This window comes from Vicugna pacos, chromosome 27 (genome assembly GCF_048564905.1).
Source record: "Vicugna pacos chromosome 27, VicPac4, whole genome shotgun sequence".
Classification (NCBI taxonomy): domain Eukaryota; kingdom Metazoa; phylum Chordata; class Mammalia; order Artiodactyla; family Camelidae; genus Vicugna; species Vicugna pacos.
Window position 1 is genome coordinate 5652772 of NC_133013.1, and position 243793 is coordinate 5896564.

Here is a 243793-nt window from a genome sequence, read left to right on the forward strand (position 1 = left end):
ATAAATCCCCTCCCATTTTGGAATTTACCAGTTAAGTAATTAATATAGACCTTGAACCTTGACCATCTCTCCAGGCTGCTAGGCCTTTGCCCACAGCCTTAAGCTCACAGAAGTCTGTTCTAGCTCCTGGATGATCACTTCCCAGTGGCCTCCCCACCTACAACTGAAGCTGTCCAGGGGCCAGCTCCACTGGCTCCCAGCACCCACCCCATGGGCAGCATCTCTCCCCAACAGAAGGGTCTCCCACAGCCACCCCGAGGGTCCAGGAGAGGAGGAGGGGCCACAAAGCAGAGACCTGTTTACCGTTTCAGCCCTGCTGCTCCCATCGGGTCTCCTCAGCCCCTTGGCTTCCTTCCCTGTCTTACTCACAAAAGTCGGCCCTGCCCACAAGGTACTGTCAATTTCACCTTGCTCCCCCTCACTCCTTTTTCACCCATACCCAACAATGCACTCTGTTTTTGCAAATTTCAGGCTCTCAAATGGATGCTGGAAACAGTAGACTGAAGAAGGCTGCATCTATTGGGGACCGTGGTCCCATCTGTTGACGGTAAAAGCTTGGACTGCAGCAGCGAGACCTTAGACCTTACGTTAGGGAGCATCCTGCAGTTTACAGGGGACTTCCTCTTGCCCAGACTGGGTGCCACGGGGGCTTTTCCAGCTACGGAAAATTAATGTGCCCAGAGTCTCACAGGTCTCCTGGCGTGGAGCAGGCCGGCTCTGGGAAAGAGCAGGGCCACCTGTCTCTTGTCCTGAAACACAGGGGCAGGTGGGTGGCCAGATGGGCCAGAGGGATGACAAAGCACCCCCCCTTGGCGGGGGAGGGGGGTGCTGCTCTCCTGATACAGGTGATGATCTCCAGCTTCCATTTAGGGGCTCAGGTCCAGCCTGGCCGCACACACACGCTTGCCTTTAATCCTGATTTAGGATGCTTCCAATTGCAGGATGCTTAAGCCTGGGGAATGGGGTAGGAGTAATAACATTTGGGCTTAGGGTGAAGTTAATTCTTTCCACTCTTTGGGGTCTGCAGATCTCGGCGATTTCAGATGGCACATGTAACCACATGAGCTCCCCCAGTCTCTGTTTTTTCAGTGGGTTCCCAGCCTGCTCCAATCCTCTCACCAAACTCTTGCAGCCTTGACTTTCTTTCCGGTGCTGCTATGAAGAGACTTTTCTTCATTGGCCCCAAACCAATGAAGCCTTTCTGAGTCCTGACAAATCAAGGTGCACTCTTTTAAGAAAGAAGGGGAAGGAAGGAGAGAAATGGAGAAGCAAAAAGAAAAAAAGCAGAGAGAGAGAAAGACAGAGAGAGGAAGAGATTTATTTATTTATTTAAACAAAAATTTTAATTGAAATATATTTGATTTACAATGTTGTGTTAGTTTCAGGTGTACAGCATAGTGATTCAGTTAAACACACATATATTCTTTTCCAGATTCTTTTTCATTATAGGTTATTAGAAGCTATTGAATATAGTTCCCTGTGCTATACAGTAGGTCCTTGCTGTTTATCTATTTTATATATAGTAGTTTGTATCTGCTAATCCCAAACTCCTACCCTTTCCCCTTTGGTAACCGTAAGTTTGTTTTCTATTTCTGCTTTGTAAATAAGTTGATTTGTATCATTTTTTTTAGATTCCACATATAAATGACATTTTATGATATTTGTTCTTCTCTGTCTGACTTACTTCACTTAGTATGATCATCTCTAGGTCCATCCATGTTGCTGCAAATGGCATTACTTCACTCTTTTTTATGGCTGAGTAGTATTTCATTGTGTATGTATACCACAACTCCTTTATTCAGTCATCTGTCAAGAGAATAAGAGATTTAGGCAAACAGTCAGTGCAAAAATGATGTCCTTAGTGAAAACCAGGGCTGCTACTGACCCAACACCCAGACATGATGAACATATAGCTGATCGCCATGCCCACTGCAGACAGATATTACTGATCCATTGCAGAGTTATTTATCTGCCATCTCTGGCTTGTTTCAGGTGTCTTCCAACCCAGAGACCGAGCAACCAGGACCATATATATTTGACAGGAATGTCCATCAGAGCAGTCATTTCATTCTGCCTGGGTGATATTTACATTTACTGCCTGGCTGGTAGAAGGTAATCTCCTTGCAGGTGGTTGGGGATCTTGTCTTTAGGAATGAAACAGAGCTATAGTTTCTGAAAAATGGATGGCATCACTCATTAGGGCTCATTCCCTTTACATCAACCCATCCTGCCCCCACCCCAAGTTCAGGGGCTCAACCCACAGATTCTGGGAGCTGAGAGATGGACAGCACCCCCTGCCCCAGAATATCCCAATTTCCTCTGTCAGTGACTCTGGGGAAAGGAGGCCAGGGAGAAATCTTCCCTGTGAGATGTGGTGAGAGCTCCCCAGTGTCACCAGGGAGATGGGTTTGGAAGGAGGGAGGGAAACTGATGTGTCCACAGATCTGGCTATTGGATTGGTGCCTTCTGTACCAGGTGCAGGTTTGAGTCTCTCTAGACCAGAGTTAGAGGGACAGAACTTTACTGTGGATTGCTAAGAGTGTAAAGGCTGTAGGGTTGTATCTGGTGTTTGTATTGAATCTTTAATAATCAGAACTTTCGATTAACCAGAACACATGATTGGGATGGAAAGCGAGGGTTATTTCTGCAATTATGCCTCTAACTGCACCTGAAGACTTGAAAATCGCCCATCCCTTTAACCACCAGACAAGGCCCCTGACATTGGGTGGCTTCCACTCAAATTCTTTTTCCTTCAAACCTGTTTTTTTTCTCCCACACAATCTCATCTTGGGGTCAGGAGAAACAAAGCCACGTGACTGACAGATTCTGATGGACAGCCCCCGCACCGTGCAGACCTGTCGACCCGTCAGTCAGTGCTCCCCTGGGCAGCTGCCCCTTCGTCCACATGGGAGTGCCAGGTTCAGAGGTCATGGTCTGGCCAATGAGCCCAGGAGGAGGCAAAGAGGTGGGGTGGGGAAAGAAGAGGCAGCCGGGCAAGTGTCAAGGCTCCCCCATCACTCTTCTCACCTGATTCCTTCAACCAGAAGAAACATGATGTATGCAGCAAGCACCCCTGCCTTTTCTTTTACAGCAAGAGAAGCGACCATTTGAGCAAAAGAGGCCAGCTCTTTCTCTGCTGAGTAGAAGCAGCTAGGCATCATGGAGGAGATTTGTTTGTTCTTCAGACACTCTGCTCAGTAGCAGCCCTGGAAGGAGGTTGAACTGGAAGGCTGTCCTGCCAGAGTGGTTTCCATCACAGAGCTCAGAGGCATCAGGAAAGTTGTGTGGACAATTGGGTGGAAGTCAAGAAGGACACTGGAAAAAACTAACTTGAAATCCTGACCCCTTCAGTCAAAATAGAAAAACCAAGACATAAAAAAGAAAAAAGTAATGTATAATTCTCTATGTATGCAATTATTTTTCGTGACATAAATAATACCCTAATATGCTCTATGTGTATAAAATCAAGCAACACAAAAAAGCAAAAATTCGCCTTAACAGAAAGAGACTCATGAACATAGAAAACGAACTTATGGTTACCAGTGGAGAGAGGAGGGAGGAGGGATAAATTAGGACTTTGGGGTACATATATATATAGTAGATAACCAACAAGGACCTACTGTATAGCTATATTCAATACCTTGTAATAACCTATAATAAAAAAGAACCTGAAAAAGAAAAATATATATATGTATGTATAACTGAATCACTATGCTGTACACCAGAAACAACACAACATTGTAAATCAACTAGACTTCAATTAAAAAAAATCCACCTTAACACCGCCCCCCCACCCCCACCCCACCGCAACCCTCTGCCCCCACCCTGGACCCTCTTCACTAACCCAGTCCTCTAGTCGCTTTAGGAGGGCCTCCAGACAGTGTGTAAACCCAAGGGAGGATGTGGTTTGTCTGTGAGGGTTTGTGAGCTTCTTAAATAGATATTATCATAACACTTGTTCTCTATGCAACTTGCATATTCACTTAAAAGTGTATCTGGGAAGTCTTTCCCTGCCTGGACATAGATGCACCTCACTGTGCAGTAGCTGCCTAGTATTTCAGAACATAGATGCACCAACATCTACTTACCAACCCTCTACTGATAGATACCTAAGTAGTCTGCAGGGTTTTTGCTCTATAAGCAATACTTCAATGAGAATCTTATTCACAGTTTTGTGTCTGCATGTGCAAATGTCTCTTGGAGGTAGATGGCCAAGAAGTGGATGTTGAATATTCACAGAGGCATTGTTATACCTATGGCAAATTTCTTTCCCTATTTAGGTTTTTTTCCTTCAGCAATTTTTGAAAAAGAAAATAAAAACACCTGAAATCTCAACACTCTGAGATAATAAACTTTGCCATTTTTCACACATACTCAAGTGCACACACACACATTTACATTAATGGGGCCTCATCAGCCTGCCTTATAAAAAACTGAAGTACTCTTTTTAAAAAAAAAAATAGAGGTGCTGAGGACCTCGTGCATGCTAAGCATGAGCTCTACCACTAAGCTATACCCATGAGCACTCTTTTAATGAAGCCCTTCTCCTTTTGAATTGCTCTCTCAACTCCCCACCTCCCTCAGGCACTAATCTTTTTAATCTAATATGAACTCCTGGTTAAACATAGTGGATTGAGAATATGCATTAACCTCTGCTCCTCCCCCAAAACCCTGCTAAAATGACAGTAAGTGGATGACAAAGGCATTATCCCTAAAAGGCAAAAAGATCAGCAGAATACTAGATAGCACTCAAGAAATGCCCAGAACAATTGGGAAGCTGGGGAGCATCTGGATTGACCACTACCCTTGATCTAGGAGAGTAGGGAAAGCTGACCCATAGCTGCCTTCAGCAGGAAGCTAACAGCACCCAGCTGATTTGCAACTGATGACCCCAGATATTTCAATAGGTGGGGGGCATCTGAAACCCCTTGGGAAAATATGAAAACAGAAGTAGCTGCAAGTCAGTCTAACAAGCAACTTAATCTCCAGTTTGTCTCTTTCACCTCTCAAGTGACTTTCCTCCCCTCTCCTGGTAGAAGATGAAGTGTGTTGTCTGGGGAGGTGGAATCATAAGGTCTACGGATGTAGGAATACCAGGCACAGCCCAGGGAATGAGTTCCCTTCTGAATACCGGGCAAACAAATGTGAATGCTTGGACCCACTCCTCCCACAGCTCAGGGAACCTTAGTAGACAAGCTTATCCTCCCAGATAAGAGGCTGGAGGGTTTCTGTCTGCAAGAATTACTTTATAGAAAAGATACACAGATGCTGGTGTTACCAAGACTGTTGCCTCAGAATCATATGTCTGCCCCACCCTCAAATGGAAACCAATTACTCTTATCTAAGTTTCAGAAGGAAGCTGCAAAGAGGAAAAAAAAAACCAAGAAGTGGTTAGAACCAACTAGGCCCAAGATGGCGGAAGATTTGACTTCCAGTGGACCTTGAGCCTCATTATACACTCATTGTAATGCATTAGCTTCTAAATGAAACACCCACCAAAGCCATGACAGTTGAAAGTTGTCATGACAAGAACCTTGAGAGTATTATAATAGGTCTGGCTTAGAGTTTAGAGATAAGCTAATAAAAACAGAAAGCTAATCAAATGAAGAAAAGTTCAGGAAGAATCAACTTCAGGAAAAACAAAACACTGAAAGGAAATTACAATAACACTATATGAATTAGAAATGAATGATTACATAGTCAAAGTAATGAAAACACTAAATATTGATTTACTTCTGAATTATATCACCCTATGAGGAAGATAGCTGGAGGGGGGAAGTTGGGGGTTGTGGTGAAGGTTGTTGTACAATATCTATATCTCTTTCTTATTTAAAAAGTTAGTAAATAATGTCTAAAATTTAATATGCTAATATCTCTGTATCTATCTACCTACATTTTATTTTATTAAAAATTGCAGGATATTATGTAAACTTTCTACATCTTTCCACAACTTGTTTTCTGTAACAACATATTATGGAAATTCTTCCAGGTCAACTGGTATTGAACCAACTTTTTATTTTAGTGGTTGTATATCTTAACATGACTTATTTAACTGTTTCTCCTTTGAATGACACTGATTTTGCTTCCAGGTTTTCTTTTTTCTGCTACTACAAACAGTGTTGCAGTTAATGTTTTTGAATATATATATATAATATATATTATATATATTATATATGTATATATTGGTTTTGAATATTAGATGGAGCTTTATTTTCTGGGGGACAGATCCAGGAGAGGCATTGCTAGTCTAAAAGTATGTGTACTTTATTTTAATAATATAGCTAGATTGACTTCCAAGAAGAATTGCAACAATGAATGAGAATACATATATCAAAGTCTCCTTTCAAGACTTTCAGTAAAATTCTGTCATTTTCCTCACAGAAAATGTGCTTAGGCTTATTACCAGGTATTTTATTATTTTTTAGCAATTAGATGGGAATTATTTTCTAAATGAATATGCTTGAGAATAGGAAACCTATTATTTTTTCTATGCTGAATTAGTATCTTGCAATCTTACTGAACCTTCATTATTCTAATAGCTTATTTGCTGGTTTTCCTGGCTTTTTCTGGGCAGACAGGTTTTCCTATTCTTTTCCAATATTTATATAATTTCTCTCTTTTTCACATCTTACTGTCTTTCCTCATTGGTTACCACCTCCAGAAAAATGTTGAATAACAGGGATATCAGGCATCTTGGCGCTATCTTTGACATTAATGAGAATATTTCTAACATTATACCAATTAGCATTGCAACTCCATATGCTCCCAGTAGAGGTCTGTCATCAAGTTATGGACGTTTCCTCTTGTTCTTAGTTTGCTCAGAGTTTTGGGGTTTTTTTCTTTTTGTTTTAATAAGGAATGATTACTAACTGATGTCAAGTATGTTTTTGGCCGTATTGAGATGGGTCATATTGTTTTGGCAACTATGGAGATGATTGGATGGCATTTCGTTGTTAATCTGTTGATATGCTTAAGTACACAAAAAGACTTTCTATTGTTGAGCCATCCTTGCCTTCCTGAGAATAAGGGGTACCCTTGCTGGTTAGGTGGTGCTGTTCTTTTGGAATGAACTCCACTAGATTTAATTTGTTACCATATTCTTTATGAGTTTTCCGTCTATTTCACCAGTGAACTGGCCTAAGGTGCTCTCTCTTGGTCTGGCTTTGGTGTTAGGTTTCTGCTCGCTCCATAAAACAAGTTGGGAAAGTTTCCATACTTTTTCTAGTCTCTGAAACTTGAAGAAATGATAAAACTAGAACACAATGAGCCAGACAGATCTGGGGCAGGCTCCAAGGAGTCCCATGAGGGAGACACACATCAACCAAGGACGTCACGTACTCGTGCAGTGGCCGACGTGTGAGAGCCACCAAGGACAAGAGGATGCTCGCTCTGATATCCAGGGGGCATGGTGGGCGGAGAGTAGACCAAAGCCAGTGAGACTGGACACCATCTCAGCAGAGGCAGCTCCTTAGAGGCAGGCAAGGATTTGGGTCAGTCCTAAGCCCTGAGGGATTTTAAGCAGAAGCATTACATGACCAGATCTGCATTTTTAAAAGATTGCCTTTTTTAGTTTAGGTGTAGATACAAGTAGGGGACAGAAGTGATCTGAGAAACCCAGTAGGGGCTATTAGCACAGTGGTTCTCGTGAGTCTTCATGGCAGTCTGCACCACGTGCCGAGGTGGAGAGGAATGGACAGACGGACACGCCAGCTGCCCAGGAAACGCAATAGGGGGCCCAGGGCACAAAGCATCCCAGGCCTCTGGCTTTGTATTGGGCTGATGTGGTGTGATCCTTGAGACATAAACCCTGGAGGAGATCCAGGTATGAGAAATAGACCCAAGAGCCGCGGGGGACATGCTGAGCTGGGGCGCACATTTGGGAGCCGTGCAGATCGTGAGTCAGCCAGGAGCTGGGTACAAGGTGTAGGGCCTGGAAGGGTGGTCAGAACTCCAGGGTGCATTTGGAAAGTATCAGATGGCAATGGAGCTGAGGGCCTGGATGAGCTCACCTCGGATGGGGGTAAGGTGAGAGGAGGGCTCAGCACAGAGCGGGGAGGAATGTAACAAATTTGGGTGCAAGAGGCCGGACCATCCCAGGGCTTGAAGACTTGCCAAGAGATGAGGCAGAACTCTCAGCCAGTATGGTGATTAAGCATCGAATGCTTCTGCAAGGCCACGGAAAATGAGGACTGGAAATACTATCAGGTTTAGCACACGGAGCTCCTGTGTTGTCTCCTCAAATCCACTTCCCCACAGCCTTTCTGCATCACTTGAGGCAACTCCACTCTTCCAGCAGCTGTGGCCCGAAGCCCGTGTCCCCTGACTTTCCTCCCCTGTCACCCCTACATCCAGTCCATCACACATTCTCTCGGCTCTGCCTTCACAGGGTCAGGCCACCACCCATCGCTCTGTTACCACCACCCTGCTCTTGGTGGCCCCCATCTTGATGGCTGGGCTCCCAGCTTCTGCCCTGGTCCCTCCAGCTAATCCGTCTGGGACCGCAGTGATTTGTTTAAAATGCAAATCAGATTACGTGGCTGAACAAAACCTAGACCCTTAGAATGGCTTCCAGGGCCTGCACCGTCCCCACCGCATGTCTGACTCCCCTTCCAGGCACCTGTGCCCTCTGGCTCTTTCTCGAAGGTGCCAGACACACCCCCACATCAAGGCTTGCACCCCAACTGCTGCCTTTACTTGGAGCCTCCTCCCAAATTCCTGCAGCTTAGTCAGTCACCTCCCCTGGGCCTTTGTGTCTTCTCAGAAACCTCTCCTATTCAGAGTTGCTACCCCCACCCCAGCCGTTCTCCTTGCCTTATTAGCCTCCCTGGCACTTAAGGTGACTGTTCCCACAATAAGACCAGCTCCAGGGGAGCGGGGATTCTCCCCCGCCCGCTCACTACTGTGTCCCTGGCATCGGGTGTGCCCCGTACTGAGCTCACAGCAGAGGCTCAAAAACACTGGCTGAATGACTCAAGGGTGATAAGAGGTGTGAAGTGGGAGCAGAGGGCTGGCCCTGCCTGGCAGGTCTAACTTCCAGGCGAGGGGTAGAAGATGTGTTGGCGAGAAGCCAGAGGTGGGACTCCCCAAGCTCCTAAGCCAGGCTCCAAGAGGAAGAGGTAGTGTCTCCAAGGTCAAGCAGCCTCCTGAGAACCAGAAGCCAGACGTCGAATCAGAGTCCCGCCCAGACGGCTGCGGGCTCCAGTGGCTTCTCTTTTATTGCATTGATTCAGAGCCCACCTGTCCCTAAAACGTTGCCCAATGACCTTGGGGATACATCACCACTGTCCACTCTGAGACTCAGTCTTTGGGTGTGAGAGGCCAGACCACCCATACCTGCAGGTGTGGTGACACCCATTCCCATGCAGGAGGGAGGAGGAGGGATAAGGATGATGATACACTTCGGGCCAGCTCAGCATAGACCCGTGAGCACAGCCGCGCTGAGCAGCCCTCAGGGAACACCTGCCATGTGCCCACCCAGAGCCCCGCGCCTAGACCTACAACCCCGCCTCCCTTAAGAAATTGAACCCTTTTGTAGGGGGCAAGGCAGACACCCCTGAAACAGGAATGAGAGGGCTGCACTCACCAGGCACGCAGAGTGCCAGCCCAGGACAGACAGTCAACACAGGGTGTACACAGAAGACCTCGCTGTTTCATCGCCAGGTTAACAGGGGAGAAAGTGCACACCCATGGTTCTGGGAGAAAAGAGCCGTGACCCAGGGGGCGGGCCTGGGTGCTGCTCTTTCTTCCAGACTCCGGAGTCCGGGCGCTGCCCCGCCAGGGCTCAGCCTGCAGCTGCGGGCTGTGTGCCCTGATTTGCGCTTTTCTGCTCCGCACACCCAAATCCCTCCCGTGTCACCACCCTTTGCAGCCACCACTTTCTCAAAGTGGATTTACTTTCAATCGCCATTTGCTAAATCTGCCCCCTCTAAACCTTTGGGGCAGGGAGGGATTAAGCCTGATTACAGATGTTATAGAAGGGACCGGGGTGGGAGTCCGGCAGGAGGGCGACTGGAACCAGCACCCGCTCCTCCTCGGGGACCCAGCCGCCCCGCCTGGCCCCAGGCTCCGTATTCCCTCGCCGGCCCTGCGGGACCACGGTGAGGGCCGTGCCTCTGCCTACCCAGGGACACGGGAAGCAGCCTCATGGGCTCCTTGAGGAAGATGAGCTCCTTCAAGAGGGGCTCACTCAAGAGCTCCACGTCAGGGTCACAGAAGGTGAGTGAGCGAGGCCGGGTGGCCTGCGGGCAGGTGGACCCAAGGACAGGGGATGCGGGTCTCCAGCTGTGCCCGTAGCAGATGGGGATGGGTGTCTACGTTCAGAGCTTCCACATCAGGACCCCTTATCGGGAGGTGGCCTCCCACTTCCTGCCATCTGTACCATCACCTCCTGGCCGCCCTCACCTTCGTGTCCGTCCTGCACGGCACATGCAGGAGGCATCTGGAGGTGTGAGCCACACTGACTGCCTTGTGCACCGCCCAGATGCCCCGGGAGTGTGGAGTTTCACACTTGCTTCCCCCACCAGGATGCTGCTCCCTTTGCTCTCAGTGTCTTGCTATTATGTTCACCTTTGTTCCGCATCACACGTTTGTGGGAGAACCGTGTGGACTCTGGAGAACCTCACTGAGGATGAGGGACAGCTCAGAGCACCTGGAGAGCACCAGCTGGCTCCCAGGACTCTGAGCAGACTGAGGCAAAGGGGCTGTGATGCCTCCGCCCCAGGCCCTAGACTGGGCCTTGCAAAAAAGTGCGTTAATTCGAACCCTACATGTGCTTTCTCTGGGTGACAGGACCAAAGATTGCCTTAAATGACCCTCTGAGTGCTGGGGGCCTGGACAGGCCACCACCTCACCCTTCTGCCCTGACTACCACTCAGAGCATTGGTGAGATCCAGCCCGGCTCACACCAGAGGCCTCTGGACACCTCCTAGCCCCCTAGGCTTGGTGGGGATCTCTGCTTCTCCCAGGTGCTGCCCACAGAGGGCATAGGCAGGAGCCCACCCCCTTGAGGGCCAGAGAGGATACAGTTTTCCCACGAGCATGCACTGAGCATCCCCGAGCAGACGGCGCACTGGGAACTGAGAACCAGAGCCAGAAGCCGCGTGAAGCAGGTGAACGCCCCGGGGAAAGGTCACTCACCTGGCTTAGGAGCAGAGGGTCACTGCAGCTCACCCGGCTTCAGGTTCCATCTGTAAACTGGGTGGGGCAGGTGTGCGCTATGTGGGCTGCATGTCTCCAACCTACTAAGGGCCTCAAATGGCAAACAGAAAAAGGTAAAGGCTTTCTTTTTTAATAAAGAGTGAAAATGCACCTCTTTCAGAAGTAGGGAAGACTCGTCCTTTGGAGGCTCCGTTGGGCATCTATCTGCCTTTGTGCATGTGTGAATCAGCCTTCTTTACAGAGGCAGCACACACCCATGTCTTGTATAAATTGCAAAACCACCAGCGCATTTGGCAAGAACAAGAGACTCACATGCAGCCCAGGGCCACATTGCTCCACGTGACCCGCCACCTCGCCCGACAAAGCCATCCACTCGGTTCTTGCTGATTGACACTGAAAAGGAACAGGCCTGATCGCTCTTGAACTGATGCCTCCCGCTGACCTGTCCCTGGCATCCTGCCTGTTGTTGGTGATGGGACGGGAGTCGGGGAGGTCCCAAATTGTAATAGGTGGGGTCTGGGAGCAGGGAGTGCAACAGGGTGGGAGGAGGGGAGAAGCACTCAAATTTTGCTCCAGGTTGAAAAATAGCTCCTCTTTTATACACACTCATGACCTTTGCAGTAGGACTATGAGCTGTCAATCACAAGTCTAAGAGCGAAGATGCTTCCCCTCCCCTGACATCCAAGGCAACGGTGCCAAGACCCTATAAAAGCTGCACACGGTTAAAAGTCTTAATGGCATAGTTTGCCCTCCGGCCTATTTATAACAGCCCTCAAGCTAAGAGGTAAATTTGCTGGTGGAAGAATGAATGACAATACTTATGGCTTTTAACAAAGCCCTTCTTTAAGAATGTGCTAGGAAACACTCACGAAAATTGGACAGGCAGACTGGACTGTTTTCATTTTGTTTTCTTGCATACTTGGCCCTCTTTTGACATCACTAGCTTGGTGCCAGTTCCCTATTTCCTAACCCACAGCCACACTCCTCTGCCTAGTGTTCACTGAAACATAAACGCTGCCCCTGTGAGAAAAAAACCAACACCAGGTACATCATGTACAAGCCGCCTGAGGGTCATCTCATCTGGATCTCTTGCTGTAAAAGGCAGACTTGGCTCTGGTTCTTGGCTGATAAGCTTGTCCTGCCTCTGCGTCCCTTCCTTTGGTCTTGGACAAACAGGGACGGCCAGCATGGAGTCCTAGGGCAACGCATAAAACCCGGGGGACTTTAGGGCATCCCTCTCCCAGAAAAAGCCTCAAGTATTCATGTGGGAGGTGGAAAATGTACCTGTGATTCCTTATCTGTGCTCTCACCCCGTCTACATTTTATTTAGCAACAAGATGCAGGTAAAGTTGAGAGTCCATGACTAAGGTCCTAAACACAAGTATATAATAGTACAGCCCAGCAATTACGCCCTAGCATCTGCCTTGCCATGTGCTCAAGGAGACGCTCACACAGCACTGCGCGTTGCAGAAAACCAGAAAGCACCAAGCAGGCCGTCTCTGAGGGTAAGGATAAGGTTCTGTTTATTCAAACAATGGAATATGGGTGCCACTTAAGACGAATACCCCGGCCACATGTATCAACATGGATACGTTGATGGAAAAAAGCAAACTCTGAATGTGCACTATTTAGAGAAATTCTAAAACACGGGAAAATCCACAAAAATACTTCTGTTTCTTTAGGATGGAGGTGGTTAGCTGTATCCGTAATCTCTCTTCCCCTCTCTCTCTCCTTCCTTCCCTCCCTGCTTTGAGTGTGTGTGTGTGTGTGTTGTTAATGAAGGTGCTGGGGATTGAACCCAGGACCTCGTGCATGCTAAGCATGCGCTCTACCACTGAGCTACACCCTCCACCCTCCTCCCTGCTTTTAAAGAGAGGAAAAAACATGACCCACATATGGAAAGTCCTAACATCTGCCGCAGCAGGACTGGGGGTCTTCACTTATCCATTGTGTTAATCTTGTCTCTGATTTTGAAATCAAAGGGTTGTTTTCATGATTTTTAAAAAATGTTTCAATACTTTTAAAGGAGGCCATGGGGAGAGCGAGGGTTAACCCAGGTGTCCTGACCTGGGCCCGCCCCAGCCACCCTCGGGAGGAGGAATCCTGAGTAAGGACAGAGCACACGATAAAGTCAGGCTGAGAAGGAACCCCCTTAACCTCACCCCTGATTGTCCGAGCTTCCTTCTCCCGCTCAATGTGCTCTCTTTGTCTCTGAGCTGAAGGCAGCAGACACGTCCATCAGATTCACTTTCTGCAGCCCCGCTGCCCCTCCCCTCAGAGCAGTTGCGGCGTCAGGCGTGCACCCATCTCAGGGACCAGGCTCTCCTCCCAATAACCTTTGGCACTAGGACCCGACCCAGTGCTCCACGAGGTCGGAACACCCCTACGTCTCAGAGGGCGTTGCTGGAAAGTAGGGTGTCCATGTGCACCCACACAGCCTGCATCTGGAATCCACTTGAGTGCAGAATATTCCACATGTGATTCCAAAACAATCCCCATCCTGAAGCAGGAGGCGCCCCGGGCTGCCTCCTGGGCTCCCTGCTCTTTGGTAAAGACCTTGAACATGACCGACCCCATCCCACCCTCCCCTGTCTTTCCATGGCTTCACCGTCACATGTGGAATAAAATCTGAAACCCACGGTGGTGAATGGCTGGTTACTGTCTCGGTAAATTTTCAATCCCTTGTCGATCAGTAGGTTCATAGACTGCAATAAAAATGAATTACTAAAAAAAATGAAAATTTAAAAAGATCCAAAATTCAAGCCTTAAGGTTTTTGTTTAATTATTAAATTTAACCGACATCCACTGATTCCTTCAAATTACTGTCTTCACTTTCTGCACTAGCAATCTGCTGCCCTGTGCTCACTGAACCTCTGAGTGCTGGGGTCCAGAAGACAGCACATCCCTGCCCCAACTCCGGGGAACAGGGACTGCGGTCCCCTTTTGGGCGGAGGAAGATTCTCAGAGTGGGGGCTTAGCCAGGGAGCCTCAGTCTGGGGCCCGTCATTCCCAAGGCGCTGCCGTGGGCTCTTCCAAAAGAGCACCTTCCAGGACGGTTGCAGCACCCTCCTGCCTGTGTCCCTGGAGTGCACCTGTGGCTGGCAGTGCCTGAGCCAGGAGCCTCTGAGCAGGGCAGGTAGGCTCCCATCTGTGGGAACGCAGGGCTCCAGGGGCACCTGGACGCAGGAACGGGCCCCAGACCCCGTGCCCACACCTGAGCAGAGTCCCCTAGGCAGCCACCCACGGAAGAAGGGGCCCGGGGTCCAAGGGAAGTGGTCAAGAGCCCTTGAGCTGAAATAGGGATGAACCGCAGGGGGCCTCTGCCTGCCGGCCTTTACCCACGTGACGACAGATATTTCAGGGGACAAGTGTCAGCCCTTCTCTGGGGCTTGTGGGATCAGCCTCCCTGCCAGCAGGTCCCAGCTTCTTGTGCTCTCAGATTCCTTGCTGTTCTGTATCCTCTACTTTTAGCCCCATGGCAGAAAGGTCAGAGAGGCCAGAGGCTGGGAGGGAGGGCAGAGAATGGGCTTGGGGTCACTCGCACAAAGGACACTGCCCGCTGCAGTACCAGAGAAGGGGGCATGAGGTCAGAGGTGGTGGGCTGGGCTGCAGGGTCTTGTGTGAGGAAGTTGGAGCTGGGCGCAGGGCGGGAAGGGTGATGAGCAAGTTTGAAGTTGCCCAATAGGACTCAGAGCTGCATGGCTGATGCTTCGTCCAGACTGGGCTGAGAGGCTCCACTGGGCTGGCCAGAGCCCCCTGTGACTACTGAACGGTCCGTCTAGCCCGCAGATCACCCTTAAGGCAAATGCTCAGAGGGGAGCTGCAAGACACCCCATCCCCCAGGATTAGGGGGATGTCAGAGGGAGAGACCCTTGGAAGACGGCCCTGTGAATTCTGGGGAGGACTCTGGCCAGGAGGGTTGGGAGGCATTTGGTTGATTTGTTCAGCAGGCCTGAGACTGAGGGAGAGGGATCACGGGCTTGAGTAAAATTCTGTGATGTGTTGGGAGTGGCTGTAAGCAACTGAGATCTCTCTTGCTTTAGGACCCCCAAGGGGACCCTCTAAAGCCTAACACTCAAGTACACCCTGGAAACACCAGCCCCAGGGCATGCTGAACCCCAAGCTAGAGGACCACAGGGTCCTCTGTTAGAGATCCACAGTGGACATCAGCATGTGAAAGGTTCTGATAAGTCCTGCAAGAAAGAAATTTCCTTTGAACTCAGAATGTCCTATAGGACCTCTTTTCATGTAAAATGGGTCACCATTTCTGGAACCCAGGCCTGAAACACCACGCTAGGCTACCAGAAAGGCAGGAGTGAGCTCCTGAGAATAGAACAGAGAACCCCCCTCACTCCTGACTTCCTGCATGAACTTCATCCACACCAGCCCTGAGGATGTGGCATCATGGAATGCTAAAATGCTTGGAAAAGAAAGAACGAAAAGAAAAAGATTTGATTGAAAGTCGTGATCAAGTTGTTGAAGTTCACCAATAGAGTATTTTCACGTTTTAGTTGACAAACTTGGTGTCAGAAGGGAGGAAGGATTCTAAAGTTGCGTTCCAAGGGCTCCAGACAGCTCCCAGTTCACTCTTGAAGTCTCCAAATACAGCATTTGTTTCTTCTGCAACACAGAACAAGTTACTGCTGAAATCCTTGCAAAAGCTTGGTCTCTAAAAAACAGCCAGAAGGCTATTTTCTTGGGGATTGATGTGATGGGACTTGGGGATGTAGCCAGATGTGGCCTCTCAGGGACCAGAGTAACTCTTATGGCTGCAGGGACTTCTGGAAGCCACCTGCTCTCACCCACCCCCACCCCAGAGCCAGCAGGGGCCTCTGAGCTCGCTCTGTCCTTTCTCGTGTTTCCCAGTGCCGCCCAGAGATCCTTGGTAACCACAGCTGCAGCCCAAGCAGCCAGCAACCTTGAACTTCTGTGTCCTCCGAGGTGGACGAGAGCCTTGAGGGGAGAGTTTTTCCTCCAGTTCCTCTCTGGCTCCATGCTTCCCTCTCCTTCATTCCAGAAGGTGCTTCCTGCCTGGTCTCCCCAGCTCTCACCCAGGTCCTGGCCCCTGACCCCTACCCCATCCTGGGCAGAACCGTGATGACCACTGTCAGGCAAATCCAGTGTTTTCCCAGCAAACACTTTCCCGAAGTGTGCATTTCCCTGTAAAGGGTCCCCTCACATCTCAGCCCTCAGGGGTTGCCTTCCCTCTCAGGGTACGTGTGTGCGGGGTGTAGGGGCTTGTTCTATTTCTAGGTGTGGTGGGCAGGGTATCTGCAGGCTGCCCAGGACCACAGGAGACCCCTGGGGCCTCATAGCACCCCCAACATTCCCACCCCAGGCTTATTAGCAGTTTCATCCTTTCATCTGCATTTCAAAGGGTCCAGAGGCCAGGGGCCCACTGTTCCTACAACTACTGTTCTGATCCAGTTCATAAAATGGGAAAGATGTCTTGCGGCTTTGTCCCTTTGTTAGAGTGCTGGGCTTAGCCTGGCTTGCCCCGACCCTTCCCTCCAAAGACATGTTGTGCAGCTCACAGGGAAGGCTGAGGATGCAGCAGACAGCCCTCATGATCACCGACCCTCCTCTTGCTCCCTGGCCAGTGTTGCATGTCCTTCATTGGTCCCCATGCATCCGAAACCAAGCCATCAACCAGGCCACTATCCCTAGAAGGCAGTTCAGCCACCACCCACCTCCCTGGGGCCTCAGCCCCTGTCCCCCAGCCCCTTTCAAGGCAGGTACCTCCCCAGGAGTTTTTCAGGTGCCAAGAAAAATCATAATTTTTTCCACATTAGTTCATCTGTGTCCTCAGAGACGTTTCTTCTCATGAATGCAGGTAAATGTCTGGAGAAGGCGCCAAGGGACCCTAAGGGTAACACACGGTCTAACAGTGAACCTCACTGGCATCCTTGATTCTCAGCACTGGGCCAGCACCAGCATCCAATCTGAGAGCAGCCCAGAGTGCTAGAAAAGAACTGGGATGGAGTTCATCCAAATCCCAGTTTCGTTGTGTGGCCTCAGGGAAACCATTCAACTGCTCTGGGCTTCAGTTTCCTCCTCAGTAAAATGAGTTGGCCTTTTCACTAGAAAATTCCTTACTTTCTACGTATTTTTTCTTTTAATATCTTTTTTTAATTCTTATTTTTTTATTGAAGTGTAGTCAATTTACAGATGTACAGACTTTCTACCTATTTTATGCCATTAAAAAACCAACTTATAACAAGGTCACAGGTTTAATTTTCCAACACCAGCTGAAGGGCAATCAAAAATCTCATTGTGATCCACTAGTAAGTTGTTGGGGGAAAGGTGACGTGGTTGTTTGTTATTTTTCTCTGCAAACCCACCGTGGTGTTTTAAGAAAGACAGGTGCACACCCTCGTTCACCCAGCCGGCACATCTCAGCCTGCTGCGTGCCACAGAGGGCTCTGGGAGCTGGGAAGCTAGTGATGACAGATCAGAAAACAACACTGCCATCAGGGGAGACAGCCAGCACCTTCAACCAGAGGAGGCGCACTGTTAGGGAGAGTAACAGAGCAGCAGGAGAGGCGGAACATCAGGACAGGGGCTGCAATTCTATGTCAGTCCCAGGAAAGGAGGCATTGCACAAAGGCCCAAGGGAGGTAAGGGAGGGAACCACCCAGATGCCAGCAGGAAGAGCATTCAGCCAGAGGGAACAGCCAGTGCAAAGGCCCTGGGGCAGGAGGGTATCTGGTGAGTTGGAGGAGAGTGGAGATGGACGAAAGCTGAATGTGGGGAGGGGAGGATAGAAATGGGTGAGGAGGAGCAGGGGACCCAGAGAAACCATTGCAGGCCCTCTGCTCTGTAGGCCACTGAGCGGAACTTGACTGCAGTTGGCTTTGACCTATCACGAATTTATCAATTCAATAGTAAAAAAAAAAAAAAAAAAAACAAAGAGAGAGAGATTGTCTAGGAAGACTGAGATTTGGGATTCTGGGGGAAGGCTGAGGTAATTGTTGCTGGATTAGACTGAATTTAGCTTTCCACAGGCTAAGAAGAAATGCTTGTTTGAAAAATACAGTGCTTCAAATGCCTTCTGATTTTAAATGGTTCTGGACCTGTATTTCACAGTGGAAGATGGTGTTCATATGTTAAGCATGACAGGGGCTGGTGAGGGAGGTAGGGACACACATGGAAACAGAGCCAGTGTTGCTGGGGCTCCCTGCTCCCCTGGGGACCCAGAGTCAGTGTCAGCACTCCCGCCCCCTGCCTATTCCCGCTCATCCCACCTCCAGGGGAAACAATGCAAACCCCCAGCCCCCTCCCGCCCTCCGAGACAACCAGGAGATGGCTGATGCCCCACCAGGCACACTCAGACCGCAAAGTATACTCTCGTGGAGGGGTTTGCAAGTGGACTTGTCTTTCCTCAAATAGAGTTCCATAATTCTCATCCCTCTTGCCTTTACTGCTCCGTTTATTTACTCTTTCAGGGAGCGTCTCTACAAACCAGCAGATTTCGAGCTAACTCTATCTTGCATTTCTGGGTGTTTCATCCATATGTGTGTACATATAATGGGGTCTTTCTTTTTCCACCCCCTCCCACCCACCCATGGAGCTATGTGGTGTGTAACATGCATCACTAACATTGTATCCAGGTGAACAGGCACTAAGTCTGTACAGAGAATGTACATATATCTCGAGTTTGGGGCAGTGTTTGAACATGCATCTTTTGTTTGGAGACATAGATGATTTAAGATTCGTGAAACCAGCCCAACTGAGGAAAGTGAGGTCCAGAAAGGGGCTTGGCTGGCTTTACCCCTGCCCACCCCAACTCCCTCAGCACTCTGGCCACACAGCCCCTGCTGCTCCCGTCCACTGGTCCTGCCAACAGAGAGCTTTGCACCAGCTGCTCCCTCTCCAGGGCTGCCCTTCCCAGATGTCACTTGGCTCACTCATCCACTTCCTCCAGCCACCCCTTCTGAAACATTCTTCCACTTTATGAATCTGCTTTTTTTTTCCTAAATTGAAGTAGAGTTGATTTACAATGCTGTGTAAGTTTCTGGTGTGTTTATTCATTCTCAGTCCGACTAGAGTAACAGCTCCAGAAAGCAGGGTTCTGCCCACCTCGGTGTCCCAGCTCCACAGAACTGCAGCCCCAGTGCATGAGTTTCTGCGGTCCTGGAGGGCCCTGTGGCGGGAGGCGAAGCCCCCCCGTGGGGTGGGGTCAGCCTTTGCATTGCCCTCCTGGTTGTTTGTTTCCTTCATTTCCTTTCTGCAGCCAGATTCCCACCATCTGCCTCTCCAGTCCCTCTGCGGTTAGAGAGACTACCTGGTAACAAACATGAGCGAAATGCTTCTTCACTTGAATCTCCTGGCCGGCTGTGACAAACCGCAGGTGTTTGAAGTAAAGATGCCCAAGGGCTCCCTGGGAAGGGGATTCTGCACCAGCCACGCCTCCTTCCCTAGGGTCTCCGATTCCCCTTGGGCCCGTGAAGAACATATGCTTTTTGCTATTGATAGTCGTGATTAAGAGGTGGGAGGGGGCTCATTTTGCTGGGTGGCAGGTGGTCATTCTAATACAGTGTTAGGGCTGGTTGGGTAGTAACTTAAAGAGATTGGCTGTGCCTGGCCATTCACCAGCTGGGATCTGGGCAGGTCCAGGAGGCACGGAAGCGTTGGGTCAGGGAGCTGAGCAGGCCGTATCGTGGGGGGTCGCCTTAGGCTGGGGCCGGGGAGCCCCCTGCAGAGGCTGCTCTGAGCCACGGGCCCCCTGCACCCTCTGCCCAGCCCGGCTCGCGCTCCTTCTGTGGGTGTGCTGAGCACACCTCTGCGCCCCTGGACCCCGCGGGTACAGCTGTTGGCCTCTGCAGAGCCCGGCGCACTTTCCCTGGGCCCCTGGAATTATTGCACGCAGGGCTGTGGGAAGGGGCGCGGGACCTCCTGGGGAGATAGAGGCCCCTCTGCTGGGAGGTCAGAGGGGCAGGAGCCGCTTCTGGGGCCACTGAGACCGGAGGAGGCCCGGCGCCTGCGCAGGAGGCCCGGCAGCCGTGGGGGTCGCGGAGACGCCTGCAGCCCCCAGGGGCTGCCTGATCCTCAGCAATCTCGGGACCAGGGGCGAGAGCACAGTTCAAGGGTAATCCGCGTAATGGCCCAGGGAGTGGCGCGGCAGCTGGCAGAGCTAATGCTCTGTAATATCTGCTTTCATGTGATTAACGGCTGTGGATAAATCCTTGAACCCGGGAAAGCGGGCCCGACTGCTAAGCCCGGCCAAGAGCATCACTCTGGGTAATGTTGGGAGCGGGGAGTATTTCAGCGATTTACAACTTAACACGGCTGTTTGAGGACAGCCGCCAAGCCATCGTTTGAGAAATATCAAAAGCAAAATAATAAAGGAGGTCGACACTAAACTCCCGGAGAGGGCAGAAAGGACAGGAGGGAGAGAGACTGAGCCTGCTGCTGGGCGGGGAAAACAGCTGGGGGCCCGCGTGTCCTCTTACTCCTCCTCCTCATATGCATTCTCTCCTCCCCCAGACTCATGTCTCCTGACCCTTGACCTTGACCTCTCCAGGCTGCATCAGTGGTAACAGAATGAGTATTCTGCCACAACATGCTCTGCGTATCTTTCTCTGCATATGGTCCCGTTTGCTTCTTACCAGGACCCTGTAAACAGCAGGATCAGTACAGACAGGTCAGATGCCAGGCAGGGCATTAACCCCAGATGTGCCCGCCTTTAACCCTTCAGTTGCTGGGTCTTAGAGAGGGACCCAGGTTCCCAGGGGAGGCACTGGGGCACCTGGGTGGCTCTGGGCAGTGGCTATTTCTTGACCTATATGGAGGCATCCTTATATTTTCCACCTAGAAGTGACTTCCTGCTGAAGACCAGCCCTGCCTGTGACATGGAGGAGGCAGTTGCTTGGTTCCCAAATCCCAGGTGAGAAAACGAAGGTTCATAGAACCCAAAAACGTCCCCACCAGAGCCAGGCACTGGCTGAATTTGGCAGGTTCTCTCCCCTCCTCCAAGCTGGCATGCTGGAACCTAGTCATTGTCCCAAGGTGGCTCTCACTGGTTCTCCAGTGTTCTGTAACCTCTGGGCCAGGAAAGCCGCCATGCGCAGGTGTCAGGTGCCCCTGCCCACCCATCCTCAGGGGAGGAGCCAGCTGTCTCTCTCCCAAGAACAGTGGGCTGCATGGAGACACCTGTCTCTGCCCAGGGCCACCCTCCCTCCCTCCTCATCCTTCCTAGCCCTCGGCCGGGGGAGGGGGGCACGCACAGAGGTATTCCTACTGCACCTGTTCACTCCCCACAGGCAGCCGATTTCTGTGCCAACATCTCAGCTGTTCCCAAAGCAACCACAGACAGCTGACACAAACATCTGGGCTCTCCTCAGCATGTGCTGAAGTGGTACGTCTGGGTTGTCCTTTACACACCTGTCTTACCCGATATATCCCTCCATTCCTATTTATAAGACCCTGCTAATCAGTGGTATCAGGCTGAGCCACTTAAACCTGCCATTTCAAGGGGTGGTACAGCTCAGTGGTAGAGTGCCTGCTTAGCATGCAGGAGGTCCTGGGTTCAATGCCCAGTACCACCATTTAAAAAATTTAGAAATACATACATACATACATACATACATACATACATACATACATACTATACATACACACACACATACGTACATACATACACATACACACACACACACACATACATAATATTTGTATAGGTCAAAAGCTGTCAACTCGCAGTAATTTCATGTTGTTTCAGGAAGCTGGCCGACTAGAGCCTGCTAGAGCTTACAGCTCTAACTCTAGAGATCGGGCTAGATCTGGAGGCAGCCAGGTGGGGGCAGCAGAGAGCCAAGCTGGCAGAACCCAGGTTTCCAGTCAGGGCTGTGGCCAGAGCCAGGTCCAGGGACCTGCCCAATGACTCGCAGTGGAGAGGGCCACACTGCCCAGGACCCCTTGGCTGGATGGAGTGGAAGGGTATGCACAAGGTGGCAGGGCTTCTGTGGCATTGCACCAACAGCTTTTGGGATAGAATCTCCTGCCCAGTCCAGGCTGGCTCACCTACAAGTCTCCCCAAGCCACAGTCCACAGTGGAGAGACGCCGCGGTCAAGGGCAGTGCCACATGGGGTGGGGGAGACTGACCCACACACAGTTCTCGATGACTGAGACCCTGAGCCTAGTGTGGGCTTGTGTGACTCGGGCAGGATTGCTGCTGGCACCCGAGAAGGCCCCATACAAGCAACACAAGCTCCTTTGGTTTGAAGCCAGAGGAGCTGTCGTCAGGACCAGCTACAAGATTTGCTGGGTCCAGTGCAAAAACAAAATGCTGGCTCTTTGTTCAAAAATTATTAGAATTTCACACCAGCAACAGCAGCAAGTAAGACCAAGTGTGGAGCCCTTCTGAAGGCAGGGCCGCATGTGAATAATGAGTTGGGGTCCATGAAGCCGGCTCTAGCTTTGTCTTGAGCCCGGATCCTGTCCCGAGTGGAGTTTGGGGAGGGGATACTGCTTTCTGCACATTCATCTGTGCCCGTCAAAGATGCCCCTGGCTCCAAGGCTCTGGAAGCAGGGAAGCCCTGGCCTGGGTGAGCCATCATTGTCCACACAGCCCTCCCCCACCCCCAATTCCCCAGTTGTGAGCAGGTAGGGAACCACGGCACCTGAAATAAGAACAGGACCAAACTCCCGAGGCTCAGAGGTGGTGTGGTGTACTGGTGCACAGGCACCTGAATGATCCAGCCTGGTGACGGTAGCTAGCATCCTTTCTGGAGTAGGGATCAGAAAAGAGAATTGGGAACAAAGACAAAACAGTGCAGTTCCACAAGAGAGAGGAGAAGGGTGGAGGAGGGGAGGACCAGACTTGTGGCATCCAGCTGGGATTAACCCAAGCCAGGGAGTCAGGGATTCTGGTAGCTGTTTCCAGCCCATGGTTGAACATTGCTTCATGTTGCTGTGCATTGTTAAGTACTGTAAATATCACTCCTGGGTGGCAGCAGGCTTGGTCCTGCCAATGGGAGATGGTCGCCATTCCTTATGGACCTCGTGAGGAAGAGCAAAGCCCTCCATCCTGTCTGCCCTGGTTGACAGAGTCGGGAGTGGGGGCACAGGTCGGGGTCCACAGTCCAAGGCCTGGCTGCTAAGATCCTATTTCAGTCTTGGCTCTGCCCTGGACCAACTTCTGTGATTGCCATAAGGATCATACGACTAATGCATTTGTAAAGTGCTTTGAAAATCAAGTCGTTTCTCCTCTGCTTAATGCCTGTCATGTTCTATGTATATTTGGGTTATAAGTCCTTTTCAGATACGTCTTTTGCAAATATTTTCTCCCTGTCTCTGATTTATTTTTTTCATTTTCTTAGTAGTGTCCTTCACAGAGTAGAAATTTTCATTTTAATAAAGTCTAACTTATCCATTGTTTCTTTCATAGATCATTCTTTGGTCATCACCAAAACCAAGGTAACCTGGATTTTCTTCTATGTTATCTTCTACAAGTTTTATAATTTTGTGTTTTACATTTAGGTATTTAACCTACTTTGAGTTAATTTTAGTGACAGGTGTAAGGACAGTGTCTAGATATTTATTTGGAATTCAGAGCTCTATTTGTTCCAGCACTGTTAGTTAAAAAGACTGTCTTATCTCAGTTGGATTGACTTTGCTCCTTTGTCAAAGATCGGCAGACTGTATTTGTATGGATCCATCTGGGGGCACTCTATTCCATTCCATTGATCTATTTGTCTATTTTTTTCCCACAAATATCACACTATCTTAATGATTGGAGCTTTATAGTAAGTCTTGAAGTCAGTCCTCTGACTTTTTCTTCTACAGTTTTGGGTTGGCTATTTTGATCTCTTGCCTTTCCATATAAACTTTAGAATCAATTTGTCAACATTCCAAAAACTCTCTTACTTTGGGGAATTGTAATTGGGATTGTACTAAATCTATTTGGATCATGTTGAGATGAACTGGCATCTTAACAAGATTGAGTTTTCCTATCCATGAACATTGACTATCTCTCCATTTACTTAGATTTTTGATTTCTTTCATTGGAATTTTGTAGTTTTCCTGAAATCAATCAGTCTTGTACATATTTTGTTAGATTTACTACTAAGTACTTCATTTTTGGTTGCTATCATAAATGGTATTGTGTTTTTAATTTCAAATTCCAACTGTTCATTGCTGAATTTAGGAAAGCAATGGACTGTTACCTGTTAACTTTGTATTCTTCATCCTTACTGTTATTGCTTATTAATTTCAGGGGTTTTTGTGTGTGTGTGTCAATTTCTTGAGATTTTCTACATAGCCCATCATGTTGTATGTGAACAAAGACAGTTTTGTTTCTTCCCTTCCAATCTGTACACCTTTTATTTCCTTTTATTATCTATTACAATAACTATAAGTTCCAGTATGATGTTGAGAAGGAATTGTTATGAGAGGGGGCCTCCTGGTCTTGTTCCTGATTTTTGCAGGAAAGCTTCTCATTTCTCACTATTAGGTATGATGCTAGCTGTAAAGTTTCTTTAAGTTATCTTTATCAAGTTGAGAAAGCTTTCCTCTATTTCTAGTTTGTTAAGAGTTTTTATGATTTATAGATGCTGGATTTTGTCAGATGTATTTTCTGCATCTATTGATACAATCATGTGGTTTTTCCTCTTTAACTTGTTGATGTGGTAGATTACATTAATTAATTTTTGCATGTTGAACATGAATGAAGATATCCTTGAACACCTGGAATAAATCCCACTTAATCATGATATATAACTTTTTTATTTACATTTTTGGATTCGATTTGCTGGTATTTTGTTGAGGGATTTTTGCATCTGTTTTCATGAGAGAAATATCTCTTATTTTCTTGGAGTGTCTTTGTCTAATTTAGGGACTAGGGTAATTTTGGAGCATAAGTTAGAAAGTGTTCCTTTGCTTCTATTTTCTGGAAGAGACTGTAGAGAATGGATATAGTTTCTTCCTTAAATGCAGCATATAATTCACCAGTGATTCATCTAGTTTCCCTTTCTGTATTGGTAGTTTATTAACTATTCACTCAGTTTTTTAAATTAGATGTGAACCTATTCAGATGATCTGTTTCTCCTATGTGAATTTTGGTAGATTGCATCGTTCAAGGAATTGGTTCATTTCATCTAAGTTACCAAATTTGTGTACATAAAGTTGTTCACAGTATTCCTTTATTATCCTTTAAATGTCCATGAGGTCACTAGTGATGGCTTCTGTTTGATAACTCATGTTAATAGCCATGTCTTCTCTCTTTTTTTCTTGGTTAGCTTGGCTAGAGGTTTATCAATTTTTTTAATCTTTTCAAAAAACCAGCTTTTGGTTTCATTTATTGTCTCTATTGGTTTTCTGTTTTTCACTTCATTGATTTATGCTCAAATTTTTATTATTTCTTTTCTTGGGCTTATATTCTATTTAATTTGTTTTTCTTTCTCTAGGTTCCTAAAGTAGAAGCCTAGAATATTAACTTTAGATAATCCTTCTTTTTAATAAATGCATCAAAGGTATAAATTTCCACATAAGGACTGCTTTTGCTGCATCCCACAAATTTTGATTAAATGTGTAACATTTTTGTTTAGCTCAGAATATTTTTCAAATTTCTTTCCAGATTTCTTCTTTGACCTATATGTTATTTAGAAGTATGTTTTTTAATCTCCAAGATTTGGGGACTTTCAGCTGTGTTTCTATTATTGGTTTCTAGTTTAATTCCACTGTGGTCTGAGAACATATTTTGTCTGATTTCTATTCCTTTAAATTTGTTGAAGTGTGTTTTATGCCCCCAAATGTGGTCCATCTTGGTGAGTGTTGTATATAATTTTGAGAAGAATCTATAATCTGTTGTTGTTGGATGAAGTATTCTATAAGTGATAATTAGGTCCAGTTCACTGTTGGTGAATACAGCTCAACTATACCCTTACTGATCTTCTGCCTGCTGGATCTGTGAATTATTTATAGAGGTCTTTTGAAGTGGACTAGGCTATTTCTCCTTGCAGCTGTATCCATTTTGCCTCACGTATTTGGACTCGCTGTGCGTAAGTGAATACACATTAAGAATTGTTATGTCTTCCTGGGGAATGTCATGCCCTTTTTATCCCTGATAAGTTGCTTTTCCTGAAGTCTGCTTTGTCTGGAATTGGTATCACCATTCCAACTTTCTTTTCATTAGTGTTAGTTAGCGTGGTAAAGTCTTTCCTCATAGTTTCGCTTTTTTAATTTTTATATTTAAATGGGCTTCTTGTAGACGTAATATAGTTTTGTCTTCTTCCTATTACACATCCTGGTATCTCTATTTTTAACTGTGTATTTAGACCATCCACATTTAAGGTGATTATTGACATAGATTAATATCTACCATGTTAGTAACTATTTTCTATTTGTTGCATTTGTCCTTTGTTTTGTTTTTTTAAATTTTCCCTCTTTTTTTCCTTCTCTGGTTTTAATTGATCTTCTTAGATGATTTGATTTTCTCTCTTCCATTAGCTTATCAACTATACTTCTCTTTTAAAAAATTTAAGCAGTTGCCCTAAACTTTGCAGTATATGTTTACAACTAACCGAAGTCCACTTTAATAACACTGAGCCACTTCATAGATAGTACAAGCCTCTTATAACAGAGTATTCCTACTCTCTCATCCCTTATACCATTCTGTCATTCATGTCACTTACTTACAAGCTATAATCACCCAATACATTATTACTATTATTTGTAAATAGTTATCTATTAGGTTAATTGATAATAAAAATAAAAATAAAAGTTTTTTTAGACCTCCTCTAGCAGTCTTCCTTTCTCTATGTAGATTTGAGTTCCCGACCCATACCTTTTTCTTCCCTTGAAGAATTTCTTTTAGCATTTTTTGCAAAGCAGATCTACTGGTGACAAAGTCTCTCATTTCTTGTTTGTTTGAGAAAGTATTTATTTCTCTACTTCTATAGATCAGCTTCTCTGGATACAGAATTCTAGGTTATTGGTTTATTTCTTCATTTCACTTCCCTCTCTTCTTGCTTGCATGGTTTCTGATGTGATTCTGATGTCAGTTTTACCCTTGTTCCTCCATAGACAAGGCATTTTTTTATCTTTTGCTTCTTTCAAGATTTTCTCTTTGTCTTTGGTTTTCTGCTCTTTGAATATCACGTGTGTAGGTGTTGATTTTTTGGTATTTATCATACTTGGTGTTCTCCAGACTTCCTGGATCTGTGGTTTAAAGTCTATCATTCATTTTGGAAAATGCTCAGCCATTGTTACCTCAATTATTTCTTCTGCCCCTTTCTTTCATTCTTCTCATTCTGCTATTCCCATTACATATATGTGACACCTTTTGTAATTGTTCTATAGTTCTTAGATATCCTAGTCCCTTCTTTCATTCTGTTTCTCTTTGCATTTCAGTTTTGGAAGCTTCTATTGATATCTTCAGCCTGCCTGATTCTTTTCTCAGCCACATCCAGTCAACTGCTGAGCCCATCAAAGGCATTGTTCATTGCTGTCACAGTGCCTCTGATCTGATCTGATTTCCTTTTGAATCCTTTTTAGAGTTTCCATCTCTCTGCTCACCTGACCCCTCTATTTTTGCACGTTGTCCTTTTTTCCCCCATCAGAGCCCTTGGTATATAAACATAATCATTTTAAATTCCTAGTCTGATGGCTCCAAAACCTCTGCCGTATCTGAGTCTGGTTCCTTTGTTTGTTTTGTCTCCTCAGACTGTTTTTCCTTATCTTTGAACATGCTGTGTAAGGCTTTGTTGAGGCCAGACATGTTATATTGGATAATAAGAACTGAGGTATATAGGCGTTTAGTTTGAGGGTTTATATTTGTCTGGCTGGGAGTTACACTGTGTTTACCGTAGTTGTAGGTGTTCTGAGGCTTTACTTCTTGGTCTCTCTGTTGTCTCTGAGCTCCCTTGAAACTCCTCAGAGGCTGAGCCTTGAGTTCATTCAGCTGTAACCCTGTTATTATATAAGAGCTTGTTGTGGTGGAGGTAAGGTGTGGGCGTACAGCAGCATTCTATCATCCTATGATCAGGTCTCAGTCTTTCGTGAGCCTGTGCTCCTGGGCTCTGACCTTCATAAGTGCTTCTCAGCTTTTTCCTCCCACGTACATGAGTCAGGAAGACTGGAGGGGGCTGGAGTTGGGTATTTCCTTTTCCCCACATTGATTAGGTTCTGATAAAGTAGTTTCCCTTGAGGGAAGATGGAGAACAGAAGGCCCTGGGCATATTTCAAAACGGATGTGTTTCCTCTCCCTCTGCCAGAAGCATGAGGGGGCTTTTCTCTGATCTACACCATCACAATGTGGTGGGACTCCTGGAGGTAATACTCAAAAAACTGTGGGGGCCTCCCTAAGACTGAGCCCCCTGGAGTTTTTAACTCCCAAGCAAGTCCACAGTCAGCTTCTAGCAACTTGTCAATTATAGTAAAACTTTTCCTACCCATTCCTGGGTACTGGAGGGGGCAAGCTGGGAGGGGTGGTGTCTGAAGTTGCATGTGTCAAATAAACTTGAACCGGGTTATTTCTAAGAGTCTGTGCACTCTGCATCAGTGATCCTACCTACATGGATTTCATATTGGATGCGCAGATGGACAAGTCATCCCCCACTCCCACCCCCACCCCCAGCCACTCAAACTCAGCCTCAGAGCTTTTGTCCTCAGAGACGAGCTACTTAGCTAAATTCACTCTGGCCACTTTCTCGGCTCTTGAAGGCTGTGGTTCTCTGTATTTTCCTGTCTCTCCAGTTTTCTGGGCATCAGCTCCTATGACCTCAATTCTCTTAGGGATTTAAGGAGATTTGTTCTAAGAAAGGAGTGATGACTTTCAGCATCTTTACATGTCCAAGCAGAAACCAGAAGTAATTGTCAAGTATTCAAATTCTGTATCTCTTTTAAATCCCACAAGATATACTTGCTCTTAATTTTGTATAGTTGATATCCATGTATATGTACACGCATTTACTATTTTCATTGCTCTTTATTCCTTTCTGCTCCATACTTCTATTTATGATATTTTGAAGAAAGCCCTTTGTAATTTGTTTAATATGTGCCTGTTATTCATAAGCCCTCTGTTATTCTTTGCCTGAAAAAATGAATCTATTTTCCTTTTGTTGTTGAAGTATACTTTTGCTGGGCATAAAATTCTAGGTTGGCAATGCTTTCCTCCCAGCACTCTGAATACATCATTTCATTATCTTCTGACTTTCATTATTCCTGTGGAGAAATCAGCTGCTTTTTCAGTAACTGTCCACTCTGCTGAAGCTAATCTGATTTTTTTTCCCTACAAACTCTTAAGACTTTGTCTTTAGTTTTCAGCAGTTTCACTATTGTATGTCTCAATATGTATTCCTCTGTATTTATTCTGCTCAGAGTTGATTGGGATTCCTGAGTTGTGGGTTAATATCTTTCACCAGTTTGGAAAATTCTCAGCCATCATCTTTTCAGATGTTGTTTTCTACTCCATTTCCCTCTGCTCCTTCTGGGGTCCCCTATAAACACCATGAAACCATTTGATTGAGTTATTTGTCTTTGTTCCTCTCTTCTGTGTTTTCCTTACTTTTCTCTCTCCTACTCCATTTGAATAATTTCTTCTAATTTGGCTAAATTTCTCCTAATGGCTTCCAATTCACTGCTTCTCTCTTTAATTGGTCTACTATGTTGTCAATCCAATCCATTGGACTCAACTTCAGTTACTAAATTTTTCAGTTCTAAAATTTCTAGTTGGCTATTTTTTCTCAACTGTTAAGCTACTTTAATAAAAAGTAGTTTTACACTTCCTGCACAAATTTTAAACTTTGTCTTCTCTTTCCTTGGTCAGGTGACTATCGTTGCATCAAAGTCTGTGTCTGGTAATTCCAATACATGGAACCCCTGGGGGTCTTTTTCTATTGTCTATTGTCTCTGCTAGTTCTTTTTCATGTTGTCTTGTATCCCAAAGTGTCTGGTCGTAAGTTGTGTGTCACAAGTTATATTTGAAAAATTGTAAAAATAATTTGAGGCTTAAGATGTGCTGTCTTCTTTCAGAGAGGCTTTTCTTTTCTTTCCTTTTCTTTTTGTTTCCTGCACCTTGAGGCATTAGCAGTCTAAGATCATCTTAATTCAGCTGTAAGAATTGATATTTTTACCCACATAACCGTAGGCTGAGCTGCAGTTCCTATATGAGCTGCTTTACTCACTCTTATTTGCAGAGAATAGCTTCTCAAATTCCCAGCCCACAGCATAGGGAATTTACCATGGCCTCTGCCATGGTCTGAAAGTCTGAGGATTCTGCTTAGCGTTAAGGAGGAAAATCCACAGCACCAGAAAGGATCCATTTATCTCTCTTTCTCCAAAATTTTAATACTCAACAGAGAAATTCAGGCTAAATGCCAACCAAGAAAGCTTTCAAGGGACACAGCAAGGGCAAATACCAGAGTGATGCTGGTGTGCGCAGCAGAGAGGCAGCGTGGCAGACTGGCTTAGAGCACAGCTCTGGAGCCCGCCTGCTCCAACTTTTATTCTGTAGCTGTCATTTACTATCACACTTTAAACAAGTCACTTAGTGTCACCATGCTTTATCATGTCTGATGTGTAAGATGGAGATAGTGGTGGTACCTCCCTCAAAGTGTTGTTGTGAGTACTAAGAGTTAATTTCCACTTCACAATCATTAGGACGGCTATTATTAAAAAACTAACCCCCCCCCAAAATAACCCCAAGGAAACAACAAATTATTTTTTGGTGTGGATGTGAAGAAATTAGAGCTCTTGTGCATTGCTGGTGGGAAAATAAAACAGTGGAGCATCTGTGGAAAACTGTATGGCAGTTCCTCAAAAAAGTAAACAGAGAATCATCAACTGATCCATCAATTCCACTTGTGGGTATACGCACGAAAGAATAGAAAGCAGGGACTCAAACAGATGTTTGTACACCAGTGTTCACAGCAGCATTAGTCACAGTAAAACGAAAGGTGGAAACAACCCACGTGTCCATCAGTGAATGAATGGATACATGAAATGTGGTCTATGTAAACAATGGAATATTATTCAGCCTTAATAAGGAAGGAAATTCTGGCACATGCTACAGGGATGAATCTTGGGGATATTATGCTAAGTGAAATAAGCCAGACACAAACAGGAAAATATTGCATGGTTCCACCTAGATGAGGTACCCAGAGCAATCCAAGTCATAGAAACAGGAGGTGGAACAGAAAGTGACAGGGGAGGGGAGAATGAGGGCAGAGGTTCAGACTGAGATGATGAAGATGTTCTGGAGATGGATGGTGGTAATGGGTACACAGCGTCCACATACTTAATGCCGTGGAACTGTACACCTTAAAATGACTAAAATGATCAATTTTATGTTGTATATAGTTTACTACAATAAAAACTTTTCAAGTTAATTCATTTAGAGTGTTTATAGGTGTGTCAAAAAATGTTGGCTACTTTTAGCTGTTCTGAGATGGGGGCAAAGAGAAAGAGGTGACGACAGTTCACCATAAAGGAGTCTCAAGGTGATATGAACACGTCACAGAGAAGTCACCTGCTTCTCCTCATCCTTCCTCTCCTCTGTTTCCAAGTTCAAGTCCAGCCCACCCCCCACAGTTTCCTAAACCACCAGCTCAGGTAACTTCCCACTTCCCTGTGGGTGACCTGGCACCAGGGCACTGGTTTCCAGAGTGGCAAAGCAGACCCCTCAGAAACATTCCCGTTTCTGAACCTGTACTCCTATTTGCCTATGCATACGTAAAAATCTTTTCTTTTACATTTATTGGGGAAGTAATTAGGTTTGTTTATTTATTTGGGGAGGGGGTGCTGGGGATTGACCCCAGGACCTCCTGCATGCTAAGCGTGCACTTTACCACTTGAGCTATACCCTCCCCCATAAAAATCTTCTGATGCTAATAAAATAAACAGAAGCAGGTGCTATCAATTTTGGAGATGTGGAAACTATAGAGAATTCTCAGGTGTGGAACAGAGACTCCACCATAAACCTGCTTCTGCTCTTAAAATGTTTCAACCATAGGGATATGGAAACCATTGCAAAATTAAGTGAATTACAAATACAAATGATTTTCTTATGTGTTCTTTAAAAATAATGAAATGCATTAATTCGATGCCATTGGATCTGCAGATTGGGGCTGATGTCCTCACTCAGCCTGCATGCCATAGGGCACCCCGCAAGATGAAGCAAGTATAGGCAAGGGAGTGAGGGCAGCTCCCAGGAGGGGCAGAGATGGGGACCGGGAGGCAGGTGAGGGTGGCCCCCAATGGAGCAGAGGCAATGGCATGAGTCAGGGGCCTTAGAAGAGCTTTGGCAGCAGGGAAGCTAGGTGTGGACAGAAACCCCACAGGCCCAGGCAGAGCAGAGCCTCATGCAGGGCATCCCAAGAGGGGCAGCAGCAAATGCAGAGAGCCAGCGAGATAGGAAGCCCAGAGCACAGCCGCAGTGCAGAGCGGGCGTCCCCAGCGGGGGTCGCTCGGGGCATTTAACACTCAGGAGGACACCTGTCAGGCCCCTGAGGCCTCCTGTGCTATGACGATGTCCTGGCCAGGGGTCATGTCTGGTGGGCAGCACAGGCCTGTGCATAATCCTTCTCATCTGAGGCACAGGTACTAGGATGGGAGGTGTTATGGGAGCCAAGGAAGGCGCAGTCCCCGGGCTGGACCATCCAGGAAGGAGTGAGTCCTGCTAGAGACGCTGTCCCAGCGTGGAGCATGGGTTGGGCATGGAAAGTGGGACCCAAGCTTAAGGAAGTGCTGGATAAAGGGTCTGGGGCCAGGAAAGCAGAGAAGGGAAGAAGGGTGGGGCTGAGGACCTCTGCAGGGAAAGGGCAGAGACGGCTGGGGTGACTAGGGTGGGAGGAGGACCACAGAGGGTGGGTTTGTACAGACCAGCAGCCCTTCAGAGAGCCCCAGAGTGGCCACGGGGCAGTCACCAGAGCATCCGTTGACCCTAGCTCTCTCCGAGGTCCTGTCTGGCAGCGGGCTCAGGCAGCAGAAACTCTTCCTGGAATCAGAGGGCAGGGGTCCCCTCCTCTTCCTGCTGAGTTAGCTGGGGCACTGCTGTCAGGTGTGCTTCCCCAACTGGGCATGGGTAACAGTGCGTCCCAGCAGGAGGGATCCAGACAGAACTCACGTTGGGAGATGACCCCATCTCACCAAAGGCAATAGAGATTTCAATAGGGACCAACAGGAACCCATCTCCAGACCTTCGAATGGACCTCAGGGAGGTAGTCTGCTTCAATGCAGAACAGCCATCAACCCCTCAGACGGTTAAATTCCTGGTCACCCAAGGGTGGAGCTTCTCAAATCCTTTGTGACACTTAGGATTAGAGAGATATTCAGAGGTGCTTCAGAAGAAAAGGGGACTGCAGGCTCAAATGAATTTGGGAAAATGAGTCACCGTAAAAGTAAAGAGGTTTCTTCATTGTAAGATTTCTCAGAGCCTTTCATAGCCTAACATGGGGATCTCTAAGAGGAAAATATACTATGCAGAGTTGCCCAAATTAGTTCACGTGGGGTCATTCTTTTGAGAATGTACCAGCTCTGAGGAGCCCAGTTTAGAAGTTTAGAGAATGTTGTTTCTGGACAGAGTTGATTCTATAAGGGATAGCATCTCTGAGTTAGGAACCCCTCAGTGCAGACAACATTCCTCTTCATCCCAGTGACTTAAAAAAAAAGTTTAATTGGTACCTTGTGAGGAAGGAACTGGGCATGATGGGAAGGAGAAACCTCAGCTAAACAGTTTCCCAGCACTGGGGGAGATTTGGGACTAATTGCTAACAATCTCTTTAACCAGTGTGTTTGTTGTTGGCCTGCCTTCTGAATCAACTGGGAAAGAAATGATGAGCTTAGAAGTTGAATGATGCATCCCTGAGAAAGAAGGAATTCTTGCCTTTTATTCCCGATGACTTGGAAGGACCTTGAGGGCATTATGTTAAGTGAAATAAGACCAAGAAAGTCGAATACTGCATAATATCACTTACATGTAGAATCTTAAAAAGTTAAACTTTTTTAGACCCTCTGAGAAACAGAGTGGAGTGGAGGTTAGCAGGGGCTGGGTGGTTGGGGAAAATGAGGAGATGCTGATCAAAGGGTACCAGCTTTCAGGTTAAGATGAACAAGTTTGAGTATCTAATATACGGCATGGTGATTACAGTAATCACACTGCATCATGTGCCTGCTGGCCGGAGACTAGATCTTAAATGTTCTTCCCACAACAAAAGAAATGGTAACTATGTGACATGACGATGACAGAGCCGGTAGCTAATACTATGACGGTAATCCTTTTGCAATTTATAAATGTATCAAATCAACATTGGCCACTTTAAACTTACACAATGTTATGTGTCAATTAAAAAAATGTAATATGAGATCTCCAACCAGAAAAAGGACATTAGGTAAAAACAGAGGAAATTTGAATTAAGCATAATCTTTAGTTAATGATACTATGTCAACATTGACTCATTATTATAAAATTATATCATAGTATATGTGCTACCATTGTAATGTATACCACATATAAACCTTTATATCATAGTATAAATGTACCATAATATGTTAATAATAGGGAGTGAGCAGGGTAAATGGAAACTATACTACTGTCTTCTCAACTTTTCTGTAACTCTAAAACTGCTTCAAAAAAAATTAAGTCTATTCGGCTGGTTAGGTCGAAGTGGCCCGTGCACTCACTCCAAACACAAACCTCAAAGCCCTAAAGGAGCCCTCCCCCTGAAAAGATGATTTTTTTTTATTTGTTTATTTCCTTCTTTCACGTTTCTTCCTTGGGGTTAGATGATAAAGTCCTCTCTGTTCAGAAAGAAAAGATGCAGGATGAATGGGAGGGGATGGTGCTTTATGAATTTTATGTTCCCTAGATGTATTTAGTACAGTGACTGGTACACAGAGGCACCAAAGAAATGTTTGCTGATACTTCGTCTTGTTTAAGTTAAATCCAGCTTTGCTCATTTCAGTGTGAAAGAACAGTCTTGCAGAATATCGTGCGTGCAGGGGCTTACAGCACATGTACGTATCATAAAAGCCCAAAGCCAAAACCAAAACAAACAAACAAGTGTCTATTTTTTAAACAATTTTTAAAGCAGAATGCCCGAATCTCTCCTGCGGTTTCCACACTTTGCAGAACTGGCCCTTGCCCTCTGAAAGCCCTGGGCTGCCACTCTGGTTGCCTTCCTCCATGGCAGCCCTGCCTTGGCCCATTTTTCAGAGGCTTTTTGAGAAAAGGATTTTTCTCAAAAGATTAAAAATTCAAAGCCTTTCTGCTAACGTGAACAAAAGATTTGAGCCACAAGACTCCTTGATTCCTAGAACTTTGTGTTTAAAGCTTTCCTGGGATTTATAGGTGTGCCTTCATTTTTGTTTAGGTGCTTTTTTTTTTCTTTTTGCTTTATTGGTTTTGGCAACCAAATTGGGTAAAACCTAAGTTTTAGTAGCTGTGAAGCATCAGTCAGAAGAGATGAGGCTGGTCGGAGATGGTCTTGAAGACCATTATGAGCTCTCCCTTTCCAATGAGATTGAGGCATGGGAAAGAAATAACTTAGGTGCTAGATGACAAGGGGCAGCCCTGTGTGTAGAGCACGTCCACGTTCTGAGGCATCTTTGAAGGTCCTTCTGTGAGAAGGCATGGCTGGCTTCCTGGGGTCCCTGCTCCTCCATTACCTCCCAGTAATTCTGTGCTGATGCAGTTGGCTGCTATAAATAAAGTCAGACTGAGGCAAAAGATCTTGAATGTTTCCTGTCCAAACATCCCCTCAGAAACACAGACATCGTAAAGGAAGAAAATGTCACATTGACTTTCGTATAATTGGACCCACATTTTGGGAGATTCTCCATTACTCCGGAGTAAGGACTGAAGAAGCATTAGCCACGGGGTTTAGAATCTGGAAGTCCCTGACTCGGCACCCCCAGAGGACAGAATATCATGTTCACACTTGCAGGGATTCCAGCCTGGTGATGCCAGGGCTTCTCAGATGTGGTTGGTGGATGTGGAGATGAGCAAGATGTCAGGAATCTGGGGGGAAGGAAACCCGGCTCAGATAACATTCCCTCCTTGACGCTTTCAGAAGCTCCAGCTGTGACCAGCCACACCAGGCACACACCAGCCCCTGACACTCACACCACTGTGAGACCTCTGTGAAGCCTTGACGTAGTTGGTGATTTCCACTGCCAAGTCATGGGCTTTATTTTCACTGTAGACATTATTCTGGAAACTGAACGAGAGTAGACATCTGGCAGGTTTTCCACCCCCGTGCTGGTTATCACAATGCATGTCGTCTGCCAGCATTGCAACAGAACCCACTGAGAAGCCAAAAATAAATAAATGAAAGAGGAGAGAAAAGGGGAAAACAAAGCAAAGAGAGCTCCCATGATCACACAGGAAGCCACTGTCCAGTTGGTATCTTCCTGTCCGTTCCTCTGTGGGAGGCTCTCTAAGGCTGTGTCCTTGATGCAGAGTGACCAGCAATGGAAGTGTGTTAAGAACTCCAGCTCATAGTTTGGTGCAGGCACTATGGAAAACAGTATGGAGATTACTTAAACAACTAAAAATAGGCTTACCCTGTGATACAGCAGTCTCACTCCTGGGCATATATCCTGAGGGAACTCTAATTTGAAATTTGAAAAGATATATACACCCCAATGTTCACAGCAGCCCTATTTGCAATAGCCAGGACATGGAAGCAACCTAAATGTCAATCGACAGATAAATGGATAATGAAGCTGTGGTATATTTATACAATGGAATACTACTCAGCCATAAAGAATAAAATAAAGCCATTTGCAGCAACATGGATGGACCTGGAGATCATCATTCTAAGTGAAGTAAGCCAGAAAAATAAAGAAAAATGCCCATGTGTTATTGCTTATATGTGGAATCTTAAAAAAATGACATAAATGAACTTATTCACAAAACAGAAACAGACCCACAGGCATAGAGAACAAAGTTATGGTTACCAAGGGGCAAAGGGGGCGGGAAGGGATAAATTAGGAGTTCGAAATTTGCACCTCCTGGGGAGTGACGGAAATGTTAGGCAGCTTGATTGTGGTGGTGGTGTCATAGGTGTGCACATCTCTCAAAACCCATCACACTGTACAGCTGAAATATGTGTGGTTTACTGTACATAAATTATACCACAATAAAGTTCCCTAAAAATTTTTAAGTAAGTAGAAGCAGGTAAAAAAATTAATAATACATTTTATTCAACCCAATACCTCCAAAATATCATTAAATCAGGCAATCAGTAGAAAATAGTATGACCAGTCTTGGCCATCTCATGTGTTTTACACTCAGAGCACATCTCAGTTCAGACTGGCCACATTTTAAGTGCTCCGTCAGCAGCCAGACGGGGCTGGGCCACTGTGTTGCACGTGGCAGCTCCAGGTGCTGGCCTCACGGTGCTGGCCCCAGGCAAGAGGAGTGTTAGCTTGCTGAGGTCTGGGAGTCCCATTCTCTCCGTGTTATCTGACCCCGAGAAGGGGCCTGTGTGACTAGGGACTGTTGTGTCCACTGGCAGGAGAGGCACTTAGTGGCTGGCTGGGATGGGACTGGCCATTGGCACTGACCCCTGAGCTCCGCCCTTTGCAGTCACGAGGGGGCCGGCCACGGAGTGTGCCACAGAAAGGATGGGAGGCACCTGCCCAGTGGGGCCTTCCTGGCTGCTCCCAGTCCGATTCCTGATGCCCCAGGAACGCCCTGCGTCCGTAATTCTGCCTTGATCCATAAGACCTGCAGTCACTTGCAGCATCCCCTCTGCCCCTAGAGGGACTCCTACTAAAAGCCGTTGAGTCTGTCAGTCCTGTAGAGCCATCACCCATTGACAAGACAAACAACCCTGCCTTTGGGCCGGAGCGGCAGCGGGGCAGACACCCCTGGCTGGGCCCCAGGCTGTGTGGTTGGCAAAGCACAGAGGGAGTCACATTTCGCCCCACTCCATACCCCCTACTGTGCACCCACTGTGCTGGGACAAGGTTGCCGACCTTTGGTGGGCACAGACCTGAGATAAGTTGATGAAAGGAAAGGATGGGCCCCCTCCTCAGAAAGTGGCCAGGCCCACCTGCACAATCTTGTGCCCACCACTGGATTTCTGAGGCTCTCTGGACATCCCCCATGGTTCTGGCATCCCCCAGGTGTGGATCTGACATCTTGCAGCTCGGGGGTGAGGGCTGGTCCCAGGCTTAAGCTGCCCCCCTCCCAGAGCTCTATGGGGTGAACCTGACGGTTAAGTCCCTTTCCCTCCCTGCCACTCCCCCCAACCCCGTCACAGATTCTCCAGGCAAGTCAGCCACTTGACTCAGATAAGTCTCAGTGTTCTCATCTGTAAAATGGAAATGGCCCCAACAGCCCTGGCATCCAGCCTGTCTGCCGCTGTGTCTACTCCCTGTGATGAGAGACACAACCCAGGCCAAGGGGACTGGCATGTGTGTGGGGAGCCTGACCCTCCTGTGGAGACGGCTGTGCAGGGGAGACTCTCAGGGTTTGAGTTACTTCTTTCTTGCTAGGCTGAGAAAGCTCACTGAACACTGCACTTAACTATGCAAACCCCAAAAGCTCTCATCAGGGCGCTTTCAGGGGTGACAGTGGACACAGGTCACTCTGGCTACCTGTGGAGTCAGACAGTCACATGGGACTCACGTCACCCTCGCACTGGAGTTCACCTCGACCTCTGGCCCAACCTCAGATGAGCTGAAAAGGATTAGAGCTGATTAGTGCCATGTGCTGTCTTCTCCCCCTCCCCAGGGCCCCAGCACTGCCCGCATGATCAGGAGCTCCTGAAAGAACCGTTTTGTCCAATTGTCTCAATTATGCAAAACATGCTGACATTTCTAGCAAGGGAAGGATGGGCCGGGGGGAGTTCACTTCAAAGGGAAAGTTTAACTCCCCTCAACCTCTCACATATCCCAAGGCTACTTTGGTGGGACCTCACATGGAGCTGCGGGGGAGTCTGGCCAGGGGATCCTTTGCAGGCTTGGGAGCGAGGTCACGAGGCCATAGCCTCCTCGGGATCATGAGGGCTCAGCACAGGCGCTCACATGCTCCTCATGTGGATGGCTCCTTTTAAAGGGTGGGCCCTCCTCAGCCAGCTTCCTGCTGCCTGGCCAGAGGAGGAGGCTGGAGGAGGCCAGGCTGCTTCCTCTCCTCCCCGCAGCAGGTAAGCACAGGACTGGGGAAGCTCGGGTGCAGGGCTCTGCTTCCTGGGGCCTCCAGTTCCTCTCCTGCTGAGGCTGGATGGACGAGGTCACATGGGAATGGCCACTGAATCTGTGTTCCCCAAGAGAACGAGCCCTGTGTAGCCGGCCATCCCCAGGCTCCAACATCTAAGCGCAGGTGTCAGGGATCCAGGGCTTGGCATCCTTCTCCATCACCTGCAGAGCGTGCCTCTTCCGGAGAGCCTCAGGCAATGCTGGAGTTCCTGGCGGGGGTCGGAGGGGGCAGGGTTACACCTGTAAGGCTTTATCAGAGGATATTTCCACGATTAGTCCAAACCTCAGGGAAAAGATCGGTTGACCGTGGAGGGAGATGGAGATTTCTTCTCACTGCCAGTGGGAGCCATGAACTGGGTTCTGGAAGGCAGTTGCAGTGGTGTGTGCCCAGGCAACACAGCCACCCTGGGGGCTCCATCCTAAGGAAGTAATCCGGGAAGGTCAGCCAAAATTTACAGAGCATTGTTTACTAGAGTGAGACACAGGGAAAAATCCAAATGCCCCAAATAGAGGATTGGGGGCATAAATCATGGTCTCTCCACAGGATGAAATATGTTGTAGTCACTTTTTAAATGACAGGAAAAGAATGAGTAACAACAATGTGCAGAATGATTCTGTTTTCCGTTACATACAAACACATCTAATTTATTCACAGGAAAAAGCATAGAAATACACCGAAATGCTGGCCATTATTTTTTTTAATAATTTTGTGGTTTTGGGGGGGGGGATAATTAAGTTTTTTTTTTAATTTTAATGGAGGTACTGGGGATCGAACCCAGGACCTTGTGCATGCTAATCATGTGCTCTATCACTGAGCTGTACCCTCCCCACCTTGGCCCTTATTTTAGATAAAGGCCAAATATGTATGATGTTTATTTATTCCTTTGTACATTTCTTCTTTTTCTTTTACTTTAACAATACTCTATAACAAATACATTTCCCTTTTGTTACCAGAAATTGTATCTTTTTTTTTTAAACTTTAGCAAATATGAGCAGAAATAGTGGGAAGGTGGGAAAAGATGGAACTAGTCACAGGAATTATTCCCAGTTGACCAGGGATGGGAGATGAGAATAAAGGAGGGGAGAGAGACGGGGAGAAAAAAGACCAGGCAGATGTGCTTTGTCTGAATGAAATATTTAAGGAGGAACTAAGACGGGAGATCGGCTTCTTTGGGAGTGGACCTGAATAATATTGGTTTGACTTTTGGGAAGGGTTGTTTTTGGGAATGTTCACCAAATACCATTTTGCAAACTACCTAACAGCAGTTTTGATTTGTAGCATTTGCAGTGATATTTGTAGCATCAAGTGGTCACCCTCTGCGATGGATTTTAGGCCCCAGACAATGTAATTGGAAACGTCAGCTCATGTGGAACGTGTTTGCTGCCATTGTTTATGCTTTATTGGTGATTTTCCAGGAGAAGCCTGGGATTTTGTTTGGTTTGGCTCTTTGCAACCTCATTTATTTGCTTTGCAAAGTTGATAAGTACAAGAAACAGAGTGACACTCGGCATTTTAAGTGGCTAGTTGTCTTCATTCCGAACTAAGTGAAAACAAAACAGACTTTCAGTTCATTTACAATCCTCTTCCTTGGAGTGTTAGGTATTTTCAGAAAAATTCTCTTTTGCTTTGTTTGAAAATGTTTTCAAGATGTCCTATAACTGTGCGTGTGTGCACGCATGTCTGCATGTAAGTTCTGGACTTGAGAAAATAGAAGCCTTCATCCAGGGGACTAATGGGACCCAGTCCCTGACTGCCTTTCATGACCTAGAAGTTAATGGGGTGTAACATCTTAACACCTCCATTAAAAAGACAGTAGCCAGGTTCACGTTAATCTGCAAAGGAGCCTGACCTGCTGTACCCTGCTTTTTCTAGCTTTAATATTAGACTTGGTCATCGGTAAATGAATTACAGCCTCCATTGGAGCAACCAGGGCTCAGGAAATGGTTGGTCCATTGCCCCAGACACACATCGCACACAGGAGCAAGTGTCCCGGGCTCCCCTAGAAAGCACTTTCTAGAATTGTCTCTCTGTTTTCCAGCAAATGTGTCTTCAATTGCTATCCAGTTTCTAGAGGGAGAATGCATTTACAGTGCTAGAGACACTTTAAGGAAACAAGTTAATGCCAGCCCACGGAAGCCCCCTCCACAACTGCCGGGACCCTCTTGCTGTTGGGTGACCCCTTTCCCCACTGCTTCTGGATCTCACCCGCCCTGGTCTCCGTGAACGTGGAGAGGACAGCGTGTCCCACATCCGTTTCCCAAGGGTTGATGATGCCTGAAACGCCCCAAGGTAAATGTAGTGCTGAATTGGCAGGTGGCCTCTCTGCATGGCCTCTGTGGAGACAGGGCATCCGAGCGGACAAATTCATCAGGCATGGTGAGGTGGAAAGCATGCTAACCAGAGATCATGGCAACAGTGTCCTTTTCTGTTTGTTAATCATTGTAAAGGTAATACGTGAATATGTCAAGTTGCACGGCCCTGCAGAAAAGCCAAGGGAAGGTCCCGCTCCTGCCCCCGCTGCTGACCGTGCGGGGTGGTTTGACATCTGTTGTTCTGAACTAGAACTGCCCAGTCCCCATGGCACAGTCATAATTTTTTTTTAACAAAGTGTAATGTTTTATTATACTTTTATTATATATTATAATATTTTATTATACTAGAATTTGTAGAGTAGCTGTGTCCAAAAAAAGAAAAGCCATGTTAAAATAAGCGGAGTTAATATAAAAACTTCTTTATTATCCTTATTCCTTATCAATATATCCCAAATATTATCATTTTCAATATGTAGTCAATATAAAAAACACATTAGTGAGGTGCTTTGTCTTTTTGTTTTAAATACAAAGTCTTCAAAACCCTGTCAAACACCTTTTGTTTTTGAGCTCTAGTGTTAGGGGCAGCAAATGATAATTTGCTGTCTTATACTTAAATTCACAGCATAGCTCAGCTCAGACCGGTCGAACTTCAGGTGCCCGGCAGCCACACACAGCCAGCAGCCACCACGTTGGACAGTGTAGGTCTAGACTTTTACGTTATCAAGGTTGGTTCTTGATAGCTGGACCATACCAGAAAGATCATATTTCAACTTATTTTCAATTAATAATAGAGATGGTTACACTTTAGAACTTAGAGTTCTTTTTTTTTTTAATTGAAGTACAGTCAATTACAATGTGTCAATCTCTGGTGTACAACACAATGTCCTAGTCATGCACATACATGTATATATTTGTTTTCATATTTCTTAGAGTTCTATTTTAGTCTTTTTTAATTTGTTTTTGGGTGGAGGTAATTAGGTTTGTTTGTTTGTTTGTTTGTTTATGGAAGTACTAGGGATTGAACCCAGGACCTTGTGCATGCTGGGCACACACTCTATCGCTGAGCTATACCCTCCCCCCACCGTTTTAGTCTTTTTAATAGGTGTGTAGTCCATGATTTGGTACATCATAATTGATTTAACCAGTCCCCAGTGTAGATGAATGAAAAACTGGAGGTTTCCATTTTTTCACTCAGTTCAAAATATACTCCGACAAACATCCATATATCTTAGGTATTTCCAGACAACTGGTGCCTGAAAGTGGATGTGCTGGGCTAAGGCATGTGCACTGTGCTCTGACAGATCCTGCCCAGCTCCCCTCCAAAGACATGCTGTCAGGTGTCTGGAGAGGGAAGCCAGTTCTCAGCCGACCACCAACCAGCCTTGGGGTCTGGACCTCAGTTCCCTTAAAACCAAAGGATCGACGTAAACCCTCCTTGGTTCCTGAATGCCCAGTTCCACGGTTCAAATGGTGGCGGTACCAACCCATCCCTTTGGTGCACAGAGTGGTGTGTCGGGGAGAGCTGCCTCCTCCACCTTCAGCAGAGGCGCTTAGAGGGCAGGTGAACAAAACAAGCCCCACACCCACCTGGTCTGAGGTCAGCAGACAGCACTTAGCAAAGACCCTAACTCTGTTACTTGTACAATTACGATTACACTCTTTTTCATTCGTATGGAATCATCTACTAAATGTGGTCACAGCCAAGGGGCAGTGGGGCAAGGGTCAGCCCCGGCAGGGTTGAGCTGCATTGAATGCTCCACCTCCCTCCCAGTGGCAGGCCACCCAGGACCCTTGCCCACCCCAAGGACCCCAGCTGACACTACAGTCCCTGTGAGAACAGGAACGCTGGCTACACAGGGGCCGATACCTCCCAGGTATTCACACTTGACACTGGTGCTGTGGGCATCCTCATGGATCCTGGGAGTACTGGGAGAGGAAGCCCAGAGGACAGGGACCTGGAGGGGTGATGAGGTGGTGAAGGATGGAGAGCACCACTGAAAAGGGGGAGGCGTCCCCCCACTGGAGCCAGGTGGGCACAGGGAGGTTGGCCTGGTCCTGCCATCCTCTCTCCCAGCCACTGGAAACCAGATGGGGCTCTCAGACAACTTCAGGGAAACCCTGTAAACAGCACCTTCCCAACTCACTCACCCTTCTAAGCAAGTTGGCTGAGTGATGTTGGCCACACCAAAAAGGGGAGCTGGGGAGGGGCCCCCAGGATCCTGTTGTAATCCCCAGGTCCCCAGACAATCCAGGGGAAGCTGGTGAACAGGAGGAAGGGAAGATTGAACCCAGCATCCATCATCTGCCCTGTGATTCTGTTTCTCTCTCCTCCTTTTGTTTATTCTTTTAAAATATTTTATGGTGAAATACCGCATTTATAAGAACTGTGTAACATGTCTGCATACAGCTTAAAGATGAATAACAAAGCACATCCTTGTGTATTACGGCCCGGACCCCCTCCAACTCTACTCCTCTCTCCTACAAACACTCTGACTTTTGTGATGCTCATGCCTTTACTTTATCTCTGATCCTATTTTGTTTTGAAGTCAACGTGTTTTTAATTTTGAAAAGCAATTTATTGAGATGAAATTCATAGAACATCAAATTAACCACTTTAAAGTGAACCACTCAGCGGTGTTTAGTACATTCACAATATTGTGCAGCCACCCCCACCCCATCTAGCCATCCAGAACATTTCCAGCACTACAAAGTACAACCCTGTACCCATTAAACAATTTCTTCCCATTCCTCGTTTCCCCCACCCCCTTGGAAACCACCAGTTTGTGTACTGTCTCTATGGATTTATCTATTCTGGGTATTTAAGTGGAATCATACAGAGTGAGACTTACTGTGTCTGGCTGTTCTCACTTGGCATAATGTTTCCAAGGTTCATCCACATTATAGCATGTATCTGTACTTTGTTCCTTTTCATGGCTGAGTAATATTCCATCATGAGTATATGCCACAATTTGTTATTCCATTAATTCATTGATGGGTGTTTGAGCCATTTCCACCTTTTGGTTATTGTGAAGAGTGCTATTCTGAACACAAGTGTACATGTATCTGAGTACCTGTGTCCAATTCTTTGGGGTCTCTACCTAGGAATGAAACCTCTAGGTCATATGGTGATTCTATATTTAACTTTTTAAGGAACTGCCAAACTCTTTTCCAAAGCGGCTACATCATTTTACATTTTGGTAGCTGGTGTGAGGTTCCAATTTCTTCACATCCTAGACAATACTAATTACAGTTGACTCCTGAAAAATGTAGGGGTTATGGGTACTGATGCTCCCAGCGTGGTCTAAAATCCTTATATCTCTGCCTCAAAAATAAAGACATTGATAAACAACCCACCCAAGGGCAGGAAGATAAAGCAGTTCGGCTAGAATAAGGATGCAAACCCTACTTCTTTTGACTCCACATATTGTGATCTATAATCGAACACAAAATTTCCCCCACACACGGTTAATTTAAAAATCTGTAAAATGAAAGTACAGGTATGTATTTATTGAAAAAAATCCTTATATAAGTGGACCCATGCAGATCAACCCAGCATTGTTCAAGGGGCAGCTGTACTGTTTCTGTCTTGGGGGGCTTTTTTATTACGGCCACCCTAGCAGGGGTGAAATGGTACCTTACGGTTTTGATTTGCTCTTCCCTGACGATTAGTGATGTTGAGCATCTTTTCTGTGCTTGGCCATTTGTACATCTTCCTTGGATGTACAAGTTCTTCACCCATTTTTTAATTGGATTGTTTCTCTTTTTGTTGTTGAGTTGTGAGACTTCTTTGTATCTTCTGGATCCTAGACACTTGTCAAACATATGATTTGCAAATATTTTCTTCCATTCTGTAGGTCGTCTTTTCACTTTCTTGTTAGTGTTCTTTAAAGCACAAACGTTTTAAATTTTGATGAAGTCCAGTTTATCTACTTCTTCCTTTATTGCATGATACCAAAAGCATGAGCCTATGAATCTATTGCCAAAACCAAGATCCCTACACAGTACACTGTTTAGCTTCACCTGATTTTGAACTTTATATAAGTAGAATGTGTGTGTCTTTGGTGACTTGTTTCTTCTGCTTTGTGTTGCTTGGGGAGTTGTATGGTAGTTGTAATTGGTCTGTTTTCATTGCCATATAATATTCCCTTGTACGAATATATGGCAATGTATCTGTGGATCCCACTGTAGCTGGTCATCTGGGCTGCTGTCCCTTGGGGCTCTCAATTAGGGTGCTACTGTGAACATGTGTAGGGTGTCCTTGCGCACACGAGTGTGAGCATATTTGGGATAAACCTCCGTGCAGTACTGCTGGACCATGGACTGTGGACCTGCTCCACTTTCCCAGATGCTGCTGAGCTGTTTTCTATCTTCCTTAAAGGGAGGATCTCAAAACATCTGCCTGTTTTGGAGGAAGTATTTTGAATCTGCTGGAGGAGATAGATGTATAATGAGGGACAGAGCTATGCATGCACAATCACCTGGCTGTGAGGCTGGCCAGAGCTGGTGTCTCCAACCCTGACACTCTGTCCGCGCTCTCAGTGCCCCCTCACCTCCCAGTCTCCCTAATGAAGCCCTCCCCCAACTCATGGCCTTAGTTTCCTCATCTATAAAACCAGTGAGAGAGGGAGCACGTGGTCTCTGGGAGCAGTCACCGTGACCACCACTGCGGAGGAAGGGGATCTGGCCTTCTGCCCTGTCCTGCTGTTTCCTCTTTCAAGAGCACCTCTCCCCATTACTCCTGCACCCAACCAAATTCTCCTCCTGCCTCCAGGGTGAGCCAAACGCCCCTCTCTGCCTGCCCCAGCCCTCAAGGCCCTCCCCAGTTTTCTAGAAAGAAGCGCTGGCTTATCCCCCCCTTCACCCCGTCCCAGCACAAGGCCAGCACCTTTACGGTGTGCATGCGCCCACCTGGGGCTGCCGAGGGCTGGGTGCACGCAGCACACCTGGAGCCACAGAGCCCAGCTCATCGGGGGCTCCGTAAGCTGCTCGTGCGAAATGCCTGAATGCTGGCCTTCTTCCCGGGTGACTCACAGCTGGCCCGGGCTGCATATGCCCCGGGGACTTTGCTGACAGGACCCTTGGGAGTTTTCATTGTCGGGTGGTGTGCGGGAACCCTCTGTGTGAACACACGAGCATCCCAGACCCCGGCCGTGAGTCACCACAGACCACGCTGGTCAGGACAGCCCTGGGGGACACCGCAAACATGGGAACCTAATTTGCGACTCCGTGGCCATGCCCTCCTCTCGTCCATACCCAGCCCCCTCAACTAGCGTGTCACCACCAGTCCAACCCCCGCCCGTCCGCCAGAAGCATCCCCTTCAGGACTGCCTCCCTCAGTCCTTCCTCCTGTCTGCCCCATCCTGGCTCTCAGTCCCTGGTCCCTCAGGGCTGACTCTTGCAAACCTGCTAGTCTGCTACACTAGAGGTGCGTGCACGCCGGTCCCCAGAGCCCCGGGAAATGGACTGTGCGTGGATGATGCTGTCCTTACAGCAAGCTGCTGAGAGGACAGAGCGGAGAACACTGGGGAAAGAAAGGCTGGGAGAAACACAAACCAAATTTACGTCCAGCATCATTAGGGCAGATGACTGAGCTGTGGCTTCTGGCAGGAAGGTTCTGTCTCATCTCAGGGTCGCCGATCCCGGGACAGCTAGCCAGGCCCAGGCTTGACTCTCAGACCTGCATCCTGGCCTCCTGCTGCCTCTGCTAGGGACCAGCAAGTTAGAAACAACAGGTGCTGGGCATCCACAGGGACGCTGAGATCTTACCCGTGTTACCTTCATTCAGTTAATGCTTATTTAAGAGACTGGATAGTGGCACTGTTCAATTTTAAATATGAGCTCCCTTGACATATTAAAATTGATTTTTCTTTCCATTTTAAATTCTGCAGATATTACTTATCTGGGAAACAAGAAAAATGATCTGCTACTTTCATTATTCCATGTATTGTGAGGTATGGCTAGTCATTTTTGTAGGTCATGTCAAATATTTGTTCCAAAGCATCATTACTTTGCATCTCAAAACACAGTAACTGCAAGAAGTAGACCTACCATTTACTGAATGACTGATACTTTTCAGGTTTTACACTTAGGACTTTTTTTGTGCTTGGCATTTTATAACCATTGTATCATTAATAGCCACAATCATCCCATCAAGTAGCTATGATTAACCACAATGATGCAAAAGCAACGTGGCTCAGAGAAGTTAAATGACTCTCCTGAGTCATAAATTAGAAGTGACAAAAGCTGCTTACAAAACCAAGCCTGCTTGCATCCTAACACCAAATGTTTACCCTTAGCTGTCCCTAAGACACTTTTGAAAATATTGAAAATTAAACTATTGGGGTTAAAAAAAAAACTGGAGACCTGAATACCAACCTCTGCTGGAGTTTTTTCCCACAGAATCGTAATCACCCTTCACAAGCACCCCTGCTTCACAAACCAGGTAACCGAGGTTCAGGAAAGTTGAAAAACGTGGCCAAGTTCATAAAGATAAGACACAGCGACTCTGGGAGCTGACTCAGGAATGTCCAACTCTAACATTCTTTTTTTTTTTCCACCCTGTCATTTATTGTATTCTCACTTTAAGGGCTGCCTTCCATCATCCCATAGAAATGCCCATCCCACCCCACCATCCCCGCTCCGTGTTCCAGGCCAGCCAGGATTCAGTCCTCACCCTGCATAGCTGGCCACCCAGAGCAGGTGCACCTCTCATCAGAGGGGCGGACAAGGGCGCAATTGGGCATTTGGGGGCCCCAAAACCTCTAAGCTTTGGGGTTACCTCTTTAAGGAAAAGAAGAGGAAATTCAAGTGTCAAATCAAGTTTCAGTTTTTGGAGAAGCAAGCTTCTGGGCCAGGTGCTACCTAGGAGCAGGAAAGGGGACCATCAGGAGGGCTGGCTCCACTCAGCACTTGGTCACCCATTCTGGGAGACAGGTGGACCCTGACCTGAGTATCCACGATCTAGACACGGGTCTCTGGCTCTGGAAGGAAACGAGGCTTGTAAGGGTGAGGCAAGTTCCAGCATCCAGAAACAGGTGGCTTCCCCCATGTACAGAGCCAGGCATGTCCCAGAGCACAACTTCATTCAAAAATGTGACCCCCCCCAAAGCGGGGGGTGCCCCTAAGTTCCGTCCTGTAATGGGGAAGGGAGGGCGTTCACATCTGTCACGTGCAGCTTGTGTTGAAAAGTACCTGCTTGGCTGACCTTCGTGTGACCCTGTAAATGGGGAGCAGAGACATCCGACACCTGGGCAGGTGTGTGACCTGCAGGTGGTCTCCGTTCAGGTGCCAGAGCTGGGGCTAGAAGCTGACCTTGGCCTCATTCTCTCCTCTCCCTCCCTCCCCCCTGCCAACCCATCATCTTAGCGAAGTTCACCCCTTTCTTCAGGCTCAGTGGGGAGCCTTCAGTGTTCCCCTTGCATCAGACCCCATGACCAGCGTAGCTGTGTTGAGGGTGGGGGGGAGGGGATATCCCTACACACGGTCCATTTCATCTCTAATCACTGTGCGAGATTAAGGGATGTGTGAGTTGGTCCTGCAAGGCCTTCATTCTAGGATATCAAAATATCAGTCTGAGTCTAGGGTCTTTCTCTGCCTCTGCGGGACCAGGTCTTTCCTGTCAATGGTAAAAAAAAACGAGGAACAAATTTCAAAGACTCAGTAGCCTGAGGCCAGCGAAGAGACCGTCTGTGTGGCTGGCGCAGCTCTATAATTATCTGAATGGCCTTCCTTTTGTTTTGCTTTGTTTTGTTTTGTTTTTTTTCTCCCAATTGCCCAGCCCCACTTGCTCGGGGCTAGCTAATAACCACCATGCGTTCCAACCAAAGGGCAGCAACCCTGGAGAGGTCAGCTTGGGCAGCCTGAGTGAGAAGTGTATCTGGAGTATGACCAGCACTGCTTTTAATTAAGACATTATCTTACGTGATTTGAGTGCATCAAGCACATCATTCAGGGCGGGGGTATAGCTCAGGGGTAGAGTGCTTGCTTAGCATGCATGAGGTCCTGGGTTCAATCCCCAATACCTCCATTAAATTAAAAAAAGAGAGAGACAGAGTGATCATTCAAAAAACAAATAGGCATGTGCTTACAATTAACAACAAAACCCAGACGGTTTTGATGAAATCCATACACTGAGGTCTGGTAAGACTTTTGTCTTCGTCCGTTCAGGCTGTATGACAAAACCCCACAGACAGGGTGGCTCGTCACATCAGAAATCTATTCCTCACAGTTCTGGCAGCTGCAAGTTTAAGGTCAAGGTGCCCGCAGATTTGGTGTCTCTGGAGGGCCAGCTTCCTGGTTCGTAGACAGCCTTCTTCTCCCCAGGTCTTCATCTGGCAGACGGGGCAGGGGAGCTGAGCTCTCTGGTGTCTTTTTTTTAGGGGCATAATCCCATTCATGAAGCCCCACCCTTATGATTCAGTTTCATCCCAAATGCCCCATCTCCTAATTAATACCCTCACTTGGGGTTAGGATTTCAACATGTGAATTTGGCAGGGGATTGGGGGAGACACAAGCATTCAGTGGACTGTAACTTTCTTTCTACAAGTGTAGAAAAAGAATATGACTTTTTGTAGCTGTGAATTAAACTACTACTTATCATTCAAGATGTGTCCTATGACTTCGATATTTGCAATGGCAGCTTAAAACATGCATCAATCTGAAATAATGAAGTGACAACGAGGGGTGTTATTGGACAATTCAAATGCTGGTGACGTGGCAAAAACACAAGGGATTCAACCACGAGGTTGGCCCCACAGTCGGGAAACCCTGGGCTCAGAGACTCCACATGGTGGCCAGGTACTCTGGCCACCTTCTCATTTTCTTTGTAAAGTCAGTTCTATTTTTCTTTAGCAAATGAAAAACGCAGTAGGGACAATGAAGAAAAAAAAGTAAAAAATTCTGTATCTTCTATCGCAAACACAAAGTTATGCCAATGAATTTCCTTCCTTTCTCCCTAGCCGTATTCAGGATTCCCCTTTAAAAACAGAAATATCTTCATAGCAGCACTCCTGGCAATAGCCAAAGAGTGGCAACAACCCAGAGTTCCGTCAATCAATAAATTTGTGAAATGGAATATTACTGGGGCATGAACAGGAAGCAGTGAAACAGACGATAGCAAGGATAAACCTTGAAAACACTGTGTGGAGTAAAAGAAGCCAGACATCAAAGACCACATATTATACAATTCCATTTATGTAAAATGTGCAAAATAGGCAAATCCTTAGTGACAAAAAGCTGATTCGTTGTTGTTGAGGACTGAGTGGGGCCAGGGAGGGGAATGGGTTCAGGACTTTTCTCAGGGTGATGAAAATGCTCTGGGATTAGATCATGATGGTGGTCACACAACTTTGGGGACATAGTAAAACCCACTAACTGATACTTTAAAAGGTGAATTTTAGGGTATGTGGATTACATTTTAATTTAAAAAAAAAAGTAAAAAGAAGACGAAGGTCATTGCCTTTGGTCTAAAGATTCAGTTCTACTCCCGGGACTCCAGCCTGGAGGACCGTCTAATGGTGTCGCAGGGAGGGCACCTAGGGGAAAGGAAAGTGGCCCGGGGAGGGTGTGGGACGTGACCACCCCCGAAGTTCCCTGCAGGCCAGCCCTGTTGACTCCTGGGGACAGAGAGGATAAAGCATAAGAAGTTAGATTTCAAAGCGCTTCCAGGTGCTGCTACATCATTCAAGTCTGTTATCATCCTCATTTGAGAGCTGTAAGAACTGAGGCCCTCTAGGTGGGAGGCAGCTGCCAAGGTGGGCCTTTAGCTGGGACTCCTACCGGTTCCCTTTGCTGTTTGGGGCATGGGGAGGCGGGATCTGTCTGACCCAAGAGTCTCATCCAAATTCCCCAGAAATGGCCTGTGGGACCCGCGGCCAGGGACTCCTACAATGGAGGGTGGAGCAGGAAGGGAGGGTTGCGGGGTTTTCATCCTTCGTGCTCATGAAGATGGGTGGTTTATGCCAATGCGGTGATTCTCTGGGATGGGGAGTTTCCGGGCACCCAGATGCTGCCCCAGGCGGAGCCCGCAGCTGCCCCCAGCAGCCAGGCCCAGGCCAGCCCAGCCACCTGCAGCCGTGCGGGACCTCAGCCAGAGTCCCCACGCCCCGAGGGCATTCCAGAGAAGCCAGAAATCAGGCTTTCCACACAGTAAACTCCCCACCAGCTCATCACGGCAGCCAATCCTTAATTTATACCAGGGTCAAACCAAGTCCACATGGAAGATGAGGCGTCTGCTCTAAATAGACATTTGAGACCGGCGGGTTCTTTCAGCTAATTTGGTCCACCCGCCAGTCATTTCACTGTGGCCTTTGCTGTTAATTTTGGCCCAAGAAACAGGGCCAACTGAGTAAACAGAGACTCGCCTGGCAGTAAACCAGCTCTTCTGTTCTGAAGCCACTTCCTGAGGCCACGGCCCAGTCTGTCCAGGCAAAAGCCACACCCTGTCATCCCATCCCAGCCCCGGCCTTCCCCAGGGTGTCTCCTGGCAGCCTGCCCCTCCCTCCTGCATCCCTCCTCAGAGGGTCCTCTCCATCCGTGTGTCCCTGTTCCAGAGTGTTCTGGGGGCCCTCCAGCTCAACCGCTTCCTGGCCCCACTTCCCAGGGAACTTCTTCCAGGAGGTGACACGGGCTGTCTGCACTTCTTCAAGCCCTTCACTTTAAACCTATAGGAAGGTCCAGAGGATAATATGATACTGAGCATCGTGGTGCCACTGCTCAGATTGATACAAATGTTACCTGGCTCATGTTTGTAACAGATACTTCGTTCTTTTTTTCCTTTCTTTAAAAAAAAATGGGGGATATAGCTCAGTGGTAGACTGAGTGCTTAGCATGCACAAGATACTTGGTTCAATCCCCTGCACCTCCATTTAAACAAGTAAATAAATAAATAATAATAAACCTAATTACCTCCTCCCCCTCCAAAAAATTAAAAACAAACAATCAAAAAACAGCTGAGCTGGCAGGCCCAGTTCCCAAGCCTGTCAGCCCACTCCAGCTCCGACCTCCCTCTCACAAACTGGCTGGCCCATCAGGGACACACAGTCCTTGGCAGAGGGGCCACCAAGGCCCCCACGACACTGTGTCTGCCCTCTGCCTCACTGGCCTTTCTTCTCCAGTCCCCTCCTTTGCTCCCCAGGGCTCAGTGCCCGGCCACCCTTCTCTCTTCTTTCTGCGGTCTCTCCATCAGCGCCTTGGTGAGTCCCGTTACCCAGACAGCACCTGTGTGCTGAGTCCCACTGGTGTAGCCAGCTGCTAGGCAGCACTTCCACTCTCCATGCAGGTCCAGTGCACACCCAGAGCCTCAGGCATCCACTGCAGAGCGCTGGACTTTCCTTCCCAAACCTGGGCCCAGGTTGCCCCACCTCCATAAATTGCACCACTAGCCACCCAGCTCCACCAGCCAGAAACCCAGAGTGGTTACTGGGTTCCCCACCTCCCTTTGTCCTCATCAGCCTCAGGTCCATTCCCAGCCCTGCCACCACCACCTTCACCAAATATCTCCCATCTGCCCACCCCGCTCCATCTCCCCCGCTCCCAGGCTAGTCCAGGCTTTCAACCTTGCTTGCCTGGACCACACTCCAGTCTTCTTCCTGGTGCCCTGCCTCCCCTTTGCCCATCTACAATCCATTTTCAGAAGTTCATGTTATTCCCCTGCTAACTGTTACTGTGGCTCAAAGTCCCTGCAGAATGAGCCCCACCCACCTCTCCATCACAAGTTATTCCACATTCTCAACCCCTGCTCCTTAGCCCCTGCCCCAGCTCTTCCTGCCACGGGGCCTTTGCACACACTATTCCCTCATCCTAGAATTCACCTCTGCTCTTTCCGTTCTCAGTTGAAATGTGTAGCATGTTTGATGTTGACTTCTCAATCTAACAAGGCCCTATCATACCTTCTTCTTTTGTCCTTTCCTATTCTTTTTTCAATTTTTTTAAAATTGAAGTATAGTTGATTTACAAGGTCGTGTTGGTTTCAGGTGTACCACAGAGTGATTCAGTTACACATGTATATTCTTTCTCATATCCTTGTTCATTGTAGCTTATTACAAGCTAGTGGATGCAAACTGCTGTGTATAAAATAGAGAAACAACAGGTCCTACTTTCCCTTCAGGGTCTCACCCCAGTCTGCAATGCTCTGGTTTACTTGCTGCCTTGTGAGCCTGTTACGAGTTGTTCCCTGGCTGCAGTGGGAGCCCCACAAGGGCAGGACCAAGACTCCCCTGCTCACCTCCACCCCAGCCCACAGCCCTGCACCAGCCCCACGCTGGCCACCTGAGGGGCTCTCACGAAACCTCTGGAGCATGCAGGTGTGGCTGCCTCGTCTGTGCCCACATTTCCCTTCCTGAGAGAAGCCCCCACTAATACACTCATCTCAGGCTGGGTCCTCTCCTGCCCTTCTACCCTCCCAGTCCCCTCCTACTCAGATGAGGGGTGCCACAAGGAACCTGCTCCCCACTCCATTCCACCACCTTTCTGCTCCTTGGCACCCCCCCCCACTCTCCAAACCCGTCCTCACTCCCACTGCTTTCCACACGCTGTTCCGCCCACCCCACCAACCCCGGTCCCAAGTGTCTTCCACTCACCTCTTCCAATCTTGCCCATCCTTTGAGATGTAACTCCAGTCCCTCCCTCCCTGCCCTTACCGTCTCTGAACTCCTAGCCCTGGTGGTGTTTGAACCACCCACTGAAGCCTTGATGACACACTGCCTCTATTTCCAACATGCACCTTCCTCTTCTGTGATAGGCGGACATTCATTCCCCCTTACCTGCAGTCTTGCTTTCTGCAGTTTCCATCACCCACAGTCCACCATGGTCCAAAAGTATGAAATGGAAAATTCCAGACATAAGCAATTCATAATTAAACTGCTGCTCTGGTCTGAGTAGCGAATGAAATCTCACAACATCCTGATCCATCCCATGCAGGATCTCTAGCCATCGACACTGTCATGGCTGGATGATTGAGGATCACCCCAATGTGTGGTCAAAGGGTCCAGACGTCACAAAAAATGTGTCACTCACCCCACTTCACATCATCACATAGGCATTTTATCATCTCACATCATCACAAGAAGGGTAAGTACAGTCTACTAAGATATTTTGAGAGAGAGAAAGACCACATTCACATAGCTTTTGTTATATCATTTAATTGTTCTATTTTATTATTAGTTATGATTAACCTCTAACTGTGCCTTATTTATAAATTAAACTTCACCATAGGTATGTACGTACAGGAGAAAACATAGTATACATAGGGTTCAGTATTACCCAGGTTTCAGGCATCCACTGGGGGTCTTGGAATGTGCCCTCTATGGATGAGGGAGAAGGGTTCTGTAATGACCAGGGTTTCCATTTAAGCGTAGTAGTTCCCAAGTACTATACATGTGTTATCCCAGCATAAGCCCAGAACTATGCAAGGCAGTTCCCTTTCAGAGACAGGAAAGTCAGAGCTCAGGGAGCTGGGCAGCGGGGTGGTGGCACCGCCCCACATCCTCACTCAGCCTCCTTCTGCTCTCCAGGGTGGGATCCGAATCCGCAGTGCATGCAGGTGTTCCCGTTACCTTGCTCCAAGGGATTTAAAATAACCGTTTCCAGTGGACAGGAATATATCAGATGAATGGGCAAGACCTAACCTGAAGCGGGTGGAGGGACCTGGCGGGTTTGTGAATGAACCACAAGAGGCTCCTTTCTCCCTGTATTTCACAAGGACACGCCCTCTGTTAATAGCTGGGTGTTACTCAGCACTGGGAGCCTGTCCCAGGGGAAGAAGGGATGTTTACTGAGGGACCCTCCACCCATCACCTCTCACCTGCTTCCCCGCCCCTGAGGCTGAGCTCACCCATGGTGAAGATCTCCCCGGGCGACCTCGGAGAGCTTCCTTCTGCTCTGCATGTGTGCTGCTGGCCTGTGGGGGCCGGGGCAGGCCACCCTGGCAGGGGTCCACCTGGGCTATTTATTCATTCACTGAGTCATCACAGAACAGGGACACCTCCTCTCTGCCAGGCACTCCTGGCAGGGCTGTGGCTTCTGTGGCTTTTGTGGGAGATGAGGGAGCAGAAAAGAGCAGGGAGGTCCACAGGATGGGAGGTGTAGGAAGATGGGAAACAGGGGACGAGGGGTGGGGAGTCAGAGGGTCTCCTCGAGGAGGGGACATTTGAGCAGAGACTGGGACCCTGTGAGACCAGGCCTGCAGGCGAAGAATGGCTCTTGCACCTCTTGTTCATCCTCAGAAGATTCTAGAACATTCTGGAGACTGAGCAGTAACTTGGAGTTTTGAACTGAGGATATTTTTCTTAACTAAACTTAAAATCAACAGTTAATACTAAAATAAGGCCCTTTTTCCCCAGAGAAAGATCTTTTTCATTAGAAAAAAAAGACCTTTGGTGAAGCAGAGAGAAGTGGGTTGAGCCTTGAGGGGCTGCACTCAGCTAGGGCCACAAGCCAGGGCTGGTGCTGGGCACTCTGAAAAGCCCCCTCCCAAGTCGGGGTGGGGAGAGGGGCAGGATGCAAGGCGATGCTCCTGGGGGGCCACAGATGCCTTCCATCTGCACAAAGAAAGACTGGGGGCCCTCAGGAACCACGGCACTGAAATGCTGCCTGTGACTTTTCAAATTAGAGTTTTCTCTGGATATACACCCAGGAATGAGATGGCTGGATCATAGGGTTACTCTATTTTTAAAGAGACTCACAGACATAGAAAACAAATTTATGGTTACCCAAGGGGAAAGCAGGAGGGCATAAATTAGGAGTTTGGGATTAGCAGATACAAACTACTGTATATAAAGGAGATAAACAACAATATCCTACTGTATAGCACATTCAATATCTTATAATAACCTATAATGAAAAAGAATATATGTGTATAACTGAATCACTATACTGTACACCAGAAGCTAACACAACATTATAAATCAATTATGGTTCAACTTTAAAAAAAGCACTTAAGGTCAGGCACTGACACCACAGTCATCCTCTCCCCTTGAGTGTGGGCTGGACGGAGTGATCGCTTCTAATGAACAGAATACAGCAAATGTGATGAGGTATCACTTCAGGTGATAGGCTATAAAGAGACGGTGGCTTCTGTCTTTTGTGTCACTTGGGCTCCTCACTCTGACGACGGCCAACTGCCAGGCTGTGAACCATCCTAGGAGAGACTCACGTGGGAGGAACTAAGGGAAGAGTTGGGCCAACAGGCACCACATGAGGGAGCTTGGGGATGATTTCTCCCCACACACCTTCCTCCGGATGAGACCACAGCCCCTCACTTGAGTCCATTGTTTGATTGAATTCTTTTGTGAGACCAAGAGTCAGAAGCACCTAGCTAAGCCACATCCAATTCCACAGAAAATGTGATATAATAAATGTCTGTTGTTTTAAACCACTAGGTTTTGTGGCAAATTTTTATGTTAAGCATAGATGACTAATACAATATGTTATATGTACTTGGTATGTGTGTGTGTCCCCACACACACCTATATCCATTCTTGTATCTATCTATCTATCTATACTTATTAAAAACCATGAGTTCATGTTCGTAATTTTCATTTCCATCACAGAGAATTTCACTGACCACTGTTCTAAAACTCACATAATAATTCCCTACTGATAGACAGCAGGTGACAGCCAGCCTTTTGGAATCATAAACAGTGATGCAATAAATAACCTTGGGCATGAGTCCATTTGTTTAGGCACATCTGTAGAATGCAATCCTAAAAATGGATCATCAAAAGGTATAAGCTTTGTAACTTTGACAAATTATTGCCAAATCCCCCTTGAGAGAGGGTGGACCGAATTCCAGCCCCAGCAGCAGTGTTATATGAGTACCCGTTCCCTAGAAACCTTTGTTATTTTTAATTATAAAAATAACACTCAGTGAATCTGAGCACCAGTTAGAAAAATTACTTGTAAAATTACTATGATGTGTGGGGACCTGGGAGTCTGGAGAAGATGGGATTCTTAAGGGCAAAACTAAAGACCTAATCAGAGACTTGCAGACTTTGTCATCTTCTCACATTCACACCAGGCTTCTCTGGGCACTGGCTTGCTTCCTCTTTGCAGACTTCGACTTACATGCAAAGCCTAGATTTTGTAGCCCTGTAGAAACCACAAATACATACTTTTGAGCCATTTCTTTTACAAGGAACCAGATCCAAGATCCTTGAAGACTTGTGTTCATCATTACTGGGGGCATCTATTCAGATGTTTTGGACAGACTTCCTGTTAATATTAATTTTGTAAAAAGCAAAAGAATGAACTCTGAGGATAGCTTGGGAATATGTTGGTCTAATTTCCACTTTTTTCTCTTCCAGGGGCAGAAAGCTTGGATAGAAAAAACCTTCTGCAAACGAGAATGTATCTTTGTAATTCCCAGCACTAAAGACCCTAACAGGTAAGTTGGAAGCAATAATTAAGATACTATTCAAACTAGCACTAGTCCATCAGTTTCCAGCAACTATTTTTCTGGTGTTTGTGGGAAGAGGAGGAGGGGGAGGAGTCAATGATGATCAGAAACTATTCCCCACCTGAGTCATTAATCAGGGAGTCACTGGGGCTTTAAGCTCCTCTATGAAGATGCAGACAGCCTTGGGAGAGAGGTGCTGTCTGGCACCCACTCTGATGTGAGCTCTCACAAGCAGATGGACTCATGGTTTCCTCTTAGTCTTAGTGACATCAAGGAGCTGCGGGGCATTAGACAGATTTCCAGGGCATCTTCTGACCTCTTTGCTAAAACACATTGGGACGAAAAGAGCAAACTGAATCTAAGGAAGTGAGAAGGGAGGAAATAATACAGAATAGAATGGGATTTAGTGAGATGGAAAATCTTACAACAGTAGAGAAAAGTCAATGAAATCCAAAGCTTCTTAGAAAAGATCAACAGAATTGACAAACCTTTAGCTAGACTGATGAGGAAAGAAAGAGAGAAGACTGAAAACACTAGACTCAGAAATGAAGAGATATTACTACCAATCTTACAGAAATAGAAAGGAGTATAAAGAAATACTATGATTGGTACACCAATGGCAATAAGACAGATAGCTTCGATGACATGGACAAATTCCTAGAAAGACACAAACTACCAAACCGATTCAAGAAGAAACACACAGTGAGGAGGGTATAGCTCAAGTGGTAGAGCTCTTGCTTAGCATGCATGAGGTCCTGGGTTCAATCCCCAGTACCTCGCCCAAATATAAATAAATAAATAAATCTAATTCCCCCCGCTTCATACAACAAACAAAGAGGAAACACACAATTCTGAGTAGGCCTATAAGAAGTAAAGGTTAGTAATCAAAAATTACCTACAGGGAAAAACTTAGGTCCAGAGGGCTTCATTGCTGAATTTTACCCAATATTTAAAGAATTAATATCAATTCTTCACAAGTCCTATCAAAAAATAGAAGATGAGAGAACACTTCCCAACTCATTTTATGAGGCCAGTACTACCTTGATATTAAAACCAGACAAAGACAGCACAAGAAAGGGAAACTAGAGATTAATATCTTCTAAATATGGATAAAGAAATCCTGAACAAATACTATCAAACTAAATTCAGCAACATATAAAAAGAATTACACACCATAGTCAACTGGGATTTATCCCAGAATGCAAGGTTGTTTCCACATCAGAAAATCAGTTAATGCAATGCATCACATTAATACATAAAAAACAAAGATCACACGATTATCTCAACTGACACACACAAAAAAAGCATATGAAAAAATCCAATGCCCTTTTATGATTTAAAAAAAAACAGAAAACTAGGACTATAAGAGAACTTCTTCAACCTGATAAAGGGCTTCTATTAAAAAACCAAACCTATCATACTTAATGGTGAAAGATTGGATACTTGCCCCTAACATCAGAGAGAAGACAAGGATGTCCACTCTTACCATTTCTGTTAAAATTTGACTAGAGTTTCTAACCAAGGCAATTAGGCAAGAGAAAGAAATAAAAGGCATCCATATTAGAAAGGAAGAAGTAAAACCATCTTTATTGGCAGATGACACAATCTTGTATATAGAAAATCCTAAGGAATCCCTAAAAAACTATCATAACTAATAAACGAGTTCAGCAGGTTTGCAGCATACAAAATCAACATAGAAAAACCATGTGCATTTCTACCTACTTGCAATGAGCAATATGAAAATGAAACTAACAAGACAAGTCCATACACAATGGCATCAAAAAGAATAAAATGCCTAGGGATAAACTTAGCAAAAGAATTACAAAGCTTGTATCTGAAAAGTATAAAACATTGTTGAAAGAAATTAATGAAGATCTAATCAATTGGAAAAGCATTCTACACTCATAGATTAAAAGGCTTAATTTAGTTAAGATGGAAATACTCCCAAAATGATCTACAGATTCAATGCAATCTCTATCAGAATTCCAGCTGAATGCTTTATAGAAATTGACCAGTTGATTTTTTTCAAGTTAATGGAAACAAGTCTTTTTAAGTATCTTTTTGTATCAGAAAAATTAAACTCCTATAATCCTCTTTAGAGCAAATACATGGTATCAGTGCTTTGGCCATCTTAAATTAAAGGCCCTTCATCATATGGTTTTGAACTTTACTCAGATTGAATTTATAATCCTTACCACTTCCCTACCCATATATGAAAAAAGTGTAGTAAAATTTGCAAGTATTAAACTATATTGATAGTTGATATGGAATTTCCAGAACAGCCAAAATAATCTTACAGAAAAAGAAGAAAGTAGGAGGACTCACGTTAACCTGATTTCAAAACTTACTACAAACATACGCTAATCAAAGTCTTGTGGTACTGGCATAAAAATAGACATACAAACCAATGGAACAGAATTCAAAGTCTGGAAATAAGCCCACACACCTATAACCAATTGATTTTTCCAGCAAGTTTGCCAAAACTAATGAGGAAAGAATGGTCTCTTCATCAAATGTTGCTGGAACAACTGGAAATCAACATGCAAAGGAATGGATTTAAGTCCTGGCCTCACACCATATGTAAAAATTAGCTCCAAAGGCATCAAATGTAAGATGTAAGAGCTAACACTATAAAACTCTTAGACAACGACAGAGGAGTAAGTCTTCACTTACTGGATTTGGCAAAAGATTCTTTGAAATGACACCAGACACATGAGCAGCAAAACAAATTACTTTCCACATTACTTGTGTAGAGAAATGTTTTACTAAGCAACAGAATTCAAGAATATTGAAAAATCCTTGCAGGTCAACTCTACATCGGAGGGAGTGATTGTACTTTGTTATAGAATGTTCAGGAATTAGTGCCCATAGTCATTTTGTCAAGACATTGAAAAGAGTTAAAATGTGTTCAGTAAGGAAAGGCGACCATCCAATGTGTTTAGTCTGATGTGTTTAAAATATTCAGATATGCATTGATTATCCAAAAAAGGATACTATAAGGGGCATTTCTGTCCCCAGAAAAGGTGGATAGGTAAGGTGCTATATGCTTCTGTTCAGGATAACCTGTCTTAAGGAGAAAAAGGTTCTAGAAAAAGAGAGCTTTGCCTTTGTTTTCAGATGTTGCTGTGGCCAGCTGACCAACCAGCATATTCCCCCTCTGCCAAGTGTAACATCCAGCAAAAATGGAGAGGAAAACAAACAGGTGGAGACGCAACCTGAAAAATGGTCTGTCGGCAAACACACCCAGAGCTACCCAACGGATTCCTACGGGATTCTGGAATTCCAGGGGGGCGGATGCTCCAATAAAGCCATGGTAAGAGAGGCCTTGGGAAGGGATGCCCCAGAGTCCGCAGCCTCCATCAGAGGCCCAGCCTCTCAGACTCCCAGACTGCAGACACCTGTGTCGATTTTCAGGGAAGTGACTCAATCCTCCTAGATACTTCATTGCAAAGGCAAGAAATCTATCTGCACTTTCGACTTTTTAGTTGTGAGGTTTGGAAACTGGGCACTAGGATAAAGAACATGTAACGTCTTTTAAATCCATATCAAGATGGTGAATCCACAGGGGGGAGGGTATACCTGAATGGTAAAGCTCATGTTTAGCCTGCATGAGATCCTGGGTTCAATCCCAAGTACCTCCATTTAAGAAAAATTAAATAAATAAACCTAATAATCTCCGCAACAAAAAAATGAAAAAAAAATTGGGAAAAAAAAAGAAAAAGATTGTGAATCCACAGGTCACAGTCCAGCCCAACTCTGCAACCATACTTATCACTCTGACTCCAATGATGAGAGATGAATTAGGTTATTGGATTTTTAGGGTTGTTTGGGGTTTTGTTTTTCATAACTGTGGACATTTAACCCACTTTAAATGGGTGAGGAGTGTCTGGAAATAGTTCCCTCTGAAGTCCATCCACCGCCTCCCTGGGCCTGTGTTCAGCTGGCCCAAGAAGACCAAGGTCTTTCACATTTGCGTGTAAACAGGGAGTGTCCTAGGCATTTCTGACGAGCCCTGCCAGAGGGGGAGGCATCAGCACTGTGAGCCCTTTCAGCTAATTCTGAATAGGACTCCCACGTCCCCGGTCAGACCATTTTTGCTGTTTCATTTTATTTCACCAGCCTGTCATCATTGTTCAGAGGAAATGTGATTGCGTTCCAAGTACCACACCATAGAGGCACCCTGCATCCCAGCCTGGACACAAAAAAGTAGTTTACAGGTCCAAGGCATCCAACCATTAACCTCTTCTTCGCCTTGAGGGGAAGCTCAAGCCCAGATGTTGGCCCGGGATCCCCATTCCTAGCACCCACTCAGCTCGACCAGTGGACCCCTCCCTCAGCAATGTTCTGTCCAACCTCTGGAGCCACATTCTAGCTGATGCCTTCAAGATTAGGGCCGCCAAGTAAAATACAGGACATCCAGTTATATTTGAACTTCAGGAAACCCAATGGATAACTTTTTAGCATAAGTCTGTCCCAAATACTGCATGAGGCATACTTACACTGCAACATTTTTCATTGTGCACATAATATTCCAGTTTCGCTGGGCATTCTGTCTTTTTATTTGTTAAAGCTGGCCACCCTGCACAGTTCCTTTCCATCGCTTGGCCACAGACTTGCACAAAGGGTCCCAAGCCCCCTGGGAGAGAAAGCCAGCAGCTGCTGCTCAGAGATGAGCAGTAGCCCTGTTCTCTCCGACATGAGAACAAGCTGGTCAAAACCAAGAATGGGTCTGGGGAGGGTAGAGCTCAGTGATAGAACATGTGCTTAGCACGCACAAGGTCCTGGGTTCAATCCCCAGTATCTTTATTTATTAAAAAAAATATTTTTAAATGAGACATTATTTAAAAAACAAAAAAAACCCAAGAACATACGCTGAGACCCACACACTCTTTTGCAGTACATCCGGGTGTCCCATGACACCAAGCCGGATTCACTGCTTCATCTCATGGTGAGAGACTGGCAGCTGGAACTCCCCAAGCTCTTAATATCTGTGCACGGAGGCCTCCAGAACTTTGAGATGCAGCCCAAGCTGAAGCAGGTCTTTGGGAAAGGTCTGATCAAGGCTGCCATGACCACCGGGGCCTGGATCTTCACTGGGGGTGTCAGCACCGGTAAGAGCAGGTCCTCTCCCCTTGCTGTCAGCAGACAGACCCAGAGCTCACTGTGGCTTCCAAAAAGCTTTTGGGTAATTAAGATAAAAAAAAGAAAAAGAAAACCATATTGTGGGGGTGGGGGAGGCAGTGGTTTAGCTCAGTGGTAGATCACATGCATGGCATGCACAAGGTCCTGGGTTCAATCCCCAGCACCTCCATGAAAAAAAAAATACAGTATCCTGGTAATATTAATAGGAGAAATGAAACCTTTATTCAGTGGCTCATTTTTCATTTTGGTATGATGGTGAGAATCGTCAGCATTTCTGGCCCTCCTACGTGTCGTTCCTGGAACTGAGCCCTGTGCAAGCCTCGTTTTCACTGAGGCTCCCGAGTCCTTTCCCCATCCTATAGGGGAAGGAACTGAGGCACAGAGAGGTTGAGGAACATGCCAGGCAGTCTGACTCTCAACTTTAGTTGAAGGCAGCCAAGACACCCCTGTAACTTCCATCCTTAGGTCTTGGAAACATGTAAAGGAAATCCTGGCACAGTTGCTTGGGTTTCTGGTTTTCTAGGAGCTAATGCAGGATGACTAGCCAGGACGAGCTGAGACTTTCAGTATAGTTTCTTTTAATGATGAAGACTGTGATGTCCCAACCCTGTTCTGTAGGGAATGGAATGGCTGGTGAAGGGGTCCCTAAAGTTCATGAATAGTGTTTTGATGGGAGGTAAGGGGCCTACAGGTATGACTCATGGCTGCTCCCAGGTGTCATCAGCCATGTGGGGGATGCCTTGAAAGACCACTCGTCCAAGTCCAGAGGCCGGGTCTGTGCCATCGGAATTGCTCCCTGGGGCATCGTGGAGAATAAGGAAGACCTGGTTGGAAAGGATGTAAGTGTTTTCTACCCAGACATTGGCTGTTTGTAGAAATCCATCTTTATTTGGATGTAATTGTAGATTTCACCATTTGGCTATTACAAATAAAGCTGCCATATAGAAGACTTAAACAGACATTTCTTCAGTGAAGACTTCCAGATGGCCAACAGGCACATGAGAAGATGCTCAAAATCACTAATTATCAGATAAATGCAAATTAAAACTACACTGAGGTATCACCTTACACTGATCAGAATGGCCATCATTAAAAAGCCCACAAACAATAAATGCTGGAGAGGGTGTGGAGAAAAGGGAAGCCTCCTACGCTGTTGGTGGGAATGTAAATTGGTGTAGCCACTACGGAAAACGGTATGGAGATTCCTTTAAAAACTAAAGATAAACTTACCGTATGATCCATCAATCCCTCTCCTGGGCATATATCTGGAGAAAATGCTAATTCAAAAAGATACATGCACTCCAATGTTCACAGAGGCACTATTTACAATAGCCAAGACATGGAAGCAACCTAAATGTCCACTGACAGATGACTAGATGAAGAAGCTGTGGTATAAAATATACAATGGAGTAGTACTCAGTCATACACAAGAATAAAATAATGCCATTTGCAGCAACATGGATGAACCTAGAGATTGTCATACTAAGTGAAGTGAGTAGGAAGACAAATATCATATGGTATCAATTATTTTTGGAATCTAAAAAAATGATACAAATGAACTTATGTACGAAACAGAAACAGACTCACAGACATAAAACAAATTTATGGTTACCAAATGGGGAAAAGGGGTAAATTAGGAGTTTGGGATTAGCAGATACAAACTATTATATATAAAATAGGTAAACAACAAAGTTCTACTGTTTAGCACAGGGAACCATATTGAATAGCTTGTAATAACTAGAATATGAAAAAGAATATATGTGTGTATAACTGAATCACTATGCTGTACTGTATGCCTGAAACTAACACATTATAAATCAACTATACTTCAATTAAAACAAAAACAAAAACACATAAAGATGCTATGAGCATTTCTGTACAGGATTTTGTGTTAACGTAAGTTTTTTATTTCTCTGTGACAAATGTCTAGGATTGCACTTGCTGGGTCATAATTATCTCAAATATTTGGTTGTCTTTATCAAAAGTCTTTTTTTTCTAATTTAATATAAACATTTGCAGAAAACAAAGGACCCTTCAATGGAGAGGCTAGGAAAGTGAGAGTAGGTTTAAGTGCGCAATTTGATGAAGCAGTCGCTGCACATCTGTGTGTTCCTGCTTCCTCTGTTAGTTCTCTGTCAGTTCTGCAGCTCTGATTTGTGTTGTGCCTCCTGTCAGGTAACACGTGTGTACCAGACCATGTCCAACCCTCTGAGCAAGCTCTCTGTGCTCAACAACTCCCACACGCACTTCATCCTGGCCGACAACGGCACGGTGGGCAAGTACGGTGCCGAGGTGAAGCTGCGGAGGCAGCTGGAAAAGCACATCTCCCTGCAGAAGATCAACACCAGTAAGTTCTGGCGAGGGCCACGGGCACTGGGCTGCTGTGAAAGCCAGACTGAAAAGGAAACTATCGGACGGTATTTAGAGCCTTAACCCCAACTCTTGTTTGATTGTCTGGAGAGGACTCAGTGAGACCTTAGCTACCTACCAAATCGTGCTTATTGAGCTACGCTGTGATGCTTTGCCCCAAGTTCACAAGAAGAGTGGACCCGAGAAACAGCCCTGCAGCTGTGTTCTTGGTGATGGGACCACGCCATCCAGTGGTTCTCATTCCTTGTAATTACTGTCATACTTCTTAAATGTCTGAACAGGAAACACATTCCTCACTTAAAGACTTAGTATGATTCCTTCTATCAACGAAGTACTCTGTGATCATTCAATATCTCTGTAACTCTGGGTCTCACACAGACCAGGGGGGGAAGTCTCTGGAAAGGCTGGCAGGAGCCGTCTGCTCTCAACAGGACAACCCTCCCCCTGTGCTGGTCCACGGGGCACGGCCCTGCAGGGAAGCTGCCACTGTCCAGAGGATGCTGAGGTCAAGCTAAAGAAAAAAGAATAAACCTCAGCCAGATGAAACGATCATAACAACTGGTTAAAATTAAAATAAAACTGATATCATTTCTTGGCACATGTTCATATTCCAGCAATTCTTATTGCCAAGCAATTGTCGAATGATCCTAAGAATTATTTTGTTGTAACCATTACTGGTAAGATTGGGAAAGACAATCCAGTCCTGCGAAATGCTCATCATAAATCATAATTAAAGGGACTGTAAGGCTGCATAAGTGGTAAGAATGAGGTGGCCTGTATGAGGAGTTGTGGGTTTCCGGGGATCAGCTCCCCGGCTGATGGCTGTCACATTTCAACTGTCCTGGCCGTGTGCATGTTCACACCACCCAGCCTCCCCTGGCCGTGTGACTTGTGGGCTTCCCTTTGTCATCCTTTGCCCAGGGCTCTGAGTGGGGCAGGGACAGCAAAGGGGTGCTCAGTCGTCACCTCCCACAGCACGGAGCTTCAGGGGTCCAGCCTCAACCACGAAGAACCAGCTCTCCGCTGTCCCTAGAAAAGGTGATTTGGCCACTGTAGTCCTGAAGATCTAGAATGCCAGGCCTTGCTGGGGTTGGACATCTGAAGGGCGGGGTCCATGTCGTCTTGGCCAGGGCTTGCCTGGCACAGAGCAGACCCTCAACACATAACTGCTGCAATGAATCCACCAGAGATTACTCCGGGAGGAGGTGGTAAAGTTTTTCAAAACGTTTAAGAGCTCCTGACTGTTGAAATGCATTGTGGAAGCAAACCAGAAACTCTGAATTCCCCCACTTGAAATTCTTAGAACTTCTTCCAACAGGGCTGGCAGATTTTATCTGAAGGCCTTCAGAACCGTGAGACCAGGGACATGTCTCCTATTTGCCATCTGTTAACATTGATTGAGTAACTTCCAACACAACAAATGGACACCTGGTGAAACATGCTCAGAATATAGTCTGTTGTGTCCAGTTTGGCATGAAATTGGGAAGTAGGCAAATTGGTCTCTGCCGTTCCTCCCCTCCCACTATCTTCCCTCTCCAGAATCTCAGCTTTTTGTGATGCTCCTTCTTCCCAGAGTCCACCCTTCTGGTTCTTCCGCCAAAAGTTAGCTTGTCCTGGAGGGCGGCAATATCTCAGTGGTTGAGAGTGCGTGCCTAGCATACATGAGTTCCTGGGTTCAATCCCCGGTACCTCCACCAAAGGTAATAAATAAATAGAAAAACCTAATTATTTCCCCCCAAAAAGATTAAAAATTTAAAAAAAATTTTTTTAAGTTAGCCTGTCCTACCGTATTCCCAAAGAGTTCTATTACCCTTTAGAGACAGTGGGAGGACTCTGGGGACATATTATTGACTGACAGGCTAATGATGGTCCATGGACCTGCCTTTTGAGATGACTCACTGCCTGTTCCAGGCACTGCAGGTAGAATCAGCAACTACTACAATATTCCACATTTATCCACCACTTGAGGTTTACAAAATACCTTGACAGCCAATCATTTTCTTATCTTACCCTTTATACCTGTTGCTCCTTTAGGAGGTAAAAGAGGCACGCTAATGATTCACCTTTTACGGATGGCCCTCTGTAGTTCAGGGCAGCCTGTTGATTGGCCCCACGTCTTCAGGCTAATACGTGAGAGGCCAGATACCTCTCACCGTGTCATTCTTTAAGGGACAGACACCCAGGGTGGAAATCTCACCTTGGGCAGGGAAATAGGCAGGCTTGTTGGTTTTTTGTTTGTTTTGAGGCAGGGGGGTAATTAACTAGATTTATATATCTGTAGAGGAGGTACTGGGAATGGAACCCAGGACCTCATGCATGCTAAGCACGCACTCTACCACACGAGCTATGCTCTGCAACTTGAGCTCTACCCTCCCCACCAGTAGGCGGCTATTCTTTTAGCAAGAAGAATCTTCGGTGTTGCTCACATCTCACCTTGAAGTAGCCCGTCAACCAGGTGAGTTACATGTGGAGTTTAATCACACATGATTTGGAAAGTTCGTGATTTTTAGGCTCTGGTTTTTCCAGTAAAGTCATAATGTGGGATTTGAATAAAAGAATGAAAGCAGCCATCACATCCTGAGTTCCCCCAGGTCTCCGGTGAACACTAGGTCCACATAAGCATTCACCCAGGCACAAGGGTTTTCCTCTTCACCATGTTTCAGAGGGAGCGAGCGGGAGGGGTTGTGACCGTGGTCTGAGTGTGCATGTGTGTGTGTTGCAGGACTGGGGCAGGGTGTGCCCGTCGTGGCCCTCGTGGTGGAAGGGGGTCCTAACGTGGTTTCCATCGCCTTGGAATATCTCCGAGAAGACCCTCCAGTCCCCGTGGTGGTCTGCGACGGCAGCGGCCGGGCTTCGGACATCCTGTCTTTCGCACACAAGTGCTCTGAAGAAGGCGGGTAGGATTTCTGACATGTTTCAAAGGGCGGGTCTTCAACTTCCCAGAGGAAATCATGATCCCTTTAGCCATCCCAAAAACACAAAATGGAAAAGATTTACTAGCTCTCCTCTCCCACTTCCCAAGATCAGCATGTGAGGAGGCTTTCAGGACCATGATGTTTCTTACGAACTCCTTCTCGGTGGGGGAGATACGCTGTCTTCCAACTCCATTTTCCCTTATAAAGTTTTCAACAAGCCTGGAATTTAGGACTAGTGTGAACGTAATTTTTGACCATAGTCCCTTTTTGTCTTCCAATCCAGGATATCCTCCAATGGTAAAGTCCCGAATCAAAGATACCAGATGGACCTAAAGAAGTCTGATTTATTCATGCACAGATTTCACTTGTGTGGTTTTCTTCTCTTTCGCTTTTCCCCTGAACAGGATAATCAATGACTCCCTTAGGGACCAGCTTCTCGTTACCATTCAGAAAACATTTAATTACAACAAGGCACAGTCACATCAGCTGTTGGCAATTATAATGGAGTGCATGAAAAAGAAAGAACTCGTAAGTGTCTTGAGTTGATTTCCAAACCAGCATCGCGTAGAGAATTCGGTTTCCTTTCTAATTCTGCCCATATGTGTGCAGGATCGAGTAGTTTAAATTTTAGTTCACCCTTTTCCAAGAGGCGCTTTCCAGATCCTGACCCGACTGGCATTTCGGTCCGTGTGAGGGAGGCAGGATAAGAACAGGTAGATTCTCTTCAGAGGAGGGACCGGGGTGCTTTCAGATCCTGTAAATGTCAGGTGACGTCAGGCTACCTCCCACCAATTCTGAGGCTCATGATATCAATCAGATTTAAAGCATTGAGCAGGGACATATACCATGATTTTCGGTGTGCACACACAATTCTACACTTCACTTTCCGAATACACTAATACGTCCCACTCTTTACCCCCTTGATTATGCTTATAAGGACTAGGCACTCTGGTGGCACACAGAAGAGAGCCTCTTCAAAATTCTAAATCCAGGGAGAGGGAAAGAGCTCAGTGACAGGGCGTGCTTAGCATGCATGAGGTCCTGGGTTCAATCCCCAGTACCTCCACTAGAAAAAAAAAATCTAATTAAAGAAAAAAATGTTCTCTGTAGCAACAAATACCATTAGCAAAGTGAAATAGACAAACTATAGACTGGGGAAAAAATTCTGAATCTACAAGTTTCCTACAAACACATCAAATCTGAGTAAAGATGATTTTGTCACCTCGGAGAGGCATTTCGATATTGGAATCTACATCCACTGAATGGGCTCCCTTGGCTCCGGAGAGGGTAAATAATAAAATAAGACCCAGGCAAGGATTCCAAATCCAGGATGAGCGATGCTTTCACTGATGGAAATCCAAAGCTCCTGATGTAAAATTGTTTTGCTCTCCCGGTCATCTCGTTAAACTCAGCCTCCATGTTTCTACTTTTAACAACTTTCCGACTCTCCCTCCCATTTTCCACTTGGCTTTACTTGGTCTTTTGACGATTAACTTGTTTTCAGGTCACTGTATTTCGAATGGGTTCTGAGGGGCAGCAAGACATCGAGATGGCGATTTTAACCGCCCTGCTGAAAGGTGAGCTCTCAGGAAAGGGTGACTCCTGTCCTTCCAGTGCTGGCCTCCCCGGGGCTCCTTGCATGGCTGGGAAGCCCCTCTCCCTCTCCTCCCCGCCGGGAACCGCATCTATTGGTGGTGGAACCCAGCAGCCAGGCTGCCTGGATCTCAGTACACAGCTCCAGTAAAAAGGTGAGGCTCAAATGGGTTTCTTGGGAGGGGTCTTTTCCATGGGGACACATGGACCATGATGGGCTGAAGTCAAGGACCAGTTTCCGTTGGCAACTAGTTCATTACAGGTTTGAACTCACAGAGGGTAAATGTGAAACGGTTTTTCATTTGCGATCCCGGTATTCTGCCGTGCCCTATCTGATTTCCCTAGCTTGCTCCTAATGACAGTCCCTGCCAGGGACAACCTGGCCACTCACAGGGTCCCTCTAGAACACACCCTTCCCCCTACCTCTCTTCTACATTGAGAAGGGGAGGGGCAGGGGCAGGAGGAAGGGGGAGGAGTCAGCATCTGGGCGCCTGCCTAGGGGCGCATCTTCCAGTGATCAGGGCTGGCGCTCTTGGGCGGTGCTCCCCCTCGGCCTGGCCAATGTCTGGACAGTCCCAGGGCTCCTGCCCTCTTGCAGATGAGGGCCCCAGAGTCCCTGGCTTCCTCCCTGTTCCTCCCAGGGAGACCATGCTGAGATGGCATGGAAAGAAGTTGCCTTCTCCCTCCCCCTAGGCAGCCCTTGAGAATACAAAGTCCTCAGCTTTGGGAGCCTGAGTGATCACTCAGGGGGAGGAGAAAAAGCAGCCTGCTTAATCCTTAAGGCTGATGTTGCGCCCCAGGGCGGCCCAGGCCTGGAGTGAGAGATGCCCCGTTTCTGACCTTCCAGGAACGAACGCATCAGCTCCGGACCAGCTGAGCCTGGCGCTGGCTTGGAACCGCGTTGACATAGCTCGGAGCCAGATCTTTGTCTTTGGGCCCCGCTGGCCGGTGAGACTCTGTGTTTTTCAGTTCCTACCATTCCCCGTGACTGTGTACAGGTGATGTATTCGTACGTCCTCCCTGGTGTCAGGATCTCAGGACGTTATCTGGAGCTTCTGATGCCCCAGCTGTAATCCTTAACATTATCAGACATTGCTATTCAACTTCAAAGAACCAGCAAGAAGTAAGAGCTGCGAGCACTAACTTCAGATTCAAACCAGTCTTCTTTTTTTTTTTAATTTTTACTTTTTATTGAAATGTAGTTGATTTACAATGTTAGTTTCAGGTGTACAGCAAAGTAATTCAGTTATACACATACATACATATATATTTTCTTTTCAGATTCTTTTCCATTATAGGTTATTACAAGATATTACGTATAATTACCTGTGCTATATAGTAGATCCTTGTTGTTTATCTGTTTTATATATAGTAACGTGTGTATATGTTAATCTCAAACTCCTAATTTATCCTTGCCCCTCCTTTCCCCTTTGGTAACAATAGTTGTTTTCTATGTCCATGATCTAACCAGTGCTCCTGAAGTAAGAGCCACTGAATATTTCATCATTGATGGTGAACATAGGGGTTTTCCCCACCCTTTTAAAGAAAAAGAAGAAAGAAAATAGCTCATTAAAATGAAATATAATCATTGCATTGAAAGTATTAATGTTTCAAACTCTGTTTCATGAAACCCCAGTGGCCTACGGAACTGTGTGTGTGTGTTTGTGTGTGTGTGTGTGACCTTTGTATGTGGTCTTTGGGGTGTGGTGTGTATGTGTGTGGTTTGATGTATTGTGTGTGTCTCTGTGTGTAGCATGTGTACAGGGTGTGTGATGTGTGTGTGGATGGATGTGTGCCATGTGACGTACATAGGCTATGGTTTAGCATATGTGTGGTGCGTGGGATCTGTGTGTGTGGCGTACATATAAGGAAATTCACGTGTGCGTGTGTCTATGTGTGCGTGCACGTGTGTGTGTGGCTGTACGTGAGTGTGGTGTAAGGGTGTGTGTGCATAATGAGCACATGTGATCAGCTGCCCTTAGCCTCCCACTCCTTCAGTCAAAGCAGCTTCTTTGATGGGTTTTGTAGATTGGGACTCAGGGTAAATTTTTGTTTGCAAAAAGGGCTCTGTTCCTTCAAAAGGGGATTGGAATATCTAGAGTTCATGTTGGGCCTGAAAAACCATATTTCTCAAAACATGCCTGGCATATCACCACAAAATGCATTTTTTTTCACAATTATCTTAAATGTGGTTTGAAAAGCAGATCACAAAGCAGAGCATCCTGTAAAAGTGGAGCCCTTGTGCCCCATCTCCCAAAGGCACGTAACTGTCTCCGTGATCTGGTTTCCTGGCCGGTGCCTCTGTACGTTGACGGGTAGACGTGATTAATCACGGGCAGACGTGTCCTTCAGTTCTCTACTCAGAAACAGAAAGAAGTAGCTCATTTGTACTGTCTGCCCTGCCTGCCCCTCCCAGGTTTGATAACTCTATGTTTAATTCTTTTATTGTCTTGATAGCTTTAAACCATCTGCATGTTTCATCAACTTTAGTCTCCCATGTTGTAAAATGAAGATGTTAGTAGCTCTATCCTTGACCTTCCTTTCCTGATACCGTCCACATCCCTGCTTCAATCAGCCTCACCTTCTCATGGAGACAGTTAACATTTACATGTTGTTCTGAAATCCTCATTCAGGTTTGTTTACAGCTCACTCTTTCATAGGAGTCCTTTTTATATTTATATTTATTTTTATTTTTTAACCACGTGATGGATATTTGCTTCCAGTTCTTGCCTGAGAACAATGAATAGTGTTGCTAGGAACATTAATGTGCAAGTTTTGTGTGGACATATGTTTCCATTTCTCTTCAGCAGTTACATCTTTTCTTTAACACTCGTCAATCCTGAGGGGAACAGGAGTTGGACAGGAAAGGGAATAAAGTTTCGGATAGAGAGATTAATCATACACTCAGCAAGGGAACTCGTTTTTACGGGGACTTTGTTTCAGCAGCAGCAAATGGTACAACTAAGCTCTGACTTTCTTGAACCAAAACCCAACTTTTAAAAAACACTCTGTTTTTACTGACTCATCCACTTCACAAATGTTGGCCAACCACTCCCTGTGTGCCAAGCCCTATGCTAGGCTCTGGGGACACCTGGGTGACTAAAACAGAATGACTACAGCCTTTACACGTTTCTCTGTGTGGTGTCTGGTAGACATAGGGGAGGAGGGAGGCAGGTAGGAAGCAGGTAATCAACCAAATAAATACTGGATTGTAAATTGGAGTAAGTGCTAAGAAGGAAGATGCACATTTCCTTGAGAGAGAAGTGGGGGAACTAATCCTTATGGAGACACCAGGGAAGACCTTTCTGGTAAAGTGGAGCTAGCTAATTTGGGAATGGTTTAGCTGGGTATTTCATGCTCAGGGGCTCTAATGAGGCTGCAGCCCAGTCTCCCTATAGGCTAGGGCTGCATTCATTCGATAGCTTGACTGGGGCTGGAAGATCCACTTCACAATGGCTCACTATATAGATGGTGAGTTGAGTCTGGCTGTTGACTAAGGGTATCAGTTCCTCTCCTTGTGGGTTATTGACAGGGCTGCTTGAAGGCTTCACAATATGTGGTTAGCATTTTTTGCTTTTTCCTTCTGACCTTTTCCTTTGTTTTGGTTTGGTTTTTTCCAACTACTGTATCACCTTGTTTTTGCTTTGTTCCCAATTTTTTTATTGTGGTAAAAGATATTTAAGTGAAATTCACCATCTTAACCATTTTTAAGACTGCAGTTCAGTGCTATTAAGTACATTTACATTGTTGTGCAACCATCACCACCATCCATCCACAGGACACTTTCTGTTTTACAAAACTGAAACTCTGCACCCATTAAACACTAACCTTGCATTTCCCTCCACCAGCCCTTGGCATCTCCTTTCTGCTTGATGTCTCTATGAATTTAACTACTCTTATGCTCTTCATGCAAGTAGAATTCTGCAATATTTATCCTTTTGTGATTGGCTGGTTTCACTGAACATAATGTCCTCCAGGTTCATCCATTCTGTGGCATGTGTTAGAGTTTCCTTCCTTTTTAAGGCTTAATAATATTCCATTGTATGTATAGATCACATTTTGCTTATCCATTCAATTACTGATGGACACTTGGTTGCTGCTACCTTTTGGCTATTTTAAATAATGCTGCTCTGAATATGGGGGTACAAATGTCTCTTCAAGACCCTGTTTTCAATTCTTTGGGGCATCTACCCAGATGTGGAATTGCAGGATCATAGGGTAATTCTATTTTTAATTTTTTGAGGAGCTGCTAAACTTTTCCATAGTAGCTGCACCATTTTACATTCCCTCCAATAGTGCACAGGGATTCCAATTTCTCCACATTCTAGTCAAGTCTCATTGTTTTTAATAGGGTCATCCTAACAGGTGTGAGGTTGTATCTTATGGTGGTTTTGAGATAGATCGATAGATAGATAGATTGGTCAATCACAGTGGAATAATACTCAGCCATAAAAAAGAATGAAATAATGCCATTTGCAGCAACATGGATAGATCTAGAGATTATCATACTAAGTGAGGTCACACAGAGAAAGACAAATATTATGATATCATCTATATGTGGAATCTAAAAAAAATGACACAAATGAAGTTATTTACAAAACAGAAACAGACTCATAGGAAACAAACTGGTTACCAAAGGGGGAAGGTGGGAGAGAGAGAAATTAGGAGTTTGGGATTTATACTAACTACTATATATAAAATATATAAAATAAGTAAACAACAAAGTCCTATTGTATAGCACAGGGAATTCTAGTCAATACCTTGTAATACTCTATAATGAAAAAGAATATGGAAAAGAATATATATATGGCAACTGAATCACTATACTGTGCAGAAACTAACACAACATTGTAAACCAACTATACTTTATTGAAAAAAAGTCAACCACTTTTAGTACATAAATGCACTTTATCAGGCATATAAGTAACAGTGGTCATGAGATCAGGGCTTTCTTCATCAGATAGCTGTGTGTGTGTGTACCCACAAGGAGGCGTGCCTGTGCACAAGTCTGTGAGTGGGTGCGCATGTTTGCAGGAATGCACGTGAGCCCCTGTACCTGTGTGCGCACGCGCGCAGAGAGGAGGGGAGGTCGGTGCGCTTGTCCTGGGACCCCTGGGCAGCTTTAATATCTTTTCCGACTCTGCTTGCTGTGGACCGCAGCCCCTGGGAAGCCTGGCGCCCCCGACGGACACCAAGGCCACGGAGAAGGAGAAGAAGCCGCCCACAGCGACCACCAAGGGGGGCAGAGGAAAAGGAAAAGGCAAGAAGAAAGGGAAGGTGAAAGAGGAGGTGGAGGAAGAAACAGACCCCCGGAAGCTCGAGCTGCTGAACTGGGTGCGTGGGCGTCTCCGCTCGCGTTCCCCGGGCTCGCGGGGGCCTCGAAGCCAGTCACCCTCCTCTGCGGGGAGGGATAGACCTTGTTGCCTTTGCTACAGCCCTACCAGGGGCCCTGAGCCCAGGAGGCAGTGGTGAAGCATCCAATACTGATCAGTATTTCAAGGGGCTGTTAGGGTGTCCCAGTCGCCGAGCATCCCTGCTGTGGGAGAGAACAAAATCACTTGGGAAGGAGGCCTGGGCACCTTGCCCAGCAGTGCCTCTCACTGACTGGCAGACACGCAGGTGTTTGATGCGGGGAAACAAACCGACAGTTACCGAATGCATGCAACTCAGGAACTAAAGTCGGAGCCCATGGTTGGGATGTAGGGGTAACTACAGTCGACTGGGCCGGGAAGCCAAGCCACACATCACCTGGTGGTTCCAAGCTTGCGGCTGTCAGGACACAGCGGAACAGGAAGCTGGGCCTTTCTGGTGCCCTGTGACTGGCATCATCGTAGTCACTCACCCTGGTGGCACATGGCCTGTGGGGGATGGGGCACAGAGGGAGGGGAGGGGGTCATTCTCAGTCAGGGAAACAAACTCCCTGCGGAAGGCTTCACAATATTCTGAGTTGTATCATTGTTAGAGGACAGAGACATGCAGGTTCTATTATTGTTAAAGGAAACAGAAGTAAATGATAAATCATAGTATAAATCATAGTATATACAATGTTACACTCCACCAGCTCAGAAAGCAATGTTTATGGAGATTGGAGTTTGCAGATTTAAGTACTGAATGCAATTTTGTTTTTGTTTTTTAAATTAAAAAATTTTAGGGGAGGTAATTAGGTTTATTTATCTACATATTTAATGGAAGTACTGGGGATTGAACCCAGGACCTCATTATTTATCTATGTATTTAATGGAAGTACTGGGGATTGAACCCAGGACCTCAGCTATACCCTCCCCCATTGCAATTTTATTTTAAAAAGAATGCGACAACTTACATGGTGTTTCTTTCTCATGTTTATATTACAAGAAAAGCTAATCAACTCTTTTATTTACTTTTTTTTTTTAACCCTGGAAACTGGAGAGCAATGCCAGTTTGGCTGTAATTTTGAATCCTTTCCAATTGGTTTTTAATATGTCAAACTTTGATGCATTAATAAGACACGTGGGGGCAAACCAAGGAGGAAGGAGGGGGCGATGGGGAGTGTTTACTCGGGACAAAGAGCAAAGAGAGCCTTGTGCAGATGTTCTAGGCTGTGAGGCATGGGTTGTGGGGGACACCCTCACAGCTTGCTCTTGGGTTCGCACAGGTGAACGCTCTGGAGCAGGCCATGCTGGACGCACTGGTCCTCGATCGCGTGGACTTTGTGAAGCTCCTGATTGAAAATGGGGTCAACATGCAGCATTTTCTCACCATCCCGAGACTGGAAGAGCTGTACAACACGGTGAGAGTTCCAGGAGGACGGACAGCGAGGGAAGCTAGCCCTCCAGATGTACTTACGATGGATGCACAAACGCGCTCTGTGAGCACCTCCATCAGAACACGGCTTCAGCTGGAGACCCATCATTGAACAGCAACTGTTCTCACCTGACATCGACCAGCAGCAGCTCCCATCCTTACCAACCTCCGCCAGGCTGGCCAGCCGCTTCTATCTGTAGTATTAATTCAGAGGTGGTCCGTGAGGACTAGTTTATATGTGACATAATCCAGCTCCCGAAATTATTAGCTGAGTGAAAAGTTACCCGGGTGAGCCCTCATGAGTTCCTGCGGACTCCCACTTTTGATGAGGCTGTGATGAAAAATGTAAAACTAAGTTTTCACAGCAAAGAGCTCCAGATACTAGAAGGAAAGTGCATAAAATCCTTGTGGCTTGTCTTATTACAATGTGAATTTGCTTTTCCTTCCCTGTTCTGAAAAGTTAAGTAGCCCAAATGGTCCTTGGCAGTGGCTTGCTAAAACTCAGGGAACTCTTAACACATTATTGTACATCGGAAGATGCTCTTTAAAATCATTCGATAAAAGACATTTAACATATTTCTGAACATGCAAGATACTTCTTAGCCACAACCAGTCCTGTCCCGTAAAAGAAATGGGCTGCGAGTGGGTTACCTCCCAAATCTCACAATTCATTAATTCTAGAAAGTAGAATAGGGTTTTGCTCCAAGACTTAAAGAGGAAAACATATTTATAATGGCTGAATGTTTCTCTTTCAGAGACTGGGTCCACCAAACACACTTCATTTGCTGGTGAGGGATGTAAAAAAGGTCAGTCTGCTCTGGTTTTTTTATTTGTTGTTTTTTTTTAATTCTGCTGTTTTATCATCATTTACCTGTTGACATCTTTCAATAGGACATTTTTAAAAGTAATTTTTAAATTTCCAAATGTATTGTCATCTTATTGGAGGCATAAGAAACAATGAATTCCTCTCTCCAGAAAAAGAGTTTACTTTAAAAAAAAATGTTTAATCTTCTTTAAGTGTAATGTTCATCCCACACACGATGGGTGGGCACTGAGTGCCTGATTACGTGTTGGCACCGTTACCAAGGCAGGGGCCCTGGCCCGGGGCGGGCTCCTTCCTGCTCCCCTGCTTCTCCCTAGTCTGCATCTCCTTTAAGATCTGCCCCTCACTCCTTTCCTGAGCCTCTTTCCAGAAGTCCTAGCAGGACTGGCGTCACGTCAGTGTGCGTGTTCTGTGGACTGGGGCAGTTGTGTTGCTCTTGGCCCTTTCGGTGTCCTCGTTAGTAAGTGAGAGAAGCTTTCTCCCCTTCCCAGAGCTGCCAACGACGGCCAGTCCATGTTCCTGTAAGGCCCGGCAAGCTCGCTGTTCTGCTGTTTCTTGAGTCACGTCGCCACAGGCTGGAGAATCAAACCAGGTTAACACAGAGTGACTCATGCCGCCAGAACGCAGCCCCGGGCGGGCAGAGTGCAGGACATGTGTTCCTGTTCTGAGCAAGAGGAAAGAACTCCAGGGAGAGAGTGGGGCCTTCAGTCAGAGTCCCAGATTGTCTGTCACACTTCATACAAATATCTAATTCAAATACTGTGAGATTTTGGCTTTTACAACCAACACTCTCTGGATCAGAGCAGAATCTGTGGCACAGGGAACCAGTAGGGACCAGTGCCCTTGGTTCCCACTTTCCCAGATTTCTTAGATTGGAAAGTGCTCATGTTGAAAAGCCACAGCTGTTCAAGTTCAGATTTCACCCGGATGGCTTCAGTAATCTTCTCTGTACTACTCAGGCATAAGAAAAGAATGAAATAAGGCCATTTGCAGCAACATGGATGGACCTAGAGATGATCATACTAAGTGAAGTAAATCAGAGAAAAACAGATATCACATGATATCACTTATATGGAGAATCTAAAAAAATAAAATGACATGAATGAACTTATTTACAAAACAGAAACAGACTCACAGACGTAGAGAACCTTATGGTTACCAAAGGGGAAAGGGCGGGACATAAATTAGGCATTTTGGATTAGGAGATACAAACTACTATATGTAGAATAGATAAAAAAAAAATAAGGCCCTACTGTATAGCACAGGGAACTATATTCAATATCTTTTGTAACTATAATGAAAAAGAATGCGAAGGAATATATGTATGTATGTGTATGAATAACATTCTTTCCTACCCTTCCCAGCCACAGGGTGCCCCCACTTAAGCTCCTCCCACATCTTATGAAGTTCAAGCTCCTGCTAAGAAACTTGCACCCACTGGGCCCATCACGTCCCCACCAAGTGGGATACACACCAGACACTCACGTGTTTTGCCCCATGCCCTGTTCACGTGTGCAGTGCTGTCCCCTACCGCCCCTGCTCCACCTGCTCCTACCTGCCTCATTGTCACCTTCTCTGGGAAGCCCTTTCTCACCCTCCACCTGCCCACCCAGGCAGAGTGGGGCCTGAACACGCTCCTGCATCAGGGCTGTTGGTGACTTTGCCCTCGTGCCCTGAAACAGCGAGCTCTCCAAGGCAGCACTGTATCCCCTTATCCCCTCATGTGGAATCCCTGACTTGGTCAAGGCTCACGATGGGGGCTGAACAAATTTGCAACACTGGAGTGAAGGATTTAGTCCTTCTGTAAAGGGAGGACGTTTGGAAGGTGTCATCTCCATGGGACGGACCCCAGGTTTCCACCATCATTTTAGCCGTATGAAATTAACCAAGCAATAAACAGCACACAGCAGAAAATCCTTAGAGTGGGCTGGCCAGCTCTGACGGACTCACAGGTGCATGGATGCCTCTCTTAGCATTTCTCCTCCCCACCCACACGCTGCCTTACCTCAGTTTACCTACTTCTGTTCTGTGACAGAATGCTGCCCCCCCCCGACTTCTGGTCACATCAGGTCGTTTGTAGTGTTTGTGCTCTTCCTGAAATCAGACAGGTCCCCCAGAAAGTCCCAGAGCCCCACGGGGAGCTTTCGTTAGAAACATCCCAGCCCCGGGGCTGTTCTGTCCTTCCATGGTTCTCCTGCCTGTGCCACTGGCTACTTCCTCTGGCAGAGAATCTGGTCACCAGGCCCCCAAAGCTGGCTTCACCCCTGCAAGCAGCTATCAAAACACCTTCTCAACAAAACGAATCTACTCTTACAAAGAAATCTCACACCAGCTGCCCCATCTTTCCACTACACGTACATACGCACATCTCAAGCCATTGCAGCCACGAGCAAGCCCGTTCTCTACCCTACAGCCTCATGAGTTTCTAAATCTATTCACTGGGAGGGTTTAACCCGTTGTCTGCCTCCATCACACGGTGATAGACTGAGTACTGTTTAATGCCCTGTTGGTTACATGAACTCCCACGTCGTGGGCAGGAAGGACCACTATGCCTGAGCTGTGCAATGAGGTCCACGCTGCACATCCACCCTTTCAAGGGCCTGAGACACAGCTGCTTTTCTTATAGGGCAACCTCCCTCCCGATTACCACATCAGCCTCATAGACATCGGGCTCGTGCTGGAGTACCTCATGGGAGGGGCCTACCGCTGCAACTACACGCGGAAAAGCTTCCGGACCCTCTACAACAACTTGTTTGGACCCAAGAGGGTAGAACTAAGCGAACGGGTGGTGTTCTGTGGTTCCCGGAGTCCCGAGTGGTTCCTTGCTCCCCTTCTCACTAGCTCATCACCCTGTCCCCCAGGCACACATGCCCGCAGTGACTCTCAGATGTGAGGCCTCACAGTCCCTATGGATGCTAAGTCTTCACCGTATGCCTGCATCCCCTAACACGTCGGGCTGCGCAGTCCACTTGTGTCTGCCCCCATCTCCTGTCCACATGGGCGCCCACGTCTCTGCCTTCTCCCATCCAGCCTCCCACTGGAACCACCCTAATCCTCAGAAGCCAGGAACCTGACAGTGCAGCCCCTGCTCAAAAACTCCCGGCGCTCCCCACCACCTGAAGACTCACCATTAAGTCCATTATCACAGCATCCAATGCTCTCCCACGGCCGTCCCCACCCTGTCATGGAAGACCAAGTACCCCCGCCCAAATCAGCCATGTCTTCCCCAGATCAAAACCCCACATGGATCACAAGCCCAACTCCAATCCACAATCCTCCATGAAGCCCTGCCCTCACCCCTACACAGAACCCCATCCTTCTGCATCTGTATTTCCATTTGTGAACTTCTCTGGTTCTACCTGAAATGGGGGTCACGTGTCTGCAAATTTGTGTCCTCACCTGACCTGGGCGGACGGAAACAGAAGTCCCCAGTGACAGCATTTCCTTTCCTTGGATATTGTCCTTAATTGTTAACAATGCAAAGTACTTTTTAATCTGTTATTATTGCTGTTAACAATATTACACATGCACAACTCACAGTACTATAATGTTAGTTATCTGATTCAATTGATTTTTTTCCTCCTCTTTCTTCATGCAGCCTAAAGCTCTAAAACTTCTGGGAATGGAAGTAAGTAGGATGTGTTTCTAATGGTTTTATGACATCATGGTCCAATAGATGCAGCCTTCTGTGGTGGGTGATTGTTTAACATAAAATTGAATGAGTTTCTTTTCCCTGAATAAATCCACCGCACGACACATCAAAATTCACTTGGATGATTTAGTCAAATTACATGAAAAGATCATAGACATTTCTTTAAAAAATAAAAGCCACCCAATTCGTTTTTATTAAACTGAAGAACAAGATGAGCACCCCCAGTATCGCTGGCATCAGAATTTTCCCCAGTGGTTTTTAAAAGTGTTCTGGAAATTGTACCACATGAAAAAAGAAAGAAAGAAAGAAAGAATACCTCAAAAGGGGAGAAAATTATTACTGGCAAAAAATACTTTGTATCTAGAAAACCCAGGAAAATCAACAAATTTTCCTCATCATTGGACAAAAGTATCCAGAAGTAACCTTAACAAGGAAGCTTAAGAACAAAGCACTAGACATGAAAGTATATAAACGGTGGAAGAAATACCGTAACACAGAACATTAAGACTGACTGTTGTAAAGACTCTTCTCAAATAAATTCATGAGTCAAATAACATCCCAATTTCCATATGGACTCAGGGTAGAAGGTTTTGATTCTGGGTTCAGGGTTGACACTGACCTTCAGCATGGCAGCGTCGCTTTGCTGGAGTTATGTTCCTAGAAGGGTTATGATGTGCAGTTTCCATAATTCCATGCTCTCTCAGATTGGTCATATCATGTCAGGTCTATCCATTGGGTGAAGGTGTGGTAGAAGTCTCCTGTGAAATAGCCTAGTCCCAGTCCTGTTTTTAGGAGCATATTTTTCACTACGTTTATAATACCTTTTTTTTTAATAGCAGTACTAGGGATTGAACCCAGGACCTCATGCATGATGAGTGTGCGCTCTACCACTGGGCTATACCCTCCCCTGTTTCTCTTTCTCTTGTTGATTTGTGGCACTTCTTGAACTGGAGGGAAGTTAGTCCCTTGTTGTTACATTCTCTCTAACAATCTTAGAATTATTTTAAGAGAATTTACGTACAATTAATATTTTAATAATGTAGTATACTATTGAAGGGTAGGCTTTAAAGGGTTTCTGTTTTACAATATTTCATTAGCCCTTAGTGGAATTTTCTTTGATTTGATATATTCTTGAAAATAGAGCTATATTTATTTTTTAATATGTATAATATCAGTTTTTACCCAATGAAGACCAACCTTCCCTAAATTACCGAAACTGTAGTTTTACTGGGACAAATTAGAAAATTGGGGAAAAAAAACATTTAAATCCAAGGCAAGAGACAATAGTTTCCAAAAAAAGTCATAACAGGTCATGATGAGGTTATAAAACTTGGGTCAGTTCATGAACAACATGTGATAGGAATTGGAGAGCCAGGCCCCACCACCCCGGCCCCGATCACTCCAGCCGTGTGAATGTGGGCAAATTATTCAGACTTTGGGCCACAACTTCCTCCTATGGGGGACTGGAAGAAATTCACAAAGTCTCAGAGTCACGGTAAGAATAAACGTGGATAATTGATGAGAACGCTGTTTGCAAAAGAGCACATGTCCGTTTCTGTTATTCCACTGGGGACTGAAGTCTTAGCCTGGAATAGTCTCAGCCCCATATATTTCCCTGTCAATCCCGAGTTCCACCCCACATCTCTCCCAGTCGTGACACTGCTTCCTTTCGGACTCTGCTCCATTTTCAGAACGGTCCCCTGTCACCCCTCTAGGAAACAGGAAATGTTGATCTTCCATTTAGAGTACAGCCATGAAAAGACAAAGCTCACTCAACATGGGAACGTTTGCTTCCTTAAACCATTGTGGGGAAATGTAAGACACTTTTCTCCACTCTCTATCACGTTTTTCCTATTAATCTCCAGTTCAGCAGTGTCCGGTAAATGAGTGTTGATATTGGAATATTTCCCTGAGGAAATAAGCTATGGGCTTTATCTCTCCCACAGTGCAATTCATATGTAAGTGTTTTCTTTGTCTGAGTTTTATAGCATCCCTTCCATTTCTAGAGGCTTGTGGGGAAAAAAAAAAGACCCTTCCAACTCAGGGGTCTAAACTCTTCCAACAGTAGCACGCCTTTTCAGTTCATTTGGTTTTCAATGGTTGACTTGTCATAATAAACATGAGCATCTTTTCAAAAGAATTAGTAGACCAAGTGGAAACCATAGATGTGTTTAATTAAGTCCCTCTGTCCCCTCGGACAGAGAAGTTGCCCTCTCCCCCAGTGGTCCTGAAAGCCTTCGTTTATGGGAGAACCATGGAAAATGTGCTCCTCTCCCCTCAGGACGATGAGCCTCCGGCCAAAGGGAAGAAGAAGAAGAAGAAGAAAAAGGAGGAGGAGATCGACATCGACGTGGACGACCCTGCCGTGAGCAGATTCCAGTACCCCTTCCACGAGCTGATGGTCTGGGCCGTGCTGATGAAACGCCAGAAGATGGCGGTGTTCCTCTGGCAGCGAGGGGAGGAGAGCATGGCCAAGGCGCTGGTGGCCTGCAAGCTCTACAAGTCCATGGCCCACGAGTCCTCGGAGAGCGAGCTGGTGGATGACATCTCCCAGGACCTGGACAACAACTCAAAGTTAGTGTCTGCCAGGAATCGAAGAACCGGGGAGACTCTTGTCCTGAGTGCTGGCCCTTGGCAGGGAAGGCGGGCAAACGCACTTATCACTTAAGCACAGTTAACATTTACAGCTTGTTCGTAAATTGCTTTCTCCACCACGTTGGGGGACACGGCGGGCTGGTGTCGTGGATGGTAAAAGAATTGACCAGAAACAGAGAAGTTTTAAGAGACAAAGGAAGAGTTGAATAGATACGCGCCTGCAGGCAAAGTGGGCCACACAGACGAGAGGTGCCAGTGTGTGCGCTGGGGTGAACATGCAGGGTCTTTTATCGGGGTGGGGGGTGTTCGTGTACTGGTACCTGACTGGTTACAGTTGAGGTTAAGACTTGTCAGGGGCTATTCTAAATAACAGGATTTATGACTCCAGTAAGGGCAGGGTGTGTAGTGAGGCCTGTCTGCCTGCGGTATTGTGAGATTAGCCATTTCCTAGGGCAGTTGGTCCTACTAGGGCAAGCACACGTCAGGGAAAAATGCCCTTTTATTTCTTGTGAACGAACAGGGCAGGCACACGGAGGGTCCAGGAGTGGGGTTTGGGGTTTTATGGACTTCAAAGAGCATGAGCCAGCTCCACACACCAGGTCACTATTTTTCCTTCTGTCTCTCTGAGGGGTTTCCGGACCGGTTTTTGTTGACCACCTTCTTATGCAAACCATGGAAACACAACCTTAACACAAAGACAATGAGACAGACTTTCCTAAGGAAGCATGCACTCAGAGGAGTACAGCCTTAGTGAACCTGTGCCCTTGAACTTGACCTTCACAAGTACCTCTGGTTTTCTCTGCCATAGGAGGGACAGGATGACTGCAGGGGGCTGGAGCTGGGTACTTCCCTTCCCCCAGTTTAGTTAGGGTCTGATAAAACACCCATAGGTTAGGCTCTGGTTAACCAGTTTCCCCTGAGGGCAGGCCTTGTTAAGAAGAATGGAAGGCTCTGGGCATGTTTCATGATGGCCCCCACCCCTCCCCCAGCTGGCCATTTGAGGGGATTCTTCTCCCATCTTCTCTGTGGGAACTTGGTGGGGCTCCCGGAGGTAAAACTCACAAGAGTGTGGACACACTTCTCTAAGGCTGGGTCCCCCTGGAGTTACGAACTCGCAAACTTATCCTTGCTGGGCCGCCAGCCGTTCGCCAATTACGGTTGAGGTCCGCCTACCTGGCCCTGGTCCCTGGGGTTTCTGCTGGTGGTTCCGCTCTGGGGAGCTGTGATTCTCAGTGTCCACGTGTCTCGCTCTCTCCAGCTTGGGGGACAGCAGTTTGTCCTGTGGCCTTAATCCTCTGATGACTCTCGGAAACTTCTGTTGCACTTTTTACTTGTTGTTGGGGACAGAGTGGCAACTTCCAAGTCCCTTAAGTGTGGGACCAGAAACCAGAAGTCCTGGTGCAACTTTATAGACACATGAACTTGAATCCTATACAGACACCTCTGCCAACGTGTGACATCTTCATTTTGTGAAGCACCCTGCTTTTATCTGAACTTCTTTCTTTCTTTCTGTTTTTAAATGAAGGTACTGGGGACTGAATCCAGGGCCTTGTGCATGCTAAGCATGCGCTCTACCACCGAGCTTAACCCCCGCCGCCTCCCACCAACTGGATTTCTAAAATCATTAGCTGATTTTTAAACGTCAGGTATTCAAGCCTCTCTATAAATAGGGAGATGCCCCCCTGCCTCCATGGATGGGCCCTTTCTGGCGACCCCTGCAGCCTGTGGGACCTGAGACCTGAAAGTACTTCAGAAAGCATGCGTCTCCAGGGAACAGAGAAGGCCATTCCCCTACACGTACTTCCTCCCTTTCTGTCATAACTGGCATAAAACTGTCTATAAAATGGAGAAACAAAAATACGTGGCTGTATCTTAAACACACTCCACAAAAAATGTTGAAGGACCAAGGAATGCTCAGGCCTGTCCTTAAATACTTGAATCAGGGTCGTGTGCACAGGGAAGACGTCTGTGTTCACAATTCAGCTATGTCACCTCCTCCGCACGACCCTTGGCTCCCACCCCCCACCCCACTTCCAGCAATTGGACCCTCCCAGCTCTGGGTTGCCAGGACAACCAGACCTTGTCTCCATCACAGCACGGAGCGTGCCTTATTGAAGCATTGCACACCTACTGAGAAAGGCACGTGTGCATCACTTGCGGCTTGGGGTGGGTGGGTGTAGCTCAGTGGTAGAGCATGTGCTTAGCATGCACAACGTCCTGGGTTTAACCCTCTGCACCCCTGTTAGAAAAATTGGGGCTTGGTGATGGTTCACAAACAGAACATACCAGTATGACCAGCATTCTCAAGAAACAGGACCCTACCTGTGTCAGCAGCCCTCCTGGGGCCACTTTCCACGTCCGCCTCTCCCCTCCCCAGCACAACCACTGTTTCAACTTGTCACCCCACAGGTGCTGTTTTTAAACTTCCCTGTGCCATCTTTTCCATCTGCGCTTAAGGGAAGAGACTTTGTCTTTGCTCTGTCCCAGGGCCTGAGGGGCAGACTTGGGGTCCACCTAAAGCTCCAGCTGCAGCAAGAGCAGTCAGACCCTCGCCCCCTGGCTGTCCACCTCCAGAGACATACCCAGGAGCTTCCCACTGGCCCAGGACTGGGAGTCCGAATGCCTGTGACGATCCTGTGGGCATGGCGCTGCCACGAAGAGCGTGTGGCCCCTGCAGCCTCGCCCCACCTCCCTCTCTTTCCCTGCAGGGACTTCGGCCAGCTGGCCGTGGAGCTCCTTGACCAGTCCTATAAGCACGATGAGCAGATCGCCATGAAACTGCTGACCTACGAGCTCAAGAACTGGAGCAACTCGACCTGCCTCAAACTGGCCGTGGCCGCCAAGCACCGGGACTTCATCGCTCACACTTGCAGTCAGATGCTGCTGACCGACATGTGGATGGGAAGGCTGCGGATGAGGAAGAACCCCGGCCTGAAGGTACGCGGGGTACCTCTGTCCAACCAGTCAGGACGGTCTGGGGACGAGTGACATCCGGGGGCACTGACGCTGTCCGGCTGAGCTAAGCCGTTCCTGGGGCTGAATTTCATTCACTGCTCCGAACAACCCAGGAAGGGAGACGCCGTGACAGTCCTTGTCTCAAATCTGGAGAGCCTGCAGCTCCAAGATGAAATGACTTGCCTGGGATCTGAGCTATAGGGTGTGGGCCCAGCACCGGAACCCTGGTGGTCTAAGCCAACCTACAGTGTGACTTGCTTGCAGGCATGGGGTCCAGCCTGACTAGTCATGCAGCCCTGGACCACCCGCCCTGCCACTAAAGCAGACACCTGGCTCTGTTTCTATAGATTCCCTTACAACTTTGAAAGTGTGTCATATCATTTCAGTTGGCAATGTTTTCATTCTGTGGGGTTTGTGAGAGAATACGAAGCTGTGAAAGGGTTTGAAAAGGATTTAGTGGGTAGAAAATTGTCCTGTGAGCAAATCCTAGCGCTGCTGTTTACTACTGTTAACTACTAGGTTATCTTAAGAAGAGATTTGCATCTTCAGATAAGCCACTCCGTGATGGTGACAGGGTACTGATCTTGTGGGATTGCTGTCAGGATAAAGAAAAGACAGTCTGTGTTGCACTGGCAGCCTGGTTCTGACAGACGGAAGGCACTCCGTTTCTTTCTTTTTTTTTTTTTTTTTGTAGTTCTATTTTTTTCTGTTTCAAAATTGACGTATATGTACTGTTCCTTGTTTCTAAGAACAGTTGAGAGTTTCAGCTTTTTAAACTTACATAGTTATCAAAGGAATAAAGCCAACCACAAGATAAGAACATCAGAATGAAGTAATCCAATCATAAGGGACAGTCAAATGAAGGTACTCCGTTTCTTGAAAGTATGAATGTGTCCCCTGACTGTCCAGTCCTACACAGTGCACTAAGCTGATGTTATACATAAGTTCAAATGTGAATAAATAAATAGCTCTCCCATCCCCCCAAGAACTATGCATCTTAAAGTAAAGAACATGTCCTGCAAGAAACCACACAAAAGTTAAGTTTCAGTTATGATTTCAGTTAAAATTCAGAGTGACTTTTGAGCAACTGGTAGAATGTCAAAAAGACTCTTTGACCTTTGATACCATGAACATCTTTCTTCAGTGACACCAGAATTCTACATTAGAATTGCAGTCATGGCACGCCATGTGGCCGTACCATGGACAGTGCTTTGTATAGTAATAAAAATGTAAATACTTTTTATTGTTTCCATTTATTTATTTACTTACTTATTTTTAAATTCTTGTTTCTCCCCCTTAATGAAAGCACTGGAGTTTGAACCCAGAACCTCACGCACGCTAAGCACGAACTCTACCGCTGAGCTATACCCCGACTCTCAGTTTTCAGCTTTTAGAATAATCGCATAGATATAGCATTGAAGACTGAAATGCAATTCCTAGACACACTACAAAAGGCGGTGTTTGCATCACAAACTAATTACCTACGTGTATTTGAATCTGTTTCCAGACCATCCGGTCTGCTCCATTGTCTGGTCTATTCATGTACCTGAACCACATGGTTTTAATTACTGATGTTTTTACAGTACAATTTTTAGCATATGGTAGATTAGCCTTTTTGTGTTATTCTGAGTAATGGATGACTGAGGGGAAATTGTGAAAAGTGACCACTGAGCATTGGGAACAGAGTTCAGTCTCAGAGACACACAGCACAGCACAGGTAAAAATGACGAGGGTTTCTGTCCATGGGCTGCACCCTCCTTCTGCTGCCTCGGCTGAGCCCTTCAGTCCTACTCTCATGAGTCATGTTTGTCTCACGACTCTTGGTCCATATGCTCACAGCATTTAGATCTAAGTTATTTCTCTATAAAACATGTTTGGTCTACTTCGCTAGAGGTATCATTCTATTTTATTTATCTATTTACTTACTTAGGTTTACTTACTATATTTTACTTTAAAATTTTACCTGCTTTGAAATTCTTTGAAAGATCTTCCTTGTTGGTTGGTTTTGGGGGGGGGAGAAGGTAATTAAGTTTATTTATTTATTTAATGGAGGTACTGAGGATTGAACCCAGGACCTCATGCAAAGCACATGCTCTACCCCTGAGCTATACCCTCCCCCATTCGATGTAAGATCTTTGCTTTTTAAGTCAAGATTCCACACAATAATGCTTGCTGTTCATCTAGAAAAAGTCAGCAATGTTCTTCAGCTTCTCACTGTCTGTTATTTTCCCAAGACATAAACCCGATCAGCCCTGGAACATCAGAGCAGAGACAGACCCGTTCTGGGGCTGAGATCACCGAGTCATACTGAAGTTCCTAATTTTGAAATTTTGCCTATACTGGGAAAACTGGGGGGAGCTGTTGTAGCTTAAAAATCCACTTTTCTCATCACACGTAGGTTATAATGGGGATTCTTCTCCCACCCACCATCTTGTTTTTGGAATTTCGCACTTACGATGACTTCTCATATCAAACATCCAAAGAAAACGAAGACGGCAAAGAGAAAGAAGAAGAGAATATGGTCAGTGATGCCCTTGATCGTAAAAGTACCCACTGACTCTCGTTTTCAGAATGGTGGAGATTTCTCCTACCGTGAATTTAGGAGCCCCAGTAATCGGGGACATTTTTATAATCCTTTATTTTGCAAGGCGCCTGCCTGTTCAATACGATGCTGGGGTCCAGGCGTTTCCCACATGCTGAGCGCTGTGCTGTTTCTAGGACGCGAGTGCAGACGCAGGCTCGAGAAAGGGGGATGAGGAGAATGAACAAAAGAAGCAAAGAAGTGTCCCCATTGGGACCAAGATCTGTGAATTCTACAACGCTCCCATTGTGAAGTTCTGGTTTTACACGGTAAGGCCGCCCCTTCACATTTGCCACTGAGCATCTTTTGATCCTTAGATATGATAGAATCAAAAAAAAAAAGTCCGGGGATTAGGGGGTGATGGGTACAGCTCAATGGTAGAGCTCATGCTTAGCATGCACAAGGTCCTGGGTTCAGTCCCCAATACCTCCATTTAAAAAAAAAAAAAGAAGAAACAAATAAAGAAACCTAATTACCCCTCCCCCCCAAAAGCCTTTTTTTTAATTCTAAAAATTAAAGAATAAATGAGTGCTGCCTCTGGATGCAGGAGAGGGGGTCGGTCGCAGGCTTTATAGTTTCCCAGGGGTTCCCGTGGCAGCCCAGCTTGGAGAACTCTCGCTCTGATCCCTCCGCAGAGACTAGATAGTGGGTACATGGGATGTTACCTGTATCCTGGTAAAAAACTTAAACAATCAGGGGCAGGCAGCTTAAAAAAAAAAAAAAAAGACTGCAAATCACAAATACAGAGTTGTTAGCAACGCCCTCCTGACCATTCGCCATTCCCCAAGACTCCAGGAGGGGCCAGCGGAGAGCCGTGAAGCTGAATGTTCTTCATCTTCAGAGTGAATCAAGCTCAGTGGTCTTCAGACCACCTCCCTCCAGCTCATGCCTCACTCCCAGACACATGCAAACCCTACATCTACAGAGATAGGGACCCTGTTGTGGACACAGCACGTCACAGACATGCCAGTCCTAACTGAGGGGGCTTTGGCACAACCATGAGTGCCTGGACAGCCACCTTGTCATCATCCTCCTCCCTTCCCACCTCCCACATCCATCAGTAGCAGAAAGATTCAAGGAGGAAACTGGCAAGCCAGGGAGGAGTGAGTAACATTTTCCAGTTTCCAGGAATGTAGAAGACACACCGGCAAATGACTCAAAAGTTTCCCCATGTATCATCATTTCATGCAACTTCATAATTCTCCCATGAGGCCAATAGTCGCAGCAAATATATCTTCATTTAGAGAATGAACTGTCCACGCCCACTACCTTGTGCTAAATTCCAAAACGCCCCCGGACAGGCCTCAAAGTTCTCCGCATGCCGATGCCGCAGTGATGGGCGTGGGAGAGTCAGTGCCCCGGAAATGCAAAATGGGTTTTGAAGATGTGTCCACCTGGAAACAGGGTTTCAGAGCTTCCCTCACCCCCGCCCCCAGCACGTGCACTCTCCCCAGATGCCACTCACCGTCTCTGCCTTTCAGATCTCGTACCTGGGCTACCTGCTGCTGTTCAACTACGTCATCCTGGTGCGGATGGAGCGCTGGCCCTGCCTGCAGGAGTGGGTGGTCATCTCCTACATCGTGAGCCTGGCCTTAGAGAAAATACGGGAGGTGATGCTCTGCCGGCCGGCCCCAGCCTCGCCACTCCAATGTCGCTTCAACTCAGTGTAGCTTCTTATTGCCAGAAAGTGTCCTGCAGATCCTAAGTGCTGTGGAACCCGACTTTCGTGGTGTCCCAATCCCTAGTTGATTCCATTGCTTCAGACCTATATGCCTTCTGCTTCCAACTGAATTTGAACTTGAAAGTCAAAGCACAAGGCAAAAAAGAAGTGATGCTTGGTAATAAAAACAAGTCTGAGTGCCGATAAAAGCGGCAGTTGGTGCCGCCAGGGACCTGAGATAAACTAATTACTTCAACTGGCTACAAATTTTAGCTCAGTTTTCTGGGAGTTGAAAGTAGAAAGAGAGATGGAAGGGGTGACGTTTTTCTTGTAACTCAAGACTTAGAACTACATTGTGCTAGCCGGGCCTCCCCACACCCGAGGTGGGGATTCTCGTGCAGGTGGTGGGCAGGCCAGGAGAGAGGATGGGGCTGGGCAGATGAGGGCTGGGCACACCCACGGGGTGAGAGCCTCCCGCGCCTCTGGGCAGACCACCAGATCACCTGCTGCAACCAGAGAGAACGAGGTTTTCAACTCAGTGTGGAAGAAAGGACAGACAGCTGGCATCACAGGGGACTTAAAACCACATCTAACTCCAAGGAGACAACCTCTGCGGGTGGCAGAGGACATACAGCCCAGGTCCTCTTTTTTCTAATAGCATCCTCGAGTCCTAACTCATGATATCAGCTTATAAAGGGAAAGCTTATAGCCAAGAAAAAAAATGAACTTGAACTGAGAGAGAGCACACAGCCGGATTTCATGTTCCTTCTCCAACTGACATAGAACCAATATTACTATTATTTTTTGCATTCTTGTTTATTGCAGTCTGGTCAGTTTACCATGTTGTGTCAGTTTCTGGTGTAGAGCATCATGTTTCAGTCACACATATACATACCTATATTCGTTTTCATATTTTTTTCATTATAGAACCAATATTGTTATTTTGCAATCATCATTGACCCTTTCCCTGAAATGAAAAATAATGACTCTCCTTCCCAGTAGAGCTAATTTGATGCCATCAGTCTCAGGGGAGCCTGAGAAACCGGGAGTGCCGAGTGCAAATTTTTCAGCCCATCTCCTCCTCCTACTCCTCTTTCTTTTTGAGCTGGGCTTCATTCACACACTGCCAATGTTACAACTGGGATTTCCCACGTGGCCTGACGTGCCATCTCTGGTGCCGCTGTGTTCTTGTTGAGCCTCAACCCTGTGCTAAGACACTGTTCTTCACCCCAAAGAGCTCACCCCCCCCACCCCTGTTATAGGGAAGAGGGCAGGTGGCTGTCAGCCAGGGTGCACGGGATATTGAACTAGTGAATCCCTTCCTTCTGTGTTGGCCAATAAATAGCCACCACCCCATCTCACCCCCAGGGTCCCCAGGACCTACTCAGTTTCCATAAGTCAAGGGGTACCACCTTTAAAGGCCCCCACCCTGCTACACACCATAGCTGCGTCCGTGGGGCTTGTTCTGTGCATGCCGGTGCACGCTGCTTGTTAAATATTTGCAGTTTTACTCTGAGGACATGTCCTTTTAGTCAGTGGGGAATTTTAAAAGGGTAATATCTCAAGGAGGAGAAACTCCAGTCCCACCTTCCCCTGACTCCTATCAGAGTTCCAAAGGAATGTTGGTAAATAAACATTTCCTATCCAGACTCTGCCAGCTCCTCCGGGTGGACCGGCCCTCTGGGGGACCACATGGGTTTATCTCTCCCCTAGAGGTTTCCTCCTGGGCTGACTCTGGAACATGGGCTCACAGGCATGTGTCCAGAAAAGAAGTCAAAAGGCAGCTGCTGTCATAATACCCAGAGGGACACAATTTAGAAGGCATTTCCTGAGAGTTTGTGAAACACTGAATCCAGGAATATAGAGGATTCTGTGGCATTTCCCTTTCTAGATATCCTTCTGCCTGAGAAGATTAGTGCTTGGAAGCCTTGAGTAGGAAAGGGGACCAGATGCCCCGGAATGCTGCTCCAATTCTGTCTTCCCAAGATCCTAAGAAAACAAGGCTTCAAACACCACACTCCCCTGTTTATGGTTCTCGGGTATTTCTTTTCAGATCCTCATGTCAGAACCAGGGAAACTCAGCCAGAAAATTAAAGTGTGGCTTCAGGAGTACTGGAACATCACAGACCTCGTGGCCATTTCCATGTTCATGATTGGAGCCATCCTTCGCCTACAGAAGCAACCTTATATGGGCTACGGCCGCGTGATCTACTGCGTGGATATCATCTTCTGGTACATCCGTGTCCTGGACATCTTTGGTGTCAACAAGTACCTGGGGCCCTACGTGATGATGATCGGAAAGATGGTTAGTGCTGATTCCCCGCAACTAACTAGAGACTAACTAGAGACCCCGTGGCTGTGGTTAGGACCTGACACCAGGTGTCGGGCATGGCCATGGTAGATTTCATTTGACCTTTCCTTTGTAGCTGGTTTCTTGCAGGACGTGGTCTTTGCTTTAAAATACATAGTTCTTGGGGCGACGGGAGAGCACAGTGGTAGAGCATGTGCTTAGCACGCCCACGGTCCTGGATTCAATCCTCAGTCCTTCTGTTAAAAAAATAAATAAATAAGTAAACATAATTACCAAAAATAAAAATAAAAAGCATAGTTCTCCTACATACTGATGGCTTAATTAAAAGTCCAACTGACAGACATGAGTCGAGGGCCTACTGTATATATTGACAGATTTTGGATAACCACCTAACATGTAGTAGAAGCCAGAGACAAAGGGGGACCAGGGTCACTCCCCCAACCCAGACTCCAGACAGTCTTCAGCTTGTGTGCTGTGGCCTGGAGTGGACACAGGCAATTCATGTGATTAGGTCAAGGTAAGACAAATCCACAGCAATACTGACCCCAAAACAGGTCAGGAAATATGAAACTAAAAACGAACCAGCAGTTCATTCTTACATCACCAAAAATATAACCTCAGTGTTGAGACTAGTCCCAGAAGAAAGGAAGTTTTCTACACTTAGGAATAACTCTTCACAGGGCAGGTGGTTTCAAGCCAAGAGATACATGGTTTCACGGACCCCAGCGAGGGCCCTTATCTTCAGAAATGGTCAAAATTGGGAATTATACAAGGACAATATCCACAGTATCCAGAGTATTGCTCGTTGTAACAATCCACTGTGTGAATGCATCTTCTGGTGCATCCGCGTCCTAGAGGTCTTTGGTGTCGACAGGTACCTGGGGCCCTACGTGATGATATCAGAAAGACACCCTGTGAGTAACTAGGCACCATGGCGGGACCTGAGGCCAGGTGCTAACCATTTGTATAATAAATGACTAAACATCAGTGTGTACCCTCCACTCATTATCTTGTTGCCTCCTTAGATGTCTCCCCCTCTTACTCCAAAATCTGGGAGCCCATGGTGGGAAGGAGAGAGCCAGAAGAAGCTCCCTTCATCTTAATTAAGCACTCCTGAAGTCTTTGAGGAACACAATGTAATGAACCAGGTGAACTCGGCCGTGAGTCAAGGCAGTAAGAGACGCGTTTCCTCTCTCCCCAGATGATTGACATGCTGTATTTTGTGGTCATCATGCTGGTGGTGTTGATGAGCTTCGGAGTAGCCCGTCAAGCCATTTTGCATCCAGACGAGGAGCCTTCTTGGAAACTGGCCCGAAACATCTTCTACATGCCCTACTGGATGATCTACGGAGAGGTGTTTGCAGACCAGATAGACCGTAAGAATAGAATTCATAGTAAGATTCTCTTCCCTGCTTCCCAAGGCAGATGATCGGTTCCAACTTCCTGCAAGAGCATGTGTTAATTGGGGAATGACATCTTTTTGAGTCTGCCACAGGCATCAAAGGATTTCATGAAGAAATAAGTGCAGATTAGGAAATGTTGATTTTTGAGACACCAGTCATTTCTCCCACTCTGAAAACCACTCGCAAAAATTCTGAGTCTCACATCCCTTAGGCACCTCCCTTCACATGAATGGAGTCCCAGTTCCAACATCCTAATTTTTCTTCAACCTGAATCTCTTTCTGCCCCGAGATAGAGCTGGTAGAGTTATTTTGGTCGAATGAGACAGGAAGCAGGAGGGTGACCAGTGCCTTGTGTCAGCCCCCTCTTCAAGCTTCAGAGCATGTTTTCCACGTGGCTGTCAATTTCCTCTTCACTCCTGGCATGCTATTTTTGTATTAGCAACAATCATCTGGATATTAGCGGAGGAAATGAGCTGCAATCCTGCATGGATTTCTCGGGAATGTAGGTCCCAGCTCTAACCCAGGCTGAGCTGGTAAGGTGACACTCTGACGTGTCCCTTGTGTTGTAACGAAGCAAAGTTCAAATGCTTCCCGGACAGTTTCACCGGGACAGGTACTGCTCCGCCCATGAACCAGGCTCTTAAGTCCTGTTTTCATGTGAGCACCAATATTTTAATTTGCCCCTTAGGGGGATGCTACAGCTTAGTGGTAAAGTGCCTGTTTAGCATGCACAAGGTCCTGGGTTCAATCCCCAGTCCCTCCATTAATAAATAAATGAACTTAATTACCCTCCCCCCAAAATTTTTTGCCCCTTGTGCTCTGTCACACAGCATCAGATACAATAGCATGGCTGCTACTTCCAGTGTGATGCTTCCTGAGAATGAAAGGTTCTGCATATCCCGGCCCTTGTACAAAATGCAAGGTTGTCCAGTGTATCTGTGCCACTAGGCTAGCCCGACAACCAACTCAACACAGCGCCTTCTACCTGCTAGCGCTCATAACGTGATTCAGAACATTCTTATCACAAGTATCTCAGCGTCAATTACCAGATATGTTGGTGGCGTGGTGAACCAGAACATGAAAATCTAATTTGGTTTCAAAAGACTATTAGCTTAGGTAAACATTCATAAATGCTAAAAGTCCCTGGATCCAGACATAAGGTATAATATTTTTACTGTTTTTTTTTTATTAAATTGTTTTCAGTAACACCATGAAATGTAGGTTTTTGACTCTTGATCTGATTTCATAATAATTTCGTATTTATTTGTGCTCATGAGGTGTTTGTGTTGGGAGCCAGGGGACACTTGGTTGGTTAACTGACACATTAAAATGATCATCTGCCAGGAGCCTCATGTCTTTTTAACTAGTGAGCTTTTGCTATTGCTCATAATAAATGGAAAAATAAATATTCACGGAATATATGTACATATATATTTCCTAGAATTAATAATGTGTACAATTCTTCTAAGTAGATCACCACTTCCCAGCGTGAATCTGTAATTCCTGAGATTGGAACACTTGGCGTTTCTTGACAGTAAAACAGTTCTCGTGTTGTTATTCATGTGTTTCACTTTTCTCTCAACCATCTTCTTTTCTTTTCTCCCTTCCTGTCAAAACTAAAAAAATAAAATGCTGCTTTTCAATACAGTCTACGCCATGGAAATTAATCGTAAGTGTACGCATAACTGATGACTCTAGTCCATGAAATGTGTGTGTTAATTAGTGTCTTCCTCAGCTAACTACTGATAGTCTTATACTGGTTTCAAATACTTCTCTTGTTTTTGAGTGTCAGTACTTTTTTAAACTATAAGGAAATGATAAATAAGTAGACTATAAATTTGTGGAGTTTACTTCACTAATCAGTGTTGGGATCACCCTACCTTTTTCTTCAGAAAATAGGTCCCAGATGATCAAAGTGGCATTTCAAAGGAGCAGAGAGAGAGAAAAGATTCTTTTTCAAATCTAGCACTAGAATAGTTGATGAATGGATTTGAGGCTAGAGAGGACCCTTACGTCCTACCTCATAGTAAAATTATTTTCAAAGTTAATGTACAAATGATCAAGAAGACAACATACACTGAAGCTAAAAAATTAGAAGACACAGTAACGTTCTAATGGAAAACAGTAAAGAAACGGCAAAGATAGATGTCTGCTTAAAAGTTAAGAATTTCTGGGAGCAGGGGTGGGGGATATAGCTCGGTGGTAGAATATGTGCTCAGCATGCAGGAGGTCCTAGGTTCAATCCCTGGTACCGTCACCAAAAGTAATAAATAGATAAACCTAATCACTTCCCCAATATTAAAATGTTTTAAATAAAAATATTAAAATTTAAAATAAATTTTTAAAATATGATAAACCAATGACAGGTCAAAATAAATAGAAAATAAATTTTTAAATTTTTAAAAAGAACTTCTGTATACAAAAAACACAACAAAGAAATGAAGAAATGTTTACAAATATGACACGTTAAGAATGACTCTCTCTAAGGGTGCAGGAAGGGATAAACTGAGAATTCAAAAATTGCATCTCTTGGGGAGTGATGGAAATGTGAGCTATCTCGATTGTGGTGGTGGTTTCATGAGTGTATACGTCTATCAAAATTCATCAAATTATACATCTGAAATATTTGTAGTTTACCGTAGAGGAACCATACCCCAATAAAGATGTTTTTTAAAAAAGAAGAATAAAAAAAAAAAAAAGAAAGACTCTCTGCAGAAATGAGTTTCTGATTGCCTTGGTATAAGTTGATATTTTTCAAGTGGGAAATTATGGCTTACACAATCAGAAAAGGAAATCACATTAAAAAAGAAGTAGGTCCTTTAAGAGCATATGTCAGTTACTTAGTCTTTCTGTTCTACGTAAAAGTCAAGCACAAAGAGCCACACTTCTGTTGCAGCTCCTTGCGGCGACAACCAGTATGATGAGGACGGCAAACGCCTGCCGCCCTGCATCCCGGGCGCCTGGCTCACGCCGGCCATCATGGCGTGCTACCTGCTGGTGGCCAACATCCTGCTCGTGAACCTGCTCATCGCCGTCTTCAAGTACGTGTCCCAGCCGCTGGCCGGGTGCTTGTTGTTTATCGCTTTACAGCTGTTCAGTTGAATCTCAGAAATCTCCCCCACACGCTGCCGTGGATTTCCATGGAATTCCACTAGGGCTTTCAGATGCGTAGAACTTTCCGCAGTCTTCTTAGTTCAACTGTTCAACAGCCTTCGTGTCTCCGTAAATCAAGAGTGCACTTGAGGGGCGGGTATAGCTCAGCAGTAGAGTGTGTGCTTAGCATGCACGAGGTCCTGGGTTCAACCTCCAGCATCTCCATTAAACAAACAAACAAACCTAATTACCCTCTCCCCCCAAAATTAAGAGTCAACCTTAAATTTCAATTCAGTCTTGGTTAGTATTTTAACACTTCAGCGTGTGTTTTAACCTAATGAAAATCTTTTCTTAGATGAAAGTCTCCTGAGATAGAGATTTATCAAGTTGTGCCTTTAATTCACTACCAGAGCCACAGGGAGCAAAGCTAATTTCATAGGCTGTGACAATTATTGTGATAGTATATAAGATGTTTCTTATCATTTACAGAATGGAAGATAAAACAGCCTAGGAAAGAAATGGCTTAAAATTCAAAATAAAGTTTCTTGTAAAACTTGCCCCTTTTGGCACGATAGGTTCAGTATGTGACCATGATTCATAAATGTTGGGAAAAAATTATTTTAGCTTCTAAGATGACAAATATGAAGGAAAAAAATCCTTTATAGAAATACAGCATCTTCATTGCTGACCAGAGCATTGGTGAGAATCTGGTTACACTCCTGACTTGACAGATTAGAAAATGAAGGTCAATAGAGGTTAACTGGCTTTTCTAAGGTTCCCGTGTCCGTAGACAACATGCTTAATCAGGATTCCAACAATCTTAAGCTTACTACCTCCCAACAGAAACTAAAGGAAAGCAAAGATTGTACCTCTCAACATCTAAAATTATGGGGGACGGGTAAAGCTCAGTGGTAGAGCATGTGCTTAGCGTGCATGAGGTCCTGGGTTCAACCAAAACAAATAAACCTAATTACCCACCCCAAAACAAGCAAACAAAATTATGCTCCTTCGATCAAAATGTTCAATGATTAACCAACTCAGTTACCAAAAAAAGGGCAGTCGACTAATTGTTTGACTGAATGTCAAGCTTAAATATTTCAGATGTTTAGTTGAATGGTTCATACCTTTAAATATAAGAAATAAAATTTCCTGAGCAGTCAGGAGACTGGGGTGTGGTTTTTCAACAATGCACTAGGTAGTATTTCAGGTTTTCTAAAAATTAGATTGAGTTGCTTCTTTTTCTTAAACCTGACCTTTTATGGAAGCATAACATGTAAGCATAAGTGTACTTAGTTTCCTACCTTTAAAATTTTTTTTAATTTTAACTTTTTTTTAATTGACATATGGGCAGTTTACAATGTTGCATCAATTTCCGGTGTACAGCATAATGTTTTAGTCATACATACATATACAGATATTCCTTTTTATATTCTTTTTCATTATAGGTTACTACAATATATTGAATATAGTTCCCTGTGCTGTACAGTATAAGCTTGTTGTTTATCTATTCTATATATAGTAGTTAGGTTTTTTTTTACTTTGAAGGAGGGATTGGGGATTGAACCCAGGACCTCATGCATGCTAGGCATGCACTCTACCACTAAGCTATACCCTTCCCTCCTAGGTAGTATTTCAGTACACTTAATTCTTATTCATTTATACGAGTAAAATGACCTTGAATGCAGATAATCCATGTTAATAGGACAATGAAAAGACAGGAGGTTAGTAGGAGTCAGTATTAATGAGCACTAACAGGCCATTTCATTGTATATTTTCAATTCAGTTTCAGTAACTCTGATTGCTCTGTGAAATCACAATAAAAAGTAACACAACTAACTGAAAACGTATTCTTTTTAAAGCAATACCTTCTTTGAAGTAAAGTCGATATCCAACCAAGTGTGGAAATTCCAACGGTATCAGCTGATTATGACGTTTCATGACCGGCCAGTCCTGCCTCCACCAATGATCATTTTAAGCCACATCTATATCATCATTATGCGTCTCAGCCGTCGCTGCAGGAAGAAAAGAGAAGGGGACCAGGACGAAAAGGATCGGGGACTGAGTATGTGCAGGGCTCTCCAGTGTCTATCTGGGGCTAGTTTGAAAGAGGGTTCCAATTGGATACCTGCATGGAACTCGCCTTAAACACACACTCTAGTCCAGCTGTGGTTCTCTGCAGAATACTCCTCATTTTTAAATAAATGATGGCATTTTCTTTAGTTCTTCTTTTTTTCCAGGTTTTGGGGGGGTGATTAAGTTTATTTATTCATTTATTTTAATGGAGGGACTGGGGATTGAACCCAGAACCTCCTGCGCACTAAGAACACGCTCTACCACTGAGCTATATCCTCCCCCTCCCCAAGACAGTTCTTAAAAATAACTTTTCTGTGTAAATCCGACGTTCCTTTCAAAATGTTTTAATTTGCTGCAAATAAAGAGAATGGAAAAACACTCATATACACTTGAGTCTGTCCATAAAGTATCTGCAAAAGGCTTTCTGGAAAATAGTACTCGTTTTCACTTTCCGAGTTAGCTGTGATTTTGTTTTTCGTGTTAAAAAGTGAGCTGTTTAGCTCCAGCGGAGAGATGATTGCTGCATGTTACAGTGCGTCTTTGTGTGGCAAACAGTCGCGGGAGTCACAGTGCTGCCTGCAAGTAACGGGAAGGGAGCTTGATTAAGGGCTGGCAGTGAAACTGGCAAGGATGCAACTAAATCGATTCTGGCGGAAGTGGCTGGTTTCTCACTTGGTGACCCCCTTCTGCCTTTACACAGAGCTATTTCTCAGCGACGAGGAGCTGAAGAGGCTGCACGAGTTCGAGGAGCAGTGTGTCCAGGAGCACTTCCAGGAGAAGGAGGACGAGCAGCAGTCGTCCAGTGAGGAGCGCATCCGTGTCACCTGTGAGAGGTGCGCGCGCGCCGCCGCATGGCGCAGGGGCTGCGTGTTCCTCCGCCCTTTTCTAGGGGGATGTCAAGTTCGTTTATTTTTTCTATTTTTTATTAATACTTTTTGAGATACAGTGGATTTGCAGTGCTGTGTTTGTTTCTGTTGTACGGCATAGTGATTCAGTTATACATATATACTCTTTTCCGGATTCTTTTCCATTATAGGTTATTTCAGGATATTGAGTATAGTTCACTGTGCTATATAGTATAAACTTGTTGTTTGTCTATTTTATATATAGTAGTTAGTATCTGCTAATCCCAAACTCCTAATTTAGCTCTCTACACCCCCTTTCCCCTCCCCCATAACCATAAATTTGTTTTCTATGTCTGTGAGTCTGTCCTTGTTTTGTAAATAAGTTCATTTGTGTCTTTTTTTTTTTAGATTCCACATATAAGTGATATTATATGTTATTTGTCTTTCTCTTTCTGGCTTACTTCAGTTAGTATGACAATCTTCAGGTCCATCCATGTTGCTACAAATGGCATTATTTCATTCTTTTTATGGCTGAGTAGTATTCCATTGTGTGTATATGTATGTGTGTGTGTGTGTGTGTACCACATCTTCTTTATCCAGTTATCTGTTGATGGACATTTAGTCTGGGTTATTATAAATAGTGCCACTGTGAACCTTGGGGCACATGTATCTTTTCAAATTTGAGTTTCCTCTGGATATATGTGCAGGAGTGGGACTGCTGGATAATGTGATAACTCTTTTTAAACATTGACTCTCAGTTCTTGTGTTGATTCAACTTTGGTTTTTTATGCATTTTTCTCAAAAAAAAGTGTGAAAGTACCTAGATGATGGTTATATATTGTATATAGAGGTGAAAAATGACATTTATTGCAAGGATTCCAGGCCAAAACCCAAACAAAGGAAACAAACAAAAAATCCCTGACAGTTCTTGCCCAGCCCCCAAAGTGGGAGCTTTTAGCCCAATACAGTCCATGGAGAGAACAGCTGGCTGGAGTGCCGTGTGACTTCCAGGGGTGTTTCTCCACGCCCTTAACACACAGTGTTCCCTGGGCCAAGGGTGGTCTCCCACAGGGACTGAGCTCATCATCCTGCCCTGTGCTCCTGTTGCTCCTTCCACCGCCTGCCCAGCCTAGAGGAGCAGAGGTAAAATGACTGCCTCTGTGCTCCTTCGAGAGCAGGAACTACAGGAGGGGCGAAGGCGTCTGTCCCCATCAGAGTGGAAGCCTCTAAACCAGGGCGGGGTCTGTATTTCAGACCCTTTTCCATCCTGAGTACCCAGCAAGACCAGCATCATCTATAGGGTAGCGCTTAACACATGCAAAATGAGTGACTGCTTGTGTGGGCGAGTCCACGTGTGAGCAGATGCAGGCAGGTCCAGGAGGGACAGAAAGGGTGCCATTAGCCACACTTGATAGCATTGTTCTTCCTGCCTTGGCGACTGCAGAGCATCCAGCAAAGGTAGACTGGGGACAGCCAACCTCCACAACAGACAGTTTTTTGAGTCACATAATCTTTGAGAGCCTGGATCACTTAAAAAAAAAAGCAATTTTAGCTATGTTAAAGAGCATGATGATTGATAAAACGTCGTTCAGAAGAGTTCAACCAACAATGCTTGTAGAAGGGTGAGCATGCAGAGGGAGACGCACCTAGGGGATTCTGGTGCATCATTCTGTCCAAAGTCCTCAAGGTTAAAATGTTCTGATCTCCTGCAGAGCATGTCTGATACATACGTGTATATTGAGAAGCAAACACATGATAGGACTTTAGAAGAATACTCTAGTACCTAATTCCCAGTGAGGGTCCCCTGCAGTGACAACAGAAGTCACGACACACCTTGAAGTCTCCCTGCTGTGTTCACAGGGAGATGATGGGCCCCGCAGCTGCAGGTCTCTGCCCTCCCTCTCCTCCTAGACCCAGTCACCTAATAATCCTACCGGCCAAATTTAAGGGTTGTCTGCACCAGCTTTGGGCCTTAATAAGGTCCATTTTCAATAAAACTTCGAAGCACTTCTTCGCTATTTTCCTAGTAATTACTAACCTTCCCAGAAATAAACAGGACTTCTTGAGAAGGATAAAGTGCCCCCATCTTGATAACCAAAAATTTCCATTTGGTGGTTAGACGTTAATGAGAATTTAATCCCAGCCAGTAATTTTACAAGGGCGATTGTGTTGTAATTTACAAGGGAGATCTGGTGGTTTCGCTCTGCCTCCCCCAACCCCCTGCCCTCCCTTCCCCGAGCATTGTTTGGAGTTTTACCATGCTTGGACCAGGGCTCCAAGAATGTGGTTATCAGGCCGCTACCAAATTGCATTTTCCTCCAGGGGCTCTGAGCACACGTAAGAGGAATGAAAGTGTGCAGGGCAGTAAAAACAGGCTACTTCCCGTTTCCCTTGGCTGAGATCTCCAGCAGGGAAAGGGGAGGGATGGGGGCACATTCCTGCCCCTCCGGTTCCCTTTGTTGACGCTTTCTTGGCTGAATCACAGGTGAATGCCAGAGAGAGGAAGAGGAGGAGGTCTGGGAGAAGGTAGCTTTCTTCACTCTTAACCAGGGCAGCTGGGGAGCAAGAGAAGGGGAGAATGGAAAAAATTAGTTCTTTCTAATGAACTGTGGGCAGTGATTACATTTAAAATTGAATTTTAGGGTCCTTAGAGGTCTCTGCCACTTCTTTAATCTTTTTTTTTAAATGTTTAGTGTAGTTGATTTACAATGTTAGTTTCAGGTGTACAGCAAAGTGATTCAGTTATACATATACTTACATAGATTTTCTTTTCAGATTATTTTCCATTATAGGTTATTACAAGAAATTAAATATAGCTCCCTGTGCTATACAGTAGGACCTTGTTGTTTATCTACTTTATATATAGTGGTGTGTATCTATGAATCCCCAACCCCTGGTTTACCCGTCCCCGCCCTTTCCCCTTTGGTAATCATAGTTTGTTTTCTATGTCCGTGAGTCTGTTTTTTGGTTTGTAAATAGAATTTGTATCATTTTCTTTAGATTCCACGTACAAGTGATACCGTATGATATTTGTCTTTGACTGGCTTCTCTTAATATGATTATCTCTAGGTCCATCCATGTTGCTGCAAATGACATTATTTCATTCCTATTTATGGCTGAGTAATGTTGTGTATGTATATATATACCACATCTTTATCCAGTCATCTGTAGATGGACATTTGGGTTGTTCCCAGGCCTTGGCTATTATAAATAGTGCTGCTGTGAACACTGAGGGGCATGTGTCTTTTTGAATCAGAGTTTTCTCTGAGTTTATGCCCAGGAGTGGAATCTTTGATCTTCTTCGTATATTTGATTGCTTTTCTTGTCTGCATCACCATTTGTCCCTTGATGATTTTTCTGTTCTTCTCTCAGTTGGACCTGTGCCACTGAGACGGCAGGATCAGGTTAGGGGTGAGCATCTACAAAAGACACTGTTGGTGTCCGTCCCTTCCTGGCCTCGCTGTTGTCTGGGCACCTTGCAAAACTGGAGCCAGTGATTCACACACGTGTTCACACGGGAAGTTTACACGCTTGTTGTGCTCCTCCGTGCAGGGTGCTTTGAGCGCTTATGTCCAGGAACCAAATCCGTGGCCTTCCCCTACTGCTTTGAAAGGTATATCTAAAATTCCAACAAACTGACCATTTATTTGTATCATATAATTTCAACATTTTGTCAGATCTGACACTTCATCTGAAGAGGCAGGGAAGGAGCTGGGATGTATATTGAGTTTTTGCAACAAAGACCAGGTAGTCGTGATGCAGGGAAAATGTGGAGTGAGAGGATGGCCATGTCCCAGGTCCCAGGCGAGCCCCTAGGATGTACCCTACCAAGTGAGGGTCCTTGGCTTTGTGCAGGAAAGAATTCAAGAGCGAGCCATAGTAGAGTGAAAGCAGATTTACTCAGGGAGATGCACACTCCATAGGCAGAGCTGGGCCGTCTTACCCAGAAGGGAGGGCAGTGGCCTCAGAGCATGGGGTCGGCCAGGGGAAATGGGATCGGGGCCACGAGGGGTGGGGGTGTTAGTTTTTATGGGCTGGGTAACTTTGTATGCTAACAAGTTGGAGGATTACTCCAACTACTTTGGGATAGGGCCTGAGATTCCCAGGAACTGGGCCATCACTCTTTTGACCTTTTGCGGTCAGCCTAGAATCTGCCCTGGCACCTGTGGGAGTGTCATTTAGCAGCTGTTGTATTTCAATGTGTGTATATTGAAGCTCAAGTTCTACTGGGAGCTGAATCTTCCACCATCTTGGTGTAAAGGCTGTGTCATTCTTTGAATGGTTGTGCCCTGCCCCCTTCCTTCCTGTCTCAGTTGGAACATTAAAAGATGACTGTTAATTAAAGAAAGCTAGGTATCTCAAGTTAAGGAATTTAGTGATTTTCTATGTATGAGAAAATGCAAAAGTCTGGGCTCATTGAAAGCAGTCCTTTGATGTGCACCTTAGCTCTCTAGGGCCAATGTCCTGTTCTTTCTCCATCCTGAGTTCCCTCTGGCTCACAGTCGGGGCAGAATAGTGGCTGATGACTTGATGGCACAGCATCCTTCGTTTACTGATATGGCTGGCAGTAATTCTCATTCACAAGGGTATGTAACCCAGAGCCCCGCCCACTGTGCCCACTCAGTGGTCTGAGGCCCTGCACTCAGGCTTTTCCTCCCAAACCTGGACATCCACTCCCCCCACTCCCTCCAATCTGGGCTCCATGAGAAGTGCCACGACTGTCTCCTTCAGCAAGACAGACACTGGCAATTATTCTGGCACCTCCCTTTTCTGCACTCAGGATCACCACATTCTGATCACTTGCCCTCCTGAATACATCATGGTCTGCTCACTTCTTTTCTTCTCTACACTAACACACGAGTTGAAGCCGGCATCATTTTTCACTTGGGATCCTGCAGTTGTGCCCTCAGAATTCGGTCCTCCAAATTCAGTCCTGCTCTTTCAATCCATTTTGCACCAGAGAGACATAACCAGCTTCAGCATCCCTCACCACTAGCTCGCCCTGAAAGCCACTCAGTGGCCTTGCTGTCTGTCCAGCCTCCCCCTGGACCATCCTCCCCACACGCTAAGTCCTCCAGTCTTGCTGGCCTTCTTCTGTCCCCTCAGAGCCACTGCAGTCTTCCTGCCACAGGGCCTTTGCGTATCCTCTTCCCTCTGCCTGCTCATCCTTTGGGTCCCTGCCCAAATGCCAGTTCCTTATGGAAAACCTCCCTGACCGCTTTACACCTTAGACTAGGTCAGAGCCCTCAGACTCAGCTCCACGATGGCAGGGACCATGTTTAGGTTTCATTCACCCCATGTTCCCAGAGCCTGCACCTCACCCCAGAGCGGGAACTCAATCTTTCTGAATGAATGGATGACTCAAACGTTGATCTCCTAATTTGAAGGCAAATTTCTGTCCTCCCATCAAGGAGTTCCCTCCTGGAGTATCAGATAGGAAACCAACCACGTCCCCTCTGGATTTGAAACTTTGATTTCACTGTTGGGAACAAGGAACAATCTCAATATGCAAATGATTCTGGTCCCTGTAACTGTCAGGAAGAATCCTCAATATCAGCAACACCAAACCGGCCTTGGTGCTGTCTCTTCGAAGGGATAACGTCACGTCACCAAGAGGGCTGGTGGGAGGAAAACATTTTATCAATCACTTCCACCAGCACAACAGGTAGGACTCATCAACCTAAATACTCTATTGTTGTCATACCAGGTTAATAACTGGAGACAAGTCTCCTTATCAGTTGGTGCTTGAAGCCCTTCTCTGTGTGTCTCATAGATCCACCATTGAAGACATCATTCTTCCTGTCATTTGACATCCCTTAACTTAATACAAGTTGAGCTGGAAAGAATCTTTTCTGACAAAACTTTGTCAGAGATTCAACTTCCTCTTTTTGAACAATGAGAAAGATGGAATCCAGCGTGTTTTCCTTTTTTCCATGGCTTTAGGGAAGCTTAGCACCAAACTTAATATTTAATTCTAGGAAGTGTATTATTGTAGGTTTTAGGATTATGTGGTTGACATGGCCTCCTGATTTCCTCTACTTTTTCATGTCTTCTGTTCCATTTACATAAATTTACTTTACATGTCTGTTATTTCAAAGTATGTAGGATATAACTCATAAATTACACATTTTTAAATGCAGATGAGCCTGTACTTAAGGCTGTAGGTCTTAGACTGGCCAGACCTACAATAGCAGGTTCTGATTCTCCCAAAACTTTCTGGGTTAAGTGGTTTCTTGTCATGTTTGCGGATCTGGATTAGGGTCTTGGGTTTCCTGTAGGCTTGTTGGGAAATCAGTAACCAATCTTGAGATCTTATTTGGCATCCTCTTCCCAAGTGACCAGGAAGAGAAGATGCTGGTAAAAAAGACCCTAACAGGAAAGACAAGGAGAGAAACAAGATAGTAACTAGAAGAAGACCTGAAGGAAAGATCAGGCTTGGAAAGGAGGTGGTGACCCCTGTTATGTAGAGAAGCCATTGAAAGACAAAAGTGCAGGAAAAGAGAATGTCTTCATGTTATAGACAAGGGTCAAGGGTGATCAGATGATGGGGAAGAGGTAGGATTAAGTGTTGGAGGGTATTTTTTTTTTACTTTATTTTAAAATTAAGGGGGGTAGTAATTAGGTTTTTGTTTATTTATATGGAGGTAATGGACCTCTGAACGCAGGACCTCATGCACGCTAAGCATTTGTTCTACCACTGAGCTGTATCCTTCCTCCCAAGTGTTGATGTTTTAGTGTGTCTGGTAAATGGCAATCTTGTTCCTGACTTTGAGAGCCAATTCATAGATAAAAATATCAGCTTTATTTATAATGAATGTTGTGCTAGAGTATGTGATTCAGTCCTTGCTGAACACACCCCAGAATTAGATGTACCCACTCAGTCACGGGCACACTAGCCACCTGCAAGCCTCCCTCTTCTAGGCAGAGTCAGTCTTCCCTGCAAAGCTTACCATAAGACCTAGACAAAGGGAGAGCCCACATTCCATGCAGGCAGCTGGCCCCCAAGGAGGGAGGATCATACGTGTGGCTGACCCCAAAACTCCAACCAGAAAATCAGTTCTTCTTAAGAATAAAGAAAAGGCTAGAGAGAGGCCAAGAGTTTTACACTAACGGAAAATTCGGACCTATAAGAAGAAACCACAAGAAGGAGGAAGAAGAACCCCCCAGCAACATTACTGACTTGAAGCCAGTAGGGAGGACTGGAGTTCACCTTTAGGAGAAATATGGTAGGAAAGGAGGAGCCAAGAGATCGCCTGGCGGGAATAATGGCGACCCACTGAAATCCACAACTTTCACCAGCGTTGCACTACAGCCCAAGGGCAAGGATGCAGAAAGTGAGTGACGCGTGAGGCATGGAAAGGGAAGCTGAAGGGAACCTGTGCTCCAGGAACCAGTCGGTGCAGGTGTCACAATGATGTCAGGGTTCGCAAAGGGCAGCAGAAACCTTATGTAGCCTCCAGCGACCAGTTATCCCTGCCCAGCCCTGGAGTCCTCATCCGACAGATAAAGGGTCAGGGATGGTTACTATTATGCTGAAAGTAAGGGAGACGCAACCTAGGATGTCAGTAAGAGCATCACTGAGTGGCTGACTGGAGTCAGAGCAGAAAGTAGAAAGAAAAGGCTAATGACTTAGATGACTTGAATTCTAGAAACCAAGGAGGTGTGAGGCACGACCATGTTTGTATGTATTCCTGATGCAGCCTAGAGGGCGAATCATTGAGAACTTAATATTCTTTTAGTAACAACTCAGTATTTTGCTTCCTAAAAAGAAGGAAGACAGGAGATTAAAGACCTGAGTCTTGTTCTTTGTTTAGACTTTCACATATAAAATCTCTGTGAGGAAGCATAATCAGATTCTTCCCTGGGGAGGGTCTCCCTACAATTCCTAAACTTAAAAGGCAGCCCCACATGAGGAAGTCAAGGGGAATGAAAACAGCTGAATGTGAAATTTGGACTGGATGAGACAAGTCTATGATCACTAGACCTGGAATAAAATTACAAGGTAGGAATAGTCTTAGAACTCAATATAGAATGCCATGGGATCTTGAACATGGGTTTCTTCAAGTATGAACGGGACCTAGTTGTCCTACTAACATTATGTTTTTATGTTAACGTTCAACTCTCTCATTAAGGAAATGTTCCCATATAATTTACGAGCTGCCTTGCAGGTGAAGGGTGATCATTGCACAAGAAAAGATAATTGTAGATAAAACAAGTTTTAATAACTGGCTTCCTACTGGGCTCCTAATGTCTAGATTCTGTCCTTAGGAAAGACACATAAGAACATGAATCTGGATCTTACATTTAATAGATCAAAGTCTATGAAAGCCCAATAGAGTTACGCCCCAGATAAGTATTCTCTTGGAAGTTAGTACCAAAGTTCTACAAGCTTATATATTGTTGTGCCTGGCATTTGAATGAAATGGAAAACATTTACAATGCCTTAACAAAAATGCACTTTGGTTAAACTCCTTTAAGTTTTCGTGGTGTAACATTCAAAAATCCCTAGGTAATAGACCCACTGAGATACAGATGCAAGTACAGGAAGGTTTGTAGCAGTCCTGCCTGCATGTCATTCTGCACTTGGAAAGCACCTACTTCATGGTGTACCTTCCTTTACACAATTTCACCTTTCCCAACAGTATCCTGCTACATGTGTTGTTGTTATTATTGTCATGATTATCATCCTTGCTTCACGAATCACTTCCTGGTAAGAGAGGCACCACAAACAGGAGCTAGTGGAGTCGCGTCATCCCTCATGAGAGAACAGGCACATCTCAGAAAGACTCCTGCCATTAGCAAAACGTTCATCAGAAACAGCCTTTGTTTTCTTCTTGAAAACAAACTAAACAGACAAAAAGACTCATGATATGTAATGTCAGGTGTTAACCCGGAACCTTTAACTTTTACTTTCTGAATTTAAAATACAAGTAGAAATATATATATACACACACACATATATATATATATATATATATATGTGTGTGTATATATAATATATATAAAGGATACTAGACAATAACTAAAATCTACCTGAAGAAATAAAGAACACCAGTAAAAGCAACTACATAGGTAAATATAAAAGACATAAATGTATGTTTTGGTTTTAACTACTTTTTAATATCTATATAATTTTAAAAACAACTGCATAGAGCAATAATTACAAGTCTATGTTGAAGGGCACACAATGTATAATGATGTAATTAGTAGGCAAGGAAAGCATGGAGCTTTATAGGAGCAATTGTTTTGTATACTATTGAAAAAGTTGACATTAATCTGAACTACATTGTTATTAAGATACTCATTTTAATGCCCAGGACATCCACTAAGAAAATAATTCAAAAACATACAATAAAAGAAACAGGAGAATTAAAAATGCCTAGGAAAGACTAGAAAATGTCTACTTAACACAGAAAAAGGTAGTAATGGAAGAACTGAAGAACAAAAAAAGACATAAGACATGTAGAAAACAAACAGCAATGCGGCAGAGGAAAGTTCTTCCTTCTCAGTAATCATACAAAATGTAAATGGATTAAACAGTCCAGTTAAAAGACCCAGACTGGCAGAAGAGATTTTTTTTTTAATATGATCTATATGCTGTCTACAGAGACATACTTCATAGTCACAGATACAAATAGTTTGAAAGTAAAAAGATGAAAACAGTTATTCCATGCAAACAATAAGCACAAAAGAGCTGCAGTGGCTATACTGACATCAGACAAAATGTATTTTTAAGACAAAAATTGTTTCTCAAAATGAAAAAGGACATTACATAAAGATGATGTAACAATTATAAACATATATGCATAGCCTCATAATCTATGACTACATATATGAAGCAAAAACTGACAGAACTGAAGGGAGGAACACACAGTTCTAAGGTAACAGTTGGAGAATCCAGTATCTCACTTTTACTAATTAAAGAACAACTAGACAGAAGATCATCAAGGAAATAAGTCTCAATAAATTTTTAAAAGATTGAAATAATACAGAGTATGTTCTCCAATCACAATGAAATACAATGATAAATTAATAATAAAAGAAAATTTACAAATATGTTAAAACTGAACAACACATTCTTAAATAACCAATGGATCAAAGAAGAAACTGTTCACAAGAGAAATTAGAAAATATTTCAAAGCTGCACAACAGTATGAATGTACTTAATGCCACTAAACTGGACACTTAAAAATGGTTAAGATGGCAAATTTCATATTACGTTTTTTTGACCACAATTAAACTTTTTTGAAAAAAGGAAAGATAGAAAATACTTCAAAATGAACAAAAAATGAGAACACAACATGACCAAAACTTACGGGATGTAGCAAAAGCAGTGTCAGAAGAACATTTATAACTGTAAACACCTATATTAAAGAAAGAAGAAAGATCTCAAAGGCATTGAGCAGTGAAGTAATGAATAGACCACCATCGAGCTCCCACACTGATCACTGAACTGCTCACAAACAGGCAGATCCCAAAAGCACTGAAAAGGCTTTGAGACTAAACTGAAACTGAAATCACCACCCACAGAAACCATATTAGAATGTGTAGCTTGGACCTAGCCGGGTCAATCATTTGCTAAAACAAAAATATCAACATTATCCACAGGATTTAAACCAGACTTCTAATCAAGTGATATAATACTCAAAAGGTCCAAGATACAATCTGAAATAATTTGGAATATGAAGAACCCAGAAAATGTCAACTCACCTGGGGGAAAAAAGACAACAAATAAATATCAATGCCAAGATAACACAGATTTTGGAATTATCCGAGAAAGACTTTAAAGCAGCTGTTATTAAAACACTTGAAACTAACAGAAAAAAATAGAAAGTCTTAGTTAAAAAAAAAAAAGGAAACTATAAAGAAGACCCAATGGAAATTTTAAAAACTGAAATATACACTAAGTGAATCTCACTGGATAGGCTCAATAGCATAATAGAAATGACAGAGGAAAGAACCAGTAAACTTGAAGGTATATCAGGACAAATAATCCAGTGTGAACAACAGAGAGTAAACAGACTAAAAAAAAATAGCCTCGGGGGCCTGGGGGACAATAACAAAAAGTATGACATTTGTGTCTTCAGAGTCCCAGAGAGGAGAAAACGTGTGGTGAAGAAAAGAATATTTTAAGAAGTAGTATCTGAAAACTTCTCAAGTCGGGCGAAAGACATAAACCTACAGGTTAAAGAAATTTATCAAAGGCTAAGCAGGATTAACTCAAAGGAATCCACACTTAGACATATGTTAGAAATTGCTGAAAACAAAAGACAAAAAAAAAGTTGATAGAAGCCAGAGGAAAATGATGTATTATTTACAAAGAAACAGCAATTTGAATAATGGCAAATTTCTCATTAGAAACCATGGAGACCAGGAGAAAGTAACACCGTGTTTTTAAGGCTGAAAGAAAAGAACTGTCCATCAAAATTCTATAATCAACAAAGCATCCTTCAGGAATGAATATGAAATGAAGATATTTACAGACAGAGGAAACCTAAGATGACTGGATAAAGAAGATGTGATGTGTATGTATCTAAAATGGAATATTATTCAGCCACAAGAAAGGAGGAAGTCCTGCCGTTTGTGACAACCTGAATGGGCCCTGAGGGCATTTTGCTAAGTAAGAAAAGTCAAACAGAGAAAGACAAACACTGCGTGATATCACTTATATGTGGAATCTAAAAACGCTGAACTCAGAGAAACACAGGATAGACTGGTGGTTACCTGGGGCTGGGGGAAAGGCTAGGGGGATTGGCGAGATGTTGTTTAAGGTACAAACCTGCAACCAGAAGATGAGTAAGTTCTGCAGATCTAATGCCCAGCAGAGTGATTACAGGCAACAATACTGTTGTAAACTTCAAAGTTGCTAACAGAGTAGCTCTTAACTGTGCCCACCACAAAACAGAAATGATAATTATGTGACATGGCATGATAGAAGTGTTAGCTAACACTATGGTGGCCATCATATTTCAATATATAAATGTAACAAATCAACACATTGTACACCTTAAACTTCCACAATGTTGTATGTCAATTCTGTTTCCATGAAAAGAAAACATTTTTTAAAACCCTGTGCTCACACAAAACTTGCACATGAATGTTGATAGCAGCTCCTTTAACATTTGCCAAAAAAAAAAAAAAAAGGATCTAACCCAAGCATCCTTTGGCAAATACTGTGGTCCGTGTAGTACTATGTAATACCATGTAATGCTACTCAGCAATTAAAAGGAACAAACAATTAACACATGCATGAAAGTCAAAGACATTATGCCGAAAGAAGCCAGTGTCAAAAGGTCACCTACTGCATGATTCTACTTATTTGACGTTCTCCAAAATATAAAACTACAGGGACAAAGAATTGATCCGTAGTTGCAGGGATGAAGGGTCGGGGAAGGTGTGATTATAAAGGTTTAGCACAAGGGAGTCTTGGGGGATGGAGAGTTATTTTGAATCCTGATTGTGAGGTTGGTTACAGAAATTTATACATGTGTGACCATAGAACTCTACACACACATACACACACACACACAAAATAGTCCACTTACTGTATGATAGTTTTAAAAAGAAAACATGAAATTAGAAACATGACATATTAGGAACATGTCTAAATTTTAGAGGGAATCAACTTTATTTCATGAGAAAGCCAAGCAAATCATGTTGGACTTAGAACAGTTTTTTGTTCCGTGCTGTGCTGGAAAAAAAAATTCATTCTGTGCTGAAAGGAAAGCAGAATTAAAATGTTGAAATTTGGTGGCAGGAAGGGTGTAGTTCAGTGGTAGAGTGCATGCTGAGCATGCACAAGGTCCTGGGTTTAATCCTCAGTACCTCCATGAAAAATTTAAAAAAAAAAAAGATGTGGAAAGTTAGGAACGCTCATATCTCACTATGAGCTCTGTCCTAAATGATAGATCTCTTTAACATGTTTTCCTGCCATTCAGTGTGTAAATCGCTATGAGACTCTTACCAAGTTATTTCCTATCTTTCCCCGTCTGAAATGGAAATCCCTCCTTGAATTTCCATCTATAAGATGTCAAGATTTATTAAACACGGTTTAAGTAATTAACAAAGCTAGCATACGAAGTAGTTCCTCGCGTGTCCTTTTTTTTTTCATCATTTCAGACAGAAGTGAACCTAAACTCAATTTTTACTTTCTTCTTTCACACATGCTGTAAAAACTCAATGCAACTTCCCTGGATTTGGCATAGCCATCTGAAATGCGCGGTTTCCACACTGTAGCCATTTACGGCGAGCTTGAAATAGCATCTGATGGTTTTTCTCAACTAAACCACATGGTGAAGAATTGTTTCTTCCCTGGCTTTAACTAAGGGGGTGGCAGGAGGGGCAGGAAATTTAAGGGACACCTAAAGGGTCCTACAAAGAGCTTAGGGGGAGGGGAGGTGAGAGAGGTGTAAGGGAGACTAGAGAATCAGATGAGTTTGGGGGTTCTTTTCTCTGTGTGAGTGGCAGGCAGTGCTGTGACCTGGATTAGGTAATACAGGGGAAAAAAACAGGCAGAAAATTACACAAGACTTGAGAGGAAAGACACTCATCTATATTTTCCCAGCTTATTTATTTTTAAAGGTTTGCTTTATCACTAAATGTTGTGTCTGCTGAAGGATCTCAAGTTTGTTATGGAGGCAATGTGGTTTATAACACAAGAGGAAGCAATCATGCGGGCAGTGGATCTGAAGTCAGCAAGGAGGCATTACATCTAACGGAGAAAACCAAGTTGTACTTGAAGTCATGGAAGATTCATTGCGAAAAGGTCTTCTCTTGGTCCCTGAAATGCAGGAGGAGAAAGGACCCTAAAAATTTATAGCAGGGTTCCCTATGGTGGGGAAACTTTTTTTTATGAAGTCTGGTCAGTTTATGATGTTGTGTCAGTTTCTGGTGTGCAGCGTCATGTTTCAGTCATAATACACATTCATAGACTTGTTTTCATATTCCTTTTCATCATAGGTTATTACAAGATATTGAATATAGCTCCCTGTGCTCCACAGATGAAACTTGTTGTTTATCTATTTTATGTATACTAGTTAATGTCTGCAAATCTCGAGCCCCCAATTTATCCCTTCCCACCTCCCTTCCCACTGGCGGAGAAGCTCTTAAAGAAGGAAGTCAGGGCTCCCCCTACATGGTGAATTTGGTGAAATTTGGTACTCCTGGTGGCAAAGTTTCAGGAAGTCAGACCCTTCCTGCTCAAATAATGTGGTTTCCTAAGAGGGCATAAAAATAGTCCTTGCCCCAGGAAAGAGTTGAGAATAGAAGCCAAGGACCCTCCCACACGTCAGAGCAGAGCTGTCAGTGTGGCCAGTGGAAGTCCAACATTAGCACATGCAGTCATCGGGGAACAGAGGGCAAGGAGCTGCAGGGGCAGTGGGGAGTAAGGCAAGTGCGGGAGATGCAGTCAGGTGGGGAATAGAAACTGTGCACAAGGAGGGGTGGCAGAGGTTGGGGAAGTGGACAAGAGGGAAGCCAGAACAGGTGAGGGAATTTAGAAGTATCTACGGACTGGGGAGTAAAGCCATCCTAGAAACAGACTCAAAATAAGCTGGGTGACCAGAAAGACTGCCTATACATTCCCACCCAAAGATGGTAAGTGGGAGAAAATAAAAGTTTAACAAAAAGTCAGACCGAGCTGTTCGCCTTTACATACAGCTGAACTTGCCGGGACAGACCACCTAACTGCCGGTTTCCAGGGACCCAGAGGCTCCTGACTGGGAGCCAGGATCCCCTCTGCCAGCCACCCAGGGGACAAGTTCAACTTTTAGAAAGGAGTCCCAGGTCCTGGGCATCACTTTCTGCCTTTCAGGGTTAAATTTCACAAACCGATGGAAAGAAATCGTACTGTGGATAATCTTGAAATATAAAACACAGTCTATGCTAGCAGATTTCAGACAACATTATAGTTTCAGAGGCTGTTGCCTGATCTTCTAGGAGGTTAAGGAAAAAAGAATCTAGGGGTGGGTAAAGCTTAGTGGTAGAACACATGCTTACCAAGCACGAGGTCCTGGGTTCAATCCTCAGTACCTCCATTAAAAAAAAAAGATCTAATAGCAGGAATTTATAATCTGCCATGGTCTTTCTTTCTTACAGCCCCATTAAGGAAAGACTAATTATTACATATTATTAATTACTGTAATTATTAAGCCATTTAAAGTTACCAGTATTCTTCAGACAATTAGATGGCCTCTTATCCCTGAAGTAAACCATCTGATAATCTGAACTTAATTATTAAGTCATCTTCTGAAGCCCTAAACTCCAAGTAAGGCTCTTAATTAATTTATTTTGTCCTCATAACCATTCATTGCCACCAGCTGTCGTGAAAACTCAAAAATCTTAAGTGTTGGTGTCTTCCATTGTTATCAGAAGCAGTGTGAAGGACCAGCTGAGAGACCAAAGCTGGAGTCACACTGGGTGCCTTCAGATCCCAGCGCCACTGTGTGTCCTTAGGCAAATTACTTGCACACTCTAGGACTTGATTTCCTCATCTGTAAAATGGGGACGATAAAACAGTGCCTACTTCATAGGGCTGTTTTGAGGGTTAAACGAGCCCGGAATAGTACCTCTATGAGTACTTATTGATGAATACACAAGACACTTCGAGCAATGAACAGTAAATAGCACCGTCTGTGTTAATTGTATTTCTATCATTTTCTCACGCTCCTCCCAGTAATTTTTAGTAGTTCTGTTAGGAGTGTGTGAAGTTTAAAATTATGCCCAATGAGCTCCATGGGTCCCCAGAGACTGAAGAAAATCACATAACAAAAATAACATTTTTTGGCTTTTAGTATCTAGTTAATCTCGGTTTAACAACCCTATCCCTTTGTATTCACCAGAGTTGAGAATATGTCAATGAGGTTGGAAGAAATCAACGAAAGAGAAAATTTCATGAAAACTTCCCTACAGACGGTTGACCTTCGGCTCTCTCAGCTAGAAGAACTATCTAACAGAATGGTGAATGCCCTGGAAAACCTCGCGGGAATTGACAAGGCCGACCTGATACAGACCCGGTCCCGAGCTTCTTCTGAATGTGATGCGATGCACCTGCTCCGGCAGAGCAGCATCAACAGCGCCGACGGCTACAGCATGTACAGATACCATTTCAACGGGGAGGAGCTGTTGTACGAGGATACTTCTCTGTCCATGCCACCAGGGACAGGGTTCAGGAAAAAAGCCGGTTCCTTCCGCATGAAAGGAGAGAAGGACCAAAGGACACACCTGGTACCCGAGCGTCAGGGCAGCCTGCACCTGTCACCCAGCACAAGCACGCCAGCAACCCCAGAACGCGGTCGGCTCGCATTAGACAATGCCAAGAGCACTTCAGAGCCAAAATTAGGTCCCGATATTGGGATTTCAGCTGAAGATGATGAAAGGCAGGCTGACTCCAAAAGAGAAGAAACTATTTTCCCAAGTTCAGATCAAACAGATGTGATGCATGGACAGAACAAGACAGATTTGCAAAGCACTCGGCTAACAGTGGAAACAGCAAAGATCGAAGGCACCACTTCCCATCCCCTGGAAGAAACAAAGATGGCATGCAGTTACCCGGAGGAAACATTCAGGGCCTGTCAAACGGTGAAGTCCAGAAGCTTTATATATTCCCGTGGAAGAAAGCTGGTCAGCGGGGTTAACAATTGGAGTACAGAGTACAGTGCAGTCGTGGACCAAACATGCCCCTCCACAGTCCAGCAATGGACCACAGAATGGAAATACGAAGTTCAAAAGATTACACGTTCTCGAAGCACAGACATCCCTTACTTTGGGTCAGAAGCAGCAGTGGAGGCTGAGCACAGAGGGCATTTCATGGATCCCGAAGATGAAAACTGTGTTTCCAAAACAGCCCCTCCGACCACCCATCTGTCTCTAGCTGTTACAGATAGAACTGACCAGGAAAACTTACTGTCTGTGAAAACTGACCAAACTTTGGGATTCCCATATTTAAGGTCAAAAAGTTTACATGGCCATCCTAAGAAAGCGAAAGCCATTCGGGGAGACTTAGACAGATCTGGACACGCAAGCAGTGTTGGTAACTTAGTGGTTGTACCTGGAATTACGACAGAAAAACAGCAGGTTAAGCGAGAGAAGACATCCACAGAAACCGAGTGCTAATGTGTTTTGTTTTTTTGATTTTTCAGTCAGAGTCACTATTGAGTACCATTTTGGTCATCTAAACATCATTAACTTCTAATAGTCTTTCCCTTTTTTCTTTTTTTTAATGGAGGTACTGGGGATTGAACCCAGGACCTCATGAATGCTAAGCACGCCCTCTGCCACTGAGCTATTACTCTCCCCCTAAACATCATCAGAAAACGGTTTCATTACAAATGTTTGGCAATTTGGACTTATTAATTTAAGATTTAATGCACTAAACTTAAAGTCATGTTTTGTTAGCATGTGTTAGTAAACTTAGTTGTTCTAGTTGGAGTAGGACCAACGAGAGTGATAATACTCTAGTCATGATAAACTGCTTAATCACTATACAAGATCCTACAATCTATTTCTGGGGGCAACCAAGTAGCCTAAGAAATGCCTTTGGGTGCCACCAATAGGTTACTTAAGGGAGTCAGCAACTATGTAAGAAAGGGGAAATAAAGAGAAAGCAAACATGAAAAAAAAAGGAGAAGTGAGAGAGAAAAACAATAAAATAATGAGAATTGGAAAGAAGCCATAAACATCATGTGTTTTTATGGGGTTTTGTTTGTTTTATGTTTTAATGTTTTATGTTTGAAAATTACATGATGAAAAAAAAAAGTACATGATTACATCAAAGTTCACATTGTAACAGCATAGGGTGACCAAGAGTTTTGTTGATGTGTAAAAATAAAGTATCCAATATGAATCTTCCTGTTGTCATGGAGTCCTTGATGGCAAACACAATTTTTTTTAACTTGAAGTACCATCAGTTACAATGTGTCAATTTCTGGTGTACAGCACAATGTCCCCGTCATGCATATACCTACATATATTCCTTTTCATATTCTTTTTTTATTAAAGGTTATTACAAGATGTTGAACATAGCCCTGTGCTATACAGCAGAAATGTTTTTTAAGTCTATTTTTATATATAGTGGCTAACATTCGTAAATCTCAAAGTCCCAGATTTGTCTCTTCTCACCCTCTTTCCCCTGTAACCATAAGATTGTTTACTATGTCTGCAAGTCTGTTTCTGTTTTGTAGATGAGTTCATTAGTGTCCTTTTTTTCTTTTCTTTTCTTTTTTTCTCAGATTCCACATATGAGTGATATCATATGGTATTTTTCTTTCTCTTTCTGGCTTACTTCACTGAGTTTGATAATCTCTAGGTCCATTCATATTGCTGCAAATGGCACTATTTTATTCTGTTTTACAAACGAAGGTACGTTGGGGCCTGTTTTTTTCCAACAATATTTTAATTGCCTGGACTCTGCCTTTTATTTTATTTTTTTCTTTTTAATTGAAGTATAGTTGAATCACAATGTCATGTAAATTTCAGGTGTACAGCATAGTGATTCAGTTTTACACATACATATATTTTTGCATTATAGATTATTACAAGATATTGAATGTTGTTCCCTGTGCTATACAGTAGGACCTTGCTGTTCATCTATTTTATATATAGTAGTGTGTATCTGCAAATCCCAAACTCCCAATTTATCTCTCTTCCCTTTCCCCTTCGGTAACCATAAGTTTGTTTCTATGTCTGTGAGCCTGTTTCTGTTTTGTAAATAAGTTCATTTGTATCATTTATTTTAGATTCCACATATAAGTGACATATGATATTTGTCTTTCTCTGACTTAACTTCACTTAGTATGATAATCTCTAGGTCCATGTTGCTGCAAATGGCATTATTTCATTCTTTTTTATGGCTGAGTAGTATTCCATTGAACATATACACCACATTTTCTTTAGCCAGTCACCCGTCGATGGACATTTAGGTTGTTTCCATGTCTTGGCTATTGTAAATAGTGCTACTGTGAATACTGGGGTTCAAGTATCTTTTCAAATTAGAGTAAGGACATGTCTTTCTAATGTGCTTTTATTGTCCATAGGAGTGCTATTCAGTTCTTCTCTTTTTCATTATAATAGTTTTCTGTGGGATTTGGCTTCCATAATTTCCTTTGATTATACGTATGTCAAACAGGTTTTCTCAAACTCTTTGAAGGAGGCAGTTGTTGGGATAGCTTTTCCAACTTCGCAGAGAACCTTTTTTATTTTGAGTCCAGCATTAAAATTTTTTCGATTCAGTTTACTTTCAGAGATTTCCTGGTCCTCCATTTTTATCTGGACCCTCCCTTCCCTTTGTCTCTACTTGGCTCAATTTCATTTCCATGCCCAGCACTTTGTCCTCAGTGTGGGTCCCTTTCCTTGAAGGGAGACCAGGTGGATCTGTTTCAAGAGTTCCTGTAGCAATGCTGTTTCAGACGCTCAGACCATACCTTGAGCCTCGTGCTCTGGGAGACGGCAAACATCACTTCCTATCTCACTCGCTCTTCTCAACTTGACTGGCTGAACCAGTAAATACCTTTTGGCAATTCTAGGGTTCTCCAGATGCCTCATTGATTCCCTTTGCTGATATTATGAAGGGCTTGTAACTGCTGTGGGTTTGCTCCTCCTTGTCTATATTCTGGAAATCATGGGAAGACCATTTCACTTAGATTTGTCATTGATATTGTCCGTGGGTTTTTTGGTTTTGCTTTACAGTCCCTTTGTCTGCTTTCCCATGGAGACTGAACAATTACGCTGCTGCTGTCATCTTCCCAGAATCCCCCCTCAAGAAACAGATTTTTTTATTAATGACTTAATAGTCATCTTAAAGGATGATATACCCAGGCAATGGCACCGTCTTGCAGACATTCCACATAACCATTATACGTCCCCTCTCCCACTGCCATCACCATCACCTCCTTTTACCTGGACTGTTCTAACAGCTCCCACCTAGTCCCACGGCTTCTACCATGCTGCACTTCTACAGCAGGGTAAGTGAACAATTTAAATGCCAGTCACATCACATCACTCTCAGCTCAAAATGTTACAAAAACTTCTTAACTGTCAGGCCCCGTGTGACCTGGCTTGTTCCTTTTCTCTGACCCCTTCTCCCACTGGATTGGGCTGTTTTAAACACGCCAGGTAGGCTCTCACCTCAGGGCATTTGCACTGCTAGCCTCTCTTCCTTCTGGTTTCCACCTGGCTGACTCCCTCATGCCCGTTGATCTCTGCTCATAAGTCATCTTATCAGAAAGGCCTTCCATGACCACACTCCCTCTCCCATCGAAAAAAAAACACTCACCCTCCTCCCATGTTTTATTTTTCTTCATGGCACTCTTTATATATTATTTTTTTGGTATCTTTCCACCTATAGTAAAAGAGTCATGAAAGTAGAAACTTCATCTTCTTAGTGACCCAAGTGGTTTTTAACATAGATTTAGCACTCAGAACAAATTTGGTAACTGACTGAATGACTATACAAATTACCAAGCACCTAATAGGTATTCAAGAGACATTAGTTCTTTTTTTCTTTTCACCAGGAAAAGGAAATGATCTGTAGGGAATGCCAATATCCCCCATGATGGAAGAACCAATCACAGAAACAGAGTCAGAAAAACAACAGGGGGACAAAATAGTGACATCAGGGCCAAAGAAAGAAGATCAGGACGGGGAAGAAGTTATAAGACTAGTTCTAGGAGCTGTACTGTGTTCTCCCCAAATTCATACATTGAAGCCCTGACTTCCAATGTGACTGTATTTGGAGACAGGGCTTTTAGGAGGTAATTAAGGTTAAATGAGATCACAAAGGGGGGTTAATGCCCCTATAAAAAGAGACACCTGAGTGAGATCCAACATCCTCCCCTCAACCCTATCCCCAATCTCCCAGCTCTCTCCACTGTCCAAGCCAGGCAGAGAGCTCTCACCAGAATTCTAGCCTGCCTATACTTTGATCTTGGACTTCCCAGCCTCCAGAACTCTGAGAAATCAATTCATGTTAAGCCACCCAGTTTGTGATCTTTTTCTTATGGCAACTCAAGTAGACTAATACAATTAGCCATCTGCAAATGTCATAAAATTTAGGGTGGGTCCTAACAAGTCTGGGAATCAGAGTTTTTCCATTTTTCAATTTTTTTGTCATGTATTAGAGTCATAGATCCTAAGAAAACCTGTACGGCAAAGACTAAATCATAGTAAGTCATTTCTGTATTGAGAAAGATCCACATATTCCTTGAAGAGTTATTTATGGAAAAAATTCATTTTTTCCAGTGTTATTGAGATATAGTTGACATACATCACTGTATAAGCTTAAGGTATACAGCATAATGATTTGACGTGCATATATCGTGGAATGATTACCTCAGTAAGTTGGCATCGGCATCTCATACAGATACAATAAAAGGAGAAAGAAAAAATTTTTCTTCCTAGTGATGTGAACTCTCGGGATTTACTCTCTTAACAACTTTCCTATAAATCACACAGCAGTGTTAACTATAGGCATCACGCTGTACATTACATCCTTAGTGCTGATTTATCTTGTAACCAGAAATGTGTACCTTTTGGCCACCTTTCTCCAGTTCTCCCTCTTCCCACCCCCTGCTTCTGGTAAACAAATCTGATCTCTTTTTTCTATGCGTTTAGTTGTTTTTTTTTTTTTAATCCATTTAATGTAGAGAAATCAGGGACATGTGATTTAAATGTATGTGCACAACAGTCTCTTTGATCCCTGTAACTCAATGGACTTAACATTTTAAAATACAATGTGGTTGCAGAGCAAAATGGAGTATGTTACTCAAACAAGTTAATCAGAAAGATTAGTGGGGTTCTGGATCCAGAATAAATTATTTTCAAAAAAAATAATTTATTTTGAACCTTTGTTTAAATTTGTAGTGTTTCCACTAGCAAGACTTGTCAGTATGACTGTGATTTCTATGGCCACATTGGAGCTTCCTTGTGATAGTAATCATAAAATGCTGGATTAGGGATTTATCCCTCAAAGCACAAGAAAAGTCTAGTCTCAACGAAAAGATTTACCAAAATGCAACACCACTAGCCCCCTTCCACCAAAGGCTGCTCCAGTTCAGAAATATGGTAGAGTTCAGAAATGCCCTACGCTTGATAGGCTGAAATTCGTCTGTTCTTTGCAATTAATGGGTAGATTATTCGGTTCGTAGCCTACTGAAGCCCTCCACACCGCCAAGGTCTTACTATTGCCGGGCTTTTGATCATTTATCTGCTCACTAGAATCTTTACATGTGAGGATAAGCAAGAAAAGAAAGGCAAGTCGCTTAAAATCTTTTTCCACATTAAAGTTTAATAAAGAGGGTAGAAGTTAGACTAAACTGGGGAGTCCGGGTTGCCTGCCAGTGTCCTCTGTCCGTGGCCCCACAGCCCACGCCGGCTTCAGCACCCCATGGAAATCAGCAGTCGGCCCCGCTGGTGGGGGCTCCCAGTCTCGGAGGTTTCCGCGGAGATCACCACGGGGTGATGGAGGACCCAGTGTGGGACCTTAAGGGGCTTGATCGGATCACTGCCGGCTGCACCGGGACACTCCCGGTGCCTGTCCCTAACATGTAAGCGTAGGCAGTATGACCTGCCGAGTCCGGGGCTCCGGAGTCCCCTTCCCCCGCGCAGGGCTCCTCCCAACCACTGGGAATAACAATGATCGCGCAAGCCGGGTCACTAGAGAGCAGCAGTACAGGAAGCTGCCCGGGAGGAGCGGGATCGCGGGGCAGTCGGTACGGAGGGCGGCCTCCCGCTGTCTCCGGGACCCACCGCTGGCAACCGTGACCCCCGCGAGCCGCCCTGACCCCCGCGAGCCGCCGTGACCTCCGAGGGCCGCCGCGACCCCCGCGGGCCGCCGTGACCCCTGCGAGCCGCCGTGACCTCCGAGGGCCGCCGTGACCCCCGCGGGCCGCCGTAGGAGCGTCCTCGCCCCGCCTGAGCCGTGCTTTCAAGATGGCTACCAGGCCCCACCCCACCCCCGCGCCCTCGCTGAGGGCCGGGCAGCGGCGCACGGCGCGAACCTCGCGTTCCGGCGCCTGCGCGGCCTAAAGGCCGGGAGCGGCCGGCCTCCGGCCCAGTGAGCGCCGTCTCCCGGGGCGGGGCCGGACGCCGGGCCCCTTCCGGGGATGGGCCCCGGCTCCTCCCCGCTCGGGCGGGCGCTCCGCCGCGTCCCCGCCCGTCAGCCCGCCCGGCCCGGCTGGCTGCAGACCGAGCTGGGCGGCCGCGCGGGGAGCTCTCGACCCTCGGGCGTCGGGAGGCGTCAGCGCTGCCGCTGGCCCGCGGCAGGTCCCGGGCCGCGACCGGGCCGGGCCGAGCAGGCGGCGGCACCATGTTCTCACTCAAGCCGCCCAGACCCACCTTCAGGTCCTACCTCCTGCCGCCGCCCCAGGTAAACAGCGCTCTCCCCGCGGGCGCCCTCTCCTCGCGCTTCCGGGGAGCCGCGGGCCCAGCCCGGAGCAGCGGGACCCGGAGGCCGCCCCGACCCGGTCCCCGTCCCCGGGCGCGTTCCTTCTCGGGAGCCCCGGCGGCTTGGTGGGAACTTGTAAAAGTCCGGCCCGAGACCTGAGGTCCGTAGTTCGGCGGGTGACGAGACCCAAGGGAGCGGTCGGAGCTGGAGTTACTTAGCCCTTCGCCTGGCGACGGTCCCCGCTGTGACCGCCGGCGTGATTGCACGGCTGTGGGCGCCTAGCACCAGAGGTCACCTGCCTGTCATCAGCGTGAACCCCTGGAAGCGGCTTAGGCGGTGTTAGCGTTTTCACGGTCAGACTCCCAGTTCCATCGTGAGCAGATCTTTAAAAGAGCTTGTTTAAAATGTGCAAGAATTTAAGTGGGAGGGATGAGTGTCTGTCGCGTGTGTCAGCCCTTAGAAAACAAGTTTGCTGTCGTCTCTCACGGGGGAAAAAGTTTTGATTTTGATTTATTTTACTCCTGTATTTCAGACAGACGATAAGATTGATTCAGAACCGAAGATTAAAAAACTGGAGCCAGTTCTTTTGCCAGGTAAACATTAGAGTTCTAACAGATACTTTAGGAACGTGTTTGGGTCTAAGATAATTATACCAACAAGTACTATATGGTTAACTTTCTTCACTTGATTTTTCCCCCTCCTCGTTTACTTTACATTTTAGCCAGTTAAAAATCTAACGACTGAGGAGGGCCAAAAAAAAAAAGTTACAACTAAAGGATAGCAACAAAAAGTAGTCATTAATTGATGTTTGGTCCTTGAAACTTGAAGCATGGTGGGAAACTGTCAGGAATATCACTACCTTATTTCCTTTTTTGTCTGCCGAAATGTTCTTTTTTAAAGCAATTATTAATGGCGTAGGTTGTGGAAATACTCTTCATCCTTCACGTCAGTTGCAACTTCATGAATTAATGATGAATAGTCACGTCATCATTTTAATAGTATGCAAAGCAACTTTTATTATGTCTGGGTCTCTGCACCAATAACAGAGCTTAGTGAACTTTGAATTACTTACTTGGCAATTGTTTTTTGAAGGTCTCAGCTGTGTTTGCAAATCTCCTTGTTTCAGTTTAGAATGGGGTTTCTCAACAGAGGCACTATGGACATGTTGGACCTGATAATCCGTTGTTGGAGGGCTGTGCTGTGCATTGTGGGATGTTTAGCAGCATCCCTGGCCTCTACCGACTAGATGCCAGTAGTACCCCCTCCTCTGCCTCCTACTTGGAGAACCAGAATGTCCCCCAGACATTGCCAGACCCTTTTGGGGTAGGGGGGCAGACCCCTGGGAGCAAAATTTTCTACCTGTGGAAAAGCACTGGCTTAGAACAAAATTGACCTTAGAGGACTTTAGAGGTAGAGGTTGGAATTGATGGTAACTGGTTTACTTTTAAAGCATGTAAGATATTTATTTGATTGGTATTTTGAATTATATAACAATTACATCATAATTAGGAAAAGTTAGTTGTTTAATACGATTACTGGGTGAAGTAGCCAGATACTTAGGAAAGCCTGTTTTAAACCTGAAATATAATCAAATGCTAGTTTGTGTGGGTACTATCAACAGTATTAAAAATCTCGGTCATTACTTAATGCTAAGTATGGTAAAATGATTAGAACTTTATAGGTAGTAGTTGAGCAAATATGGAAACTTTAAATTTTGTGCTTTAAATTTTTTAATATTCAGTAGGAACAAACCAATTAAAAACATCAACCTATGGTTCCATATGACAGACGTGAAGTTTTAAAATTGTTCTAAACTTTATTATGGGAGTTAGTTATAAATATTTTCTCTTTGTTTTGTTAATGCTTTTTAGCCAAACAGTGTGTACTAAATTATCCTTTGTACTTTTCCTGGGGGTGAACAGTAGAATTAATAAGTAACCTTTGCTCCCTGTGAGTGCTCTGTTTTGGTCTTAGTCACTCCAGACATTTAAAAGTCCACTGTGGCAAACACTCCTCGTCCTGAATGACTGCCTGTGAGCTATTGAACTTTGGCTTCTTTTACTTTGTCTGAACAGGCACTGTTCTTAAGCTTTGATTCTGCCCTACCAATACTGTGGTTGGACACTAATAAACCACAAGGTCTTAGCTACAAATCATAATGCTTGATTTTTTTTAAATTAACTTTGATATTTAAGATATGTTCACAAAAAGAGTTACTAAATCTCCATAAGCTTGAAGAACTTTACATTGAAAGATTATCTGTTCTGTAGAATTAACTAAAAACTTACCTTTCTATTAAAAAGTCCGAGTTTTCTGGGGAAGATGTAAACCCATGTCCAGACTGTATGTGGTTTATTCGTCCTAGAATTGCTAAGTCTGAACCCATGTTTTTCCTCTTTGGCTCTGCATACAGGATGGCTTTGGCACCCAGTGTGCTTTCTGTACCTAACCTTCTCCTCAGAACATTTAGTCAATCCTAAATGAATGTGTCTTTTGCCCTCCTTCCCCACCCCTTCTGTTCTTACCTTCTCGTTGCTGGCCTTCCCACATTCTTCCCAGTTCTCTCTGTCTGGCTACTTGGCTGTAGTCTCTCTTCCCTGCTTCACCTCTCAGTCCCGTCTCTGCCACTGGAACCTCTGTGGCTCCTTTTTTGGCCTGTAGCCTACAACCCCCTACCTGTGAAATGTGGAAGACAGGTGGAAAACACCTGAAGTGTTGGTGATCTAAAGACCTGGGCTAGGTTAGGGCTTTTACTCAAAGAGCTTAATAATAAAGTTCTGGCCTTCCTTATGGTCAGAAACCAAGAGAAAACTTGGCCAAGTCACCTGTGGCTTTAACAGAGGCACACGAAACAAGGAAGTGATTGTTCAGAGATACAGTGTTGGATGTTGTGTTTTGACATAATGCCTTGGGTTCAAGGATATCCTACTTCAGCTGCCCAGGGTTTGAACTTTTAATTCAATAAGCAGATGAAAATTAAAACACAAGGCCAATTGTTTATTTGTGTGCGGTTGCCCAGTGCTCTGTTGGAACCTAACGAGGCTAAATTTAAAAGGATCTTCATCTTTTATTAAACAAAGGAAACAGAAGAAACTGACCAGTGATTTAATTTACACTATGGTTTATGTTAGTAGTTTTTGACTTGCCTGATTCATGATTCTCCTCGAGATGGAGATTGTACCTGGTGCAGTTTTGTGGCCCTGAAGTAAGCAGAGTACATTGAGGTGTGGCTTGAGTTAGTGACTGAATGAAGGGACCCCTCAGACCACCTGCTAAAATTGCCCCCATAGAGACACAGAGACACACACACACACACACACACACACACACATACATACATACACTCCAACTTTCAGATTTAGGCCGAAGAGGAAGACTCTTATTTTAAGCCACATGTCTCTGCTCTCTCCCAGAGCCACACTTCTCAAGAAAACTGTATCTGAGCCTGGGGCTGAAATCCAGTGCTCTGTCTGAGCATCTGGCCTCTGCCTGGGCTTTCTCTTCGTCTTCCCATCATTTCCTGAATCTCATCCTTTAATGATTGTGTTGTGTATATAAAATCACCCCAGTCCTTTTGAAGCTAGGGTGAGTATGAATTTTAAAGCGTGTGTGTGTATGTGTTCCAGCATGCACTGGTGACAGCAGGTACTGCCAGGCTGTGCCTGTGTCTGTGTTGATAGCAGCTGGACTGTTGGACCCACTCACTGAGCATGTGAGTTCCTCCCGATGCCCAGCTCTGCGCTGGAGGAGGTGTATGGTGGAATCACAGCTGGGCCCGGGCGGGCTCCAGGCTGCCCATGGCCAAGGCAGAGGACCGTGACCTGGGTCAGTGGTTTCCAAAGTCTAGTCAGGGCCTGGCTGTCATCAGATCTGGGTGAAATTTTCAGCAGCCCTGGATCACATTGAGAAAATTAAGAAAAATGCTACTTTTTTCCCCTAATGCTAAATTGACTTGATTGACAGGCTTGTCAATTCTGAGAGTATGTCCTTCCAGCTTTCTTGGTGTAGATCATTTTCTCGTTAAATGATGGCGATGGTAGCTGTGGCTTTTAAAAAAGGTTTTGTTTTTTTTTAAGTTAGCAAAATAAAAGGTTAAGAACTCTGCTGTTGGTTCTCTGAATTATTTTTGTAGCATACCTGTTTTGTGGAATTGGAGCTAGAAATCACTCAGTGAAATTCTTACGATAGTATAGGTACAATTTAATGAGCACTCACACAGAGAACATCAATTACTTCCACCATCTTCTGAAAAATGCACCCTCCCTCTTTCAACAAATTCCTCTTCCCTGCCCCCACCCAGCCTGGGGTTCTGGTTTGGCCAGCAGGGACACAGCCTGCTAGCATAAGCACAGGGTTGCCTCTGGGTATTTTTGGGTTGGTTCTAAGGGAAGATACCTTTCTCGTAGTGCGGTCAGTGGCCTCAGCTCCAGAAAACCTGTCCGGAAGGATGAGCGTTGCGTGTGGAGAGAGGTAGAGGCCAAACGCCAGGGGAGAGTCCTGATGGTGTTCAAGTTCCGGTGTTCCACTTTTCTGGAAGTCCAGCTGACACCAAAGCCATGGAATTCTTCTTTTTGCTAAGCTAGTTCCAGGCTTGTTTCTGACACTTTATATTAAGATCCTTAACTAATACAGGACATGGCTTACAGGCTACTCCTCAGAACAGGCCTGCCAGGCAGGTACCAATTTCTCTTCATCTGACAGGTGAGAACACTGTGCCTGGTTGTAGAGGTTAAGTAACCTGCCCGATGTCACCCCATGTCACCCAGCTCGCAAGGGCAGAGCAGAATTATGAGCCCAGCTCCTACGCTGTACCTTTAACCGCTAAGCAGTAGGGCCTCCCTGACTGTGCGGTGACATTAGGGGACAGAGTTGGGCTTTGGAACTGGCGAGTGTGTGGATGGATGGCATCCTGGAGGGCGTACCCCAGCGAGGTGATGGGAGCTCTGCCCTTGGCGCTGCCGCTCCGCAGCAGGGACAGATTTTGATCCAGCCTGAGGAGCGGCTCTCAGACAGTGTCAGCTGCCTGAAGACGGAATGTCTTGGGAGTCAGTGGACTTCCTGTTGCTGCTGTGCCGAGGCGGAGGCTGGTGGAGTGCCAGCGGCTTTGTCGTGAGGGGGTGAGATTTGCAGTGAGTGGGGCTGCCCGGCCTTTTCTCTCTCTCACCGAGGGACATGATCTGCGGGCTCTGTGAGGCGGGAGGAGGGACGCCTTGCAGTACTGTGTCTAACAGGAAGGGGTCGTTCCGCAGGTAGAGCAGTGGAAAGCTGGAAAAGACGGGGTCCTGCCCGTAGTCTCAGTTCATGGGCCAGCGCATCAGTAGAGGGGAGCAGAGGTCGTGCAGGCCCCCAATTTGAGGGAGCGGTTGGGAACGGGAGGGGCCTTGCCCTCTGCATCCCGGTGCCAGCAGCACTTCCGGTGTGGGGTTGGCGATGAGATGAGATCAATCGTGAATGCGCTGATTGTCAAGAGTCTTCGGTAATCAGATCAGAAAAGCCTGCAACCTTGGGCCATCTGGAAAATGAAAGTAGCCATTGTTGGATAGATGTCTTGTTTATCTGCTTTTTTGTTTTTTTTAAACATATTCACTGTTTGGACCATTTATGTATGGTTGTTTTCTGCCTCACAGTCTTATTTCCTCAGTTGGATTGTGAATCCCTTATAGCAAAGACTGTTTCTGTCAGGTGCTTTGTGTTTCATTTTGTTTTTTAATACCTTTTTTGTAGATAAGCTTTAGAGGTAATTGTAGACTGATTTTTGTAGCATTTTCATCCTTAGATACCTTGCTTTTGAAAGACGGAAGGGCTTGTGACACATCCTTGGAACAGTGAACAGTGTAGCCAACTGCAGTGTCTAGCGTTGGGTCTGTACCTCACCTGGACCACCTCAGGCCACCTCCTTACTCCTAACTCTCAGTCCGTCTGTATCTTGCAGCTCGTGCTCAGAAATGCTTCATGAACCTCCAGAAGTAAAATCCAGCTTACACAGGGTAAACTCCAAACTCTGTAGCCTCTGTGATTTGCTAATGCTCACCTTGCTGGCCTCTGCGCTGTTTCCCAGTGTTGATACTTGCTTCAGTCAGACTGGTTCCTTGCTCTCTCCAGATACTGTATTCCTTATTTAGGCCTCGGTTATTATTGTCACATACATATTCTTTCTGTCTTAACCCTCACCTGCCTTAGAGATTTTTCTTCTCATCTCTTCCTGAGGTCTGCACTGCTAACCTTCCTCCAGCCCCCATCCTGGGAGGCACTTACTGGACATGGTACTTGATTACACGCCTTTTTTGTATCGTGTGTGACCCTGTAAGGACCAGTGATGGCATCAGATGTTTTATGCTTGTCTTCTACGTAATTTCAACTTCTCTCAATAATTTTTAGGCCACTTTAATTCGTGAATTTATCTCCTGCTCAGGTGACAATTGGACTGTCCTGGTTTTAGTGTTGGAATACCCTGAAACCGGGACTCCTCAGTCCCAGGCAACCTGGGACAGTCACTCACTGTATGTAAAGCCACGAATTGAATTATGCTTTTGGCCTGTGCGTACTCCTAGGTAAATTAGCTCCTGTATAGAGTGAGGCTTTGTCTTAAACTATTTTTCAAGCTAAAATTTGTGGGGAAATTATTTTAATTCATCACATGTGTATTGACTTTCTTAATGAGTAAGGTGTTACGAAAGACAGTGTGACATGATTGTTGGTTCTTGGGGAGTTAAAAACTTGCCTGGCTCTACCACTCAGAGACTTACTTACTAATTTTAATTTTATGTCTTTTCTTATTTATCTTTACAGATGGAAGGGTCTTGAGAAAACAAACTTAGGTAATTTCCTAATTCCTCCCCTGGTTATAATGAAAAGTCTTGGCCCATCATCTTCTCATTTAATTTTTTCTGTGGTGATTTTGCTTACCCTGCACTGAAGTTGATGTCCCGCTTTTTCTTTGGTGCGGCTCCCCGGTAGCTTCCTACCAGTGGTGTGCTGGAAAGAGCTTGGTGCTGACAGCCTTCCCTCAATGGCTGGGCTTGTCCCACCGCTGGGCCACCAGAGGTGAGCGGGGCTGGCCTCTCTAGCCCTCCGGCACAGCGCAGCTCCCGCCTCAACAGTCTCTGGGAAGACTTCGTGGTCCTCGGGGGTTTTGAAGCTTTTGTTTTAAGTTTCCTTCTCAAGGTCGCTAATTTTAAATGTAGCAAGAGTAGTCTCAGTGTTCTGTTTCTGTATCTGTCCTCTCTGAGAAGAGGCCTCTTTGTTTGCCTTGTTTCTTTCCTGTCCTGTCCGTTGGCTGGTTTTCTGGCCCGCAGAACTGCCCTACATGGTGGCAGCTTAGGGCAGATCCCACCCCACATTCCTCCTTTTTCACAAAGTACGAGCAGAAAATTGCTACATGAGCAGAGAGCTGTGCAGCAGGATCCACGTTAAAGACTGGTTCCATGTGAACAGAACTGAATGTTACCAAATAAAACTCATGCCAGGTTAACCTGATGCTTATTTAATGACATGTCTCATACTAATCAGTCCCAGGCACAGCGTCTTCCCGGAAGTGCCCTCCTTCTCTTTTCCTCTTTCCCTCCATCCCGCCCTACTTCTGTTCCTGCTCTCCCGAGGGCTCCTGTCTAGTCTCCACTCTAAAATCTGTGTGACAGTCTTCCTTGAAAGACCATAGCCCAGCGGGTCCCTATTTGACTTTTGCTGTTGTTTCATATTCCTTGTCCATTTTCTTATATAGTAGTTTTTATTTTTAAATAAACTTGGATTTATGAAAGAGCACAGATAGTTAACACATCCTCTTCACCCAGCTTCCCCTAATGTTAGTATCTGGTAACCTTGATGCATTTAGCTAGACTAAGAAATTAACAGTACCATTAACTAAGCTGCAGGTTTTATTCACGTCTCCCCAGTGTTTCCGCTCATGGCCATTATCTGTTTTAGGGTCCCAGCCAGGGCACCTCCATACCATGTCTCCTTAGTCTCTTCCCCTGTGACACGACTCCAGCTTTGCTGATGGACCCGGCATCCTTTTGTCCTCCCTCCCTCCCCCTCTTTCACTCCCCTCCTTCCCCTGCCTTTTTTTTTTCTTTCTTTCTCTCTTTCTTTACTTTCTGGCATTCTGGAAGTGTCAGAAGCCCCAGACTCATCATGTTTTTCCCCTACCCCACCCCTGGAATCACACATTTCTCCAGGGAGTCCTGGTTCCTTTTATTGAAGAATGGTTTGTAGAGACCAAGATCCGAGCACTGAATGTGCTTTGTTCCTGGAGAGTCACTGCATTCAGGTCTTCTCAGGAGATGGTGGAAAGTACGCACGTGTGTACTAACCCTTGTGCATGCACACATATGTCTCCCTTTGTTTCTTTCTCTCCACCTTTGTGTATATGCCTGAGTTCATCTCAGATCCTGATCTAGCCCCACAGAGTTCATTCACAGGTTTGTGCTTCATTTTGCTTTTTTAAGATGGAGAACGGGGGCCAGAGGAGTTAGACCTGGATTTCCAGCTTCACCTTCTACTAGGGGCTGCTGCCCATCAGTGAGAAAGGAGTCTCTTGACTTGACTGTCACAGATGTGTTCCAGGGGAAGGTTGTGGTTCCTCAGCTCTGCTGAGTGGGCCTCCCGAGCTCTCTGAGAGCACCATTCATCGTAGATTAAAAGTACTCATCCTCTGACAGGAAGTGCTGCCGACATGCTTTTTCCAAGCCCTGGTTCACAGTCCGAAGAGTTGTCACTTAGGTAACCATCTCTAGCACAGAGGTTAGCAAACTTTTTCTGTGAACTACCCGGACAATAACTGTTTCAGACTTTGCCCGCCATCAGGTCTCTTGTTGCAGGTACTTAGCTCAGCCTTTGTCCCGTGGAAGTGGTCACAGACAGGACATGAGTGAATGGGCTTGGCTACGTTTCAGTAAATTTTTATTTACAAACACCAGGGGCTGCATCTGGCTTGGCCAACCCTGGGACCCATTAAATGTGTTCTCCTCCTTTTATGTTTGTCTCATTCTCGGTGTACTTGTGGACTTGATCCGTTACATTTGTGTCTTGGGGAAGAGAGTTGGGTTGGTGGAGAAGTGCTGGCTCTGAGTGCGTGCATCCTAAATCCTCCTGGCTGATAGCACTGGTGTGGCTGCGATGTCCTGTCCCAAAAGCCCTCCATCTTTCTTTCCATGATTACCCCTGCTCCCTTTCTCAGGAACCTCAAATCCTTTGGTATGGCTTTTTTTTTTTAAGTAAACTTTTTTTGAGTATAATACACAGAAGAAATATGTATGAATCATAAGTGCTAGCTGGGTGCATTTCTGTAGCATTGTTTTGAGAGTCTTTGGATGAATCGGCTAGTTAAGGACAGGAGCACAGCATGAAGTGATGTAGGTTTACTTAGTGAGACAGTAGTTTTGGTATAAAGAAGTCAGTGTTGCAAGAGTGTGTCCTCAAACTACCTGAAGTGGGAATGATTCATTTAGTTAGTCCTGTTCCCCCATCCCACTTCAAGTTAAGGGCCCTCTTAAAACTGGTAGCTAGGATTTTCTGATGGGGAGAAGAGGGTTGAGTATTCGGTAGCCTGCTTCTGATATGGCAGTTGGTAAACATTGTGTCCAGAGAGTTACAGAAGATTTAAATTTTATGTATTTGAATTATTTGATGAGTTTCGATGTATATTTTTGTCATTTAAAATATTTTATTGTTATAATCCAGTTAAGCCTAGTACTTTGAGTCTTTAATTCAGTTTTGTTACCTGCTGCATCTCAATAAAGTTTATTTAATTCTAGGTAAGTATAGAGAAACAAGTATTAGATTTGAAATCAGAACACTTACTTGTAAGTTCCAAATGTACTTTTCACTGTATTTAAGACCTTAGGAAAGTGACCGAACCTTTTTGGGTCCAAGTCCCTTACCTGCCTTTCTTAGCTTATGGGTTTTTGTTGAAATAATCAGCTAGGAAAACATTGACACACTCTCCCTGGTAGCCTTTACAGCTCTCTGTGCATGTGGTGGGCAAGCAGGAGCGACTCTGTGACATTTTTCTGACTTCACATAAGTTTACCACCTGGCACTGACCTTCTGACTCTCCTGGCTGTTTGGCCACATTAAATGACTGGTTTCTGTCTGTCTGGTCCAGCTTCTGCTCAGCTGGCAGTGGTGGTCTGGCGAACCAGGAGCAGTGAAGTGATTGCGACCCTCAGGTGGTGAGCACTCATGTAGTAGCAGGCACCTGCCACATGCTGAGCGTCACTAGAAAGTCAGCTGAGGAGAAATCTGTCCATCTTCCACGCTCATGGAGTGTGTGAGATGGGCACGGATTTAAGATGTTACATAGTGTACATAAGTGCAGCTGTGATAAATGCCAGGAATTACAGGTAAATGATACTGTGATTGAGGGAGTTCATTTCTGGGCACAGAGGGTTTGTTTTGTTTTGTTTTGTTTTGTTTTGTTTTGTTTTAAGGCATTCCTGAGAAAGTGATTAGGCCAAGGGAGAAGGAAGGAATATTCCAGGCAATGGCGCAACATGTGCAGAGACCCCATGAGTGGAAGCAGTTGGGCCCCTGAGAGGGGTTAAAAGGCCCCTGTGGCTGGAGAATGAGGGTGGGAGCACAGTGGTGGAGGTGCCAGGCCTGGTGGCCACATGAAGGACGCTTGTCTTCAGAGGGGAAAGAGACTCCGTTGCTTTGAGCCGAGAATTTGAATTTCATCCCCAAGTAGGTGTTTGGTTAGGATTCTTAAGACTAGTCTTGTGCATTTGTAAGAACTTTGAATAAAAGTTATTTTTGCAATTCAAATTTATCATAACGTTTTAGTTAAGAGAGGGGATTATATTGAGACTCTAGTTCCATCTACAGATTGGTGGGTGTTGGGGGCTTGTCAGCAAACAGGTTCTGTCCGTCACTGTGGAAGGTTCCTGTACTGAGAGAAATAGGTAGGGTAGATCAGAACGCTGACTTTTCTACCATTGCCCCTGGAGACTGATTGCTTACAAATGTCCCTGGGTCTGGTTGCATTTTAGTACTTGAAGTTAAGGATTAATGATGACTGAGCTTTAAATCAGTTATAGAAAATTATTCTTTTTAAAGAACATGGTAACTTTTGTTTTGGTTTCTTATATTTATTTCTTTAATCTTTCCTTTTAACTCTAAAACTATTTTAAAGTTTTATTGCCAACTAAGTTATAATTTGAGTACAGAGGGAAATTCAATTTGGCTTTATGGAATCTATTTTTAAATAAATAAATTTCATTAGTAATTGTGAGATTAACCCTGAACTGTTTCTCATCCCTTACAAAAGGAATCGAAGACATTGGTTTGGGAAATCAAGTCTCATGTTAATAAAATACAAACAGTCCGTCAAGTAGAAACTCGACGATGGTGTTTATTTCTTCTCTGGATTTCCTTTCGGTAAATACATAACAAGAGGCAGCAGAGCATAGTAGTAAGGCGTACAGGCCCCTGTTCAGCCCCTCTGGTTGAACCATCTCATCTTCAAGCTTCGTGCTTCTGTTTCTGTATCTCACAAACGAGCGAGTGCCTCACTGGGGCTGTTACTCTTGTGAGGACAAAGGCGCTCCTGGACCTGGGGGCCTTCAGTGTTTATTCTTATCACCATGAAACCTTCCTTCTAGGTCACACAGTGACTGTTGGCCTTTTGTGGTGTGGTTGTAGCTCACACAGTGATATGTTTCTTTTTGTAAAGGAGAAATCGTCGTAAATGAAGTCAATTTTGTGAGAAAATGCATTGCCTCGGACACAAGTCAGTACGATTTGTGGGGGAAACTGATATGCAGTAACTTCAAAATTTCCTTTATTACAGATGACCCAATGCCACTGCAGGTATGTTTTATATGTATGCTGCTTAATTGAATCAAGGCTCTTGACTTTAATCAGTATATATTATTCCATAAAGCATAGATACGGAAACATTACAATAAAATTATTAATCAGTGATTAATATAAAGTTGGAATGTGTTATAGTAAAATTCAAAATGAAGCTCAAGGAGAATGATGAGACTTGAGCACAATTAGTGAGATAGTTTTAAGTCACCTTGCTTTGTTTATCCTCTGTGATCTTTGCTTATATATCCTTTTCAATAAGACTTCTTATTTCCTTTCTTCTAAATCTTTTAACCTACTCATCAAAAAAAAGATACCCTTTGTACTAGTCATAAAGAGAAGTACTTAATTATATAGCAAATAATCTCATAAATGCTGCACATTTTACATTTTATAGTATTTTTAACTAGTATTTTTCAAAAAAGTCAAATTCTCATTTCAAATTTCTAGTACAGTTAGAATGAAGAAAAATATTGATAAAGGTTTTCTTTAATAACTCTTGCTATCTTATATTCTTACTGGAAAACAACAGATCCATATAACTTTGGTTTTTTAAAAGTTCAATCATTCGTTTCACTAACTTAAAAATCCTGGACTTTCCCTCAACTTATTTTTCATTTCAATTTGTAAAGTGTTACACACTTTTACCCCCTAGACCTTTATTTATGGTGGTAATTGTTTTCTAATTAAGTATTTGGATATTAATTCTAAACTTTTGCTTCAAGTGTCTAATTGTGGATACGTGTATTTCAGTCCAGTGCCATCTCCTGTAGTTGTATTTAGACTAAATTTAAGGCATTTGCAGATACCTGGTATGTAGTGACACCAGCTTATTCGACTGTGGACTCGGGGTTTTCCTTTTGTTTTTAGCTTCATTTTGATCTTTGGCCCCAGATTTCACTGTAAATGAGACACATACACCTGGAATAGCTTAAGTCCAATACCACTAGTAGGAAAAATTAACCAGTGCCCTACCAACAGAAGGCTGATAGCATCAACTGTGTTGTCCTTAGTGTGAAAATGTGTATAAAAAATGGATTTAAAAAATAAGCTGTAGTTTGCCTCAAGATTTTTATTTCTAGTAGACTTTCTGCTCTAAAGAGTTATTTTCTGCTCTAAAATCTCCAGTGTAAAAATTGAGCCATGATTTTACCCATTAAAATCTGATGACTTAGGAGCCCCATTTTCTTTATTATTTTAATGACAGTTTAACCAGAACTAGAAATGCAAATGTTTGCCTATGAAGTGATTGGCAGTATATTACACATCTAGTATGTTATAACGATACTGCAGTGTGTAATTTGGCCTAATTTTGTTTTTTAGAGTGTAGGGTGAAAGGTGGAGAGAATGTGAACACAGCGTGTGTCTGTCTTCCTCCTTACTGTACTGCTGAAGTCTGCTTGATCATCCTGCATCCTTAGAGTTGTCAGAGCTGCACAGGCAAAAAGCTTTTTGTTCTTTTTAGAGATAACAGTCGCACTTTCTCATCACACTTAAAAGTAAGGCTCGTATTACATGAAGTTCTTGGGAAAAGAATTAACATGAACATGCTTTTTTGTTTCAGAAATTCCATTACAAAAACCTTCTTCTAGGTGAACATGATGTCCCTTTAACATGTATTGAGCAGATAGTCACGGGTATGTATTATTCCTTACTCAGTCCATAAAAGCTGGTTCTATTCTGGAATTATTGCTTGAAGAGTCATACCTCAAATACTTGGGTTGGAATTTTATTTCTGGTTTTTTCCCTTTTTTTTTTAAATTCCAGGAAAAGTAATGAAAATGAAATTAATAAATTATTTTTAAATGGGGATATAGAATGTATGGGTTTTTATATTTTCTAGTATTTGTCTTTTTAGTTAAAATTTTAATCACTAAATGTAGAGGTGGTGGTATTGTGCAACTAAATGTAGAGGTGGTGGTATTGTGCAAAAAAAATCTTTAATATTGTCAAAAACAAAGTTAAAACTGACCCCCAAAAGTTCTAGGAATTACATACAAATGTGAAACATTCCAGAGAAGTGGTACTTAGGTGGTGGATGACCTTCCAGTTGTTTTCAGTAAGAATTTGTTAAAGTTTACTAAGAGGAGAGTGAGTAAGCAGAAAGAAATTTTTATTTTTTCTTTTTCAGTGAATGACCACAAGAGGAAGCAGAAAGTCCTAGGCCCAAACCAGAAACTGAAATTTAATCCAACAGAATTGATTATTTACTGTAAAGATTTCAGAATTGTCAGATTTCGCTTCGATGAATCAGGTCCCGAAAGTGCCAAAAAGGTAATCCTGTTAAGTTTTATCAGATTCTGGATTTTACACTGTGTTTGCCAGTTGCAGCTCTATATGGAAGTTCTCATTTCTCACTTGCTCAGTTTTTAATTTTTTTGGGTTTTTTAGGGGAAGTTATTTGATATCTCCTTACGTAAAGTCAAAGCCGGGAATGTTAATAGAACTATTTCCTTGGACTAGTTTATGGCTGCTTTAAGTATTCTACATAATTTTTTTATCAGCTCCTAAAATATGAAAAACTATCATGGATGTCTTTTACATTAAGACCATTACTGGCTTTTTTTCCCCCCCTGGGTTAAAAAGATTGAAAAGGTGGTGATATACTGTAATTGAGGTTTGGTAAGACTTTTAATTCTGTACCTCAGAATTTTATCAACAAACTAAAGGCTAGACTTAGGTTACATAAGGGCTACGTAATTGTAGGGACCTAATAATTATTAGCACTTTAAAGAAATTTTCATGAATTAATAATTTGATATTCCACAAGGGCAGCTAAAAGCTAAGGACTTTTTAATTGGCTTGTTTTCCCTCTGCCTTCCGGGGAACATTTATTGCAAACTCATGGAGTAAGATTCAAAGGCAGAAATTCCTACTTCTTGGTTTCCACATTTTGGTGTTAGCAGAGGAGTGAAGCTGACGGTCCTAATGCCCCTTGAGCCAGTCTCTGGTGCAGCAGATGCAGAGAATAAGAACAGAATTTCCAGGGGAAGCCTGCTCTCCTATACGGGGCACAGGGAGGCAGTGAGGGAGCTTTTGTACCACCAAAAGTGGTGCCTTTGTGTTCCATGGTCAGGAGACTTACTATAGTGAATGTTCTGTTGATAACAAACGAAGCTGTCAGAAAGATCTTAAGGCAGCTGTCTTCATATACTTTGGTGAGGAAGCGATAGATTTATTTTTAGAACTAGAGTCAACAGTTTCTTCACAGAAGGGCAAACATGAGATGAATATCTAAAAATGCCTGACCATTGCAACTAGGTTACATAGCAGAGTGATGGTGGGATCCACAGCTGAAAGTTGTCAAGTAGAGTACGTGACCATCTGTCTGCATGCTGTGGTGTGGAGAATTCAGCTGGAAGACTTTGATGGCCCATTTCAGCTGTTCAGTTCTGCAGTTTGTGATTTTGGCATTTTACTAATTTAAGATGCCTATTCTTATATAGAAAGACTTAAGAAATTAATTAGGTAGCAGACTGTATGTAAAACAGTTGAGCCAGGTTACTTTTTTTGAACTTAAATATGGTTGTAATTTAATCAAAGCATCAGGACTCTGCTTATGAAACGGTTTACTTTAGAATGGGTAGCATCTCAAGAATAGAGGACACCATAGATCTGATGAGACTGAGTTCGGACAGGATATTTTTTAAGTAAGAAATTGATACAGTGGCCCAGTTTGGTTCTTTCAGAAAATTTACATCTCTCCTATTCTCTACTATATCTTAGTGATTGGAAATCATGATTATTTGGCTCATTCTGGTGCCATCTAGAATACTCGTTGGTCACTTTTGATGTGTGAGGCAATGTGCTAAGTTTAGTTGAGGAGATAAACATGAACAAATGAAAATTAAATAGCAGTACAAAGTAGCAACATAAAAGATGAGTTTCCAAATGAGTGAAAGAGGTAAAAAGTGCTCTGGAAATTCAGAATATCCTTATGTGTTGTTGCTGTTAAGTGTTACAGTGGGCCTTATTGAGCTGTCTACACAAGACACGCTAGGCTGGTCCAGTTTCTTATGTTCTTTCCCAAGACCAAGTTTGTGGCAAAAATCCTTTTCCTACTGTCTTAAAATATAAAAAGCAGTTACCTCAGACCGAAAAGAAACACTCTTTTTGTTTTTGTACAGTCATAAGGGGGGCAATACAGGCATTAAGAATATAAAACAAGACATTACGCTGTACACCAGAAATTGACACAGTGTAACTGACTATACTTCAATTAAAGAAAAAAAGAATATAAATGGAGATATTTTACTCTGATTGACATGTTTTCAAACACAGAGGGTTAAGTCATGTATGGCTGCCAAAGCTTCATGGCTTCATGAGTTAAATGATGTTCTAGCATACTCTTTTATTTTGAGTGAAAGTTTTCATCTAAAGTTAGGTAACAGTTGGGAAGTTGCAGCTTGATTTTACCTCCCAGAAATTTTGAATGCTATGTTTTCTCTGGAAATGCTTTGATTTTTATAAATAGATTTAAAATGACCAGGTCCATGTTCCGAGTTCTCTGGTGGGTAAACCATAGATTATTTTTGGAAATACTGAATGCAGTTATATTCCTGTTTGAATTGTGAAATCTTGACATGCTAAATTGGTTCACATTTTGTTAAATACTGCTGCAAAGCCTTCTGGTAGTCTACCTGGTATCTCCTAAATAGTATTATGACGGAATCAGATGACTCTGCTGCTGGATTCCTTAGCATTCATCCTCATTATCCTTGGGCTGTCATGAGTAAAGAAGGATATTTGGGGAAAGTCTGCTTAAAGAAAAAAGGAATTTGGATATCTAGAGTTGGACATCTAGCCTCAAAGCAACTTTGAGCCACCATTTCCTTTTGAAGAACTTTTGCTTGAAACTGAGGGGCAAAAAATTGTTTGTGATTTATCACTTATAAAAAGACATATGTATATATGAATGTTATATATATATATAAAAAGATGGTAAGTAAAATATATGCCATTTGTCTCCACTTTATTCTCAAATTATTTGGTTGTGAACCACTTGCTCAGGCGTACTTTCTAAAAGTGAAAATTCAACTCATCTATTTAAAGAACAAGCTGGCCTTTTCTGAATTGTCATTTTTGCCTTGAATCCACGACTTACTCCATGGTGGCTTTCAGACCACAGAAATATAGGAAACCAGTTCTGTTTGCCCGAGTGCTCGAACTGAACGTGGTTTGAGCTTCTCCAGTGCTGCCCCCAAGCTGGTCTGCGAGAAGGAACCAGCAGCTGTGGGTACTTGTGGCTTCTGTCCAGACGAGAGTGTCAGCCATGGTCCAAAAATCACTTCAAAAGTAGATTACTTTTTTTTCCTCCAATAAAGTATTTACCATAATTTAATGTCTTTGATACCAAGAGTTTCTTCATTTCCTGTGACAGCCAGGGCAAATGAAGTATTTCAGAGGCAGTTTTTAAAGATGTAGAGTTCTTCTGAAATATTTCAGTGCTTAGGGAATACATTACAAAATTAGAATAATTTTACATAAAAATGAGACCTACTTTTTTAAGTCTCTTAAACGGTTAGTGATGGAACCTAGGATTGTGGGCATAGGCGTTTTAAATAGTGTGTATGAAAAAGCTCAAGGAAGAGAACTCCTGGCTTTCTTTTTGTTCTCAAAGTGTCTTACAGTGACAGCATGAATGTAACCCAGATGACACAAGTTGTGCGTGCCTTTGTCTGGGTCCCCAAAGATACCCCTTGCTCAAGGTACTTGATAAGTCATACGAGCTTGTAGTTACACTGCTGAACAACAACTTTAGTTCAGGCTGTGTCCTCTTCCCCCCAAACCAACCATCGTGCAAGTGATTAAAGTGAGTTTGTTTCACAATATTTTTATAGTCTTCTTTAAATTTGGATGTTCTTAGATAAGCTCATTTATTTCCTAACCTTTATAAATGTGATGTTGTGCTATTTTTAAAGGCTTTTTAGAAACGGGCAATGTTGGCTTTTGCCCAACAGGTAGACTTTGTTTTTGCTTTGTGGCCATAAAAAACATACTCCATCAACAATGATCTGTGGATTGCTTTTGTATAAGCAAGGCCCATGACTGCTTTCTAAATGTCACAGAGAAAGTGGTATCTAGTATTATTGGCTTGGAGCATTTTCCTGAGTATATTAGGAACTAATTTTGCTAACTAGTATTTTTAGTGCAGCTGCTATTAGGCACAAAGCATCTCCAGAAAGCTACCGAAGAGATGGCAGAAATGCAGAGGTCTTCGGGACTTTACTCAGGTCTGCGCAGAGAGGTCTTTCCTGGTCTCCTTCTCCAAGTTATTAACCGACTCTCTTCTTCCCTCACCGTAACACTTCATATCCTCTTTCTTGCTGGATTTGTGTTTTCTCCTGTAGCACTTACAATTCTCTAATTTACTATAGTTTTTCTTGTTTATCTTGTTTAGTGTCTGTCTTCCTTGGTAGAATGTAAGCTTGATGAGAACAGGGATGTATGTCCATTTTGTTCACTCCTGCAGCCCAGGGCTTAGGACACGGTGGAGGCTTAGTAAGTATCTGTTGAGTAAATGAGACATGTGGTGTCTACCCTTGGGGAATTGAAGTTAATGGTGGAAGAAAAACAGAGAACCCCTGTGTCCTCCTTTTTGTCCACAGTCACAACTATTGTGTGAACACCTGGAAAGTACAGCTGTAAAAGCACAGGTAACTAAAGGGAGACTTTACATTGGAGCTGCTGTCATTCAGAGAGAACAGAAAGATTTCTGCAGTCAGTACCATGAAGCTGGCTCCTCAGTCTAGGAAGGCTTGTGAAGAGATGAGCATTGAACAGAGATGACAGTTTCAGAGAGAACGTGGTTGGCTGGGCAGTGGAGAAGGGTTTCTTTTCCCAAGCAGAGTGTGGCCGAGGTGGCCAGGACTAAGTCAGACAGAAGGTGCGCCAACATGTGTTCTCTTACTAGAGACTCCTGAGGGATTGTGGGAAGGAAAAGGATGTCTGGTAGAGGAGAGCCGGTCTGGGGAAGAGTCAGGAATAAGATTTCATTTATTATGCAAGTATCTGGGCACCATAGCAGATTACCCGGAGAACAAAGTTGGTCAAATGTCATCTCCAGAGAAGAATTCTTAAGCATGGATTTCTTTTCTTTTCTTCCTTTTTTTTTTTTTTTTTAGAATGTAGGGAAGCCCACAGAGATGTCATCAGGCGAGTATGGCTTAAGGACGTGGCTGTGTAATGCAGAAAAATGGGTCTAAAGTGAAAGAAGATCTTGAGAAAAGGGCAACAGAGCTTATAAACTAAATGTGAGGCCCAGAGGAGTAGGAAGTGATGAGGACTCTTTCAGGTGTAGATTTCAGTGGTGGAAGAAGTGCTTTAGAGAAGACTGTTGAACAGACGGGCCGGGAAGGGAGATCACTGTCTCCTAAGTTTCCTGAGTGGGGCTCTCATAGAATGCTCTCCTGCAGGCATTAAGATGAGCAAGATGTTACGTGACTTTCAAGGAGCTTTTGTTGTCTTTAGTCAAAACTAAAACTAATGATAACTCTGTTCTCTTAGTTGTATGCTTTAATTTGGTAAGACAGGAAACATTTATTCTATAGAAGACTTTTAAATTTTATTTTAAACAACCAACTGACATCTATGTACCGGTTAATAGAATTGCCATCAACCCCCCACCCCTGCCCAGACACCACTAAATTGACTTGAACTAACAACTAAACTTTTCTTGCTTGCTCACTGTCAGAAATGTATCATGCTGGCTTAATGCTTTTTATTCTAAATATTTAATCTTTTAAAGTAAGATCGTCTGTTAGCCTCTCCTTGCATGTGTCTTCAATTTCTTCTTTCTTCTTTGCTCATTGAAGAGAATTTTCTCCCATAGTCTAATCCAGGGCTTTGTAAGCTTAGACATGACCCTTCCTTCTGTCCAACAGCAGTTGGGAGCAATAGCAACCACATTCCCATGTGTGGAGCTCCTCCAGAGACTAGCCAGGCCCACACTGGGACTGTTCATCCCCATCGCAGCCCTAGGCAGTACCTTCCACCTCTGTTTCACAGCTGTGCAAACCAGGCTCCAAGAGGTGAACTGACTGCCAAGGCATGTAACAAGGGGCTCGTAGAGCTCAGATTCAGGCCCTGATCTGCTTGATTCCAAAGGCCTTGTCTCAAACCATTTTACTTAAACACAGTTTTTTTGTTGTTGTTTTGGGGGTTTTTTTGTTTGTTTTGATGTACTACTTTGAGCCACCCATGTATTTTTGGGGTTCTTTCTAATTTTTATCTTTTGTAAAAGATAAAATAAAATAAAATTGCAGCTTTTATGTTAAGTTTAGATTTTTAATCCATGGGGTATGAACATTAAAATTTCATACCTTACTTTAAGGCCTCCAAATTGCTAGTATTAAATCATTGCAGTCCACCAAAAGTGAAACTTTTCTTTCTTTTTTTTAGGAGTGGATATGTCACTGCCCTTTTGGAGAATGCTTCGTTAGTTTCCAAGTTTTGCTTATCTGAATAAAATTACTTTCCTGTTAAAATTCAACTCAGCAAACACTTACTGAATACTTAACCATGTACTCACTAAAGATTATAAACAGTGTCTTGGGGCACGACATTTAATGAGATACCTGGCCTTCAGGAGCTCTGTCCCGTTCTAGGTCACCAGGAAAACAAGTAAAAGTATCTGTAATCACTGCCCCAGAGTGATGCTCCCAGTGCTCAAGGCCTTGTTGTACATTTCATTTAACTAAGTGTGTTAAAATCAATTCTAAATGTAGAATTTTTCCTAGGTATGCCTTGCAATAGCTCATTATTCCCAGCCAACAGACCTCCAGCTACTCTTTGCATTTGAATATGTTGGGAAAAAATACCACAATTCAGGTAAATATGAAAATATTAAATATTGTGACTAACTTTACATTGTATACATTTTATTCTTATGTTTTATCAGAAGCCTCCAAGTACATGAGCTTTAATGATTGTAGAATTATTAGCTTCATAACTGTTAAGAGAAGTAAGCTCTTTATACTAAAGGAGACAATATTTGTCAGATTATCTCTTAAAAAGTAGACTGTAAACATAAGCTTGTGAGAATCATTTCAGATATTTCACCTGCAGTCACCGGCTTGTATTTTATGATGAAGGAAGATACGTCTCCCTCGCCCCCTCCCTTTAATTGGTAGCTTAAGTTAAAGTAATCTTTTAAGAAAAGTGGCAGAAAATTCAAAGGTAGTTGAAATGCATAATCTTTTTTGGCAAGGTGGGATTTTATGCAAAAGCTGAAGTAGTTAAACTTTAGCGCACTTCCTTAAGATTGTCAAAATGATGACTTTATATTTCTGAGTAAGAATCATGAAAGGAAGCTGAGCATTTGCCCAAAGGACAGGTAGACTTTAAACAGTTTTTATAAAAGTAAAATAGTTCTGTGCACATATCTATGTCAGCGATGGTATCACCAAGGAAAATTCCCAGCAATCATGTACTTCTCTGCTTTCTTTTTGTATACAGATGTCATTTTGATCGACTATTTTTTTTTAACAAATCTCTTAAAAGGATAGAGGAAAAACAATGAGATCATGTCTCATATTACCCCCTTGTAGGTTAGTGACCGCACGCTGACTGGCCTGCTGAGTCACGTGCTATCCCGCTCTTTAAGGAAGAAAGATGTATCAGTCACATGTTGAGAATGAAATGTCTGTTCACTCCAGCATGAACTGATTGTGGATCTTATAAATTACTAATTTTATTGATCTTTTACGTTTTGTTACCTCAAAACATGGGTAGTAATTTAAATAATCTGTATAATAAAAGTTTATCCCAGTATCACTGTATTGTAAATACGTTAAAATGTAGGAACAGTACGTAGTATCTGTAGATGCATTTGGTATAAGTACATCTTCACTCCTTTAACAGGTACTTGTGAACACCATAGAGATGATATGTGAAAGTCATAGTTTTTATCTTATGGTGCTATATTTATAGAAATTGGATAATAAAATACTTGTAATTTAATTTTTCTTATCAAAATGTAACTAGTTATAACTTAGGTTTGAACAATACAACTAATATTTCAAGTTTATATTTTTATATGAAGAAAACTCACTTACTGTCTAAAAATAAAGTCTTGTAGATCCTGTACTAGGAGTTAAGTGAATAATCCTTTGGCTCATCACCAAGCTACCAGCCGCGATCGTCAGGGTTCTCTTCATTAAGGTTCTCACCCAGAGTTGCAATAAAGTAACTGGTACGAGAGTTGTAAGAGAGAGTCTTCGATTCCCACTTAAATTTATTCCTGAAACAGACCAATTCTTGATACTTTTTTCTGGTAGAAATCGATGCAGTCTGGTGCACAGATGCACACGTTCTGCACAATGTGCTGACTTGAGCTCAGCAGATCCAGTAACCTCCCGTGTGCGTTTGGTGACCTGATGCCTGCTTCAGTTACTTCTCATGGTTTTCTTCATCCATTCCTCGTGGGCATCTCTGGGTTGATAATACTTTAAATAGTTTATTCAATCCATAGCTCTTCTGCTACTGGGTTTTCTTACTCACGTCAGTCACTTCTTGTATCTTCTCATACAGTGTTTGCAGATAAAATAACAATTGATAATGAATACTTAAAATATTCAGGAACACTTTATGTTACATCCTTCAGACTCCTTCTCCTTGAGAGGTACTTCATAACCATAACACTTGGCCAAAGTTTTGTTAAGATTCCTCATAGGGTAACATCCTTTAATATCCTTCCATGCTGTTCCAGAAGCATAAACTGCATCTTTAAGATCAAAGGAAGCCTGAAATTTCCACACACTGCAGTCAGAATTCATTAATTTGTGAGTGAAAGATGCCCAATAATCCACCCTTGAACTTCTGGATGACACCTTGATTGATTGGCTGGATTAAAGAAGTCCTTTTTGCAGGCAGGTAGGTGACAAAGCTGTTTCCACAAATAAGATCTGAAGTTAGAGGATGTCCCCTGCACTTACCTAAGAAAAAAGTCTTTTAGGTGGCCTTAGGCCTTCTGAGATTTTCTTTTCTAGTCGGCATCACTAGAGTAAAAAGCCATCTGTGAACTGCTCTCCAGTTCTCCGGGCCCTTCCGTGGGGATCCTACAGTTTGGGGAGACACACAGCGCCCGCAGGCTTTGGGGCACTTGTGCACACAGCCCCATGGGGGCACTGGTGCACACCGGAATTATGGTTCTGTGTTTTCTCTTTTAACTTGAAAGAAACCACAAGGATGTAGTTTTCACCAGTCAGCTTATTATTGGATAAATAATGTCCAGAAACTACAGATCCAGCTCTGTTATAAAGTTGGTGAGATGTCAGATTATGCTTCTCCAGTGGCCTGTGGCCTCGATGCCAGCAGCTCTCCTTCATGATAACACACCGTGCTTTCAAGTGCTGTGACGTCGTCTCAGGTCAAAATGTGGACTCTCAGCAGAAAATCCACACTTTCAGCCGAGTTCTTTCATTTTGTAATTTTATCCTCCTTTTTTAAACATAGGTCTCTGTATTGGATTTTTCTTTAGATGCTTATTTGAAAACCACTAACGGAGAACAAAATCCATTTGACACTTTAGAAATTTTTTTAAGTTTGTTACTTGTCAGTTTTCTTAATACTCTCAGTGTAGCTGTAAATGGTTGTGATCGGTCCTCGTATCTTGAGCAGCAGCGCGGCAGCCTTGTGCATCAGAATCCCTGGAGGAGCTTTGAGCAGGGCGCATCCTCGCTCCACCCCAGCCCTGCAAAGCCCCAGTCTCCCTGTTGGAGCCACCTTGTTGACTCGGCTCTCTTGAACCCCTTATTGATCACAGTTCTGTCTTTCCCCTTTTTCACCTTTTACGACTTCGAATTTATGCAGTATCATCAAAGCGGTAAGGTTTCTTTTGGAATGTTGACCTCTTGTTTTGTGTTTACTGTTGTGTGAGGCCATTGTACATGTGGAGGGGCTAATTCAGTGGAAACCCTCTGAGATAATTTCAGCACGGGCTGGGATTGGCCCTCTGACCTGTATCACAGGAAGGAGCGAGGGTCAGGAGCACTCAGTTTCATTTCAGTTGCTGAGGAGAGATGTCCTAAAACCTCGTCAGGTGACTGTCAGGATCAGCTCTCCCTGAAATGAAGGGCTTGGCCAGTCTGTTGCTGCAACCCCGATTAGTAATCCACTTACAGGCATAAGGCCTTTGGGACTCTGCAGAGCATGAAAATGTCCAGCCTCTCTAATGCCATAATAAGCCCTCACCAAAGATGTAAAGAGCGCAGTCCTGGTTGCTGAGAAACAGACAGGCTCCGAACAAGCAAAATGCATGAAATGGCAAACAATGCAAGACCCTGTGGAGACTCTCACTTGATGTTCAGAAAAATGTATCTATCCTTGGTCACGTCCTGAGACTCTATAACTTTTGCCAGTCTCATAAACAGTGAGTGTGTTCTCGGCCTCGCTTACTGAAGTGTGTGCCTTCAGGGCACTGAGAACCCAGCTCTGGACCCCTGGCTAGGGGCACTTTAAAAAGTTTGAATGTGTTCCTTACGCTTTCGGGTGGTGGGCATCTCGTTGTGTGGGAGGACCTCTGTTGAGTATGGAATAGTAATGGCAGATATCCCTTCTGTTCCTGGTTTTATAAGGATGACGTTTGCTATGTGTTTGTGATAAATATCCTTGATCAAGTTAAGGAAATTCCCTTTTATTCCTAATTTGCTAAAATTTGTGATTTTTAAAATCACGAGCACATGTTGAACTTTGTCAAATATTTTTCTGCACTTGGGAGAGTTTTTCCCCTTTAATTTGGTCATTTGATGAATTATTTATATTTTCTAATATTGAACCAGCTATCTCTTTTTTTGCTGCTCTGGAACACTGTGTATAAAGTCAGAATTGCCTGAAAATTCCATGGAGGTTCTGCCTTCTGGAGAGATCACAGCTCCCATGTTCCCAGCACGTCTGTGGTGGTTGTCACCCTAGAGAAGGTGCTGAGAAGGAGTGGCACTCCAGGATATGTGCTGAGAATTAGCATTTTAGTTTTTAACAAGCTCTGTTAAAATCAGAATCACTGGGTAATTCTGATGCCACTTAAAGGATAAAATTCAGGATTCCCGGTGTGGCGCGTTAAGACCCTGCAGAATCTGGAGTGGCAGTGTCCAGTGGTGGAGATGTCCTGTCGTCTGCGTTCTCCAGGAAAGAAGCCACAGGCCACGCGTGCCTGTTGAGCACTTGAAAGGTGGTTGGTGCGACAGAGGAACTGAATTTTTTTTTTTAATTTTAATTTCAGTTTAAGTTTAAATAGCACATGTGGCTAGTGGGTACTGGTGGTTTTGGGCAGCACAGAGTGAGAGTCTAGGCCCCATCTAATTTTCCAGGCTCTCTTCCACCATCCTGTGCATCTTTAACACTCTCGCTGTCTTTAGTTACTTGATGTTAAACAATTATACCACGTTCTTTATGTTCTGCTCTGTCCCGCATGCCTCTCTCCTCCTCATCGGTCACCTGGCGACATTCGGCTCATTCCTTCAGACTCTGCTCAGGTGTGGTTGAGCCAAGAGCCTTTCCTGGCCCAGCCTGTCCACAGCCAGCCTGGGGTTTACTGCGCTCCGCTGGCTCCACCCAGCTACACCCAGCGCACCATGACCCACAGTGCACTCACCCTCTACTCTCTGTTAGTGCTTTCAGAATGAAGATAAAATTTCACTCATTTTTCCATTTTCAGGCCTTAGCACATGGTAGGTTCTCAGGAAGTATCTGTCTTGCACCAGGTTTAGTAAATAGTTTATAGGAAGGGGCCTGTTCATAGGATGAAGGAGGGGTTTCATGGCTACAGAAGGAGTGGGAGTTAGGGGAGAGTGGGTCATAATCGTCAGAGCCACTTAGGTTTCCTGGGTTCTGCTGGAAAGTGAGCATGATTGACCACTGGGGCCTGGGTCAGTATCATGAAAGCATGGTTTACAGGAAATGTCTTGGGGCAGCTGAGGCTGGTTTGAGTGCAACAGAATGTCGTGTCACTAGACCAGGGACAGTTATGCCATTTGTCACCCCAGGTGGCCAGGCTGACTGCTGGGACCCCTTCTTTCTCTCTGGTCACTCTGCAGGCCCTCCTGAGGCTGGAGGCAGGCTCCCAGGAGATCGAAGTGCTTCTCAAGTAGAGAAGGCTCCTCGCTAAGGAAATTCGGGCCTGGGCCCTCGGCCGAAATCTCCGGTGGGACTGGCACTCTGGTGGAGTGTAAGGAGTCCGTGTGAATTCATCAAAGACAAATCGAGTAGAGATAGGAGACCAAGAATTTTATAGTGAGTCAGACAGAAGAGGGATGAGAAGTCAGTATTAGAAAGATGAAAGGTTTGCACGGCTTGAGAATAGAGGTGATTATTGACTGCATTCATCTTTCCAACCGAAGTGTGTGGAGAAAATTAGCAGTGACTTGGATTGACCCACAGTTTGGGGCAGGGGGATGAGAGAGGCTTGTGCGTGGTTTCCATAGAATGGTGGGGACAGCAGACAGTGGAGAGTTAAGGAGACAATAAATGGAAATACTGGTGGCAGGCATTGTCCATCATTTCAGGAGGTGGTCAAAGGAAGGAGGGAAATGCATCCTGTAGTGGCTGGAATGGTCCAGTGTGATCATATGCAAGTCTTTTTATTGCCGTGTTTGCCTGTTGGTGATTGAAGGCATTGGAGACAGAGCTGGTAAAGGACAGAATATCAGAGGAGCTGGGAGGGAGCTGGGCGAGGACCAGACACGATGAGCTGTTCTGAGAGCAGCAGGGTCTCAGGACTGCTGGAAAGGGTGGGATGGTCTCGGAGAGAGTTGAGAGACAGTCACGGACAAGGTGCCGCATCAGAGTATGTCTGTGACGGGAGGCACGGAGAGAGGAGAGGGAATGGTGGACGAACTGTGACTGTTGAAACAAAATGAATAATATTGCTTTTCCTTACAGCCAACAAAGTTAATGGAATACCCTCGGGAGGTGGCGGCGGCGGCGGCCTCGGAGCTGGTGGTGGCAGCAGCCTAAAAACTCCACTGTTTGAAACGTACTCAGACTGGGACAGAGAAGTGAAGAGGACGGGTGCTTCCGGGTGGAGAGTTTGTTCTATTAACGAGGGTTATATGATATGCACTTGGTAAGCCCGACTTTCACTGTGTTACTTACTGGGAGTGACTGCTTGTGAAGAGTAATCAAACTCTGCTCTCAATAACTTTCAGGTTGTGGTTAGTGTCATACTTACTTTTAATATCGCTTTAATGAAGATTTTATTTTAAAGATAGGGACTTTTTTTTAACATAATAACAATGACAGTATCTATTATAAGAAATTGACGGTAATTCCAGTAGTATTGTCAGTAATCTAGTCTTTGTTTATTTGCAATTGTATCTCGTATACATGTCTTTTAGAGTTGGTTTGTTCAGATCAGGGTCACACTGAATTCGTTTGATCTGTCTGTTCTTAGTCTGTGACAGTCTCCCCCATCCCTTTGTTACCTGGCATTTTTTGTTGATAGAACCAGGTCATTTGTTCTGTGGACTTTGTCACTTTCTAGATGTTGCTGGGTTTATCCCTGTGGTGTCCTTCAATGTGTTCCTCTGTCTACTGTATCTAAAACGTTAGCTCTAGAGGCTTAAATAATTATAGCTGACCCTTGAGCAACACGGATTTGAACACACATTTTTTCTTAGTGGTAAATACTTCAGCATTGCTCCATCCCCGCAAGTTGAATCTGTAGGTGCGGAACCGTGGGTCCGGAGGAACCACGTACAGGGAGGGCCAGCTTTAAGTTGTATGTGGATTTTCAGCCGTGCAGAGGGTCTGCACCCCTCACCCCCGGCATTGTGCAGGGTCAGCTGTAATTAGATTCAGGTTCCAGGTTGGGGCAGGAATGATCCCTGAGTGGCGTCGTGCACCTGCCGCTGCATCACACGGGGTCTGGAGGTCACTGCGATGCCGACTCACCCGTGGGCCCACGGCAGTCAGCCTGACCCCTCCGGGGCACTGCTCCCCTTGTGTGTTGTGTGTTCAGCTGCCAGAAGCGTTTTCATCAGGAGTGAGGATCATCGCGTGGGTGCGTTGTTTTGTTAAGGATTGCTGTTGGTCATATTCCAGTTCCGTCAGACTTTCCTCCCATCAGCTCTTCAGTACCCTGAGCTGCAGTTTGTATGAGGAAGGTGGTCCAGGTGTTTACTTTTTCCCTTTACTTATTTAACCAGTATTCAGAATGAATGGGTTTCCTAGAATCCTCCGAGAGTGCCCAAGAAATTGGTTTTTAAATTTTTGCCTGATAGTATTGTTTAGGACTCTCGGATTTGGGGGAATGTTTTGTCGTTAAAGTCCTCACTGTGTTTGAGGTAAGCAGCGGTGTGGACGGTGTGGAAGGAAGCACGAGGAGTGCGCGGTGCTGGGGAAGGGGCTTTGGAGCCTGCAGCTTGGGTCTTCTTTTGCCTCCCCCTGAACTTTACCTTTGTGGCCAGCCTGCTTGTGTGTTACGTGTTGAGAAGCACGTGACAGGGCCTGCCTGGGCCTCCCTCTGTCCAACTGCCTGGTCATGGGAGCAAAGAAAAGGGTGAGCCTGCCTGGAAGTAACTGCATCTAGTCAGTGTCCTAGAGTCAGCCTGCCTTGGGGGTCTGGGAAACGGAAGATGAAGAGGCTGAGAGGGGAGCTGAGCTTCTTGGTAGATGTCAAGTTTGATCCGGGTTTGGTTTTGCGTGCCTGGTGCTCCCTCACCCGTAGCCTGTCAGGAGAACAAAGGTGCGTATGTTTTTCAGAAATTACATACATGGTTGAGTAATAGTCATTCTGGAAAATATTTCAAATGCTTCCTTTGGATTTTCCCCCTGCTATAAATAAAATTTTTGTGGTAATTGACCACATCACGCGTGTTTTAGACTGAGATGTCTGGGGTCATCAGTGTCACCCACAGCACCCACCGGATGGCTCCTGAGTAGGGTGTGCATTAATTAAATACGGGGTCTACAGAGCACACTCTTCCTGCCCAAAGCTCGGGCTCTGATGTTACAATTTGTTTTCTCCTCTCCAGCCTTCCAGAATACTTTGTAGTGCCAAGTTCCTTAGCAGACCAGGACCTGAAGATCTTTTCCCATTCTTTTGTTGGAAGAAGGATGCCAGTAAGTGACGTCTGTTGGGTTTCATGGATACAGATGTTCACTGCTTCTCCCCGGTTAAGTAAAGACCCCGCTTCTCTCCTAGTTCTGGTGCTGGAGCCACGCTAACGGCAGTGCCCTTGTGCGAATGGCCCTCATCAAAGACGTGCTACAGCAGAGGAAGATCGACCAGAGGTAACCAGGGCCCCTGCAGCTGTCTAACGCAGTGCTGTGAGCTCTGCCAACTGAAGGTAGTTGGAGAGTGCTGCAGTTTTATTAATTAGCACCACACATTCTAGCAAGAATTACCACTGTGGAAAGAACGTGAATATATTCAGATTAACGTTTAAGTTACACTACATGTAATCTAATGCTTTGGCTTGTAAGACACTTGAGGATCTTACATTGCTGACACAGGGCTGTAATGTTGCTTCTACTGAACTTTCAAAGTGCAGTGATTTCCAGTTGAGACATTTGAGGATCAGTCAGATTTTTCCTGTGGTTCAATGTGTCTGTGGTCTGCAGAGTCACAGGAACTAGAATGGTGGTTTTAGTTAGCTCTCACAGACAGGTTTGGCGTCATCTGCTAAAGTCACTTGTCACCTCCGTGACCTTGAAGTATTAGCCTCTCTCAGGCTTCCTCATACTGGTGGGCACCACTGTTGGTCAGTCTCTCCTGAAAGGCCCCTGGGCCCCCGGCCCTGCTCCTCTCTGCTTTCCTGTAGCTCCTCTTCCTCACTGTGCTCCATGCACCCCGCCAGCTTGCCCTTCTCTCTCCAGGTGTGACTTAGTGTCCGTCTCAGGCCACTTCCTCCTCCCATTCCACGTTCCCTTCCCAAAGGAGTTCACCTATAGCTGTGGCTTTTGTGGCTGTCATATTTATATTTCCAATTTGACGTTTTCCACACAGAGGTCTCAGAGGCCCCTTAAGTTCATGTTTAAAACCAAACTCAAGTACATGGGTACCACACCTCCTTCCAGCCTGCACTCGGAAACCTGAGAATCATCCTTGGTGCCTTCTCCTTCGCTTCCCTCCCTGTGTCCAGTCCATCATCAAATTCTTTCCCTTTGTTTTTCAGAAATCTGACTCATCTTGTCCCACCCAGCACCCCCTGTACCAGTGTGTCGTAGGGGCCCCCATTTCTTCCTCATCCAGTACCACACTCTGTCCCTCTGGGCTCCAGCCACCCTGGGCTTTTGCTGGCCTTCGGTATCTCCTGACCTTTGGCTGTGCTGCCCCTTTTCCTGGCTGCCTTCTCACTGGTCCACGAGCACTCCTTCCCCCATCACTTGGTACTCATTCTCTGCATCTCCATTCAGACATCACTTCTCTAAGATGAGCATTCCCTCACGTCCCACATTACATAAGGCCTCAAGTTATGCATTCTCTAGCACTCTGGGTTTTTCTTCTTTACACTTATTTCAGTTTTTAGTTGATGATGTGTGTTACAGTTTGAGTACTGGCTGTCTTTCTTACAAGTCTGTGAGGAGAGGGGACTGTCTGTCTTGCACACCGTGGTTCTGCTGTATTCAGCGCCCAGGAAGTACCTGAGTGTTGGTTATTTATTCAGTACTTGTGCAGTAGATGAGGAACAAAGGAAAAGATCTTAGAAAACAGTCCCAGAGAGCCTGAGAAGTCGTGTATCACGGGCTGTGACTGGCACGGCCGGCTCGTCCGTCCCCCTGCAGTGCCGGAGCGGAGACGGCCGCGCTGGCGAGGTGAATGCCTGCCCATTGACCCCAGGTGACCCTGCAGCTTCCCGCAGTTGGCACGTATTCTCGCCGGCTGAGAGTCTACCTTAACCACTTCCTATCTTGTCGTGTTCTCACTGACGTGTCTGCCGATGAAGTGCCCAGTTAGGCGTGTGGCTGCTAAAGGGAAGGCGGCAGCCCTGGTAACTGTAAACTGAACAGCCTGTGGCAGGCAGTTTTCGTTATTTAACTTACTAAGCTAAGAATTACTTGTATTTTCAGCTGTCTGCTCTTCATAATTAGGACAGATTCTGTTGTCCAACCTTGTGTCCACCCTTTTTCCCTCAGATATCTCTTAGCCCCACTGGCCTTCCCTAGGTTTGTCCAGCAGCCAAGCTGTGTTCTACCACAGGACCTTTGCACTAGTGGCCCCTCTGCCCAGAACACTTCCCCCGAATCTTTGCACAGCTCCTGATCATTGGGTTTCAGCTCCAGTGTCACCATCACAGAGGAGCTTTTTCTGAGCCCTTGACCTGAGCTAGCCGGCGTCCCTCCATGATATCACCCTTGGCGTTCACCACAGCCTGCTGTTTGCTCATTACCCTGCCGCCAAGAATGCCAGCTCCGTGGAGGCAGAGACCTGGCCAGTCTCGTTCCTCTCTCCATCCCCAGCCCCTGGAGTAGTGCCTGGCTCATAGTAGGTGTTTAGAAGCTGTGTGTTGAATAAATGAGTGAATAGTGACTCTGAGATTTTGTCTTTATTAGGATTTGTAATGCAATAACTAAAAGTCATCCACAGAGAAGTGATGTTTACAAATCAGATTTGGATAAGACTCTGCCCAATATCCAAGAAATACAGGCGGCTTTTGTAAAACTCAAGCAGCTGTGTGTTAATGGTAACCTCCTTTTTGTTTTATATGTGTGTAAATAATGAATGAGGGATTATGTGAGGCATTGTGTGAGGCATGTCAGGAAGGGCGATATTAGAAATTTAGAAATAGATATACTTCAGTAGAGGCTCGTTGAAATATTTGTACAGATTATTGTGTGAGAATGTCAGAAGTTCTTAGAAAGTGTAGGTTAGGCTGCTTTTAGTTTGGGAGGAAAAGATGAACCAGTTAGATCACTTTCAAATCATGAAAGGTATGGTAGGACACTTCCATGAAAGTGTCTGCTAAGTAGAACACCGTGCTACCCTCCAGACAAGCTAAGATTTTAATATATTCGGTTATATTTTGAGATACATGTGACATGAACTTCAAACAGAGCCTTGTTATAATCTGTGCAGCCTCAGAGTTCCAGCGTGTCTGTTTGGGTTGGATGACTCACAAGACAGCCTCTTGGTGTAAAGCGGCCCCTCCTTAAGGTGTGCAGGAGAGAACCCGCCATCACCGCGGGGCAGAGAGGCAGCCACTGCAGCAAGACTGGAGGGACCGCAGGTGCTGGTCTGGGATAGGAGCTGATAGAAAACACAGTGACTGATTTTCAGCCACCCAGGAAGTGGAGTGTGGCTGAAGCATGAGGCAAGAGGCACCCTGAGACAAGCCAGGACATGGCTGGGCAGGGCTGTGTGAGCCCTGCCAGGAAGGTGCCCTTTCCTGCAGCAGTCAGCCACCGAGGCCACGTGCACCAGGCCCTGGGAGGCGGCGCCAGCAGCAGGAAGGGAGAGAGGCTGGGAGGGCAAGGCTGGTGGTGAGGAAGCTGAGTCCGGAGGGCCAGAGTCAGGGAAGGCTGGGTCAGTAGCTCTTAGGATGTGCAGAGGTTGTCGGACTCTCCAAGATCTCCCCGAAAGAGCCAGAGATGGGATGGAGGCCTAGAAGATGCTTTGTTTTGTTTTTATAGAATTGTAACGTGTCCTCTTAAATGTTTATATTGTTCAATGAAAATGCATAACATTTTCTTAAAGCCAACGTTTAAATATTAAAAACTGTGATGTATCACCTAAGTCTGAATTTGATCATGAAAATTAAGCTTAAGAAGCCTAAAAATGTTGTATGTATATATATGTGTGTGTGAATATAATTATATATATAGTTATTGTATTAATTACAGAACCATTTGAAGAAACTGAAGAGAAATGGCTGTCTTCACTGGAAAATACACGGTGGTTAGAATATGTAAGGTTTGTACAAGTGCTTTCCTTTTTTAAAAAACTTTACTTTGAAATAATGGTAGATTCACAGGAGGTACAAAAATATCACAGAGAGCCACGTACTCCTCACCCAGCTTTCCCCAGGGGTCACACCTGACATAGCTAGACTCTAGTCATCAAACCCAGGAAGGGGACAGTAGTCCAGTCTCCACGCCGTATTCAGATCTCCCCACGTTACACAGGCCCTCGTGTGTGTGTTTCTATACAGTTTCCTCCCGTGTACAGATTCACGTCCCCACCACCACAGCGAGGTGGAGCGCTGCTCCTTCCCGCGGCCCCTCTCACCCGCACCTGACGTCTCCGTCCCCGTCCCTGGACACCACTCATCTCTTCTCCATCTCTGTAGTTTGGTGATTTCAAGAATGTCATGGAAATCAACACATTTCTTTTTATAAAAGGTTAATGAATTTCCCTGATATAAAAATCAAAATGTACTCGGTTGATGAATCGTATAAATACTGAAGAAGTTCAAGAAGGTTACAGAGGATACAAATGTGCATAGTGAAAGATTAGATTTGCTTCATTTCAAGTACTCCAAAAAATTTATTTGTGGTGGAAATTTGCTTTTTAACAGTATTTTTCCCTTCTCTTTCCAGGGCATTTCTTAAACATTCGGCAGAACTTGTGTACACACTAGAAAGCAAACGACTCTCTGTAGTCCTGCAAGGTAATTCATTACTGAAAACACTGGTCCCCGTGCCAGCCAGCCTGACTGGTGGCCCACATGCCAGTGATTACGTGCATCTGGGCCACCTCTTATTTACTCCAGTGCCACCAAGTACACTCCAGATCCCACCTGTCATTAGAGTGAAACAGTGGCTCAGAGACGTCTGGTAGAGGAACAGAAAGGAGTCAGATTTTCTGTCCTGTATTAAGTCTTCCTTCCTGTATTATGGGAAGGGTGGGTCACAGCCCTTACTGGATTCATATAAAGTATTCATCTTGGCGGAGCCTCCTCTCCGATCTTGCTGTCTTTCTAATTCATACGAATTTTAGTTTAAATGCCTCTGACTCATGCTGGATTGTGACTCTAAAGACACAGTTAGTGTCAGGAAATTGAACTGAGTCACCAGTAATGTGAGTTTTGTCTAGTGTTTGGCGGGAATAAATGGCAATATAAAAATCTTTCAGTTAAGCAAAGAATACTGTGTATTAAATAACTTTACAGCTAATAGAATTTTTAAGCTTTCAGGCAAAATGTAATAAATCATGAGCTACCTGGTTTTATAATATTTTCACCTTACATAGTTTATGAACGCGCTAAGCGTATTGAAGTATTTTTACCAACTGTCAAATTAACTGACTTTAACAAAGGAGAATGCAAAGATAAACCTTGGGGAAAAGAAAGACAAGTAAGGCACCATTTCCAGTCATCCTTAACTGATGCTGTCAGCGTGTACTTAACGCACAGAGGCAGGCCAGGCCCAGCAATCCATCAGTCTCTCCTCTCCCAGCCCCTGGGTGTTCCCATCCTGTTGCAAAACGCTACTTAGCACATTTCATGCGCTTGTTGTAATATAAAATGCCTCAGAAGAGATACCGAGCCTGCATTTTACTAACACTTTTTTTAAGTAAGTGTTTTTTAAACAGTTCATTGAGATATAGTTTACATATTACCAACTTCACCTGTTCTGAATGTGCAGTTCAATAACATTTAGGAAGTGGAGTCCCGTTTTAGAAATCTTCCATCACCCCACAAAGATTCCCTGTGTCCCGACCCCTGACACCCACTAATCTGCGTTGTCTCTAGATTTGCTTTTTCTGGCTGTTTCATATAAATGGAATCATGTAGTATGTGGTCTTTCGCCTCTGCTTCTTTCATTTTACATGTTTTCACAGTTCATTCAGATACATGTATCTGCAGTTTGTGCTTTTTCATTTCTGAGTAAAGGACCAGTGTTTGTAGGTACCACATTTTATTTGTCCATTTCTTTGTTGATGGGAGTTTGGATGGCTTCCACTTTCTGGCTGTTATGAGCATGCTGCTTTTAACATTCCTGTAAAAGTCTTCGTGGGGACATATGTTTTTATTTATTTTGGGCAGATACCTAGAAGTGGGGTTGTTATATGGTAAATTTATGTCCACATTTCCCTTCCCTTCAGCAGTGTGTCAGGTTTGTTTCTCCACATCCTGGCCAGCACCCTCACTGTCTGCCTTCAGGATCATAGTCATCTAGGAAGTGTGAAGTGGGAGTTCATCGCAGTCTTTATTTGCATTTCCCTAATGCACTCCATGGGCTTAGTGGCTGCTGATGAATTGTCTGGAGTGAAATACCAGATCTTTGCCTGTTCTTCAGTTAGGCTGTTTTGTCACTGGGTTCTATGAAGTCTTTACAATTCGAGATGCAGTTTGTTTATTTCTTTATATAATTTGCAAGTATTTTTTCCTAGTCTGTAGCATGTCTTTTCACTTCCTTGGTGACTTTTGAAGCACAAATTTTTAAATTCTGAGGAAATCCATTTTTTTCTTTTATAAATCATGTTTTTGGTGTTATATCTAAGAACTGCTTGCCTGATTCAAGGTTATGAAGACTCTTCTGTGTTTTATTCTGTAAACGTTTTATAGTTTTAACTCTTACACTTAGGCCTGTGAGTCACTTTGAAGGAATGTTTATGTACGATGTGAGGTGAAGGCGTGTGTTTATCTTTTCTGCATGCACGTGTATGTGAACTGTCCCAGCACCGTTAGTTGAAAAGACCGTCCTTTCCCTGCTGAGACGCTTTGCCAAAGCTCTGCCGGCAGGCCCTTCACTTTGGAGTCTCAGTTGTATGCCACTGATCTTTTTGTCTGTCCCTGTGCCGGCACCATGGTATCTTGAGTGCTGTAGCTTTAGAGTACGTCTTGAAATTAAGACATGTAAGCACTCCAGCTTTGTTTTCAGAATTGTTTTGGTTATTCTAGGTCCTTTGCATTTCTGTAGAACTTTTTTAGGATCAGCAAAAAAGGACCTGCGGGGATTTTGATAGGAATATGTTGAACCCATAGATTGAGGAGAATGCCACCTTAACAGACCTTGAGTCTGCCAGTCCACGAAATGAACACCTCTCCACCATTTGGGTTTTCTTCCGTGTCATGTCATCAGTGTTTTATAGTGTTTAGTGTACAACTCTTGTCCTTACTGTGCTAAAGCTCTCCGTAAGTATTTGATTTTTGACGCTTTTGTGAATACAGTTGTTTTCTTAATTTCATTTTCAGGTTTACTGTGTACTCATTGTTACTGTGTATAGAATTCCTGCCACCTTCCTGAACTCACTCCTTAGTCCTGGTAGTCATTTTAGAGTTTCCCTGCAGACATGTTACTGCATTTTCCTGTCCAGTCTGCCTTTGGTTTCTTTTCTTGCCTGATTTCCCTGTGTAAAGCTCTCGGCTCAGTGTGCAATAGAAGTGAGCAGAGCAAACCTCCTTGTCTTGTTGCCTGTCTTAAGGGGAAAGCATCCAGTCTTTCACTAGTAAAAATGATGCTAGTTGTGGTTTTTGTAGATTCCTCTTACCAGGTTGAATTCCCTTCTGTTCCTAGTTCGCTAAGAGTTTTTTTCCAGCATGAATGTTGGATTTTCACCACACAGAAGCTTTTTATGCATCTGATGAGATGACAGTGTTATTTTTGTCCTTTATTTTATTATTATGGTGTTTTACTTTAATTGATTGGTAGATGTTAAACCAACCTTGCAGTCCTAGGATGAATTCTTGCACTCCTGAGATAATTTGGTTTGCTCATACTTTGTTTATGAGGTTTACATCTAATCATAAGGAGGGATATTTATTATTTAATAGCTTTCTTCTGATTTCCTTGACTTTGATATCAGAGTATTACTGACCTCATTAAAAAGGACACCACCTACAAAAGATGGGAGCCACCAGAGTCATCATGGGGCGTTGTCAGTAGAAAGATTGCATGATATCGAATATTCTTGACAAAACAGAAATAGAATGGACTCTTGAAAGATTTCTACCACATATCATTGAAATGTAAAAAGTGTGAGGGGTGCACTTCTAATTATCTGGAAAAGACTTATATATAAAAGGCCATCTCCCAGTGGGAGGTTGGGGAGGGTAGAGCTCAGTGGCAGAGCACGTGGTTAACATGCAGGAGGTCCTGGGTTCAATCCTCAGCACCTCCATTAAAAAAAAAAAAAAAGGCCATCTCCCCATTAAACATAAGTTTAGTTGATCTAAAAGTCTGTATTTTAGAGTTGCTGGGCCTGAATGAAATTTCCTAACATGAATGGTTTTGAAGGCAGCCTAGAACAAAACACTGAATCACATCCTTTGCCTTTCCTGCCCTTTCTCTCAGCACTTTTTTATGTACTGATCATTTTCTTTCTGTTTTATTGACAGAGGAGGAGGGAAGAGATTTGAGCTGTATTGTAGCTTCTCTCGTTCAAGTGATGCTGGACCCCTATTTTAGGACAATTACTGGATTTCAGAGTCTGATACAGAAGGAGTGGGTCATGGCAGGATATCAGTTTCTGGACAGATGCAACCATTTAAAGAGATCAGAGAAAGAGGTAACAAACCCTTAATGCTTAGTGTTAGCCTTTAAATGTGCACAAGATAAAACTTGTCATGTGAAGAGGTGTTCCGTCCAGAAAGAGATGAGGAGGCTTTTTAAATATTGCATTCAGTACATCGTAGCTTCCTTAGTCCAAGACTGACAGATGGATTAGAGTCCCAGGTGATGTACTTATGCAGATTATCATAACTATGTAGGTCAGATTCTAAAGTGTTCCCTATTCAGCTCCTCTGACTGGAAAACCACTTGAAGAAATGCTGCCTTAATTCTTCTGCAAAGCAGACGACGAGCATGTTAAATATCGTGAAAAATCAGTTTTGGAATTTTATCATCTTTTCATAAAATAGGAGTGGAAAGTTTGTGGCAGGGGGCACATGTGTGTACCAGCTGTGGGCCTGGTGATGGTCTCTCCTGTCAGGGCGGTCCCGGGGAGCATGGTTGGACGAGTGGTATCTCGCGTTTACCACAGGCTGTGTCACTGAGGGAACCTCGGCAGCACAGACTTCACTCCTAAATGCGGGGACCCTTGGGGTGCGCCGGGCGAGATGCAGCAGTGTCCCGAGCTGCTGTCCTGGGGCTCTGCCTGCCTCCTGGAGGCCGGTGCTGGCGGTTTCTGAAACGCCGCGAAGTTTTCTGGTGCTGAGCCTGCACGGTCAGCCGAAAGCAATTTCAGAAGTTGTTTTTTGCTGTGGGGATTGTTTTGTTTTGTTTTAAATGTCTAAGGAACTGTTTCCAGGATAGGCTTAAACACGTAGTTTACTGTTCCAGTTCATACAGTGGCACCCGGCCCGCCTGTTTCCCTTGCCCTTTGCGCTGGGCATCCCTGTCCGGCAGTGCAGGCTGTGATGTGCATCCCGGAGCGCAGCTCTTCGGTCCCACCTGGCTCTGTTTACGTCATTCACCTTCCCTTAGCACTGCTTAGGAGCCAGGGGCTCTAGTCAGAGCCGTTGTCTTAGTCATCTCTTCCTTAGCATCAGCGCGAAATTTGGAAATCAGTGTGGACGACAGACATTAAGTGATCCTGTTTCCTTGTGTGTGTGCCAGTCGCCCCTGTTCCTGCTGTTCTTGGACGCCACGTGGCAGCTGTTGGAGCAGTGCCCGGCGGCCTTCGAGTTCTCTGAGGCCTACTTAGCGGTGCTGCACGACAGCACCCGCGTCCCCCTGTTTGGCACCTTCCTGTTCAACTGTCCCCACCAGCGGGTGAAGCAGAGCACGGTAAGTGCGGTGCGGCCGCGGCCACACGGGCTTTTACAGCTTCACGGCGGTAGAGCCGAGGTACGATTAGCCGTGTGTTTAAACTGTGCACCTGGAAACTGTCTGAGCTACCATTTTAAGCTGTAATTTCCGAAGGGATCATTTAAAGATGGATCGAAAGCGAGCAACTTGAACTTGTTTCATTTTTATGGGTGAGCATTTCATGTATTTTTCTCTGATGTTTATTGTTCATAATAAACCAATTTAAAGATGTAGATGGTTTTAACCACCTTAAATGTGGTGCTGTGATATATATGTCTTGGCATGTGGGCTGCCTGGACTGCCCAGCAGTGGGATCCTGTTTGAGGACATTGGTTTCCTGGGTCAGAGTATAGAAGTTGTAGAAAGCAGAGTATTTTTCCTCAAGGGTTCTGTGGAGAAGGAATTTCAGAGATGAAACAAACGTAGGCCTGATACTAGACCAAAATTCTCCACGGGCGCTGTTTACCACTGCCCTTAGGCCGCGTGGCTGTCACTTATGGTGGGACTGTCAGTTTCTAGTCACAGGTTGTTGACCCAGAGGAAGAATCATGACTAAGGAGGGTCTCAAGCCAAACTTGAATGTAGCTTCTGGTTGCCACCAGTGGAACCTTCTGGACCACAAGTTCTGTCTCACCTACATCTGAAATGACAGAAGAGACAGCTCTGTGGGCCCCAAGGAGGCCTTGCTAGGAAGGGGGTGGCCTTCATGGTGAGCCGTAGGGTCCTTGGACCCTGGTCTGGGAAAGCGCAGAGCCTGCCTCCCTCATCTGTAAAGCAGCCCTGCAGCCACAGCAGGGAGAGCGTTCCCCATGCAGATTACCCTGGAGGGGAGTGGTCCAGGATCGTGGGTGTGAAAGGCAGGATGCTCTGGACGCTTCAGGCAATGATTTTATTCAGGCTCCTGCATCAGGGAGAACTCCAGAATGAGGAACGTCCAAGAAAAGGAGGGGGCGGGGGTCACGAGGCAGGTGGGGCAGTTCTGACCCCAGGGGAGCCCGGCGCACAGAGAAACAGTGCTGTCGTCAGGTGCTCTAGATCGGACAGTTGGGAAAGGAAGCTGTCGCAGTATATTCTGTGTTGAGACCAGAGATGGGCTCCGGCGCCTCAGGTCAGGGAGGCTGTCCCTAAAGTAGCGGGTCCGGTGGCTCCTTTCCATTCCTTGTTCACCGGGTCTGGGGTGCAGTGGACGTGTGGCCTGTAGCACTGTGTTTCCTAGTAACGTTTCGTCCTTGCCTTTTTCCTCATTTCCAAAGAAATTCTTGTTCTTTGTGGAAATTTTGGAGCATACTGAATGGGACAGAGCAGAAAGTGAGTCAGTGACTTCCCATCACGCGGAGCCTTGGTGTCGGGATATTTCCTCCAGAGAGCTCATCTGTGGGCACTGACGCGCTAGCCTGCTTTGTCAGTCGGCCAGGACCAGGGTCCCCTCTCCACGTCACTGAGTGGGCCGGTCCTTTCCTCCTCCATGGTGAGGTGGTCACTGTCGCCCCATAGCACTGCGCTGCCTGGGTTTGTTGTGCTGAGAAAACCAGGACACCAGGGGGCCAGAGGGCCCTCCCGAGAGTGCCGGTCTGGGCCCAGTGCGCGGGCCATGGGGGAGTTGATTCCTACCTGCCTGCTTCTGGGCTGTGGTCCAGTTAGTGGAGGTCACTGTTAAGTATGCCCACTTAGAGAAAGGTGTGAAACAGATGGCAGTGATTTCCATTCAAGGATCGTTCTGCTAATCTACTTAGCATGTTTCCTGTCCAACAGGTAACTGCGTGAATGTGTGATCATGTGCTTAGAAAGTAAAATGCTGCAATAAAAATAACTTTGATGAGGGGAGTGTCTGGGGAGGTAAAACGCACTCCCCTTGTCATGCGGGGGACCCGGTGTGCCCCCGATGAGCGCCAAGATGTCTCCTCTCTGGGAGCAGAGTGTGCTGCTCTAGTGGGATTGCAGTTGCTCTAGTTCAGAAAATTTAATTCATAATAAATGACTGATCAAAAAGGGAATTTATTAGGAGGAAATCTTTGGCATCTTTTCACGAGTGTTCAAATATTTTATTTTGCAGGAATTTGCTATAAGCAAAAATATCCAGTTGGGTGATGAAAAGGGTTTAAAATTTCCCTCAGTTTGGGACTGGTCTCTTCAGTTTACAGCAAAGGATCGCACCCTTTTCCACAACCCCTTGTACATTGGAAAGAGCCCACCTTGTGTCCAGAACGGTTCTGCCAAGTCTTTTAAACAGACAAAGGTAAGTTACAAAAATGCACCAACAGTAAAAACCCAGTGTCTGCTCCCACGTAACCAAAAACATCCTTCTCAGAATAGAGCAGTAGAAATGTAGTCATCTCCCGTGACAGCGCTGCCCCTGGAGCTCTGAGGGGTCGTTCACGCTGTGACGCGGATGCCTGTGCCCTGACCTCCTTGCTGGTGTGTGAGGCCCACGAAGCCCTGGTCATCATCCGGAGTCTGCAGACCGCAGCTCTGAGCCCAGGGCGCACTCCCGAGCTGTCCACTCTGCCCGTCCCTCCTGCAGCCAGCCAGGCCTAGCTTTTTCCTCACCCAGAAATCCTAGCAATTAGCACGTCAGCGAATTGTAGGTGGACCCTGCTTTACTGCCCTTGCTTATTGCACTTTGTAGATACTGCTTTTTTTTTTTTTTTTACAAATTGAAGATTTGTGGCGACTGTGTCGAGTTAGTCTGTTGGCGCCATTTTTCCTGCAGTATTTGCTCACTTCAATGTCTCTGTGTCACATTTTGGTAATTCTCACAATATTTCCAGTTTTTCATGATTATTATATTCTGGTGATCTGTGGTCAGTGATCTTTGATGTTACTATAACAGAAAATAACTCACTGAGGGCTCAGATGACGGTTAGCATTTTTAGCAATAAAGTGTGCTTAAGGTCTGTACATTGTTTTTTAAGACACTTAATAGACTGCATTATATTGGAAATGTAATTTATATATACACTGGGAAACCAAAAAATTGACGTGACTCGCTTCATTGCAGTGTCCGCTTTACTGCAGTGTTCTGGAACCCCACCCCACAGATCCCCGAGGCCCGCCAGTGATGAATAGGCTCTGACCCCTCCCCAAGCGCAGGCTGTCGCGCCAGCAGAGTCAAGGCCTAGGGGTGTCCCACTCCACTGGGGGGCTTGGAATAAGTATCACCAGGGGAGGAACAAAATGATCCTGCAGGTTGAAATTCTACCGGGTTTTCCCAACACTGGGCTTGCGTTTACCGGCACACTGTCCCCGTCTGTGTGGAAGGGGGGCCCCCGGGAAAGTAACCGCGAGCTCTCTCTTCCTGCAGAAGAGCTACAGCTCCACCCTGCGAGGGCTGCCCGCCGCCTTGAAGAACGGCGTCATCGGCGACCAGGCAGCGCTGCCCCGGCGGAACTCCTTCATCCTGAGGGCAAAGCCGGAGCCCGCTGGGCCGGGCCACCCGGGCGACGACCAGGACGGCGGCCTGGACCAGTACTTGCGGGCGTGGCTCTCCCGCCCGGCCGACCTGCACGGCGTCATCCTGCCGCACCTCTCGGGGGCGCACATCAAGCTGTGGAAGCTCTGCTACTTCCGCTGGGTGCCCGAGGCCCAGATCCACCGCGGGGGCGCCATCACCGCCTTCCACAGGCTCTCCCTGCTGGTGGACGAGGTGGACGTGCTGACCAGGACGCTGCGGCAGCACCGGGGCGGCCCGCTGGAGGCCCGCTACGCCGAGCGGGACCAGGGCAGGATGTACTTCCGCGCCCGCGGCCCCCGGGACGCCTCGGCGCCGCCGGACTTCCTCTCCTCCTCGTTTCCCTTTTCCCCCGTGGGCAATCTGTGCAGACGCAGCATTTTAGGAACGCCGTTAAGCAAATTTTTAAGTGGGGCCAAGATATGGTTATCTACTGAGACACTAGCAAATGAAGACTAAGCTGCAGGGTTTCTCTGAGCATTCTGGGGGAGCTGTAAGCATTTTCCTCCATGGTTTTTAGCTAACCCAGGCATCTGGAGCTCTAGTAATTTTATATGTAAGAGTAACAGTTGAAATTTGCACTAATACTTAAAAACATGTTGAATTATGCTTCCTTCACAATATTTTGAAAAGATAGGCATAGATTTTGATATTTACATTCTCTTGCCATCATTCTAGGTCTGGCTTGCTTTAGGTGATTTGCAGGCAGACAGCCCCACGACCTCATTACTGTGATCAAACTAATCAGGTTTTGTCTGCAGCATTTATTTTGTCTCCATCCATTTTTCCAACCACCGACTAAAGGTTCCCTGATCCCGTCGGATTAGTAACTCAAAGAAGCAGACATCAGGAAAGTTAAGAAATTAGTATTTCCAAGAAGCATCCAATAAACCCCCAATGGGTGTTAGTAGGTATTTTATTTTTCTGGTCACCTTGTAGTATCTCTAATCGTACTCACCTGAGAGTTGTAACATGTTTTAACACCATAATTTATTTTAGATCACTTTGTTTGGGACCGTAGATCACTGTGTTTTAAAATCATGAGTTTGCTTTTAACTTCATAGGACTAACTTTAAAACGATATGCACTGTGACTTTAAAAGCATTTGTTGTAGCTAGTATAATGAAACTTAAATGTGCCTTTGACATTAAGATGTGAATAACAGAGTTAAATAGAATTTTTTTTTAATTTGGGTGTTAAAAAGAGTCCCGCTGCATGTTGGAGAGAGGCTGTTCACACTAAACTTCATTCTTACTGATAAAGCCACACTTCCCTCTGCAGGTCTCTGGGGACCTGGCGGGCCTGTTGGGGTGGTGGGGAGGGGTGTTGGCATTGGTGTGACAGCATCACTGACACCCCCCCAAAAAAAATGGGCCTCTGTCAGTAGCCCAGTGTGCTCATTTCCCTTGGCGATACTCATGAGGTCAAGGGTCAGGTCACCTGCACAGAAGTCCCTCCTCCCTCAGACAGAGTGCTTCATGCTTAGGCTGGAGAACAGAATCAGTGTCCTTGTCAGTCCTGCCGTCTCAGCACACAGCGAGAGCACCCCGCCCCAGCCTCTGACAGCAGTGTTACGGGGCAGGGGACAGAAGCACACACGGTGTAGTCTTGGTCTGAAAGTCCCTGGCCTTGAAATCGTGTGACGGGAGCCGAGCCAGAGCTGTGGGGCCAGCGCTGAGCCTCTTAGGGCCGTGACGTCCACGACATTCCCCCCCGCCCCCTCACGTCCTGTTTAAAACTGTGTGGCTGTTACTTAGAGTTTCTTAAACTGCCAACTTAAGCTTTTTAAAAAACTTTTATGGTAAAGTGTCTGGTTAGCTAATATCCTTTTCTAAAACAAGTTTTTTCAAAGCGGTGTTTTTTACCTTTATATGTAGCAGATAGCTGTTTCTTTTTGAATTATTTGCTTTTTAAAAATTGATAACTTCTCTGAATTTAAAGGGATGGAAGTTCCTGTACAATGACTTAGGAAATTCATCTTGTGGATAAACCCAGTGTTTTTGCCAACTTGCATAGAAAATAAGGGCTTTTTTCAGTTTATATAAACAGCACCGTTGTCATTAAACATTTTACAGTCCTTGATTGGAAACCAGCTCCAGTCTCCTTCAGACACCACCGCACATCTGCTGCTGAAAGTCTAATAACTTTGCCCTTTTCCACTTGGCTGCTTTTTTATTATTACAAGTTCTAAATTTGTTACTGTTTTGAGGGTTGAGCATTGATTTCTCTATAGCTTTCTTCCCTCACACATTCATTTCAACCCCATTAGTAATTCTTTTTGTTAATTTACAAGTTTAAAAATGATTAGGTACTGTTAATACTGTTTTAAAATAGAAAATGTGCATATTTTTGTATGATAATCAAATGTAGTAAACTACGGTTTTTTTGTTCCACTTTTGCTGAACAGTTGTATCATGATTATTGTGCCAGTTTCTTGTGCATAATATGAAAAACAACTCTTAACAGCCTCGCGTCCTGGCCGCTGCGAAGCTGCTTGGCACCGCTGCTGGCACAGAGGACGTGTGGGGACAGAAGTCCAAGCGTGGTGATGGACGCTGGACCACAGAGCTGGCAGCCTGTGCTGACGGAGGGCCACGCCGTGTCAGACAGCTTGGACTTTCTAGGGTCGAACTTAAAGATGTAGTGTCTTAATTGTTGTTTTTTGATGAAAACCAGTCTTAAAAACCAAAACTGTCTAACTTTATCTAAGAACGTGTATTAATTTCTGCTAACAGAGGGGGAGCACTATGCATCACGTCCTTCCACAAAGTCTGCTTGGCTGTAGCAGTAACCACGAGTAGATCAAACCTGATTTTGAGAGAAAACTAAAACCTTTGTGCCTCAAATGGATGATGACTTGCGTGAAAGCAGGATGAGCAGGAAGATGAGTGACCTTGTTCAGCAGTGATGAGTGTGGAGGAAACCTTGACTGCTAATAAAGCGTCCCCAGAAGCTGCCCGCCTCAGTTCTCAATGCGAGTATGACAGCACCTGCGAGAACACAGCGATTCCAGAAGCCAAGGTGTGTCCTTCCAGCTGCACTCGTGTGTCAGCCGCCCCACGGTGCGCCCGCCCTACGAGGAGGGCGTGCTCAGTAACACGTTAACATCAGTTCCCGACCACATGGGTCAGTGGACCAGCCCCTAGGGCGTCCCCCCACTCAGTAAGTTCCACAGCTGGGGCACCTCATGTCCTTAAGAAGGCCTCAGAGCCAGTCTCTGGAGAGGGCTCCTGGGCCTGCCGTCCTGGTGACTTGCCTTCCCTCCTCGTCCCTCCCCGGCCCACGGCTCCACCTGCAGCGACCAGCAGCCCTGTCCAGTCACGGTCTCCCTGCAGACCTGTTCCAGGCCCCCAGGGTGAGGCAAGTATCACAGCAGAACAAGCCACACGAAGCTTTTCTTTCCCCAGTGCATATAAAAGCCCGACTTCCGACATACGGCAGTCTGTTCAGCGTGCAGGAGCTTTATGTCCAAAAGAAGTCTAACTACCTTAATTTAAAAACACTTTCTCGCTAAAATAGACTGTCATCTGAGCCTTCAGAAAGTGGTGGTTGTAACATCCAAGATCACAGATCGCCATAACAATATAATAGTAATTTAGAAGTTTGAAACACTGTGAGAATTATTGGACTGTGACACCGGGACATGAAGCGAGCAGGCACTGAAGGAGGGGTGCCCGCAGACAGGCTCCACCCTGGGCGCCACGAGCCTCGACTGAAAAATGCAGTCTCTGCAAAGCACAGCGAAGCAAAGCACCGTAAACTGTCCAGGAAACTGCCTCTAGTCACTGGGGGTGTTCCCAGGGAGAAGGACGGAAAGGGACAATGGCCTGTGATGAATATGGTGCCTCGCTGTGGTGACGTGGGCCTGGTTAGGAAGAGCACGTCCTGACAGAAATAATGAGGAACTTAATGAGAATCTGTTTCTTAATCCCTAAAGAAATCAGAATTTCAACTGTTTATGCCCTTCTATAATCATAAAAACCAAGAATTTCAACAGCCATTTAGATGGGTAAGGGCAGCACAGAAAAACTTAGGTAAATTCAGGAAAATCTGTTTTCAATACACTTTTTAGAAAGAAAAAGTGTATGTTCCTTTTATAAAAGACCCAAAGCTGTGAATCATCTCGTTTTGGGGGGTGGTTTTCTGGCTTTCCTGTAAATATAATAATATACATGCATCCAGCTCCTAAAAGTGGCCACCAAGGCTTTGACCTTTTCAAAAGTTCATTACCTGGAATGAGTATTCAAGCCAATACCAAGTTTTGTGGCATATGGACACTGCACAGTGATGCGTCATTAAACTACCAGGTTTATTACGACAACAAACAGCATTGAGTGAAATGTAGTAACACTTTTGAAGACCTCAGGTCCGTGTACAAGCAGACAGCCCCAAGCCCACGGCCCTCAGTCAGGGCCCCTGCTCTTCGCTCCGACTGCAACCACGTGGCAGACCTCGACGTCGGCCCCCAGCTTCCGCAGCTCGTCCAGCCAGATCATCTGCTTCTGCGACAGACGGTCGTTGGGGCCTTTGACTTCCACCAGCTGGGAGATGAGTTTTAAAGTTACTAGCATCTTACTGAGACGGAAGAGCCATGCAGAGAAGCTACAGGAGTTTTCACTGACCACTGTTTAAGTGACTCATACTACTGCACAGCTGTGCTGATGATACACATAAAACAACTACAGACATACATGAAATCCATAGAAACTTTCATATTCTGTAGAAACTAGACAGTTCTTCCCAGAGAATTAGTAAATTGATTCTTAATACAGCAGCTGAAATATAGTTTTAAAGCATGCGGTGGATTGTTACTCCTGCTGAAAACCCTTCAATTACTTTCTGTTGCGTCTGCAATTAAGTCCAAACGACTTGCCGTGACCTACAAACCTGCATCACCCGGCCCCTGCCAGCCACACCAAAGCCACCTCGGTTCCTGAGACAGACGACTTCCACCCAGCCAGAAGGGCCTCCCCTCTGCCTGGGATGTCTCTCCCTCCATCCCGTGTCTGATGACTCGTCCTTCAATGTCAGCTTAAATTCATTCACCTCTAGGTGGGCCCCTTCCTGTGCACTTCTGTCAGGGTGTTTATCATAAGATAGAACCGCTCATTACGTATCAGCTCCAGGAAAGCAGGGACTGTCAGTTCTGTCCACTGCAGATTACAGAGATTCAAACATACCAGTAGAAACTCCAAAATGAAGTATAGAACAAAATATTTAATAAATGAGCATTTCAGCAGTCTAATAGGAGTTTAGAGTCCCCAAAGAGAAGAGAAAAACATTTGAAGAAATAATGGCCAAAAAAATTTCAAATTTGATGGAAACTATAAACCCTAAGATCCAAGAAGCTCAATGAATGCCAAGCACAGAACCATAAAGAACACTACACTGAGAAACGTCATAATTCAGCTGTGTAATCAGTGGGAAAAGGAGCATCTTCAAAGCAGCCAGAATTTTTAAAAGCCAGAGAGGAAAGACTGCAGATTTCTCATTGGAAGCAATGCCAGCTAGATGACAGTGGACCAGTATCTTCAGGTACTGGGGGAAAATGTCAACAATTCTTGGTCCAGAGGAAGTATCTTTCAAAGACAGACTTAAAAGTCTTACAGTATAGGGGAGAAGGTATACCTCAAGTGGTAGAGCACATGCTTAGCATGCACGAGGTCCTGGGTTCAGTCCCCAGTACCTTCTTTAAAAATAAATAAACCTAGTTACTCCCCCAAGATAAAAAATAATTAAGGAATACAATAATAAAGTATTTTTTTTTAGTCTTACAATATATAAAACCTAAATAATTCATTACTAGCAGACTTCCATTTCAAGAACTGTTAAGGAAGTTCTTCAATCAGGAAGAGTGACAATACATGGAACTCTAGATCTATGTAAAGGAATAACAAATGTCACTCTTTGTACTGACATGAGTAAATATACAGACTCATTAGTCAACTGCAGAAAGCAAATATAATTGTGTTGCAGAGTTGGTAACAGTCAAGGTATAATGTACACACAGCACAAAGTCTGGGAGAGGAGACATAAAAATGCACTGTTGTAAAGGTTCTCTGTATTACACATGTACTAGCACAACATCACTTAAAGGTGGATGAGATACACACTGTAAACACCAATGCAACTGCTTGAAACATAGCAAAGAGTTATAGCTAACAAGCCAACAAAGGGACAAAACACAGTCTTTAAAAAAAAAAAAGGCAGAGAAAATAAGAGCTGAGATAAATAAACCACCATCAAGGTGGTAGGTTTGAAGCCAGACATGGATACCATCACATTACATGTAAATGTTCCAAATACCCAATTAAGAGGCAAAGGTGTCACATTAGATTAAAAAGTAAGACTCAGATATATGCTGCCTACGAGAGTGTAACTCACACATTAATATAAAGGTAAAAGAAGTTAAAAAGTAAAAAAAAAAAAAAAAGTATTACATTAACACTAACCAACCCAAAGTGGAGTGGCTATAAATTAGTATCAGTCGATTTCAGAGCAAAGAACATCCCCAGGAATAAAGGAAGGTCATTTCATACTGAGATTGAGTTCGATTCATCAGGGAGACGTGACAATCCTGAAAGTCTATACACTGAATAAGAGAGCTTCACAGTGGATGAAGCAAATGCTGACAGAACCACAGAGAGAAAGACTCAAATCCACAAGCGCAGAGACATCCTGTGACACCAGAAGCCTGACCCACTGGAGAACAGATCAGCTGGACTCTATCCAAATGTAAAACTTCCACTCTTCAGAAGGTACTAGTTAGACAGTGAGATGGCAAGTCACAGACTGGATGAGACAGATGTGATGAACTGGTACTCAGAGCTCAGTCACACGGGAACCGCCAGCCTGCGCGGGGCAAAGGGTGAGACCAGGGTGAGGCTGGCGCGAGCCGGCCTACAGCGCCAGGAGGTGCTCACTCGGGGAGAACACAGCCCCCGACCATCCTGGCCCCTGGCGTTCACGCCCCAAGGCGGTCCCTCCCTCTAAGTGGGGCCGGACCCAGGGCCTCGCTCTAACAGCAGACACAGCGGAGGTGGCGGCGGTGCCTCTGAGGCCGGGGGCTGAGGGGCTGACTTCTGTGGGACTCACACCCGCTCTGCTCTCTCACCTGCCCTGGTGAGACCAGCCACCTGGCGGAGCGGCCCACACGCCAGCACTCAGCCCAGGGCCCTGGCCCTCTGTCCAGGGGCTCTCAAGTTCAGTCTTGCCAACAACCATGCAAGAAATGCCTAGACCGTGGCCTCTGATTAAGTTCATCATAAAACTACACAGGTGAGTTTCCATTCCAGCTCAACTGACCTTACAGCAGTGACTCCGGGAGTTCCACACCACCAGGTCGGGCAGGCCCCCTCGGCAGTGTCGCAAGTCTGTGGCGAGTCGCCGGCACACACCGCTGAGGACGGGGCCCCCTAGGCAGGAAACCAGGTCCTGAACACAAGACACAGGGACAGTCAGCCACTCCATCCTTCCCGGGATCAGAGACGAGGAGACTGGCGCATCAGTCGACAGAAACAGAGGCTGAGGCCCCGGGGCGGTTCGTCTGCCGCTGCGGGGACTCCGGAGCTGCCAGCTGCCGTGCCCCAGCCAGCTTGGGGCTGCCAGTCTCCCCGTGCTGCTGCCCAGTCGGGAAGCTCCCAGGGGCAGCCAAGGAAGAGGGAATTCGGAGGAAACAGGATGGGATGGTGCTGACCACAGAGCCGCCAGTCACACGGACAGGGACGGTGTCCTCCCTCCGGGGACCACAGGTCAGGAGAAGGGAAGCCACCAACTACATGGCACAGGTTTGTGCCTGTTTACTGATCCCGTCAGTGACGGAGGCACGCGGGCCGGGGGACCAGACACATGCACACACATGCCCCCGTGTCTGTGCACTGTGCACGCAGGTGTGTGCATGAGGAGCTACTACTTTCTGACCGAATCCAGCCTGCACAGTTTCACCTGGGCTTGCTGAAGAGAAGCGAAGCGGTCCCAGCTGACAACGGAAGCCGCCCTGCCCTCCTGGGCCTGCCACGCGGCCGCCACCCAGGCCCGCAGGCTCTCAGCCGGGGCGCTGTGAATCTGCTGCAGCCTGGCCTCGACGGCTGGTGCCCTGCTCGCGAAGAAACCATCGGTGCACAGGTCCAGGGGGCCCGCCTGTGCAAGGGAGAATGAGCTGTCACCCCGGGGCCTGGAGGGGCCTGTCCGGGGCAGTCAGAACACTCAAGACCCACCCGATTTAGAAACTGGCCAACCTGATTAAGTAGACGCATTCTTTTCTCACGAGATATGTACAAATTGCAGAAGTCATCTAACACAAAAGCACTGATTATACTGGTTTTTCAGAGTAGTAGCCTGCAGAAAGAGCTTTTAGTTTACTTGGAAGTCCCAGCAGGGACACGTGAGATGGACGTGGGGGCGCCGGGCCCTGACAGATGAGCCCTGAAGGACTTACACTAGACATTTCAGATGGGACGACTGCAGTGAAACAGGCTTGAAGTTTAAAACTTAACATACATTTAAAATTCTATGAATCAGACTTTAAAATTAAAAGCTACTCTTATGGGAATTGGCACCACAATCTCTAAGACTGTGACAAGGGGCAGGTTTCTGATGCCGCAGACATGGGGCACGCAGGTGGGTGAGCCACCCAAGTGCAGGAGCCACTGGTGGCCTGGAAACGTGGCTTGCTGACCTGGTAGGCGTTTCTGAAGACGTCTGGTACCCCGTCCATGAAGATGACGTCCCACAGGAGGAGGCCATACAGCGTGCTGAAGGTGGACCCCTCCCCGTGGATCCCTGAAACGGTCACACACACAGAAGGAAAATCAACTGTTAGTTTTTTAACCACCACCGTGCCCCACTGCCTACTTAATGTGAAGAAAGTAACAGGAATATTTTAAACTCAAGTGCAAACAGTGTTTTCGTGCCGTCCCCAGCTCATTGCTTTTACATTATACGCTTATACGCAGAAGCCTTGTATAAGGGCACAGATCTTAGTAAGCATGGGAAAATTCAAATGCACGTTTCAGAGCCACAGAGCAGCAGTTCTCAAACTAGTGGAAAAATCTAAGGAACGAGTTTAAAACTACATAAAAGGAGACTGTCCCTCTGGCTTTGGGGGTTCAACCCCAGACGGGTGGGGAGTCCCTTGAGGAGCTCTGATGCAGGGGCCCCTGGCCCCACTTGAAAAGGCTTCCGGGAAGGGGTACAACAGAGGAAGCCGAGCATCCGGGAGCCTGTGCCCTCTGACCGCCAGGTTGGTCCCTGTTCCCCTCATGCACCCAGCACTCCTCCACTTTGGACTGAACACCGCACCACGTTTCTACACCTCAGGGTTTTAGAGACCGTCCACGTCAGGGACAACCTCGTTCAGACCCCCTCCCCACACCGCATCCAAACCACATCAACCAGGTAGTGACCTCAGACAGGCCCGTCTCGGACCCCAGGACACCTGAATGTCATGGCAGGGTCAGGAGGGGACATGGCACAGCACGCAGACCTGCCACCCAGAGCCTGTCCTGCTCAGCCTTTCTCCCCGCCTGACCCCGCAGCCCCTAAGCAGGCTGGCGGGGCGCTCCTCTGGCTTCTGGACACAGGTCAGGTGCAGCACAGGACGAGGGAGCAGAGCGCAGGCACCAGTGCCGTGTCCCAGCACAGCTGAGACAGCCAGAGCCACAGGCAGGAGCCGCGTGCAGGGCCCAGTCCCCTGGGCTGTCCCCCAGCTGAGGCTGCACTGTGCTGTCACCCCTCCCACGTCCATTGGCTCCGCCCCACATCCTTGCTCCCCATCTCTGTGACTCAAAGGAACAGCGGGACCCACTCAGGCCTCGTCCCCTGCAGAGCCACTAGTCACAGGGACAGGGACGGTGTCCTCCCTCCAGGGAGGGAGGGCACTGGAATCCCAGGGGTGGCCTGACCAAGGTGACGCTGGGACAGGACCTGCCGTCTGCTTTCTGCCCAGGAGCATGTCCAGTCAGGGACACTGGACGTGAGCATCCCCAGACCTAAGCAGTCTGGTGAGCGTCGTGCTGTGGGGTCGAATCATGTTGCAGGAGACCCTTCTGAGTAACGGAGAAACCAACTCCCCTGAGGGGCCTGAGGCCACCCCTCACCCACCCTCCCCCAGACCAAAGGCCGACAGCAGGGTCCCGCTGTGCCCGGGCAGACACTGTAATAAAGAAACATACACCTTATATAAAAAATTCACATTCCGGAATCGTCTGCCCGCCTCTCGAGCTCAAGGCTAAACTGAAGCATTTCACTGTGCTCGGCTCCCAGCCCGTCTGCCACCTACCAAGGGGACAGGGCACCAACTGCCCACGTGGGCCTGAGCCTTCACTCCCCGATTTTGTTTCTAACCTTCGGGGTCTGTGGCATCTATGTCTCCACTGGCGCTTGCATCTCCTCCCCCAGAGCATCTCCCTCCCGTGTAAGGGACAGAGGCATCCCGCAGATTCACCTGAACCTTTACTTGAACACTCAGCAGACAGACACCCGTCCTGCAGTGGCATTTTGTGATCCTCGCTTATCTGAGTGGGCACACTACACGCCAGTGAAATCATGTCCTGATTTTCATGTATGTGACAAGATCTGAGTGACCTTCAACCTAGAGACCCCTCAGCACAGACACAGGGAATCCTGTCTGGACGCAAGGACAGAATGGAGGGCCCCTCGGAAGTGACCATGGGAGCCAACGTCCGGGTTGGCTTCCAACATCTGGGGGACAGGGCAGTGCACAGGGGAGGCACTGGCATGGCTACTGGCTCCCTCCAGGTGCGGCTCTGGGACGGTGCCCCAGGTGGTGGGAGGGGAGCTGGAGGCTGCTCCCGCCACTAAGAGGGGACGCAGGGGACAAAGGCTCTGGGAGGAAGCAAGGACACAGGATTTGGGGTCCAAGCTCCTCACGGCTGGCATGCGAAGCCCCTCCTGGGCCAGGGACGTTGGTTAAGTTCTCTGAGGTTCCAAGCGTGTCTGACAGCTACGGCCGGTCTCTGACCACTTCACCTTTCCCCCAAGTAGCAGGGACCCCGAGTGCCTTCACTGGCCCTCCTCCCACTCCACAGCTGCTGACGAGAGGCTCCCAATTCTCGGAACCGGGCAGGATTAATCCTCACTCAGGCTCTACATGTTTCAGAAAATGGCCTTGGAATGAAGCCTACAGCGTCCAAAACAGAAAGGCTGCCAAGCAGCCCAGAAAGAGGGCTGGGGGCACCTGTCCGGTCCCTCTGCGTGTCTGCCCGACGCACAGAAAGATCTCACCAGTGGCTCAAGGAACCAAGTCCCCCTCAACCCCAGAGCTGCAGCCCTCACATGCACACACCTGCACACAGGCACACACGCTCCTCTCCTGGCAATAAAAAGAAACCAAAGGGCAACAGGCAGAGAGCAGCCTGGCTCAGTAGTAACAAGTGACATCTCTCTCAGGGGTTCACATCCAGCAGAGGAGCCACCGTTTACTATGAGGTCCCAGGTCCCAAAAGACCCGCCGAAAAGACAGGTGGAGCAGGAGGGGCAAGGGGGCCGCCACCCGGTTCTTGGGGAGAAAGTTGGAGACAGCTCCGACCCTGACTGATTCTCCTCCCACGCGTGGGATGGAGAGCTCACTCCACAAGGAACTCAAATCACTGGTCCTTCAACACCTGCCCTGCCCCGGTGCCACGTCACCCCGGGACCTGGTCCCCTTCCACAGGGAGCCGGGCCCGGCTCCCACCTTCTCTAACGGGCTGGGTTATCCAGCAGCATCTCGTCCTCCGCCCTTTCCTGCCCTCCCTCCTGGCATAACATGAGCTCCCTGAGAGCAAACCCGGCCTTGCTGGGTCCCGATATCCCTCCCAGGCATCAGGCTGGACAGCGGGCACAGGGAGGGAGGCGGGCAGCAGGGCTCTTTCCCACACCCTCCCAGGCCAGCAGCATCTCCCGCAGGGACAGGACAGGGCCTCGGCACCACCCCTGCAGACAACCACCACACGATGACCGGGCGACAGGGAGTGCCTTACCCTGGTCGAAGCCGCAGCATCTGTAATGGGCCAGCGCCAGCTCCTCCACGGAGCACAGCACCGCAGCGGGGGCGGCCCCCCCGGCCTCCATCACGAAGATGGACTTGCCCATCCCGTGCTGCGGGCACAGCCGGCCTGTGATGGTCACCTAGATGGTAGCCGGAGAACGTCCATCAGCCTCTCTTCAGCTTCAGCCCCTGCAAACCCCTCCCTGGTGTCCTGGGGACACACTGTCCTACGCCCCCCACACGGCCACCCATTCATAGCAGAGTGCAGGGCCATGTGACCCACATTCTGGTGCCTGTGAGGACGCAGGTAGGTCACTTGCCCGGCTCAGAGCTGCTCTCCAGGGTCCTGACCGAGCAGATGGGCCTGGCAAAGACCAGGAGCTACTGACTCAGAAGTTTAGAGTCACCACCCTGCTCCGGAGGGAACCACCCCCAGCCAGCCAGCCCCCCAGGCAGGAGATGCGGGTGTGAGAACAGGTCATCGTAGGTCCCCCTGCACGATAGGTGGGAGTGACTCCCACGTCTATGAGAAAGTGGGCACTCAAACCTGTACTTAGGCTGTTTCCACTCAGGAAAACCCTGCAAACGCATCTGAAGGGCCCGGAGAGCATCGACTTACGTGCCTGACGTCCTCCACGGTCATCTCTGGAAGCTGACGGAGGAGGTGCCTGTACTTCTGGCAGCTCGGGGACTCCCGCAGTCGCGCAGCTCTCTGACATAGTGACAGACGGTGTCCCGTTCTCACGTCCGGGTCCGCCAGCCCTTCCGCGATGCACCTGATAGCCTGGCAGAGAGCACGGTCCCCATCAGACTCCCGTCATTTCATGTGACAGGAAACCCTGCCGTTAATTAACTGTTCATCTTGCTAATTAGCAATGGGTTGAGCCGCACTCCAGAGACGTCCCCGTGGGTCTCATGCTGGCACTTTTCATGCAGAGACAAGCACAGAGCCGACTGCAAAGGTCTGCAGCACAGGCGGCCGAGCTCCCAACACTGACTTCTGCTCATGCACGTGGATGTGGCTGACCCCAGCTGCCCCGCCCTCAGAACACAGGGGTAGTCTGGGATGCCTGGGCCAGGGAGATGGGGGAGAGACCCGGCAAGGGGTTCCCGGGGGCCACTTGGGGGCTCGGGATGCAGAGGGTGAGCGTCTGCAGGGCACGGTCCAGGCTCCCACCACCGCCCAGTCCCAGGTGAGTCTCACGTGCAGGCAGGAACCACAGAGTTGTTCCAGACGCCTCACTTACAGAGAGAAGAATCTTAGGTTTGAAGGGGTTATGTGTTTTCTAAGGTTACTCAAAGTTGGACAAATAAACAAAATACTGAAAACTACAATGAGATACCACCTCACACAGCCTAGGATGACTGCAGTCAGAAAAATGGGAAACAACACATGCTGGCAAGGGTCAGGGAGAAACTGGAACCCTCATGCACAGCTGGCAGCAACGTAAAAATGGTTCAAATATTGGGAAAGACACTTTGGCAGTTCCTCAAAAAGTGGAATCTCAGAAACGGAGGGCAGGGTTTTGACTGTGTGGGGGCGGGGAGGGCACCCCTAACCCCCGAGTTGTGCAGGGGTCACCTATATAACCAATGCCACTGAACTCTACGCCCAGAGATAGTTAAAATGGCAAGTTTGATTTGTTACATATACGCTTCCTACAATAACAAAATGAAGAGTTAAAAAAACCTCTGAAAATCAGTAAGGATCAGGCCATCGGGAGTGGCGCGGTCAAGAGGACAGGGGCAGAGGGAACGACTCCCCTGCCGGCGGTGCTGTGAGCCCCGCGGGGGCCGGGCCAGCGCAGCGAGTGATGGCCCCAGGCAGCTGGATCCAGCAGGCCTGAGCCTCTGCTGGCGGGATCCCTCCCTGGAGAGAAGGAAGGGAAGGGTAAGGAGATGACAAAGATGATGAGCGTGGCCAGGAAGGTCTTTGGGAAAAGGTTACAAGGAACTAGGATTTTCCATCAGTCTCAAAAATCCCCTCTGGGAGCGAACGCGCCTGTCAGCAGATCTGTGAACGAGGGGGACATCTATAAATTCTTCAGAACCTTGACTTCAACGGAGGAAATGGACAGCATGAACACACCCTCTCTGCACGTGGGTGAGGGGCCCCCATGGGGCGGAGGCTCCACGCCTGCCTCCGGGAGAGAAAACAGCCCTCACTGGCTGGAGACCTCCAGGAAACAAGGCACCTTTCAGTTTAGGGCAGTGAAAAGAGCGTGTCACCTTCCACACCCATGGTCAGTTTTTCCGCCACTACATCACCCTGATTCACTGAACGCGCCACTGAGAAAAACAAAGCTCCCAGAGACACAGTGCCCTCTGTGCAGCACCAACGCCAGGCTGGCAGGGAGCTGCTGGACCGTGGGTGGCTGCACAAAGAGCCCCTGTGGCCTCATTGCGGGGGCCCGCCTGGCTTGGCCCCCCAGATCCCTGCATGGAGAACCCCAGGCCAGGAGGGGAGTTTCCCAGTGGGAAAGAGCATCCTTCATCCACCTTTCCACCAGGAGGCCCTGAGCAATGAGGGAACAAGTCCACCACTTCCAAAGAGAAAGCGCCTTCCCTGGAAGTGCCTGCCTGGAGGCGGAGACGTCTGGGGCTCAGCTCCCTTAACTGCTAGAACCTTCACTCCCGAGTCCCCACCTGTCCGCCAACCATGGGGAGAGGAGACAGGAGCCTCCTGCCCCGCTGGAACGCTGGTGTTCACACCCTGCTGTGTCTTCTGGGGTTGGGAAGACATGGACAAAGCAGAATGTCTAAAAACCAACATTCTAATCACATTGAGGTTTTTAAGGTATTAACAGTTTGCTGTATTTTTTAAATTTATGCAAAACTGAGACAAGGCGGATCTCGCTGCTGAGTACCGGCTCCGGGCGCTTCAGGTGCTGGTGTAAGTTGAGAGCCAGTCGGTCCCACCACCGGCCTCTGCTGTCGGGACAGTACACCCTCTGGGACAAGAGGTTTTCAAGCTCCTGGACGGCTTCCTGTTGCAACAACAACAAAGGAAGCTCATTAGACTCCTGCACACCAAGAACTGTAATTACACAGAGTAGTCAGTAAAACCAGGGAAGCACATTTACGAAGCATTCCTTTCCATTTTAATGAGGCCATGGCCCAGGACGGACAGGCAGGGCCCTGGGAGGTCCCTCTACAGTGGCCCGAGCTCCCTGAGGTGCCCTGGGGTCTCCCAGGCCGCCTGGCACAGATGGAGACCTGTGAACACTGCAAAGCCGTCTCTGCAAAGCAGGTGAGCGGTGCAGGCCGCGCAGGGGCTGGTCCTGGGCAGGAGCCCACATGTTCCTGGGCACCCTGCCGGGCCCAGAGCCAACGCCTGGAGGAACCGGGGAGGGAGCAGGACAGTAATGGGGGGGTCTTCATCCAAACACGCCACCGTAACAGGGAGACCTTCCAGCCTGGCTCTGCACACAAACTGGTCACGCTTTACTGTCATCTTCTGTGGTTCAGAAAAATGCACAGACCCTCCTATACACACATGGAAGTTCACACAGTCCCCGAAGCCAATCTCATGGGTCCCCTTGGGGGTTCAGGTCTGGGTCCCCTTGGGGGTTCAGGTCCTGGACCCCTCTGTCTATCTCCCCAGCCGTGCAGCAGGCGGGACAGCAGGTCCTCATTGCGCTGCAGCATGCTGACCGGACACGCAGGAAAGCGAGGGCCAGGCTGGCCCCTCCTCAGCTGGTCTCCAATCCATCAGGAACAGCCGGGGGCGTGGCCTGTGGGCTCACCTGGTACCTGTGAAGTCTCTGCAGAATTTCCACAGTTCGGGACAAAATCCTGGTATAAACCCAGCCAACTGTGAAACATCGGAGAAAGAGCGGTAAACGCTCGTGGTACCTGAAACAAAGGTGGACACCAGCAGTTCAGGGATTTGGTGTATGTGTCGTAAGACAATCGTGAGACATGACAGAGTGGACTGAATTCCTCCCTTTTAAGAAGACACATTCAAAATGCTGCCTGTTGTGGACAATTTCCTCACCTCAAATCTCTGTTCTTACAGCCTCCTGCCACTTCTGCAGTCACCCAGACAGGGGCGGGAACCAAGAAGTCGGCAAACACCAGACCTCAGGCCAGACGCAGCCCTGCAACCTGATTTTATATGAACTAAAACAATTCCCACACTTCTAAATGGTTAAAATAGTCAAAAGGAGAAAAACAGTCTGTGGCATGTGAAAGCTACATGAAACTCACATCTCCGTGTCCAGGAATTCCCGTGCACTGGAACAGAGCCCCGCCCACTGGCTCGGGGAGGGAGGGGGGCTGGGGGCCACGGCTGCTTCCACATCAGGATGAGTGGACGGACAGACGGACAGCCAAGCTGACCCACAGGCCCTTCAAGGAAGGAGTCCACCAACCTCTGTCCTGTAGTAACCTAACTTCCTGGCTGTGGGTTCTTTTTTTTCTTCATGAGGAAAATCACCACTTGTTTCAACCACTTGTTTTGCCATTTGGTCTGAGAAACGTTAACAAATTTATCTAAAAGATCTTAAGAAAATCCCCCAATGTGCACGCAAGTCATGGGCAGTAAGTCTACCCTGGTTATCTCATTTCTAGAAAGGCCTTTAAGTAAATGGCTCAAGTTTGTCTGAATTACACCCAAGCAAAATATGGACAAAATATTCAGTTATTTTCTCTCACCAGTAAAGGCCATTTTCCTGGCTATGGCTTTTAAGTCCATATTCCTTCCATGCAGACTTTTGTCTTAAGTTTTTTTTGGAGATATTTAATACTACTCATTTTTCTCATCACTATGTAACAAGAAAGGGAAAACTTTCTTACCCATACAGAATAAGTTGAACCTTTATTAAACCAAACATATGTGCTGTGTACTTGCACTTTTGCAGTAAACGTTCAATTCTGTTTCCTTTTTCAGAAGAACACCCGCTTGAATTTCCACTGGATGGACACACCCAGCACCCTCCCTGCTGCTGGGTCCCCCCGTGTAAATTCACTGACCGCTGGGAGGTACATAAAAGTCACTCCAGACCTTCAGACCCCCTGCCATCACACACGGCACCCGGGCTCCGTGGGAAGCAGGCAGCAAGTTCGACTCCACGTGCTGGTTGGACCACAGAACAAAAGGCACATGATCTTCCCTGAGAAAACTACCCAAAGTGGTCAGAACAGCTCAGTCAATCAGGAAATTGGACATGGGTGTGAGAACAGCCTCACCTCAGGGAAGGATGGTTCTTCAGTCGGTCCCAGTCCCGCTGTGCAACCTGGGAGAGCTCCCTGGCCTCCTCCCAGGCCCCGCGGGCCATGGCGGCGGCGATGTCACTCAGCGCGTGCACAGCTGTGGCATACCTGCGGGAGAGCACGCGCCCCGTTTCCCATGTGGACCGGCGCGGACATGGAGAGTTCCACATCCTCCCCATCACATCCAATTCCGAAGGGTGAAAGTGTGCTTTGGGAGACGTGAGGGTCTAATTCTATCTGAGAAATCATTTGAAGAATTCATCCAGGCCACTTGACCAGACAGAAAGACATTCACACATCCTATGACATAAGGAATGGAACACGGGCCAGCTCTTCCTTTCTGACTTTTACCCATTCCTTCATTCCTTCAACAGTTTGACAGCAAGAATGTCACCAGATGACTGACTTCAGAACTACACAAATGTAGATCTGGTGCTTTAATCACTCAGTTAGAGGGAGCCAGAGGGATGCTGCCCAGGCTGAGGATTATGTGGGATTTTCAAAAATGACTTCAGGGACACTCCTGGGGAGACGGCAGTGCTGAAATGTCATGAAACCACTTAACTGAAGAAAGACTGCTTCTCACTACATCGTTAGACGCCAAGAACAAAGACCTCTGCCCAGTAATTCGATCACACTTCAAGCACACGGTCCTTGTGTTCTGGACTCACACTTAGAAGAAAAAGCACAGAACAAATACCACTAAATAAGAGGAAAACAAGCTGCCTCTACACGCGAAAACCTGCTCGTGGAGGCTTCGATCTAGGTCTCTCGCAACACGTGACTGAATGAATCTAAGGTGGATAAGAAGACAGAACCCCATAGGGAGAGGCTCCTGGAGGCCAGCCGGGCCCACTGGAGCCCCCCCACCCAGCCCCCCCACCGTCAGGAGCGTTAGCCCAACCCCCCACCGGCACCCGGCCTTGCAGCCCTAACCCAGCCCCCTGTCAGGAGCCCGTGGAGACCAGCGCCATCCCTGTCACGCCTCATCTTCCCGAGACCTCCGTCTCCAGCAGCACAGTCACCAACCCCCCCAACGCTAACTGGAACCGCCAAGCCAGGAGCAGCGTCCCTTCCACACCCCGACCTCTGGCCCCTGTCCCCAGCCTTCTTTCAACCTGGCTGAGAACACGGCCCCCCTGCTGCCCGCTCGGTGGGGACGGCTCTTCTCACTCCAGGAGAGACAGATGGAGTCTTCCTTCCTTCCCATGGCTGCTTCCAGACCACCCTGCCCTCCCTGAAAGGCCCCGCCCCTCAGAAGCCCAAGCCTCCTCTGTGCAGGCTGCCGGTGGTCCCTGCCTTGCTCTCCATGATGACAGCATCTGCGAGGGTGAGAAGCAAGTGGTTCCCCCACCTCCTCACGGATGACCACGTGCCTGGGCCATGCAGACCTTCTGTCCCCAATGGACTGCATCCCCCTCAAGACCCTGCCTTCAAGCATCTTGTCCACTGATCACCCCTGCCACTATGTCCAGCTTGCTCACTGCAGGCTGCAACTCCCCCTTCACTAGGACCCTGACCTGGGGGCCAGCCTCACCACGCCCACTGCCCCAACTACGAGCACCTCCCGGCCTGTGGGCCCACGGACCCCACCCAGGGCAAGCAGTCCCCGCTCCTCGGCGAACAAACATTAGCCATCAGTCCCACCCTGGACCCAGCTCCCTGAATCGTGCTGAAGCAGGAAGATGATGGGACAGGCTGACTACATACACTTGAACTCGAGACCAGATTCAAATGAGCACTTGCCGCCATACTTGGGACCAGCCCCGAGGGGCTGGGACCCAAACCTCCCAGGTTAAGTCAGCCTTCCTGCAGCATCTCCTGCTGTCCCCGCCCCTTAGTCCACGGGATGCCCTTGTAACATGTGCAACAGACTACTCACCTGCATAAACCCCTCCAATGGCTCCCCACTCTCAAAGCATCACTCAGTCAGCTCACTAGGGCCCTGAGGCTGAGTGTCCCTGGCCCGCATTCCTGTCCACCTCCCCCTTCACTGTTGCCCCCAGGGCTCTCCCAATCCCTCCAGCTGGCAGCCGTGTCCTGCCCCCGGGCCTGCGCATGCACCCCTACAGAGCCTGGACACGGGCACCTAGACTGCGGGACCAGCACCTCATTCTCAGGCCTCAGCCCAAATGTCGCCTCTCCAGGGACCCTCGGCCTCAACCTCCACAGTAGAACTTCTCCAGCCTGCCCACGGTTACCAGATGATTCTGTATTTGCCAGCTCCCCAGTAAGACATACTCCCAGGGTGGCAAAGACCCTCTGTTCCTGCTGCAACTCCACCACCCAGGCAGGTACTCAACACTTAACCCCTGTGCACTGAACACATGAGAGAACAGAAGAGAAAGGACAAATGAATCAAGTACCCAGGCAGCCAGAAACATTTCTCGGGGCAGGTATCATGTCACGGGTGTTGGAGAACTACCCTTCCTGAAGGCAGTCAAACCCAGTTTCATTTACATGTTAAGGCCCTTTGCACAACAAAAGGAGTTTTAGGTATTTTTAATGTTCACAGGATGTATATACTTTCTAAAAAGAATGAGTGATGGTTGACTTTTCTCCCACTAGCCTCCCCCATTTTGAACTTGTCAACCATGGTTCTGTCGGTCACAGAACTAAGAAGTCACCTCCGTAGACACACGGTAACGGTGACGACTGTAACACTGACTAAGATGTGCAACGCGGGCCCCCTGGGCCCGGCTCTCAGCGTGTGTCTGTGGGGCTATAATATTATTCCCTCCATTTTACAAACGAGGAAACTGGGGCACAGAGGGTTTCACGGTTCATTAGTACAGAGACTGGAACTTGGCTTCAGAGTTCTAACAACAGAGAATAGCGTAAAGTCACTAAAAACAAGAAGGAAAAAGGACATGAGACAACAGAAGACAGAGTGAAGAGGAAATAGTAGAAGATTTTATGAAAAAAGTTATTCCAATTGAACACAAATAAAGAAATTGAACTTCCTGAGAACTAAGGCCAAATGGGCTAAAATCAGTGTATCCTGACCATGCTTTGATTCAGTAATTTCAATAACTTAACTTTTTAAAGCACACACTAGACAGCACTTAAACAAGTTTCCTAAAATCAAATGTCAGAACCAATTTCAGTTGAATTTGAGTCATAAACTTTAAATCAAGAATCAAAGTGACATTTTAGGAAATTCAAATTTTTCTTATGAAAGATTTCTTTTAGGAAATCCAAGTATTTTTTTCCTGTAAAACCTATTCCGTTTTTTCCTTTTCTTTTTTCTTTTACCAAAACCGACTTTGGACAGTCAAACCAAACATTCGCTAAATCCATGCACCCGAAGAGATGAGCGACAATTTCCAGTATTGTGCGCAGGATTCCAGAACATACTACACAAGTTAATAAGCAGCTTTATTTGAAGTGTTATTACTAGAAAAACATGCACCTTCAGCTGTGTTCATACCAACAGCATACAGGGCAGGTTTGTTCAAATGTCTGTATTTAAAAAACGTTTCCTGCCAAAGCTATTTGGGAACGTAAACCGGGGAAAATTCTGTAGCTCTAACTCAAAACTTATTTGTTTTGGCAAACCTAAGCTAAGCACATGTCTCCATTTTCCTTAGCGTCTTGGAAATGTATACAAGTGAGGCAGAAAAGCAACAAAAACCAAAAACTTCAAATGTTATTTTGGCTGTGAACTCACGTTTCTATGGGAGATGGCAAAAAATAATAATAAAACCTTCTACATGAATTAACAATACACACCCTCTTCAACATTTATCATCTGTAGACTTTTTAATGATGGCCATTCTAATTGGTGTCAGGGGATACCTCACTGAAGTTTTGATTTGCATTTTCTCTGATAATTAGCAATACTGAGCATTTTCTCATGTGCCTACTGGCTATTTGTATGTCTTCGTTGGAGAACTGCTTGTTTAGGTCTTCTGCCTGACTATACTTCGATTAAAAAAAATACACAAATCTTCTACTGAGCAAACAGGATCTTACCTGATAAGATCGTCTCGATCTTGGAAGATTCGGGTTTTCCGATTGATGGTGTACCTGGGAAACTCCACTCGGCCGAGACTGACCAGCAGCACCGTGGACAGCTCTCCCTGACCCCCACAGGCGGCGTCCTCGTCCTCCACTGCGTCAGTGGGTGAGAAAAGCAGCAGGACCCGGGAGAACACCGCCCGGGGGCCCTTGCAGACTCTCAGGGCCCGTCCCACCAGGTCTTTAGCTCTGAAAAACACACCATGTGGAAATAACTGTCTGGTTTCTAAGCATTTGGAGAGCAGCTTTTACAAAACATTTAAAGCTACATGGCATTCATTATAAGCCTGAAGGAAATCTACCACTCTGGCTGTGTGATGTTGAAGCATTTCTTGACCTCTCTGGGCTCAGAGCCCGACCAGGAACCCAGTGAGGAGTAAATGGAATTACATCTGCAAATGATCTCACACATTGTTGCCTCAATGAAAGAGCAGGACAAGGTTTAACCTGGTCCTGAATATATGAAATACCAGGGAAACACATAAAAGTGTTACCTATTTGACACTAGCAACGCTCAATTCTTGACTCGAGTGACAGCTTAGATTAAATCATGTGTGTTTATTTAAAATGTCATTACAAAAGGCTCTCAGTAAGGCAGCACGTTAAATCCAGGGCCCTCTGGCTCTACACCTTGGCCACCACATAGAGCAGGGTCTCCAGGCAGAGGCACCATAATTCTATCCTGGGGGCAGGGATGGTGGGGGAGGTGCAGACCTCTCATGCACTGGATGCTCAGCTGCAGCCTGGCCTCCACTCACTAGATGTCATAGCACCCACTCCCCATCTTGGTCATGACAATAAAAATGCCTCCATGTGATGTCGGAGGTCCCCTGGAGGACAAAACCACATCAGCTGAGAATGACTGATGCAGTGGAAGAGCTCACACTTTCCTAACCTCCCAGGAGCTACTCAACCAAAAGCAGTGCTGCACCCCTGGGGATACAGAGATTCGTGCCACCATCAGAGCCGTGAGGGCACGGGATGACAGTCCCCTCACACCCCCTTGCTCCCCCTCCATGCAGAGCCCCAAGGGTGTCCCAGCGGACCAGGACTCCAGGCTGCAGAAGGTTGCCCTGAACACGATAAAATGAATGGCTGCTACCTCCAAGAATTAAGAAAGTAAATAATGGGCCTCTTTCTGCTTCCTCGTGATCACAGCAGAGTAAGATAATCAGGTATCGCCCTCCTTTGGAGCCGTCAGAGACACTGAGACTCCACTACTGGTCCCCACGACTACATGAAGAAATAAAGCAAAATTTTAAAGGACATCCACAGACAAATGGATAAAGAAGATGTGGTATATACAGACAATGGAAAAGTACACAGCCATGAAGAATAAACTCTTCCATGTGCAACAACAGGGATGGATCTAGAGATGATTACACTTATTGAAGTTAAGTCAGAGAGAGTCAAATACTACATGTTACCACTTATTTGTGGAATCTAAAAACCAAAGCAAATGAATGTATGTAACAAAGCAGAAATGAGTCGCAGATAAAGAAAACAAACTAGTGGTTACCAGTAGGGAGAGGGAAGGGGGGAAGGGCCAGTCAGGGGTACGGGATTAAGAGCTACAAACTACTCTGTATAAATAGATAAGCAACGGGGATATACTGTACAGCACAGGGAAATACAGCCATTATTTTATAATAACTTTAAATGGAATATAATCTATAAAAGTACTGAACAATTGTGCTGTACACCTGAAACAAATATAAAATTGTAAATCAACTACACTTCAATAAAAAAAAATGTAAGGACAGTGATTTTAGTACAAATAAATTATCCTTGGAGATCTCATTTTCCTCCAACTCCAAAGTCAGTGGTAAAAATGTTCATCTTTATTCTTTTATCTCTGCTTATAGGCTAAGTGCTTATACTGAGATAGGGTTGCTAATCTAATGTGCCCTTACTTAAAATGTGACTTATACGATGACCATAAAGTACTTAAGAAATACAATTAGATAAAGAAAGGACTTAGAAGACACTTGATATGCCATGGGGATGAGGGTTTTATAATCCTAAATCAATTAATTATAATTATATAATTTATTTAATTTTTTTAATGTACAGTATATACTTTCTGAGGTGTTGGCAGTGACGTTTTTCTTAGTGATGTATGCCTTATTTATCCTTGTTTAATCAAAGGCCAGTATTTGAAGTGTCTTCCCCACAAGGATGGGCTCTTGGCACAGAACAGCTCAATGTTTTACACACACATGTATTACACAAAATAAACAGTGACATTGTTTTAAATTGTTTTCAAAAGCATCATCTCATTTCATCCTCAACAACTCCAGAAAGTAGGTTCCTAGACTAACGTTGATATGGCTATATTTTACACATAACATGAGCAGAAGAAATAAATTCTAACAATTTTTACAATCTTCCCCAATCTGCAACAGCTGAAGAGTTTTAGAAGGGCAAAGGAAACTACCCTCAGTTTCTGATAAATTTTTATGTTTTAAACTTAAGAGAAGCTACATATTAATATTGACGGATTATGTTTCAATAAAAAGTTTACTAAAATAAAAATGTGACTGAATAGTTTATGCTTGAATACTGTAAGAACAGCAGTTGAAACTGCGTTTTTCTTGAATAATAAAATACCAGATGCGCCAATGGCCTAGTGCCTCTATTCTCCTGCCTCCTGACTTTTCTTGCTCCCAGAAATCAGGATGGTATTACAAGAACCAGGAATCATAAACCAAGAAAGAATTCAGTCTTTATAATTAAGGTTCTCTGCCTTCTCAATCTAACTGCGAGTGAAAACGATTACAATATGAAAACATGTACCATCATTATAGTAGGTTCATATGTGCGTCAACATTTTAAACGTTTCTACTGTAACCAGAGCCACAAAACCTTTTTAAGATCACAGCACCGACGCCAGGCTGGTTCCTGCCCCAAGTGCAGACCGAACGCTGTTTGGCCAGTTTGAGAAAGGCGTCCACCAGCTGCTGCTTCTGCCCGCTGTGATTCGCCAGGTGGAAGGTCTTTGCCAGGGTTTTTAGTTCAGGGGCAGAAAGTAGCTCGAGCACTTCAGAGAGTTCTTGCAACTCAGATTCTGAAATACATATTTAAAAAAAAAGTTAAAAGTAGTTTTAAAGAATCTGACTAATTCTCACTTTATTTACTTTAAGAAAAAGCTTAGTTACATGCAAATAAAATGCAATGCTACTGTGATTTTTCTTTGCCAAGTCAACTGTTAAAAAATATGGCGCATAGATATCTCATAAAAGTTAAAAACAACAGAACTTCTCACTGACAAGTAAACGAAGATCTGAATAAAATAAAGATCCTCGTGGAGAACCGTCATGGTTTGGGCGTCCTCCTTAAAAGCTCACTACGAACCCCCAGCGGGACCTCTCCAAAGCTGTCAGAGAGCTGGCTGCTCACCGGCTCCCACCTCTCCGCACAGGCCTCAGCTGGGGCCTGTCTGTGGGTCCACTCAGTCCACATCCCCATGGATGTCAGGCTACTGGGGGGTCCAGGCCACTTAGGGCAGGGCCAGCCTCCTTGTTCACATGTACCTCCTGGGTGTCCGCCACCTGCTGGGTACCACTGCGGCGCCTGCAGTGAACAACCACATCCCTGCCCCCAGGCAGTGCACTGCCCAGCATCACAGGCGCCTGTCTGCTCGCGATAACTGCCACAGAGAAAAGCAAAGCTGGGGAGGCAAACTGGACCGGACGTGGCAGAGAGGTGGCGGCACCCAACCCAGAGCAGACACAGGTGACACGGAGCAGAGCTGGATGAAATGAGGGGTGAGTTGAGGGGCAGCAGGCAAGAAGGTCTGAAAGAGGGGGCACTCAGCAAGAACCCTCAGGAGAGCAGCGTGGCCACAGCAGAGGGAGAGGGACTGTCAAGCCCCCATCCCTCCCCTCACAGGGCTGTGCAGACCATGAGAGGGACCCGGGCGGGACTGAGGGCAACAGAGGGCGTCTGGTTTTGTTGTTTAAAGGTCATTTAAAGGGAAGGCAAGGCTCACCTGGTGTCAATCTGTATCTGATCTTCTGAGTCAGGTGGGGATGTGAGTTCCCAAGTGACCTGGCGGCACTGACGTGAGGAATCCTGGGTCCCACTGCCTGAACACTCACACCCACCAAGCCCCCAGGCCTCCCCATGACTGTCCTCATCTCCCAAGCCAGGCCCGCCAGTCACCCTAACTTCATCACAACTCTGCTGCACAGAAACCGGCTGGCTCTAGCTTGAGTCACTTATTTCAGCCTAAGCTGTCAGCAACTCGAACCTAGGACTCTCATCTTTCATCCTCTTTATCCCTACGTGTCCAGGACAATATTGTTCTCAATGCAGGTGGGTACGTAACAAATGGTACCGATGAGATGACCAAGGTTATCGCATAGTCACAGGGGCTGAAATCAATCACACAATTCTTGAGGCAATCCACCTTTGAATTATAAGAGCTGTATGTGTGTGCCTGTCAGGGTCCACAAAGATACTAGCTTCCAACAACCAGCTTTGTTCTGTCATAAAGACGAGGGGTCTGGGTGAGACGGTCAACGTCTTGCTGGAAGGGGAGCTGGGAGGGATGTTCCTTCCGTGGACCCAGCCACACATCTATCCCCAGGTGACCTTACAGGCCTACATCAGAGACTGTTCAGAAACCAGCAGGAGACAGAGGGTGGAGGGATAAACTGGGGGTTTGGGATTTGGAGATACAAACTACTATATATAAAAGAGATAAACAACAAGATCCACTATATAGCACAGGGAACTATATTTAACATCTTCTAATAATCTATAATGAAAAAGAATATGAAAAGGAATATATATATATATATAAAACTGAATCACTATGCTGTACACCAGAAATTAACACAACATTGTAAATTAACTATATGTCAATTCAAAAAAAGAAAGAAAAAACAGCAGCAATCTTTCGTTATCCTGGGAGTCTTAATCCAGGTGAAGAATGGCTTCAACATAACAGGAATCATCTGTTGTCTTAAGAAGATTTAAAAACCTCAATTTAAAAAAACACACACAATTACTATCAGGCACCAATTGGGAGCTGACACCAGACTAATATCACCCTCATCATGCAGAAACTCAATTCTTTGAGTCATATTTTCATTTTCCATTCCCTTTGACTGATCGCACCTGTCTGCAGGAAGCCAGCTTGCTGCAGTTCTTGAACCACAGGTGTTAAGTCGGGGGCAATCTCTTCATATTCCAATTTATTCATCTTAATCCAGCTGAATTTACGTTGAAACAGTCTTACATATAACTTCTGACCATTGGCTGCAATAAAGTTGAAAAAAACTGTGAAAAATATTCTATTTCTTCTCAAAAACAACATACAGTATCATTTGCTTTTTTCAGCTGAGGTGAGTAAAATAGACTTGAATAGAAATACACATACACTGACTCAAATGATCTTCCAAGAAAATCATTTTCTTCCTTTGGAAGACATAATTTATTTCAAATACAAAATCTCCTGAGGATGTCTCCTTGTCCTGTGTGCCTGTCACCACAGGACAGGAGGAGGACCAGGATGGAAAGCCAGCCCTGCCCCTCTCTCCCAATTGTGCAAGCCTTTGGAACTTACTAAGACACCCTTTTCTCTTCTGTTACAAAAAAAAAGGGGGTGTGGGGGACAGTAACACCATCTTCCCAAAGATGGTAAAAAAAAAAAATTGGACAAGATAAGGTATTCAACGATTAATGTACAAAACATAAAAAAGTTCCAAAATTGGAATGATTATTGGCCATTTAAAAACTTCTAAAAAGGGAATCCTCCTACACTGTTGGTGGGAATGTAAATTGGTGCAGCCTCATTGGAGGACAGAATGGAGGTTCCTTAAAAAACTGGAGTTACCATATGATCCAGCAATCCCACTCCTGGGCTTATATCCGAAGAGATTCTCATTTGAAAAGATACTTGCACCCCAATGTTCACAAGAGCACTATTTACAAAAGCCAAGACATGGAAGCAACCTAAATGTCCACTGACAGATGACTAGATAAAAAAGATGTGGTATATTTATACAATGGAATACTACTCAGCCATAAAAAGAATGAAATAATGCCATTTGCAGCAACATGGACCTAGAGATTATCATACTAAGTGAAGTTAAGTCAGAGAAAGATAAATATCATATATCACTTATATGTGGAATCTAAAAAAAATGATACAAATGAACTTACTTACAAAACAGAAACAGGCTCACAGACATAGAAAACAAACTTATGGTTACCAAAGGGGAAAGGGAAGAAGGGTAAATTAGGAGTTTGGGATTTGCAGATACACACTACTATATATAAAATAGATAAACAGCAAGGTCCTACTGTTTAGCACAGGGAGCTACATTCAATATCGTGTAAAAACCTATAATGCAAAAATGTATGTATGTGTAAAAAATCACTATGCTGTACACCTGAAATTTACATGACATTGTAATTCAACTATACTTCAATTTAAAAGAAAATAAATAAAATAAAAGGTAGAGTCCAGGCAATTAAAATATTGTTGGAAGAAAAAACAGGCCCCAATGTACCTTGGTTTGTTTTTTCCTGTATTTTATCTTATTTTCATTGTTGAGGAAATGGCGTGCAAAAACAAGAAAACCACCTAACGATAAGCTTGATTATACGCTCCAAATGCAAAGTATGCTTTTCTAAGTCACACTGCTGCTTTTTTCCTCATCCGGGAAAAGCTGTTTTATAAGCATTCAAAAAAAAAAAAAAAAGACAAATAGCTGCTTCCATGACAACCCAAGTACAGCCTGTAAGGGTGATACTGTGGGAGCAGACACCAGGCACAAAGTCTTGTCTATTTTACACACGTATCCTTCTCCAGCTGAACCCTGTAGTAGGCGCTGAGTCCCACGCATACTCCCAGGGGACTCCCCAAACCACACTGACTCCTCGTGGTCCTTGGATGACAGCCCGTCACCTCCCAGACCAAATCAGGGCAGCAAGCAGGAAACCAAACCTTCCAAGCAAACATGCTCCAGATACCTGATAATTGGTAAAACCGAGTTACAATTCCTTTCTCCTGCTCATCAAAGAGCATTCTGTCATCTTCATTCTCAAACACGGCATTCAGCACCACCAGGAAACTCCTAAGGTAGTAAGGGTGATTCGGTGGTGCTAGGCTTGTTACACCAGGGACATCCCAGACTGACCCCTGCTCCGAAGACATTCTAGGAGTGATTTCATTCTCTAAGCCACGGGCATGTTCCAGAGGACATTCTTGGCTGTGACTCCATTTCGAAGCATTGGTTGTAGGACTATGAGATTTTGCCTCCCAGTGTGACAGCTGTGTTTCAGCTTCTGAAAGGGCAGTCGCTTTGACCTCTTCACAACTGCCTGCCTCATGTATTTCATCACCTTCACCAGCTACTCCTGCGAGACTCTCCTGCTTTGCAAGACTGTCTTCTGAAATAGACTGTAATTTACTTCCAAGAGTTAAATCCGGTGACAATAACCCGGGGGTGGTATCTGAAAAGGGAGGGGTGAGTGTGGATATCCCACATTCCCGGGCAGCCTCTTGGCTTTCAGCATCCATTATTTCAGTGTCTTCTACAGTACATTCGGGAGTCCTTGATTCCTTAAGAGAATCACTGGTAAACATGTTTTCCTTTTGAGAACTATTCTCCAGAAGTTGATCCTGGTCCTCCATCTCTGAACGGTTGTCAACCAGGCTCTTAACCGCTGTGGCTGAGGAACTCTGTGGACTCTGATTGGCAAATCGCTCATTCTCATCTAAAGACCTTTTAGCCTTCATGTATCTTCTGGACAATTTAGATGACAGGCTTCCCAGAGGGACGATTTTGACATTACGATCTCTCGTCTCATCTTGAGTTTTGCTCACCAAGTCTCTGTTACTTTTAAAGTAGGGGCTGGTCTGCTGTTTTGTGCCTGTTTTTGCTGAGTCGCTTCGGCCAGGGGTTAAATTTATCTTAGATGGTGACAACTTCTCTGGCATTACATCTTCTAAGGCAATATTGGTTAAATCTACCGTGGAAGCCTTTGAACTGAAGCCAGTGTTTCCTGGCTCACCTGCAGTGATGTCATCATCGTCAGCACACATTTCATCCAGGTGCCGGTTCAAGTCATATCTTGGTACCATTTTACTACAAACCGGACAGGCGAGTTTCGCAGGCGGTACATTGTTAAAAAACGAAATAATCGAGTTAGAGTCATTTTTTTTAGTTTTGCTGGTTGATAAACTTATACGAGGTCTTTTTTTGGAGGATTTCCCTCCGGACATCATGAGTATTAGACAAGCTGGGTGTTTCGAAGGGTAAAGCACAGGATATCACTGGGGAAAGAGAGCGATGCTTGGCTTTTACTTCCGTGTCTTGAAATTAAAAAAGGCGGGACTCTATTGGACCTCATGTTATTCATTTAGTCGATCTCGTCTTCCTACAAAACACACGTGGATTAACAATATTTTTATGCACTCAACAACAGGGGGAAAAGGTCTAAAGCATGCAATGCCAGGATCTCTTGGGACAGAGGACCAAGGCCCTACCCCCTGCTCTGCATGCAACCTCAGTGCGTCCCTCAGCCACAACAGCGTTGGGCCTCGTGGGGACAAGTTTTAAGGCCACTCTCTTCAAAGTCAGCCGTTTTATTTTTTTTTTCCAATTGTTTGACTCTGCAAAAATCAGAAGGCACCAACGGACAGCCAACCCATACCTATGGTGCCCTGAGTGAAGACAAGTCAGCTTAGATATATGATGGACAAAAGTCTCACTGCCTAAGACTCCAAGCAGTGAGAGGATAAAGTCAGCCGTTTTAAAAAGGGAACACTGGACTATTTCAGGTCCTTATTGAAAACCACTGCATCAGTCAGCCTTTTCCCTCACAGGCCTGCACAGAGATGCGCCCTGAGTCGCGGGCATCGGTCCACGGGCTTGGAGCCCGCCGCAGCCCCGGCCTCCGAACCTGACGCTCCGGCTGAGCTCAGCCGGCTCTGCCAGCGGGGCCGCGTCCGCGCACCGGGACGCGCACCAGTCCGCCCGCCCTCCTCCTCCCGCAACTTCCCACCCCTTCTCCCCACCTCTCACTCCCCTCACCACCTCTCGCGCACCAGGCCCCGCCGCCTGCCCTGCTCCCCCGGCCCCGCGCGCGGGAGACCCGGGCCGGCCTCCCTGCACTTCCTACCGCCTCTGCGTGCCAGGCATTCCCAGCCGATCCCCGCGGCGCGGCTCGGCTCGCACAGGCTCGGCCAGCAGAGGCCCGAGTGATCGATCGCCCATTCCCTCCCGCCTGCCCTCGCGGGAGACTCCAGCACTTCATGCTCTTCGCACGTGGAGAGGCGGACGCTCCCGGGAGGTGGACAGGATGCGGGTCGGGGAGCATTGGGGTCCAGCAAGGCGGCCCTTGGGAGACTACACAGGCGTGGACTCTACTTAGGAGAGAGAAGGACGACTCAGCGACTCTGGGCTTCCCCCAAGACACGCTGTTCGCTGACTGATGGCAGCAGATGCAGGTGACTTCAAGAGCAAAGAGGAAAGGGGGTGGGAAGGGATAAATTGGGAATTCGAGATTTGCAGATTCTAACCACTGTATATAAAACAGGTAAACAACAAGATTCTGTATAGCACAGGGAACTATATTCAATATCTTGTAGTCACCTATAATGAAAAAGAATATGAAAAGGAATATATGTACATATATGTATGACTGAAACATTATGCTGTACACCAGAAATTGACACACATTGTAAACTGACTATACTTCAGTTAACATTTTTTTTAGAAAAGCAAAGGAATAAGAAAATGTAGTCAGGTAATCATGGGGCCGTGAGTTTGGTTATTTCTTACTTTTGTTTCTAATGTAGTTTGAGTTTTTGTAATAGAGTTTGTTTTATTTGTTTTAATAGTTTAATTTAATATAGCGAGGTTGTGATTTTAAATAATGACTATGTCTAACAAAAGAAAAATGACTGCCCTTGGGCACGGATACCAGCTGGTTCCAGCATCCCTGTGAGTGACCCAGATGGAAGTTTTCTCAGCACAAGGGCACCTGTCTGTGGTCCTTTACCACTGCCTGCAGGAGTGGCCAGTGTGGAGCCAGCTGGCGCTCTCTGAAGCCGCTGGAAAGCCATAAAGCCCCCACTTCAGGGCTTTCTGTGTGCCTTGAGCCAACTGGAACCCTTAACCTCCACTCCCCGCTACAGGACCCTCCGCATATCTGCCTTTCTGCAAGATAAAAACATCTTCCCTTGATGTGCGTGCGTTTACCCTAACAAAACTAACTGTTCCCCAGGAATCTGCACATCCTGCCTGTATCAGAGTTGTAAATCCCATTACTCAGAAAAGCCCCTGACAGATCTTACAACCAATCAGGTACCTGTGCACTAATTAATCATGCAGCCCCCTACCCTTTGTGTGTGCACAGCCCCCTCCCCAAATAACAGACCCTGCATGTTCCCCTCAGTGCTCACACAGGCACCTCTCATCTGTGTGGCCTGCTGTTGCCTGTAGCAGCATATCTGTTAAACTTACCCTTTATTCTTAACTCCTCCTGGTCTTTGGTAAATTCTTTTACTGCCCACGCACTGGCCTGCCATGTGTCCCCCAAAAGCCAGCCCTGCATGATACTCCATAAATATGTCTTGAATGAATGCTTGAATAAATGAGCAAACCAGAGAGAAAAAGGACATGAACAGGAAATTCATCAACAAATATGTATTGAGTGCCTATCTGGTACCAGGAAATGTCCTCGGTGCTGAAGACATGGCCGTGGACAGGATGAGGAATAGGGGGAAAATCCTGCCTCCATGCAGAATACATTCTGATGGAGCAAGACAGAGAAAAAACAAATATACATAAATTATGTAGAAAGATTAAAAGACAAGAACTGATAAAATAAAATTCGTATTTTTGGCAAGATGAGAAAAATATTAACATACAATTTTTCTTTTGCCCATTTGGCTACCCTCCCCGCCTTTAGTGTGCGTCGTTCATCTGCATTAACCTGACCTCTTTAGGAGAGAACATTCCTTCTTATCTCATCAACGGCCACCACTCCTTAGGAGATAAACTTCTTCATCTTGTAAGGGACCATGGTGACTCACGACCCACTACTCACTTTGTATGGGCAGCTCTGCACTGTGTAAACTGTCAATTCTTGTGTAAAATGCCTTATAATGTGCAGTGCTGTCTCAAAAACGTATGTAACTGTGGTTTGACCTTTAAAGGCAGAACAGTTCTCGGAGCTTTCTGAGAGGCTGTTCCTGGTTAAAATCCTCCATTTGGCTCAAATAAAATTTTCTCTTTCTTTCTTAGATTGACTGATTAATTTTTTCATTGACAGTACTTTGAAGGGAAATAAGGCAGAAACATCATGGTGGGGTCAGGGAGGGGGATTACAGTTTGAAAGAGTGGTCAGGAAAGATCTCACTGAGAAGGTAACATCTGAGCCAACTCAAAGGAGGACAGGCAGTAGGTATCCCAGAGAAGAGGACTCTGGGCAGAAGAAACAGCCTCGGGGAGTGTAACAGGGAGTAGAAACTTGCCTTGCAAGTCTAGGGAGACCCTGAGGGCCAGGAAGACTGGAGCAGAAGTGGAGAGAAGTAACAAAGGGCAGGTCTTGGTGGGCAGTGGTAACAATCTCTTTCTGTAAAGGGCCGGGGAGTAAATATCTTGGGCTCTGTGGGCCGAAGATCTTGGGTCACGCTCTGCACTGTGCACTGTGAAAGCAACCACAGGCAGTGCGTACCAAATGGGTGTGGCTGTGTGGATGAAACTTTATTTACAAATAGAGTCAGCTGACCAGCTCTGGCCTCTGGCTACAGTCTGCTGGCACCTGATATTGAGGCCTTGCATGTCATTATATGGATTTTAGTATCTGCTTGGAGTGTGTTCAGCATAGACATGGTGGGGTGGGGTAGGCAGTGTAAATAGAAGGCCAGTGAAGTAATCTAAAGATCATGACGCCTGGGGTCTGAGTATGAGCACTGTAGCTGATAAAAAGTGGTCAGATTCTCGATGTATTTAGGAGGTATAACTGTTAAGTAGATAAGTGGGGGCACCCGGCAGATAAGGTGGAGGAGAGGGAGGGTGTTCTGGAAGATGGTGATATGCCCGCCTTCAGCATAAAGGGGCTTTACTTCCTCTAAATGAGTGCCAACTAGAAACTGGTGAGAACCCATCAGCCGCAACTGCGAGGTAATGACAAGGACTTCACCAAACATGACCTAATGTTCATTGTAATATAATCAGCACTGCAGTTTAGGCATCCCCTGGGTTTTTCTGTGTGCATCATGGGTAAGGACCTGTGCAAAAGGGGACGCATGACTAAGCACTCTAGGGACAAGAGCCGTCAATCAATCAAGAGACCACCTCTAAGCAAGGGCATAAGAGAAGGGGCAAGCAAAGACCATTACTACCCTCCCCTGGACCAGCCCACCGCCTGTTCTTGGAGGTGTATGTTCTCTTTGCTAAATAAATCATTTAAAATCTTTCACGACGCAATGCTTCATCTCTCATCTGAATTCTTATCTTTCAGGTACGACAAGAACCTATAAGGGATATGTGAGGATGGGGTGTCGGATGCAGGTAGAAGGGAAGTAAGATGGGGACTGAGAGCAGCCACAGACCCAGCAACTTGGAGGGCGTTGGAACCTGACAAGGGTAGTGGTGGACTGATTGCAGAGGGTTCAAGGAAAATGGGGAGATAGGAATTGGAGATAATGGGGGGACCCACTCAGAACCCCAGCATTGGTGTGAAGGTTATTTTAAGCTGAAGACATTTGGGATTTGACAGGTGCAGAAAGAAGCCTTCTCAGGGTTTCCCTGACCTGCCTAAAGGCAGAAACTCTTGGGAAATGAGGCTGCCATTCACTCCCTCCTAGGGCAGCTTTATTACCAGGAAGGAGAACAAGAGTAAACCTCCTATAAATTCTCTCTCCACGGGAATTTTAAGGCTGTGGAGAAGATGGAAGGACCCCACACATCTGAACTTGCAGCCATTATCACAAACATTCTTATCTCCCATTGGTTCCTCTAGAAACCCATCTGCTTTTCCCAAACAACATTTTCTACCCCTTCTTTCCCCTGCTAAGTTAGGTATATAAATCTCTAACCTTTTTTTAAAGCATGATATGAGCAAAATTTTTATTAGTGAAGTTAAAAAAATAGTGGAAGATAGTACACTCCGGAGAATTGGGAGCGGGCCAACCCAAGAGAGGAGAAACGGCCTACAAATCTCTAACTTTAACCATTTACCAAGCTACTTCTTCTGTAAACTACAATGTGTATACCAACAATGTCTCCTGTTGACCTGTCTTTTGTCAGTTTAATTCACAGGCCCCTAAGTACTAAACATAAGAGGGTGGAGGAAAAGTTTTTCCTCTCCAACAACAGAAAGTACAGACGACTCTTTCAAGAGCTTTTGTATTGAAGGAGAGCTGAGAGGAAGGGTAGAATAAAAGGGGGCTGTTTATTTAAAGTGAAAAATAAAAGTTTATATGCTGAGAGAAACGATCAGGTAGAGTGAACATCTTAGGAAGCAGGAGACAGAAAGGAGACTTGCTGGAGGAATGATCTTAGGTAGATGCGGGGATGGAATACAGTTCACAGGTGAAGGGGGTGGCCTTCATTAAGAGCTCACCCATTGGAACAGGAGGTGAGGCAGAGTTTGGGCACCAGTGCTGGTAGATGGGCAGATTCAGAGGTGGGAACGTGAGGCAGTCTTCTGATGGCTTCTGTTTTTTCAGTGAACAGGAAGCTAAGTCATCTACTGACAGTCAAGATGGAGCAGCGTGTGCAGAGATTTTAGGAAAGGGGAAAAACTAAAAAGTGGTCATCCATCCAGGAGAGTGGGAGAGTGAAGGAGCAAAGTAAAGAGAGAATGACTGTCAGCAGGACCGAGGACCTGCCTGAAGTGAGGGACCAGGAACTGAAACAAGATCCAGCAACAGAGTTGCATGTGGGTCTCCAATTGCGTTTAGCCAGGCAGGTGCAGACAGGGAGAAGGGACACAGGTAGATTTGATCACAGTCGGGGTTTTTGGCCAAGCAAGTAGGAAGAAGCAAGAGGAAAACAAGGGAGTGGAGTGGTAATGCAAATAAATAAATGGCAGCTAAGGATGGAGGGTCAACATGCATGCGATGGTGGATAAGGGACAGTGAATAGAACGTTAAGATCAGCAGACCGGATGTCCCTGCTGGGTTAAAGGATCACTCAAGTGGGACTTGAGGGGGAGGGAGCCAGTGGGATAGGAGGTGACGTTCGGAGAGTGGGATGATTGGAATAAGATAGCGGAGGGGGTGCAGTTATGGGAGATGACAATAAACTACTGCTGTAAGATCACACACGTCTGGCTGAAATGTGGCTCAGAGCAAGCTCCCTGAACAGTCAGGAAGTCGAGAAGCCAGTGCAGGCGAAGGATCAGGCACATGTCCATTGAAACCATTGAGAAGACAGGACTAGTTTAGAGACTGACTGTGCACAGAGCTGAAAATCCTCCAGGAAGCAAAAGAGGTGGTGGTGGGCTGGGAGGACAGGGAGGGTGACTGATAGATGACTAACAAAAGGGAGGTCAGGATGTGACCCAGTGACTTGAGATTCAAAAACGGGAGTGGAGGTGGGTAGGGTATAGCTCAGTGGTAGAATGTGTGCTTAGTACTCATGGGGTCCTGGGGTCAATCCCCAGTGCCTCTCTTAAAATAAGTAAATAAACCTAATTACCTCCCCTCTCCAAAAAAAACAAAAAAACAAAACAAAACAAAGATGGGAGTAGAGGAGTTTGGGGAGGCAGAGGGAAAGAGAGGTCTGGAAGTGCAGTGAGAAGCAAGGACACCTAATCTGTCCACTTCCAGGCCAAGTGAAGGCTGGGGAGAAAAGCAAAACAGAAAACCATTTGAAAAAGCTGCCTGAAGAAGCTGTGTCCTTAAATTTCATAATATACAAGCAGCTCATGCAAGTCAGTAATTTAAAAAAACAAACAATCCAATCCAAAAACGAGAAGACCTACACTAATATTTCTGCAAAGAAGACATCCAGATGGTCAACATGCAAAGAGGCTCAACATCACTAATTATCAGAGAAATACAAATAAAAACCACAGTGAAGTGCCACCTCACACCCGTCAGAATGGCCATCATTAAAGTCTACAAATATTAAATGATGGAAAGGGTGTGGCGAAGAGGGAACCCTCCTACACTGTGGGTGGTGCAGCCACTATGGAGAACAGTATGCAAGTTCCGTAAGAAACTAAACAGACTTACCATTATCACTACTAGTATCAACAGCAGCAGTGAGCACACCTAGTACCTGGATCTTTGCTTCAAAATACCATTTTCCACCCAGAGGAGCCAGGGCTCCTTGGAAAGATGGTTAAATCCAGGGAAAGTACAGGATAAAGCCCGGGACTTTTTGTAGCACCACAAAGTAAGGAATTGCTCAAAGAATGATGGGACTACTCAGCCATAAAAAAGAATAAATTAATGCCATTTGCAGCAACATGGACGGAACTGGAGATTGTCATTCTAAGTGAAGTAAGCCAGAAAGAGAAAGAAAAATACCATGATATCGCTCATATGTGGAATCTAAAAAAAAAAAAAAAAAAAAAAAAAAGACACAAATGAACTTATTTACAAAACAGAAACAGATTCATAGACACAGAAAACAAACCTACAGTTACCAAAGGAAAAGGGAGGGAGGGGTAAATTGGGAGTTTGAGATTAACATACACACACTACTATCTACAAAGCAGATAACAAGCCCCTACTGTACAGCACAGGGAACTATAGTCAATACCTTGAAATGGCCTATAATGAAAAAGAGTAGGAAAAGTATATATCTATGTATGTAAAAATGAATCACTACGCTGTACACCAGAAACTAACACACTGTAAACTGACTATACTTCAAAAAATAAAGAAAAAAAGAAAATCCACATAAAAATAAAAAAATGATGGGGACACACCAGGACTCAGGAATCAGCTTGAAGGGTCTTCCACTGTACAAGTCAGGAACAACTGGAGAATCAAGTGACAAGAAAGGATAATAAGGCATTAAATAATGTAAAAGTCTGTCCATACTGATCTAAACAGATGAGAAGGGAGAGTTCTTCCTTGCAGTAGAATGTCAGTTAACAGAGAAGAAATGATGGAGACAGATCATCCAGGGACACTGAAACTTGTGACTGAAAGTCTGCTGAGGAATAAGGTATTTATAGTGTCAAAGTACCGCCATCACAAATTACTTACTTTTAAAAAGGAAAAGTAACTTTGTGCTGGGGAAAGCTGACATCACTTTAACAAACTATTAATTTTCCTCACCGGCTTCACTGGGACCAACTGGTATCCTGGAATTCCATTTATGAGATTATTACCAAAGACACATCACTGCTACGGTTTTCCCGCCAAAACTGAATAACCTGAATCTAATCGTGAGAAAACAGACAAATCCAATTTTGAGGGACATTCTACAAAATGGCTGGCCTGTACACTAGAAAAATGTTACAGTCAGCAATGACGAAGGCTCAGGAACTGTCCCAGATTACTGGACGCTGGAGACATGACGGCCAAGTGTTATGAGTGGTCCTGGCATGACCCTGCCCCAGGGAAAAGAGCTATAAAGCGCGTTATTGGGACAACTGACAAATCTGAACATGCACTGTGGACTGGATGCCCAGTGGCCACGGAAGACTCTCGGCCTTCCTAGCGGTGTCCGTCTCCTCTCACATCCATCAGCCCCCTCCTCCATGCACCTGACCATGGATGAGCCTCTGCTCAGGTGACATGAGGTCATTTCGCAGGGGGGAGGATGGAAGGCACATGTGTGAAAACCCCACTGTTTTGTGGAAGGATGGCAGGGCAGGGGCAGAAGAAAACCGAGGCCCCTTGAAGAAAAGTGAGGACCTCTCAGGAGACAGCCAGTGGTGATGGGGTTCTCAGGCTGCAGGCAGCTCCCCCTGGCCGGTGGTGGGGGGTCCTGCTACACCCCCAGGGAAAGGCTCTTGCAGGACAGCTGGGAGTCTGCCTTCCCACACCCTGCTATTTGCAAGTATCTGCCGTGCATGCAGAGAAAAGCTCTCAAAAAGTTCTTATTATAAAACACAACAAAGACAGAATGTAACCTTAAGCACTCATATTTACATTATGTTCAAAATATATTACAGCTTTAATTTATGCACAGAAACATCCTGCTTCTTCTTTGCTTTCTTTTCTGTTTTCTTTGCATCACTGATTTGCATTTTCACTTGATCTTGTAATTGAGAAAAGAACGCTTGCGATGACTTCAAGGCTTTGTCTTTCCCTTCATCCTGCAGTGAAAAATAATACAAGTTCGTGCCAGAAAATGAGCCAACAGGTAGGGGGTAAAAAACCCAAGTGATCACAGCGGTGTATAAAAATGCATAAATACGAGAAAGAACTAGGCAAAACTATGAAGAATTACACCTGCCAGTGCAGAGGTACTTTCTACCTTCTTCGCTGCTCCCATGTCTTATAAGCACAAGAAAACCTGCGGTCAGGCCCCAGGTGACCATGAGGACCTGCACTAGAGACCCAGCCAGTCGCCAGAGGCCTCTCCTCTCCCTCTGCCGGCAGGCGGCCAAGGCTGGCCGGGTCCCCCCAGTCTCTCAAGGCCACCTAAAGCTGTCCCCGGCCTGAGCCCCCTCAGCAGCGCCCCTCCTCCGCCCGTACCTTTAACAGCGAAGCTCTGCCCGTCTTGGTCAGCTGCTTTAACTTCTCGGAAGCTACTGCTTTGGTCCATTTCCCTGCTTGATCTGGGTTGCTCTTTTCCACGAGTCTTCTCCGCTTTTCTTTCTCCTTTATTTTCATATGCTTGCGATATTTCTTTTTCCGCCTTTCTCGTTTCTTGTCCGTAGATGTTTTCTCAGCTGCTGTTTTTATATCTCCGGCTTTATTTTTCTCCTATTAAAAAAAACCCCGCTAATATACTCGTTCATCTAACCTAACAGCTCAGGAAATTAGAAGAAAAGCAATTCCACAGCACATGGCCAGTGTGTTGTGCATCCACAGTCCCGTGGGGAGCGCAGGGCAGCCCTCAGCTGTGTTCTCTGGAGCTTTGGTCACTCAGCACCTTAAGACCTGGGATACATTCTTTGACAGAACAGACCCTTAAAGTGATTGTTGGGCCCCCAAGTCCCTTCGCCAAGGCAGCCTGGAGAACTGGGGCATCGGGCTGCCCCTCCCAGAGAAGCCAGCCCCCTGCGGCACTCAGACACTGGCACGGGCTCCGAGGACACGACTGAGGCCGCCCAGCTCCAAGCTGCTGACCGCAGGGTTCCCGGAGGTGGCACAGGCTCTGAAGAGGTGGGTGTGGGTGGAGCAAAGCAAACGAGGATCAAAAAGAGGGCTGCGCTGCCAGGCTGCCGGGAAGACGATGCCCTGGCAGAAACCATCACTACTGTATTACAGCTTTAATCATGGGGCCTGAGCCCCAGTCTCTCTCAGCAGGGGCTGCCTGCATATATCCAACTTCTTCCAACATCCAATGCTCTATTCTAGACCATGATTCCATTACTGAGAAGCATTAAATGGATAAAATAAAAGAGGGAAAGGTGATATGAAAGGATTCCTAACTATACGCAGTTTGTTTTAAACCTAACATCTAATGAACCTAAAACTTCGAATATCCAAATTGAATGATAACAAGATGCTGATGCTGGATATTTACAATGAGCCTTTATAATACTTCTCATACCTGTACCTCCTGACAATACCTGATTGTAGAAGAGTCGTATTTGAATATTATACAGTACTATTAATTTGCTTATACTTGGAAGCTGCAGAGCTACGTTAGAATAAAAACTACAAGCTCTAGGAAAATGACACCACATGGAGCTCTGACTATAAACAAGTAACCTGCAAAGAGATGTTTAATGTGTCCCTAGCCCTGGCTTCTTACCTTGACCTCTTCGGGGGCCAGGAGAGTCGCGTCGCTCACACTCACGGGGGCCACTTCCTCCATGGTAATGGCTGGCAGGTTGGACACAACTTTAATCTCTGGGACAGGCTGCAGAAGAGACGGTACATGCAACAGGAAGTCAGAGGTAGTCCTGACCTAAGATATTTAAGTTGTGAATCTGATCATTTAAAGTGCAACAGATGAATACTTCATGGAGATCATTTAAAACATGAGGTGGGTGGACAGCAGGAGTGTGACGCTAACAGGAAGGACGGCGGTGATGCCGGACGGCACAGGGCGCCTGAGGGTGTTAGGGTCTTCTCCATCTCTCCACCACAGCGACAGCACTTCTTCCTACACTTTTGCGTGACATTTCTGCCACGTTCTGACACCAGTCCCTTCATCCGTCACTAAGCCATGTATGTGTAGGTGTACATTCTCCAACAATCCTATCCACCGTTTAACAGAATTCATTGGCTCCTGTAAATGTTACCCTGTCTTTGGTTATGGGAAAAAAGTTAACTATAAGAAATACATGGAAAAAGAAGCCAGGAAAAATGCTTCTTGGAATGTGCACATTCCATCAACTAAAAACAGATTTTTATAAATAGAACTACAAATGATATCGAACTGTTTTGAAACAATATTGAAGTAAATGAAACCTATATATTATAAAAAGGAGGATGGGAGAGGGTCTAGCTCAGTGGTAGAGCACATGCTGAGAATGCATGAGGTCCTCGGTTCAATCCCCAGTGCCTCTGTTAAAAAATAAATAAATAAATAAAAATCTAATTACCTCCCCCCCAAAACAAAAGACAACAATGAAAACTTTTTAAAAGGAGGAAAGGATGCAACACTAACTGAAGGGCCATTTGTTTTTTGTTTAGTTTTTTGTTGTGGTTTTTTTCTTTTTCTTTTTTTTTTTGCAACAACGGCCCAAGAAATTCAGAAAATTGTAACAGGTTTCATACCCATCCTGGAAATAAAAGGACAATGGTAATTACTTCCCAAACACTTACACTTGTGTTCTGCATATCTAAGTCTTGCTCACCTCTTTACAGGGCACCAGGGGCCACCGTGGAGGGAAGGAGGAAGCATGGGATAGAGCACAGGTCCGAAGCAGACTGAGACTGAAACCCACAAGAGAGGGGCCCTGTCCCAAAGCACATCACTGCCCACCTCACATGCTCACTTCCCTTCTCACAGTCCTGTCTGTGCTCCCTTAACTAGGCAGGTATGTTCCCCATCTGCGAGATGGAAAAAGTATCACGTGCCTTGGCATTCTGTGGACCAAGGGTTCATGCACGTGGAGGACCTACTGTGACAAGTAGCAGGCACTCAGTAAACGCCAGGTGTGGTCACCACACATGCGCCCAAGCCCATCCCACAATACAAATGCAACCAAAGACTGAACCAGGAAACTGGGAGAGAGGGCGGGAATGAAGAGCCCCATGGCTAAGGCAGAGGGTCTGGCAGGGACCCTCCAGGGATCAGGGTCAGCAGGACGGAGCCCTCTTCATGGGAGGCCCTGCCTGAGATTTCCTGAAATTCCTGCAGGTTTGTACTCCAAAACTAGATAAAGAGCTAGTCTCATAAAAGCTCAAAGAGGAATTCAGATCACATCTGCGCTGTCTAGCCGCCAAAACGCTAATGCACTCACCGGCTTAGGGATGAAGTGGAAGTTTGAGAGGGCATCCAACTTTAAGAAGAGGGAATCCATCATCTTCTGAATTTCCACATGCTCAGGGTTTTCTTCTTCCTCTGTTTTTTGCTTAGGAAACAAGTTCAACACCATCAGGAGCTTAGTGCACATCACAGGACAGAGCACTAACAGCCGGTCAGAATATTTCCAGTTTCTCAGCAGCAAGGCCTCCGCTCCAAAGAAACATTCCAAGGCAAGTCTGAAGTTATCAACACCAGGACAGTGCTGGGCCCCCCAAAGAAACGTGGTGTGTACCTCAGAAGCTGTTGCAACCATGGCCTCTAACATTCAGACCTTACAATTTAATTCCCTTGATGTTTACTTCTGTCAAGAACTGAACCATTCTCACTAGGATGGCTCTTAAAAAAAAGAAAACAAAGGTGCAGGGGAGGGAACAGCTCAGTTGTAGAGCACATGCTTAACATGCATGAGGTCCCAGATTCAATCACCAGTACCTTCATTAAGAAAAAAAATTAAATTTATTGTCATTACATGCAGGTAACAAGATACTATATATAGAAAACCCTAAAGGCACAATGCAAAAACTACAAGAGCTGTAAAAGAATTTGGCAAGGTAGCAGGATACAAAATTAACATACAGAAATCAGCTGCATTTCTTTACACTAACAATGAAATATCAGAAAAGGAAAATAAAGAAACAATCCCCTTAAAAATTGCATCCAAAAAAATAAAATATGTAGGATTAAATACGACGAATGAAGTGAAAGACTTATTTATGTGTGGAGAACTACAGAACACTGACCAAGGAAATTAAAGATGACTTAAAGAAATGGAAAGATATTCCATGTTCTTGGTTTGGAAGAATTAACGTTATTAAAAGGGCCATACTATCCAAAGCAATCTACAGATTTAATGCAGTCCCTAGCAAATTAGCCAGGACATTTTTCACAGAACTAGAACAAATAACCCTAAAACTTAAATGGAGTCACAAAAGACCCAGAATTGCCAAAGCGTTACTGAAGAAAAAGAAGGAAGCTGGAGGAATAACCCTCCCAAACTTCAGACAATAGTATAGAGCTACAGTAATCAAAATGCGTGGTATTGATGCAAAAACAGACACATGGGTCAATGGAACAGAATAGAGAGCCCAGAAATGAACCCACAAACTTTTGGTCAATTAAACTTTGACAAAGGAGGCAAGAACATACAATGGATTAAGGACAGTCTCTTTAGCAAATAGTGTTGGGATAACTGGACAGCTGCATGTAAATCAATGAAGCTAGACTGCTCCCTCACACCATACACAAAAATAAACTCAAAATGGCTTGAAGACTTAAACGTAAGACAAGACATTATAAACATCTTAGATGAAACCACAGGCAAAACATTCTCTGGTATAAAATCTTACCAATGTTCTCCTAGGGCACTCTACCCAGGCAATAAAAACAAAAGCAAAAATAAACAAGTGGGACCTAAACTTATAAGCTTCTGCACAGCAAAGGAAATCATAAGCAAAACAAAAAGACAATCTACACAATGGGAGAAAATATTTGCAACAGATGAGACTGACAAGGGCTTAATTTCCAGAATATATAAGCAGCTCATACAACTTAGTAACCAAAAAACAAACAACCGAATCCAAAAATAGGCAGGAGACCTAAACAAGAAATTCTCCAATGAAGACATACAAATGGCCAATAGGCACATGAAAAAAGCTCAATTATCACTAATTATCAGAGAAATGCAAACCAAAACTACAATGAGGTATCACCTCACACCAGACACAATGGCCATCATTGAAAAGTCTACAAACGATAAATGCTGGAGAGGGTGTGGAGAAAAGGGAACCCTCCTACACTGCTGGTGGGAATGTAGTTTGGTGCAGCCATTATGGAAAACAGTACAGAGATTCCTCAAAAGACTAAGAATAGACTTAACATACGATCCAGCAATCCCACTCCTGGGCATATATCCAGAGAGAACCTTAATTCAAAAAGATACACGCACTCCAATGTTCATAGAAGCACTATTTACAATAGCCAAGACATGGAAGCAACCTAAATATCCACTGACAGATGACTGGATAAAGAAGCTGTGGTATATTTATACAATGGAACACTACTCAGCCATAAAAAAACAAATAATGCCATTTGCAGCAACATGCATGGCCCTGGAGAATGTCATTCTGAGTGAAATAAGCCAGGAAGAGAAAGAAAAATACCATATGAGATTGCTCATATGTGGAATCTAAAAAAAAAAAACAGAAACAGACTCAGAAATAGAAAACAAACTTATGGTTATCAGAAGGGAAAGGGGGTGGGAAGGGATAAATTTGGAGTTTGAGATTTGTAGATACTAACATATATAAAATAAACAAGTTCATACAGTATAGCACAGGGAACTATATTCAACATCTTGTAGTAACTGAACCATAAAAAAGAATATGAAAATGCATATATGTTCGTGTATGACTGAAGCTTTATGCTGTACACCAGAAATTGACCCAATATTGTAAACTGACTATATTTCAATAAAAATATACATACATAAAAAATAATTAAAATAAATAAACAAATCTAATTACCCACCCACCCCCCAAAACAAGAAAACAAAGTAACAAGTGTTGGCAAGAACGTGGAAGAAGCCCTCGTGCACTGCTGGTGGGAACGTCAAATGGCGTCGTGACGGTGAATTACCCTATGACCTAGCAATTCCACTCCTGGCTGCATACCCAAGAGAATTAAAACAGGTGTGCCAGCAAATACACACACAGGCATGTCCACAGTCGCACTATTCAAGAGAGGTAGAAACAGCCCAATCCCTCGTCAACCAGTGACTGGATCAGACAATTGTGGCATATCGTTTATCTACAAAAAAGTACTGACATGACACAATCGTGAAACATTAAGTTAAATCAAAGAAGCTGGACACAAGGGGTCACACATTGTATGACTCAGATTACATGAAACATCTAAAATAAGTAAATCTACCAAGACAGAATGCAGACTGGTGCTTGTCTGGGGCTGGGGCAACTGAGGAACGGGGAGTAACAGCTTAGTGGGCATAGGGCTTTATTCTGGGGTGACAAATTATTTTTTTCAATTGAAGTATAGGCAGTTTACAATACTGTGTCGATTTCTCGTGTACAGAATCATGTTTCAGCCATACACCTACATATATTTATTCCTTGAAGGCGTTTTAGAACTAGATGAAGGTAGTGGGTACATGACAGCATGACTGCCTTCTTTAAAATGGATAATTTATTATGTGAATCTCAAATCAACTAAAAAAAAAAGCACAACTAAGGAGTTACTGTAGATTTTGTAAAATTATCCAAATATCCATTTGGATTGCAGAAACTTTTTTTTTTTTTGCAGAAACTTTCTTGTCCCTTTTATTTATATGTAATTTGTTAAAGATCTTTTTCTGATTAAATGACATCGAAAAAAAAAATTGGCAGCAGTTGATTCTACTATGAAAAGGTAAATTTCATACTTTCCTTTCCCCACGCCCAAAATGCTATCCTGAGAGGCCAAAACTTTTTATTCGTTTGCTTGTTTATTAACCCATGAAATACAACCACGGATACCACCCCCAACTGGGAAGCAACCAGCTTTTTACTGTGCTAACGCTAATGCCAGAGATGTCTCCGGGGCTGTCTTTCCAGTGTCCACCATCAGTGCCCACCTTCCAGCCATGTCCAAGCACACGTTACTGCTTTTTACTATTTAAACTGAACACACACTTCAAAATCCTAAACATGTCCTTTCACTTCAATCCAGGTTACATCCTTGAAATCATACCTCTGACATACAGCATCTTCATGGTACACATCACATACATACAACTAGGGGTAAAGGTTCCCCATTTGGTTTTTACCCCTCATGATTACCAATACTTTCTGTATTTACTGAATCTCCTCAGAGGAGCCAGATTTTCAAGAAGCGCCGACTGACACTGTACCCATTTCCCTTAACCACCTCCTTGGGTTGCAGAGCAGCCGGGAAGAATTTCAATTCAAATCTTTCCCCTTCTCCAGCTTCACTAGTGGCATCTGATGGTTTGCTGTTGCTGTCTAAGTAGCTTTAAGTAACAAAATCTGGTAGGAATAGTAAACACTTTTGCAGAAGGAAAATGCCACCTCATCCCCAAGCACAGACTGACCATATTCCCAACAATTCAAATGGGAAGGAGTAATTCAGTTATTATATTGGGAATGTATTATCTTTAGAAATACGACTGTCCTATTTGACCAGGAATATTTTTATAATCTAAGTAAAAAGAAATAAAAACCAAAAACTCACCAGACCTAAACATCTGAAGGGATTCACAAATAACCTTATAAAATGTATCAATGACTAATAAAGTATGAATGAGAAGTGATCTTAAAACTGTAGCATTCCTGGGGGGAGGGTACAGCTCGGCGGTAGACCACATGCTTAGTATGTACGAGGCCCTGGCTTCACACCCCAGTACCTCCTCTAAAACAAATAAATAAATAAACCCAATTACCTTCTCCCTACCAAAATAAAGAAAAATAAAAATGAAAGTGATATTTTAAAAAAAAACTCTCAAAAGCTCAACAATAAAAAAACAAGTAAAAGAAAAACAAATCTGTAGCACGACTATAATAATGGCTGGAAAGTTAATAATTAGCAGTGAGAGAATCAGGTGACCAGTGAGTCACCGCAAGACAAACTCCCCCGCCTTCGCCCATTCAGTGGGAACAGGGGAGCCACTCGGTCTCACACCTGAACAAGGTGACCGCAAAGCTGCAGACCTGCACTGCATGCATGTCCACCAGCAGGAAGAGCCTGCAGGGGTGGCTCTCCGCTCCTCTTCCTTTAAGGACGATGCTTTGCCTTGGTGGCTTCCTTACCTGGTTGAGTCTGATGTATTCCTGTTCATAGATTTCAGCAAGGCTCAGCTTACTCTTCTCGTGGTCTAGCGTTATACGCTTTTTATATTCAAAGGCATCCTCTTTAGGTTTTTCCTTGCGTACGACATCATCCCAAGCCTGAAACACGAAAGGCACACGTGGAACTTAGGTCAACCAACAAAATCTGTCACTTCCTTCTAGGCTCACTTAGGGATCTTCCTCTGGAATACTGATGATCACTCCAGAGTAAGCCAACTATGGCAAAAAGGCAGTAGTTTTCAACGTCTGTAATGACTATTCAAGTCACAGTAAGTACTATGCAAAGCAAAGAGGGCGTTACTCAAGTATCCGTTTTTGGTTTAAATGTATCTTTCTCCTGCTTACCAACTTTAATTCCACAATTGCCCATCGTGGTTTGCTAACAGTCAAGACTCCAGACAAGTGTGCTTCATTTCAAATTTAAACAGTCTCTGCATATAGTACCCATCCTTAAAACCCTTCCTGTTTTAAGGAAACATACACGTTATGAAGCCATCTCTTGGTGTACACGTCATATACCTAAGTTTTACTCTAAGTTTACAAAATAAGATCAATTCTTAAACAAAACGTCTTTGCTAGGTTTTAAACACTTGACAAATAGACCCTTCATGAGTCACACCAGATACTGTGTCTAGACCAGGAGTCCTGGGTGTGACCCTGTCAGGTCAGACACCAGTCACCACACCCACCATCCCTCAACTGCTTCACTCATACCACTCAAAAGATCAGCAAGGCTGGCGGTGGGCAGGGAGGGCAATGGCTCTAGCTACCCCATTGTCCGCAGGCATGACACCTGTCTTTCTGGGGCACTAGCAAAGGGCAGAGCTTCATACAACAAAAGCCGAGGTACCTCTGCTGTAGACTTATGGCTTTTAAGTGGAGAACTGATAGGAGCAGATAATCTGTGAAGACAGTGTTATTCCTACTCCCAAAATACTCTTACACACTTCTAAAAATTTCAGTGAATTTTGAATCAAATTGTTTTTAATGGAGGTACTGCGGATTGAACCCAGGACCTTGTGCGTACTAAGCATATGCTCTACCACTTAGCTGTACCCTCCCCTTACATTTCTTTCTTACTGACCTGATCTTTTATCCTCTGCTTAATGATATCTTCCAGTTGCAGAGTGGTTTCCTCTGTGATCACAGGTGCTAAAGAAAACAGAACACGTGCTTAGTGGGTAGATATGAACCAGACCAGCGGTTCTTGAAGGGTGGTCCTAGAACCAACTGCAGCACTACCACCTGAAAACCAGCTAGAAATGTGAATTCTTGGACCCAAACCCACCTCCCAAATCAGAAATGGGGAGGGACAACTGTGTGCGTTTTAACTCCTTCTCTGATGCTCCCTCCAGTCTGAGAACCACAGAACTATGGAGTACATACGGTAGTTAAGCGCCTACATTTCTAACCCACACACCTGGGGACGTGCCCCCTATTCCCATTCTCTAGCACTAAACAACATGGAAATTCACTCTGATTTCACGGGTACAAGACAGAATTCAGCAAGATGACCAGGGCTCCTGGCTGGTGTCCCATTTAATCAGTGGACAATGACAGCAGGCACTGGAAACAGATCACTAGCAGAAATTCGACAGTGGACTACACATCTTTAGCAGACTAGTCATTCTTGGGTGGGTAAACAAGATTGTGGCTGGAGAGACTGTCTGAGTTCTTCAAAGCAAGTAAAAGTACTTGGGACTAAAGCGCTATGGTGTTGGCAACTCACTTTCAAATGACTCACGGAAAAAAAAATGCACACACAGTCACAAGGCACACATAGGGGAGACAATGCAAATATGGCAAAACCCTAACAACCGGTGAATCCAGCAGAATGGCGTATGTTATGTCCGCCGTACAATTTTTTAGAACTTTTCTCTGTTCACAAGCTTCTAAAATAAAAAGTTGGGGGAAAAGAAGTATTACTTCAAGTCTAGGAAAACTGCAGAAGCAGTGAGCGCGCAGGCACGGGAGCCCGGTGGCGGGCAGGGGCACGCACCCATGCGGACCGCGTGGTCAAAGTGCAGCGTCTCTTCCAGGAGGCTGTTCTCCGGTCGCTTCTGTGCTGTCACTTCTCCTTGAAGTTGCCAGGGCTTTTTTTCCAACAACTCTTTTTCCAAAGATGCAATTTTTTCATTCATCTAAGGAGACAAAAACAGTTATGACCCATTTAGGAGACGTAATTAGAATCACAGTTGAGTAAAAGCAACTAATCTTTTCTAACAGTGGGAGAGCAAGAAACTGTTCCTCAATACAGTTGTTTTGTCCTTGCCTTCTTTTAATTATTCCAACAGTGACCTCCCATTCCAGCCCCCTGATGTGGGGCAAGGAGCTGCAGACCTCTCATCCTCACTGATTTGAAATGCCATGTTTATAATTTAGTAAATTCTCCCAGCAGCACTTGGGTAGATTTCTGGGCTCCGTTCTAGTCAAATGACCTATTTATTCACAAGCCACTATCAATTTTAGTTATTAGAGCATTCCAAGACTAATGTGTGTGTTTTTGTTTTGGTGGCAGATGTAATTAGGTTTCTATTTATCTTTAATGGAAGTACTGAGGATTGCACCCAGGACCTCGTGCATGCTAGGCACCTGCTCTACCACTGAGCTACCCCCACAAGACTACTGTTTTATTAAGACATTAGTACTGATGGACCTTGACCCAGCCGACTCCACACCCACAGTCCAAATCATCTCTAACTTCTAAAAAGGCAGCACCTATAATGACTTCATGGTGTATAAAATGCCAGCCTTTTTGGGTGAACCTTACTGAATTCTCTTATTTTTCCTAATAGCTTTTCATTTTGTCTCCAGGGTTTTTCTAGTGTCCTCTGCAAACATTGTTAACAGTTCAGTTTTTCTAACCTCTTTATTGTTTTCTTCTGTAGCTGCCCTGGGCAAATAACACTTCTACAAGAACGTAAAGTGCTAGTGGTAACAGCAATAGTGCTAGTGGTAATAGTCTTATTCTTGATTTCAAAGGGACGTTTCTAGAATTTTACCATTAAGCAGGGTGCCACCTTTTGGCTATAGACAGGTGTGTTTGTATTTCCCTAGAAGTGAAAAAAATTAGGAACAGGAACTAAATTTTATCAAATGTCTTTTTTTTTTTTTAACATATATGGATATGACCATATGGTTTTTCTCCTTAACCCATTACAGTAAGTGGTAAATTCCTATTCCTGAATCAGGAGGGCGAGTCCCACCTGGTTGTGGTGGCAGTATTCTTTCATTGCGCTATTTTGAATTTTTGCATCACTGTTCATAAATGAGGCCGTGTATGTTTGAATGTCATCTTTCTCAGATTTAGGTTCTCATAATAGCTTTACAAGAAAAAAGTTTGGAAGCTTTACTCTTCATCTGTAGGAACTGGTCAAACAGCATTAAATTATCTACTTAAAGACTTAATATGATTCCTCAGTAAAATTAAACCAAGTGCTTTTCTTCCCTTTTTTAGCGGGACTGTGGGAAGCAAAGCACATTAACTCAAGGACAAATTTCTTATTGTCTTATACTTTTTTTTTCCTTGAGACTCTCTTTTGGCAACAACCTGACAGTCATGGATTTAACTTAGATGGCCTTCTCTTTAATAATTCTTCTGACATCCCTAGTATGTTTGTTTGCCTGTTCTCACTTCCTACTGTGTGACAGAATTTTAAGACAGTTAAATGATAAAGCCAAATGATAGGAGCCAGATTGTATCTATCATTTTCAAATAACATTTCATTTGTCTGAAATTTTGTCACAAGGAAATAATTTTTATCAATCTTGGAAGATGTGTCTGAGATGGTACCAATTAAAATTCAGGTTACATGGCACTTGCAAAAGCCACCTGCAGAGCTCCTTAAAGAGACAGGCCTTAAGAGCAGGTGAGACAGTTACCAGGAGAGGCTCAAAGGACAGCTAATTAGGGAGGACATGCCTCAGGTGTAAAGACAGCAGGGCCAGAGGAAAAAAAACACATTTTACACAGGAGTTCCAAATTGAGAGCCACAGGCTGGAAAATGCAGCATTGATTTCTGCAAATTAGCTGCTTTTCACATGGTTACCCCCAGACAGTGTCCTACTGAGAGTAGCAGCAAGATTTTTTTTTTAAAGAAAAATTAAGTGTTCAATCAAACCCCCCCAAAACCCAACCCCCACAAAAACTAAAACAGTGTAGGTTAGTAGTCTGAGTTACGTTAAGCACATAAAAAATTCCTTAATTCCTAATTACCTTTTCCTGTCTTTTTTCAAAAGAGGATTTGACTTCGTCAGAATCTTTCTGTACATTTAAGGTATCTGTATCTTCAGTTTCCTCATCATCTGGTAGAGCAAAGGTCACTCTTTTCAAGGTTTCTCTGTGTTTACCATTCTCACTTTCTTCAAGGTCATCATCTTCATCCCTGTAAGACCAAAAACACTTATGAAAGGAAATATACCACTTTTCATTAGAAAAACAAAAAGAAACAAACTTTCTAGTAATTAAAGTTCTTCTTTTGTATCTTTACTAAAATTAAATATTCAGAACTACTTTTTTTTTAATTTATAATTTTTAAAGCTTTTTTGGGGGAGCTCTATTTATTTTGATGGAGGTACTGGGAATTGAATCCAAGACCTTGTGCATGCTAAACACCTGCTCTACCACTGAGCTATACCCATTCCCCTAAATACTCAGAACATCTAAAGCCATTCAGTTATCAAGGAACAGAAGGGATGATTTAGGTGAAATGGAACAAACTGTCCAACATATAGAAAACAAATTATTCATCCACCTACAACACAAACTTATTGCACAAAAAATAACAATAGCGTATTCTTATTGGCACAAAAACCACACTAGAGTTCCTTGTAATAAAGGCTGGCTTGCTATTGACAGTGATGTTTATCTCTATTAGCTGATCACTAATGTCCCTTTAAATTCAGAGACTTTTTTCTGGCTAACTTCACACTACCCAATCTTAGGGAATCTACTGTCGATCCAAGAGAATCCAACTTCTTAGGACAAACGTATTTGACAACTATGAGCGCACATCTATGACTGGGCAACTCCAGCTTACAGTATAAAGGATTCAAAATACTCACACGTCAGAAATGCTATCTTCTTCTTCGGCAATTTCCTCCTCTTCATTTGAACCCAGCTCATCATCATGAACACTTGCTGCATCTTCATCACTTTCAACTGGATCAAAGAAATCTTTGTATTTCAGGTTTCTGGAACTTTTACCTGACTAAAACAAAAATACTTTAAAACCTTTCATCAAGGATAGGAAAATATGGGGTTGGGGTGGGTATAGATCAGTGGTACAGGGCATGCTTAGCATGCATGAGGTCCTGGGTTCAATCCTCAGTACCTCCATTAAAAAAAAAAGGATAGAAAAATGCAATAAATCGTGCATAACTGTGTACACATACTATACAGGGGAAACTGGCAACTAATAACACTACCATAAACCTGTAAGAACTATTGGACCACAACAACTGAATGGAAGTATAGATTCATTTATAACTGAGAAGACAGAGCACAATATTCTTATCTCTAAATCTTCTAACTACAATTCTTTCCAAAATAAAGTATATGAATGCCTTCCTTTCACTCATATTTTTAGTGCTTGGTGAAAATATGCGTTTGAGGGAAAATCCTGAATCTCTCAAACATGCAACTATAGTTCTTAAGCTACAAAACGAGTGTTTTGTGATAAGGAATGATGGCTTTGGTTTAATTCTTCCAGTCAATTTCTTTCAACTGATCTAAATATTTCACTCATACCCTGCTGAGTTTTGAAGTATTTTAAATCTCTTCTCGAAACACAGAACATCTAATTTGAGGAAGCAGAAAGTGCTCTTTCTGTCCTCTCCCAAAACTTTACCTTAAGATTCTGACTTCCAAACAGTCCTTCCCCTTCATCAGAATCAACATCTTCAAAAAAATCAATCTCCTCCTCCTCTTCTTTTTGTTCCTCTTCCTTTTCCATGTTTTCTAAAAAGGTCTCCATTTCAGATAGTTTGAAGAATTTATCGTCTACTTCGGACTTCTTGGTTGCTTTCCTGGGCACTTTGGTTTGCACCTTGCTCTGCTGCTCCAATTTGCTGATATCAAAGTCCAGATCAGAATCCTCGTCACTGAAATCTGGGCTTTTCCTCAAATCCAATTTGCTGGAGTTTTTAGCTCTTTCGATCCCTCCAGGATCACCACCACTCAGGTATGACACTTCCTCTTCCTCCTCCTCCTCCTCCTCCACATCTTGTCCCAGGTCCTCCTGGCCGCCAGCCTCCATTGCTGAGACAGCATCCTCACACTCCTGCTCTTCACTCTCTGCGAGAAGACTGAGGTCTTCATCTTCAATGGTTTCACTAACTGCATTCTCGAAGTACTGTAAGATTGGTTCATTTTGCAATTCTAGTTGCTGCCAAATCTGCTCATCATCAAAATTATGTATCATCAGTTTTCGTAAAGGACTTCCATGTTTCCTGTCATTTTCTAGGATTTTATTAAAGTCATAAAGTACTTTCGTTAAAGAAGTAAAGTTTGATGCCAGTTCATCTTGAATGCTATTAAGGGGGCAGGGAGAAGGAGTTAAATTAGACTTATAATTATAGGTAATAATTTCCCAGCACTCAGAATTAAAAGAAAAAGCCCAACTCTTGTGCAAAATTAAATTTTTAAAAAAACTTAAGCATGGCTAATTTACAATATTAGTGTCAGGTGTACAGCACAGTGATTATTTTTACTGATTATACTCCATTGAAAGCTATTACAAGATTTTAAACTGACTATACTTCAATTAAAAAAAAATAAGGAGGAGGATATAGCTCAAGTGGTAGAGCACATGCTTAGCATTCATGAGGTCTTGGGTTCAATCCCCAGTACCTCCTCTAAGAATAGATAAACCTAATTACTTTCCCCTACCAAAACAAACAAAAAACCCCAAACCCCAAATAAATTGTCTTTTTAATAAAATAATTACAGACTCACCGCATCTCTTGTGTAACATGTCCAAAATATACTGTTGGTTCTGTTTACTCTCTGTATCCTGCCCTCCCTGAGATCCTCTCCCAATGTTCCACCATCTGCCTTCTAGATCACAGTAAATGGCACCTCTGTCTTTCCAGTCCTTGAGACATATAACTAAGCTACTTCCTGGATGTCTTCCTTTTTCTCTGTTCTACATCTAGTTCCTTTGCAAGTCCTGTCAGTTCTGTCTCCAAACTATACTCTAAATTTGACTACTTCTCCCTGTATCTTGCTCCGATCACAGCACAGTTCTTCATCCTTTGGATGGCCAGAATAACGTCCCAATCAGCTTTTAACAATCTAAAAAATTTTGGTAGGCCAGAGGATCGTAAACTCTCTCAAATTTGAGGAAAAGAGATCTCTCTTTGTTTTACCTGTCTCCTACTCCAGAGTTGCCGAAGGCCTGCAACCCGCGCCCACGTGAGCCCTCGGCCACACTCAGACCCCCGGCTCCGCGCACTTACGTGAGGAAGCGCTCCGGCCGCTCGGTTGCTTTACCAACGTCCCTCAGGCACCGCTCCAAGGTCCGTCGACGCCAGACCCGCGGGGCCATGGCAGACTGCAACTCGGGATACCGCGCCGCATGCAAAGGAACAGGGCCTCCCGGAAACCGCGCTGCAAAACGCACCCGGCGCCACTGCAGGCCGAAGGCTGAGGTTCCGCGGCGCACGAGTTCCGGGCCCACCCCGAGCCAGAGCCAATGGCAGCCCGAGAACTTTCACCTGGCTTGCGCAGTGGGGCGGGGTCGGAAACCGAAGATGGCCATTGGTCAGCTCAATGAACTTTCTACAAACTGTGTTTTGTATTCCTGAGGGGCCCACGGGAGGTGACGCGTCCTCCTTTTGAGTGTTTGCTTTAGATGCGCCAGGTGACTTAGATAGATTGTGTTGTAAAAGAGAGAGCCCGCCCGCAGCACCCACAGCAACACTCGTCAAGCCCCTAGCTTGTCCTCCCCGCCCCTCCGGGCTCTCGCCCCGCCCCGCCAGTTGCCCCGCCCCCGAGGTTGCCCCGCCCCTCGTCGCACCCGACGCCCCTCCGATCCACGTCGGAAGCCGGGGGTCGCTTATCAAGATGGCGCGTGTGTTGGCTGGCACCGCAGTAGGTGAATACTCCGCGACGCCGGGGCTCCGCGAGGGGTGGGCGCGGGACGGGAGGCCGGGCCCGAGCAGGCCGCGCGGGGCCGGCGCCCCTGGCTCTGCTGCGCTCTGCCTCGGAGGCGCGTCCCTCGGTCGCCGTCAGTACCTTTATACAGACAGAACCTTCCAGGGACTCCGCAGACTGGCGTGGGGCTTTCCTACCTGTGTTTGAGTCTCACTCTCCATACGCGGCCCCAGAGAAGCGAGGGCACCCGGCCAAGGGCACAGCAGGGCTGGGGTGGAGGGACCGTGAGTCCCATAGGGGACTGGGGAGAAACCAGAGCGAAGATCAAGTCCTGTAGACTACACGAGCTGAGCCCCAGGCACGGCCAGTATCCTGCTGAGAACACTTGAAGGTCAGTTGTGCGAAAGGAATACTTTTTCCCCACATTCCGTAATATATTTATTATTTTGTATAAAAGCAGGGAATATGGAAGCAGGCGGATTTGGAAGAGTTCTTGAGTTCTCTACACCAGCATTTAAAAAAAAAAAGGCGAGGTAGGATCAGTGATGATAGAAACCCACGTTTCCTGACACCGCACTGCATCCACTTTCTCCTCTTTCTCTCTTTTTCTTTTCTTCATCCTTCAGGGAGCAACTGTTTCCCTTAGTCTGAACTTCCCAGCTAGAAAGGAGGTGCCAGGTGGTAATATCTCAGAATTACTCCTGAACATTTGTGATAACCCTTCTGCTTAGCACCATCAGAACGTGTTCGAGAGGATGCACCTTTAATAAGGTGAGATTTCGCTCCTAGAAGGTGCTCCCTCTCTTCCACCAGTTGAAACTTAAGAGTTGTAGTCATCCTTTTGAAGTCCCATCTCAAACTGAACAAGTTCTTTATTGATCGCTATAGTGTTACCAGTCACAGAATTTCTTTTTGTTGTTGGTTTGGGGTGGGGGGCAGGGGTAATTATGTTTGTTTTTTGTTTTTAAAGGGAGGTATTGGGAATTGAACCCAAAACCTCCTGCGTAGTAAGCATGTGTTCTACCACTGAGCTATACCCTCCCCCACAAAAAAATTTCTTATGTATGTATCATTGCAATTCATCAGGACTAAATGATGGGCCCCACACAAGTGCACCTAATAGTTTTAGCTGTCTCAGCACTTAATCAGTTTAAAGAGGTGAGACATATACAGCCTATGGCTGAGCACAGCTTGTTAAAATGAATCTCTTAATTAACAGATGATGCTCAAGATTTGATAACATCCCCTCCTGGCCCTTATTCCCTCTCCTTGGTAAAATGCAGGTCTGTGTCTTAGCTCACATACCATCTCAACAGGCCTTTACAAAAAAAAAAAAAAGCTCTTAAAACAAGCCATCATCTCTTAGAAAGCTATGTCTTAGGAAATAGATACTGCTCATAAGACATACACTAAAGATATTAAAAATTGAGAAAAAAGAATAATAACGAATGTCAGAGGAATGAGAAAATAAAACATAATAGTTTAACAACATCAACTTTGTTGTCAGAGAGACCTGAGCTTGAGGCCCAACTTTGCCACAGAGTATGACCTGGAGGAAAATTAACCAGGCCTGTTTTTTTCTCTAAATGGGAAAGATACCCGAGCATTCACTGAACTATTACTATTATTTCTACTTTATGGTCACTAAGACCAATAGGCAGAGCCAGGCTACCACGTGATGCCCTCATACTTCAGAACGTGTGAGCACAGTTTGCTTAGGGAAGATTGCATAATAGTATTGTTGCATAATGCTAATGGTGAAATAAATCCATGGATCTTTATTGGGAAAGTGAGGTCAAATCAGCAAGATGTTTCACCGTGGGATCTGTCCACCAATGAAAGTTCCCAGCAGTGTGGAGAATGCCTGAAGACTGGGTCATATCTGTGTTGGGGGTAATAACCAGCTTATAGGTTCTTGAAAGGCAAATTATTTTAAGTATAGTTTCTACTTTTATAAGATACTAAAAAGAGTTCTGAAACAATGATAGTCATGAGCACCATGGATGAGTTAGAGAGTAACTATAAGCAACTAATTTTAAAAACTTGGGAAAATTGTGAATTATTATTCCTGTGTCAAGAAGCAAAAAGAATATTATGCTTATAATAGCTTCCAGCAGCATTATTCCATGAGGATGTCAGTTGTCACTAGATACTGTCAAAGATGTTCTAAAATCAGAGCCCATGCAGTAAATATTCAAAAGTGAAAGGAGAGTAGTCTCCTTGTCATAAAAAGGTAGTAAATTGTGGATGATGAAACAGTGAATATGAAAACACTACGTGTGCCAAAATATCCACCAAATACAAGTACTCTTTAATTACTGAATAAGAGTTTTAACACAGCAGCAGTATTGTGAATAGGGCAGGTACACAGTCAACGTTTTCCTTTAAAAACATAAAATACATTAAAAGTCAGAAGTGCTTATATTTATAAGCAGGTTATTGATGTAACCTTTCTAAAAGTGCCGATAATGAAATCCTTGGAGTTTATGATGTACTTCGTGCCAGGCACTTTCCTAAACCTTGCCTATGTAACGTCATGACAATATTACGAGGTAGGTATTATCTTCCTACACGAGAAACAAAGACACAGGGTAAGCAGCCCAAGTTACACAACGAATGGTAGTATCAAGATTTGAACCAGAGCCCACATACTTAACCATAGGGCACACTGCGTCTTATTTTTATGTGTGTGTTTTTAAAAGTACTTGAGAAAATTAAGGGACAGTGAGTATAACTGCCAAGTCATACATTTATGGCAAGAACCAAATACTAATAAAGATACATGTCTCGTTTGTAACTTACATAGACATCTTTGCATAAAGGAAAAATGAAATGAAAATAGTGTATTCCAAAGCCTGGCTTGGATTTATCCTGCATTAGAGGCTTGAACCTGAGATGACCTCACTTTTTCTTTTTATGTGGTTAAATATACATAACATAAAATTTACCATTTTAACCATAATTAGGTGTACAGCTCAGTGGCATTGAGGACATTCATATTGTGCGGCCATCATCATGTCTCCAGGCCTTGTTCATCATTCCACACTGAACCTTGGTACCCATTCAGCAGTAACTCCCATTTTCCCCCACCTTTAGCCCCTGGTAAATAACCACTGTTCTGCTTTCTCTCTGTAAATTTAACTACCCTTGGGGCCTCTTAGAGGTAGAATTATACAGTATGTCCTTTGTGACTCACTTGTTTCCTTAGCAAACTGTTTTGAATGTTCATCCATGTTGTAGCAGGTGTCCGAATTTCATTCCTTTTTAAGGCTGAGTAATATTTCATTTATGTGTACCACATTTTGGTTATCTTTTCATCTGTTCATGGACATTTGGGCTATTTCCACCTTTTGGCTATTGTGAATATATACTTACAAAATGGGTATATAAATACCTCTTCAAAATCCTGCTTTCAGGTCTTTTGAATATATACCCACAGTTGGGATTGCTGAATCAAATGATGATCTTATGTTATGACCACACTTTTAAGGAACATGAAACTAACAGGAAAACAGGAGAAGCTCAGGAAAACAAATAAGGTTAAAAACACAATCCGTTCTGATTTGGCTTGCAAAGAATTGGCTTCATGATAAAAGCTTTGAAATGGAAATTGAACCTGTTAAAGACAAGAGTGGCCAAGGTACATGACTATGAGGAGACATATGTAAATGGAGTAATAAATGTTGTCTATTTACTAACTGTGTTGGGTAAAGACTTACTCCTCATCATAGTTTTAAACAGGATGAAAATACGTGTATGGTGCCATAAATCCTCTGGATGCATGCTGAAAACCAATCAGCTTCTTACCAAACTAACTCGAAGGCACTTGTGATGAATGACTTTCTTACTATGTCCTGTCTCCTCAAATGAAATGTGCAAAAATTCAGACTTAAAAACTTGTTGCATGTGGGGGAGGGTATACCTCAAGTGGCAGAGTGCATGCTTAGCATGCCCACAGTCCTGAGTTCAATCCCCATTAAAAATAAATAGATAAATAAACCTAATTACCTCCATTAAAAATAAATAGATAAATAAACCTAATTACCTCCCCCCTAAAACAAAACAAACAAAAACTTACTACACATTCTAAGATTAGATTATGTGAAGTTTGCACAGCTTTGCAAATATACAAAAAACAGTTGAATCGTCCTCTTCAAATGGATAGACTTTATACTATATAAATTATATCTCGGTAAAGCTGTTGAGGAAACCTTATTACAAATGAATATTCACATTTTTATGATACTTTATGTACAGATTTAACACATTTTCTTTAAACAGTTAAGTCCCCTTAATGCAGTTAAGTATAGACCCTGGCAGCTAAACTTTTTCTTATTTGGAGGCAATGTCTGGAAAGCCTGGGCAGAAATAAAAACAATCTGAATGGAAAGGAATGCAGTGTTATTTTTAAGTCAAGGCACTGAAAGTGTTTAGCAAGAAACAATATTGAAAGAAAGTTAGAAATTAGAGTTAACATACATACCAGGTTTGGTAACATATCTATTTCTTGTACATCAGGTTTCTGATGGGTGTGAAAATCAGGTGTTTATCTTTACCGTTCCTGGTTTTTGTTTTGTTTTTAACATTCTTGTTTTTAACTATCTGTTTATTCCCACATTTATGCATTGTAGTTTATTCTTGGGAAGTAATCTTTCTTTGGAATAGTCACAAATTTACACATGGAGTTCAAAGTAATACAATTCTGTTGTACCTTTCTGAGATGGGACAGAGAAATCTCAAACTTAAAAGAGCTGTGAATCCCTATGGTTGGAGGGCAGTCTGAATAAAAATACTTTTAAAAGTTGGCAAAAATCAAGGGAGAAACTATAATATTTTTAAATTTCTGTTCACAACAGACTCTTCAGCAACACATTTTTTTAAGTATCTGCAAGGATCTATATCAGTGTAACTCCTTTATGCTACGTTTCCAACCCCAGTAAGATTTCACATTTCACTCATAGACTCCTCATCAGTGCTTTTCTTTTTTTGTGGGTGTGAAGTACTATCTTACTGTGGTTTTGATTTGCTTTTCTGTAATGACTAGTGATGTTGAATGTCTTATGCGCTTATCTTTTTACATTCTTTACGCTTCATTTTAAAGAAGCAGAATTACTGAATTCTCACCAGTATCACTGTATTTATTTTTATCCTATTCCTAGAATATATGCTTTAGGGACCAGATAAGATAAAACCCACAAAGTGATTGTTCCTTTCTCAAATTAGTTTACATTTCTAGAAGTAAGATAAACTAAAATATGGCCGTAAGATCTTAGTTTTTACATTATATGAAGATGTTATTGTCTGTTTTCCTAACATAGAAAGAAAACTTTATGTCCCATTGAAAGGAAAAAGAATCAGCATTCCAGTAAACTGTATCCTCTTCTCCCACTTCCATGATAATGAAGTTATGGAGAAAGATAGAGTGAGGCTGCCAATAACATGAGTTGCTTGGGCTTTCTTTTCAGCGCCAGGGTTTTTGAAATGTCCCCAAAGCAAACTGACCTGGTGTATAAAACTTGACCTTCACTTGGCCCTCTTCTAAGTTACTGCTTTGACATTTCTGTGTGCTCTGTTGCTGGTAAGAGTGCCTGTGAAATAACCCCCAGCTGCCCTATCTCCCGTAGAGATAGCACTAGGAAGGGGAATTTGGAAATTTACGGAGCAAACAACACTGAGGTGCATATTACTCTAAAGCTCATGGACTGTATCTAGTTGTTTTTTTTTTTTTAGGTACAAATACATCCTACGTTGAACTTCCATTGCAAATTGCACACACAGTAGGGATGCAGGAAAGGGGGGGAAGAGCAGTTTGACCAATAATTCAGTTGGTTGGTAGCATTTTTTTTTCAAGGGAGGTACTGGGGATTGAACCCAGGACCTCATGCTTGCTAAGCACGCTCTCTACCACTGAGTTATACCAACCGCCCCAGGTTGTTAGCATTTTTAAAATTCACTAGCACCATGCCCTTCAGATAATTTCTTGGTCTCAGGTGACCCTGCATGACACTCAACAAGCAAACATCCTTCTATGTCATTAACAATAAGAATGGCTGAATTTATCGTACACCTGTTATATATATCTTGCACTGCAGTGTTATATTTTTATTAGAGCACATCACATCTAGTGAGGATTAGGTATTCTTTTCATGAAACTTACATCCGGTTGTACATGTATGTCCGTGTGTACTGGTTTGGAGTACACTTGAACTTCAGGATCATACAGTGAGTCCAAAGAGCCAGAGTGTCAGAGGAGAACACAAGCCCTGGATGGAACAGTGCATGACAGAGAGAAGACCTGGGGCGAGATCAGCCTCAGTGGTGGGTGCCCACCCTCCACGGCCAGCGGGTCTCTGCCAGTGGCCAGTATGGGACAGTTTGCCTATCCACAGCCCTTTTGTGTCACAGTAGAAGGAACCCTGTTCCCTCCCTGCAGAAGACAGATATAACAGTGGGGTTGGCCACATGACACTCACCCTTTAAGCAGGGACAAAGCGTGCATTGAGCCTGAAAGAAGGAAAGATAGTCTGTCCCCACAAGGTGACAAGCCAGGCCAGGCTGTGTGGGCTCTTTATCTCTTGGGAAGGGAGCGCTCTAGGCCCACGGCCCATCCCTCTGCAGCTGAGAGGGGATTGGATGCCTGCACCAGGAGACTGCCTTCCCATCGAGGTTTATGGTCTTAAATAGTGTTGCTTCAGTTTCCTCGTTAACCAAAGTTTTAGTTTTGTTCGCTGAAGCTCTGTGATACTAGGTACTATTTAAAGTGTTTTTTCATTAAGAGTTAAGAACCCTTTATTTAAAATGTGTGCTCTTCAATTTGCTATTTCATACTTTTTTCATTAAGTCATGTAGCTTTACAAAAATAAATTTAGACCTCGTACATGTGTATAATTTTCATTCTGGGGAGAATTTGGCTTTTAAAGCCTGGTGTTTGGGGGAACTGGAGAAACAGTGATACCTGGGGGCAACACACTGCAGGCTGCTTCAGTTTCCAAATGAAAGGTTTCTTCTCATTTAGAAGTTCTTCAAATCCTTCAAAGTTATAAAAAGAACAATAAAAAAAATCTGGCTCAGAGGAAATTCTCCTAAGTTTACCCTCTTGATTGTTGCTTATTTTTCCTCTGATAATGAGATTTTTCTAAGTTGATAATTATCCGAATAAAGTACACATTAAAAGGTACTTATAACTTTAATGAACTTAACTGCAGAATATAAGACAAAGTATTGGTTATAGGTAGGGAAGAAAATTGCGTGTTCTTAATCGTTAAACGTTGTGTTTTTTCATTATTACAGTCAGACTTACCCTTTATGAAATGCAGAGAATAGCAAGTAATTCTTAATGATAGCTGGCTATTTTTTAAGTGTTGTCAGTAAATATAAATTATTATGAAAAATGGCATCCTTTGTTCTGAATCTAAAAAGCTCAGAATTAGCATTTTAATTCCAGACAGTTGTTTCAGAGCAGAGTGAGCAGCTTTGACATGGGTTGTTTCATTTATCTCCTCTGATTTAATTTCAGTAATTAAAAAGCCCAGTTATATATACATTTTTTTACATATATAATTTATTTTGTTTTGTAAAAATTTAACTTTAAAAGGGCACGAATCCTCAGAATAAGAATATCAATGGCTCTTTGACTTTTCAGGGCTCTTTTCCAGACTTCAGACTCCAGTTCCAACAGTAAAAACTTTTTCCACGTCACAGTCCTCGCTTCAAGTGCCCGGTGCTATCTGGAATCTCGGTCAACTCAATCATGTAGCAGTGGCAGTGCCAGACCTGGAAAAGGCCAAGGCACTTTATAAGGATGTTCTGGGGGCCCAGGTAAGTGAGGCGGTCCCTCTTCCTGAGCATGGAGTGTCCGTTGTTTTTGTCAACCTGGGAAATACCAAGATAGAGCTGCTTCATCCATTGGGAAGTGACAGTCCAGTTGCAGGTTTTCTGCAGAAGAACAAGGCTGGCGGAATGCATCATGTCTGCATTGAGGTACTTAAATTATTTTAATGTTGTAAATTTCTCTTTTTAAAATGTCTTACTTTTTCAGGCTACATATTGTTACTGTCCTCAGAAACTTGTAAGTTTCTTTCAAGGGAATGGTAACACTGGTCCTATTCAAGGGTGGGTCTGTAGGTATATTCTCTTTCTCTCTAGAAAACTGCAAATAATAAGAATATGTTTTATGAAAATCTGGATGCAGCAGTCACTAGATAAAGGCCCCTGAAGTTGGCTAAAGCACATCTGAGTCTTTGCTGTAGCATCTCTGTGATCAGTGCGGCCTTTCCTGCAGCGAGAACACATGAGGCAGTGAGAAGTGGCGAGTGAGGAGACTATGGAGTAAGAATTTCCAGATACATGCTAACTATTAGAATTATTTTCTGTCCTTAAAATTCTAATACCCAGTTCCTCATACAGAGGCAATGCATTTTCAGTGACTGACTGGGATTTTTAAGATCTTCTCAGTTGCATCTGCTGGCAGTTCCTGAAAAAACATGAAATGCTGGGCAAGAACATTCTCATTAGAGAGCCTTTATCTGTCAACGTTCATGTTCAGATTGCTGCTTTTGGAATATTTGCATTACCAATTATGCTTCAGCTTAATCTTTTTTTTTGGGGGGAGGCGTAATTAGGTTTATTTATTTATTTAATGAAGGTGCTAGGGAATGAACCTAGGACCTCATGCATGCTAAGCATGCCCTCTACTGCTGAGCTAAACCCTCCCCCCAGTTTAAATTACTTTGACAGGACAATTCTTTTGTTAGAAGTAATGACATGATAGTTAAGCCTCATTCCCAATCCAGAAGAGACGGGGGTTGATTCTAGGGTGAGCTAACTCCAGGAGATACCTAGTTCATATTGCAAACATATTTGAGAACCTAGGGAGTGTCCCCTGTTGAGAACCTCGGTTTAGCAGTGAGTGAGAAAGATGTGACCATGCCCATGGTGCAGAGGGTCAGCTGTCTAAACAGGCAGTTACAGTGGACTGTGGGAAGCAGAATTCATAGAAATGTCCTTCAGTTGCCCAAATGAGGGAAAGAGGGATTTCTCCTGGCAGGCCGACGTGGTAGGAAGGTATCGCAGGGCATGAGTTATAATGAATGTGACGAATTCCCCAAGTGGACAAGAGGAGGAACATATTCTGAGCAGAGGGAACAGCATGTGGTTACAGAGTTACGTGGTTAGACCTGGAGATCATCATTCTAAGTGAAGTAAACCAGAAAGAAAAAGAAAAATGCCATATGATGTCACTCATACATGGAACCTTAAAAAAAAAAAAAGACACAAATGAACTTATTTACAAAACAGAAACAGGCTCACAGACATAGGAAACAAACTTATGGTAACCAGTGGGGGAAGGGGGTAGGAAGGGATAAATTGAGAGTTCAGAATTTGCAGATACAAACTACTATATATAAAATAGGTAAACAACAAGTTTCTTCTGTATAGCACAGAGAACTATATTCAGTATCTTACAGTAACCTATAATGAAAAAGAATATGAAAAGGAACATATGTATGTATGTGTATGACCGAAACATTATGCTGTGCACCAGAAATTTACCTAACATTGTAAACTGACTATACTTCCATTAAAAAAAAGAGAAAGGCACAGAGCTGTCATAACTGCTAACGTGGAGTCCTCTGGCAGTAAGTGAATAAAGTACTCAATGTGCATTATTTGATTCTCATAGCTGCCCTGTGAGGGCAGTGTTAACCCCCATTTGATGGGTGAGGAAACTGAGACTTGGAATAGTTCACTTGCCCTTAGTCACATTAGTACTAGTGGCAAAGCTGGGCTTCAAACCCAGATTTGTGCTGATCCCGGGATTGGCACTGTTGGCCACGGTGTCGGATGGCCTGCATTGTGTTAGCCAAGTTTACAGCTTCAGGTGGGGAGGCTGTAAGGTGTTAGACGAGGGAGCTAAACAAGGCTAGTATTTAACCTTTATCCCCTTTTTAGGAGGTTGATTTTGGCTGCAGGTCTTTATTTCATTGGACTTGAGGGTTTGTGTAAGAACCCCAGGATGAGAAACAGGGTCAGGAGCCTTTCAATTTACTCTTTCTCCCACACTACTCTGTCTCTTCCACATCAGAGCCGTGCCTTCAAAGGAGCCGCTATGTAAGTTAGAAGTTCAGTTAAGTACAGAATAGTGGAAGTTGAGTGATGTAACAGAATTCAAAAGAGAGATTAAAGGGGGGAAACAAAAATGTTTATCCATATAAAATGAAGGTCGGAAGGAGGAGGAGGAGGTGTGACAAGTGGTCAGGTAACTGCCGCATTAGCAGGACACAGCTAGTGCTTATTCTCTGCTCTCAGTAAAAAACACAGTGTCTTAACATAGGTAGATTTTATTTTCCTGTTCTCAGTCTAAAATGAGCTGTCCCAGGCTAAGGGATGATCTAGAAATGACAGGTATCACTCCTGTTCCTGTCATTGGTGTGGCCACATGGTACACTTGACCGCAAGTATGCTGTGTAGTCAGGCAGTATCGTGCACTGCTGAAATGTGGGGTTTGCTGGAATTAAGAGGAAGAAATGGGAAATGGGTACCGGGACCACCAGTTTATGTACATGCGGTGATTTTTAAAAAGCGGTGTGGCCGGGAGAGCCTGACACTTTTTCTGAGTGAAGATGGGCTCTAAGATGGAATCATTTGAGAAGTATTGCCACCTGCTGTGGCAGCCTGTGAAATGAACTTGTCACCAGAGGCAGGGGTGTGGTTCCCTGAGTCATCAGATAGAGGAGAATTCCTTACCAGTCCTTGAACCGGGAATCTATTTTTATTGAAGGAAGCTGCAGAGAGTTCAGGTTAATTATTTTACTATGGTATAACCTAGTCTATTCTGGCTAATGTAACTTGAGTCTGATGTTACCTGCCACTGAAAGTGCAGAAATGATGGAACGGGTCAGACAGCACTCCTTTGGCCATTCCAGTCACTGCCATGTAACCCGTGATCCCAGAACTTTGGGGTGTTACACAGCAGCTGTTTTCTCTCGCTCAGGACGTTGTGGTCTGGGAGTCTGGGGGAGGCTTCTGCTGGGTGGTTCTTGCTTGGGATCTCTCCTGTGGCTGCAGTGAAGGCTCTCCTGGGCTGGGTGTCCCATCCATGTGCTGGGGGTTGCTGCTGGCTGGCAGCGGGGAGCTCGGCCCTGCCTTCCAGCAGGAGCTTTGCAGGCTGAGAGTAGTTCTCAGGGCACTTGGACTTGTCACCGGACTTCTCAGTCACAGATGACTTGCTGATTTCTTACTGGCCAGAGTGAGAGTCCCAAGAAGGCCAGTGGGGCCACGCGGCCCTTCTGTCCTCACCTTGGAAGTCCCACAGCAGCACTTCTGCTGTCTGATGGTCAGAAGCAAGTCCTCAGTGTGGACCCGGTGCAGCAGGAGAGGACGTGGATCCCAGGTACCCCAGGATGGGAGCAGGAGCAGCAGGGAATCTACGGACACGTCTCACAAGTGCCACTGCCACCAAGGTAGTGATGTATGCTACACAGAGGAAAGTGGGGGAAACTTCTAGAAGCTCTAGAGTGATTTTATGCCAAACAGCCAGAAGTGGGAACCAACCGCATTCCCTGTGCAAGAGGTGGCACCCTCTCTGGCCCTTGTTTATAAGGGGAGTCAAGAGACAGGTGCTTGAAAGGTAGAAGGTGATAAATACGCATCCACCAAAACCAGGTGCTTCCACTTTTCCCAGCTGTTTTGGGAAGAGACAGCATTCAGAGATGTGTCTGCTGATAATGCTTACCATCAGCCTTCTATGACTTCGTGGTTCATAGTCTTTTTTTTTTTTTTAATGCCATTCCTTTTTTAAAAATGTTAAATCCATCCATCAGAGAGTCGGCTTTCCTCTCCGGGATGATCACCAGGGCTCTTTATGTTCTTTTTCCCTGGGACCTCCTGTAAAACCTCCAGCTGGGGAGTGTGTCTATTCTGGGCACGTGCCTTAGCTTTTCGTTGACTCAACAAAGATGTCAGACAAAACGTTCTTTCTCTCCTACATGGTTTAGCATTGTACCAGTTATCCGTATTTTTCTGGCGAAGCTTTTTTTTCCCCCAACCTCAGTGTCTCTTTCTTTTTTGGGTCTCCATTTTCTCTGGCGAGGTTGGCCCAGACTTCTTATCCTGGTGTGTTTGCCTGTCACTCGAGCAGGCTAAGAGGTCACCTTGTTCTGTCTCTTCCCTTGCCTGGAAACCAGGTGGCCTGCTCTTGTCCAGCACGGGTTGTGTTGATGCCGACGTGTGCTCCAACCTTTTGCAGGCCTGTCCCTGAGAAGATGATTCTGGTATTTAATAGAACCAGCCCTGCTTTTACTAAATAACTTAGACAACAAGGTAAAACACAGTGGAAACCGTAAGGGCCACTAAAAATATTGGCTTATTCAACACATTCGTACTGTTAGAAAAATATTTCAGTGCACCCATGCTAGTTGGTAAACAGGTGCTGCTCTAAACCTTCTAACATCTTCCTTCTTGAAGGCCCCTTCTCTGAGACCCCTCAGGCACCCTCTGCCCCCCAACGCACACAGTTCAGCAGCTGAAAGGTTACTACCCAGCACAGCAGGGTCCCCCAGGGCTCTGGACCTGTAGAAGGTCCCTTCTTGTTGGGGTCTTGTTTGTGTTGTCTTCCTGGTTGGTAAGTATTTTCGGTATCACTCTGACCTTCACCGCGTTAGGTGCCGAGGCTATGTAGCTGAACGAAATACAGAGTCCCTGTCCTCATGGGATCACCTACTTGCTTCATTTATTCACGTATGCCCTGCATCTTCCACAGAGGACTAGAGGTGACTGACCCAAATACAGCCCATAAGATGCAAAAGGATAAACATGAGTAACAGGGAAAGATAGACAAAAGAGGCAAATGACATTAGTGTACCTACTAGTTCTGCCAAATATTTCTCTTTTTTTTTTAGCTTTTTTTTCCCCCAGCTTCAGTGTCTCTTTCTTTTTCGGGGGGAGGGGTTTAATTAGGTTTGTTTGTTTGTTTGTTTTATTTGTTTTTTTGATGCAGGTGCTGGGGGTTGAACCCAGGATCTCTTGCATGCTAAGCACTTGCTCTACCACTGAGCTATATCCTCCTCCCAAATATTTCTGGGTGCCAAAACAAAAGGGGCCAAAATAAATACCATTAAAAATAATTGTGGCCCCTTCCCCCTTCTTTCCCTTCCTACCTTGAACAACACAGTCCTGAAGACGTTAGGGAGGGCAGAGCAAGCTAGAGGTCCCCGCTGGTGGGGAGGGCTGGAGTAGCCCGTGGTGTTGGGGCCCGAGTGGTTAAAGAGGGTGTCCACGAGCAGGAGCTGCCTGCCCTGGGAAAGCCAGGGACTGGGTAGGGTACCCAGGCACAGGGAGGTCCCATCTGAGCAGGATGGAGTGGGACCAATGCAGGGGGGCGGGGAGCATGGAGCATGAGAGCCTGCACAGAACGTGTACGTGTGTGTGTGTGTGTGTGTGTGTGTGTGTGTATAAGGGCACCTAGCATGGAGAGTCAGGGCCTGAGTCATTGGGGGGAGAGCATCAGTGCGAGGGGCCGTGATGACTCTAGGTGAGGGGGGGTTGAAGCCAAGTGGGATTGTGGGTGTTCTCATGTGGGGTGGCGATGGGGAGTTAGGGTGAGGAAGGTGTATCCACGCGGGGGCACTTCTGTGCAGGATCTTGGCACCCAAGCAAGGTGAGGAGAACTTGAGTACAGGAGTGGCCCAACCCAAGTTGGTTGGGAAGGCTTTGAGGCAGGGGGTCAGGTCCATAATGGATGGAAACTTAGGCGTGAGGCAGGGGGCGGGGGAAGACACATGGGTTGAAGAGTGCATTGCTGGGGAGGGGCAGCAGCAGGGATAAGGACTGGTCATAGAGGAAGGTTTATCCAGTGAGTAGGTGCAGTTTCCCAGAGTCAGAGAAGGGTGTTGCGTATACAGAAAGGATATGAGATTTCATCTAGGGGTAACCCTCACTGTCGCAGGCTGATGGGGAAAAGTGCATGATTAAAGTCTTATTTAAAAATTAAGATGGAGCGTGTGGGAGGTGGAACTTAGTGGTAGAGCCCGTGCTTGGTTCAATCCCCAGTGCCTCAATTGAAGGGAAGAAAATTAAGATAGAAAAAAGTGTAAAGAAATGCAGTAATGGTTTTATCTTCTGAATGGTCAGATATTAGATGTCTTATTTTCTTGTTTATGCTTTTATAGGTTTTACAGATCTTTGTTCACTGAGCATATACTCCTTATGAAAGAAAAAACTTTAAGGTAGACGGCTAGTGAAGTAGCTTATATGCTGTATGCTGGGAAATCTCTGTCCTTCAGTGAAGAAGAGGGAAAATTGTACTTCTTGAAAAACTCAATTCTCTTTGGCTTCACAGTAAACCCTAGGGAATTGCTAAGCTCTACCAATGAGCTGTATCACCAGTTCGCAGATGTGGGGCTTTCGTAGAATGGTAACATTTCCAGAGAACGAAAAAAGTGGGCAGTTTGATGAGGTTTTTAACTTTCTATGTTATTAAATAAGGAAACAAATTTTTAATTCTATCTACTGCCAACATCATTTTGTTAAAGAAAGGACATTCTCTTACCAAGAAAAAGCAAAGAAGAAAAAAAAAGAGAAATCCTCTTCGAGTAAAAGAGTTCTGTCAATTTAAGAAATTTAGTTTTTTTAATGTTCTATTATCAACTGGTGAAAATTTCAGGGCAGCATTTGGTAAACTTTCTGTAAAGCCACCACCAGACTATTTTGGAAGTATGGAAGCTTAGGGTAATTGTGGCCTTCTGAAGTAATTCCTAAGAATACAGACGAAGCTTCGGAACACCATGCAAAGTGAGAGCAGTGTTAGGTTTGCGTAATTCACTCAGTTTTTAGCTTGGGGGCAAAAGACAATCGAAACAGATATTTTATCCAAACTTTAAATTTTAACTTCCATGGATTCATATCAGTTTGAAGATTAAGTAAATTCGTTATTGATATCAATTATCACTAGTATAATTTTATATAAAATAAAAAGCCTGTATTTTTAAAATTACTCAAAATATGCAACATTAAAAGTAAAACTTGGTCACTGCAAATTGCATCACCTTTAAGGTTTTTAAAAAGATGCTATTTAGTCCAGCTTCTTGTCCTTCAGCAAACAAGATTGCACTGCCATTTTCAGATGAGGCCGCAGAGGACCAGAGAGAATATCAGATTTACCTGAAGGTTCTGAATCCTGATTGTTACAATTCAAACATTTCTTTATCTGGAGTACTGGTCACTCTTAATTTCCAAATTACAGGAGAAAATCAAAATAAATTCCCAGACACAGATAAGATACCCACCCACCTCACCCCCTCCACTGCCCACCCTCCCTACCCTCACAAAAGAAAACCTGGTAAGTTGAAGTGAATAGCCCAAATTCTCACTAATAGCATTTAAGGTCTTAAAGAGCTATATGATACATAATTGTAATTGTACAAAGGACTATAAAAGCAGGTTTTTTAACTGGGTTATTATTGGCTATGTTATTTCTATTACTTAGGGGGATAGGCTTAATTTCCCAAATCAAATTGCTTCGCATTTCTTCTAAGCAATTTTTTTATACCCTTAGAGGAAATAATGCGTCTACTTTCAATTCAGAAAATTAAGACATTTTTATTCCATTCTTTTTTTGTTGCCAAGCAACACATTAGGAGTACTCTTAAAGAACTGTAAATTTTATAGTGATACTCTACACAGAAGGATGGATATGATACAAGATCTTTAAAAACAAAGTCAATGATAGAAATAGTAACAAATAGAAATAAATGCTAGAAAAATGTCAATTAAGCATTTTTCCAAAAAAAATCTAACTTACTAAATTTTAGAAGTGTTTCTTGGATTAAGGGATACTGAAGAAGCAGTATACTAAAAATTGAGATGCAATATCAGAATTGTAGATGCTTGTAATTGGGTAGAACGTTCTATAATGAAAATCCATGGTCATATATAGGGTAGAAGTTATCAGAAGTTCACTATGAAAAAAGTCATGATTCTGTTGTGAAGATTTTCAAACATACAAGAAGTAGAAAAAAATCACGTAATGAACTCCCATATTCCCATCACCCAGATGCAACAGTTTACAAGATCTTGCCACACTTTATCTTTTTCTCCTTTGTTATACTATGTAAAAGTAACTCACAGGTCATTTTACCTTTACCTAGTTGGTGTCTCTAAAAAATAAATTACCACAATGACATCATATTGATCAAAATTAAAAATAAATCTTTTGTCACCGTCATATACACAGACCAGAAGTCACAGTTACTAGATTGATTCACAGATGTCTATAGTTGATGTATTCTAATGAGGACCCAGATAAGATCCACTTATTACAAATGATTGTTATTTTCTTTAGATTTTTTTTTTAATTACTATTAATCCTGGATGATAAATTAGCTAGTTTAAAATTCTAGATTGATAAAATTTTACCCCAGCACTTTGACATTACTCCCTTATCTTCTGGTCTCTGTTCCCACTAGTAAGAATTTAATGTCAGTTCAATATAGGTAGTTGTTTTCCCTTGAGAGCTCTTAAGCTAGTCTCTGTGTTATTGATGTCACTCAGTTTCTCTGTTGTATGTATAAGCATTGCTTTATCTTTACCCTACTTCATTCTCAAGTGCACTTTTAATTTGAGGACTCATGTCTTTCTTCAGTTATGGAAAATTATCTGTTATCTCTTCAAATACTGCTGCTGTTCCTTCATCTGGCTTCTTTTTATTCAGCTCAGTTTTGTTAGAATATCTAAACCTGTCCTCCATACCTTTTAATTTTGCTTTAATTTATTTTTATCTATCTCCACCAGTCCCTGCTGTGTGCCTGTGTCCTCAAGAGCCAGTGGAGTCTTGTCCATAAACTCTCACCACACACTTTTGTTCAACAGGCAGCATAGGGAAGGACAGTTTATCATCTAACCATTGAGAAGGGTCCAGATTTCCCTTAGATTAGATCACCTTTTGGATTTCTATAAAATAATCATTTAGGACACTATGTAGTAGGTTAAAAGTTGTTGACCTATATGTACTGATATGGAAGAATTGCTAGGATATGTTAAGTTAAAAAGCAAATACGAATAGTGCATTCAGAAGACTTTATATACACCTAAACACACACACACACACGCACAATATGTGTGTGCGTGTGTGTGTGTGTGTGTATATATATGTAAACATATAAACTTTAATTTATATGCATATTAGTGAATTGCAAAATTTAGAGGCAGCTGTCAGGTTTAGAGGTCACACTGTCCTATAGAAGACCACCCTCACTTGATACCTTCTGCAAATTTAGGGGTCTCCATACTACCCTCATGGTCAGTAATTCCCAGGAAATGTCCACAGAGCTCACTGAAAGCTGTTACACTCATGGTTATGGTTTATTACAGGGAAATGCTGTAGACCAGAACCAGCCAAAGGAAGAAACACACGGGGCAGCGCCTGGGAGGGTCCCATTTCCTCAAGATACATCAGCATTCTGGCAGTGATGTGTGACAATATGCACTGGATATTGCCAACTAGGGAGTCTCGCACATGCTCAGCTGCTGAGTTTTGACTGGGGCTTTACCACTTAGGTATGATGGATTGATTGCCCATATGGATGAAGTCAGTCTCCAGATCTACTGACAGCATGTGACCCATAGCTCCTACCTCAACTAACAAGGGTTCTGGCTTGGCCAGCGCCTACCCTAACACTGTGGTGGCCAGCTCTACTTCAAGATCCAGTTTGGTCAGCTCCTACCCTAAACAAAGACCCTCCTATTGGGTTACAGAATTTGTCTCCTGGAAGTCAGGGCCAGACCTCTCATAGACAAGACCAGTGTCTTCACTGTTACATATGTAAGGATTATAAGTATATTTTAAGAATTGAAAGAGCATATGTCTAACTGAGGACAGTAGTTGCCTCTGGAACGAGAATTGGTTTGAGTTGTAGTCAAGGGGTACTTAGCTCTGTGTATGTTTAAATTTTCATTTATTGTATAATTTTTAAATTAGTTTTAAGTGGAAATACTGAACTTAGACTAACTCGGAAAATAGAAAAAGAGGTCAAATTCAACAGAATGAAATTCATTATATCCAGAATCAAAAAGAGAAGCTCTCAGCCATCCTACTGTTCTGAAAAAGATGAGAATAAACCATCTGTTTCAAGATAGCATGAAATGACTGACCCTGGTCGTTGTCTGGGCATGACTTTGAAATAGCTGTCAGGTTTAAAAAAAAACATTCTCAGGCATGGACAAGCAGAAGGTACTCTGTTTGAAGAAACTATGCTTTATGTATAGTAACGTTTAGTATCCTCATCAGTTGCTTCACAAGTTTTAGAATCCAGTAGGTAATCCTTGGCTCTTTGAAAATAAGATTGTATAAATATGAGCATTTGTTAAATCTCTATTTGCGTACATGGATGTTACTCTCCCTGTTTTTTTAATTATTATTTATACTAGTCTTAGATCATTAAACTCTAGGGTGATTTATGACTGCTCAGGAAGGTGGGTATTCTTGCTGTGCCTTTTTCTCCATGTCCTGGGTTCCCAATCTAAGAGGATGACTTTCCAAGACGGAGGAGAATCACCTCCATCAAGTGTACAGAAACACTTTGTTCCTTTCCTAGACTGCCAGTAACTATGAAGAAAATAGAGATGGTTTAGAAGAGAGTTGCAGCATTCTAAATGTTTGGACTTTTTTAGAGTGGAGAAAAGCATTTTGGGTGACAGTTTAATAGTGATTTTCGTGGGTATGAGGTTTTCATCTCAAAAGGAATAACCAGACAGTTTGGCAGGCGGGAGGTTTGGGGATTGGGAAGCACTCGTTTTTGTTGAGTACCTGCTATAAAATGTGCTGAGAGCTTCTTACCGGTTATCTCATTTTCATCTCTTGGCCATTTATATGGCTGGCCTCACCTCCCTCTCTTAAATGGGAAACCCAGGGCTCTCTGGGAAAAACAGTCTGCAGTGTCATCAGCAGTACTGCTAGAAGTATGCGTTACGAAGTGTAGCGTGCATTATTTAGGTTGTAAGGAGAAGTGTTTACTAATGGTGAAAACTCTTCAGCATCGCGGTTGCTCACCTAGGAAAATTTAGCCGCCACTTCTCCTCCTCCAGAAGTACTGGGTTTATTTTTGTGATGCTTTAAGAACGTTTCTGCCCAAAGGCAGAGGATACAGACCCATGAGCTTGCAAAGTTTCTTCTCAGTCTTAATGATACTGTAATTTGCTGTTTTTACGACCTCAAACATGTTCTCCTATATTTCCTTTTCTCAAGGTGGATAATATAAACGCGGCTATGGCGGACTTGAAAGCAAAGAAGATTCGTATTCTAAGTGAAGAGGCCAAAATAGGAGCACATGGAAAACCAGTGATTTTTCTCCATCCTAAAGACTGTGGTGGAGTCCTTGTGGAATTGGAGCAAGCTTGATTTATGTTTGCCAGAAACTGAATTAATTGACCTGAAAAATGCCTTATCAGAATGTCAAAATGTACTTTGGCGTTGAGTCCTTCACTGCTTCCATCACTTAGAAGTTCAAAGTTGAAACTAAATTACAGAAAGAAATTTCTTAAATTATATATATATGTATATATATATATATATATATATATATATAATTATTTTGCAAATGTTTTGTGTGTCTATATGTATATACAATATATATACATATATTCATCAAGTATATAGAAACACATTTACTCCTTTCCTAGACTACACATATATATACACACACACAAAATATTTGCAGATCACTTTGGATTTTCTTCTTGATTTGGAGAAAACTTTGATAAATACTTAGGGACTATTATTAAATCATATCCTCTCAATTATATGACTATTATTAAAATCATATTCGTAGAAATAAATTATTCCTGTTCTAAAATGGGGTAATTGAGAACAGTGTGTTAGCCGTGTGTGTGTGTGTGTGTGTTAGGATGGATGTCCAGAGGAGTTAGGAAAGGACCCCTGACAGCTGCATGGCTACATGTCTGGGACAGAATGATTTCTGAGGATGTTATGGAGAGTTTTTAGAGCAAACTGTTTAAGGTTAGGGAATTCTGACATCAAAATTTTCGCTCTTCTGGAACAACTCATGTTCACAAGTTCCTTATGGGCCAGTATTTTGGGCACTAGGCCTAGATGTATGAATAGGAAGTTTTGTGGAAAACGTGGTACCTGATCTAGCAGGTGCATAGGTAGATGATTTTTTTTTAAATCAGGAAATATGGAAAGAGCAGTGAATTTGTAGAGTTGCCTATCAGGTGCTAGAAAACATGACAGGTCCTAGAGGAGTGTACAAAGTGAACAGAAACCCATTGCCAAGAAACTTATGGTCCAGTTGGGAAAACTACTTCACGAAATGAATGTGCTTATAAAACAACATGAATGAGTTGAAAGGAAAAGGAAAGGGAAAGGAACACAGCTCTCAGAGAAAGCACTTGGAGGCATAAGAGGTTTCTGGTCAGACTCCCAAAGAGAAAGTAGTATCAGATGAATTTCAAGCATCACGGATGGATGTATGGAACGCATAGTACGGAAAAAGTGGTTAGTCTTAAGTTCACAGATGATTGGATGTTGAATAAATAGCTAGGTGTGTGTACACGTTGAGCTCGTTACTGTGGAAGACAAGTATAACAGTTATATTTGTCATTTAAATGTTAAAATCAAAAATTGTTCTCAGTGTTTGTAGAGGTAATATTTAAGACAACTGTATCACAGCGGGTGGCGGGGATAAAGGGATTTAAATGGCATTTAAGTATCAACATTCCACTTGAACAGATAAATGCTAATATAACAAGTAGACTGTGATAAACTTCATGTGTATATTGAAGTCCCTGGAGTTAATCATTGAATATACTAGACAAAGAGACACACTCATAAATGTAGATAAATCAAAATGGAAGCTGAAGAATGCACTTATGACCCACTTGAAGACAGATAAGGGGAAACAGGAGAAAAACAAAAAGTAAAATGACAGGCTCACATCCTAACGTATCAGTGACTACATTACATCTGGTTGGACTTAAATTCCATCACCCTTGCCAGTGATTGGTTCACAGTGTGTGACCTGTATCTGGACAAAGAGTGTGAATAAATGTTTCCTAGACGTTTCCAGGAATGTTCTTTCCCACTTTTAGGTGAGAGCCGTGAATGTCAGTCTCTCTGTGTCCAGATGTGAACAAGCAAACGGTTGGTTTCCAGTTGCTGCAAGCAACCATCTACCGACTATGAAAAAACATGTAGATAAGGATGATGCTGGTTGGCAGAGCAGAGAGACAGAAAACTGTTTTCAGTGACATCTTAAAAGGAATTACTATTGAATAAGAAGTTGAATCTATTATAATGGTGAGGTTTTTTTTAATTAAGAAAAGAACTTTCTCCCCATTTTTTAATTGAAGTATAGTTGATTTGCAATGTTGTGTTAGTTTCTGGTGTAGAGCATAGCAATTCAGTTATATACATATATTCTATTTATTCTTTTTCATTATAGGTTACTACAGATATTGAATATAGTTCCCTGTGCTATACAGTAGGACCTTGTTGTTTATCTGTTCTGTACATAATAGTTTGTATCTGCCAATCCCAAACTTCCAGTTTACCTCTTCCCACCCCCCCCCCCCGCCTGCCTGGTAACCATAAGTTTGAGGAAAAACCACTATTTTCACTGAAAACTTATTTCTGAAAAATAAAAATAATTACCCACTACATCCGCATAATTTTTTAAAAGCTTCATATAGCTTTTACAAACATTAAAAGCAAAGCAAACTAATTACTCTTGTTACTTATTGATGTATTTTAGTGAGTGCCTTAACCATATCTATCTGTAATACCTGATTATTGCATTTGTCTGAAAAAGGCAATTTTAATATAATATTTTAAAACATAATTGCATAAGTTTTCATCAAAATTATAATTTAGAGTTTATAGGTTAGAAATTGTTGACATACACAGTTGACTCTTATGTGTGGAACATACATTTTTTTCCTTTTAAATAGTCATTATTTTTTTAGAGCAGTTTCAAGTTCACAGCAATATTGAGCAGAAAGCACAGAGTTCCCATATAACCCCTGCCACACAAATGTGTATATAGCTTCCCCCACGGTCAGCATCGACACAAGAATGGTGCATTTATTACAGCCGATGAACTTACAGACGAATCCTTGTCACCCAACATTCACAATTTTCGTTAGGGTTCACTCTTGGTGTTACACATTCTATGGGTTTTGACAAATGCAAAGTGACATGTATCCATCATTATGGCATTTACAGAGTAGTTTTGCTACCCTACAGATGCTCTGTTTATATATTCATCTTTCCTGGCAACCACTGATCTCTCTACTGTCTCTGTATTTTGCCTTTTCCAGAATGTTGTATAATTGGAATCAGATAGTAGTAGTTAGCCTCTGTAGGCTGGCTTCTTTCACTTGATGGCTTGTTTCTTTTTAGAGCTGAATAATGTTCCATCACTGGATGTACCACAGTTTACCCATTCATCTACAGAAGGACATCTTGGTTGCTTCCATTTTTCGGCAATTATGAATAAAGCCTCTCTAAACATAGTGTGTGGTTTTTTTGTGTGTGGACATATTTTTCAGCTCATTTGGGTAAATACCAAGGAGCATGATTGCAGGATCTTACAGTGGAAGTATTGTTAGTTTTGTCAGAAATCACCTGTCTATCAAAGCAGCTGTATGTACCATTTTGCATTCCCAGCAATGAAGGACAGTTCCTGTTACGTTACATCCTTGCCAGTATTTGATGTTGCCAGTATTCTGGATTTTGGCCATTTTCATGAGTGTATAGTGATAGATTGTTGTCTTAATTTGCATTGCCCTGAGGACAAAGGATGTGGAGCATCTTTTCATGTGCTAATTTTCCACCTGTATCTGTTCTGTTGGTAAGGGGCCAGTCATGCCTTTTTCCCATTTTTACACTGGGTTTTTGCTATTGTTGAGTTTAAACTGTTCTTTGTATATTTTGAAACAACAGTCCTTTATGTCTTTAGGT

The 243793-nt window shown here is 44.8% G+C and overlaps 5 protein-coding genes, 2 long non-coding RNA genes and 1 other non-coding gene across 16 annotated transcripts; 4 read left to right on the plus strand and 4 right to left on the minus strand.

Annotated features, from left to right (window-relative positions):
* Positions 1–39189: 39189 nt before the first annotated feature.
* On the plus strand, positions 39190–41592 carry LOC140689677 (uncharacterized). Its single transcript, XR_012064708.1, has 2 exons — positions 39190–39249; positions 41341–41592. It is a non-coding gene; the product is annotated as an uncharacterized lncRNA (long non-coding RNA).
* Positions 41593–57919: 16327 nt separating this feature from the next.
* TRPM1 (transient receptor potential cation channel subfamily M member 1) lies at positions 57920–118643 on the plus strand. 4 transcript variants are annotated; one of them, XM_072950656.1, is made up of 25 exons: positions 57920–57995; positions 61125–61320; positions 62905–63118; positions 63864–63988; positions 65325–65496; positions 68242–68416; positions 68839–68962; positions 69939–70011; positions 70875–70975; positions 75188–75361; positions 76662–76796; positions 77566–77616; positions 80260–80400; positions 81232–81261; positions 83567–83859; positions 86589–86817; positions 89234–89356; positions 89554–89685; positions 90898–91026; positions 93130–93381; positions 94589–94781; positions 97687–97831; positions 99743–99945; positions 100657–100789; positions 116641–118643. In XM_072950656.1, the coding sequence occupies exons 2-25, from the start codon at positions 61318–61320 to the stop codon at positions 117911–117913; spliced, it is 4623 nt and encodes a 1540-aa protein (XP_072806757.1). In that variant the 5' UTR covers positions 57920–57995; positions 61125–61317; the 3' UTR covers positions 117914–118643. The 4 variants fall into 4 exon arrangements, with proteins under 4 accessions (XP_072806757.1, XP_072806758.1, XP_072806759.1 ...); XM_072950657.1 differs by having other exon boundaries at positions 94589–94763; XM_072950658.1 differs by lacking the exon at positions 81232–81261.
* Positions 93279–99895, minus strand: LOC140689676 (uncharacterized). Of its 2 annotated transcripts, none has more exons than XR_012064707.1 (3): positions 99749–99835; positions 93490–93623; positions 93279–93356 (listed from the first exon to the last, which is right to left on the minus strand). It is a non-coding gene; the product is annotated as an uncharacterized lncRNA (long non-coding RNA). The 2 variants fall into 2 exon arrangements; XR_012064706.1 differs by lacking the exons at positions 93279–93356; positions 93490–93623 and adding exons at positions 96208–96406; positions 97782–98103 and having other exon boundaries at positions 99749–99895.
* A 4770-nt stretch (positions 118644–123413) lies between the features above and the next one.
* MTMR10 (myotubularin related protein 10) lies at positions 123414–168763 on the plus strand. Its single transcript, XM_072950665.1, has 16 exons — positions 123414–124160; positions 124711–124771; positions 135847–135983; positions 137548–137620; positions 138115–138257; positions 144722–144812; positions 150861–151044; positions 152954–153041; positions 153124–153212; positions 155475–155605; positions 156762–156831; positions 157458–157528; positions 161201–161370; positions 162420–162590; positions 164665–164847; positions 165913–168763. Exons 1-16 carry the CDS (start codon positions 124101–124103, stop codon positions 166516–166518), a joined length of 2328 nt encoding a protein of 775 aa, XP_072806766.1. The 5' UTR covers positions 123414–124100; the 3' UTR covers positions 166519–168763.
* A 1584-nt stretch (positions 168764–170347) lies between these two features.
* FAN1 (FANCD2 and FANCI associated nuclease 1) lies at positions 170348–196438 on the minus strand. 5 transcript variants are annotated; one of them, XM_072950661.1, is made up of 14 exons: positions 196347–196438; positions 194267–195676; positions 192407–192547; positions 190148–190349; positions 187238–187471; positions 183239–183370; positions 181795–181903; positions 180916–181035; positions 178668–178832; positions 178041–178188; positions 174737–174840; positions 174004–174198; positions 173365–173493; positions 170348–170600 (listed from the first exon to the last, which is right to left on the minus strand). In XM_072950661.1, the coding sequence occupies exons 2-14, from the start codon at positions 195522–195524 to the stop codon at positions 170463–170465; spliced, it is 3075 nt and encodes a 1024-aa protein (XP_072806762.1). In that variant the 5' UTR covers positions 195525–195676; positions 196347–196438; the 3' UTR covers positions 170348–170462. The 5 variants fall into 5 exon arrangements, with proteins under 5 accessions (XP_072806762.1, XP_072806761.1, XP_072806763.1 ...); XM_072950660.1 differs by having other exon boundaries at positions 196336–196438; XM_072950662.1 differs by having other exon boundaries at positions 196317–196430.
* Positions 195900–196048, minus strand: LOC116277626 (small nucleolar RNA SNORA79). Its single transcript, XR_004187106.1, has one exon. It is a non-coding gene; the product is annotated as a small nucleolar RNA SNORA79 (small nucleolar RNA).
* A 7907-nt stretch (positions 196439–204345) lies between the features above and the next one.
* Positions 204346–220392, minus strand: MPHOSPH10 (M-phase phosphoprotein 10). The gene is made up of 11 exons (XM_006213137.4): positions 220185–220392; positions 218576–219257; positions 217791–217936; positions 216943–217111; positions 214726–214867; positions 213811–213878; positions 212688–212825; positions 207806–207916; positions 206146–206253; positions 204918–205148; positions 204346–204535 (listed from the first exon to the last, which is right to left on the minus strand). The coding sequence occupies exons 1-11, from the start codon at positions 220271–220273 to the stop codon at positions 204386–204388; spliced, it is 2034 nt and encodes a 677-aa protein (XP_006213199.2). The 5' UTR covers positions 220274–220392; the 3' UTR covers positions 204346–204385.
* Positions 220393–220687: 295 nt separating this feature from the next.
* MCEE (methylmalonyl-CoA epimerase) lies at positions 220688–243345 on the plus strand. The gene is made up of 3 exons (XM_006213136.4): positions 220688–220822; positions 228464–228801; positions 240062–243345. The coding sequence occupies exons 1-3, from the start codon at positions 220792–220794 to the stop codon at positions 240212–240214; spliced, it is 522 nt and encodes a 173-aa protein (XP_006213198.1). The 5' UTR covers positions 220688–220791; the 3' UTR covers positions 240215–243345.
* Positions 243346–243793: the final 448 nt, after the last annotated feature.

Excerpts from the sequence above, each read along its gene's own strand:
- TRPM1 (XM_072950656.1), top strand. Across the intron at positions 70,012-70,874 it reads TTTAACCGCCCTGCTGAAAG|GAACGAACGCATCAGCTCCG; the intron begins GTGAGCTCTCAG and ends CTGACCTTCCAG. Across the intron at positions 76,797-77,565 it reads TGGAAGAGCTGTACAACACG|AGACTGGGTCCACCAAACAC; the intron begins GTGAGAGTTCCA and ends TTTCTCTTTCAG.
- MTMR10 (XM_072950665.1), top strand. The coding sequence starts at position 124,101 with ATGTTCTCACTCAAGCCGCCCAGACCCACCTTCAGGTCCTACCTCCTG. Across the intron at positions 151,045-152,953 it reads GGTTATATGATATGCACTTG|CCTTCCAGAATACTTTGTAG; the intron begins GTAAGCCCGACT and ends TCTCCTCTCCAG. Across the intron at positions 164,848-165,912 it reads AGTCTTTTAAACAGACAAAG|AAGAGCTACAGCTCCACCCT; the intron begins GTAAGTTACAAA and ends CTCTTCCTGCAG.
- FAN1 (XM_072950661.1), bottom strand. The coding sequence starts at position 195,524 with ATGATGTCCGGAGGGAAATCCTCCAAAAAAAGACCTCGTATAAGTTTA. Across the intron at positions 183,371-187,237 it reads GATCGAGACGATCTTATCAG|GTATGCCACAGCTGTGCACG; the intron begins GTAAGATCCTGT and ends GCTCTCCCGCAG. Across the intron at positions 173,494-174,003 it reads CTTCTCTTCAGCAAGCCCAG|GACCTGGTTTCCTGCCTAGG; the intron begins GTGAAACTGTGC and ends TCTTGTGTTCAG.
- MPHOSPH10 (XM_006213137.4), bottom strand. The coding sequence starts at position 220,273 with ATGGCCCCGCGGGTCTGGCGTCGACGGACCTTGGAGCGGTGCCTGAGG. Across the intron at positions 213,879-214,725 it reads TGACCACGCGGTCCGCATGG|CACCTGTGATCACAGAGGAA; the intron begins GTGCGTGCCCCT and ends TGTTTTCTTTAG. Across the intron at positions 205,149-206,145 it reads TGGCCCCCGAAGAGGTCAAG|GAGAAAAATAAAGCCGGAGA; the intron begins GTAAGAAGCCAG and ends TTTTTTTAATAG.
- MCEE (XM_006213136.4), top strand. The coding sequence starts at position 220,792 with ATGGCGCGTGTGTTGGCTGGCACCGCAGTAG. Across the intron at positions 220,823-228,463 it reads GTTGGCTGGCACCGCAGTAG|GGCTCTTTTCCAGACTTCAG; the intron begins GTGAATACTCCG and ends TTGACTTTTCAG. Across the intron at positions 228,802-240,061 it reads TGCATCATGTCTGCATTGAG|GTGGATAATATAAACGCGGC; the intron begins GTACTTAAATTA and ends CCTTTTCTCAAG.